This window comes from Rhinoderma darwinii, chromosome 10 (genome assembly GCF_050947455.1).
Source record: "Rhinoderma darwinii isolate aRhiDar2 chromosome 10, aRhiDar2.hap1, whole genome shotgun sequence".
Taxonomy (NCBI): Eukaryota; Metazoa; Chordata; class Amphibia; order Anura; family Rhinodermatidae; genus Rhinoderma; species Rhinoderma darwinii.
The window spans coordinates 77,291,177-77,558,281 of NC_134696.1; the positions used below are offsets into that span (position 1 = coordinate 77,291,177).

The following is a 267,105-nucleotide window of genomic DNA, read 5'->3' on the forward strand; positions in this document are numbered from 1 at the left end:
CCGGGTCTGTTGCCAGATTTGCACGAAGTCCCCATATGCAGAGTCAGCAGCGGGTACCTGAGATGAAGTCGACACAGGAAGAGGGACTCTGGGATGTTGACTGTACACGATGTGAAACGGAGTGGATGTGGTGGACTCACTTGTGTGGTTGTTGTATGAAAACTCGGCCCATGGAAGAAGCTGTACCCAGTTATCGTGCTGTGAAGAGATGAAGTGGCAGAGATAATTCTCCATTATCTGGTTGATCCTTTCAACTTGCCCATTGGACTGGGGGTGATAGGCTGAGGAAAAGGGCTCTCCAGAACTTAGAGGTAAACTGAACACTCCGATCTGACACGATGTGTAGAGGCAAGCCATGCAAGCGAAAGATGTGTAGAATGAAGAGACTTGCCAGACGAGGAGCAGAAGGTAGGTCGGTCAGCGGGATAAAATGAGCCATCTTAGAGAACCGGTACACCACCACCCAGACAGTGTTGCATCTTGCTGAGGGGGGAAGGTCAGTGACAAAGTCCATCGCAATGTGCTGCCAAGGGGCACTGGGTACAGACAGAGGTTGAAGCAGGCCGGCAGTCTTGGAGTGAGTCACTTTGTTAGAGGCACACACCGTGCAAGAAGAGACAAAGTCCAGAACATCTTTAGGTAGCGTGGGCCACCAAAAGTGACGAGCAATCAGGTCTCGGGTTTTACGGACACCAGCGTGCCCAACCAGTTTAGAACTGTGTCCCCAGCGGAGAATTCTCCTCCTGTCTGCCAACCGAACAAAAGTCCTCCCAGGAGGGATGTCTCTAACCTGCAGCGGATTAGCAGTGACAATACAGGACGGGTCTATGATAGTCTGAAGGGACTCCACCGTGTCTTCCATCTCAAATGATCTGGACAGGGCATCAGCCCTCACATTCTTGTCTGTGGGACGGTAGTGGAGCACAAACTGGAAACGGGTGAAGAACAGCGACCACGTGGCTTGACGGGGATTCAGTCGTTGTGCAGACTGAAGGTAGGTAAGGTTCTTGTGGTCGGTGAAGATCAGGATGGGGTGAGCAGCACCCTCTAGAAGATGTCTCCAATCCTCCAGGGCCAATTTGATGGCCAGTAGCTCCCGATCTCCAATGGAGTAATTGCGCTCAGCAGAAGAAAACAATCTTGAGTAGTAGCCACATACTACTGCCTTTCCTTTGGGGGTCCTCTGGAACAGAAGTGCACCTGCACCAACAGAGGAAGCATCCACTTCTAGAGAGAACTGCCGAGATACGTCAGGATGATGGAGGATCGAGGCTGAAGTGAAGGCTTTCTTGAGGCTAATAAATGCGGACTCTGCCTCTGGAGTCCACACTTGGCGTTCACACCCTTCTTGGTAAGGGTTGAGATGGGAGCCGTCAGAAAAGAGAAGTTAGGAATAAACTGCAGGTAGAAATTGGTGAATCCCAGGAACCGCTGTATGGCCCTTAAGCCTTGAGGACGTGGCCACTCCAGGACAGCTTTCACATTCTCAGGATCCATCTTGAGGCCTTGATCCGAGATGATGTAGCCCAGGAAGGGCAGAGAATTCCTCTCAAAGACGCACTTCTCCAGCTTGGCGTATAAATGATTCTCCCTCAATCGTAGAAGAACCTGACGGACATGCCTCCGATGAGTCGTCGGATCTGGGGAGAAAATCAAAATATCATCGAGATAAACAACAACACAGACATAGAGAAGATCCCGGAAGATATCATTAACGAACTCCTGAAACACTGCGGGACCGTTACACAGTCCGAAGGGCATTACTAGGTATTCGTAGTGCCCGTCCCGGGTGTTAAATGCCGTCTTCCATTCATCACCCCGGCGAATCCGGACTAGATTGTAAGCCCCCCGCAGGTCTAGCTTAGAAATTTTTTGGGCTCCTCCTATGCAATCAAACAGCTCAAAAATGAGTGCCAACGGGTATTTGTTCTTGACTGTGATCAGGTTGAGGCCCCAGTAGTCAATGCAGGGACGAAGGGATCTGTCCTTCTTTTTAACGAAGAAGAATCCAGCCCCGGCCGGGGAGGAAGACTTTCGTATGAAACCCCTCTCCAGATTCTCCTTGATATAGGCCGATATGGATAGAGACTCGGGCAAGGAGAGAGGATATACCCGTCCACGGGGGAGAGAGGCATTAGGAACCAGTTCAATGGGGCAGTCATAGGTCCGATGTGGAGGCAGCGTCTCAGCCTCCCTTTTGCTTAAAACATCTGCATACTGAGCAGATTGGGGAGGCAGTCCCGCCAATGACTGAGGCAGAGGAGGCTTGATAGGATGGATCTGCAACAGACAACGACCATGGCACTTGGAGCCCCATTGGAGAACCTCTCCAGAATTCCAGTCCAGGACTGGGGCATGTAGTCGAAGCCAAGGCAGACCCAGCAGAACAGGATTGATGGCCTTGGGCAAAACAAGGAAAGAAATTAATTCAAAATGCAGGACTCCAACTTGGAGCTTCAATGGCTTGGTTTTAGAAACGATGGGATTAGGCAGAGGCAGTCCATTAACTGAGGCAAGAGCCAAAGACGTCTCTAGGGGAACTGTGGGCAACTGAAGATGATCCACTAGCTCTTTCTGGATGAAGTTAGCAGCAGAACCAGAGTCAAGATAGGCAGAAACTTGATGCGTCCTGTCGCCGGATACTAGGGTTACAGGAATAGTCAATTTGGAACAGAATGCTCTATTAGGTTTCGTTCCCCCTAGGGTTGTCTCTCCAACCAATCCTAGGCAATGGGGTCTCTCTGGCCTCTGGGGACACAGACGCACAATATGGCCTCTGAGGCCGCAATACAGACAAAGTCCAGAAGTTCGTCTGCGTTGTTTCTCCTGGGTAGAAAATTTGACATAATTACTCTGCATCGGATCCTCTGGTGGGATTACTGAGGAGGATTGCTGGAAAGTAGAATCCAGCCTAGGAAGTACTCTCTCCCGGAGAACCTCTTGGGAACGCTCCCGGATCCTCATGTCAACCCGGGAGGCGAGTAGGATAAGATCGTCCAGGGTAGATGGCAGATCGCGAGCAGCCAGCTCGTCCTTGATCCCTGAAGACAGTCCCTGCCAGAATGTAGCCACCAAAGTCTCACTGTTCCAGGTCAATTCAGCAGCCAGGATACGGAACTGGATGGCATACTCGCCCACGGAGAGGTCCCCCTGGTGTAGGGTTAGCAAGGATGCAGCAGCCAAAGAAACTCTCCCAGGTTCCTCAAAGATCGAGTGGAAGGTCCGTAAGAAGCACTGCAAGTCCCGAGTCTCTGGTCCCTGTCTCTGATGTTCCCACAGAGGATTAGCCCATGCCAGGGCTTTACCAGTAAGGAGAGAGAAGATGAAGGCGATTCTGACGTCATCCGAACAGAAGGACCCGGCATGTAGTCTGAAATGGATCAGGCACTGATTCAAAAATCCCCTGCAGGGCCTCGGATCTCCGTCATAGCGTGGAGGTAGCGGCAAGAAATACAGGGGGTTGGTACCGGTACAGACAGGAAGTGTAGCAGGAGGAACCGCAGGAACGGGTGTGGTGACGACCGTGGTTGGAGCAAGCATCCGATGGGCTATGGCGTTCACCGACAGGAGGAGCTAGTCTTGTCGTGACTGGAGATCCTCCATCTCGGCCAGCATGGCTTGTGTCGTCAAAGTTTCAGGTTGACCAGCGGGTTCCATGGCCTGAGCGTACTGTCACGAAGCAGGTAGTGGACCCACTAGGCCGTACCGCCGTTGCGGGGAGGCAGCTGGCCAAACAACAAGACACCCCAAAAATACAATGTCCCGCACAAGGGTACCTGGATAGTCCAGACGGTGGCCGCAGCTCTGGCACAGATGGAGATGGGTGCAGCAGATAGCGCCAAACGTGGCGGATGACACAGGGTTTACTCACCTCCCGACGACGCAGCCATGGATCCGTGAGCGCTGGTCCCCATCTCCTTCCTAGGAGACGCCAGCACTCACTTCCGCTCCGTTCTGCTGTGTCCTGTAGGGTGCGCGCGCACGCACGTGCACAACCTTAAAGGGCCAGTGCACAAAGGAAATCATCATCATTATCAACTGACATGATTTCCTGGTCTATAAGAAGGCCCCAGGCCTTCTGATCCTTGCCTGAGCGTTGTTAGTCTATCCCAGTCTGTCTTGCAAATGGTCCCTTAGTGTTTCCCCCGTTCCAGTTGTTACCCGTGCCCTGTTACCCGTTCCTATGTCCCGTATTATTCTTGTTCCTGTGCCTACCGGTGTTGGAGTCGTGCCTACTATACCTGCTGTCGTTTGTCACATCCAGTGTCGGTTGCCACGTCCAGTGTCTTCTGCCACGTCCAGTGTCTTCTGCCACGTCGTGTCTTCTGCCACGTCCCGTGCCTTCTGCCACGTCCAGTGTCTTCTGCCACATCGGATACTGCCCGCCACGTCTGGCGCTACCTGCCGCACCGGCCTCTATCCGTGCTGAAGCCACAGCCACCGTCTGGACTAGTTCAGGTACCCAAGCGTTGCTTTCTGCTATTGACTTTCATGTAGACTGTAACCTGATCAGCTGTCTCCCCGCTACGGCGGAGCGGCCTAGTGGGTCCACATACCTTGTGACCGTGACAATGTCCTGTTACTTTTAACTTGTTATTGGATGTATTATCGGTTCTACCACAGGTTTGTTATTCATTATTTGAGTCTAAATTATTTAGGTTAGCTTTTCTTTTAGCTTTCTTTTGTGCTTTGAGAATTGGCAGCTGATAATAAGAACGGTTTGTCACCTCTTTTGCTATCGGACGTGTTTGTTTGTAATGGTTATGTAAAGGATCTGCCAGGCACAGCTTCGGGGTTAACTCCCTTAATTAATCAGTCAACACCTGAATCTACATCCCTGAGACTGACTCCAGCTTCCACCACTCAGGCTGGCAGGCTTAGGAGTGGGAGAGCCTATCGCAGCCTGGCTAGACTCAGCTAGCTCCCGCCCTCTGTCTATTTATACCTGCATTTCCTGTTCCTCCTTGCTTGTTATTCTTTTGATGCTTGTCATCCCCACAGTAGAAGCAGAGACCATTCTTCCTGCGGAATTCTCTACGTTGTTGGGGGGACACGGAGGCCCCGAGTTGCATAGGTATCTCTGAGTCTTTCGGGGAGGAACGAAGCAACGGAACTTCGGGAGGCATCATGGGGGAGTCGGAGGAGAAAACACATAAACGTTCATGTTGTCGTTCCCTGAGACGTCGGTCAAGTCGTACCGCTAAAGCCATAGCCTGGTCTAGGGAGTCAGAAGAGGGATAGCTAACTAGCAGGTCTTTCAGGGCATTCGACAGACCCAACCTAAACTGGCACCTTAAGGCAGGGTCATTCCACCGAGAAGCTACGCACCACTTCCTAAAGTCAGAGCAATACTCCTCAACAGGTCTCTTACCCTGACGTAAGGTCACCAGCTGACTCTCGGCAAAGGCAGTTCTGTCAGTCTCGTCATAAATAAGTCCGAGAGCAGAAAAGAAACAATCAACGGAGGAAAGTTCAGGGGCGTCAGGAGCCAAGGAGAAGGCCCACTCTTGGGGCCCTTCCTGGAGCCGGGACATAATTATACCCACCCGCTGGCTCTCAGAACCTGAGGAATGAGGCTTTAAACGAAAGTAAAGCCTACAACTCTCCCGAAAGGAGAGAAAAGCCCTCCGGTCCCCTGAGAACCGGTCGGGCAACTTGAGGTGGGGTTCAAGAGGTGCGGTGAGGGGAACTACCAAGGTAGCATCAGGCTGGTTGACCCTCTGAGTCAGGGCCTGGACCTGTAGGGAGAGACCCTGCATTTGCTGAGCCAGGGTCTCACGGGGGTCCATAGTGGTGTCAGGGACCAGGGTAGACTAGGTATGGGCTTGTTATTATGTAATGACTGGGGGGTAGGGAAACGGACAAGTGAGCCCTAATCTACCCACCACTCTGTCCCTGCCTACTTGCAACGACCCGCCCTAGGCGACGGGGTACAACTCGGCGGCGGTCCCTGCACATACAAGGGAATACAAGCAAGGGAAAGGGGCAGTTGCCCACGGCAACACCGTGAGCAACCAGAGTGGTGAACGAGCCGAGTCAAGCCAGGAGTGTGCGAGGTACCAAACGAAGAGCAGAAGAGTAGTCAGTAAGCCAGGGTCTGTATGGAGCAGGAACAAAATAGAAGGAGCTGTAGCTGGGCCAGGAAACCACACGAAAAAGAATAACAAGCAAGGAGGAACAGGAAATGCAGGTATAAATAGACAGAGGGCGGGAGCTAGCTGAGTCTAGCCAGGCTGCGATAGGCTCTCTGTCTATTTATACCTGCATTTCCTGTTCCTCCTTGCTTGTTATTCTTTTTCGTGTGGTTTCCTGGCCCAGCTACAGCTCCTTCTATTTTGTTCCTGCTCCATACAGACCCTGGCTTACTGACTACTCTTCTGCTCTTCGTTTGGTACCTCGCACACTCCTGGCTTGACTCGGCTCGTTCACCACTCTGGTTGCTCACGGTGTTGCCGTGGGCAACTGCCCCTTTCCCTTGCTTGTATTCCCTTGTATGTTTGTCGTGTTTGTCGTGCACTTACTGAGTGCAGGGACCGCCGCCCAGTTGTACCCCGTCGCCTAGGGCGGGTCGTTGCAAGTAGGCAGGGACAGAGTGGCGGGTAGATTAGGGCTCACTTGTCCGTTTCCCTACCCCCCAGTCATTACAGGTTACTTTAAATTGCTAATTCGGCGTTCAAAAACTGATCAGACCAATAGAGGTTGTTTTATTAGGGTTAATGCTATGCCTGATTCGCAGTTTTGTCCAATGTTTAATTTGTTAGCTTTTCTTTCAATTAGGACTTATTATGATAGATCTCTCCTTATTCATGAGAATGGATTATCTTCGTCTAAATTTCAATTTAATAGTATTTTTAAGAAATGTTTGTGTCTTTTAGGTTTAGGTTCTTTTAAATTGTCATCGCATTAATTTTGGATCGGTACTGCCACTGAGGCAGCTAGCCGGGGCTTGGAAGCTTCTGTTAAACAAAAAATCGGCAGATGGTCTTCTGACAGGTTTAAACTTTATATCAGGCTGGATCTAACTTTAGTTTAATTCATTTCTAGGTTCGGCGAAGATTAATGTCTGGATTGTCGGACATTCCTTTGTTTTCTGGGCCCACAAGAGAGCGGCAGATCGAAATTACACAGTCAATTTATCTTTTGACAGCAATAAGGTCCAAATATTTTGGTTTGGAGTTAGAGGATTAAAACCGTCTAATTTAGTTTCTATGATTTTGAGTAAAATATCTCTTTGGCCATCACTTGATATTCTAATTTTACATGCAGGCGGTAACGATATTGGGAAAGTTGGCCCTTTAAATTTGATTTGGGAAATTAAGAGGGATTTGGTTATTCTTAGGGGACACTTTCCCAATACCGTTTTATGTTTTTAGAAATTATCCCTAGATTGCTTTGGTCCTCTACTCACATTTCCTGCTTAGAGAAGATTAGAAAGAGGGTCAATAGAATTATTATGACATTTTTACTTTCATTTTGGAGGGTTTTCTTTCAGGCATTGTAATCTGGAAGGGTTTTTGCCTGGATTTTTTTCAGATCAGATTAAGTGCATTTATCTTGTGTTACACTAGATATTTTTAATTTCGATCTTCAAACAATTGTTGACTAAGCTGTGGTTTCTTGGGGGCCACGGCAAGTTTAACTTGCTTGTGGGATTGTCGCCCAGTTAAACTTGGGTGAACTGTTTATTTATGGATATGTCTTTTATTGGACTATGTGGCTTGAGTTGTTAGGACTATGCCTTATGTTTAATGCTTATTTTTATTGTTGTCTATTTATTAATGTTAATTTTAGGTAACCCAGAATAAAATACCACGACCTTATTTTATCCAATCAAAATTGTGTTGTGTCTCTTATTTATTATGTATTATTTATGGTTAATTTGGGTAAATGGCGCCATGTACAGGCAAATGGGGCCATTAGCAACGAGGCCACATGGGAACGTGGCGGCTATTTTATTTGTTTATTTATCTATTATAAAATTTTGGTATGTTCTGGTTATTCTCCACCCACCTCCACTTTGTCGTATGGGTTCTGTTGGCTTGACCTGTTTTCTAATTTCAGCTCCTGCTTATGCTGTTACAGTGGAAAAACGCAGATTTTTCTAGAAGCAGTGTGAGGTTAGCTGTGACCTGTTTCTTCATTGCCCAGCAGCTTTTAGGCCGGAAACAACAGTACCTTTATAAATCCCTGCTTCAGCTGTTCGGTGTCTCTTCAGCCTGAGAGGATCAAGAGGAGCATCCAGCCCACCCTCAATTAAATTAATTTTATTCATAATTTGTCGCAGTATTTTAAAGTTGGTTGTCGCCAAGTTAAATTTGGATGGACTATATTTATTTATGGATATATATTTTATTGGACTATTTGGCTTGATTCGTTAGGATTAAGCCTTATGTTTATTGCTTATTTTTATTGTTGTTTATTTATTAATGTTAATTTTAGGTAACCCAGAATAAAATACCGCGGCCTTATTTTATCCAATTAAATTGTGTTGAGTCTCTTATTTATTATGTATTATTTATGGTCAATTTGGGTAAATGGCAACTACGTTCCCATGAATTCTGTCTCATAACGAGTCGAGATTCTGTATGATCATCACATGACCAGTACAGTCAGAGTTTAATCTGAAAGTAAACCATAAGGTCCCCATTAAGAAACAGCAAGCTGAGATCTTGAAAACCATTAAAACAATGATAAGAAAAGTACATTAGAAAAATACAAACGAAACTGTGGGAGGGATGCTCCAGCTCACCTTGAATGCAGGTTTTCTGCGCTCTGCGCCTGGATCTCCGTGACGGCTCACGGTATTGAAGACAGGAAAAACGAACAAAAGTAGAGGATCCAGCGCAATCAATTAAAATAGAACATGGTTCCAATTTTATTGGGGTGATTTAAAACAAGATCAATCCCGAGTGTAGTATTTAGAGATAGGTAGATAGGCACTTTCATGTTTAACGTTCATACTATTATGTGAGTGATGAGTAAAAGAAAACATTTTATTTCCTGAAACCAGTGGCAACGCTGTTTCCGAAAAGGTTTATATAGAAGTGAATCTGAGTTACGGAAACAGTGTAACAGCGAACTACACCGTTTCAAGAACTCAGGATCTACAGAAATAGCGTAGAGCGCCGTATCTTTGCGTAACGCCAGGAAAAATGCCACAAAATAGTGCCATTTTTTTCCTACAAGTGCTGTGTCGCTCTTTTACTGGCCGAATCATTACCTCAACATCGACTCAGTTAACCATTTCTTTGATTCCAATCTAATCTTTTATCTCTCCCTCCTATATACAAAGAGCAGGAACTAGAGTTAAATATTTAATGTGCTTTTATCTAAGTTTACGCAGTTGCAGCAGCTTGAGCAGAAGGAGAAGCCTGTATGTTACTGATATGTTATCAACTACAGTAAAAATATTGTTGTGTCACTGCTCGCTAAGAAACATCAAGTCTATGGTTATAACAGTCAAGAATATTGAAATGTTGTACAGATATTAGGTGTCAACCATCATTTCTGCTTAAATGTATGAATCTTGACACTCACACCAATGTGTAACAAAACAATGTCATCGTTGTGTGAAATCCTATGCTTTCATAGCTCAGTGATAAAAAGTACAGTTGTTTAACGCAAAAAGTTGCAATTAAATCTGCACGTAACACTCTATTTTTTAACGTGGTATGTGTGATGTAGTTTCCTAGAACTGCTTCTTTGACAGTTCTAGGAACTACATTGCATGGTTTATGATTCACCTAGACCAGGGCTGCGCAACCTGCGGCCTATGATACTGTGCCATGCAGCCACCAACCTTTAGGACACAGACATCTTGTCTGTGTCCTGATAAATCAGAAAAACATGGCTGTCAAAAGATCCTGGCAAAACTGCTACAGCATTATGCCCAGTGCAGGCCTGAGGGGATGAAGCATGACACAGGGTTTCTATGTTTAGTCTTTTTTGAATCCCTGTGTCATGCAGTGCCCCCTTAAGTCACTACGTATAACCTGGTGTATCAATTTTCCCAGAGTTCTGCCTTAAAGGGGTATTTTCATCTATGACATTTATGGCATACTGCGCCCTTGGGAGTGATGCAATCTGACAATGTGCCCTTCGGACTCTTACCTAGACCTTACTTGCCAATCCTTCCGTATTATCCTGGGATCTCACAAAAAAGCACCGCACAATATTGCTTTCTGTTAACAAAATTCTCATTGTTATCATCATTATTGCTATTGTCTGATTCATATCTGCTATACCACAAGGATGCCACCATATAATATGTATGCTGTAAGCTGATAGCTCCTGCTAACCTACTATTGATTTCGTGTTGGCTTCCCTTTATAAAATCCTTTTAGCTGTCCTTAACTCATCCAGTTTGAGAGGAACAGGTGAAAGATAATAACACATAATAGTAATAGCAGCATAAACAATGCAGAAAGGTGCATAAGAGGACTTAGGCCTCATTCGCACATTGCAGATTTGGTCAGTATTTTGCATCTGTATTTTGAAGCCCAATTGGAAAGTCTAAATCTTTCTGATATATTTTCGCTGTATTTTGGATCTACTGGTTTCGGCTGCAAAATATTGATGCAAAATACTGACCAAATCAGCAATGTGTGATATCGTGGGCCACCATCAGGGCAATACAGCTGGTACTTCTATATGGGGCACTAGGTGTTCTGATAAAATATTATCCCAGTCCTATGTTGCAGTTCACGGGCCCCAATAAGTTATCTATCTAGTTACCTGATGTTCAGGGAGGACAGAAGTAGAAAGAGCAATCTTAGGGATTGTCCACACGTAATGGAATTACTGCTACTGTATTCTGCTGTGTATTTTCCGTCCGTGTGGGAAAATACGCAGCAATTCCGCTACGTGTGGACAAGCCCACACACACAGTGCTCCTCCCCTCTTTCTTTGGCCTCATGCACACGACCGCAGTGGTGTGCACGGCCGTAATTTGCAGCTCGGACGGGCGTGGAGTGTCACCGGTGGGCCGCCCGCAAATTGCGGGCCATGCACATGGCCGTGTGCATTCATCTCTATGAGCCTGGACTGGAAAATACGGCCGTAATAAGACATGTCCTATCTTTTTGTGGTCCAGGCTCCTGGGCAATGAACTGACCGTGGAAACCACTGTCGTGTGCATGGGCCCATTGAAATGAATGGGGCCGCAATTCACCTGGGTGAATTGCGGCCGCAAAAATATGTTCGTGTGCATGGGGCCTTAGGGCTTGTCCACACTAATATTACAGCAGCATTTCTATTGAAACTAGCAGACATTCCGCTGGAGAAAAACTGCACCATTTCTTGAATTTTTTTACTTCAGAAAATGGTGCGTATTTTGCTGTGTTTTTCACAATGCTGGGAGATGGTGACACCTCCTCTGAAAAACGTAGCAATTCAGTCCACTTTCCACAGCAGGAATTGACAGGAATTGTTGCGGCACGAAAAATACACAGCACAGTTAAATTTCTGGTTGGAAATTTTAAGCAGCATGTGGATAAGATTTGTTAAATCACATGCACTTTGCTGCTACTGTATTCTGCTGCATATTTTCCATCCGCAATTACAAATTGCAGGCGGCTGACACGATGAACATTCCTCTATGGAGCTCAGGAGTCAGGACTGGTGAATGTTATGTGTGGGAGGATGTGGGATTCTTTATAGATCGTTTTGTGGGAGAAGATGGACTTGGCTGAAAGGCTGGATTCACACGAGCATGTTCGGCCCGTGATATACGGACCGCATGTTGGCAGTATTTCCCGGACCGAACGCACTTCAGGAAACCGGGGTCCTAGCATCATAGTTATGTATGATGCTAGGAGTCCCTGCCTCGCTTTGGGAAAACTGTCCCGTACTCTAATCATGTTTTCAGTATGGGACAGTTTTCCCGCAGCGATGCAGGGACTCCTAGCGGTCCTTATATCACGGATCGAACATGCTCGTGTGAATCCGGCCTAAATGTTTCTTGAAAGGAGGGGGATTCTTTATAGATCGCTTTTGTGGGAGGGAGAATTTTGCTGCAAATGACATGTGTGGGGGTGGATTTCTTTATAGCTCGTTTTTTTGTGGGGGAAGAGAACTTGGCTGTAAGTGCTAGCTGTGGGCAGATTTTTTTTAGAGTCTAATCACATCTTTCGGTCATCGCATTTTTTGCTTGCGATTTTTGCAAAATGACATGGTTATAACAAGATATTGCAAAAAAATTGTCAAAAACATGAGTTCCCTTATGTGGGGGAAGGGGGCTTAGTTATAGTTTTTGTGTCGAGGAGGGAGGCTTGATTTTAAGGCTAGAACCTCGGAATTACCATGAGTGAGGCCTCATGCACACTACCCCAAGGGTTTTTACTGTCCGCAAATACGGATGCACATCTGTAGCTATCGCAATTGTGGAAGCGCCCATAGACTTCTATGGGAGAGTCCATGATGCAATTACGGACAAGAATAGGACATGTTCTATATTTTGCGGATCGTTTCTACGGCCTGGACATACATCCATAAATATACGGAAAGGTGTCCGTGGCCTATAGAAATGAATGGGTCCGTAATTTCATCCGTAATTACCTGATCCTTACATGGGGCCTTACGCAACTTCAGTGTTTCCCTAACAGATTTTTTGCAATGCTCACAAGGCCCCTCACAACTTTTTTGTTTGTTTTAGGGAAATAATACCACAATTTTACTACATCTCATAGATGACCAAGCGTAGTTTTGGAGCCCTAGCCTAGATGCTCTGTGTCGGGGGAACATTTTATGTCAGGGATGGGGGGCTCTCTATCTACAAAGTGAAAGGAATGGGCGCAGGGGAGCCCTGACCAATGAACTGTATGGGGCACAACATTTTGTAATTGCAGCAATGAATGAGGCCTTGTAGGTTGAGCACAGTGCAAAGTTGAGTCACTGATAGGAATACAGCATTTCTTCAGCTTCCAGGGCGGATACAGTCCTGCTTGCATGTACATTACATACTCCATTGAATGTAAAAGCCTGTATTTACAAGATGCGAACATACCATGTTTTTTGTAAAAAAAAAACTTGATATTACCACAACGTGTGAATAATAAGTGTCTTAGGCCTGAATCACATTGAGTTATTTTTTTTTTGACGAGGGAATACGAAGGCAGCGATGTATTCAACTGTAAAGTCATACAGTGGGATACTACCTTGGCAGAGCGCTACTTGAAGCTTTGTGCCCACGGAAGCCCCTGACATCACTGTTTATGGACAGTGATGTCAGGGGCTTCAACTACGGAGTCCTGGCCAGAGCATCGCAAGTGCTCTGGCTAGTGACTCCTGTCTAGGGAAAGCCCTTGATGTCACTGTATATATGTGGACAGTGACATCATGGGCTCCTCCAGTCCGGAAGTCCCTGGCAAGAACACTTCCGATGCTCTGGCCGGGAACTCCGTAGTTAAAAACCCCTGACATCATTGTCCATACATAGACAGTGATGTAAGGGGATTCCCCAGGGCAGGAATCTCCGGGTTGAGTGCTACCTGCCCTGGGATACCTCTGACAAATGCCATGCAGTGGCATCCTATAAATAAAAACTAAAAAGAAAAAGCACAGTGCGCACACAGTGCATCATCCAAAAGTTTTAGAAAGAAGTTGTGGTTGTGATAAGGTTATGCTTGCCTGGACACGTTTTGCTAGGAGCATAACGCCCTTATGCGCGTATCTGTCTGGTTGAACTGCAGCCCGGAGTCTGTTCAGGGGCAACTAGGGCACCATCTGTGTAGAATGTAGTAAAATAAAAGAAGAAAAATACGGATCTTCTCCCATGATCTTCTTTGGTAGTTAGATAATTTATTAAAACTGTATACCATTGAACTGGAATCATTGACATTAAAAACCCATTGGTTTTTCTTGGTGTTTAAAACAGCAACGCGTTTCGAAGCTGGACCGCTTCCTTCATCAGGCTCTATTCATCAGTGCAATTGCAAAGAACCCGCAGTTGATTCCATCAGCTACCGGAGTGACACACTTTTGACCTCTGTCAGGCTAATGGAGCTCTATGGATATGTTTAGCGCTAAACGAAGGGCTAAATGCAAAGTGAATGAGGCCCAAGTCATAAAAAAGAACGAAAAAAAAAAACACTGCAGACAAACACTGAAGATTTCAGCTCTCAACGAGAATGACAGACAAAAGAGCAGATATCTGTAGAAAAGTCAGTCTGCCTTGTTGGATGTTTTCAGTCGTTGTCAGGTGCAGAGATTGGCAATACTTAAAAAGTCATATGTACCAAACTACTCATGTGCACCCTGTTAATAGAAACCCAGCCCAGGTAGAGCTAGATTACAGGAAGGGCAAAAGAGGCAATTGCCCGTTGAATTTCTTTTAGTCCTACCCAGACATTTTGTTATAAACTTACCCAGACTCGCTCCAACAACGCCACTCTGAACCTAGAAATTACTTCGGCTGGGAATCAGGGAGGCGCTTGCACTGAGCACTAGGCAGCCAATAGGAGGCTTGGATTCCCTGCCCATTCAGCTGGCAGGCAGTCCAGGAGGCATGGTCAGCAGAACAATCAGTGAGCTTGGGCTTTATTTGAAGTCTGGTTTCCCTCTATTCTCTTGCCAGTTATAATAAGAACCCTGGTTCATATGCTATCCTGCAATTATTAAATTGCCTGACCTGGCTATTTCTTGACTACCCTTCTGGTTTTCCCCTCTGGCTAATCCATTATTTGACCTTGGACTATCTGATCCTGCATTATCTATCTGTTTGTTTCTTCTAGTTCCTTTGGTTTTGACCCGACTGCGAATTTGGGATTTCGTTTTGGTTTTGACGCTCTCTGTGACTAGTCAGTATTGACCTTACCTTGTTTAGTTTTCCCTACCTGTTTACTCCACCTGTCAGCAGCTACTCTGCAGATGCAACCGGGGTGAAAACCTGCGGTCCCTTAGGGTATGTGCACACGGTAGCAGGCATTTACGTCTGAAAAGACAGACTGTTTTCAGGAGAAAACAGCTGCCTCGTTTCAGTCGTAAATGCTCCTCCTCGCATGTTGCGAGGCTTCTCTGACAGCCGTAAATTTTGAGCTGCTCTTCATTGAGTTCAATGAAGAACGGCTCAAATTACGTCTGAAAGAAGTGTCCTGCACTTCTTTTGACGAGGCTGTATTTTTACGAGTCGTTTGCCAGCTGTCAAACGACGATGCGTAAATGACAGGTCGTCTGCACAGTACGTCGGCAAACCCATTCAAATGAATGGTCAGATGTTTGCCGACGTATTGTAGCCCTATTTTCAGGCGTAAAACGAGGCATAATACGCCTCGTTTACGCCTGAAAATAGGTCGTGTGAACCCAGCCTTAGACTCCAGCCCAAAAGTAGTCAGTGCAAAAGACTGACTGTGTTAATGCTTTTGCAAGACAGGTCTAGCGTTACACGCTCCTAGAGGCAAGACATGGGAGTTTGAAAACATTTAATGTGCATATTGAAAACCAAAACATTTCAGGAGGACGATTCATTATCATTATACAATTTAGATTGTAGTTGGATTTGTCAATATCATCACAGGATCTGTTAACAATTATTTAATGTTTATGTTCAGCTAGACATGCATTATATAACACTGTTACTTTATGCAGTGGCCTCCACCCACCTTGATCCTGCCCTGAGCCCAGGTCACAGCTTGGAAAGTATTGTATTATCTTACGCCAGTTCTTGATTGAGAGCAACGTATCTGCAGACAGGCTGCCATGCTATAAATGTCCAATAGATGCAGGTCTCACCTTTGACCAGCACCTATCTCTATAAAGGAGCCCCTTGACACTCATTCTACCTTGTTCTACTGTCGCTGCCCTCCGGCCACTGAGTTACAAGGTGGCTTGGAGTTCGGAAACAGCTGGGCACGCTGAGCTACACTGTTTCCGTAACTCCCATAGAAGTAAATGGGAGTTCCGGAAACAATGTAGCACAGAAAGCTACCCTGTTTCGGTAGCTCCCGAGTTCCGGAAGCAGCGTAGCCCGCTGAGCTACGCTGTTTTTATAACTCCAATTCACTTCTATAGGAGTAATGGAAACAGCGTAGTACCAATTATGGCATACCCTGCCAAAAGCAGAGCAGATGAAAAAGGTCAATACTTACCTCAATGGCGTTGCCATAGTGATGCATACCTGCTCTCCACCTCTGGTCTTCGTGCAGCCGGGCCTCCTGTGATAACGCTGCAGCCCATATGACTGCTACAGCCTGTGATTGGCTGCAGCAGTCAAATGGGATGAAACGTCATCCCACGAGGCCAGCAGCACGGAGAACAGCTGGGAAAACAATGACCCGTCGCTACGGCAACGCCAGGGAAGTAAGTATAGATTTCTTTAAATAAAATTTAAATAAGAAAAAGGTGTTTTTCGCATTTGCAATGTTTTAAGGTGAATTCCGGCCGAAACACCTCACCAAATTGAGGTACAGCTGCAGAAATCAGCACGTCAAAAAAAAACCTCTATACTTACTCATAGCCATGGCGACATGTCCCTCTGACATCCTGCAGCGTCGCCTTCTGGGATGACATTTTATCCCATGTGAGTGCTGTAGCCTTTGATTGGCTGCAGCAGTCACATGGGATGAAACGTTATCCCTGGAGGTCAGGATGGACGCAGGAGCAGAGAGATCTGGGTAACTAGACTTTCTTTTTTCTAAGTTGCTATTTTTGCGGTGAAATTGCAGCTTTTCTGCCGCAAAAATTACAACATCTGCTATTTTTTGCAGCTTTTACCTTCCTATTAAACTTAATGTAGAAAAACCGCAACAAAACTAAATTGACATGCTGCATATTAAAAATCTGCACCGCAGTTACATTTATGCACGTTTTCTCAGCTAATTTTTCCGCAGCACATGGAAGAAATTTGTTCAAATCTCATTCATTTTGCTGCTACTGTAATACGCTGCAGATTTTCTGCAATGATAATCATTGCAAAAAATCTGCAGCTAATCCGCCCCGTGTGCACATACCCTTAAGCCTTGTTTACACAGTGCAGATTTGCTGAAGAGTTTGCATGTATTTTTTTAAGGCCAAAACCAGGAACAGAACCTAAAGAGAAGAAATATATAAAGGAAGGGCTGATCGGTGTGCTCTCCTGGATCCAATTCTGGTTTTGACTTAAAAAATGCATGTAAAATCTGCAGTAAATTTGCACTGTGTGATTAAGGTATTAGGGTGGAAACACACGCGACAGATTTTGTTGGAGAAATTTTCTGAGATTGAAAATTAATTGCATATATCTGAATGTGGTTGTTTCTGCTGCAAGTGCATGGATTTCTGCAAGTTATATTCCCGGACTGAACACACAGCAGGGAGCCGGGCTCCTAGTATCATAGTTATGTACGACGCTAGGAGTCCCTGCTGCCTCGCTGCCGGACAACTGTCCCGTACTGTAATCATGTTTTCAGTACGGGACAGTAGTTCCACGGAGAGGCAGGGACTCCTAGCGTCGGACATAACTATGATGCTAGGAGCCCGGCTCCCTGCAGTGTGTTCGGTCCGGGACTTGCGGCCGAAATACGTTCCATCCATTACGGACGTAATGTGCTTGTGTGAATCCAGCCTATCTGTTACTACATAATCGAGTATCAACATCAAATCCAGATCATCCTCTGTGTCCTCATGGTATAAGCATATTTTAGCACCATTCCATAGAGCTGAATCCATCCCAGAAGTCTTCCAAGAATATGATTGACGGTTCTCCACTCTTCAAATGTCTGCCAGGTCTCAATCTAATGGCACATTCATGGAATAATGTCAGGAGGAAAGTCTGATGTCTGGGTGCAGTGCCATCCACTCGAGACTCAAGTTCATAAGAAAATATTTGAATTTAAAAGTATTGGAACCTTGTTAAATTCATGCCAAGACCAACTGTTAAAAAACTGAGGATGCCCAAAGTGCTATTTATCAGCTGTTCCTAATAATATAAAAAGCCATGACACTAAAAAAAGGTGCTTACGAATATATTACATTGAATTATACCACAATGTTTCAACACGTTCCTTTACATCCTTCTTGTTCTCCCTTAGGGTATGTTCACACAACCTATTTTCGTCCGTTTTTCGGGCTGTAAACACCCGAAAAATGTTTGCAGCGTTTTTTTACAAGTTTTTGGAGCCGTTTTTCATAGATTCTTTTGAAAAAAGCTCCAAAAACGGCCGTAAAAAACACAGCGAAAATCGCGAGTGGCACAAAAAACTTCTGAAAATCAGGAGCTGTTTTCTCTTGAAAACAGGTCTGTATTTTGAGACATTTTTGACTCTGCGTGTGAACATACCCTTAGTATAAACATCTCCCATACCAAATTCATCTGTATCAACAATCATCATGCCAGCCTTATTCATTACCAGCCACACCACATACCAGTCACAGGCCCCCCTTCCACATTCCTCACTGTGACCTGCATGTTGCAGAAATAGTTCTGTGCTTCTAAATTTGGGCTGCTTCATCTTCTCGACAGACACTGTACCCAATCCCCACTGCCTTCTAACAACTGTTCATTTTTCAACACAGAAAATATTGCAAACTCACTGCTACATTTATCACTGGCACTTCACTTACTGGGGAGGAAAATAATGCAGTCATTATTTATTTGTGACCATAATGCTAAATGTATCATGACTATGTTCTGTGACCATACACACTGGTGACATTCGTGAATGCTATGATTGCATGGGCATCAAGTACATAGCATTGGATTAAGGGAAAGCTTGGAACGTAATTTCAGTAGCCGTTAAAGGCTAGGTACACTATTGAATGGATTGTTTTTCAAATTATGGTAAATCAATGTTTTTTATGTTTTTAAGCCGTTTTTAGTTGATCAACTTAGGCGTCGTTCACATCTGCACCAGGGTCCCTTTCTGACGTTCCGTCGGAGCTTCCCGTCAGAAAACCATAACCGTTGATTTCAATGGTGACGGATCCAGTGCAAATGGTTTTAGTTTGTCTCAGTTGTGCAAGGGTTCCGTCGTTTTGACGGAATGAATAGCACAGTCGACTACGGTATTGATATAATCAAAACGACTGGACCCTTGCAGAACTAAGACAAACGGAAACCATTGGCACCGAATCCGTCTCCATTGAAATCAATGGTCATGCAAACGGAAACCTATGGTTTCCGTTTGTTTCAATCAGGGTCCCGTTCTGACGGGAAGCTCCAACGGAACGTCAGAATGGGACCATGACACAGATGTGAACCAATCCTTTAGATGTGATCGATATTAGGTGTAAGTCGAGCTGTCATTTTAGCTGAACTGACTGAAATGGCTGAGAGAGAACGATATACAGTGGATATAAAAAGTCTACATACCCCTGTTAAAATGCCAGGTTTTTGTCATGTTACAAAATCAGTCCAAGATGAATAATTTCAGAACTTCTTCCACCTTTAACCCCTTCCCACAATCAGACGGGACTGTACGCCGTGATTGCAAGTGCTTTCCCGCAATATCAGGTACAGTCACATCCGAGGTTTAAACTGTCACCGTGTTAAATGACTACAACTGTCAGAGACAGTTGCCGAGCAGGACTCACGACACGGGACCAATCAGAATGGTCCCGTGCCGGCAAGCACTGTGATTGGCCAGTCAGTACTGACTGGCCAATCACAGCACAGGAGGCTTGTTTTGCCGGCATCCTCCGGCTCTGACAAGCTCATTTCTGTCAGAGAGCTTGTTTGAGATGGTTGCCTGTGTGAAGAAAGTGAAGACTCATAACAAAACAAAAAAAACTGCGATCTGCCCCTTTTGTGCCCACTGACCAGTTAACACCACCATTGGTGCCCACTGGTCATCAAGTATATAATTTCAGTCACCCAAAGTGCCCTTCTGCCGTGCTGTGATCTGTGCCCAGCGATCACCTGTCGCAGTACCCGGTCGTCATCACCCTGCTGTGGCCCTAGATTGCCCACTGCCCGAGTTCCCTGTTAGGTACCAATGCCACAGCTCATTTAGTTTTCCCCTGGTAGGTAGTGTATCCTCTTACTCATCGAATAACAGCAGGGACGCTGGTCGCCAGTCTGGTCTGAGCGCTCATTTAGGAGAAGCAGTGTTTATACAGTATTTTGTTTAAAAAAACGTTTTTTAAAAAAAACAAACATTCGTTTTTAGTTAGTAATTGCAATTTGGGTGCAGCATTTAGTATAGTATTCTAAAATCTCCCAATATGGCCAAAAGAGTCTTCACAGCCGAGGAAGCATATCAAATTATGTGCTCCGATACGTACAGCGCGAGTGAAGGTGAAGCGCAGATCATGCTTTCATCTTCGTCCGCATCAAGAGCTGAAGGGTCCTGCTCTGGCTGAGCTGACATGGGAAGCTGCGGACAATTATACCCCCCCAGTTGCCTGAATTTACAGCCCCCCTCAGGCATTCAATTTGATACTACGGGGTTTAGCCCCATAGATTATTTTAAACTTTTCTTTTCTGACACCCTTTTAAATTGAATGGTTCAGCAGACGAACATATATGCAGGTCAGTTCATATCCCAGAACCCTGACTCTGATTTTATGTGAGAGGCAAAAATTGGACCCCCACAAAAGCAGTGGAATTAGGGAGGTTTTGGGGCCTATTTTTAATTTTGGTCTCGTCAAAAAGCCCAGTATTAGAGACTATTGGTCCCCTGATATTTTATATAATACCCCCTGTACCGCAGAATTATGAGCAGGAGAAGTTCTTTGTTATTCATCTGAGTCCTAACGTCTTTTTAATCCATCATGGGACAGTTATTGATAGTGATGTGTCCCTTGTCATGTAAATCCATCGATACTTACAGTTAATTTTCTCTTTTCGTTTATTTTGGTGCTCCCATTATGGATATCTTTGTTACACTCCTAAGACGATCGTATTCTCGATTCAAGTTCACTGACATGCGCAGTCTATTGCTTTTCACACTTGTTCATTTGGTAGAGTCTCCTTCATGTGCGCATGCACAAGGTCTGTTTCTGATTGACGGGTGGATGACACTCTACGATTGGAGCATTTTGCTGTCCATCATCTCTATTACATGACTGATAGTGAGTCTCCTATTCGTTGAATGATGATGGTATGTGATTGGAGTATACCTTTCCGTTGGAGGATGTTTCTATAAGGATCATTACTATTGGCAGCATTAGTCCTGATGACGTCAAGAATGAGGTCATAAATAGGAGACACAGCCGCGTTCGCCCCAATTTTTTCCCCTGAGACGCCACTGCGGTGGTGAAACATGGGGGGGGGGGGCTTTTTCAATTTTAAATTCAATGTGTTCTGACAAATTTAAGTCCCTACTTCAGCGGACTGCAGCCGCAAATTTCAAGCGTCTCACATAGGCAGTGTGGCCATCTACTTAGGGAGGTTTCACTGCACTTAGACAGCATTGACTATTGAATATCAATAGTATCACCATATGGAGACTTTTCAGTTCACATTGCGGTTTTAACTTTCATTTGTATGCTTATAGTAACTCTAATAAAGCTGTATGCTGTTATACTAGTAAGCATTCATAGGTGTCTGGGAAACAAGGGCTAATCTTTTTGCCTTTGGCGATATTGATGTGTTTTTGTATGTACTTCAGCCCACCGGACACCTGGGTCCTCTTTTTGTTTTTTGTATATTCAAGTGAATAGGAGCGGACCTGCAGTTCTGCAGCACAGCCGCTATGCAATGGTCGGAGACAACTACTTCCGGGCTCCGTCCATAGCATTATGCACCACAACATCCGATGCCCGCCGGCCACCGGAGCGGCTTATCGGTGCAAGGTCCGGGTGTCAGACCCACACCGATGACATACTGATGACCTATCCGGTGGAGAGGTCATCAGATGTCAGAAGCTGGACAACCCCTTCAAGTGCTCCTATAATACATTAACATGAAAAACCTAATTACGGTATATGTCAAGAAAGTAGAGCATGTGTAAGTATATCATACAGTAGCACCAGGGCTATATGTCAATAGGTTTTGCAGATCATCAGTGAAAACTGTATTTAATGCTAATTTCCCTGGCTGTGATAGTACTCCCTTAAACCAGGAAGATTAGTAATGTATCATTGACATTATAAGTTTTATTGTATAGATTTCCAGTCTCCTGACAGGAGGGGAGGAGACACATGGAAAAATCCAGGACTGTCCCGTTTGACCCAGGACACTTGGAGGCATGTACGCTTTCTGCATACTTGCCAACAGTCCAAACTTTACCGGGACAATCTAGCGAACCAGATAGCAAAAGGGGTCAAATTTATGCAAATGTACATGAAAAGTAGGCATTTCCATTCATTTTGGGGGTGTCCCTGTGCAAAGTGGAGACGGGGCTTGCAATATCTCGATATTGAGGATTTAAATGTTGGTAAGTATGTTTCTGTGAAAGTAGCCAGACTAAAAGCTACATAGTAATTTTTGCTGGCAATGGCATTCGTGGCAGAGGCGGCCTGAAGTTTGTCGGAGACCCAAGTAGTAGGCCCCTTACCACCCATAAAGGGTTTTTATTTATACATTTATTTAAGAAAATATTTTTCCTTTACGGTTTTCATGTAATAGTTTTTTGGGGGATTTGCCTAGTTTTAGGAGAATCCCCCTAACCTGGGAATATACTTACCATCAAAATTCCTCACTGGCACCTGCTGCTGGCCCTTTACGCTCCTATGCAATTACTAGACTGCAGTGATAATGCTTTCATACCTGTTACCACGTTAATTTTTACCTATTTGACAGCAGCTGGTGGCAGCAGTTAGTAACAGGGCTGATGACCATAGGGAGATAGATGTTTTAACCAGCACTGTGTCTTTTTATATATTTTATGATTTAAACCAGGGGTCTCAAACACGCGGCCTCTTGACGCTGTCAAGTGCTGCCCCTCTGGGCACCGTAGCTCCCTCGGGAGAGGAGATAGCAGTCTGAAGGAGGAATGTGCCGGCGCTTCATCATGATGTCATGAAGGAGCGCAGTCCGTTGGTGGTAGGTGAGCAATGGCTACACAGCCCCCTGTAGATATCGCCCCACACTCCCCCTTCCTATAGATAGCACTAGATTCCCCCCTGGGCCACACCTACCAACCGTCCCAGATTCAGCGCAGATTCATGATGCAGATATAGTTGAACCCAATGCTGAAGCAAGGAACCGTAAGGTCCCTGCTTTAGCATTAGTTCAGAGCGGAGGAGCAAAGGGATCTCCTGCGCTTGCCGAGGACTCCCGGGCACAGCGCTACTTTAAGAGCTGTGCCCGGGGAAGCCCTTGACGTCACTGTCCATATAAGGACAGTGACGTCAGTGGCTACTCCTGGAGTGGAATCCCCGTTGCCGACGCTCTGGCAGGGGATAGAACCTGCCTATTGTAAGTAGATTTAGCAGTAATGCATATTTGTTTATATTTAGCGGCTTAGCTGGCATTAGTGTTCACAGTGTGCGGTCGCCATTTTTTTGTGTGCTGTATGAATTTGGAGTCACAGGGATTCTTGCACCTGTATAAACACGTTTTGTTTCATTTTGTTGGAATGTGCTATTCAAACTTTTGTGGTGTTTACGAGATTCATATAAGTGGGGTTAGTGACTGCCTCCATTTTTGATCTTGTACTCCTCCCTTTCTGCCCTGGGTGATTTTAATTAGTTTAATGCTGGTTCCTACCATCCCCAAGTATATGTAGGCTTAGTCCCAGTTCTTGGTATTTGTGCAGCATAGGTTCCCACCTCATAGTGGTCGCTTTGTAGTGGCAGGTGGGCTCGCACAACTTGATCAAAATGTGCGCTAAGAACCTCCCTATTATAAGGAGATTTAGCAGTAATGCATATTTATTTATATTTAGCGGCTTAGGTGTCATTAGTGTTCGCAGCGTGCTGTCGCCATTTTCTTGTGTGCTGCATATATGGACTGTGACATCAGGGGTTCCTTCTAGGAGTGGAATCCACAGCCTATGCTCTGACCTAGGCCCGGCCTATTCCCAATGGTGCTATCTACGGGGGAGGGTGTTAGCGCGATCTAAAGGAGGGTGGCACTAACTTCAAGGGGATGTGGCAGTATCTACAGAGGGCAGTATCTACAGAGGGCACTGTGGCAATATCTACAGAGGCCAGTGTGGCATTATCTACAGAGGGCAATATGGCAGTATCTACAGAGGACAATGTGGCAGTATCTACAGATGGCAGTGTGGCAGTATCTACAGAGGGCAGTATCTACAGAGACTGGTGTGGCATTATCTACAGAAGGCAGTGTGGCATTATCTACAGAGGGCAATGGCAGTATCTACAGAGGGCAGTGTGGCGTTATCTACAGAGGGCAGTGTGGCAATATCTAAAGAGGGCAGTGTGTCAGTATCTACAGAGAGCACTGGCATTATCTACAGAGGTATAGTGTGTCAGTAACTACAGAGGGCACTGGCATTATCTACAGAGGGCAGTGTGGCATTATCTACAGTTGGCAGTGTGGCATTACCTAGAGGGCACTCTGGCATTATCTACAGAGGGCACTGTGGCATTATCTACAGAGGGCACTGTGGCATTATCTACAGAGGGCATGGTGGCATTATCTACAGAGGGAACTGTGGCATTATCTACAGAGGGCACTGTGGCATTATCTAGGAGGGGTGTGGCATTATCTACAGAGGGCACTGTGGCAATTTCTACTTAAGGACACTGTGGCATTATCTACAGAGGGCACCATGGCACTATCTAAGGGGCTGCCCAATCTTGATATTCTTATGTCTGCCAAACGCTGCCAATTGAGCTGCCAGACTGCATTTAGCGACACTTAAACTGGAAACTGGATTGTTAAAATAAGCACGTGGAGTAAACTCGCAAATTTCCGGTAAATTTAAACCTAGCGCTATTATTATAGTAATGTATTATTATTATAGTACTTCAGTATTATTATAGTAATGTAGTATTGTTATAGTAATGTAGTATTATAGTAATGTAGTATTGTTATAGTAGTTTAAATAACTAATTGATTAACAATAATTTTGTATTGTCTTGGGAAAGGTGGTTGCAGTCTAAATATTTCAAGTGACGTAGAATGATAATTCTCTTTGGGTGTTCTCTTTATTCAGAGGCAATGTTTAATTCTCTGTTTGTATATACATGTAACTTTGTCAGATCTCGACATGTTTAGAGATCTTTACATTCGTGTTGTTCTTTTGGAAAACTCAAATAAAAACTATTGAAAATAACAATAATTTTGTATTGTATCAAATTTGGAAGTAATGCGACCAAACTCACCTTCCAATTTTTTCTATTTGTGGCCCATTTACCTGACTGAGTTTTAGATCCCTGATTTAAACCGTGGTGCACTCACAATGTTAGGCCTCATGCACACAACCGTAAAGGTTTTTACTGTCCACAAATACGGATCTGCAAATACGGATGCACATCCGTAATCGTCTGCAACGTGTTCTGTATTTTGCGGATCATTTCTACTGCCCGGAGACACATCCGTAGATACATGAAACAGTGTCTGTGGACTATAGAAATGATTGTCACTGCAATTTCATCCGTAATGACCTGAACAGTAATTACGGATTAAAACTTTGTGTGCATGAGCCGATAGTGTCCTTTAACAGGGCCCGACATGGGGCGTGTAAACGAGCGCTGATCAACGAGACAGCTTGTTGATCGACACTCGTTTGCTCATTTCACAAGGAGCTAGGTATGGGGACGAGCGCTCGAAACTACGATCGCTCGCCTTTATGCATTCCTATCATGTCGGCAGCACGTCTCCCTTTTTACACAGGGAGATGTACTGCCGACAATGATAATATTTTCTGGTGCATAAATTATACAATCAGCCGATAAACGGGCGTTTGCTTTTCATCGACTGATCGTTGTCCTATTTACATAGGGTAATGATCGGGAACGAATGCTCTGTGAATGCTCATTTGCCCGATAATTTGCCTGTGTTAAAGGGCTCTTAAACACTTGGAGATGTGTGCAATAAGTCGCTCCCCTCCACCTTCCCCCACCCTGCTCCCTGTGAAAGACAGATCTCTCCCCACACACGGATATGTGAGATGAAGCAGTGCTTAGTTAAAACACCTACCTTCCTAAAGCAGAGGTGTAGCTAGGTTCTCCAGCAACAAGGGCAAAGTTTCAGATTGGCGCCCCTCCCACAACTTCTTTCTCGACATCTCCTTCCCCCTCAACATGTTTGCTTTCTCTACCAATCAATGAGGTGTAATTTTTTCCCCACCATTTTTTTAATGTAACTCGAGCATGAAACCATTTGTTAATTTTACAAGCAATATAATTCTTTAAGGGAGTTACCATAACAATAAATTAAAAGAAAATAAATCAAAGAGGCCACACACAGCCCCCTTGTATATAGCGCCCCACACAGCCCCCTGTAGATAGCGCAACACACAGCCCCCCTTGTGGATAGTGCCACACACAGACCCCTTCTAGATAGTGCCACACACATGCCCCTTGTATATAGCGCGACGTACAGCACCCTTGTAGATAGCGTCACACACAGCCCCCTTGTGGATAGCGTCACGCACAGCCCCCTTGTACATAGCGCTACACCCCCCATTGCAGATAGCGCCATACACAACTCCCTTGTAGATAGCGCCACACACAGCCCCTCTATTGTATATAACGCCATACACAGCCCCCTCTTGTATATAACGCCACAGCCCCCTGTAGATAGCTCCACACACAGCCCCCTGTAGGTAGTGCCACACACAGCCCCCTCTTGTAGATAGTGCCACACACAGCCCCCTCTTGTAGATAGTGCCACAAACAGCCAGATAGCGCCACACACAGCTCCCTCCTGTAGATAGTGCCACACACAGCCCCTCTCTTGTATATAACGCCACAGTGCCCCCTGTAGATAGCTCCACACACAGCCCCCTTGCAGATAGTGCCAAAAACAGACCCCCTGTAGATAGTGCCACACACAGCCTCCTCTTGTAAATAGCGCCACACACAGCCTCTTGTACACTACCGTTCAAAAGTTTAGGGTCACTTAGAAATTTCCTTATTTTTGCAAGAAAAGCACAGTTTTTTTCAATGAAGATAACATTAAATTAATCAGAAATACACTCTATACATTGTTAATGTGCTGAATGACTATTCTAGCTGCAAACGTCTGGTTTTGAATGCAATATCTACATAGGTGTATAGAGGCCCATTTCCAGAAACCATCACTCCAGTGTTCTAATGGTACATTGTGTTTGCTAACTGTGTTGAAGGCTAATAGATGATTAGAAAACACTTGAAAACCCTTGTGCAATTATGTTAGCACCGCTGTAAACAGTTTTGCTGTATAGAGGAGCTATAAAACGGACCTTTCTTTGAGCTAGTTGAGAATCTGGAGCATTACATTTGTGGGTTCGATTAAACTCTCAAAATGGCTAGAAAACGAGAGCTTTCATGTGAAACTCGACAGTCTATTCTTGTTCTTAGAAATGAAGGCTATTCCATAAGAGAAATTGCCAAGAAACTGAAGATTTCCTACAACGGTGTGTACTACTCCCTTCAGAGGACAGCACAAACAGGCTCTAACCAGAGTAGAAAGAGAAGTGGGAGGCCCCGCTGCAAAACTGAGCAACAAGACAAGTACATTAGAATCTCTAGTTTGAGAAATAGACGCCTCACAGGTCCTCAACTGGCAGCTTCATTAAATAGTACCCGCAAAACGCCAGTGTCAATGTCTACAGTGAAGAGGCGACTCCGGGATGCTGGCCTTCAGGACAGAGTGGCAAAGAAAAAGCCATATCTGAGACTGGCTAATAAAAGGAAAAGATTAATATGGGCAAAAGCACACAGACATTGGACAGAGGAAGAATGGAAAAAAGTGTTATGGACAGACTAATCGAAGTTTGAGGTGTTTGGATCACACAGAAGAACATTTGTGAGACGCAGAACAACTGAAAAGATGCTGGAAGAGTGCCTGACGCCACCTGTCAAGCATGGTGGAGGTAATGTGATGGTCTGGGGTTGCTTTGGTGCTGGTAAAGTGGGAGATTTGTACAAGGTAAAAGAGATTTTGAATAAGGAAGGCTATCACTCCATTTTGCAACGCCATGCCATACCCCGTGGACAGCGCTTGATTGGAGCCAATTTCATCCTACAACAGGACAATGACCCAAAGCACACCTCCAAATTATGCAAGAACTATTTAGGGAAGAAGCAGGCAGCTGGTATTCTATCTGTAATGGAGTGGCCAGCGCAGTCACCAGATCTCAACCTCATAGAGCTGTTGTGGGAGCAGCTTGACCGTATGGTACGCAAGAAGTGCCCATCAAGCCAATCCAACTTGTGGGAGGGGCTTCTGGAAGCATGTGGTGAAATTTCTCCTGATTACCTCAGCAAATTAACAGCTAGAATGCCAAAGGTATGCAATGCTGTAATTGCTGCAAATGGAGCATTCTTTGACGAAAGCAAAGTTTGAAGGAGAAAATTATTATTTCAAATAAAAATAATTATTTCTAAACTTGTCAATGTCTTGACTATATTTTCTAGTCATTTTGCAACTCATTTGATAAATATAAGTGTGAGTTTTCATGGAAAACACAAAATTGTCTGGGTGACCCCAAACTTTTGAACGGTAGTGTATATAACGCCACACAGCCCCCTTTAGATAGCTCCATGCACAGCTCCCCTGTACATAGTGCCTCGCAATGCCCCCTGTAGATAGCGCCACACTCAGCCCCTTGTATATAACGCCACACAGCCCCCTTTAAATAGCTCCATGCACAGCTCCCCTGTAGATAGTGCCTTGCAATGCCCCCTGTAGATAGCGCCACACACAGCCCCCCTCGTAGATAGTGCCACACAAAGCCCCCCTCGTAGATAGCGCCACACACAGCCCCCTCTAGAAGACAGTGCCTCTGTAAAGGATCTGCCAGACACAGCTTCTGTGGCGACGCCCGTGGGTAATCAGTCTGCACCTGCTCCTAAGTCTGAGAGAGTGACACGATCTTCTACCAGTTAGGCTGGGAGGCTGAGGAGTGGGAGAGCCTATCACAGCCTGGCCAGACGGAGCTAGCTCCCACCCTCTGTCTATTTATACCTGCATTTCCTGCTCCTTTTTTGCCTGTGATTCTTTTCTGTTTCCTGGCTCTGCTGCTCCTGCTATGATTATTGACCTTGCTTCATTTTTGACCCTGGCTTTACTGACTACGCTCCTGCTCTGCGATTTGTACCTCGTGCACTCCTGGTTTGACTCGGCTCGTTCACTACTCTTGTTGCTCACTGTTTTGCCGTGGGCAACTGCCCCATTTCCCTTAGCTTCTGTGTACCCTTGTCTGGTTGTCTGTCGTGCACTTGATGAGCGTAGGGACCGTCGCCCAGTTGTACGCCGTCGCCTAGGACGGGCCGTTGCAAGTAGGCAGGGACTTAGTGGCGGGTAGATTAGGGCTCACCTGTCTGTCTCCATACCCCGTCATTACAGCCTCACACAGCCTGCATGTTGTAGATAGTGCCACACACAGCCCACCTTGTACATAGCGCCCCACAAAGCCCCCCTTGTAGATATTGCACACAGCCCTCCCTTGTACTTAGTGCCATACCTCACCTTGTACTTAGTGGCACACTGCCTCCCCTTGTGCTTAGTGCCGAACAACCCCCTTTTGTACTTCGTGCCACACAACCACCCTCCCCCTTTGTACTTAGTGCCACACAACCCCCCACCCCTTGTAATTAGTGCCACACAACCCCTTTTTATACCCGGAGCCACAAAATTCCCATCCCCTTGTACTTAGTGCCACACAAACCCCCTTCCCCCTTTGTACTTAGTGCCCCACAACCCCCCTCCCCCTTGTACTTAGTGCCACACAACCCCGCTCCCCCTTGTACTTAGTGCCACACAACCCCGCTCCCCCCTTGTACTTAGTGCCACGGAATCCCCCTCCACCCTTGTAATTCGTGCCACACAACCACCCTCCCCCCTTGTACTTAGTGCCAATGAACCACCCCTGCCCTGTGCCACACTGCCACCAGAGCGTAGAGCAGCAGCAGTAGCCCACTGCTACTGCTCTCCCTGACGTGACTCACCGTTAGGTCAGCTGACCTCATGTAATTGACGTGGTCAGGTGACAGGTCAGGTGACAGGACTGGTCCACTCTCGGGCCGGCACCGACCCCAGTCAGAATGCCGCTGCAAGACCACCTGCCTCCTCCTAAGGGAATGTTCACCCGCTTACTAAAAAAACGTCTGAAAATACAGAGCTGTTTTCAAGGGAAAACAGCTCCTGATTTTCAGACGTTTTTTTATTCAAAATCACGTTTTTCCTGTTCCTCCTTTGTCTGTGATTCTGCTGCTTGTTTCCTGGCTCTGCTGCTGCTGCTTGAACTACTGATCCTCTGCTTGTTTTTGACCTTGGCTTACTGACCACTCTCCTGCTCAGTGTTTTGTACCTCGTGCACTCCTGGTTTGACTCGGCTCGTTCACTACTCTCGTAGCTCACGGTGTCTCCGTGGGCAGCTGCCCCATTTCCCTAGCTTCTGTGTACCCTTGTCTGTTTGTCTGTCGTGCACTTACTGAGCGCAGGGACCGTCGCTCAGTTGTCGCTCGTCGGGTCGTTGCAAGTAGGCAGGGACTGAGTGGCGGGTAGATTAGGGCTCACCTGTCTGTCTCCCTACCCCGTCATTACATTTTGTAAGTGCAATCAGATTCTCTAGTTTATTAACAAACAATACATAGATTATATATTATTAAAAGGGGTGTTGGCCATGTCTCCCTCTCCAATCACATAAGAGGGGCCATGGCCTTCAGTCTATCCAATCAATTTTGACCATGTCTCCTCTTCTAAATAACGAGGGAATTTATCCTGTAGTCATCATAAAAGAACACGTATAAATTTTATCACATTATATCACATTATATAATTTGATATCACATGTTTTGTTATATTTGTAATCAGCATGTTTTAGCTACGTGCTCGGAGTCATTATATATTTTAGCTACGTGCTCGGAGTCATTATATATTTTAGCTATGCCAGCAGATTCATAGTCTGTCTAAGAAAGAGGAAGTATCATTTTAGCTTGCGGTGAGACATCTCAAAGGAAGAACAAAGGTTAAAGTATTATATAACTGAATCAGTAGTTTTAAAACTTGGGAATAATATATAAAATGGAGAATAAAAGGTCCAGGCTTCCATCTCAAAGCCAAAACCAGAATTGAATCACGAGAGCAGACCTATAAGGCCTTTTTTTATATATATTTATTATGTTAAGGGTCTGTTTCTTCTTTTGGCTTAAAAAATACGTGCAAAATCTGCACTGAGGGAACCCAACAACCCGTCAGCAACAAGAGTAGTAAACGAGCCGAGTCAAACCAGGAGAGTACGAGGTGCCAAACGCAGAGCAGGAGAGTAGTGAACAAGCCGAGTCAAACCAGGAGTGTACGAGGTACCAAACGCAGAGCAGAAGAGTAGTCAGTAAGCCAGGGTCAATACGAAGCAGGGACAAGTAGTTCAAGAAGCTGCAGCAGGGCCAGGAAACCAACAGAGAAGAATCACAAGCAAGGAGGAACAGGAAAGGCAGGTATAAATAGACAGAGGGCGGGAGCTAGCTCCGTCTAGCCAGGCTGTGATAGGCTCTCCCACTCCTAAGCCTGCCATCCTGAGTGGTGGAAGATGGAGTCAGTCTCACAGACATAGAAGCAGGTGCAGACTGATTACCTATGGGCGTGGATACAGAAGCTGTGCCAGGCAGATCAGGGAGGCAGGTTGGACCCATTCCGCCACAGCCTGGACCTTGGCGGGGACCATGCGGAATTCATGAGGAGTGAGGATTTGACCCAAAAATGGTATCTCCTGCACCCCAAACACACATTTTTCGGTCTTCGCAAACAGTTTGTTTTCCCGAAGGACCTGGAGCACCTTCCTGACATGCTCAATGTGGGAGGACCAGTCCTTGGAAAACATAAGTATGTCATCAAGGTACACTACAAGAAATACCCCCAGGTAATCTCTTAAAATCTCATTTATGAAATTCTGGAAGACCGCGGGAGCATTACACAACCCAAAGGGCATGACGAGGTATTCGAAATGACCTTCGGGCGTGTTAAACGCAGTCTTCCACTCATCCCCATCTTTGATGCGGATAAGGTTATACGCCCCCCGTAGATCAAACTTAGAGAACAATTGGGCCCCCTGAACCTGATTAAAGAGATCAGGAATCAAAGGAAGGGGATACTGGTTCCTTACAGTGACCTTATTCAAGTTACGGTAGTCAATGCATGGCCTAAGACCACCATCCTTCTTCCCTACGAAGAAGAAGCCAGCACCTACCGGAGAAGTAGAGGGGCGAATGTAACCCTTGGCCAGGCATTCCTGGATATACTCTCTCATGGCTTCACGTTCGGGACAATAGAGATTAAATATCCTACCCTTAGGGAGCTTAACTCTTGGTACTAAATCGATAGCGCAATCGTATTCTCTATGAGGAGGTAACACTTCGGAGGCCTCCTTAGAGAAAACATCAGCGAAGTCCTGAACAAACTCAGGTAGCGTGTTCACCTCCTCAGGGGGAGAAATAGAATTAACTGAAAAACATGACGTCAAGCATTCATTACCCCATTTGGTAAGATCCCCAGTATTCCAGTCAAACGTGGGATTATGCAACTGCAACCAGGGAACGCCTAAAACCAAATCGGACGATAATCCCTGCATCAACAGTACAGAGCACTGCTCCAAATGCATGGAGCCAACAAGGAGTTCAAAAACAGGGGTATGATGTGTAAAATAACCATTAGCAAGAGGAGTGGAGTCGATACCCACTACCGGGACAGGTTTAGGCAAATCAATCAAAGGCATAGCTAGAGACATAGCAAATTCCACAGACATGATATTAGCAGACGACCCTGAATCCACGAAGGCACTGCCGGTAGCAGACCTACCACCAAAAGAGACCTGAAAAGGCAGCAAGATTTTATTACGTTTCATATTTACGGGAAATACCTGTGCGCCCAAGTGACCTCCCCGATGATCACTTAGGCGCGGAAGTTTTCCGGCTGCTTATTCTTACGCCTAGGACAGGTGTTCACTTGATGCTTGTCATCCCCACAATAGAAGCAGAGACCATTCTTCCTGCGGAACTCTCTACGTTGTTGGGGAGACACGGAGGCCCCGAGTTGCATAGGTACCTCCGAGTCTTCCGTGGAAGAACGAAGCAACGGAACCTCGGGAGGCATCATGGGGGAGTCAGAGGAGAAAACACATAAACGTTCACGTTGTCGTTCCCTGAGACATCGGTCAAGTCGTACCGCTAAAGCCATAACCTGGTCTAGGGAGTCAGAAGAGGGATAGCTAACTAGCAGGTCTTTCAGGGCATTCGACAGACCCAACCTAATTTGGCACCTTAAGGCAGGGTCATTCCACCGAGAAGCTACGCACCTCTTCCTAAAGTCAGAGCAATACTCCTCAACAGGTCTCTTACCCTGACGTAAGGTCACCAGCTGACTCTCGGCAAAGGCAGTCCTGTCAGTCTCGTCATAAATGAGTCCGAGAGCAGAAAAGAAAAGATCAACGGAGGAAAGTTCAGGGGCGTCAGGAGCCAAGGAGAAGGCCCATTCTTGGGGCCCTTCCTGGAGCCTGGACATAATTATACCCACCCGCTGGCTCTCAGAACCTGAGGAGTGGGGCTTTAAACGAAAATAGAGCCTACAACTCTCCCGAAAAGAGAGAAAAGTCTTCCGGTCCCCTGAGAACCGGTCAGGCAACTTGAGGTGGGGTTCAAGAGGTGAGGTGAGGGACACTACCATGGTAGCATCAGGCTGGTTGACCCTCTGAGCCAGGGCCTGGACCTGTAGGGAGAGACCCTGCATTTGCTGAACGAGGGTCTCAAGGGGGTCCATAGTGGTGTGAGGGACCAGGGTAGAGTAGGTATATGGGCTTGTGATTATGTAATGACAGGGATAGGGAAACAGACAAGTGAGCCCTAATCTACCAACCACTCAGTCCCTGCCTACTTGCATAGACCCGCCCTAGGCGACGGGGTACAACTGGGCGACGGTCCCTACACTCAGTAAGTGCACGACAGACAACCAGACAAGGAAACACAGAACAAAGGGAAACGGGGCAGTTGCCCACGGCAACACCGTGAGCAACAAGAGTAGTAAACGAGCCGAGTCAAACCAGGAGAGTACGAGGTGCCAAACGCAGAGCAGGAGAGTAGTGAACAAGTCGAGTCAAAACAGGAGTGTACGAGGTATCAAACGCAGAGCAGAAGAGTAGTCAGTAAGCCAGGGTCAATACGAAGCAGGGACAAGTAGTTCAAGAAGCTGCAGCAGGGCTAGGAAACCAACAGAGAAGAATCACAAGCAAGGAGGAACAGGAAAGGCAGGTATAAATAGACAGAGGGCGGGAGCTAGCTCCGTCTGGCCAGGCTGTGATAGGCTCTCCCACTCCTAAGCCTGCCATCCTGAGTGGTGGAAGATGGAGTCAGTCTCACAGACATAAACAGGTGCAGACTGATTACCTACGGGCGTGGATACAGAAGCTGTGCCTGGCAGATCCTTAACATACACGTTGTGTCTGGTAACCAATTTTCTGTGTATGCCAACAGTGTATGCTACTGGGCATTAGGGAACAGCCACTATACCTATAGGGTGTATACTTTTTTTTAAATTTAGAAATGATGTTGTGGTATGAGACATGTACCTTGGGCTGATTTCTAATATTTTGTTTTCCCCAATGAATTTATATGTAAACTGTGTTCCCTTGATTTGAAAGCAATCTATAGCAGACACGTCATGCTCTCATGGTGCACATGCCAAGCTGTGGGTTTCGGTGGCAAAGCAGATGACCCAGCACACTGATCCTATAATAACCTAGAAATGTGCAGAAGATTACCTGAAGCCATAAATTACCATCAATAACCTTCAGCTGCATAGTGCGCTATTCCTAGAGTATGTTTACATGAGTCGGCAACACTGCGGAAAAGTCCACAGCGTATCCGGCATAGAACACACAGGTAAATCTGTCCGAATATTCACACCAAATGGTGCTTAAATTTGGAGTGTATGTTTTTCTAGATTGACCGCTGCAGAAAACGGCAACCAGAAAAAAAGTCCTTTACTCCCCTCTCCTAGCATGGCAACGCGTCCCTGCTATTCCGCTCTGTGACAGACTGCCCCCTGTGATAACGTTTCATCGCATGTGACCGCTACAGGACTTCTTTTTTTTTTTTTTTTTTTAAATCTGCAGAATTTGCTGTGAATACACAGGATAATTGCTGCAAATTTTGCAAACAATGGCATTCGTTGCAAAATTCGACTCTCACTGAACTCAATGGGGAAATTCTGCAACAAATGCACAGCAAATTTACAGCATAATTTTTTTTTGTATAGATTTGTTAAAATCTCATCCACTTGCTGCCATTTTAATATGCTGCAAATTTTACAGCCACAAATCCGGATGGAAAAATCTGCAGCGTATACACTACGTGTGAACATAACCATAGTAACTACTGAGGATTTTCTGCAATGAATTTCATTGCGGAAAATCCGCAGCGTAATACAGTAGCAGCAGAGTGGATGAGACTTGAACAAATCTCAACCATGTTACATAAAAAATCAGCCGAAAAAAACGTTCAGAAATTGACCTCCTTTGTTGCGGAATTTCTGGTTTTCTGCTGCAGGTTAAAATCTGGCATAAAACTAACAATGTTCAGGTAATTTTCACCTCCTTCCCATCTGTGTCTGTAAAGCCTCATCTGTGAGTGCCGTCACCTCGGCCTCCTGTGCAGATTTGCTGGAGGGGAGTGATCTGTTACACAATACCTCAAGTTGAGTGACTGCAGCACAGAATACCTGGTGCCATATCTGCCGATTTGGAAGGATCTGAAACCATCTATTCAAGAGTTTGTCAACACAGATGTTGCGATTTTTGCGGGGGAAAAAGCTGTGATTTTGCTGCAAAAATCCCAACTCAGAAAAAAGATTATACTTATCCAGATATCTATGCTTCCCTGTCCAGTCCGGCCTGCTGTTTTTTTGTTTACCTGCTGTTTTCCGCAGTGGACATTCCACCCGAAAAAACTACACCACAATTTGGTGCGTTTTTTTTTGGCCAGAATTCCCTGCAGGGACCAGGGCGGATGAGCTGTGTACTTTTACGCAGTGTGAACATAGACTAGCAGACTTTTACAGACACGGCAATACCAGTTATGTTCATTTTTATTTATTTTTTTACACTGCTTTTGAGTGAAAATGTTTTTTAAATAAAATTTTTAATATTAAAAAACATTAATTAACTGTATTTATCTTTTTTTTTAATTAGCCCCCCAGGGGACTTGAACCAGTGATCATTGTTGGATCACTTGCACAATATACTGCAATACTTGTATATGTATTGTAGCATATCGTGATTTTAACAAGCAACTATTAGATAGGTTGTCCAGCCCCTAAAAAGGGATAGGCCATCAGGATAGGCTATCAATATTTGATCGGTCGGGGTCGAACTGCCGGGAACCCCACCAATCTGTTTTGAAGGGGCCACGGCGCTCGTATGAGCTCTCCTTCCCCTTCATTTCCCTTAGGCCTCATGCACACTTCCATCGGACGTTATTGACGGTCCTGTCACACACTGGCTGCACATGGATGTGCAGCCCGTTGTTTCACGGACCAAACTCAATGCAAAGGCTGAGACTGCTCCGTCAAATAAGGGCAGGAGTAGGACCTGCATTACTTTTGATGGAACGGCCGCACGGTTCCATTAAAACAACGGAAGTGTGCATGGCCACATTGAAATGAATTGGTTCAGGGTGCTATCCGTGACAACGGATAGCACCCTGAAGGAAAAAACTGAAGTGGGCATGGGACCTTACTGCAAACACTGTGAATCGCAGACACACTTGTAGGGGCGGTTCACTGTATTACAGTCTTCTCCCATCCACTTCAATAGGAGAAGGTTGTAATACTGCGAATCGCCACTATCGCTGTGTCAGCGATCCAGTGTAAGCAGTGACCGTAATTAAGGCGGCGCAGACTCCGACTGATCAAATATTGTTGGTCTATCCTGAGGATAAGCCATCAATTTTTAGGAACTGGACATTCCTTTTAAAGGGTAACTCAAGTTTTAAAAAACGTTTGACGTCATCTTGACACGTGAGAAGTTTTGATCAGTCGGGTTATGAGCACCGATCGCTAAAACTGTGAGTGAGCGATGTCCTCCTTTATTCCTGATGGGCTTTCCTTGGAAAACTGAGCGTGCGGTGTACGGACTTAGAGACTTTCTTTTGAGCCCTAAGGGCTTGTCCACATGTAACAGATTTCCTGCAGAAAATTTCTGCAGCATTTACGCATCAACTAGCCCGCTGCGGAATATCCGCACCATTTCATGCGTTTTTTTTTACTGCGGAACATAGTGCAGACTTTTGCTGTGTTTTTTTTAAGGGCTGCGTTATGGCGATGCTTCTTCTTCCTGTGATGTAATTTCCACCCCTGTAAGAAATGTTGCAGTACCTCAGAAAATCAGTCCTCTTTCCGCAGCAATAATTGACATGCTGCGGAACTAAAATGACGCACCGCAGGTGAATTTCTGGACTGAATTTTTTCGCATGTGGATGACATTGGTTAAATCACACTGACTTTGCTGCTACTGTATCCCGCTGCGTATTTTCTGTCCACAATTCTGGATGGAAAATAAGCAGCAATTCCGTTGTGTGGACAAGTCCTTACACCGCACGCTCGGCTTTCCATATAGGCTGGGTTCACACTGTGCATTTTTTTTGCATGGATTTTATTTTTTGGGTAGATAAAATCCTATATCTCTCAATGGGAGTTCCTCAACCAAAGCAAAAAGGCATGCTAAAAACGCAACAATAGCGCAGTGTGAACTCAGTTTAAAATCAGTGACCCAAAGTCAATTAACCCTTGAAAACTCCTGTTGCTGTAACTAGTACACAGCAGTGTGATAGCATTTGATTCGGAACGTAGATAAGAACTCCAGCAATGTATACTCTGCACGGTAGGTTCAGGTGTCTATGTAATCTAGGGCCTTCTGACCTCTGCCCGCCGCTACCGTCACACACCCCGTCCCCGCCTCATGTACTTATCTCTACATTAGATGCGCAGCACAAACTTTGAATTGCTCAGTGGAACTTCATTGGATAGATTTCCACCAATCATCAACGACCTAGAATTAACTCTTACCATGACGGTTTTAGAGGCAGAAGACGCTTCAACTTTACTACATGAATCGATGCAATCTTCGTTCCATTGCTTCCGCCTGATCAGTGCTATCGTTACTTTCTCAAACAAGGTGCTGGAGGACCAACATGGCTGCGCCCTGAATGTTGATCGATGCAGAGCATTTCCGTTGCTGTCACTGTCACTGTGTACTGGGACCAGTGACCTGTTCGATCCATCGGGGAAGTGAAGTGCTGCAGATTGAACCAAGGTGCTCACTGTACAGTGCGGGGTCCGTAATCTAAGAGCTGGCCTCGTCCCCAGAGGCGGGAGAAAACGTGTTGTCGACCAGACCACACCAGCTATAAAGTGCATCAAGGACTGGTAACTGACTGCTCTGACCGGTCCTGAGTGACATGTAGCGTGCTGAGGCTGGGGGTCAGCCTGATCTCCAGTAGATGAAGGGTCCATCCGCTCCTTCCAGGGGCCCGGCGTTACTCCCCCTCCGCCATGCAGGGCATTCTGCTGGTCATCAGTGGACTGGGCTGGGTCCTGGATCTGCTGCTACTTGTCCTGGACTTGAATTATTGGCTCGTTTCTTGCGTTGTGTCCTTTCTATTTTGGACCATTCATTTCATCCTCCACCTGCCAGGAACCATAACCCTTGGCCTATTAAGCTGCTGGGAAAATACCCTCATTTCCATGGCCCTGCTGGGTGAAACGTGTGGTAACCTGGCACTGACCTCCATACACGCAGTGGGTGACGCCGTACGAGGAGTTTTGTCAGGATTGTACAGTTTGCAACTCGTATGGAACCTCATGTGTCACCTGTTGCTACGGAGCAAGGAGATGATGCAACGCGGCATTCTTAACATCGCGCTGTCTGGACAGAATTTTCACCGCCAAGTCTGGGAGGCCCTGGCTATAGCGAGCCGCTTGGTGGCCTACATCGTGAACAGTTTGGTGAATGTGTGTCTTATCGGCGTGCAGAATGTTTTCTCTGCAGCCCTGGGCCTGTGGCTCACTATAGTCAATGTGATCTTCATGGGAAAAGATTTGATTGCAGCATTGCTGTCCCAAATTTCCAGTAACGCAGTGGCTGTGGTCATTCTTTTCTGGACACCGTTCCAGTTAGCTGTGGACTTACTGGTGTCCTGCAGCACAGGGATCGGAGTAATCCTCTTTAGATACCTTTATGAAGTTCTCCTACTGCTGTCCTTAATTTGGGTCTCCCGCATGATTCTCAGGCCCTCACCTGCATTACGTTCATTCGAAGAAAGAATAAGCAGGATCGGCCACACTGTCCAAATACTAATACGTAATTTACTAAATACAGAGGTATGGAGGAGGGCCGCTGCATGGTGCCTCCAGCTTGTCAGATTGTACAGAGCCGCCTGGGACAGAGACAGGAACCTGGTGAGGACTAGAGCACAGGCTACACCGGTAAGGGTGGCAAGGGCACAAATTCCTGCAGGAACTGCTCGGGTGCGCAATCCACCACTTGCACGGGTTCCACACGCCCCAGCTCATAATACTGTGCCAGACCGGCAGCAGGTTCCGCAGAGACCACCACCTGTGCCACCATCCCATGCATCAACCTCTCAAGAAACTGCTGCAGAAGACCCGTGGAGGCTGTTAAAACAGCAGGAAGAGAGTAAGAAATGTGTCATCTGCCAGGATGAAAATAAATCTGTCCTCCTGCTGCCGTGCCGCCACCTTTGTCTGTGCTCACAATGCACCGAGATCCTCCTGCAGCAACCGATACTTCAGCGTAACTGTCCACTTTGCCGGAAAATGATACTGCAAACACTCACTGTGTACATGTAATAACAGGGCGGACTGGGCCCATGCAACTCAAGGACAAAGGGATCTATGGAGATTTCAAAGCCACCTAGTATTTTTCTTTTTTTTTTCTTTTTTAACACTTGTTTTAAAAGTTAGACACCGGATCGTCCTTTTTAAGAATAGGTAGAGCGGGAAAATATTTTTCTACTCATGATGAAGGTCCATGTGACTGTGAAGCTGTGAAAGGGATTCTAAATGTTCCTCTAACATCCCGTATCGTTTCCATGTTGTCAACGTTTGTCCGGGATGAATAGAAGTCACCTGAGCATTCCAGGCGGTTTTGGACAATGTGTTGACTGTGACCACGTTAATTTCAAGTTTAATTTTCTAGTTGAAACGTATTGTTCTGTCTTATCGCACAGCATAAGTCTCTGCTCTGTTGTTGTGCCTTTCCTTTTACTAGGATTAAACCTACTGCTTTAGAACCAAACTATTTATTACTCGCGACCGCTGCGTTTTATAGGTTAAAACAGGTGCACACCATACACTAAGTTCTGATTTGAAGAAATACGAAAACCAGTGAAGGTCCAAAACCAGTAGAAGGATAGACTTTGAAAGTACATTAAATGGAACACTGACTATTTAAAGAGGCTCTGTCACCAGATTATAAATTCCCTATCTCCTACATAATCTGATCGGCGCAGTAATGTAGAGAACAGTGTTTTTTATTTTGAAAAACGATCATTTTTGAGCAAGTTATGAGCAATTTTAGATTTATGCTAATTACTTTCTTAGAGGCTCTGTCACCAGATTTTCAAACCCCTATGTCCTATTGCAGCAGATCGGCGCTGCAATGTAGATAACAGTAATGTTTTTTTTTTTTTTAAAAAACAACAATTTTAAGCCAAGTTATGACCATTTTTATATTTATGCAAATGAGCCTTTCTTAAGTACAACTGGGCGTGTTTAAAGTTATGTCCAAGTGGGCGTGTATTGTGTGTGTACATCTGGGCGTTTTTACTTGTTTTACTAGCTGGGCGTTGTGAATGGAAGTGAATGATGCTGACAAATCGGCATCATCCACTTCTCTTCGTTACCACCCAGCTTCTGGCAGTTCACAGACACACAGCGTGTCCTCGCTCATCCGACGCGATGAAGTTCCTGTGGGAGGAAGTGAGTGACGTCACAGCGTGATCTCGCGAGAACACGCTGTGTGTCTGTGCACTGCCAGAAGCTGGGTGGTAACGAAGAGAAGTGGATGATGCCGATTTGTCAGCATCATTCACTTCCATTCACAACGCCCAGCTAGTAAAACAAGTAAAAACGCCCAGATGTACACACACAATACACGCCCACTTGGACATAACTTTAAACACGCCCAGTTGTACTTAAGAAAGGCTCATTTGCATAAATATAAAAATGGTCATAACTTGGCTTAAAATTGTTGTTTTTGAAAAAAACAAAACGTTACTGTTATCTACATTGCAGCGCCAATCACATGCAATAGGAGATAGGGGTTTGAAAATCTGGTGACAGAGCCTCTTTAAAGACCAACTGGGCGTGTTTTTACTTTTGATCAAGTGGGTGTTGGAAAGAAGTGTATGAGGCTGACCAATCGGTGACTAATCAGCGTCATACACTTCTCATTGTTCCAGCCCAGCTTCTTTCACTGCACAGTCACACTGTGCTGTGGATCATGCTGGGCTGGAACAATGAGAGGTGTATGACGCTGATTGGTCAGTCATACACTCCTCTGTACAACGTCCAGTTGGTCTTTAAGAAATTAATTAGCATAAATCTAAAATTGCTCATAACTTGCTCAAAAATGATGGTTTTTCAAAATAAAAACCACTGCTGTTATCTACATTACAGCGCCGATCAGATTATGTAGGAGATAGGGCACTTATAATCTGGTGATAGAGCCTCTTTAATTACTGATTTGAGCATTTAACTGGTTGACAATGCATTGAGTATGCTCCTCACGAGCCACAGGACGTTGCCGCATCAAGATGAGCATGCGAAGCAATCGGAAACACGCAACGTCTGTATTGCACAGCAGCCCCGATTTAACAGCTGGGATAAGAGAAACCTCTGATCTTTGCTGTTAACCACTTGAATGCCACAATCGGTGCTGATCGTGGCATTCAAAGGTTAAAGGGAATGTGTCGCTAGAAGTGATTACAATTGTTTTAATTTTTTCACAAGTCAGGCAATATTATAAATTAGATTCTAATTTATAACTTTTCCATGTGCTGGTCACTAGAGGGAGCAGTTCCCAAAATTGCAGCATTGGCATGTGGTAAAGCAACCTCATTGATTTATGCTGCAAATTTGGGGTAGACACACTCGCTCTAGTGTCCTCACACAATCCCCCCTCCCTTATCCTGGCTAGTGCCAGGAGAAGGAGGGGGTTAAATCTTCAAACCTCCTACACTGTGTGCTGCCATTTCTGAGCGACTGCACAGTGTAGGAGGATTGGATACAGTGGTAAACACACAGTATAACACGAACATAATACACACATCACATACACAAACATAAATTACCTGCCGCCTCCGCTCCTATTCCTTGTGCCTTCGCTTCCTTGAACATATGGCCGGAAGTCATTCTCTTACTGTCCGGCAGCGACTTCCCGTCCACATGAAAATGGCGCCGGATTTCGCTCTGCTAACAAGCTTCGTTTTGGTCTGTGTGGGAGCTGCGCATGCGCTGTTCCCACACAGACGTCGTACGCTGCAGTGAATGGAACGGCTCCCGTTCGCATTCTCTATGGGGTTGTATGTGCCGTATTCCATCTCTGTATGTGTCGTTAATCGACACATACAGAGATGAAAAAAAAAATGGCAGCCCCATAGAGAAGTAAAAGTAAGAGAAAAAATAAATAAGTAGAACACAAATAAAATTAATTTGAATATCATACTAAAAGCAATATTATAACGAAAAATAAAAAATTTTCATGACACCTTCCCTTTAACCCCTTCCCTCTTTAGCAACTTTTGACCTTCCTGACAGAGCCTCATTTTTCAAATCTGACGTGTCACTTTATGTGGTAATAACTCCGGAATGCTTTCACCTAACCAAGTGATTGTTTTCTCGTGACACATTGGACTTTAAGTTACTGGCAAAATTTGCTCGATATGTTCAGTATTTAATTGTGAAAAACACCAAAAATTAGCGAAAAATTGCAAAAATTAGCATTTTTCTCAATTTAAATGTATCTGCTTGTAAGACAGGCAGTTATACCACACAAAATTGTTGCTAATTAACATCACCCATATGTTTACTTTAGATTGGCATCGTTTTTTGAACATCCTTTTATTTTTCTATGACCTCACAAGGCTTAGAACTTTAGCAGCAATTTCTCACATTTTCAAGAAAATTTCAAAAGGCTATTTTTACAGGGGCCAGTTCAGTTGTGAAGTGGTTTTGAGGGCCTTATATATTAGAAACCCCCAAAAAGTCACCCCATTTTAAAAACTTCACCCCTCAAAGTATTCAAAACAGCATTTAAAAAATGTCTTAACCCTTTACACATTTCACAGGAATTAAAGCAAAGTAATTTTTAATACAATTTTTTTTATAACACAGAAGGTTTTACCAGAGAAATGCAACTCAATATTTGTTGCCCAGTTTCTGCAGTTTTAGGAAATATCCCACATGTGGCCGTAGCATGCTACTGGAATGAAGCACCGGCCTCAGAAGCAAAGGAGCACCTAGTGGATTTTGTGGCCTTATTTTTGTTAGAATATATTTTAGGCACCATGTCAGGTTTGAAGGGCTCTTGCAGTGACAAAACAGTAAAAATCCCCCAAAAGTGACCCCATCTGGGAAACTAGACACCTCAAGGAAATTATCTAGGGGTGTAGTGAGCATTTTGACCGCACAGGTTTTTTACAGAAATTATTGGAAGTAGGCCGTGAAAATTAAAATCAACATTTCTTCAAAGAAAATGTAGGTTTAGCGATTTTTTTTTCTAATTTCCACAAGGACTAAAGGAGAAAAAGCACCGCAAAATTTGTAAAGCAATTTCTCCCGAGTAAAACAATACCTCACATGTGGTAATAAACGGTTGTTTGGAGACACGGCGTGGCTGAGAAGGGAAAGAGCGCTATTTGGCTTTTGGAGTTCACATTTAGCAGGAATGGTTTGCGGAGGCCATGTCACATTTACAAAGCCCCTGAGGTGACAAAACAGTGGAAACCCCCAACAAGTGACCACATTTTGGAAACTATACCCCTTGAGGAATTTATCTAGGGGTATAGTGAGCGTTTTGACCCCACAGGTTTTTTGCAGAAATTTTTGCAAGTATGCTGTGAAAATGAAAACCTACATTTTTTTCAAATAAAATGTAGGTTTAGCTAATTTTTTTTCATTTCCGCAAGGACTAAAGGAGAAAAAGAACCATAAAATTTGTAAAGAAATTTCTCCCGAGTAAAACAATACCCCACATGTGGTAATAAACGGCAGTTTGGACACACGGCAGGGCTTAGAAGGGAAAGAACACTATTTGGCTTTTTGGAGATCACATTTAGCAGGAATGATTTGCGGAGGCCAGGTCACATTTGCAAAGCCCCTGAGGGGACAAAACAATGAAAACGTCCAAAAAGGGACTCCATTTAGGAAACTACACCTCTTGAGGTATTCATCTAGGGGTGTAGTGAGCATTTTGACCCCACAGATGTTTCATAGAATTTATTAGAATTAGGCAGTGAAAAAAAAAAACAGGCCTTTTTCTTCAATAAGACGTAGCTTTAGCGCAAATTTTTTCATTTTCTCAACAAATAAAGGAAAAAAAGAACCCAACATTTGTAAAGCAATTTCTCCCGAGTACGGCAATACCCCATATGTGGTCATAAACTGCTGTTTGGGCAAACGGCAGGGCTCAGAAGGGAAGGACCGCCATTTGGAGTGCAGATGTTGCTGGATTGGTTTCTGGGCCCAAAACAGTGGAAACCCCCCAGAAGTGACCCCATTTTGGAAACTACACCCCTCAATGCATTTACCAAGGGGTGTAGTAAGCATTTTAACCCTGCAGGTGTTTTGTAGAAATTAGTGTTCACTCGATGTTGCAGAGTGAAAATGGGATTTTTTTTCCATAGATATGCCAATATGTGGTGCCCAGCTTGTGCCACCATAACAAGACAGCTCTCTAATTATTATGCGGTGTTTCCCGGTTTTAGAAACACCCTACATGTGGCCCTAATCTTTTGTCTGGACATATGACAGGGCTCAGAAGTGAAGAATACCATGCGGAGTGGAGGCCTAATTTGGCGATTTACAAAGTATTGGTTCACAACTGCAGAGGCTCAGATGTGAAATAATAAAAAGAAACCCCTGATAAGTGACCCCCACTATGGAAACTGCACCCCTCAAGGCATTTATTAAGGGGTGTAGTGAGCATTTTCACCCCACAGGTCTTTTCCATAAATGAATGCGCTGAGGATGGTGCAAATTAAAAATTTATATTTTTCCCTAGATATGCCATTCAGTGGCAAATATGTCATGCCCAGCTTATGATGCTGGAGACACACACACCAAAAATTGTTAAAAGGGTTCTCCCGGGTATGACGATGCCATATATGTTGAAGGAAACTGCTGTTTGGGGACGCTGTAGGGTTCAGAGCCGAGGGAGCACCATTTGGCTTTTGGAGAGCGGATTTTGCTTGGTACTATATTTGTTTGAGTATTGCTGATGTTTTATAATGTGGGGGTACATGTAAGTGGGGCGGAGTATATAAGGGGCATAGTCAGGTGGTATAAAAAAAATAAAAATAATCCATAGATGTGTGTTACGCTGTGAAGCAATCCTTTCCGCACAGGCCAGTGTCGCACTGATAAATGGTGTCATTTCTTATCCCCCTTTTGGTCCACACTCCGCACCTTTTGTAGTTTGGGGAATTTTGCTGGGAAAGTGTTGTCCTGGTATAATACGGGCACCGTCGCTTCCAGCGGATATGTTTGGGCTCTCCCCTTCCTGGTTCCCTAATTTTAGGTCCTTGATAAATCGCCTCTTGAAACAGAAGAAATGTTCCCCTCGGGCACAACTGCATATTTTTTTATTTCCTGACTTATTGGAGCCATAACTAATTTTATTTTTCATAGACTTAGCGGTATGAGGGCTGGTTTGTTGCGGGACGAGCTGTAGTTATTATTGGTACCATTTTGGGGTACATGTGACTTTTTGATCACCTTTTTATCCTATTTTTTGGGATGCCAGGTAAACAAAAAAACGCAATTCTGGCACAGCTTTTTTTCGTTTTTTTTATACAGCGTTCACCTTGCGTTATAAATTACATGTTAACTTTATTCTGCGGGTAAGAACGATTCTGGCGATACCTAATTTATAGCACTTTTTTATGTTTTACAACTTTTTGCACAATAAAATTACTTTTGTAAAAAGAATGTATTTTTTCTGTCGCCAAGTTGTGAGAACCATAACTTTTAAATTTTTTTGTCGACGGAGGTGTATGAGGGCTTGTTTTTTGCGGGACGAGCTATAGTTTTTATAGGTACCATTTTTGGATACGTGCGACTTTTTGATCACTTTTTATTCTAATATTTGTAGGGCAAAGTGACCAAAAAACAGAAACTCTGGTAAAGTTTTTTACGTTTTTTTTTTTACGCTGTTCACCGCGTGCAATAAATAATAATATTTTGATACCTCAGGTCGTTACGGTCGCGGCGATACCAAATACTTATGGTTTATTATTATTTTTCAATAATAAAGGACTTGATAAGAGTAAAAGGGGGATTGTGTTTTATTTGATTACTTGAAACTTTTATTGTTTTCAAACTTTTATTTTTTTTTATACTTTTTTTTACACTTTTCTTCAAGTCCCACTAGGGGACTTGAAGGTCCAACGGTCAGATTTTTTTTTTTTCTAATACATTGCACTACCTATGTAGTGCAATGTATTAGATCTGTCAGTCATTCACTGACAGCAAGCCGGTTAGGCTTCGCCTCCCGGCCGGGCCTAAATCGGCTTCCGTAATGGCAGAGCAGGAGACTATTGTGTCTCCTGTTGCCATAACAGCAGTCGCCAGTCCCGATTGCCTCTCAGGGCTTGCGATCTGCTAGTAACCGCTACGATTCAGCAATCGCTTTCGATTGCTGCATCGAAGGGGTTAATGGCAGGGATCTGAGCTAGCTCCAGTTCGTTCCTGCCGTTACAGGTGGATGTCAGCTGTACAGTACAGCTGAGTTCCACCGCTGATGACGCCGGATCAGCTCCTGACCCGGCGCCATCTTGCCGGCAGCTACGGAAGCCGATCAGGCTCCGCCGCCGGGCGGATCTTGACCGGCTTCGGTGCTAGGCAGACCGGGAGGCCAGTATTAGGCCTCCGGTTGCCATTGCAGCCACCGGAACCCCGGCAATTTCATTGCTGGGGCTCCGATGAGCTGCAAACACCTTAAGTGCAGCGATCGCGTTTGAGCGCTGCACTTAAGGGGTTAATGGCGGGGATCTAAGCTAATTTCGGTCCCCGCCGTTACAGTCGGATGTCAGCTGTTAGATACAGCTGAGATCCGACGATGATGGCACCGACTCAGCTTCTGAGCTGGTGCCAAACATTTGACGTAAATGTACGGCATTTTGCGGGAAGTCTGCTTTCCATGACGTACATTTACGTCAAATGTCGGGAAGGGGTTAAGAGTTAGCAATTGAGGGATATACCATTTATGAGCAGACAGCCCAAGCACCCCAGGGCTGTCTGACCATTTTTCCTGTTGTTAAGTCATACTTAGGCCCCATGCACACGACCGTATACTTCATCTGTAATTACAGACCCATTAATTTCTATTGGCCACGGACACATTTCGGTATTTTTACTGATGGGTGTCTGTGCTGAAAAAAATTATAGAACCTGTCCTACTCGTCTGTCATTACGGCACGGACTCTCCCATTGAAGCCTATGGGCGCTCCTGTAAATACGGACGGCTACGGATCTGTAAACCGTCCGTATACACGGATGCGTTGCTAGGCAACACAATGACATCATTTGCCACTTTTTCAAATACGGATGCAATACAGACCATATTTACGGATGAATTATGTCTACTGATCCGTATTTATGGACAGTATTTACTGATAGATGAAAATATGGTCGTGTGCATGGAGCCTTAGGCCACATGCACACGGCCGCCCACATTTTTGGGCCATGCTCCTATACAAAGTATAGGAGCACGGGCAGTAAAATCCAAAAGAACGGACATGTTCCATAATTTGCTGAACCTTTCTACGGCCCGGATGCCTTCCCGTAAACCGACGGGAAGGGGTCCGTGCACCATAGAAGTGGATGGGTCTGTAATTGTGGCCTGCAATTACGGAGGTTTTAAGGTTGTGTGCATGCCCCAGGCATATACCAGTACATTAAAGTTTAAAAAATCTAAATTAAAAAATTCCCCCACGGGATTAAAAAAAAAGAAAGATTATTTAATTTAAAAAAAAAAAGTAATGTCATGTTAACGAAGAAAATCTGTAAAAAAATTACACACAAATGCAATTTTTTTTTACAATAAAAGAACTTATTATTAAAACATAAAGTAATATACACATATTTGGTATGGTCACCGCCATAACAATCTGCACAACAAATTAGTAGCATAATTTATGATAATCGGTGTATGCTGCAAAAAAAAAAATATTAATTGCAGCGGAACTGGTTTTCTTTTCCTGCTCTTTTTGGCAAAATAAAAATGACCTTACCGTTTAATTCATATTAAATGGCACCTACATAAAAGATAAGTTGTCACACTAAAAGAGACGGAAATGCTGCATGTTTTCAGCGCAGATTTGTGGACGGAAAATTTGCTGTGGATTTTCAATACCAATCTTATTCACAGGCTGTGGAACATGCATGAAAAGAGCATGCGGCAGATTTTGAAATCTGCCGCATGCTCATTTTATTACGGATGTTCACAGTGGATTTAGAGGGTTTGTCCAGGCAGGAGGTGTTTTTTCATACTGATGACCTATCACCGCCGCATAACTTCTGGCTGCCTCCGGGCACCAGAACAGCTGATTGGTGTGAGGTCCGGGTGTCGGACCCCCACCGATCATATACTGATGGCCTATTGTAATGGCAGGAAGGAGGTGAAGGGAAAGTGAGCCCTAATCTACCCACCGCCCTATCCCTGCCTACTTGCAACGACCCGCCCTAGGCGACGGGGTACAACTGGGCGGCGGTCCCTACGCTGTCTAAGTGCACGGGAGAACAAACAGGGAACACGCAAGGGAAGGGACAGTAGCCACGGAACGCCGCGAGGAAACGGAGTGGTGAATGAGTAGTCAGGACCAGGATAAAGTGGAGTATACCAAAGTGAGCACGGAGAAGGAAGCAAGCCAGGGGCAAAGAGAAGCAGGTTAAGCGGAACTGCAGCAAGGCAGAAGCACGGCAGAAGCAGGCTGGAGCAAGCAGCAGTGAGGCCAGGAATCCAGAAGAATTACAAGCACTGAGGAAGAGAACACGGCAGGTAATAAAGGACAGGGGGCGGAGCTAACTCCGACTGACCAGGCCGCGATAGGCTCTCCCACTCCTGAGCCTGCCACCCTGGTTGGTGGGAGATGGTGTCAGTCGAACGGGTCTGGCCTCAGGTGTGGATTGATTAATCCCAGGAGTATACCTAGACGTAGTACCTGGCAGATCCCTAACAGTACTCCCCCTTTTATGAGGGGCCACCGGACCCTTACTAAGAGGACCCGGTTTAGTAGGGAAGAGAAGGTGGAACCTCCTGATCAATACCCCAGCGTGAACATCACGGGCAGGTACCCAAGTCCTCTCCTCCGGCCCGTATCCTCTCCAATGGACCAGGTACTGGAGGGAGCCCTGGACCATCCTACTGTCCATAATCTTGGCCACCTCGAATTCCACCCGCTCAGGGGTGAGAACGGGAACAGGAGGTTTCCTCGAGGGGGACCAGGACAGGGTGCAGCGTTTAAGGAGGGAGGCATGGAAGACGTCATGTATGCGAAAGGATGGGGGCAGCTCCAGACGGAAGGATACAGGGTTGAGGACTTCAATGATCTTATAAGGTCCAATAAATCGGGGAGCAAACTTCCTGGACGGGACCTTAAGGCGCAAGTTCCTGGACGACAACCAGACTAAATCCCCGACGACAAACCGGGGGTTAGCAGAACGTCTACTATCCGCCTGAATCTTTTGTGCGCTCTGGGACGCCTCTAGGTTCTTCTGAACCTGGGCCCAGACAGTGCACAGTTCCCGATGAACATCCTCTACCTCAGGATTATTGGAACAACCAGGGGAAACGGAGGAGAAACTTGGGTTAAACCCGAAATTACAGAAAAACGGGGAGACCCCTGACGAGTTACTGACCCGGTTATTCAGGGAAAATTCAGCAAGGGGAAGGAATGAGATCCAATCGAATTGACAGTCAGAGATGAAACACCTTAAATATTGTTCCAGGGATTGGTTAGTCCTTTCCGTTTGGCCATTAGTTTCAGGATGGAAGGCGGAGGAGAAGGACAGATCAATCTCCAACTTTTTACAAAAAGCTCTCCAAAATAAGGAAACAAATTGTACCCCTCTGTCAGAAACGATATTGACTGGGGCCCCATGGAGACGCAGGATGTGTTTCACAAACAAAGAAGCTAACGTCTTGGCGTTAGGTAGCTTCTTAAGGGGCACAAAGTGGCACATCTTGATGAAGCGGTCTACTACCACCCACACCACCAACTTGCCCTGAGATGGAGGCAAATCGGTGATAAAATCCATGGAGATATGGGTCCAAGGTCTCTGGGGAATGGGCAAGGAACGTAGTAGGCCCGCAGGTCGGGACCTAGGGGTTTTGGACCTAGCGCAAACCTCACAAGCGGCGACGTAAGCCCCAACGTCTTTAGGCAACCCAGGCCACCAATAGTTTCTGGTAATGAGGTGTTTGGTGCCCAAGATGCCAGGATGACCAGATAGAGCGGAGTCATGGTTTTCCCTGAGTACCTTCAGCCGGTATTGCAGGGGAACAAACAGTTTGTCCCCAGGGACGTTCCCGGGAGCTGCACCCTGATCAGCCGCGATATCAGAAGCTAAATAAGAATCCGTGGCAGAAACGATTATACCAGGGGGTAAAATACAAGCAGGATCCTTCTCGGAAGGAGTATTGGCCATGAAACTACGTGACAGAGCATCAGCCTTAATATTCTTGGACCCAGCCCTATAGGTAACCAAGAAATTAAATCTGGTAAAGAATAGTGCCCACCGAGCTTGTCTAGGATTAAGCCTCCGGGCCGATTCTAGGAAAACCAGATTCTTGTGATCCGTAAGGACTGTTACCTGGTGTCTGGCCCCCTCCAGGAAGTGCCGCCACTCTTTAAAAGCCCATTTAATGGCTAGAAGTTCGCGGTTGCCAATATCATAGTTACTCTCCGTGGGCGAAAACTTCCTAGAGAAGTAAGCACAGGGGCGGAGATGGGTGAGGGAGCTGGTACCCTGGGACAAGACGGCCCCCACTCCCACCTCGGATGCGTCAACCTCCACAATAAATGGCTCCTCTTGGTTGGGCTGAATCAGCACGGGGGCCGAGATAAAGCACTTTTTGAGGGTCTCAAAGGCCTGGACGGCCTCAGGGGGCCAATGGAGGACATCAGCACCCTTGCGAGTAAGGTCCGTAAGAGGCTTAGCGACGACCGAGAAGTTGGCAATAAATCTCCTGTAATAGTTGGCGAACCCTAAAAAACACTGTAACGCCTTAAGGGAGGCAGGTTGGACCCATTCCGCCACAGCCTGAACCTTGGCAGGGTCCATGCGGAATTCATGAGGAGTGAGGATTTGCCCTAAAAATGGTATCTCCTGTACCCCAAAGACACATTTTTCAGTCTTAGCAAACAGATTATTCTCCCGAAGGACCTGGAGCACCTTCCTGACATGCTCCACGTGGGAGGACCAGTCCTTGGAAAACACCAGTATGTCATCAAGGTACACAACAAGAAAATTACCCAGGTAATCTCTCAGGATTTCATTAATAAAATTCTGGAAGACAGCAGGGGCATTACACAACCCAAAGGGCATGACCAGGTATTCGAAATGACCCTCGGGTGTGTTGAACGCAGTTTTCCACTCATCCCCCTCTTTGATGCGGATAAGGTTATATGCCCCCCGTAGATCGAACTTAGAAAACCATTGGGCTCCCTGAACCTGATTAAAAAGATCCGGAATCAAAGGAAGTGGGTACTGGTTCCTTACGGTGACCTTATTCAGGTTACGATAATCAATGCACGGCCTAAGACCACCATCCTTCTTCCCCATGAAGAAGAAGCCAGCACCTACAGGAGAAGTCGAGGGGCGAATGAAACCCTTGGCCAGGCATTCTTGGATATACACCCTCATAGCTTCACGTTCAGGACATGAAAGATTAAATATCCTACCCTTAGGAAGCTTGGCACCAGGCACCAAATCGATGGCGCAATCGTAATCTCTATGGGGGGGCAACACCTCGGAGGCCTCCTTAGAAAACACATCGGCGAAGTCCTGAACAAACTCAGAAAGCGTGTTTACCTCCTCCCGGGGAGAAATAGAGTTAACAGAAAGACATGACATAAGACATTCATTACCCCATTTGGTAAGCTCCCCAGTATTCCAATCAAACGTGGGATTATGCAACTGCAACCAGGGAAGACCTAATACCAGATCAGACGATAGTCCCTGCATCACCAGTACAGAGCACTGCTCCAAATGCATGGAGCCAACCAGGAGTTCAAAAACAGGAGTATGCTGAGTAAAATAACCATTAGCAAGGGGAGTTGAGTCGATAACCTACTACAGGGATAGGATAAGGTAAATCAATAAAAGGCATCTTTAGAGACATAGCAAATTCCACAGACATGATATTAGCAGATGAGCCAGAATCCACGAAAGCACTGCCCGTGGCAGACCGGCCAGCAAACGAGACCTGAAAGGGAAGCAAAATTTTATTGCGTTTCACATTAACGGGAAATACCTGTGCGCCCAAGTGACCTCCCCGATGATCACTTAGGCGCGGAAGTTTTCCGGCTTCTTATTCTTGCGGCTGGGACAGGTGTTCAGTAGATGCTTGTCGTCCCCACAGTAGAAGCAGAGACCATTCATTCTGCGAAACTCCCTACGTTGTCGAGGGGACATGGAGGCCCCGAGTTGCATAGGTACCTCCGAGTCCTCCGTGGAGGGGCGAGGAGACGGGACCTCGGGGGGGGGGGATCGCAGAAAAGTCAGAGGGGAGCACATTGAAGCGTTCAAGCTGACGTTCCCTGAGACGTCGGTCAAGTCGTACTGCTAGGGCCATAACCTGGTCAAGGGAGTCAGAAGAGGGGTAGCTAACCAGCAGATCCTTCAGGGCGTCAGATAATCCTAACCTAAACTGGCACCTTAGGGCCGGATCGTTCCACCGAGAAGCTACGCACCACTTTCTAAAATCAGAACAGTATTCCTCAACCGGTCTCCTACCCTGACGTAAGGTCACCAGCTGACTCTCGGCTAAAGCAGTCCTGTCAGTCTCGTCGTAAATGAGTCCGAGGGCAGAGAAAAAACGATCAACAGAGGAAAGTTCAGGGGCGTCAGGAGCCAAGGAGAAGGCCCACTCTTGGGGCCCTTCCTGGAGTCGGGATATGATGATACCCACCCGCTGGTTCTCGGAACCTGAGGAGTGGGGTTTTAGGCGGAAGTACAGTCTGCAACTCTCCCGGAAGGAGAGAAACGTCTTACGGTCCCCTGAGAACCGGTCAGGTAACTTGAGGTCGGGTTCTAGAGGTGAGGTGAGGGGTACTACTAAGGCCGCGTCACCCTGGTTGACCCTCTGGGCCAGGGCCTGGACCTGTAGGGAGAGGCCCTGCATCTGCTGGGTCAGGGTCTCAAGGGGGTCCATGATAGCGTCAGCGTAGGAGAAATGGTAGACTAGGTAGGGGCTTGTAATTATGTAATGGCAGGAAGGAGGTGAAGGGAAAGTGAGCCCTAATCTACCCACCGCCCTGTCCCTGCCTACTTGCAACGACCCGCCCTAGGCGACGGGGTACAACTGGGCGGCGGCCCCTACGCTGTCTAAGTGCACGGGAGAACAAACAGGGAACACGCAAGGGAAGGGGCAGTAGCCACGGAACGCCGCGAGGAAACGGAGCGGTGAATGAGTAGTCAGGACCAGGATAAAGTGGAGTATACCAAAGTGAGCACGGAGAAGGAAGCAAGCCAGGGGCAAAGGGAAGCAGGTTAAGCGGAACTGCAGCAAGGCAGAAGCATGGCAGAAGCAGGCTGGAGCAAGCAGCAGTGAGGCCAGGAATCCAGAAGAATTACAAGCACTGAGGAAGAGAACACGGCAGGTAATAAAGGACAGGGGGCGGAGCTAACTCCGACTGACCAGGCCGCGATAGGCACTCCTGAGCCTGCCACCCTGGTTGGTGGGAGATGGTGTCAGTCGAACGGGTCTGGCCTCAGGTGTGGATTGATTAATCCCAGGAGTATACCTAGACGTAGTACCTGGCAGATCCCTAACACCTATCCTGTGGATAGGTCATCAGTATGAAAAACAGCCCCCATCCTGGACAACCCCTCATTTCCAATGTGGAAGAGGTGATGCCTGCGGTAAAAAAAAAATCTGTGTAATGCATGCAGATTTTGCTGCAGAAAATGTTGCCACGTGGGTGGATATACCTTTTTTGTTGCCTATGGGCTAATTGGTGTCCGGAAATCTTTTCTGCATCTATGCAAACAAGGCACACGTGGATCCCAGGCTTAGAGGAGTACAGGCTCTACTTGACCTGTGCAGGTTTGTAGCCAATGAAACCAGGCGAGCGACTCTATTTGTCATTTAATTGTTTTTTTTGTGCTTTGAGGTATTGGTGCAGCTTCCGAGTTGCTAACGTCATGTCGCAGAGTTCCTATTATGATGCATAGTAGTATCCTATTCACTATGAACCCTACAAAAGCATTACGTGAATACGGGGAATAATACACGACAATCTTTGAGATGTACTTGTCACCTGTACACAGCGAAGGCAGGAATTATTCATCAATGCATGTCTGTTCATATGCTGTAAACCAGCGCCTTCATTCTTGTAAATAATATCTCAGCCCGCAAAGTATTTTCTCTATTGTGTATAGATGACAAGTGCGCTTGTCAAACTGCTGTTTCATTTGTGGAAGGTGGTAATGGATTCCCCCTTTAAAAGGGTTAAACGCTATCGGCAGAAAAATTACTCCTTTAGATCCAGTTGTGTTAAAAAGAAAAAAATAATTATTTTAGTAGTGCTGTTTTTAATTTTCTATGTTATTATATTTATTTTTTTTAAATCCAGAAGTTTTACAGTTTTCACACTGGCAACTGAACCTTACAATAGGATTGTCACTTTGTTTTGTAGAGGTCCCTTTCCAGCAATCATCTCAATATCACCACAGGGCAGGTTTACGATGAAAGGTAACACTTCTATTTTAAAGATAGAGCCGGATGACACCAGTAAAATAGGTTATGGGCACAGCTCTGCTTCTCACAAAGAGCATGCCCACAACAGTCTCTAATAGGTCATTTTCTGAATTTGGTTTCTGTTTATTGGTGCCTGCTTTAAAAGCAAATCTCTAGAATTACTGTAAAGCGAATAGAATAATCCTAAAATAGAAAGAGAGTGCCTTCAATTCTCTATTGATGTTTAGAGCCTCATTGTCTGCTGCGGTAACGTTCCTCTTTTTCACTTTGCTCTTTTCATGTATGTTCTTTGTATCCTGCTCCATTTCAAAGACAGTGGTGAAGCTATAAAAACATTTTTTGAAACCTCACGGGGCAATTACAAATACACAGGAACAATGAGCCTAACACACATTGATCCATCTAGTCGCTAATTTTATTCATTCACATGAATGGGGATAAGCTGCAATACTAAATTCAACCCATGGCAAGAGTGGCGCTATTTCGGGGGGGAGGGGGGAATCAGCTCTTTTTACTAATCACAAAGAAATTTAACTTTGGCCAAATAAAAATGAAAATTCACCAGTTTTAGCACTCTACTCCGTGTCTTCCAGTTGAATGACAACCAATCTACATTGTCATGAGATGCCTGGGAATCTGCTCTGAAACACAATGCCTCCTTGGTAGCACTTTATAAAGTAGGAGTATTTCTTATTATACAAATAAGCTTACGGAGAACATGGTTCTCGGGAATTGTCCTCTGTCTATACGTAGATCTCAAAGGTAAGTAAAACTTCAGGTGCTAAAGAACTAAACTTTGGTAGAGACAAGACCCTATCTTTCCATGTATGCAACTTTGTGACTGGGTTTATTTTAACATAAAGAATATGTGGTGCTCTGCGTGTCAGACCATCGCCCTTGTAGCTGAGGCCTAAGTAGTGTAATGTGAAAGGCTAGGGTGGAATTGCCATGTATTGAGAAACAGAGATGTGTTGAGAGTTTTTGTAATTTAATCTTTATCCTATTCTAGATGTGGAACATAACAATTAACTAAACAGAGATAACATCTACAACAAAAAATCACCGCCATCTGGGAGACTTGCATTTTTACTGATAAAGTTCAATGCAAGGATTTACTTCTAGAATCTTTTTCAATTATGCAAAGGAAGCGTGTTGAAAAAGAGTATTGGTCCTTTTACATCGGGCAGTGCAGTAAGCGCCGATCGACGATACATTGTTGATGGGCGCTGGTTTGCTCCTGTCACAGCTATGGATAGGGACGGGCAGTCGTTACTCCGATCGCTCGTCCCCATACATTATTATCATGTCGGCAGCGCGTCTCCCGGTTTACACAGGGAGATGTGCTGCCGACAACAATAATCTTTTTTTAAAAACGATACGACCAGCAGATGATTGAGCGTTTGCTCGCTCATCTGCTGATCGCTTCCCTGTTTACACATGGCAAGTATCGGCAACGAGCATTCTATGAACGCTCGTCAGCCCGATAATCGCTCAGTGTAAAACCCTCTTTAGCTTGTATTCTGATTGATTCTTATGGCACGTAGCCACTAGCCATGTAAAAATCATGGTAACACAAACCCCAACATAGAAATAGCACAAAAGAAATAACGACAACTTTATTAAAATTGGAAAATATAGGCCGCAATGTTTATTAAGGATTACCAAAGAATAAATAATTCAATACAACATAACCATAAAATTATTGTACCAAGTTCCCCCAGCATTAGCTAGGAGACTAAACCCCACAAGCCATGAATCAGCGATACATGGCCCCCCAAAACACTGCAGCCATTTTTCAATGACATTTTGCAGCCCTAAATTAAAAATATCAATCCCAACTTCAGAAAGATAAATACCATCTGACCTATAAAGGCCCGAGTTAAAATCCTCCAGATCAATATGTCTATGAAAAACCCCCTAAAGAGGGTAAATACTTTTCCATTGCTCGATTGACTCTCTTCCTTATTTTTTCCAAAAATGGATATACATTACCTGTCCATAATAATCGTGGAACTATTTCAGAAAAAATTAAAACAGAACTGGGAAACATGCATTGTATTATAGCGAAATCCCTTCTCATTTCCCAAATTAGCTCTAATGTCCTAACTTTACCAATGACATTACCACCGATATAAATTATTAAAACGTCCGGACATGGCCAAGACAAATTCAGTTTCTTCAATACAGCCATAACTCTCTTCCACTGCATTCCTCTTACACCCCACCAAAAAATATTAAAAACATTCGGATCAAAAGATTAATTTTCTGAATAACTTCGTTGGCTTGCTCTCTTCTGAGCCCAAAAGATAAGAGTGGCCAACTATCTAGACCACTAACTTTTTACCTAAAGGAAATAATAATCCATAATCAACAATTCAGGTCTAACATATAGTCTAAATCTGTTTGATTCCCATCTACCTATACGTTTCATTATAGACTCATCTAAACCTAATCTAGCTGCTTCAGTAGCAGCACCTATTCTAAAAGAGTGGGATCAAAAATTTAAAATTACCTAAATCTAATAAAACAAAACATTTTTTTAAAATTGAAGTAAATTGGAACCTGGTTAATGGAGACATATTTTCGTGTAACAAAAAAGGACCTTTAACTGCAGGTCTAATTTTAAACCATTCCTGAATATTCAGAACAGGACAAATTACAGAACCTTCGAACTTATTTAATCGTATCCAGAAACCACGACCATGATACAAACGAACTTCTCAACTGAACATCTTTATAATCTAAACCAGAACTAACATTTTATTAATCGATACTAATTCACCTATTCTTAGTGCTGCAAAAAAGGCAACTACAAACACTGTGTGAAATAAACCTACTTCAAAACTATCAAAACAAATCTGCTCCAAAGCAGACCACAACTTACTTAAAAGATTAACAGAGATAGGTCTCCTACTATCTGTCACGAGGCAGGGTGTGGACCCACGGGGCCGTACCGAGTAGCAGGGTAGCAGCTAGCCAACAAGGTACAAAACAATGTCTATAGTTCTGAACGGGTACCTGAGGCAATGTAGACAGTGGCAGGAGCACGACTTGACTTTCACAGCAGGTGACGCCGTGGATGCAGCGGGAAGACACGACTTGGCTTTCACAGCAGGTGACGCCGCGGATGCAGCGGTAGACACGACTTGACTTTCACAACAGGTAACGATAGCACGGGATACAGGGTACAGGCAGCAGGAACTGGTAACACTGGGAGCTGGAAAACACTGGGAGACCTTTAGCGAGACAAACTAGGGTATACAACAACGCTCAGGCAAGGAACCAGTGGGCAGGGCCCCTTATTATAGTCCAGCAGCCATTTGGGCTGATAATTGATGTAAGGCAGCTGGACGCGTACTGGCCCTTGATGGTCGGGCACGCGCGCCCCACTGGACACAGTCTGAGGACCCGGAAGACAGTGCCGGCATCTCCCTGGAGGGAGCGAACGCCGAGAAGAGGAACGTCCATGGCCGGGATTGTCAAGGGGTAAGTCAGAACGACGACCCCCGGCCATAGACGTAACAGTATCCCCCCTCTTACGCCCCCTCTTCTTGGGACCAGAGCGGGAAAGAAACTTCTTCACAAGGACCAAATCCCCTCCAATCCACCAGGTAAAACGTCCTGCCTACTACTTTCTTGGTGGCCAGGATCTGCCTCACTTCGAAAGTTCCGGATGAACCGCCAGGAGCCACTGCGGAACTATGAGTCCTGGAGTAGCGGTTCAGAACCACGGGTTTTAGCAAGGAGACGTGGAGGGAGTTAGGGATCTTGAGGGTAGGAGGCAGTCGAAGCTTGTACGACACAGGATTGATCTGCAGCAGAATCTCGAAGGGTCCAAGGAACCTGGGAGGAAATTTGAAAGACGGCACCCTCAGCCGGATATTCCTGGAAGACAGCCAGACCTTTGTACCTGGAAGAAACTGGGGAGGTTCTCGTCTTCTAGTGTCTGCCTTTATCTTCATGTGGTCCACCGCCAGCAGAATAGAAGATCGTGTCTGCTGCCATATCTGCAGAAAGTTCCTGAATGTAGAGTCGGCTGCAGGCACCTGAGACATAGTAGAGCCGGGCAGGGGTATTCGAGGATGTTGACCGTATACTATGAAGAATGGACTGGAAGTGGTGGACTCACTGGTATGGTTATTATAAGAGAACTCCGCCCACGGGAGCAGCTGCACCCAGTCATCATGTCTTCTGGAGACAAAGTGCCGCAGGTAGTTCTCCATAATTTGGTTAATCCTCTCAACTTGTCCATTGGACTGAGGGTGGTAAACTGAGAAGTCCAACTTTACACCGAGTAGGCCGCAGAGTGCTCTCCAGAACATAGAGGTGAACTAGACCCCTCGATCCGAGACAATATGCAGAGGTAGTCCATGCAGGCGGAAGATGTGTTGCATGAAGAGATCAGCCAGTCGAGCGGCAGAAGGCAGACCAGTCAGGAGAACAAAATGAGCCATTTTAGAAAAACGATCCACCACCACCCAGATCATACTGCATCCCGCAGAGAGCGGCAGATCTGTAACAAAATCCATAGCAATATGCGGCCAGGGGGCATCGGGCACAGGCAGTGGTTGGAGCAGACCGGCTGGTCTGGAGTGGGTAACTTTGTTGGCTGCACACACCGTACAGGAGGAGACAAAGTCCATGACGTCTTTGGGCAGAGTGGGCCACCGGAACTGACGGACAATTAGGTCTCGGGTCTTACGGGCACCTGCATGTCCTGGAGGAATGTCTCTGACCTGCAGAGGGTTGACAGAGTAGATGCAGGAAGGATCGATAATATTCTGTGGGGACTCCACAGTGTCCTCTGTCTCAAATGACCTAGACAAGGCATCGGCCCTCACATTGTTGTCGGCAGGTCGGTAGTAGAGTTCGAACCGGAACCGTGCAAAAAACAATGACCATCTGGCTTGACGAGGGTTCAGCCGTTGAGCCGTCTGTAGGTAGGTCAAGTTCTTGTGGTCCGTGAAGATCAGGATAAGATGAGCTGCGCCCTCCAGTAGGTGTCTCCACTCCTGCAGAGCCAGCTTGATGGCCAGTAACTCCCGATCTCCAATCGAGTAGTTGCGCTCTGCAGAAGAAATCCGCTTAGAATAGTAGCCACATACCACAGTCTTGCCTTTCGAACCCCTCTGGAACAATAGTGCATCGGCACCAACAGAGGAGGCGTCCACCTCCAATGAAAACTGTAAGGATACATCAGGGTGGTGAAGTATAGAAGCCGACGTGAAGGCCTTTTTTAAGGTTTCAAATTCTATTTCCGCCTCTGGAGTCCATACCTTGGCATTCATACCCTTCTTAGTGAGGGTGGAGATGGGAGCTGTCAGAGAAGAGAAGTTGGGGATGAACAGTCTGTAGAGGTTGGCGAATTCCAGCAAGAATTGTATGGACCTTAAGCCTTGGGGACGTGGCCACTCCAAGACAGCCTTGACCTTTTTCAGGGTCCATCTTGAGACCTTGATCAGAGATAATGTAGCCCAGGAAGGGTAGAGACTTCTCTTGGAACACGCACTTCTCCATCTTGGCGTAAAGATGATTCTCTCTTAATCTAAGCAACACCTGGCGGACATGACCCTAATGAGTCACAAGATCTGGGGAAAAAATCAAGATATCATCGAGATACACCACAACACAGACATAGAGGAGGTCACGAAAAATGTCATTCACAAATTCTTGAAATACTGCGGGAGTGTTACACAGGCCGAAGGGCATGACCAAATATTCGTAGTGTCCATCGCGTGTGTTAAATGCAGTCTTCCACTCGTCTCCCTGACGGATCCGGATTAGATTGTAAGCCCCCCGCAGGTCAAGCTTGGAAAAAAATTTTCACCCCTGCCCCCGTATGCGATCAAAGAGCTCAGAAATCAACGGCAAGGGGTACCTGTTCTTCACCGTGATCTGATTGAGACCCCGGTAGTCAATGCAGGGTCGAAGGAATCCATCCTTCTTTTTGACAAAGAAAAACCCGGCTCCGGCCGGAGATTGAAGACTATCGTATGAAGCCCCTCTCCAGATTCTTCTTAATGTAGGCCGACATAGACTGGGTCTCTGGCAAGGAGAGAGGGTATACTCTACCGCGAGGAGGGGACGAATCAGGAACCAAGTCGATAGGACAGTCGTATTCTCAATGTGGTGGCAATATCTCGGCCTCCTTTTTTGTCGAAGACATCAGCAAACTGAGAGTAACAAGGAGGCAACCCTGTCAATGACTGAGGCGAAGAAGGCTGGGATGGATGAACATGACCCAGACAGCGGTCTAGAGACTTGGGGCCCCACTGAAGAACCTCTCCGGAGTTCCAATCCAGGACTGGGGCGTGAAGACAGAGCCAAGGCAAACCCAGCAGCACGGGGTTGACGGCCTTGGGCAGGACATACAGGGAGATAAGCTCAGAATGAAGAGCTCCCACTTGGAGTCTCAGTGGCTTGGTCACAGACAATACTGGGTCAGACAAAGGCAGTCCATCTACCGATGCCACGATTAACGGTCTCTCCAGCAAAACAGTAGGCAATTGAAGAAGATCCACGAGGTCTTGACAGATGAAATTGGCTGCGGAGCCAGAGTCCAGGTAGGCAGAGATTGGATGAGGTCTCTCGCCAACAACGTAGGTCACAGGAATAAATAGCTTGGACGAGAATTCTCTATCAAGTGCAGTAGCGCCCAGGGTTGTCTCTCCAACCAATCCCAGGCTTTGGGGTTTCTTAAGCCTCTGGGGACACAGACGCACGACATGGCCAGCAAGGTCGCAGTACAGACAGAGTCCAGAGGTGCGCCTGCGCTGTATTTCTTGATCGGACAGTTTAAGCCGATCCACCTGCGACGGAACCTCGGGCGCAGCAGAAGAACAAGGCAAGAGGGGTTGCTGGAAGTTGGACGCCAGTCTAGAAAGCCGTTTTTCCTGAAGAATCTCTCGGGATCTCTCTCTGAGCCTTATTTCCACACGGGTAGCCAGTAGAATCAGATCATCCAGGGCAGCTAGGAGATCTCGAGCAGCCAGTTCGTCTTTGATCTCATGCGATAGGCCATGCTAGAAGGATGCTACCAAGGACTCATTGTTCCAGGACAATTCTCCTGCCAGAGTCCGGAAATGGATGGTGTATTTGCCCACGGAGACGCAGGTTAAGGATAGCAGTGGCTGCCGACAAGACTCGTCCAGGCTCCTCAAATACGGAACAACCGCACAAACCACTGGAAGTCTCTGGTCTCGGGACCCTGCCATTCCCAGATTGGATTCGCCCATGCCAGGGCCTTGCTGGCAAGTAGGGATATAACAAAGGCAATCCTGGCTCCGTCCGAAGGAAATGCTAGGGCGTGCAGAGTGAAGCGGATTTGGCATTGGTTCAGGATCCCTCTGCATGAACTTGTGTCTCCATGAAACCGAGGTGGCAATGGCAGCGAGAACAGGGTCCGAACTGGCACTGCCAGGAGGTGTAGCAGGAGGGTCGAGTTGAGGAGCTTGACTTGGAGTGGTGACGACGACCCCTGGCCATAGACGTAACACTATCTGAGCAAGAAAAGTTCCTCCGATATCCCTTTAGTAACTGCTTAACTGGAAAATAATTGATTGGTTGTAATCCCATTAATTTTCTAAAAAATGAGATTCCTGCTAGAATTTTCGAAATGTAGGACGCAGAAAGTTTTTTCTGAATTAAATCGCAGATAAATAATAAAAATAAACTAACATCATTATGCAAATAATCAACTTCTAAATTTGAGCAAAAAGAAAACCAATCACTCCATGCAGCTGAATAGTTAGCCCATGTTCTTGGCGCTAAGGAATTTTTAATAAAAAGGGGGATTTTTACTTTTAATACTTTTAAAACTTTTATTTTCTTATTTTTACACATCTTTTTTTAACTTTTTTTTTACTGTATTACTTTGTCCCACTAGGGGACTTGAGGGCAGGAGGCCCTGATCGCAATTCTAATACACTGCACTACATGCGTAGTGCAGTGTATTAGAACTGTCAGGACCCACTAGGCTTCCGTCTATGGCATAGCCGGACGCCATTGTTTGGTGTCCGGTTGCCATAGTCACCATCGCCGGCCGCTATCGCGTAGCAGGCCGGCGATGGCAGCTTAACCCCTAAAAAGCCGCGATCTCTATAGAACTTTTAAGGGGTTAATCAGCGGGGACACAGCGATCGGTCCCCGCTGTAGGAGCTGTGACAGCTGCTGAACAAGACAGCAGCTGTCACAGCTCCTGTATGTGTCGGGAGGATGGCCAAAACGGCCGTTACTCCCGAGACGTACTATTCAGTCATGGAGCGCGAACGCTATAGTTACCACGACCTAATAGTACATCCAGGAGCGGGAAGGGGTTAAAAGATAAACAACACAATACCAAATGTCTTAACAACTTAGTGGTAAGATCACATTTTGATGATAACGTATTTATAGCAAATACAACTCCTTTGTTGTCTGTGAACAAACATTCTTCTATTCTTAAATTCAATACCCCAAATTACAATAGCAACCAGCACAGGAAAAAGTTCAAGTAACACTATATTCTTGTTAACTTTATTCAATATCCAAGAATCCGGCCAAGTCTATGCCAACCATTTACCACACCAATATGATCCATAGCCACTACTACCTGCTGCATCCGTGAATAAACAAAGTGAATCTGAATCTTCGAATTCTTGTTGCCAGCAACTATGCCAATTGAATTTGCTCTGAAATTCAAGCCAAATTCCCAGATCATCTTTCAAGTATCTAGTTAATCTGATATGATCCCTAGGCGACTTCAAACCCCACGTAGCAAAATAAAGTCTTTTAGAAAAAACGCGTCCCATTGGAATAACTCCGGTAGAAAAATTTAATAAACCAAGTAAAGGTTGTAGTTCTTGTAGCGTCGTTTTCATTTTTGCCAGCAGCTCAATTAACAAAACTCTAATTTTTTAACAACTTATCAACTGGTAATCTAAATTCCATATTAACCGAGTCTATAACAATACCTTAAAAACTCTAAACAATAACAGGGCAAAACCGTTTTTTCATAAGCAAGTGGAACTCCAAAATAACTAGAAACTTTTACCAGAGCTCTGTGGCCGAACTGTCTTAATAAAGCCACTGCCTGATCAAAGGAAGCGATTGCAACTGACGCTCTTTCTTTATCTATTTCGTCATTTAAAGACGTCGTTTCCGGGTAAGAAAGGTGATGAATTAGTCTAAAAGACCCAGCCTCTTTTTTAGGAACTACACCTCAAGGCGATAACCTGAAATTAATAAATGGAGGAGTACTAAATGGGCCAGCGATCCTACCTGACTCCAATTCTTTACACAACTTTTCCCTAACAATAGACTTATGCATAGCTACTGATTTTAAATTTTCAACCCAGCAGCAGCCATGACCAATAAACATCGGAATTTCAAAGCCTTCATTGAAACCCTTAAAAATTAGCTCAGCTTTCTCCCTGTCTGGGAAACGCTCGAGCCATGGGAGCATTCTTATTAGAATCACTGGCGTCCACGCTTTTTGATAACAATTCCTTGGTACTTGGCTGTTGCTGACTTGATTGACCTGCTTTCTTAAAACATCTACACATGGGGTGAGCGCCCCCACAAAAGGAACACTCGTGTTTATACCTACAATTATTAAACTATTTGCAAGTTGTTTCATTAAAAGCGAGACATACACCTTTCCTAAGGTTACCTTGAGCAGCATTTTGCTGTTTAACCGGAGCAGCTCTTTGCGGTAACATTAGATTGAGCCAAAAACCCACATCCTTAACCCCCCATTTAATGGACGGGTAAACTGCCAGTTTCTGTCTAAACATTTAGTCATAGTTATACCATGCCATACCGCCGAAATTGCGATATGCCTCAAGTATAATATCAACATGTTGAAATAAACCACAATACTTATCCGGGTATTTCTCACCTAAAACAGCAGAATATGTACAAAACGCCTGCAACCAATTGTTAAAAGATCTTGGCATACTACCCTTCCTATCATCCTCATTCTTTTCATATTTTTTATCACTACGAACAATATGTTCCTCAGCTGAGGGCAATAGTGATAAGACTTCAATAAATTAATTACGCCAAATTTGCTCCTTAACCCCTTAGTGTCTAAGCCTGTTTTGGCCTTGTGGACACAGCCGATTTTTGCAAATCTGACGTGTTACTTTATGTGGTAATAACTCCAGAATGCTTTTACCTATCCAAGCGATTCTGAGCTTGTTTTCTCGTGACATGTCGTACTTTATGATACTGAAAAAATGTGGTAGTTAAATTCAATATTTATTTGTAAAAAGCACCAAAATGTAGAGAAAATGTGCAAAAATCTTCATTTTTCTAAATTGTAATGTATCTGCTTGTAAAACAGATAGTAATACCACACAAAATATTTACTAGTTAACATTTCCTATATGTCTACTTTATGTTTGCATAATTTTTTGAATTTTTCTAGGACGCTACAAGGCTTAGAACTTTAGCTGCAATTTCTCGCATTTTCAAGAAAATTTCAAAAGGCTATTTTTTCAGGGACCAGTTCAGTTCTGAAGTGGCTTTGAGGGCCTTATATATTAGAAAGTCCCCATAAATCACCCCATTTTAAAAACTGCACACCTCAAAGTATTCAAAACAGCATTCAGAAATTATTGGAACCCTTTAGGCATTTCACAGGAAATAAAGCAAAGTAGAGGTGAAATGTACAAATGTAATTTTTTTTTTTTACAAAATTCATTTGTAATACAGTTTTTTCTGTAACACAGAAGGTTTTACGAGAGAAACGCAACTCAATATTATTGCCCAGATTCTGCAGTTTTTATAAATATCCCACATGTGGCCCTAGTGTGGTAATAGACTGAAACACCGGCCTCAGAAACAAAGGAGCACCTGGTGGATTTTGGGACCTCTATTTTATTAGAATATATTTTAGGCACCATGTCAGGTTTGAAGAGGTCTTGTGGTGCCAAAACAGTGGAAACCCCACAAAAGTGACCCCATTTTGGAAACTACACACCTCAAGGAATTTTTCAAGAGGTATAGTTAGCATTTTTAGCCCACAGGTTTTTTGCTAAATTTATTGGAACTGGTCTGTGAAAATGAAAATCTACTTTTTTTCTGAAAAAACATACGATGTTTTAGTTTTTACAAGGAATAAAGGAGAAAAAGCACCCCAACATTTGTAAAGTAATGTCTCCCGAATACGGCAATACCCCATATGTGGTAATAAACTGCTGTTTGGACCCACGGCAGGGCTCAGAAGGGAGGGAGAGCCATTTGGATTTTGGAGCGCAAATTTTGCTGGAATGGTTTTCGGTGCCATGTCGTGTTTGCAAAGCCCTGGAGGGACCATAGCAGCGGAACCTCCCCAAAAGTGACCCCCTCAAGGAAGTTTTGTAGGGGTATAGTTAGCATTTTGACCCTACAAGGTTTTTGCTGAATTTATGGGAATTATGCAGTGAAATTGAAAATCTAAATTTTTTTCTAATAAATTGTAGTTTTAGCTCAGATTTTTTCATATTTCCAATAGATAAAGGAGAAAAAACACCCCAATATTTGTAAAGCAAACTCTTGAGCACAACAATACCGCATATGTGGTAATAAACTGCTGTTTGGACACATGGCGGAAGTTAGAAAGGACGGAGCGCCATTTGACTTTTGGAGCTCAAGTTTTGCTGGAATGGTTTGCGGCCCCATGTCACATTTGCAAAGCCACTAAGGGGCCAAAATAGTGCAAACCCGGCAAAAGTGACCCCATTTGGGAAACTATACCCCTTGTGGAATTTATCTAGTGGTATAGTGAGCATTTTGACCCCACTGTTTTTTTGCTGAATTATGCAGTGAAAATGAAAATCTACATTCTTTCCACTAAAATGTTTAATTTTTTTTCATTTTCACAAGGAATAAAGGAGAAAAAGCACCCCAACAATTGTAAAGCAATTTCTCCCGAATACGACAATACCCCATATGTGGTCATAAACTGCTGCTTGGATACACCACAGGGCTCAGAATGGCAGGAGTGCTACTTGGCATGTAGATTTTGGTTGATTGTTTTTTGGGCGCCATGTCGCATTTGTAGAACCCCTGAGGTACCCGTACAGTAGAAACCCCTGAGAAGTGACTCCAGTTTGGAAACTATACCCCTCAGATTAATCCTCTAGGGGTGTAATGAGCATTTTTATCCCACAGGTGTTTCATAGATTGTATTAGAATGAGGCAGTGAAAATGAAAAATTATTTTTTTCCCAAAAAATATGTAGTTTTGCACCCAATTTTTTTTCCCACAAGGGGTAATAGGAGAAAAAACAACACATAATTTGTTACCCAATTTCTCCCGAGTACGGCAATACCCCATGTATGGCCCTAAACTGCTGTTTAGGCACATGGCGGAGCTCAAAATGGAAGGAGTGCCATGTGGCTTTTAGAGCACAGATTTTGCTGGACTGGTGCATGGGCGCCATGTCGCATTTGCAGAGCGCTCTTAGGTACCAGAGTAGAGTGTAAAACCATGAGAAGTAACCCTATTTTATAAACTACACCGTTCAAGGCATTTATCATTTTCCTGGACATATGAAAGACGCATGTGAGACCTATTTTGGTGATTTTCGCAGCATTAGCCCACAATGGCAGGGCTCTGGGGTCAAATAGTAAAACAAACCCCCAAGTAGTTACCCCCATTTTGGAAACTGCACCCCTGAAGGCATTTTATTAAGGGGAGTAGTGAGCATTTTGACCACACAGGTTTTTATTTTTCCTATTAGAAATGAATGCTCAGTGGATGGTGCAAAGTGAAAATTGCACATTTCCACATGTATGTGCCATTTTAGTGCACAATATTTTGTGCCCAGTTCGTGCCACTGAAGACAAATACCTCAAACTGTTAGGCCTCATGCACACGACCGTAGTGTTTTTCTGGTCCGCAAATTCCAGGACCGTGTTCCGTGAAATGTCCTCCGCAGTTCATCCGTATGTAATCCGCAGTTCATCCGTATGTAATCCGCAAAATGCGGATGAAAAAAAAAAGCCTAGGTAAAACAGGATTCCCGCTCGTCGCCTAGCAACACTTCAGCAAATCCGCAAACTGCGGATGACACACGGAGGTGTATCCGCAATTTCCACGGGCCCATTGACTTCTATTGCCATGTCCGCATCGAATTTGCGGCCCGTAATAAGACATGTCCTGAGTTTCTGTGGCATGGATGTGCGGACATGCGGAGACCCGTGAAAACACGGATAGTGTGTATGGGCCCATAGAAATGAATGGGCCGGCAATTCTCCCGTGGTTTTGCGGGGGAATTGCGGACGCAAAAACACGGTCGTGTGCATGAGGCCTTAAGTGTGTTCTCCCATATATATATATGGCGATGCCATATATGTGGATGTAAACTGCTGCTTGGGCACGCTGCAGGGCTCAGAAGGGAGGGAGTGCCATTTGGCTTTTGGAGCGCAGGTTTTGCTTAGTGGTAGTTTTGTTTGGGGTTTTGCTGGTATTTCAGTTTATAATGTGGGGTCATATGTAATCTGTGCGGAGTACATCAGGGTATAATAAGAGGGTATAAGAAATGGGTAAATAAATAATATTTCATAGATATGTGGCCAGTGTCGCACTGATAAATGGTGCCAGAACTTATCCGCTTTTGGACACTCTGCACATTTTGTATCGCCATATTCTGAGAGCCAGAACTTCTTTATTTTTTCTCCACCGGAACTGGGTGAGGGCTTATTTGTTGCGGGACAATCTGTAGATTTCATTGGTACCACTTTAGGGTACATGCGATTTTTTTTTTTTGATCATTTGTATTTCATTTTTTTTGGCAAGCAAGGTGACCAAAAACCTGCAATTCTGATGTTTTAAATTATTTCTTTTTTTACGGCGTTCACCATGCGCTATGAATGACAATTTTACTTTATTCTGTGAGTCGGCACGATTACAGTGATACCATATGTATATAGTTTATCTTATGCTTTGCAGCGTCTGCACGATAAAATCACTTTTGTTTCAAATTTATTTTTTGTGTCACCATATTCTGAGAGCCATAACTTTTTTATTTTTCAGTCAAAAGAGCTGTGGGAGGGCTATTTTTTTGCGGGACGGGCTGCAGTTTTTAGTGGTATAATTTTGGGGTACATCCAACTTTTAGATCCCTTTTTTTTATTCTGTTTTGCGAGGGGTAGTGACTAACAAACAGCGATTCTGGAATGGTTTTTTATTTAAGTTTTTACGGTGTTCACCGTACAGGTCAAGTAGCATGATATTTTTATAGTTTGGGTCAATACGGACGCAGGGGATACCACATATGTGTACTTTTTTTTAATGTTTTTTGTTTTTTCCTATAATAAAATACTTATTATACTAAAAAAGGCTGTTACATGTTTTTTTAACATGAAACGTATTTTTTTTATACTTTTTACAACATTTTTATTAACTTGTTTTAACTTTTTTTGTATCCCACTAGGGAACTTGAAGGCATGAAGCCCTGATTGCTATTCTAATACACTGCACTACCTACATAGTGCAGTGTATTAGAGCTGTCAGCTATTCACTGACAGCAAGCCTATTAGTCTTCGCCTCCTGGCGGGGCCTAATAGGCTTCCGTACTTGGAAGCGATTGTTAGGCTACGGTTGCCATAGGAACCATCGGAACACTCGCGGGTGCCGATGGTTGTCATTAGCAACCATAGGGTGCGATCTAATCACTTAGGTGCAGCGATAGCTGCATCTAAGTCGTTAATCGTCTGGATCAGAGCCTAGCTCCGGTCCTGGCCGTTAGAGCACGATGTTAGCTGTGACAAACAGCTGACACCCGCGCCCGTGGCAACCATCGTGGTTGCCGACAGGCTACAAGACACTTCGATGCATCGATCGCGTTGATCGATGCATCTAAGGAGTTAATCGGCCTGATCGGAGCCTAGCTCCAGTCCTGGCCGTTGCAGAGGGGTGTTGGACAGCTGATAACCGGCGGTGATAGCGCTGGCTCCGCTTCTGAGCCAGCGCCATCACATACACCACGTCATGGAGCTGTGATTGGTCAGTCTGCTTTGACTGACCAATCACAGCGATTGCCGGCAGGAGACTGATGTGATTGGTCCCCTGCCGTCTTACTGTGCCGATTAACTGTCATAAACAGTTGATGGCACAGTTCTGTCACCTTGTAGTTTGACAGGGTGACAGTTTTTAGCCAGGACGCACCGGTACGTCCCGGTGCCTTAAAGCACTGCAATACAGGACATCCTGGTGCGGTAAGGGGTTAATATTTTTTAACAAATGAAATCCTAACAGTGACACTTCACATGAAATCGCTTCCTTAAAGGGAAGGTGTCACGAACAATGTTTTTTATATATATAATATTGCTTTTAGTATGTTATTAAAATACATTTTATTTATTTGTGTTGTTGTGTTGTACTTTTTTACTTTTTTCTTACTTTTACTTCTCTATGGGGGCTGCCATTTTTTTATTCATCTCTGTATCTGTCCATTAACGACACATACAGAGATGGAATACGGCACATACATCCCCATAGAGAATGTGAACGGGAGCTGTTCCATTCACTATAGCGTACGCCGTCTGTGTGGGAACGGCGCATGCGCCGCTCCCACACAGACCCAAAGAAAGGTCTTTGGCAGAGCGAAGTCCGGCGCCATTTCCGGCCATATGCGAAGGCGCAAGGAATAGGAGCGGAGGTGGCAGCGGCGGCAGGAGCAGGTAAGTTATGTTTGTGTATGTTCGTTTTATACTGTCTGATTACGACTGTATCTAATCCTCCAACACTGTGCATTCGCTCAGAAAATGGCGGCACACAGTGTAGGAGGTTTGAAGATTCAACCCCTCCTTCTCCTGGCACTAGCCAGGATAAGGGAGGGGGGATTGTGTGAGGACACTAGAGCGAGTGTGTCTACCCCAAATTAGCAGCATAAAGCAATGAGGTTGCTTTACCACATTGCCAATGCTGCAATTTTGGGAATTGCTCCCTCTAGTGACTAGCACATGGAAATGTTATAAATTAGAATCTAATTTATAATATTTCCTGACTTGTAAAAAATTAAAACAATGTGTAATCACTTATATACTAACTGTTTAACTGAAAAAAATAACAAAAATTCTAGCGACACATTCCATGTCTCTACAACTGCTGCACCCTTGTCTAATAAAGGAACAGAAACCTGTGGTAAAATGACAGAAGTATTCGAGTTACTCTCTGTCACATTACCATTTAACTGTTTTGTTCACTCCATACCCCAGCTGCTGAACTAGGAGCTGAAGCTTTAACAATAAACACTTTCATAAAATTAACTAAATAGACATTTTGGTTAGAATTTATCTCACCACTCGCTGGTTCTGTTGCAGGCTGATCTTCTCCCGTCCTTAAACCAGCAGGCGTAGCTAAGCCCTGCTGGTCCTGATGTAACCCCCTCTCTGTGCAGCTCGTCCTGAAGAAGCTGTATGACGCTGCTGCTGTGAGGCGCTTCCCATCGCTTCCGACTCCGTAAGACCATGGGAACTCTGCCTTGTAAGTGTCCCACGGCGCTCTGTTGACACTGACCGCAGATGCTGTCTCCCCTCCGCTGACAGGCAAAACTCTGCCATTTGGCCGACTGAACGACCACTGCTTCTGCTCCGGCTGCCATGAGGAGGCGGTGAATAAATAACCCGGCTCCTCCTTGTTCTTTTGGACGGCCTCCTGTCAGTCTCTGGAAGACCCGGCTCTTCCTCTGTAAGTACCGCCTCACTCCGCTCCGTCACATCCTGTAGCAGTCTTCCTTCATGTTCTGGCAGCAGCTCTGTTACGTTAAGGCATCTTCTTAGCCATTCTTCGCCGCCCGCTGACTCCGCTCTCCGTAACAGCTGTTGCAGAAAGTCCTCCAGAGCTTGTCTTGAATCCTCTTCAAACGGCCCAGAACACTGCCGAACACCAGAATTTAAAGAAGAAATCTTCCCGCCATTGCTGCTCATTGTCCAATCAGTAAAAAGCGCGGGCTTCACGAGCACAAGGTGGAAAGTTCCAGAAACTGCTCGTACATTCTGTACAGCTGACCTCAAATTGACCTAGCAGGTAAGTACCAACTGTAATAATAAAATAGGGGTGGTGAGGAAGAAACCAAACCAGTAAAACAAAAACCTTTGAATACAAAATTATGTGGGGCTGTGTTACCATGTGTCCCTCAAGAAATTGCTATGGGGGGCCCTGACATTCCTTACGAAAACACAAGTCCACCCAATTCACTTTGTCAGTTTCCTGTTATTGTCTACAGTAACATCTTGACCATAGTTTATAGTAAAACTAACCTACAACGGATTACAACAGGAATTACCGTCACAAAGACCTGGAAATTGCTAATGAAACTTGTATACACACAACTCCCGAGAGCTTATTGTCATCTTCATTTCCTGTGCTTTAGATTATTTTGTCATATCCTGTGGTGATCTTTTTGTAGTTGAGTTCCATTGCTAATAACACGCATACTAACCATCCCAGGCCGTGAAGCTAATAGTTAACACCATATGGATTGGCTAGCTATAAAATTGGGAAATGATATGCGTTGAAGATCATGTCAAAACACCCTGCAACCATGTAGGATTTTCTGCACAGGACAGCTTCTGTTTCTCACCATTTGTAGCCATTTAGTAGCCTTTATTTTCTATGGCTATTTCACATAGTTGAAAAAAGGCATATGTCCATCAAGGCAGAGGAAGTGGAATTGGAGGGGGTCTTAAATCTTAGTTTCTCCATATTAATAGAGGGGAAGGCAAAATAAAATTGAGTTCTCTTATAAGGCTCTTTTACACGGGTTCATGATCAAGCAAATGAGCGTTCGTATGAGCACTTGTTCCCGATCAATGCCCTGTGTAAGCAGGGCAACGATTAGCCGGTGAACAAGCAAACGATGATCGGCTAGTCTATGCGGCCAATAAATTGGTCGCTAGTCAGCAGCACATCTCCCTGTATAAACTATATATAACCTATAACTATATATAACTATATATAACCTAGAGATGCTGAGAAACAGAAAATTTATGAAAAATAGAAAAATTCTTTATTAACATACATAATACAGGACAATAGACAATGCAATAAAATGAAAAATCCTTAGACCAACAGTTAAAAAGGGACATTTAGCTGTGTATCTACCAAATAATTATAAATTGCAGATTTGTATCCATGATTAGCCTTCAGAGAAAATATGAAAAATGACCATGTGTGGATGTATCGATATGTTACATAAACACATTAGATGTGTATAAAAGATGCTGATACTGTCATATATAGGTCATATAATATATAGGTCATATATTAATGAATTTGCAAATGCAAATATAACCCATAACGTGGTGAAAAATTGGTCTAATAACCACATACAAATGTAGCACTAAGCTACATGAACACAATCAGTGTGTTCATAATACTAGTAAACCATATGTACACATCAGACATTGTTAATGAACTATATATATGGTCAATGCCTTATAGATTCACAAGTGTAATAGTATGCATCATAAGCACAATAAACATATAGGTGGTCAAATATACACTGAAGGAAAAAACGATCATATGAAAAGTAGATGTAGCATATTAAAAGGGATATAACATACCCATGGTCAAATGCAGGAGGAGACACAGCCAGAGTCCACCCCAACGCGCATTCGGCGCAAATGCCTTCGTCTGGGGGTGGCGTTAGACCACAGTCTAATTCAATTTAAGTGGATCTGAGCCAATTGTAAGAGCCTGCGTCACCTGAAAAGTGCTCCGTTTAATGACTAGTTCCCTCACTGCATACTTACTGGTCGCTGTGTCCTGGATAGTGAAGTGGCCGCGCCTCCGAGAGCGTCACTCGCTAGGGATCGGAACCGGAAACACGTCACCGCGTCGAGGGACCCGGTCACGTGAATCTAGTATTCGACACGTCACGAGTGACGGAGACAGAGGCCGGTCACCACGCTCCAATGACAGAGCGGCACCGTGAGGCAGAGTACACCGAGACGCAATTTGACTTGAAAACCATAGGTACAAATTGGATGTGCAAAAATACAAATGCATCATTATTAATGCATCCCATGGAGTGGCAGCGTGGTGCATCCACCCATGTAGAAAAAATAAATGCATCACGGAGCAAACTGGCAAGTAGAATTTGAGTGTATGTCAATATATGAATAAAGATGAACAAATATAAAGCAAAAAATCAATAATAAATCGACACCAGGATCCATATGTGAATACATTTTTCCAAAATATCAAAAAAAGGACATATATAATAATAAACATATGAATAGTGAAAAAATATAATATGAAAAGTGAAAATGAGTGAAAATAAAAAATAAAAGTGTGGTGAAAAATGAAAAAACGTGATAGGTAAATATATATGATGTTCTACGTATAGCACGGTAATAGTGTTAAATATGAAATTGTGTGAAAAAAATGTGAAAATGAATAATAAAGGTGATAAACCCATATATGTGATTGTGTATATACTGTGGCTCATACATAGTGCTATTTATAAATATATACCTCAAGGTACATAAAGACCCATATATTTGTTCAATCGAGCATGTGGCAACATATATACTGTATATATATGAGCATATATCCGGATGTAATTCTTCAGACTCTCAAGTGAGTCCACAGCAGTTTGCATATATTCCGATGACACACAACGATATTGACCGACGACCATAGAAAGTCCCATTGACTCAAAATTATTTTAAAGACCCAAAAAATAGAAAGGATAAGACTCCAACAAATACAGTAGGGTTATCAATATACTTCTAATCTGTGTGAGAGAAGATATAGAATTAGTTAAAATCACAAAGAAATATTAAAAACTATAAAATATAACCCACACCACTAAAATGAACTGGCAATCAGAGAAATGCAGAGAACCCAGTGGTCTCATTAAGGCCCTTGGGAAATACAGTTTGGAGCCTCCAGATACACTTACATTCTCTCTGTAAGCGAAGTTTCTTTAGATCACCACCTCTCATGTTGATGTGATCAATACCTTTCACCTTTAACAATCTAGAATTACATCAATGGTGGAGTCGAAAATGTTTGGGGATTGTTTTTAATTGCACCACATCGACTGCCGTCTTTGCACTTTCTATGTCTCCGACATGTTCTCTTACACAAATTTGTAACTCACGAGTGGTCATGCCTATATAAATTTTGGGGCATGAGCATTTTGCATAATAAATAACACCCTTGGTGTTACAGGTGATCGGCCAACATATTTTTAATTTATTAATGCCACTGGAGTCAAAGAAGAACTCGGAGCGCTCAATATTAGGGCTGCTTAAACAGTCCCCACACGGCCTACACCCCCATTTAGGACCTTTTGTACCGAACATTTTGCCGGGTTTAATCGGTGTCAAATAACTGTGTACTATGGTGTCGCGCAAATTACATGCTCTACGGGGCGCCATAGCAGGATAATCAGATAACACTTTTTGTAACGTAGGGTCGGTCAGCAACACCGGCCAGAATTTACTCAAAGTATCTCGCATTTCTGCCCAGCGTGAATTAAATGTCGTCACAAATCTCACCTTGGATTTACTCTGATCTTTGGGGGTTATTTGAAGGAGTTCTTCTCGAGGAGTTTGTTGCGCTCGATGGCGCGGTTTACAAATATTGCGATGACTGTAGCCCCTCTGAATGAACCTATCCTTTAACTCATTGGATCGAAATATAAAATCCTCTGGGGATGAGCAGATCTTTTTGATCCGTAGAAATTGTACAATTGGGATCGCTTCGATGGTATGTCGGGGATATGAAGAAGTAGCATGCAGCAATGAATTAGTTGACGTTTCTTTACGATGGAGATCCCTTTTAATTAAAATGTCCAAAAAATCAATGCTCTGGTGACTCCATTTGCAAGTGAGATTAATATTAAGAGTGTTCTGATTTGGTGTATTAATGATAAACAGTAACTCATCTGGAGTCCCCTGCCAGATCAAAAAAATTTCATCAATGAACCGGGCCCAAAAGAGGACCCGGCTCATCGATGGCATCCGATCTGACAGAAAAAGATCTCTCTCCCACAGCCCCAGGAACAAGTTGGCATAGGAGGGAGCACATGCTGCCCCCATTGCCGTTCCCTGGAGCTGTAGGAAAAAGGAGTCATTGAAAGTAAAGAAGTTATGTTTAAGGACGAAGTCCAACAAGGACAGGATGAGTTGGGAGACATCTTTCTCAATGTTACTCATAAATAAGAAGTTTTCCACTGCATGCAAACCATCCTTATGTTGAATGCTGGTATATAAGGACTCAACATCACATGTTACCAAAATATGGTCAGGATCCAAATGGATCCCTTCAATTTTCAGCAATAAGTCAGCTGAATCCCGGAGGTACGATGGGAGACATTCCACCAATTTTTTCAGATGGAAGTCAATCCATCTGCAGATTCTCTCTGTCAAACCCCCAGTACCCGATATGATAGGCCTACCTGGCGGATTCTTTACATCTTTGTGTATTTTTGGTAATAGGTACATGGTTGGTATTGTGGGTTCCATTACATTTAGGGAATCCCTCAGAGATTTGGTCCCTGTGTAAACTGTCTCTGATCAATAAGTACACCTGGATATCTCTCTCCTAGTGACTAAACAGATGAAAACTCTTGTACTTTTTGCATGGTACGTAGTCTAACATCATACACAGTCGAGTCACATTATTAATACTACTTCCTACTTTTCTATGTCGGCAGCACATAGCCCATGAAGGAAATGATGTGTCGTGGGCAGGCTTGGTGGGTATATAAGGTTTGTTATAGACTGTCTGAACACATATCACTAGTTGTTGCCATGGGTAAAAGGGGCGATTTATCAGAGTTGCAAAAAGGGAGGATTTTTGGCTTTGGGGCCAAATGTGGCAGTATTTCTCAAACAGCGCAGTTTGTGAACTGTTCGCGTGCTGCTGTGGTGAAAGTGTGTCGGGAGTGATTGATATCAGAGGTGAATGTCAGCTATGAAGGTGCGTGAGGGCCGAACGACATGCTACAGTGGAGCAGCGCACCATGAAAATCAACCAAGGGGCTACTAGACGAGGGTCTAAAACAACAGTTCAGCAAACCCTACTGCGTATGGGGCTCCGAAGTGGATGGATTGTCACTTCTCCTATGCTAACAAGATGCATCAGAAAAAAGGCCTCAATTTGCACAGCGATGATTGGCAAAGGGTTGCTTTCTCCAATGCGTCACGTTTTCTGCTTCAGCGAGCGGATGGACGTTGGCGTGTCAGGCGAGAGCAAACACCCTGCAACCGTTGCTGGAAGAACACAAGCTGGTGGTAGCAGTGTTATGGTCTGGGGAATTTTTTCATGGCATTCTCTGGGCCCATTCATCCATGTGGAAGGCACTCTGAACCGATTTGGGTATGAATCCATCGTTGCAGATCACGTCCACCCAGCATGTATGTGTAGACGTGATCTCCAACGATGGATTCATACCCAAATCGGTTCAGAGTGCCTTCCACATGTATCAGTGCGTTCCCTGGGGCAGATGGAATCTTCCAGCAGGACAATTTCGACACATCACACGGCTAGAAATGTCCGACAGTGGTTGGAAGAGCACAACCAACCTAATTCACCAGACTTGAACCCAATTTAGCATCTGTGGGACAACCTTGATCGTCTTGTTCACTATATGGATCCTCCCCCACGTGCCCTCCAGCAAACGTGGGATGCACTGCAGTCAGCATGGCTCCAGATACCTGGGACAACCTACCAGCACCTTATTGAGTCGCTCCCAGCCTGTCTAGTTGCTGTCCGTGCTGCACACGGCGGTTACTGTGGATATTAGCTGTGGTCATAATAATGTGACTCGACTGTGTATATACCAATGAAATTTCTTCTAAAAAACATGTAAATTCTGGTTGATCCCACCAGTCAATTGATCATTAATTTGTACCTGAAAGCATCTGCCATCCTATGCCCAATCAGATTCCCTTCTAGCGCTTAATGCACAATAAAACTAAACATTCTTTAGTTATTAGGACACATTTAATCAATAATAACCGTAGCCAATATATTATATGCTTTTATGGAGGAACCTGTGAGTTTTTGCATGGAAGACACAGGAAAAGCTGGTGATATCATCATAATGTTATTATAAGTTACCTGGCTGAATTTGCAGATGACGTCAAGCTCTATAGTACAATAAATATTGTACAGGAGGGGCAAACTGATTGAATGGGCATCAAATTGACAGATGAAGTTTAATAACTAATATTATTCTTGCAATTGGTATGGGGCACTGAATGGATTACCATTATTTCAGCATACAATGGAGAAGGATTTAGGTGTAACTTTTATTAAACTAAATTATAGCATCTAATGTCAGTCTGCTGCATGTAAAGCTATCAAGATATTGTTTTATATTTGCATGGAGCATGGCTTCTAGAGGACAAGGTATTATTTTATCACTTTATTAGGCACTTGTGTGGTCACATAGGCAGTCATGTTTTGGGATCTATTTCTTAAAAAGGATATAAAGATTGCTGACTAATTTAAGAAGAGCTATGGAAAACGTCAGGAACAGATGTAGCCAAGTTTATCTTGACTCTGATAACTTGCTGCAGTGTGATACCACACAACAAAAGTCATTAAAAATGTCAAGTTAGTTTCTTGCCACTGTGTATTTAATGTGTTAAAAGTCAAGCCAAAGATGGCTACATCTGTATGAGGTAAGTTTGTCAAAACTAAATTTATTTGCACTAGAAAAGGATGAGGGTTAATATAATATCTTCCAACATATGTGCCAAATGTAAAGCCCCGAAATATACCACTGTAAGCCATACAGTGGCATATATTATGCATAATAAAAAAAAAATATGCTAAGGTTTTGTTTTATTTTGGTGGTGGCCACCTGTTAAGGCAAGCAAAGCAGACTCTGCTTTCCTATACAGGCAAAACTATTTTTTTTTAAAAGTCTACAAACTACCTACCTGCCAAGTAAAAAAAAGGACACACTTTTGGCATTCGTCGGGTCTATAGCATCCAATGAATACGTTCGACGTATCCGTTGGAAGCTTTCTTGGTGTGTATGATGAACGTACACTGCAAACCCAGTGTGAACATAATCAGTGATTCCTGATTTTATTTCCGGGACACCCCTGAATATATTTAATTTACAAGAAACCCCTATGCCCATTTCTACCTCAAAGAAACTTGGTTTAGGGGCGAGTAAAGTTTTCTACAATTCTTGCCTCGATTTAAATTCTGGTTTAGATGTGTTGACTGTTTTTGCTATCTCTGATGTAAATGTAACCGTTTTTGCTGCTGTGTTCTGGGGAACCCCTGGCCAGGTTGTAAGGAACCATATTTTGGGAAACACTGGTCTAACTGGTACTAACGTTAATGTTGATCCCGGGATCTGACCTATTGCCAATAGGAAGATAGTTTTCCACTCTATGGCAAGTTGGTAGGTAGGATGGTTTTACCTTCTTCAGGATAAACTTCTGTCTGTAAGTATGAAATGTTGAACTGCATGGTTGAGAAGAAATCAGGAGAATGATCTGTTCTATATGCACAAATTCCTCTAAGAACACTTGAAATATTTACAGTATCTAAGTGCAGTAATATCACTTTGTCGAAGTGAATCCTGAAATGTCTCAGAACCACTTAACATTGGTAAGTATATGAAATGTCTCCACCAATATGTATTTCCTATATAACTGATTATTTGTCACATTTGTGTAAGTGAAAAATGTGTGGGTATATATATATATATATATATATATATGACTCCTCGCTATCTCTTGAATGTGTGAAATGTATTTTTCATGACATTTTAAGTTATAGTCACACCATGTTTGTGCTTTATGACAGATGCAGAAATTATAATCTATTCCTCAAAAGAAACGGGAATAAGGCTTCGTTCACATCTGCGTCAGGGCTCCGTTTAGGATTTCCCTCGGGAATCCATGAACGGAACCCTGACTGAAACAAACGGAAACCATAGGTTTGCATCACCATTGATTTCAATGGTGATGGATCTGGTGCAAATGGTTTCCGTTTGTCTCCATTGTGCAAGGGTTCCACCATTTTGACAGAAGCAATACTGTAGTCGACTGTGACAGGACTGTTAGTTGCGGAGGACAAACTTAACGGGGCTGTCCGGTTCAAGTAAATTAATGTTGAGTTTTGTATAATTAAAAGTTTTATTATTTTCCAATATATTTTTTTTGTGTTAATTTCTCACAGTTTTTAAGATCTCTGCTGTTATTATTCAGTAGGAGCATTCATCGTTTACTTCCAGTAGATAAAATTCTGTCCATGGCCATGTGCTGGCCAGACAGGTGCTGGGATCGTTAGAGGACCTGTTTCTCCATAACTTGACCATGTAACGAGTCGTGCACCTGTGTGTACTTCACATGACCATGGACAGAATTGCATCCACTGGAAGCAAACAATGAATGTTTCTACTGAATAACAACAAGCAGAGATTTTGAAAATCGTGAGTCTGGAGACTTTAGGGGGTGTTATTAATTTGAGGCACAGAAGGGGCAGAATTACTTTGGGGGGCACTATTATTTTGTGGGGGCACAGAGGGGAGAATATTGCTTTGGGGGCATAAAGAGTTATTACTATGCACAAAAAAGGTATTATTATATTGTGGTGGGCACAATGGGATAATTATTACTGTGTGGGGGCACTATTACTTTGTGGGGCACAAAGGGGGCTGTAAAGGGGTCACTAAGGGGCGTTGGGGTAGAAGCAGTCTCCCATATATTATAGATATGCTGTGTCCGATATGTTATATGGGGGGCTATACATATGTCGGTGCTTGTTCCCCTCATATTTGAAGACCCTATTAGTGTGCCAGGCTGCTAGTGATGCATCAATGGGTAAACTGAAGAGAAAAGTGATGCAGCTGAAATTTACTGCTGGGCCTTGACCGTGAGGAGAAGATGCACGGGGGGCACAAGCTGAATTTTTGCACCAGGGTCCATGAGTCTTCATGTACGCCCCAGAGCAGATACCCTTTTGTTTGTTGAATTTGTAGAAATAAACTCTGTCAGTGTATTACCCTTTTGTATGTTAATATTCTTCAAAATGAAACCAGAGATTTGATAGAAAAAAGATGGAAGATCTAGAAAAGATTATCAAATGTGAAGATGTGCCTTTAACCAGGGGTGTGGCTAAGACAAAGCACCAGGGCCATGTGCCTTGGTGGTCCCGAGCAGCAATTGCTCATTTAAATTGTATCTGTGTCCTTAGGATGCGGATATAATTGAAAAGTAGCAGTGGAAGCGGCCATGTCCATTAGGTGCACCAGGTGCCTTATGAAGAAATCAATTAGGTTCAGAAATGTGTAGCTTTTGTCACGTTGTGTATGTGGACCCACTGGGCCGTACCGCCTTGACAGTATGGCAGCTGGCCAACAGGACACAGGTACCAGTCTATAGTTCGCATAGTGTACCTGCGGTAGCTCAGACAGTAGCAAGACAGGCTCAGCTGGGACTAGGCAGCAGGCAGGCTCCAGGCATGGTGTAGCAAAACAGGCGTGCTATACAGCACAGCACGACTTCAGCTCAACACGGTACTTGACCAGGATAGCATGGGATACAGGTTACAGGTAGCAGGAACGGGAAACACTGGGAAACACTAGGAGACCATTTGCATAGACATACTAAGATAACGACAACAATGCTCAGGCATTGCAGGGAGGGGCACAGCCCTTCTTATAGCCCAGGGTGCTCTGGGAGCAATTAGCTCAATCTCCCACCTGTGTGCGCTTTGGCTCCTTAAAGAGGCTCTGTCACCAGATTTTGCAACCCCTATCTGCTATTGCAGCAGATAGGCGCTGCAATGTAGATTACAGTAAAGTTTTTATTTTTAAAAAACGAGCATTTTTGGCCAAGTTATGACCATTTTTGTAGTTATGCAAATGAGGCTTGCAAAAGTCCAAGTGGGTGTGTTTAAAAGTAAAAGTCCAACTGGGCGTGTATTATGTGCGTACATCGGGCGTTTTTAATACTTTTACTAGCTGGGCGTTCTGATGAGAAGTATCATCCACTTCTCTTCAGAACGCCCAGCTTCTGGCATTGCAGACACAGCCGTGTTCTCGAAAGATCACGCTGTGTCGTCACTCACAGATCCTGCATCGTGTCAGACGAGCGAGGACACCGGCACCAGAGGCTACAGTTGATTCTGCAGCAGCATCGGCGTTTGCAGGTAAGTCGATGTAGCTACTTACCTGCAAACACTGATCTCTGGAGAACACGGCTGTGTCTGCACTGCCAGAAGCTGGGCGTTCTGAAGAGAAGTGGATGATACTTCTCATCAGAACGCCCAGCTAGTAAAAGTATTAAAAACTTGGACTTTTACTTTTAAACACACCCACTTGGACTTTTGCAAGCCTCATTTGCATAACTACAAAAATGGTCATAACTTGGCCAAAAATGCTCGTGTTTTTAAAAATAAAAACGTTACTGTAATCTACATTGCAGCGCCTATCTGCTGCAATAGCAGATAGGGGTTGCAAAATCTGGTGACAGAGCCTCTTTAAGTCTGGACTGAGCTCGCGAGCACACCCTGGTGGTCACTGTGGAATAGGACGGCCACATGTGCAGACATTTCTGGAGAGAAGGGCGTCGATGGAAGGAGTTTGTGGTCAGCGACCACGGACATTACAAGTAATTTTAACTAGTACAATATTGGGGTACATATAAATGATTGAATATGATTTGGGGGGGGGTTAGGATCAAAAATGCAAATCTACCTTAGTTTATATATGTGTATATATATATATATATATATATATATATATATATATATATATATATATATAAAACATATGAGCGTCGAGGCTTAAGCAGTAAAGAATCAGGAAACAGGATATAAAAATGAATATATATATATTTATTGATGCATATACATAATATACACACAACAAGGGCAGGCTGGATAAACCTGTATATTCCTTTCTGTGTGTCTTTTTAATTAATAAGGGTATTTGAGCATTCAAATTAATAAGGGTTTGGGGACAGTGCTAGTAAGATCTGTGGAACTTATGGGATTTCCCGTGTAGGTTCATGAAAAAATTATTTTCCCCTGGGAGGTTGAGTTGGCTGCAATTGCCTGTAGAGACTGCTGCCAACATTACATAACTTTCACTGCTACATAGTAATGTCACAAACGGAGTTTACAGACAATGTGACCACTGCCTGACATTAGCTGTGCAGAGGAACGGATAGCAATAGCCACACGTTTAGGCTCTGAGATGGCATCAGATCAGAGTAAAAGCTATTTGGCAGTAAAGAACTTTCCCTGCCGTGTCCAGCCTGTCATACACCACATACAAAGACAACTCATTCAGTAAGTCACAAAACATCCCACAATATCTAGCCTAATCCATTAATTTGGAGATGTTTGCACCATTTAATTTCCACAGAAGCTGGGGGCTCTGTAGTTTGGAATGAGGTGGATAATCTTATGGCTGAGATGTTGCTACCTTATGTTTAGCATTCCGCTTTATACAACATAATATTGGGGAGCTGTGGAGTGACCGACAGCAACATCGCAGGCATTAAATCAACTCCTTGTCACATCTTCCTTCTGGTGAGTACAGCTATGTCAAGGGGCAAAGGGAAATATGTTGAAAATGTAAATACAAAATACAGATATTGTAAGATGAGAAATATAAAAAGTTTAACCAAAGTGTCTGAATTATAGTGTTTCCAATGAAGAGTGAGCAGTCATTAGCAGTGTACTGTCCGCATCGGCACCACAGCCAACAGTGTACAGGAGATACACAGACTCTACAGCAGACTCTACAATCTGAGAATGTGGCCCTCAGACTAGAAAAGGTTGTGCACCCAAACTTTTCTAGTCCGAGGACCACATTGTCAGATTGTACCACTCCCAAGGGACGGAAGAAAACTTAAAGGAATATTTCCATCTGGAATATTTATAACATATTGCCACATTGTCTCCTTTCTGTAGTGGCGAACCTATCAGGCGTTTATAGTATATCCTGTGGACAATGCTGTTTTTTAACGAGCACAGATCGGGGCTGCAGTGTGACTGTAGAGAGAGCCCTTCTACAGATTCTAGCTCAGGTGGAGGTGGGAGCTGCTTTGCAACTCTCACTTCTGCCGGTGTGAAGAGCAGAGGGGGGCAGCGAGGGACGTGCTGACAGCAGTGCAGGGAATCGGTGATCTTTCTCGTGTCCCTATTTAGCTTCAGATGACCCCAAGGGAGGGGTAACATGAACTTGTCTCCGAGCATACTTGTCTCCGATTGTCACATGTTATATAGATCTTAAAATCACTCCTGTTTGTCTTATTAGGCTGTTAACTCCACAACTTGGACAAATAAGTAAAAAAAAAAAAAAAATACTGTTTTTTCTACATCCAATCTCACCAAAACAGGAATAAAAAGTGATTAAAAAATTGTATGTACCCTAAAACAGGATCGTTAAAATGGGATGGGTCTTGGTTTGTGGCGACACAAAAACAAATTATTCTTTAAAAAAAAAAGCATTGTATTTACCACATGATATAAGCCGTTAAAATAGATCCCAAAAAATAACGGTGAAATTGTGTTTTTTCCATAGCCCAAAAATATTAATAAAAGTTATTTAATACGTTATATGTACCTCAAAATGATCAATAGCGACTGCGGCATCTAAGACGTTTGACAGAGGGAGGGAGCTCCCTCTGTCACCCCATCAGCACACCCACGACGCGCCAATGGTTTCCCATGGCAGCTGGGGGCCTTATAAAGACCCCCATGTCTGCCTTCAGTATCTTCCTATTAGGCCATGCCAGAGTCATGGACTAATAGATTGCCTGTCCGTTTTACACTTACAGGCAATAATGCCTTGGTATACTAAGTATACCAAAGCATTATATCTGGGATCAGAAGATCGCATTGTGAAGTCCTCTAGTGGGACTGAAAAATGAAATTAAATAAAGTTTATTAAACAAAATTATACTTAAAATAAAACCATTTATTTAGTAAAGGTGTAAAAAATACACATATATGGTATCGCCACGAACATAATGACTCGAATAATGAAGTTAACACATTGATTAAACCGCAGGGTGAATGGCGTACAAACAAAATACAAAAAACTAAAAAATAACTCCCATTTACCAAAAAATAGTAGCGATGAAAACTACTTTGTCCTGCAAAAAACAAGCCCACATATGGCTACATCAACGGAAGAATAAAAAATGTACGGCTCTTGAAATGCAGCGGTGCAAAAACATATATTTTTTAAAAACAGGGGTTTTAGTGCGCCAAAGTAGTAAAACATAATAAACTATACATATTCAGTATCCCCACAATCGTAACGACCCTTAGAATAAAGGTAATGTTGTTTAAACCGCATAGTGAACAGCGTAAATATAAAACGTGAAAAACAATGCTGGAAAAGCAGGTTTTTTTTCAATTCTCTCTCAAAAATGTAAATAAAAGTTAATCAATACAGTATGTGCACCCAATAATGGTGCAATTGAAAAATACAAAATGCAAGAAACAAGTCCTTACACTCCGATGTCCAAGGAAAAATAAAAAAGTTATGACTCTTAGAGATGCAATGGTGAAAAAATACAAAAATAGGGCTCGGTCATTAACACCCAAAACGGCCTGGTCATTAAGGGGTTAAGGGACCTGTGTTATGCGCCAACTATATTTACTTGAGATATAAATTCAAAATCTACAATTAAAAAAGTGACAGGATGGTTTTTCCTATTTTAATTGGACTGTTAGGGGGCCAAAGGAAGGAACCTGGGTAAAGCTAATGTACTCTGTTATGAGTAGTACAGAGCCTGAGAGCGCATTGCATGCAACATGGGTTCAAAGACCACCAAAGAGAGATGCCATGAATAAGAACACAAGTGTTGTCCGAAACGCGTAAAGGCACCAGTTAATATTGCTAACCACCCTTGTATTTGATATACATTTTTAAAAAGTTTCGAAAGCTTATTTTCTGCTTCTCGTTGACCAAGCATGTCTGTGCCCCGCACAGAAGGGCTTAGCGGGCTGCAGATTGTGCACCTCTGCTCTACAGCAGCATAATAGTAGCCAATTTTTAATGAAGAATATTTAGAAAGCAAATGAACAAGAACAAAAATTCAGTGCAACTATGTCCGCAGCCTAAAAAGAAAGATCACAAACCAGTCAGCATAAAATAGTGTCAAGTAGGGGATATCTGAAAGGGATTGGATACTTTTAATTTTCTCATTATTCATACTCTCCTGGTGCACCTGCTATACCTGAATGGCAAATTAAAGAAAACTGTTGTTGCCTAGGGGGTTTCCTTCAGCAAGATGACATGTTGCTGCTAATGGTTCATCATCATTGCTATATGTTCGCAATGCTTAACCAGTGGTTTACATTAGTACTCACCACTTCTAATTGCAATGAAAAGTCTAGCTGCTATTTCTATGAACAAAAGATTTTGTTTCCTCAGTTCAGGTTTTCTTCTGCTCCAACATAGTACCCAATTAAACAAACTTTAGTTTGCTCCTTCACAAGGAGCTAGTATGGGGACGAATGATCATTACTCCGATCGCTCGTCCCCTATACATTTCTATTATGTCGGCAGCATGTCTCCCAGTTTACACAGGAGATGTGCTGCCGACAACGATAATAGTTTCGGCATTTAAAACAACACAATCAGCTTCTGAATGAGCCGTTGCTCGTTCATCAGCTGATCTTTGCCCTGTTTACAATTATGATAATTGGCCGGTGTAAAAGGGCCTTTAGGTAGGATACATTATACACACAGATATGGCTCTGTATGCAGCTCCCCTGGTCTCTGTGGGAGGAGGCTGTACTCCATCACCTCCTGGAAGACTGTAGTAATCTATTTTATTTTTTTGCCAGTTGCAATAAAGCACATGGCTATACAGACAATACAGGAAGGAAGTGTGTTCTGTATAATTCCATTGAAAAACAAACTGAAATCATTTAGAGGGGAAAAATAAAAATGACAAAACTACAATAATCTGGGTGCATAAGTAGTTATTCCCCTCTTATATTTGGGGAAGAGTTTGTGTTTTCAGAATTAGCCAATCACATAAAAACCATTGTTAAATAGTAGTCATTACACAGCTGCCATTATTTAAAGTGATTCTGAGTAACCCCTTAGTTCATCTGTTCTATTAGGATTTTCCTGACATTTACTTTGTTGCATGTGACAGCAAAAGCCATGGTCCGTAAAGAGCTTACAACATATCAAAAGGATCTGATTGTTGAAAGGCATCAGTCAGGAGAAGGGTATCAAAAAATTTCCATTGCATTAGATATACCATGGAACACGGTGAAGACGGTCATCAAGAAGTGGATTACATTTGGCACAACAGTGACATTACCAAGGACTGGACGTCCCTCAAAACTTGATGAAAAGGCAAGATGAAAATTGGTACGGGAGGCTACCAAGAGGCCTACAGCAACATTGAAGGAGCTTCAGAACTTTCTGGCAGGTACTGGTTGTGTAGTGCATGTGACAACTATCTCCCGTATTCTTCATGTGTCTGGGCTGTGGGGTAGGGTGGCAAGACACAAGCCTTTTCTAACAAAGAAAAACATCCAAGACCGGCTATGTTTTGCAAAGACCTACCTCAAGTCTGCCAAAAGCATGAGGGAAAACGTGTTATGATCTGATGAGATCAAGGTTGAACTTTTTGGCCATAATTCTAAAAGGTATGTTCAGCGCAAAGCCAACACTGCACTTCACCAAAAGGACACCATACCCCCAGTGAAGCATGGTGGAGGCAGCATTATGCTTTGGGGCTGTTTTTCTGCAGCTGGAACTGGGGCTTTAGTCAAGGTGGAGGGAATTATAAACAGTTCCAAATATCAGGCAATATTGGCACAAACCTGAAAAAGCTAACAAAAGCTGAAGATTAAGAGGAATTTCACCTTTCAGCACGAGAACGACCCAAAGCATACCTCCAAATCAAGAAAAGAATGGCTTCACCAGAAGAAGATCAACGTTTTGGAATGGCCCAGCCAGAGCCCAGACCTGAATCCCATTGGAAATCTGTGGGGTGACCTGAAGAAGGCTGCACACAGGAGATTCCCTCGCAATCTGACAGATTTGGAGTTCTTTTGCAAGGAAGAGTGGGCAAGAATTGTCAAGTCAAGATGTGCCATGCTGATAGACTTCTACCCAAAAAGACTAAATGCTGTCATAAAGTCAAAGGGTAATTCAACAAAGAATTAGGTTAAGGGTGTACATATTTATGCAACCACATTATGTTTATTCTTTCTTTTTATTTTTCCACCCTAAAATATTTCAGTTTGTTTTTCAATACAATTGTACAGATTATAGGTGACATTCAAGGTGGGAAAAGTTCGGAAATTATTCATATAATTATTCATATTCTGTGGCTTGAAACAACAAGGGGTTTGTATATCAAGTGGAGTTCCAAAAACCGGATTGATTTACTGTGTTGTGTGTGACAAAGTGGGGGGCCATTGTATGTGATATATGTATTGATTGCTTGCTTGCTACAAAGTTTGCAAAAGTGACATAATTTAAAACCATTTTTTCCCTTGCAGTTTCCTTCCTGAGTAGCTGAGTAAGGGGGAGGGGTTAGCTGCTACCAGGTGCTATAAATCAGGCCTCACTACTCTGTAGAGCCTGCTCTGTGGCTTGAAACAACAAGTGGTTTGTATATCAAGTGGAGTTCCAAAAACCGGATTGATTTACTGTGTTGTGTGTGACAAAGTGGGGGGCCATTGTATGTGATATATGTATTGATTGCTTGCTTGCTACAAAGTTTGCAAAAGTGACATTATTTAAAACCATTTTTTCCCTTGCAGTTTCCTTCCTGAGTAGCTGAGTAAGGGGGAGGGGTTAGCTGCTACCAGGTGCTATAAATCAGGCCTCACTACTCTGTAGAGCCTGCTCTGTGGCTTGAAACAACAAGTGGTTTGTATATCAAGTGGAGTTCCAAAAACCGGATTGATTTACTGTGTTGTGTGTGACAAAGTGGGGGGCCATTGTATGTGATATATGTATTGATTGCTTGCTTGCTACAAAGTTTGCAAAAGTGACATTATTTAAAACCATTTTTTCCCTTGCAGTTTCCTTCCTGAGTAGCTGAGTAAGGGGGAGGGGTTACTGCTACCAGGTGCTATAAATCAGGCCTCACTACTCTGAAGAGCCTGCTCTGTGGCTTGAAACAACAAGTGGTTTGTATATCAAGTGGAGTTCCAAAAACCGGATTGATTTACTGTGTTGTGTGTGACAAAGTGGGGGGCCATTGTATGTGATATATGTATTGATTGCTTGCTTGCTACAAAGTTTGCAAAAGTGACATTATTTAAAACCATTTTTTCCCTTGCAGTTTCCTTCCTGAGTAGCTGAGTAAGGGGGAGGGGTTAGCTGCTACCAGGTGCTATAAATCAGGCCTCACTACTCTGTAGAGCCTGCTCTGTGGCTTGAAACAACAAGTCGTTTGTATATCAAGTGGAGTTCCAAAAACCGGAGTTCAAAAGAGGAGTTAAAGTCCCAGTAAGTGCTCTTCTACTTCTTTTTCTTTTTGATTAACACCTGTTCGCTGTTTTTTTGTAACTTGGATAATGGATAGCAAGATTGGAGGTTTTCTTCGGTGCACAGTTTGCCATATGTATGCATGACTGGAGCCGGAGTTCCAGGGTGAATATCTCTGTGGCAGATGTGAGCATGTTGTTCACCTGGAAGCTCGTATTAGAGATCTGGAGGAGCAGAATGCAACACTGAGGAGGATAGACAATTTTGAGCGGAGCTTGCTGCTCACAGAGCATGCAGTTAGTGGGTTACAACTGGAGGGTGAAGACATGGGTGAGCAGGATCAGGTAAGTAGCTGGGTTAATGTAGTTAGGGGCAGTAGAAAGGGGTCAAAGACAAGGAAGGCCGATCCGGTTTCTGACATTCCAGGCAAAATTGCCAAGTTGGGTGATGATGCGAGGGTGTCAGTCTCAGAAATGGCAGCCCTAGTGGATACTGATCTCCCTAACAGCCGGGAGAACAGCCCAGCTAGTAGTCGGCGGGATGGTAATGCAGGTAAGCCAAGACAATTGATAGACGTAGGGGATTCTATAATCAGGAAGACGGATAGAATAATTTGTCGCCAAGACCACCTCAACCGAATGGTTTGCTGTCTCCCTGGTGCCAGGGTTCGGCATGTGGTGGAACGGGTGGACAAATTGCTGGGAGGGGCTGGTGATGATCCAGCTGTCGTGGTCCATGTCGGTACCAACGACAGAATAAATGGTAGGTGGAGGAGCCTTAAGAATAATTTTAAAGAACTAGGCTACAAACTGAAGGGAAGGACCTCCAAAGTAGTATTCTCAGGAATACTGCCTGTGCCATGCGCATCACAGGAAAGACAGCGGGAGCTCAGGGAGTTAAATGCATGGCTAAAGTCTTGGTGTAGAGGAGAAGGATTTGGGTTCCTAGAGCACTGGGCTGACTTTTCATTGGGGTAAAAACTGTATTCTGCAGATGATTTGCACCTAAATGGAAGGGGGTCCGCTGTGCTGGGGGAGAGAATTCTAGCTGGGGTGGCGGAGTATTTAAACTAGGGCTGAGGAGGGAGGTCAATGTAGGAAAAAAAGGGGTAGCCAGGTTAGAGAGGGGTCAGACTATATTGGTGGGGGGAGAAACAGACGGTGGGGAGAGGACTAGACAACAAGATAAGGAGATCCTTTCGTTACAAAACATCAGTGTAAATAAAAAGGCCCGATTAATGTCAAATCACATTTCTGATAATAAAAGTGAAAAACTGACAGGCAAGTTAAAGTGTGTGTTCACAAATGCCAGAAGTCTAGCAAGCAAAATGGGGGAGCTGGAGGCCTTGATACTGGAAGAAAATATAGATATAGTTGGTGTTGCTGAAACATGGCTGGACTCTTCACATGACTGGGCTGTAAATCTACAGGGTTTTACACTTTTTCGGAAAGACAGGACAAATAGGAAAGGTGGTGGTGTATGTCTGTATGTGAGAAATGATATGAAGGCGAGTGTGAAAGAGACAATAGTGGGTGAATACTGTGAGGAGGTTGAAACCTTGTGGGTGGAACTAGAAAGGGAGGTAAACACTGAAAAAATTACTTTTGGTGTAATCTATAGACCCCCCAATATAACTGAGGAGATGGAAGTTCAGCTATATAAACAGATGGAGCGGGCTGCACAGGCGGGTACTGTAGTGATAATGGGAGATTTTAATTTCCGGGATATTAATTGGTGTCATGGTTCGGCTTCAACTGCAAAGGGGAGACATTTCCTCAACCTGTTGCAGGAAAATTTTATGGGCCAGTTTGTGGAAGACCCGACTAGAGGTGAAGCTCTGTTGGATCTGGTCATTTCTAATAATGCAGATCTTGTTGGGAATGTCAATGTTCGTGAAAACCTCGGTAACAGTGATCATAATATAGTTACATTTTACCTATACTGTAAAAAACAAACGCAGGCTGGGAGGGCAAAAACATTTAATTTTAAGAAAGCCAATTTCCCCAGGATGAGGGCTGCAATTCAGGATATGGACTGGGAAGAACTAATGTCAAATAATGGAACAAATGATAAATGGGAGATTTTCAAATCTACTTTGAGTTATTATAGTGCAAAATTTATTCCTACAGGTAACAAGTATAAACGACTCAAATTAAACCCCACATGGCTTACACATTCTGTGAAAGGGGCAATACATGACAAAAAAAGGGCATTTAAAAAATACAAATCTGAGGGTACAGCTGTAGCCTTTGTAAAATATAAAGAGCTTAATAAAATCTGTAAAAATGTAATAAAATCAGCAAAAATACAAAATGAAAGGCAGGTGGCCAAGGATAGTAAAACAAATCCCCAAAAATTCTTCAAGCATATAAATGCAAAAAAGCCCAGGTCTGAACATGTAGGACCCCTAGATAATGGTAATGGGGAGTTGATCACAGGGGATCAAGAGAAGGCAGAGTTACTAAATGGGTTCTTTAGCTCTGTATATACAACTGAAGAAGGAGCAGCTGATGTAGCCGGTGCCAGTGCTGTTAATATATCAGTTGATATACTGAATTGGATGAATGTAGAGATGGTCCAAGCTAAATTAAATAAAATAAATGTGCACAAGGCCCCGGGACCAGATGGGTTACACCCTAGAGTTCTTAAAGAGCTTAGTTCAGTTATTTCTGTCCCCCTTTTCATAATATTCAGAGAATCTCTAGTGACTGGAATAGTGCCAAGGGACTGGCGCAGGGCAAATGTGGTGCCTATTTTCAAAAAGGGCTCTAGGTCTTCCCCGGGTAATTATAGACCAGTAAGCTTAACATCCATCGTGGGGAAAATGTTTGAGGGGCTATTGAGGGACTATATACAGGATTATGTGACAATAAATAGCATTATAAGTGACAGCCAGCACGGTTTTACTAAGGACAGAAGTTGTCAAACTAACCTAATCTGTTTTTATGAAGAGGTGAGCAGAAGTCTAGACAGAGGAGCCGCTGTGGATTTAGTGTTTTTGGACTTTGCAAAGGCATTTGACACTGTCCCCCATAGACGCCTAATGGGTAAATTAAGGACTATAGGTTTAGAAAATATAGTTTGTAATTGGATTGAGAATTGGCTCAAGGACCGTATCCAGAGAGTTGTGGTCAATGATTCCTACTCTGAATGGTCCCCAGTTATAAGTGGTGTACCCCAGGGTTCAGTGCTGGGACCACTATTATTCAACTTATTTATTAATGATATAGAGGATGGGATTAATAGCACTATTTCTATTTTTGCAGATGACACCAAGCTATGCAATATAGTTCAGACTATGGAAGATGTTCATGAATTACAGGCAGATTTAAACAAACTAAGTGTTTGGGCGTCCACTTGGCAGATGAAGTTTAATGTAGATAAATGTAAAGTTATGCATCTGGGTACCAACAACCTGCATGCATCATATGTCCTAGGGGGAGCTACACTGGCGGATTCACTTGTTGAGAAGGATCTGGGTGTACTTGTAAATCATAAACTCAATAACAGCATGCAGTGTCAATCAGCTGCTTCAAAGGCCAGCAGGATATTGTCGTGTATTAAAGGAGGCATGGACTCGCGGGACAGGGATGTAATATTACCACTTTACAAAGCATTAGTGAGGCCTCATCTAGAATATGCAGTCCAGTTCTGGGCTCCAGTTCATAGAAAGGATGCCCTGGAGTTGGAAAAAATACAAAGAAGAGCAACGAAGCTAATTAGGGGCATGGAGAATTTAAGTTATGAGGAAAGATTGAAAGAATTAAACCTATTTAGCCTTGAAAAAAGACGACTAAGGGGGGACATGATTAACTTATATAAATATATTAATGGCACATACAAAAAATATGGTGAAATCCTGTTCCTTGTAAAACCCCCTCAAAAAACAAGGGGGCACTCCCTCCGTCTGGAGAAAAAAAGGTTCAAGCTGCAGAGGCGACAAGGCTTCTTTACAGTGAGAACGGTGAATTTATGGAATAGCCTACCGCAGGAGCTGGTCACAGCAGGGACAGTAGATGGCTTTAAAAAAGGGTTAGATAATTTCCTAGAACAAAAAAATATTAGCTCCTATGTGTAGAAATTTTTCCTTCCCTTTTCCCTTCCCTTGGTTGAACTTGATGGACATGTGTCTTTTTTCAGCCGTACTAACTATGTAACTATGTAACTATGTATAATATTTGACTGATTTTGTAACAGTACAAAAACTTGGCATTTTAACAGGGGTGTGTAGACTTTTTATATCCACTGTACATCTAATTAGTATACATGAGACATTCCCTTTAACCCCTTCCCATTTTGTACTATAATGGTACGTTGTGGTGAGCGGGTCATTACTGCGAACTGCCATATTATTACGGTGCAGTGATGGTGCGGGCACAGGAGTTGTGCACAGGCTATCACTTGCAGATGCCTGCTGTATTACAGCCAACACCCCATTTTATTGGACGGGATAGGAGATAACGATCCCAGCCATTTAACCACTTAGATGCTGCTGTCAATAGCGACCGCGGCATCTAACTGGCTTTAGAGAGGTAGAGGGCTCCCTCTGTAAGCCCTTCGGCACCCCCGCAAAGTGATCACAGGGGTGTCGATGGATTGCTATGGCAGCTGGGGGCCTAAACAATTGTTCGGTCTGCCATGTACCATTAGGCCTTGTCAGTGTAAGGCTATGTTCACATCTACGTTGGAGGCTTCATCGTAGATTCTGTCATATTGCATGCATCGCTAATTTTCATGTCACAACAACACCTCGGCAGACCCCAACCGACCCCATTTTACATTATTGGGGTCTATCAGATCTGGCACTGCGTCGTGGCTTGCGTTATGAATAGAAGCTATGATGCAGATGTGAAAAAGCCTGACAGGCATAACACCTTGCAATACTAAGAAGTGACCAGAGGATTGCATGTTTAAATCCAATAAAGGGACTAAAAAGTTAGAGAAAAGTTTAATAAAGTTTATAGAAAAATGTAGAAAAAAAAAAGCACTTTTGTCTCCTTCTTCCCTTTTTTTATAGGAAAAAATAAACTACAATAATTGCATCCATAACAAACTGTACTATAACATTAAGATATTATTCTGAACTCTAAAAAAAAAACAATGACAGAATAGCTGGCTTTTGTTCAAGTCATGAGTACCCCACAATGGTGCCAAGGAAAACTAGAACAGATCCTGTTTTAAATAATAAAATGTAATTATGTACAGTGTCTTTGAATATCTATATACTATACTGCCCTATCTCATGTATATGTAATGTGATGTGATGCATTGTGATCCCACTACCACATTTTTATTGTATGTACTTTGTGTGATCGCCAATATATGTTTTTATAATATATTCTAATAAAGATATTTTTTGATATATTGGATAGTGCTATATTTGTACTATTGGTGATTTATAGTCTGGATCTATTGTGTCTATATATGTCCTTATAGGTATTCTACTCCGCAAAAAAAATAAGCCTTCGTACAGCTACGTTGACGATAAAAACAAAAAGTTATGGCTGTCCAAATATGGTGCATAAAAAAAAGCGTCTTTATCGTGCAATAGATGCAAAAAAATTAAAAGAACTCGGTAAATTTGATATTGATGCTATTGTAACAACTGGCAGAATAAAGATAACCTGTCAGATATACCATACGGTGAACGTGCTGTAAAAATAAATTGCGTTATTGCTGGGTTTTCTTTCCATCACGGCCCAAACAATATTAATAAAAATTGTTCAGCACATTATTTGTACCCTAAAATGGTGTCATTGAAAAATACAACTCATCCTGCAACAAACAATCCCACATACGGTTACATCAAAGAAAAACTGAAGAAAAAAATAACTGGGTACTCCTTTTCCTTTTGTACACCAGGGCTAAAATGATGGGTAGACAAAGAAGCCGGCTGCCTAGAGCGCAATGGGGGACACAATTTCTGGATTAAAAAGTAAATAAAGACACACTGGGGTCGATTTATTAATGCTAAGGTCCTGTTAACATTGAGTCTTTTTGCAGCTAGAAAAAATCTGCCTCAGAAGTCCTTCAAGAATTATGAGGCAGATTTTGAACTGCCTGCATGTATTTTTCCCCGTTTTTCCATTGAAGCTATTGTAAGGAACATGGGCAAAAATGCAGAGAAACGAGCACTGCGAGTTCTTTCTGCCTCCCATTGATTTTAATGGGAGGTCAGAGGCGGAAACCGCGGCAAGAAAGGACATGCTGCTTATTTTTTGCCGCAAGCGGCCAAAAGTCGCTCTCATGAAGAAACGCCTCCCCCTCCCATTGAAATCAACAGGGAGGGGGGCGATTTCCGCCATCTGATTCCAACGTGGTTCCCGCTTCAAAAGCCGCTCCAAAAAAACTCTGTGTGAACTGACCCTAAGATTTAGACAGCAAAAACTTAGACAAGGCAGTCAGAAGATGCGCCAATGCTCTGTATCAGGCAGAGGAAGTCTGTCTAAAAACATGAAAACTGCTTGTGAGAAATTGTTCTTTCCCAGGTAAGTAGGTACCATGGCGGGAACTCAGGTATGCTTCTCAAAGGATCATAGCATAATTTGAAACACAGTCGAGTGAAAAAAACTGATGAATATACTTAACCCCTTCCCGACATTTGCCGTATGGGTACGCCATGGAAAGCTATGACTTCCCGCAAATTGCCATATCCATACGCCAAATGTTTGGCACCGGCTCAGAAGCTGAGCCAGTGCCATCATCGCCGGATCTCAGCGGTATCTTACAGCTGACATCCGGCTGTAATGGCGAGGACCGAAATAAGCTTAGTTCCCCGACATTAACCCCTTAAGTGCAGTGCTCAAACGCGGGTGCTGCACTTAAGGTGTTTGCATCTCATCGGAACCCCAGCAATGAAATGAATACAGCTTCGTCAACAAAAAAATTAAAAAGTTATGGTTCGCACAACTTGGCGACAGAAAAAATACATTCTTTTTACAAAAGTAATTTTATTGTGCAAAAAGTTGTAAAACATAAAAAAGTTCTATAAATTAGGTATCGCCGGAATCGTACTGACCCGCAGAATAAAGTTAACATGTAATTTATAACGCATGGTGAACGCTGTATAAAAAAAAAAAAAAAAAAAGCTGTGCCAGAATTGCGGTTTTTTGTTTACTTGGCCTCCCAAAAAATAGGATAAAAGGTGATCAAAAAGTCGCATGTACCCCAAAATGGTACCAATAATAACTACAGTTCGTCCTGCAAAAAAACAGCCCTCATACCACTACGTCTATGAAAAAATAAAATTAGTTATGGCTCCAATAAGTCAGGAAATAAAAAATATGCAGTTGTGCCCGAGGGGAACATTTCTTCTGTTTCAAGAGGCGATTTATCAAGGACCTAAAATTAGGGAACCAGGAAGGGGAGGGCCCAAACATATCTGCTGGAAGCGACGGTGCCCGTGTTATACCAGGACAACACTTCCTAGCAAAATTCCCCAAACTGCAAAGGTGCGGAGTGTGGACCAAAAGGGGGATAAGAAAGGACATTTATCAGTGCGACACTGGCATTTGCAGAAAGGATTGCTTCACAGCGTAACACACGTCTATGGATTATTTTATTGTTTTTTTACCCCATTATTATACCACCTGACTATGCCCCTGATGTACTCTGCCCAGCTTACATGTACCCCCACATTATAAATGGAAACACCAGTAATACTCTTTTAACAAATCTACTACCAAGCAAAATCCACTCTCCAAAAGCAAAATGGCGCTCTCTCCCTTCTGAACCCTACAGCGTCCCCAAACAGCAGTTTCCTTCCACATATATGGCATCGTCATACCCGGGAGAACCCTTTTAACAATTTTTGGGGTATGTGTCTCCAGTGGCATAAGCTGGGCACGACATATTTGCCACTGAAATGGCATATCTAGGGAAAAATATAAATTTTTAATTTTCACCATCCGCAGCGCATTCATTTATGGAAAAGACCTGTGGGGTGAAAATGCTCATTACACCCCTTAATAAATGCCTTGAGGGGTGCAGTTTCCAAATGGGGTCACTTCTCAGGGGTTTATTTTTATTATTTCACATCTGAGCCACCACATATTGGCATATCTATGGAAAAAAATCCCATTTTCACTCTGCAACATCGAGTGCACACTAATTTCTACAAAACACCTGCAGGGTTAACATGCTCACTACACCACTAGGTAAATGCATTGAGGGTGTAAAGGATCTGCCAGGCACAACTTCTGTGTATACGCCCATAGGTAATCAGTCTGCACCACCTGAATCTATGTCTCTGAGACTGACTCCAGCTTCCAGCACTCAGGATGGCAGGCTTAGGAGCGGGAGAGCCTATCGCAGCCTGGCCAGACGGAGCTAGCTCCCGCCCTCTGTCTATTTATACCTGCCTTTCCTGTTCCTCCTTTGCTTGTGATTCTTCTCGTGTGGTTTCCTGGCCCAGCTACAGCTTCTGACTATTTGATCCTGCTCCATACTAACCCTGGCTTTCTGACTACTCTCCTGCTCTGCGTTTGGTACCTCGTGCACTCCTGGTTTGACTCGGCTCGTTCACCACTCTTGTTGCTCACGGTGTTGCCGTGGGCAACTGCCCCATTTCCCTTTGCTTTGTGTTCCCTTGTCTGTTTGTCTCTTGCACTTACTGAGCGTAGGGACCGCCGCCCAGTTGTACCCCGTCGCCTAGGACGGGTCGTTGCAAGTAGGCAGGGACAGAGTGGCGGGTAGATTAGGGCTCACTTGTCCGTTTCCCTACCCCCGTCATTACATAATCACAAGCCCATATACATAGTCTACCCTGGTCCCTGACACTACTATGGACCCCCTTGAGACCCTGGCCCAGCAAATGCAGGCTCTCTCCCTACAGGTCCAGGCCCTGGCTCAGAGGGTCAACCAGCCTGAAGCTACCATGGTAGTGCCCCTCACCTCACCTCTTGAACCCCACCTCAAGTTGCCTGACCGGTTCTCAGGGGACCGGAGGACTTTTCTCTCCTTTCGGGAGAGTTGTAGGCTCTACTTTCGCTTAAAGCCTCACTCCTCAGGTTCTGAGAGCCAGCGGGTGGGTATTATTATGTCCCGGCTCCAGGAAGGGCCCCAAGGGCTCCTTGGCTCCTGACGCCCCTGAACTTTCCTCCATTGATCGTTTCTTTTCTGCTCTCGGACTCATTTATGAGACTGACAGGACTGCCTTTGCTGAGAGTCAGCTGGTGACCTTACGTCAGGGTAAGAGACCTGTTGAGGAGTATTGTTCTGACTTTAGGAAGTGGTGCGTAGCTTCTCGGTGGAATGACCCTGCCTTAAGGTGCCAGTTTAGGTTGGGTCTGTCGAACGCCCTGAAAGACCTGCTAGTTAGCTATCCCTCTTCTGACTCCCTTGACCAGGTTATGGCTTTAGCGGTACGACTTGACCGACGTCTCAGGGAACGACAACTTGAACGTTTTTGTGTTTTCCCCTCTGACTCCCCCATTATGCCTCCCGAGGTCCCGTTGCTTCGCTCTTCCATGGAAGACTCGGAGGTACCTATGCAACACGGGGCCTCCGGGCCCCCCCTACAACGTAGAGAGTTCCGCAGGAAGAATGGTCTCTGCTTCTGCTGTGGGGATGACAAGCATCAAGTGAATAACTGTCCTAGGCGTAAGAATAAGCAGCCGGAAAACTTCCGCGCCTAAGTGATCATCGGGGAGGTCACTTGGGCGCACAGGTATTTCCCGTAAATATGAAACGTAATAAAATCTTGCTTCCCTTTCAGGTTTCTTTTGGGGGTAGGTCTGCTACCGGCAGTGCCTTCGTGGATTCAGGGTCTTCTACTAATATCATGTCTGTGGAATTTGCCATGTCTCTAGCTATGCCTTTAATTGATTTGCCTAAACCTGTCCCGGTAGTGGGTATCGACTCCACTCCTCTTGCTAATGGTTATTTTACACAGCATACCCCTGTTTTTGAACTCTTTGTTGGCTCCATGCATTTGGAGCAGTGCTCTGTACTGTTGATGCAGGGATTATCGTCCGATTTGGTTTTAGGCCTTCCCTGGTTGCAGTTGCATAACCCCACGTTTGACTGGAATACTGGGGAGCTTAACAAATGGGGGAATGAATGCTTGACGTCATGTTTTTCTGTTAATTCTATTTCTCCCCCTGAGGAGGTGAACACGCTACCTGAGTTTGTTCAGGACTTCACTGATGTTTTCTCTAAGGAGGCCTCCGAAGTGTTACCTCCTCATAGAGAATACGATTGCGCTATCGAATTGGTACCAGGAGCTAAGCTCCCTAAGGGTAGGATATTTAATCTTTCTTGTCCCGAACGTGAAGCCATGAGAGAGTATATCCAGGGATGCCTGGCCAAGGGTTACATTCGCCCCTCTACTTCTCCGGTAGGTGCTGGCTTCTTCTTCGTAGGGAAGAAGGATGGTGGTCTTAGGCCATGCATTGACTACCGTAACTTGAATAAGGTCACTGTAAGGAACCAGTATCCCCTTCCTTTGATTCCTGATCTCTTTAATCAGGTTCAGGGGGCCCAATTGTTCTCTAAGTTTGATCTACGGGGGGCGTATAACCTTATCCGCATCAAAGAGGGGGATGAGTGGAAGACTGCGTTTAACACGCCCGAAGGTCATTTCGAATACCTCGTCATGCCCTTTGGATTGTGTAATGCTCCTGCGGTCTTCCAGAATTTCATAAATGAGATTTTAAGAGATTACCTGGGGGTATTTCTTGTAGTGTACCTTGATGACATACTTATGTTTTCCAAGGACTGGTCCTCCCACATTGAGCATGTCAGGAAGGTGCTCCAGGTCCTTCGGGAAAACAAACTGTTTGCGAAAACCGAAAAATGTGTGTTTGGGGTACAGGAGATACCATTTTTGGGTCAAATCCTCACTCCTCATGAATTCCGCATGGACCCCGTCAAGGTCCAGGCTGTGGCGGAATGGGTCCAACCTGCCTCCCTGAAGGCGTTACAGTGTTTCTTGGGGTTCGCTAATTAATACATGAGATTTATTGCTAACTTCTCGATCATCGCTAAGCCTCTTACGGACCTCACTCGCAAAGGTGCTGATCTCCTCCACTGGCCCCCTGAGGCTGTCCAGGCTTTTGAGGTCCTTAAGAAGTGCTTTATCTCGGCCCCGGTGCTGGTTCAGCCCAACCAAATGGAGCCATTTATCGTGGAAGTTGGCGCATCCGAGGTGGGAGTGGGGGCTGTCTTGTCCCAGGGTACCAGATCCCTCACGCATCTCCGTCCCTGTGCCTACTTCTCCAGGAAGTTTTCGCCCACTGAGAGTAACTATGATATTGGCAACCGCGAACTCTTAGCCATTAAATGGGCATTTGAAGAGTGGCGCCACTTCCTGGAGGGGGCTAGGCACCAGGTAACGGTCCTTACCGACCACAAGAATCTGGTTTTCCTAGAATCTGCGCGGAGGCTAAACCCAAGACAAGCTCGATGGGCGCTATTTTTTACCAGATTCAACTTTTTTGTTACCTATAGGGCTGGGTCTAAAAATATTAAGGCCGATGCACTGTCGCGTAGCTTCATGGCCAGCCCTCCTTCGGAGGAAGATCCTGCTTGTATTTTGCCTCCTGGTATAATCATTTCTTCTATTGATTCTGATTTAGTCTCTGAAATTGCGGCTGATCAAGGTTCAGCTCCCGGGAACCTTCCTGAGGACAAGCTGTTTGTTCCCCTGCAATACCGGCTAAGGGTACTTAGGGAAAATCATGACTCCGCACTATCTGGTCATCCAGGTGTCCTGGGTACCAAACACCTTATTGCCAGAAACTATTGGTGGCCTGGGTTGCCTAAAGACGTTAAGGCCTATGTCGCCGCTTGTGAGGTTTGTGCTAGGTCCAAGACTCCCAGGTCCCGACCAGCGGGCTTACTACGTTATTTGCCCATTCCCCAGAGACCTTGGACCCATATCTCCATGGATTTTATCACCGATTTGCCTCCATCTCAAGGCAAGTCGGTGGTGTGGGTGGTAGTAGACCGCTTCAGTAAGATGTGCCACTTTGTGCCCCTCAAGAAACTACCTAATGCCAAGACGTTAGCTACCTTGTTTGTCAAACACATCCTGCGTCTCCATGGGGTCCCTGTCAATATTGTTTCGGACAGAGGGGTACAATTTGTTTCATTGTTTTGGAGAGCCTTCTGTAAAAAGTTGGAGATTGATCTGTCCTTCTCCTCCGCCTTCCATCCTGAAACTAATGGTCAAACAGAGGACTAATCAATCTCTAGAACAATATTTAAGGTGTTTTATCTCTGACTGTCAATATGATTGGGTCTCATTCATTCCCCTCGCCGAAATTTCCCTTAATAACCGGGTCAGTAACTCGTCAGGGGTCTCCCCCTTTTTCTGTAATTTTGGGTTTAATCCACGGTTCTCCTCCGTTTCACCTGGTAGTTCCAACAATCCTGAGGTAGAGGACGTTCATCGGGAACTGTGCACAGTCTGGGCCCAGGTTCAGAAGAACCTAGAGGCGTCCCAGAGCGTACAAAAAACTCAGGCTGATAGAAGACGTTCTGCTAACCCCTTGTTTATGGTCAGGCATCTGGTGTGGTTATCGTCTAGGAACTTGCGCCTTAAGGTCCCGTCCAAGAAGTTTGCTCCCCGGTTTATTGGGCCGTATAAGGTCATTGAAGTCCTCAATCCTATCTCCTTCCGACTGGAGTTGCCCCCATCTTTTTGAATACACAACGTGTTTCATGCCTCCCTCCTTAAACGCTGCTCCCCGTCCTTGGCTCCCTCGAGGAAACCTCCGGTTCCCGTTCTCACCCCTGAGCGGGTGGAATTCGAGGTGGCCAAGATTGTGGACAGCAAGATGGTCCAAGGCTCCCTCCAGTACCTAGTCCATTGGAGAGGATACGGGCCTGAGGAGAGGACTTGGGTACCCGCCCGGGATGTTCACTCTGGGGTATTGGTCAGGAGGTTCCACCTTCGTTTCCCCAATAAACCAGGTCCACTTAGAAAGGGTCCGGTGGCCCCTCATAAAAGGGGGGGTACTGTAAAGGATCTGCCAGGCACAACTTCTGTGTATACGCCCATAGGTAATCAGTCTGCACCTGAGTCTATGTCTCTGAGACTGACTCCAGCTTCCACCACTCAGGATGGCAGGCTTAGGAGCGGGAGAGCCTATCGCAGCCTGGCCAGACGGAGCTAGCTCCCGCCCTCTGTCTATTTATACCTGCCTTTCCTGTTCCTCCTTTGCTTGTGATTCTTCTCGTGTGGTTTCCTGGCCCAGCTACAGCTTCTGACTATTTGATCCTGCTCCATACTGACCCTGGCTTTCTGACTACTCTCCGTCTCTGCGTTTGGTACCTCGTGCACTCCTGGTTTGACTCGGCTCGTTCACCACTCTTGTTGCTCACGGTGTTGCCGTGGGCAACTTCCCCATTTCCCTTTGCTTTGTGTTCCCTTGTCTCTTTGTCTCTTGCACTTACTGAGTGTAGGGACCGCCGCCCAGTTGCAAGTAGGCAGGGAAGAGTGGCGGGTAGATTAGGGCTCACTTGTCCGTTTCCCTACCCCCGTCATTACAGAGGGGTGGAGTTTCCAAAATGGGGTCACTTCTAAGGGGTTTTGGTCCCACAGGCACCCAGAAACCAATCCAGCAAAATCTGCACTCCAAATGGCGCTCCTACCCTTCTGTGCCCTGCCGTGTGCCCAAACAGCAGTTTATGACTACATATGGGGTATTGCCGTACTCGGGAGAAATTGCTTTACAAATGTTGGGTTCTTTTTTTCCTTTATTTGTTGAGAAAACTAAAAATTTTGCGCTAAAGCTACGTCTTATTGAAGAAAAAGGATTGTTTTTATTTTCACTGCCCAATTCTAATAAATTCTATGAAACATCTATGGGGTCAAAATGCTTACTACACCCCTAGATGAATTCCTCAAGGGGTGTAGTTTCCTAAATGGAGTCACTTTTTGGGCGTTTTCATTGTTTTGTCCCCTCAGGGGCTTTGCAAATGCGACATTGCCTCCGCAAACCATTCCTGCTAAATGTGATCTCCAAAAGCCAAATGGTGCTCCATCCCTTCTAAGCCCTGCCGTATGTCCAAACAGCCGTTTATTACCACATGTGGGGTATTGTTTTACTCAGGAGAAATTTCTTTACAAATTTTGTGGTGCTTTTTCTCCTTTAGTCCTTGTGGAAATGAGAAAAAAATTAGCTTTAAATACATTTTCTTTGAAAAAATGTAGATTTTAATTTTCACAGCCTACTTCCAATAATTTCTGTAAAAAACCTGTGCGGTCAAAATGCTCACTATACCCCTAGATAATTTCCTTGATGTGTGTAGTTTCCCAAATGGGGTCACTTTTGGGGGATTTCCACTGTTTTGGCACCGCAAGAGCCCTTCAAACCTGACATGCTGCCTAAAATATATTCTAATAAAAATAAAGCCCCAAAATCCACTAGGTGCTCCTTTGCTTCTGAGGCCGGTGCTTCAATCCAGTAGCACGCTATGGCCACATGTGGGATATTTCCAAAAACTGCAGAACCTGGGCAATAAATATTGAGTTGCATTTATTTGGTAAAACTTTCTGCGTTATAAAGAAAATTGGATTAAAAATTAATTTCTGTAAAAAAATATGAAATTTGTAAATTTCACCCCTACTTGGCTTTAATTCCTGTGAAAAGTTGAAAGGGTTAAGAAATTTCTAAATGCTGTTTTGAATACCTTGAGGGGTGAAGTTTTTAAAATGGGATGACTTTTTTGTGGTTTCTAATATATAAGGCCCTCAAAGACACTTCACAACTGAACTGGCCCCTGTAAAAATCGCCTTTTGAAATTTTCTTAAAAATGTGAGAAATTGCTGCTAAAGTTCAAAGTTTTGTAACGTTCTAGAAAAATAAAAGTATGTTCAAAAAACGATGCCAATCTAAAGTAGACATATGGGGGATGTTAGTTAGCAACAATTTCGTGTCTTACAAGCAGATACATTTAAGTTGAGAAAAATTCAAATTTTTGCAACGTTTCGCGAAATTTTTGTGTTTTTCACAATTAAATACTGAACATATCGAGCAAATTTTGCCAGTAACATAAAGTCCAATGTGTCACGAGAAAACAATCTCAGAATCGCTTGGATGGGTAAAAGCATTCCGAAGTTATTACCACATAAAGTGAAACATGTCAGATTTGAAAAATGAGGCTCTGTCAGAAGTGGCCAAAGAGGGAAGGGCTTAATAGATGGAATAGTATAAGCACGGTATAAGAATCATAAAGATTTTATCGTACATCTTATAGAGATACATGCTGGATGCATTGTTGGGAGTTTTCATATTCACGCCTTAACAAGAGCTAATGAAATTTAGCAAACTTTCATTTTAGGACTTTTCCGCCACCTTGTGGTTGTAAGCATGTCATACACAACTCCAATTATCTGACATCTTACTATCAGCCTCTAACAGTTTTAAAGAGTTTACATTCTTTGGTGGGTGCTGGTGGCCATTCTTGATATGGAAGCCATGAAGATGAGCAGGATGCTCTGTCTCCTACGGCAAAGTTATGAGCCGCCGGCAGCACAGACTATAGACCGTATGTGCTGTAATCAAAAGCAAAATTGCTAATACAAGTTATTTAGAAAAACGATTATTGTGCACTCTCCTGCATTATGATCGTTTTTCTAAATAATGTCCATATAATTGAAGGTACTTTTTAAAAGGGACACTGATGGTTTTAACCCCTTCAGGACATAGCCTGTTTTGGCCTTGTGGACACTGACGATTTTTTGCAAATCTGAAATGTGTTACTTTGTGGTAATAACTTTGGAATGCTTTTTCCTATCGAAGCGATTCTGAGATTGTTTTCTCGTGACATATTGTGCTTTATAAATGGAGAAAAAAAGGTGGATAAAATTCTCCAGCGCTGTCCAAATGTTGTGGAATTGAAGGATTCAATCCAAGGCAAGAAGTTTAAATAAGATATATGTTTAATGGATAATAATGCTACGCGTTACGAGATCGGACCGATCTCTTCATCAGGCAAAGAAACATACATGTTGCTGGAGGACCCTGATGAAGAGATAGGTCCGATCTCGTAACGCGTAGCATTCTTATACATTAAACATATATCATTATCTTATTGAATCCTTCAATTCCACAACATTTGGACAACGCTGGAGAATTTTATCCTCCTTTTTTTCTCCATTTATCTCGATGTACTGAGGGAGCCCTGACAGCCCCTGCACAGATTTGCCAGCTGCAGTCCATTGAGACCATACAGGCACTTCTGGGTGTTGTGCACAAGGTAAGCACATCCGCTTACCCCCTTCCCTTTGTCACTTTAAACAAGAGATGATGCACGATGTGCGCCGGGTGTTTTTTGTTTTTCTCTCCTTGTCTATAGATATATTGTGCTTTATGCTAGGGTAAAAATTTGGTCGATTTAAATTCAGTATTTATTCATGGAAAAACACCAAAATGTATCTTCTTGTAAGACAGATAGTTATACCACACAAAATAGTTACTAGTTAACATCCCCCACATGTGTACTTTATGTTGAAATTGTTTTTTTAACATCCTTGTATTTTTCTAGGATGTTACAAGGCTGAGAACTTTAGCAGCAATTTCTCACATTTTCAAGAAAAATTTTAACGGACCAGTTCAGTTCTGAAGTGGCTTTAAGGGCCTTATATATTAGAAAGTCCCCATAAATCATCCCATTTTAAAAACTGCACACCTCAAAGTAGTCAAAACAGCATTCAGAATATTTCTTAACCCTTTTTTTTTTAATTTTTTTTGCTGAAATTAATTTGTAATGCATTTTTTTTGTAGCACAGACGGTTTTACCCAAGAAATGCAACTCAATATTTATTGCCCCGATTCTGCAGTTTTTAGAAATATCTCACCTGTGGCCCTAGAATCCTAATGTGGATTAAAAGAGAAAAAGATGGTGCTCCATAGCGTGGAACCTTAGTGGGTTTGGATGAACATAAAGTAAAGTTGCTTATTAGACCAAAAAAAGAATACCAAATATATATAAGGTCATACAATTAACCCATAATCATTGCACATGGGAACCCATATAAGATATATAAACCAACAAAAACTTCCCTTAATGCTATAATGAAGAATATCCATACAGTGGAAAAAAGTACAAAATTCTTTATTAGGAAACAAAACAGTTGTACATGCCATTTGAAAGCACCCATAAAAACATGTACATAAACGGTACAAAAAGTGGACAGTGTTTATCACAAGGCAGGACATATATGGTGGTAACATAGGTCAGCATCACTAAATATCATACCATACCTTGTATGTATATATCCACTATATGCACAAAAATTACACTACATAGAGTCAAAGTAGCACCTAATCAGTGTCTAAATAAATACTTGTCAAAAATTTAGATGATGTATCACAAGAGACCTCACCCACCATAAGCCATCGTAACTGCCCATACACTGTCCAACACCCCAACGCGCGTTTCGCACCTGGCTTCATCGGACTGACCCACAGAATAAAGTTAACATGTAATTTATGATGCGTGGTGAACACTGTATAAAAAAAATTTAATAATCTATGCCAGAATTGCTGTTTTTTGGTCACCTTGCCTCCCAAAATATAGGATAAAAAGTGATCAAAAAGTCGCATGTACCCCAAAATGGTACCAATAATAACTACAGCTAATCCCACAAAAAAACAGCCCTGTGTCTATGAAAAAATAAAATTTGTTAAGGCTCCAATATGTCAGGAAAGAAAAATATGCAGTTTTGCCGGCCAGAGGGGAACATTTCTTCTGTTTCAAAAGGTGATTTATCAAGACCCTAAAATTAGGGAACCAGGAAGGGTGGGGCCCAAACATATCTGCTGGAAGTGAGGGCACCCGTATTGTACCAGGCCAACACTTTCCCAGCAAAATTCTCCAAACTGCAAATGTACCAAAAGAGAATAAGAAAGGACACCATTTATCAGTGCGACACTGGCCTGTGCAGAAAGGATTGCTTCACAGCGTAACAAATATTTATGGAGCACAAGCTGGGCATGGCATATTTGCCACTGAAATGGCATATCTAGGGAAAAATGTTAATTTTTACTTTGCACCATCCACAGCGCAATCATTTATGGAAAAGACCTGTGGGGTGAAAATGCTCACTACACCCCTTAATAAATGCCTTGAGGGGTGTCGTTTCCAAAATGGGGTCACTTCACAAGGGTTTCTTTTATTATTTCACATCAGAATCCTGCAATTGTGAACCAATACTTTGTAGGTCGCCAAATTAGGCCTCAACTTCGCATGGTACTCTTGCACTCCTGAGCATGGTCGAATGTCCAGGCAAAAGATTAGGGCCACATGTAGGGTATTTCTAAAACCAGGAAAAACAGCATAATAATTAGAGAGCTGTCTTGTTATGGTGGCACAAGCTGGGGACCACATATTGGCATATCTATGCAAAAAAATCCCATTTTCACTCTGCAACATTGAGTGCACACTAATTTCTGCAAAACACCTGCGTTCTTAAACATGCTCACTATACACCTGGGTGAATACCTTGAGGAGTGTAGCTTCCAAAATGAGGTCACTTCTGGGGGGTTTTCACTGTTTTGGTCCCACAGGGGATTTGCAAATGCGACATAGTGCCCATAAACCAGTCCAGCAAAATCTGCACACCTTCTCTGGGCTTCTGAGCGCCTTCAATTTGCGCTCCTTCCCTTCTGAGCCCTGCCGTGTGTCCAAACAGCAGTATATGACCACAAATGGGATATTGCCGTACTCTATAGAAGTTGCTTTACAAAGTTAGGGTTCTTTTTTTCCTTAATTTTTTGAGAAAATTTTAATTTTTTAGCTAAAGCTACGTCTTATTGGAGAAAAATAATGTTTTTTATTTCACTGCCCAATTCTAATAAATTCTATGTAACACCTGTGGGATCAAAATGCTCCCCACACCCCTAGATTAATTACTCCAGGGGTATAGTTTCCTAAATGGAGTAATTTTCATGGTTTTGGTCCATCAGGAGCTTTGCAAATGTGACATGGCCTCCGCAAACCATTCCTGCTAAATTTGAGCTCCAAAAGCCAAATGGTGCTGCTTCCATTCTAAGGCTTGCCGTGTGTCCAAAGAGCCGTTTATGACCAGGTGTGGGGTATTGTTTTACTCGGGAGAAATTGCTTTACAAACGTTGTAGTTATTTTTCTCCTTTAGTCCTTTTGGAAATTGTAAAAAATTAGCTAAACCTACATTTTCTCTGAATAAATTTAGATTTTCATTTTCACGGGCTACTTCCAATATTTTCTGCAAAAAACCTGTGGGGTCAAAATGCTCATTATACAACTAGATAATTTCCTCAAGGGGTGTAGTTTCCAAAATGGGGTAACTTTTGGGGGATTTCCTCTGTTTTGGCACCGTAAGATCTCTTCAAACCAGACATGGTGCCCAAAATATATTCTAATAAAAAAAAGGCCCCAAAATCCACTAGGTGCTTCTTTGCTTTTGAGGCCTATGTTTCAGTCCGTAAGCACACTAGGGCCACATGTGGGATATTTCTAAAAACGGCAGAATCTGGGCAATAAATATTGAGTTGTGTTTCTCTAGTAAAACCTTCTGTGTTACAAAAAAAAAATGGATTAAAAATGTCCCCTCTACTTTGCTTTAATTCTTGTGAAACATCTAAGGGGTTAAGAAACTTTCTAAATGCTGTTTAGAATACTTTGAGGGGTGACGTTTTTAAAATGGGGTGACTTATTGGGTGTTTCTATATTTATAAGGCCCTCAAAGCCACTTCACAACTGAACTGGCCCCTGTAAAAATAGGCTTTTGAAATTTTCTTGAAAATGTGAGAAATTGCTGCTAAAGTTCAAAGCCTTGTAACGTCCTAGAAAAATAAAAGAATGTTCAAAAAATGATGCCATAGACATACGGGGGATGTTAATTAGCAACAATTTTGTGTGGTATAACCATCTGTCTTACAAGTAGATACATTAAAATTTAGAAAAATGCTAATTTTTGCAATTTTCCCTAAATTTTGGTGTTTTTCAACATATATATAATGCAATGTGTCGAGCAAATTTTTTCATTAACATAAAGTCCAATGTGTCACGAGAAAACAATCTCAGAATCGCTTGGATAGGTAAAAGCATTCCGAAGTTATTACCACATAAATTGAAACATGTCAGATTTTAAAAATGAGGCTCTGTCAGGAAGGTCAAAAGTGGCCAAAGAGGGAAGGGGTTAACACTACGTAATTTTTTTAAAACCATTGTCAACTCGCTAAAGTGTTTATCTCCCAAAAAAACGTTGTGTTCGTATACCTCCGCAGAGGGATCAAATCGGTGAATGCTATTAATAATTTTTTCCTAAAGGTAAATTTAATTGAAGAAGTTCCTAATAGACGCAATAACCTTCGGATTAGGGGGATGCCGGAAAACTTCCCCCCACATGAGACCATGTCTATAACCAAGAAAATTCTGGAATTTGTACTCAGCCCAGATTCCCCTCCTGACATACAAATTGAGAGAGCTCACAGGGCTCTACGCCCGAAACCCAAGGAAGGGGAACCACCGAGGGATATTGTGTGCAAGCTATTGTCCTTTCCTATTAAAGAAGCGGTGCTACGCAAGACACGCGACATGCCTGACCTTCGGTTTGAGGGACATAAATTGTCTTTCTATCAAGATATTTCCCCGACTACCCTATCCAAACGTAGGTCTCTGGGGGTGGTCACGGACCGACTTCGATCCCTAAAAATACCATATAAGTGGCTTTTCCCGTTTGGACTCTCCTATCACTACCAAGGACGATTGTTTATTGTCCGTTCTGTGGAAGATCTAGAAAATGCTTGCTCTCCATTGGACCTGGACCATGCCACCATCCCCTTCTGGCAGCCTTATACAGATGTTGCTTCTCTCCCATCTTTGCCTAGGCCGGAGGTCTGGCAGAATCCCAGACCTCGTCCGTCTAAGAAGAGACCAGCAAATAACCCTCCGTAATAACATGGCGGGCCTGCTTAGGAATATGTCCTTTTTTTTTTTTTCTCTCATGTGCATATTTTTTACATCTGTCTAATGCTATGCTCGAGTACGGGTTAGTTGTCTTAACTTTATCTCCTTAGGTGGATTAATAGCCGTGCTTTAAATTTGCCTAGTTTATACTTGCCTAAACGTTAATTATTTGGGGCCGGGGTGACAGGGGTTCACGGGTGCACTCTTTCACTCACTCGTTCGCTCCTCTCGTCGCCGCCACGCCTCTCTACTAGTCAGTGTTTGGCTGACTACTACCGCACTGTGGATCAGTGCACACATCTTAACTGCAAAAGTTGATAACAGTTCATTTCTTTGTGTTCTCTTTTCTGTATTTTTTTTATTTATTTTTCCCCTAACATCTCTTTCTCTCTCTCCGTACTGGTACCTCCATGTCGCGTATACAGATTACGACATGGAACGTCAAGGGATTCAACTCCCCCTCTAAGCGCTCTCAGGTCCTACACTCCCTTAAGAAAATGGACTCGTCTGTTCTGCTGCTCCAGGAAACCCACTTTTTGAAAGGTAAAGTCCCGAATCTCCCAAAATCACCCTACACTACTTGGTTTCATTCATGCAATGATAGTGGCAAACGTAATGGGGTTAGTATAGCAATGAGGTCTGACATCCCCTTTGAATTTGTCTCCCAGATTGCAGATGATACGGGTCGCTTTCTCTTTTTAAAAGGCAAAGTGGCGAACACTATGATGACTATTGGTAACATATACGCTCCGAACTTGGGCCAGATAGCGTGGCTGTCTGAGACCCTAGACAAGTTTTCTCAGTTCTCTGAGGGTCTGACGCTTCTGGGAGGGGATTTCAACATTGCACTTGAACCCTTGTTGGATTTTTCCACGGGAATCTCAGTCCATAGCTACCCAGCTTTGCGGAAAATCCGCAGACTCCTCACATCTTTAAGATTGCTGGATGTGTGGAGATCCTTTCACCCCACAGCTAGAGACTATACTTTCTACTCCCACCCTCACCACTCCTACCAAAGACTAGATTACCTGTTTATCTCGGACAGTCAGCTCCCGTTAGTGGATTCACCCTCTATAGGTAACATTCTCCTGTCAGATCATGCCCCTATGTCCATGTTCGTCAACATACACACTCTTAAACCTAGGCAATACAATTGGAGACTTAACGAAACTCTCCTCTATTCGCCACTCAATAAACAGAGGGTCGAGATGGCCCTGAAGTCTTACTTTGTGGAAAATGATACGCAAGATGTCTCTGCTAGCACTATCTGGGAAGCACATAAGCCAGTGATCAGGGGAATACTCATTAGCATGGGTTCCTTCGTGAAGAGAGAGAGAAACAAGGAGATTGACGACCTTCTCTCCCAAATATCTGATCTTGAAAGCCAGCATAAGCGGTCCGCGGCTCAGGGAGTTCTCCCCTCGCTTATTTTATCCAGAGAAAAACTCAAGCAATGTTTGAATCTGCGCACAGCAAAGGCATATACTTATGCTTTGCACAAACACTAAATGCATGGAGATAAGGGGAGCAAACTCATGGCCTTTTTAGCTAAAAAGAGAAGACAACAGAATTATATCCCCAAAATCAGGACCCCATCGGGAACTGTACTTGAGGACACCAATGACATTGCAGCTGAGTTTTGCTCCTTCTATCAAGCACTGTATGACCTACGCTCTGGGGAGACTCCCGGGGAACTTGCAGACAGAAGTAAGCTAATTGACTCTTTCCTGGATTCCCTCTCTCTTCGATCCTTAACTACGCCGCAAAAAAACCGACTAGAAGCTCCGTTTACACTTCAAGAACTCCAAGAGGCACTCTCCAGCATGCCATCTAGTAAGTCCCCTGGTCCTGATGGTTTCCCGGCCTCCTATTATAAACAATTTGGAGGGGTCTTGCTACCATTCTTTCTCAGGGTATGTAATTCACTCAACGCTTCTCAGCATCTCTCTCCCTCAGCACTTGAAGCGCATATTTCGGTGATACCAAAAGAGGGTAAAGACCCCTCAGTGTGTGGTAGTTATCGCCCTATATCACTCCTAAATGTGGACATTAAATTATATGCCAAACTCATAGCCAATAGGATGCAATCTTTACTCCCGTTCCTGATTGACCCAGAGCAGACAGGGTTTGTTAAGGGACGGGAGGGTAAACATAACACTACGCGAGTTCTCCATTTGATCCAGTACACCAGGGCAAGAAATATCCCTTTGGTCCTGCTATCAACGGATGCGGAGAAAGCCTTTGACCGGGTGGACTGGATCTTTATGGTAAAGGCGCTCTCCCATTTCGGATTCCCACAAACTTTTATCCACAAAATATTAGCTTTATATGCTTCCCCACAAGCTAAAGTTAGAATAAATGGTCATCTCTCCAACCCTATCCAGATCAAGAATGGTACGAGACAGGGGTGTCCTCTCTCCCCCCTCCTTTTCATCCTCACTATTGAGACTTTGATTCAGAGTCTGCGTCAGGAACCGCTCCTGTCGGGGGTCTCGATTGGAGACAGAGTGCACTGCACAGCCGCGTTCGCGGATGATTTGTTGGTTTTTATCACAAATCCCTCCACAGCCCTACCCAGACTTCAGGAGTTGTTTACCCGATTTGGGGACCTATCCAATTTTAAAATTAATGCTAGCAAATCAGAAGGATTATGTGTTTCCTGTACGCCGGCTCTATTAAAGTCTCTAAAGCTTAGCTCCCCCTTCACACTGCGAACGGATAGTATAAAATATCTGGGTATTAATCTAACTCCCTCACCGGACCACTGGTATCACTGCAATTACACACCACTGCTTTCTGAGATTAAGGCCACTATCCTGTCATGGCGTATCCCGTACATATCCTGGATAGGTAGAACCAATTTGCTAAAAATGATTATCCTCCCTAAACTCCTCTATCTTTTTCAGACTCTCCCGATCCCCCTCCCTAGAGCCTTTTTTGTTTCCATTAAGCAGGTGTTCTCTAAATACATTTGGAATAACACTAAACCCAGAATAGCTTTCCACACCCTTATTCGCCCCAAACGTTTGGGGGGGATAGGACTCCCAGATATTGAATCCTACTACCACGCCATACAATTAGCCAGGATAACTGAATGGTTTGACAGTACATCTATTAGGCTCGGGGTTCCCGTGGAGGAGGCCTCCATAGGTTTGTCCCTCACCTCCCTTGTGTGGTTGGATAAACGTAATGCAGCTTTGTATCTGTCCCGCAACTCCCTTACCACTGCAGCATATCAGACATGGATGAAAAGTGAGAAGATGAAATCTCTACACCAAATACCGTCGCCTTTGATGACGGTTCGTGACATTGTGCGATCGCAGACTGAGAGATTTTGGGACTGTTCTTCATTGCGTGGGAGAGCTTCCAGCAGTACATATGACTCCATATTGATTGATGGGGCGGTTCCTACTCTCAACGAATTGAGGTCTCAACCAGGTTTCTCGTCTGTTAATTTCCTCACGTTTATGCACCTCAAAAGGAGTTACCTGAGAGCGCTTAGACAGGGTCCGATTGAACGCCCTATATCCTGGCTGGAAACAACCCTCCTCCTCCGGCGAACTCCTAAAAAATTGATTACGCTATATTATAATAATCTCCTTAAGATGAACTCATCTGTACAACCTTCTTTCCTTAAAGCTTGGGAGTTGGAACTTAACACTACCTTGTCTGAGGAGGATACCAGAGCAGTTTTTCGGAACTCCCTTGGGACCTCGAGATGTATTAAACTGCAAGAGTCCTCAGCCAAACTGACCTCTAGGTGGTACAAGACCCCCGGGGCACTGCATAAAATGTGTAACGAGATTTCCCCGGATTGTTGGAGGTGTCATAAAGCCCCAGGTACATATTTACATTTGTGGTGGGAATGCGAGAAAATCTCTCCCTTCTGGTCAGAGATAGAGAATGTCCTCAACACCATAACTCAGTCCTCTATTGCCATTTCCCCTCGAGCAGTATTTCTTAATTTGTGGCCAACTTTCCCCAGGGGGCACATAGGGAACTATGGCTACATCTCTTCGCAGCGGCCAAAGCCATAATCCCGTTATACTGGAAGACTGAGACTATGCCACCTATAAATCATTGGCTTAGGAAAGGCGCCCAGTTGGCGAGAATGGAGGAGTTATCGCATCTTGAGCTCCACTCCCACGTCAAGTTCCAGAGGACATGGGCTCCCTGGTTTGAATTCTGTAGCAATAGCTCCTTTCAACACCTATGGGGTACAGACTAAGAAGATGGTTACTAGGACAGAGAACTAGTTCTTACCCTTTCAATTTGGAGCTGAAAGTTGCGGGGCCAGACAGCTGGGTCCTTTTCTCTCCTTCCTTTCTACCCCCTTTCTGTCCTTTCTACCCCCTCCTCCTTATTGTTAGTGCAAATAGCGTAAACATACGCTTGTATGCCCATTCCTATTTCTGGTACAGTACGACTGATATGTTGTGTTTCTTTTTGTTATATTGAAAAGTACATCTGAACCTCATTATAGTGTATTTTTACATTTACTCAAGTTACTTGATGTAATGTGGCGCCTATGCGCAATGTCTTCTGCATTTTTTCCTTTCTGTAAAAATTCAATAAAATGTTACTTTGCAAGAAGAAGTTCCTAATAGAGTCCGGTATTCACTTACTTTCAAAATGCTTCCAGTAATTATTTTGATTTGCCAACTATTGGATTATTTAGCAAAATAGAATAAAGTGGCATACATAAAATGGTCTAATCTGTTGAATAATCTTTGGAATTAAAACTGGCCCATGGAGTTTGGACCTAAATGTTGGTCTGGATAACTATTAATTCAAAAGGCGACAAAACTGAGTGGATATTGGACACAATGAGACTTATACACCGCATTCCAAATTATTATGCAAATGTTATTTTTCGCTGATTTTTCTAAATAGTCGATGCAAATGACAGTCAGTATAATCTTCAAGCCATCAACCGTTGGAGTATAATGCGAATTTTATTGAACAAATCTCCTAATGATAACAGATTTTTTTTTTAGAAGTAAAAAACTCAAAATGCACTGTTTCAAATTATTATGCACAACAGAGATCAAAACATTTTAAAGGTTGTAAAGAGAACTACAATGGTAATTTGTTGAATTTTCCGCATCAGGAGGTCATATTTACAGAAATCAAAATCTCTTTCAATCAAAAAAAACTTAACAGGCCAAGTTACATGTTAACATAGGAACCCTTCTTTGATATCACCTTCACAATTCTTGCATCCATTGAATTTGTTAGTATTTGTACAGTTTCTGCTTGAATATCTTTGCAGGATGTCAGAATAACCTCCCAGAGCTTCTGTTTTGATGTGAACTGCCTCCCACCCTCATAGATATTTTGCTTGAGGATGCTCCAAAGGTTCTCAATAGCGTTGAGGTCAGGGGAACATGGGGGCTACACCATGAGTTTCTCTCCTTTTATGCCCATAGCAGCCAATGACACAGAGGTATTCGTTGCAGCATGAGATGGTGCATTGTCATGCATGAAGATAATTTTGCTACAGAAGACACGGTTCTTCTTTTTGTACCACGGAAGAAAGTGGTCAGTCATAAACACTACGTACTTTGCAGAGGTCATTTTTACACCGTCAGGGACCCTAAAGGGGCCTACCAGCACTCTCCCCATGATTCCAGCCCAAAACATGACTCCGCCACCTCCTTGCTGACGTCACAGCCTTGTTGGGACATGGTGGCCATTCACCAACCATCCACTACTCCATCCATCTGGACCATCCAGGGTTGCACGGCACTCATCAGTAAACAACACGGTTTGAAAATTAGTCTTCATGTATTTCTGAGCCCACTGCAACCGTTTCTGCTTGTGAGCATTGTTTAGGGGTGGCAGAATAATAGCTTTATGCACACTTGCAAACCTCTGGAGAATCCTTCACCTTGAGGTTTGTGGTACTCCAGAGGCACCAGCGGCTTCAAATACCTGTTTGCTGCTTTGCAATGGCATTTTAGCAGCTGCTCTCCTAATCCTATTAATTTGTCTTGCAGAAACCTTCCTCATTATGCCTTTATCTGAACGAACCCGTCTGTGCTCTGATCACGCTTAAGTTTTTTTGAAATATCCAATGTTTTCATACCTTGTCCAAGGTATTGCACTATTTCATGCTTTTTGGCAGCAGAGAGATCCTTTTTCTTTCCCATATTGCTTGAAACCTGTGACCTGCTTAATAATGTGGAACGTCCTTCTTAAGTAGTTTTCCTTTGATTGGGCACACCTGACAAACTAATTATCACAGGTGTCTGAGATTGATTACAATGACCCAAAGAGCCCTAAGACACAATACCATCCATGAGTTTAATTGAAAAACTAATAATTAAATGTTTATGACACTTAAATCCAATGTGCATAATAATTTGGAACACGGTGTAGTATTGCTGTGCTTGAAACTCATCTTCTTTCCTTTTTAGGGTATATTCACACGTGTGGAACGGTATCGGTAGTGTGCTGTACGTTTTATCATGAATTACCACGGTATATATCATTGGATTTTATTGCCATTATTGTTTCTGGACTTGTGTACATGGTTTATGGTTCTCTCTAGTCATAATTTTCCTTTTCGTTGATTATATTTAAATTAAGATTTACACATTAGAAAACATTAGAAATGTCATATCACATTATGTTTACAATGCATTTAAACATATAGTCTATTTCTGGAGTATTAATAAAGGTATATGTATGAAGGTCAGCTGGATTATTTGTCTGACAATCATGCCTAATGCACGCGACCGTATGAAAAGTTGACATTGTACAGACCCACAAACTGCACTTTCCCCTTCCCTACACTGCCATTTTTCAGATTTTCATTTTCGCTTCCTCCCCACCTTATAAAAGCCATGACTTTATTTGTCCGTCGATTTAGCCCTATGAGAGCACCATATTGTATCACATAATGTAGTGGGAATCTGGAAAAACTTTCTTTGTGGGGTGGAATGGGAAAAAAAACCATGATTCCTCCATTGTTTTTTGTGTTTTGTTTTTACTGGTTCACCTCCAGTAAAAACATGTTAAATTTACTCTGTGGGTCAATACGATTAAGGCGATACCAAATTTATATAGTTTCTTTATGTTTTACTACTTTTACAAGGAAAAAACGAATCGTTAAAAGTAAATTTGCCGCCGTATTCTGAGAGCCAAAACTTTTTTTTTATCTGTGAAAAAACAGGAATTCTGACAGTTAAAAAAAATGTATTACGGCGTTTACCGAGCAGCTTAAATAATGATACAATGTAATAGCTCAGACTTTTAAGGACGTGGCGATACCAGTTATTATATAGATCTAAAAAAATTATATTGCTTCTGGGGGAAAATTTGAAAAAGTTGTTTTGTTTTTACTTCTAATATTTTTTTTTTTACATATAAAAAAACCTTTATTTAATTCTCTTTAACTTTTTTTCCTAGTCCCCTCTATTGAACTTGAACCAGCGATCGTTTGATCACTTGCATGATATACTGCAATTCTAATGTATTACAGTATATCGTGATTCTAACATACTTCAATTAAGCCATGCCTCCAACAGGGCTTATTAGGTGAACAAAGATGGCTGCAGGACAACTGTCCCGTACTGTAATCATGTTTTCAGTACGGGACAGTAGTTCCACGGAGAGGCAGGGACTCCTAGCATCGTACATAACTATGATGCTAGGAGCCCGGCTCCCTGCACTGTGTTCGGTCCGGGACTTGCGGCCGAAATACGTTCCGTTCATTACGGATGTAACATGGTCGTGTGAACCCAGCCTGAGTGTGCACAGAAAAATCTCCATTAGGTTATGACTCCATAGGGCTGTGTGCATGAGACCTAATGTATTAAATACAACATATGTGTGGTTTTATACCCCATTTACAAGGCCCACCAGTATTTCATGTGCTTATCTTACATTACACTGTTTTATGATCGAATGAAGTCAGAGGGCGGAACACAGGATTTGGTTCCCAGTCAGAATATATGAGAAATCCAGTGAAAACGCTGTCTGTTCCACTACTGGAATAAAGACCTGGATAGTCTCCCAGCTGTACCCATACCTCATCACCAGGTTGTAAGTGAAATGCTGCTCCCCCACACAACCCTCCTGGCTTTGCTGCATCCCCTGGCTGGAAAAAAGAGGCCTGGGAGTGTCCATTCTTCATCAGCTGCACATGAAGATTTCCACGGTATACTGTGCCATGGAGAGAAAAATAGTAGAGTCCTGGGACGGCACATTTAAAGCGACCAGTTTCTGGGTTGTAATGCCCTTGTTCATTGGTAAGAACTATTCCAAATGGAACTGGTTGTCCAGGGATAGGAGGGCTGCGTGATTGAGAAAGCTTGGCACTGAAAGCAGAACGAGGAGAAACTGCACATTCTCCTTGTTCCCCCCGCTCTCCTTGTGCACCAGTGGGCCCAGTTTCACCTGGCTGGCCCCTTGCTCCGGATATTCCTGTGAGGACAACAATTTACACATATTAGTACTCATCTCTTTTTGATTAACTAGAACATTGATAAAATTATTAGCAGTGATATGTATATACAGTTAGGTCCAGAGTTATTTGGACAGTGACAAGTTTTGGCGTTTTAGCTGTTTACCAAAACATATTGAATATACAGTTATGTAATAAATATGGGCGTAAAGTGCAGACTCTCAGCTTTAATTTGAGGGTATTCACATCCTAATTTGAGGAGGGGTTTAGGAATTACAGCTCTTTAATATGATAACTGCCTCTTTTTCAAGGGACCAAAGGTAATTGGACAATTATCTCCAAAGCTTTTTAATGGGCTACATGGGCTATTCCCTTGTTAATCCATCATCAATTAAGCAGGTAAAAGGTCTGGAGTTGATTCCAGGGGTGGCATTTGCATTTGGAAGCTGTTGCTGTGAACCCACAACTTGAGGTCAAAGGAGCTCTCAATGTAAGTGAAACAGACCTTCGTTAGGCTGAAAAAAAAAAGTAGAAATCCATCAGAGAGAGAGCACAAATTTTAGAAGTGGCCAAATCAACAGTTTGGTACACTCTTGAAAATAAAAAGAGCGCACTGGTGATCTCGTGAACTCCAAAAGGCCTGGACGTCCACAGAAGACAACAGTGGTGGATGATCACAGAATCCTTTCCATGGTGAACAAAAATCCTTTCACAACATCTACCCAAGTGAAGAACACTCTCCTGGATGTAGGTTTATCAGTATCTAAGTTTACCATAAAGAGAAGACTTCATGAGAGCAAATACAGAGGGTTCACCACAAGGTGCAAACCATTAATCAGCCTCAAAATAGAAAGGCCAGATTAGACTTTGCCAAACAACATCTAAAGAAGCCGCCCAGTTCTGGAACAGCATTCTTTAGACAGATGAAACTAAGATCAACCTGTACCAGAATGATGGGAGGAAGAACGTACGGAGAAGGCTTGGAACGGCTCGTAATCCAAAGCACACCACATCCTCTGTAAAACATGGTGGGGGCAGTGTGATGGCATGGGCATGCATGGCTGCCAAAGGCACTGGGTCACTAGTGTTTATTGATGATGTGACTGAAGACAGAAGCAGCCGGATGAATTCTGAAGTGTTCAGGGATATACTTTCTGCTCAAATTCAACTAAATGCAGCAAGGTTGATTGGACATCGCTTCACAGTACAGATGGGCAATGACCCAAAACATACTGCGAAAGCAAGCCAGGAGTTTATAAGGCAAAGAAGTGGAATATTCTGCAATGGCCAAGTCAATCACCAGATCTCAACCCGATTGAGCTGCATTTCACTTGTTTAAGGCCTTATTCACACGAGCGCTGCGCATCTCAGATGTGAAAAACTGCAGATTTTCACGTCCGAGGTGCATCCGTGCTCAGCGCTGCGGGACGCAATGTCACGCATCCACCATAGTTGAGAGTCTATGGAGGGATGCGTGAAAAGATAGGACATGTCCTATTTTCGCACGGACCCTTCACACGGTCCGTTGAAACAAAGGCTATGTGAACGGCTAAATTGAATTACATAGGTCTGTGGGACGGTCGCTGTTTCAACGGCCGTCCCATGGACGTTTAACACGTTTGTGTGAATCAGGCCTAAGACAAAACTCAAGGCAGAAAGCCCCACAAACAAGCAACAACTGAAGACCGCTGCAGTAGAGGCCGGGCAAAGCATCACAAAGGAGGAAACCCAGCGTTTGGTGATGTCCATGGGTTCCAGACTTCAGGCAGTCAATTCGTGCAAATGATTCTCTACAAATTATTTACAATTTTTATTTATGGTAATGTTAATTTGTCCAATTACTTTTGAGCCCCTGAAATGAGGAGGCTGTGTAGAAAAATGGTTGCAATTCCTAAACGTTTCACAGAATATTTTTGTTCAACCCCTTGAATTAAACCTGAAAGTCTACACTTCAATGGCATCAATGTGCTGGCAGCAGAGCCCAAATCATGAAGATTGTGTCACAGTCCAAATAATTCTGGACCTAACTGTATATACTGTAAATCAGTCAGCTGAGGAGTTTAGAAACATGATTACATATCCCTTTTATGGGGGGGAATTCTGAGCAGCTTCAAAATAAGCTATTCTGGTAGAAGGTCCTAGGCCATGAGGTTATTTACTGTTTGTTGGTGCTGGGTCTCACTTCCATGCAAAGTGGTGTCTTAACTTCTTTGACCCAGAAATCGTTTTTTTCTTATTAGAAATTGAAATAGTTTTTTTCTTATTTTATATATATATATATATATATATATATATATATATATATATATATATATATATATATATATATATATATATATATATATACAGTCCAATTGTAGATGAACACAGCACTCCAACAAACCTATAAATTAGGCCATGTGCACGTATACCAGAGGATGAATCAATTCCCCAACTTGAATACACAAAAACCATAGAGCAAAGTAACGGCACCAGGACTTCAGTGTACATGAAACAGGGTGGATTTATTCACCTCAATTGAGCGATGTTTTGGTTCGTCACAGAACCTTTCTCAAGCTATCCGAAGCGTCGGTGAGGTGAATAAATCCACCCTGTTTCTTCTAGTCCTGGTGCCGTTACTTTGCTCTATGTTTTTTGTATATATATATATATATATATATATATATATATATATATATATATATATATATATATATATGCCATATTTTTTGGACTATACGGACTCACCCAGGTTTTAGACAACAGAAAATAGGAAAAAAATTATTTGTTAAAAAATTATTTATTCTGTTTCACCACATTCTGAGAGCCATAACTTTTTTATATTTTTTTCCATCGATTGAGCTTATTTTTTGCGGGACGAGCTATCGTTTTATTGGCATCATTTTTTGGTACATACTTAATTTTTTAAGCGCTAAGGTGACCAAAAAACTATTTTGATGTTTTCAATATTTAAACTCACCGTGCGAGTTAAATAATGGTATATTGTAATAGATCAGACTTTTACGGACGCAGTGATACCAAATTATTAAATTTTTTACATTGTGCTTGGGGAAAAATGGGAAAAAGGTTTTTTTTTTTTTTTTTTAACTTTTAATATTTTTTTTCTTACATTCCTGAAAATGTATCTAACATTTTTATTTTTTTACACATTTTATTAGTTCCCCTAGGGGACTTGAACCAGCGGCCACTTGGTTGCATGTGGAGTTACTAAAACAGCGTAACTCACTGAGCGACGGTGTTTCCCTAACTCCCATAGTAGTGAATGGCAGTTACGAAAGCAGTGCAGCATGTGAGCTACGCGGTTTCCATAACTACTATTCAGTTCTATGGTAGTTACGGAACTGAGTTCTATGGTAGCTCTGTGAGTTACGTTGTTTCAGTAACTCCACATGTAATCAAGTGGCCGGGAGAGCACAGAAAGCTAGAACGGGGTTTAGTGGGCCCCGTTCTAGAAATAAGTGCGGGTCCCAGAGGTGGGACCCACATCTATCTAACATTTATGACATATCCTGTGGATTACCATATCCTGTGGTGATCCACTTTCTGCATGGAATTCAGTGGCATGTAACTACCCTACACCTGTTCTTCCTCAAGCTACATCTAAATTTTCAGAGAAATTACACATAAGGCCACAATTGTATGGACTATGGAGCACTGTTTGTTCACAATAAATTTTGTACCTCTAAATGCCTTTAGAAAATACAAAACGTGTAAATAACATCGTGACAATGTTACAAAATTATATTTTGTAACAACCAATTATTTCCCGTTTACAGAATCATATGTTAAAATTGTTTATTCTGTATCACAAAATGGTATTTTGTGCTACGAAATAGTATTTTGTGCCACAGAATTACACCTTGGTTACAAAATAGTTTTTTTCACATCTTATAAGTACAACAACGTATTCTGTGTCACAAAATAATACTTTCTGCTATGTCTGTTGTACTGAAATTTCACTCTTTCCCTGCTAAGGACGTAGCCAATAAGTCTCTCATACATCCTTGCTTCAAATGGACCTATCTCAGGCTAATTCGCAGCTAGAGCCACAGTATTTTGTCTTATTTTAAAGCCTAAGAATCTAGCCCAAGGTAGAGCAGACTAAAGTGGGACCTGCATATACTTGCAACTCACACTTCAACCTGTGTGAAGGGGCAGAGGGGGCAAGTCGGGGACATGCTGAGAGTGTGCGGGGAGAGGAGGAGGATCTGTGATCCTCCTCCTGTCTCTTTTAACTATAGATTAAACCAAGGGGAGGTGTAAGATGAACTTTTTGAGAGTACAAGCTCTTGTTGATCCAGAAGATTGTGGTGTATATGAACTTTGCACACCTTGATCTATTATTTTTAAATTGTTTATGTGTTTAAGTTTTTGCTTGGATGTGAGTTTTTGTTAAAAATGTAAGATATGCTTTTTTTACATTTCTATTTGTCACAAAGTTAAAGGGCTTTTCCCACATGGGACATTTATGACATATCCACAGGATATGTCATAAATGTCAGATAGATGCGGGTCCCACCTCTGGGACCCATACCTATATCTAGAACGAGGCCCCCGGTGTGACGGCTGATTTCCGACCATGAAGGTGAAAACAGCGTAGCTCGCTGAGCTACGCTGTTTTCGTAAGCCCCATAGAACTGAATGGTAGTAACGGAAACAGCGTAGCTCGCATGCTACGCTGCTTCCGTAACTGCTATTCACTACTTTGGGAGTTACGGAAAAAGTGTAGCTCAGTGAGCTACGCTGTTTTCGTAACTCCCGACCATAAAGTCAGGAAGTGGCCGGGAGTCAGTGATAGCAGACAAAGCTAGAACGGGGATTAGGGGGCCCTGTTCTAGAGATAGGTGCGGGTCCCAGAGGTGGGATCCGCATCTATCTGACATTTATGACATAACATGTGGATATCCAAAGAAGTAGTAGGACAACAGCACACGTCTTCAAATCATCAAAGTGGTTTTATTGTCAAGACATCCACAAACGACAAGCAACGTTTCGACCCATAGTGAGTGAAGGGTCTTTGTCAAGTGGCTTGACCCTTCACTCACTATGGGTCGAAACGTTGCTTGTCGTTTGTGGATGTCTTGACAATAAAACCACTTTGATGATTTGAAGACGTGTGCTGTTGTCCTACTACTTCTTTGGATATACATCGTGCTGGAGTGGGTTTGCCTGGCTTGACAGCGTGCACCGCATCATACTCGGGACTAGTGCTGCTTCAAAAATCTCCTTTTTTTATAACATGTGGATATGTCATAAATGTCTCTCGTGGGAAAACCCCTTTAAATAAAGATGGACATTGCTGTAAACAGAATGTTAAGACAACTGCAATTTTCAGGTTGCCTTCTTTCAGGAACCATGTAGTGTGTGTGTGGGTAAACTCACTTTTCAATGTGTGTTATCCCTGTATTTTATGGGTTATTACTTTTTTTTTTAAATAGCAAGGCTATGGACATCTTTGTAGGATTCTTTTTAACTAAAAATAAGATGTGATCGTTCTTATGGTGGCTCACTCAGCCTGACTTTTGTCTTGGAAAGTGATTCAAGTGGCAAAAACTAGCAGGACTTAAATGGGGAAAGAATCAGACTGCCCTGCCTACATCATAAGACCATGTTCACATGCCACATTTTCAAGCGTATTTCGGAGTGTAAATTGCTTATATTACGCTCCTAAATACACTTAATAGGCCTGCTAAAAGCGTCCCATTGATTTCAATGGGAAATACGTTGTAGTTAATAAAGGCATATTTTTACGCTGATGAATTAAACGCCTTTTAAAAATACGCTTCCTAATAAAAAAGAAGTAACTTTTTGAAGCCTCATGTTTTTCAGCCTGAACATATCCCGTGTAAATTTAACCTAACATTGATGCTAAATTGCTGTGTAGTCCAGGCCTTAAAACTTCAAGCTGAGGGTGTATTCTTTAGGCTCTGTTCAGAAGCTCCCGGTGCATACGCTTAATGTATCTATAGGATCCCATGCACCAGTGTATGCTAAAAGGGTGTTCTTTTTGCCATAAGCTGGGCCGGTATGCATCGGCATACCTTTTTATTATCATAACTTACTGTAGCCAAGACTAGGCTTGTTCACACAGGCACAGGAGCATAGCAGTGGTTAACATTAAAAAACCAATGAGCGTGCATCCTGTCTGTGAACTATTAGTGCAAACATTGTATTAGCAATCTTCTTGGCTCTTATTAATGACACCCAGTCGCTTTTGTAAGGGTAAGAACAAATAGGCATGGATTGGCATTTAAAGGGTTATACCCAACTCACACATTTATGACATATCCTCACCTAATCCCTGTCCTGCCTGGTGAGGGTTTTGCTGGCCCCACCCAGACGGGGAATGAATGGAGAGGTGGGATTGTATGTGCATTTATGTCTATGGCCGTTACAGAGAGAGCAGAGCCCTCTTGCTCAGCTGTTTTGATAACTCCTATAGAAGGCACATATACAACCACCTCGTGATCGGGGCCCTGCATCTATCAGACATTTTTGGCAGATCCTGTTGAATTGGGAAGAACCCTTTATTGTATTAGCCAACCTAATCTTTGCATAATTGACACACATTATGAACATTTATGTTTACTACAGTTGCTGTCATGGTTGCTGCTGTAAAATCAATTCATTACATGGAAGGATTATTTATTAAGTTATTAACTCCTTCATGCTCACAATATAGCATCATACCCTAGTGCAGAGTTTTTACCCTATTTTGAATTTTTTATTAGCTCATAAATAAAAGTTATATTTAAGAGGTAGTTGCGTCCCTTTCTCATTACCTCTTACTCCATCATATCCCAAATTGCGTCCGCGGAACCTCAGAGTTCCATGGTGAGTTCTCTTGAGTTCTACGGTCTAATTTCTGATAATGGCGGCTCGTTTACACACTGCATGCGCAAGCGCCATTCAGCGATTTGCACAGTGCTTTAGAAAGGGTTGGGGAGCAGGAAAGAGTAGTCTTCAAGTCTTCATTGCCGCTGGCTGGCTGGGTTATCCACGTCATACAACAGCAGCCTGTGTCTTCTTCTCCTCCTAGTCGTGCAGGTTAGTGCAGCCATATGTTGGGGCCTGAAGTGAGGGATCTGAATTCATTTTGGGGGTCTGAGGTATGATAGAAGTTTTTGTAGTCTGTAACCTGGGGTTTAAATTAATTTTGAGGGTCTGAAGTTTTAGGGTCTTAAGTCTGGGATCATGTGAACTAGTCAAGTTTTAGGTGTGAGGAAATTTGGGGTATATGGCCTTAATAAAGAAGCCATCCATTATTTTTGGCTTTGAGTTGATGTGTTGTACATACTGATGACATATTATTTGACTACGGTGGCCCGCCGACTTGATGTCACTATGGACAATACAATCACCGAATTGGAGTACTGTGGAGATAAAATTACTCATTGTGCTTTAAAGAGAGTTGACAAACACCCCCCCCCCCCCCCCCCCCATTGACAGCGAATAGCAGTGTTGGAAAGCTTTCCTTACCTGGGTCTCCAGGGTCTCCTTTGGATCCACTTATCCCTGACACTCCATCCCTACCATCTCGACCATCCCTTCCTGATGTTCCTGCATTGCCATGTGTCCCAGGAACCCCAGGAATTCCAGGGGCTCCACAGCAAGAAGATGGTATCTCATTATCTTCTACTTGTAAAGAGTTTGATATGTAGAAAAACATAACTACAACAGAAATGATCATTGTTCTGTCAAAAAAAAATATTAGAAGTTAATTAGAAAAGCAAGTTATTTATTTTATCAAATTAAAAGATAGATACTAAATAAATATATATAATAGATAAAGATAAGCTAGATGGCTATTTATCCTATTTGGTCACATACTTTTTTTTCTGGTATGGATAAAGTCTTGTTCTCACTAGTGATTCTCTACACTTTCATTGCTTTTACAGAATAATGCCATCAATCAGCTTCTGTTTCATCAGGTTTTGGTGGACAGAATAGTTCTCTACCTATAGATCTGACATCCTGATTTTTATACCATTAGAGGAGTTGTCTTATCACAGACAGACCCTTTAATATGGGACCCACTGCGGTGATCATATTGGGTATGGTGTGTTGGTCCTGATGGAAAAGCCGCTTTAATGTTAGGAGGGTCTAGAACTAACCCTGCTTATGTAAACTGTTCTGTTCTGATGCCAGATTTCTCCCTCCAGTGGGTGCCCACCTGCAAAGGCTTTCTCTCAATTGGCATGCAGTTACATCAGACACATGGGTCCTATCTACAATGAGAAGAGGGCACTCACTGGAGTTAGAATAATTTCCCCCCCCCAAAAAAATGTCACAATTTTCCAGACAATCCAGTCATGCTGCAGCTGCTATCGACAGGAGTTTATCAACAAAGGTGCGCTTGAGGAGTTCCTTATTATCAGAGACGTTGTGATGTCTATTCCAGGATCTTTGATGTCTCCAAACAAGTTCAAGGATGGAGATTGGTGATAGACCTTACTTTCCTGAACAGGTTCATGAAAAAGACCAAATTCAAAATGGAGTCAGTAAGGTCAATGATTTCCCTGTTGCAGGCTCAAGATTGGATGGCGACCATCGACCTGAAAGATGCTTACCTACATGTTCCTGTCATCCGTTGCCACTGCAAATTTCTAGGGTTGCAGTCCACCTAGGGTCTTCAGTCAATCATCTGCAGTTCACTTGCCTTCCATTTTGTCCATCATCTTCACTGAAAATGTTCGCAAAAATTGTAGTGGTAATTGTGGCCTTCCTTAAATTGAAGGTGTGTATCTGGTTCCATATCTGGACGACTAGTTCTGAATTTCCTCGAGGGAATTGCAACTAGATCATCTGGATTTTACCCTCAAAACCCTGACTAATCTTGGGTTTCTAGTGAACCACAAAAAAAAATCACATTTTACCTCCACTCAGTGCTGCTCTTTCCTGGGGTTTGTGATAGACGCTGCCTATATGCATTTTGCTATCTCTCCTTAGAGAATCCACAACACAATAAGCAGATTATACTGGTTGAATACAGCTGGCAAGATTCAGATCAGAGCAGCAATGAGTGTGTTAGGCCTTCTCACCTCCACTTTGAATGTGGTACCGTGGGCCAGATCCCACTTCAGGAGCCTACACATGGAAATCTTGTCCCACTGGAACAAGTCATGAGGAAGCCTAGACAGTTGGATTCACTTGTCTGAAGTAACCAAGAGAGATCTCCAGTGGTGGTTGACTCAAGATGGCCCGAGTAGAGAGAGATTGCTCAATCCTCTACCTCACCTAGTCCAGACTACGGATGTCTTAAAGTGGGGGTGGGGTGCTTAATCTGGGCCATATGTAGGTTTAAAGTGTATGGCTTCTGGAAGGATTACAGATGTCCTCCAACATCAAGGAGCTTCATGCCATCTTCTTAGCCGTGCGCCATTTCTCTGCCATTCTTTATCACCACAGAGTAGTTGTTCAGTCAGACAACCTAGCTTCTGTATTTGATCTGAACAAGCAGGGAGGGACAAAGGGGTTTGGCCTTGATCTAGGAGTGCAAAAAGGTTATGAACTGGGCAAAGTTAAATGTGGCCAAATTATCAGATGTACACACTGAATCTTCAAGCGGACTTGATCAGCCAGAACTTCTTCAAACCAGGGAAATGGAGTCTCTGCGATCATGTGTTCCATCAGATTACCTCCAGATTTTGTCTCCCGGAGATAGATTTGATGACGTCAGCCCAGAATTCCAAGGCTCAGAGATTCTGCTCTCTCTCCAGGAAGGGTGACCAGGAGGCTCTGGGTGACCTCTTCATCTTGTGGAAACCGGTGTACTGTATGTGTTTCCCACTGTCCCCTTGATTCTGAGAGTCCTGAAGAAAATATTAAAGGATTGTGCTACAGAAATCATGATTATTCCATTCTGGCTCGAAGAGGTTGGTTTCCTCTCATCTTAGATCTCTCCAATGGTTGATTTTGGAAGCTCCCAGTGTCCGAAAATCTTTTGCATCAGAGGAGTCTGTATCACCCAGAACCGGAGAAGTTACATTTGATGTCATGGAACTTGACAGAAGTAACCTAGCAGGTAAAGGGCTTCCAGGTAAGATGGTAGATATCTTAGTATGTGCCAGAAGACCTTCCACTTCCAAAAAATATTCTAGGGTCTAGAAGACATTTGCTAGTTGGCACTTTTCAAATAATAAGTTTCCATCAGCCTTACCCTCTGTGCTTCAGTTCCTCCAAGACGGCTATGACAAGGGCTTAAAGCTAAATACATTGAAAGTCCATCTTTCTGCAATTAATTATTTTACGGAGGGTTTGTTTTCTAATGAACAGTTAGTTCACAGATTTTTCAGAGCAATCAAACTCCTCAGGCCTCCTGTCGAGTCTTCAGTTTCCTGGTGGAATCTGAACACTATCCTCTGCTGCCTATCTGCAGATTTTGAACCTATCCAGGAAATAAGCCTCAGATACCTTACCTGGAAAACGTTGTTCCTGGAGGCCATTTCCTCAGCTAAGAGAGTTGATGAACTTCAACCCCTCTCTTCCAGGGATCCTGCTTAATCTTGAGAACTGTGCCGGGGTTCTTACTTTAAATTTCCTTCATCCAATAATATTAACCAAGAAATATATCTTCCTACCATGCCTCCAGATCCTTTTGTTCATCATGCCCATCCTCTGGCTATAAGAAGGTCTGTTCTATCTTATCTTCACAGGTGCCGTTCTTTCAGAAAGTTAGAGGTGCTCGTCCTACAATTTCTAGACCCTCGCAAAGGGGAGAAAGCTTCTAAGTAATTTCTTAGTCACTGGATCAGGGAGGTAATTTATCTTTCTTTTAGTTGAGCTAACCTACCGGTTCCTACGGACTTGAGAGCACATTCCCCCAGGGCCTTATCAATCTCTTGGGCTAAAAGATTCTACGTAGGTTTAGACCAGATATGCCAGGCTGATAGTTTGTTGTCGTCGGATACATTCGTGAAAAACTACAGGCTGGATACTTTGGCTGATTCGGAGGTGTGCTTTGGCAGAAGGTACTCATGGTTGCTCATATGTAAACCCACCCATATATTTTTGTATTGCTTTATTTTCCCATTGTCTGCTGCATGAAGGACGATAGGGAAAGCTTAAATTTACTCACTGAAGTTTTCTCTTTCCATGAGTCCAAAAGCAGCACAGCTTCTCGCCCTTATATTTGTTTGTTGCTGAATTATTAAACATCTTATTTCTGTGTCAAGGTGTGCTTTATAACATTGGCCTAGGAGTTAATGAGGTTTAATTAAGACTAATTGTGTCTTCTTTTCTTCTGTCCTAGCTGGGAAGAAGCAGGTCAGTAACCCATTGTGTGCTGCGTTTGGAATCAGGGAAAGAAAACATTTTGGTGAGTAAATTTAAGCTATATGGAGAATAATATGTGAGAAATACAATCTTCCAGATTCCTTCAGCTAGGATAGCTCTGTTTGAATGAGTTCTGAAGGTTCCTCGCAGCACTGGAGCCGCAGCTTCAAATCCACCTGGGCAGCATCTGCATCATGGAATATGTATGTTATACCCCAGTGCACTGGTTTCCGACTACACACTAATAACATGCATATGTGAATTGGCTTTCTATGAAATTTGGTATAGAGTGTGCACTTGATATAAGGAAATTAGAATATGAGAATTAAGGCCCTTTAACTTTGGCCGATTATCGGGCAAACGAGCGTTCACAGAACTCTCGTTCCCGATAATTGCCCTGTGTAAATAGGGCAACAATCAGCCTATGAACGAGCAAACTTACTGAGAATATTATCGTTGTCGGTAGTACATCTTCCTGTTGTTAACCGAGGAGATGTGCTACCAACATGATAATAATGTATGGGTACGAGCGATCAGAGTAATGGTCGCTCGTCCCCATACTAACTCCTTGTGAAAGGAGCAAACGAGCACCGATCGTGAGCTGTCTCGTTGATCGGCGCTCATTTACACGGCCCAAGTTCTATAACTGACTCCGTGAATAGGAGTACCAAGCACAGCCACACACATCGAAATGCTGCAATGTCTAGAAAAACATTGAAAGAAAGCACCACTGCCTCTTCTTTCTGATGACTGATGCCAGTTTTTGTGTGATGAGTTGTAGTTTTTATTGCCACCACTTTGTGTTTCTTTTACATGTTCTATTGGTCTATAAATACAGCGATAGCAAATTTATATAGGGTTGTTTTGCAGAATAAAAGCAAGTTTAATGGAAAACACCTTAATTTTGTGTCGCTGCAAAATTATAATTTATTTTACCTTCGAGCTTCAGTCTTTATAGGTACAATTTTGGGGATCATATAATTTATTGATTCACTTTTATAAATTTTTTTGGGGGAGGGATGAGAAAAAAACAGAAAATCAGGCTTTGGTTTTTTTTCTATGCCATGTGCCGTGTGGTATAAATAATGTTAACTTTATTCTGTGGGTCGTTACAATTGTGACATTACCACATACATACATACATACATACATACATACATATATATATATATATATATATATATATATATATATATATATATATCGATTTTGTTATAGTTTATTATTTTAGAAAATACATTTTTTTATGAAAAGAGGGGTTAATTTTTGAGGGTGGAATTTTTTATTATTAGACTTTATTGAATTTTATCCTAATTTTTGTTTTTTGTTCAAGTAAGGGACCTTTCATAATACTTTGGAATACTTCCATTGACAGACAATAATGCTTTGCAAAACTAACACTAACAGGCAATCCATTAGGCTTTGCCTCTGGCATGTGCCCTACAGGCAGTTGCCATTAGCACCCTTCATTGCGTTGCATCGCGCCGATGGGCTGATAGCGAGAGTCTCCCTCCCTCTGTCAAGCTCTTTAGATGCCATTACAGTGGGAGTCAGGCTTTCAATTGCCGCTGGCCTTTAGCTTTTGATCGCACATACACAGAATTTGTCTGTAGGTGTACTAAGGGATTGTCTCTTTATGTAGCATTAAAGGGAGCATTACATGGCGGTCATTCTAATAAATGCAATTCATTTATAGGCTGGTTGCACCTCTCTCTACTCTCTATGATGTCCTTATGCCCTAATAGGAAACATGTTGCATGCATTTTATTTGACCAATTCCCCTGGCTCATAAAATGTGATTAACACTACTTTTGCAAACATAATTACACATAGTAGTTTATCCTTTCTTTCCTTTTTTACTATAAAATGGGTTCAAATTATTTTAATCATATCCCTTACGTCTATATATTCCCTCTAATAGTGGAGTGTGCTGGTACCTGCGGCAGCGGAAAAGTTGGGGAGGCTCTATTTTGTATGATTGTGGGATCTGTGTATATATACAGTGCATTCGGAAAGTCTTCAGACCCTTTCACTTTTTTCATATTTTGTTATGTTGAGGCCTTGTGCTAAAATAAAAAAAATAAAAAACGTTTTTACCCATGATTCTGCACTCAATACCCCATAATGACAAAGTGAAAACAGATTTTTTTTTTGCAAATTTATTACAAATGAAAATCTCAAATTTTACATGGACATAAGTATTTAGACCCTTTGCTATGACACTTGAAATTTAGCTATGAGACCCTCCCATTTCTCTAGATCATCTTTGAAATGTTTCTACAATTTGATTGGAGTCCACATGTGGTAAATTCCTTTGATTGGACATGATTTGTAAAGACACACCCCTGTCTATGCATATCAGAGCAGAAACCAAGCCATGAGGTGGAAAGAACTACCTGTAGAGCTTAGAGACAGGATAGTGTGGAGGCACAGATCTGGAGAAGAATACAAAAACATTTCTGCTGCACTGAAAGTCCCTGAGAGCACAGTGTCCTCCATAATTCTTAAAAGGAATAAGTTTGGAACAACCAGGATTCTTCCAAGAGCTGGCTGCCCCACCAAACTAAGTAATCGGGGAAGAAGGGCCATGGTAAGAGAGGTGTCCAAGACCCCAATGGTCACTCTGGCTGAGCTCCAAAGATCCTGTGTCCATATGGGAGAGACTTCCAGAATGTCACCTATCACTGCAGCACTCCACCAATCTGGGCTTTATGTCAGAGTGTCCAGAAAGAAGCCTCTCCTCCATAAAAGACACATAAAAGCCCACCTGGGTTTGCCAAAAAGCACCTAAAGGACTCTCAGACTATGAGAAACAAGATTCTGTGGTCTGATGAAATCAAGATTCAACTTTTTGGCCTCAACTCTAAGGCTGGATTCACACGACCATGTTACGTCCGTAATGGACGGAACGTATTTCGGCCGGAAGTACGGGACAGTTGTCCTGCAGCGAGGCAGGGACTCCTAGCGTCATACATAACTATGATGCTAGGAGCCCGGCTCCCTGCAGTGTGTTCGGTCCAGGACTTCCGGCCGAAATACGTTCCATCCATTATGGACGTAACATGGTCGTGTGAATCCAGCCTTAGCGTCATGTCTCGAGGAAACCAGGCACTGCTCATCACCTGCCCAATATCATCCCTACAGTGAAGCATGGTGGTGGCAGCATCATGCTGTGGGGGTGTTTTTCCGTGGATGGGACAGGGAGACTGGTCAGGGTTAAGGGAAAGATGAAGCCAGAGCCCCGACTTGAACCCACTCGAACATCTCTGGAGAGATCTGAAAATGTCTGTCCACCGACAGTCCCCATTCAACCTGACAGAGATTGGGAAGATCTGTAGAAAAGAATGGCAGAAAGTCCCCAAATCCAGGTTTTCAAAGTTCGTGACATCCTACCCAAAAAGACTGGAGGCTGTTATCGCTGCCAAAGGTGATTCAACAAAGTACTGAGTAAAGGGTCTGAATACTTATGTCATTGCAATATTTTAGTTTTTCCTATTTAACCCCATCAGGACAGAGCCTGTATTGGCTTTCAGGACGAAGCCGATTTTTTTCAAATCTGACGTGTTAGTTTATGTGGTACTAACTTTTGAATGCTTTTACCTATCCAAGTGATTGTGAGACTGTTTTCTCGTGACATATTGTACTTTATGGTAGTGAAAAAATTTGGTTGATAAATTCAATATTTATTTGTAAAAAAACACCAAGATTTAGAGAAAATTTGCAAAAATTAGCATTTTTCTAAATTTAAATGTATCTGCTTGTAAAACATAGTAATACCACACCAAATAGTTGCTAGTTTACATTTCCCATATGTCTACTTTATGTTTGCATTGTTTTTTTGAACATTCTTTTATGTTTCTAGGACGTTACAAGGCTGAGAACTTTAGCAGCAATTTCTCATATTTTCAAGAAAATGTCAAAAGGCTAATTTTTTAGGGACCAGTTCAGTTCTGAAGTGGCTTTGAGGGCCTTATATATTAGAAAGTCCCCATAATCACCCCATTTTAAAAACTGCACCAATCAAAGTATTCAAAACAGCATTCAGAAAGTGTTTTAACCCTTTAGGCGTTTCACAGGAATTACAGCAAAGTAGAGGTGAAATTTACAAATGTAATTTTTTTCTGCCAAAATTAATTTGTTATAAAAAAAAGAAGGTTTTACCAGAGAAACATAACTCAATATTTATTGCCCATATTCTGCAGTTTTCAGAAATATCCCACATGTGGCCCTAGTGCGGTAATGGACTGAAACACAGGCCTCAGAATCAAAGGAGCACCTAGTGGATTTTGGGGTCTCCTTTTTTTTAATATATAATTTAGGCACAATGTCAGGATTGAAGAGGTCTTGTGGTGCCATAACAGTAAAGACCCCCCAAAAGTGACCCCATTTTGGAAACTACACCCCTCAAGGAATTTATCTAGGGGTATAGTTAGCATTTTGAACTCACAGTTTTTTTGCTAAATTTATTTGAATTAGTATGTGAAGATGAAAATCTACAGGTTTTTTTTTCTAGGGGTAAAGTTAGCATTTTGACCCCACAGTTGTTTTGCTGAATTCATTGGAATTAGTCTGTAAAGGTGAAAATCTACTTTTTTTCTGAAAAAACGTAGACATTTTAAATTTTTACAAGGAATAAAGGAGAAAAAGCACCCCAACATTTGTAAAACAATTTCTCCCAATTACGGAAATATGCCATATGTGGTCATAAACTGCTGTTTGGACCCACAGCAGGGCTTAGAAGGGAAGGAGCGCTATTTGGCTTTTGGAGTTAAAATTTAGATGAAATGATTTTCCGGTGTCATGTCGCATTTGCAAAGTCCCTGAGAGGTCAAAACAGTGGAAACCCCCCAAAAGTGACCCCATTTGGGAAACTACACCACTTAAAGAATCTATCTATAGGGAGGATTTAGACCCAACAGGTCTTTGGCAGAATAATTCCACTAAAATGTTGCATTTTTTCAATTTCACAAAGGATAAAGGAGGAAAAAGCACCCCAACATTTGTAAAGCAATTTCTCCCGAGTACGGCTATACCCCACATGTGATCATAAATGTTTTTTTCATTAGAAATTAATTCACCCTTTCCGGACTGATCAATTTTTTGCTTTTTCTTTTTCGTCGCTTTCCAAGAGCCATAGCTTTTTGATTTTTACGTCAATAGAGTGGTATGAGGGCTTATTTTTTGCGGAACGAGCTGTCGTTTTTATTGGTACCATTTTTTCGTACATACAACTTTTTGAGCACTTTTTTTACATTTTGTGGTAGAGCCAAGATGACCAAAAAACCGCGATTTTGCAGTTTTAAATTCTTTATTTTTCACGCAGTTCACCGTGCGAGTTAAATAATGGTATATTGTAATAGTTTGGACTTTTATAGACACAGTGATACCAATTTTGTGTATTTTTAGAGGAAAAAATGGGAAAAGGTATTTTTTTGGGACTTTAAATATTTATTTAATTATTTTCCCTAATAATAACTATTTACTTTTGTTTTTACACATTTTATTAGTCCCCCTAGGGGACTTGAACCAGTAATCAGTAGATAGCTGGTACAATACACTGCAATACTTATGTATTGCAGTATATTGTCATTTATACAGGCTTCTGTAACAGCGCGATCGCTGTTCCTGTCCGTTAGTCCCGGTTGTCAACTGTAATACACAGCTGACACCCGCAGCGTATGGCGCGGGCTCAGCACGTGAGCCCGCTCCATACATCACACCCCACACCACGACATGCTATTAAGTTGTGGTGCGCGAAGGAGTTAGGGCAAAGCCACACGTGGCGGAATTGCTCTTGAATTCCGCTGCGGGCTCTCCGCAGCGTTAATCCGCAGCGGACCCGTTTGCCCATTGCCTTTCACTTCTTTTTAGAAGGCTTCGTTTAGACGAGGCTGAAAATTCCGCTGCGGAGCATAGGCTGCGGTGCGGAATTTGGTGTCCGCAGCATACAATGGATGTTGCGGACTCATTGCGGAAGTTCTCCATTGACTTCAATGGAGATTCTAAATTCCGCAATGAAGTCCGCAGATGTCATGCACATGTTATGTGTGCTGCGGATGCGCCTTGCTTTTTGGACATGACATTTCTTCATTCTGGCTGGACCTATGTATTTCTAGGTCTACAGCCAGACTGAGGAAGTCAGTGGGGCTCCCGTAATTACGGGAGCGTTGCTAGGAGACGTCAGTAAATAGTCACTGTCCAGGGGGCTGAAAGAGTTAAGCGATCGGCAGTAACTGTTTCTGCACCCTGGACAGTGACAACCGATCCCAATATACAGCAACCTGTAAAAAAAATAGAAGTACATACTTACCGAGAACTCCCTGCTTCTGTCTCCAGTCCGGCTTCCCAGGATGATGTTTCAGTCTAAGTGACGGCTGCAGCCAATCACAGGCTGCAACGGTCACATGGACTGCCGCGTCATCCAGGGAGGTCGGGCTGGATGCCGAAAGAGGGACGCGTCAACAAGACAACGGCCGGTAAGTATGAAATTCGTTTACTTTCACTAGGGAAAGTGCTGTCCCTTCTCTCTATCCTGCACTGATAGAGAGAAGGGAAGCACTTTTACCGCAGTCCGCAGCAGCTAGTCCGCATCAATTTACTGCACATTTTGGGCAGATCCGCCGCAGAATCTGCAACGCAGATTCTGTGCGGCATTGATGCGGACAGTTGCGGAGGAAAACCGCCACGTTTGGGCATGCCTTTAATGTGCAGCGGATGGTGCAGAGTGAAAATTCAAATTTTTCCACTAATATGCCATTTTAGTGCACTATATGTTATGCCCAGTTTGTGCCACTGAAGACAAATACCTGAAAAAATATTAACCGGGTTCTCCCGTGTATGGCGATGCCATGTCTGTGGACGTAAACTGCTGTTTGGGGACGCTGTAGAGCTCAGAAGGGAGGGAGCGCCATTTGGAGCGCAGATTTAGCTTGGTAGTTGTTCTGTTTGGCGTTTTGCTGGTATTTCAGTTTATAATGTGGAGGCATATGTAATCTGTGCGGAGAACATCAGAATATATGTAATCTGTGCGGAGAACATTAATATAATAAGAGGGTATAATAATGGGGTAAATAAATAATAATCTGCAGATATGTGGCCGGTGTCACACTGATAAATGGTGCCGAATGTTAACCGTTTATTCTTTTTTTTTTTACGGCGTTCATCCTGGGCTACAAATGACAATTTTACTTTATTCTGCGGGTCGATAGGATTACGGGAAAACCATATGTTTATCATTTTTTTTATGTTTTGCAGCGTTTGCGCAATAAAATCACTTATTTATAGAAAAATATATTTTTGTGTCACCATATACTGAGAGCCATAACTTTTTTATCTTTCAGTCAAAAAAGCTGTGTAAGGGCTTGCTTTTTTGCGGGACGGATTGTAGTTTTTATTGGCACTATTTTGGCGTACATGTGACTTTTTGATCACTTTTATTGTATATTTTGGGAGGGGTGATGACCAAAAAATAGTGATTCTAGCATTGTTTTTTTACTTATTCTTTTTGTAGCGCCGCACGGCGGTTAACTGTTAAAGCGCAGACGTAACTGCACGCCCAGGTGCGCAAAGTTAATGCTCACCTGGACGTGCATTTATGCCAAGGTGTGGGAAGGAGTTAATAAATTAGAATGTTAGTAAGCTTTGCTGTCTCCACTTTGTCATTATGGGGTATTGAGGGCAGAATGATGGGGAAAAACTTTAAATTTTTTTTACTTCAGCACAAGGCCTTAACATAACAAAATGTGAAAAAGTAAAGGGCCTGAAGACTTTCCGAATGCATTGTATATGTGATTAAGCGTTCATGTTGTGGGTTATTAGAAGAGCATCTGTCACGAGATGGTGACAGATGTTGCTTAGTAAACTATATGGACACACAGAGGGAATCCTTACTAATATATGAAAACATACTGCATATTCATATGGCTGATAATGATATTATTCAAGTTAAATTGATCATATTATTAACCCCTTAAGGACATAGCCATTTTTTGCCTTGAGGACGCAGGGAATTTTTTTGTTTTAAGTCAATGTGTTTCGACAGCCATAACTTTTTTTAAAATGTACATACAAATATGAGGGCTTGTTTTTTTGCTGCACAAGTTGTTATATTGAATTTTTTTGTGGGGTAATGAGCAATTCCGTTAATGTCCTTTGCAGTGGGTTTTTTTTCACGCCGTTTACCAAGCGTTATAAATAATCTGTTTATTCTGCTGGTCATTAGGGGGAATACTAAATACGTAGTTTTTTTTGTTTGATCACTTTTATTCAATAAATGCTATTTTTATTGAAAAATTTGTTTATTCTTTATTTTATTTGTCTTTTTTTTAACAACTTTATTAAGTTTTTTTTGTCCCACTAAGGGAATTTTACTTATGATTTTTATCTTTAACAAATAACGCATTGGAATACATCTGTATTCCAATGTATTATTGACTTCAATGAAAAACTGACAGGCACCTGGCTTAATAGCCTTTTTTGGGCCCCAGGCTGCCATTTTTAACCTCTTTTTTTATTGCTTAGATGTCACAGTCAGTATTGACCAGGTATATAAAAAGATTAAAAAAACTTGTGAAATCAATGTAATATTCCTACTCTATAAATCCCTTGTTGAACCACATCTTGAAATGGGAATCAGTTTTGGGCCACACATTTTAAAAAGGTTATAATAGAGCTGGAGAGGATTGAAAAACGGGCGACTAGATTATAATCTTAAAATGACGGCTAGAAAAATGGGGCTAGTTCAAGCTTGGAAAGCTTGGAAAAAAACCGCCTTACATGTGTGGTCAATAGAAAGAACTACCACATGATTTATTCTTTCCAAGAACTGCACGAAGGACCAGGGACCTTTATTATGTGTGGAAGAAAGATGTTTCAGACATAAATATTGGAAAGGGTTCTTTACAGTTAGAGTAGTTAAACTATGGAATGCCCTACCCCAAGAGATAGTAATGGCAAATACACTGACAGCATTAAAAGAAAGGGCTAGATCCTTATCTAATGACGAATGGCATAGAGGGTTATAATTAATTTAGCATTGAATTCTGTATGATTGATCTGAGAGTAACTATGACATCAGACTGTTCGCTATTGGTCTTTACTTAATTGTGGTCATTTGTATACCAAACACACGTTTGGTATCTTCCTTCTGTAGCCACCTTTTTTGCATGTCCGTATCCACATCACATGGGCTCGTGTTATTTTGATGCCAACTGTTTTGATACTTACTGTACTAATATTATTATTGTGAAGAGTATTAGTATTAAGTGTTGTGGGTAACCAGGTAGATCCTACATATATGAAGTCATTACCATTCTACAATTACTAGAGGATTATGCTCTGTAAATGTTTATTGGATTTTCATCAGACAATACTAAATAAATAATGAAAACACAATTGACTAACAATGAGCAGAACTTACATATGCCATATTTCTGATTAATGTATATTATAATAACATATAATAAGGAAAGGAAACAAAGCAGAAAATTGATCAGTCACAGTGAGCAAATCAGTCAATTAGTGAAGGAAAGATAAGAAATCTCACGCCTTGGCAACATATCAAACCTAACTCTGCATTAAACAGTGCCCGTTTTCTGCCCATAGCTGTATATATGTCTATGTTGTATTTTTTAGTTGCCCTCTAGAAATTGCTAGTTGTCATCAGAATCTGTCTGCTGCCCTGTAACACTAATACATATATTTATATAGAATTACCTGTTATTCAGTGCATGAGCCTTAACACAATTGTTTTGGAAAACTCAATTGACTGTACACTTTTATCTTCTCACATAACGTCTTTCACACTCTATACTCACTCGGCTCTTTGTCTTGATCCTTTGGTGTCTGATCCAGTCCTAAGCTAGTTCTTTCTCTCTCCCAGCAGTGACGCTTTCACCCCTTCCCCCCTTCCTTTAGTGAGTCAAACTATTCTATCAGGGAGCCAAAAACCACAAGGGAAAAATATCCAGTACAGTGGGAAGAAAGGGAATGAGAGAAAGGAAACGAGGTTGAGTTCACGACGGGGTTAATGGTAGGTGAAAATTAGGAAAGACAAAAATTACAAATGCACAAAAACACTTTGTAAAAATACCTCACAAGTGAATAAAAGAACAGCAAGTGAGTATATAACAATAGTAGCATGTTACAGATAAAACGGTATATAACTTGGCTTAAGAGGGGCAGTGAGTAATAGTAAAAGAATTACTGGGTAAAATCAAACATGTCCTTACACTTACTGCAAAAACCGGCTACGGATCAGTAAGTGAATCAGTAGCTAAAGAATTTGCTTTAAAAAAAACTTCAGCTTAATAACATATCCCACGGAAAACAATAAAAAGTTGTGTCAATTCTGAATAGAGGCATATGAATAGAGGAATCTACATGTAATGATCGTGAATCAGTACAAGATAAGTAATGTAAATTATTTGCAAAATGACTTAAAGAGGCTCTGTCACCAGATTATAAGTGCCCTATCTCCTACATAATCTGATGGGTGCTGTAATGTAGATAACAATAGTGTTTTTTATTTTTAAAAACGATAATTTTTGAGCAAGTTATGAGCAATTTTAGATTTATGCGAATTAGTTTCTTAATGCCCAACTGGGCATTTTTAACTTTTGACCAAGTGGGCGTTGTGAAGAGAAGTGTATGACACTGACCAATCAGCGTCATGCACTTCTCTCCATTCATGTCCATTTGTACTCAGCACAGCGTGATCTCGCGAGATCACGCTGTGCTGTCACATACACCCACATTGACTTTGTCTTGAGAGTGAATAGACATTGCCTCCAGCAAGGACACGATGTCTATTCACACTCCCGACACTTCGGTAAAGATTCTGTGGAACTTATTCACGCAGCACAGCATGATCTCACGAGATCACGCTGTGCTGAGTACAAATGGACATGAATGGAGTGAAGTGTATGATACTGATTGGTCAGCGTCATACACTTCTCTTTACAATGCCCACTTGGTCAAAAGTTAAAAAACTCCCAGTTGGGCATTAAGAAACTTATTATCATAAATCTAAAATAGTTCATAACTTGCTCAAAAATGATCGTTTTTCAAAATAAAAAACACTGTTGTTATCTACATTACAGCGCAGATCAGATTATGTATTAGATAGGGCACTTATAATGTGGTGACAGAGCCTCTTTAATTTTTAAGTAGATACAAATTGTAACATTTTGATAAACACAGAATTACACTTTACATTATCAATGAAAACAGGTTCACATAAATTTAATGCTTCAAACATTGACCATGATGCATAATACTGAACATCTCATAAACAGCTTTCCAGATTAGCTAAACCGTAGATCTGATGCAGATTTATTGTAATTAATATATATTTGTGAAGACACATTTTACGGAGATTTCAATGAACTACATTAGAGGATTTTAAGGAATCACACAATCTGGCTGCTGACTCTGCGATGGTAAATGGTCACAGTTAAATGGCCATGATAGACCAAGTTGCTCTAGCTGTGTCAGGCATAGATTCATTGCATTCAGACAGACTGAGCGACATGGCTGCAATGCTCCTCCATCAGGTGAACAGCTGGGAAGCAGCACGGCACAAAATAATGGACGCAAGGCGGGGAAACACGGCAATTCTTGAAGTATCTGTTAGGGAAAAACAGCAGTGTGTGAAAAAAACATATAGAGAATATCAAAATAATATATATTATATATATATATATATATATATATATATATATACATATATATATATATATATATAAATAAATAAATAAAATAAAAATAATAATAAAAAAAATTATTGAGGCCCTCTCTCTATCAGTTGGGAGTTTTCTATCCCTGGGTTCTGCATATTTACGGTATGTACACATGTTTTTCCCCTTTACCTTAATAGCACTAACATATTCCGCAGAGCAGTACAGTGAATATATCCACTCACAATAATTTAGTGTCTCTCTGCATTGGAGGGTAAGTTCCCTACGCCAGACATACACACCATACAGCCAACTTCATCGGAATAAAATTGACCTCCTTTTATGATTTTGATATGTGAAAGGAAACCCAAAGAAAGCCCATATAAGCATTAAATATCATGCAGATGTTGTCCTGGTGGGATTGAAACTAAACTAATCCATGATAATTAGTGATTATACTTTAACTTAAAAGGGAAGGGTGTCATTGATGTGCTGATCAGAACGGGAGAGGAGGGATGTCTGACGTGTGGGAACCTTGCAAAGAGCATAACTTGATGTGCCTGGGTTCCCACAAAAGCTGTAATAGGGCCCCCAACTATCATACATCATAAATAGTACTAGTCTCCTCATATGGGACAGAATGCCCTTTTGGGTCACTTCAGGCTTCAGGGCCCGGGTGCGACCGCATCCTCTGCACCCCCATAGTTATTCCCCTGCTAATAGCACATATGTGAGGGTATTGTATAAATCACACAACCCCATTAACAACTTTTTAGTGGCAAACACAATTTTTCATCAGTTTGTGATGTAATGTAGAATAATGCTGGTGTGTTGCACCAAATTTCTTACTTCCCATAGCGCCCTCATAACAGTGTCAACCACCATGCTTTCTATAAAGCCCTTTTTTACTGAATCTAGGGCATTTAGGAGGCATCCCGCGCCTCATCAAAATTTGTGAGGGAGCCTCATAATATGAGAGTCATTGGTGTACAGCAATCTAAAAATCCAGAGAGATGGATTGCCTGGTCAACACTGCAGTAGATGTTTCCTCACTTATGGCCGTCTGAAACCTAAGGTTATAAAGCAAACATACAGTAAACTCCAACTACTATGTTTCTTACATATGTAAACGTTTATTTACAGTGGATTTCAGGATTATTTATCAAAATGAACACTCGACTTTGTATGAAAGGACGTGAATTATGATCCTAGAAAATTGACCCTCACTTTAACCTAATCAAAGAGGATGTGTCACCCCTCCTGACATATCTGGTTCAGTAAATACTTATATTCCTCATGAAATAGCAATTCTGCAGCATCTTTTCTTAGAACACTACATTGTGCTGTCCCTCTTTTAGTCCTCTTGAAAATAAATTGCCAATAGGGTGTGTCCCTAGACAGTCTGAGACTGTCAGCACTGATTGGACACTGCCAATGTGTAGGGATAAGCCCCCATTGACAAGGGGAATGGTAACCTTAATTTTTTTTAAAAAGATGCTCCACAATTTTTATTTCATGAGGAACGCAAGTATTTACTAAAACAGAAATTTCAAGAGAGCTGAGTTGTACTCTTTAAGGTTTAGACTGGTCAGATATTTCAATAAGGTGGGAAGTCTAAAGGCCCTTTTACACTGGGCGATTATCAGGCAGACGAGTGTCCGTATAACGCTCTTTGCTGATAATTGCCCTGTGTAAACAGGACAGCGATCAGCAGATGAAAGAGCAAACGCTCGATCATCTGCTGAATCTATTGTTTTAAAAAAGTGAAATATTATCGTTGTCTGCAGCACATCTCCCTGTGTGAAAAACCGGGAGACACGCTGCCAACATGATAATAATGTATGGGGACGAGCGATCGGATTAACGACCGCTCGTCCCCGTCCATAGCTCCGTGTGACAGGAGCAAACGAGCACCGATCATCGATGTCTCGTTGATCGGCGTTCGCTGCTCTGGCTGATTGTCGGCCAGTGTAAAAGGGCCTTAACTCTGAGGATTTTTGGATTTAAAAAGAGTGCAGAGATCTACAGAACACTAGATCTCATTTCAAGCCTTCTTTCCTTTCATATGGAGGCCCACTTCCGGTCAATGGCCAAGTGCCAGTAAACAAGCGTTACGGGTACTGAAAAAAACTTTACATTTGGGCTGATACACATACAATACAATGACATCCCAGATTATACACTACGCATTATTTACTGCACTGAGATCTATTTTCTGCCATATCGTGAAACTTTCAAGTATGCTCCATGCACTTCAAGATCATAGTTCAGATCATATTCTAGGAGCCTTATCATGGTGCATAATGAATAAGCAATATGACATATTTTAAAAGCATCACATTTCCAAATATACATTAACACTAGCAGTTTCATAAATGTATACATTTTACGACACACTGAGTATGAAACGCTGACAGAATGACATCAATAGTATAGTCAACTAACACGGTCTTGCCTGAACACTAAACATTCATCTGCTCTCCACAGTCAATTTCATCCACTCTGTGCCACTAGAAAGAAGGCATTCTGTATTGTGCAGAAATAAATGAAGTGAAATGTTACATTTAGTGAGAAACTCGTAGCTGGTAGACAACGCTGAAGGTGTTCTCCTTTGTGTTCTGCTGCATTTAACTGACTTTTCCTAATTTTTTTTTTTTTTTACTGTAAAACTTAAAATCCTCAAATGTTAAAATCTCTACATATTTATTTAACGTTTACAAAATTATTTCTAGGATTAAAACGGAAAATGCTAACAAGTGTACCCAATATTTTGAGTTGACAATACATGATTCCTAGAAATTGCTTACGAGGCCATCAATATAATAACACTACCTCATATCCTTTCATTTGCTCACTGTCTGCCGGCTGCTCAAGAAGAGAAACCCAGAGATTGGGAAACACAGTGAGAGAGTAAGATAAGCCCTGGCACATAGGGACTTTCAGTGGCTGGCATGGGTTTTCTACAAAAAAATAAAGAGGAAACCAGTGGTTAGTTGAAAGTGGCCTATCACTACTGCATATGATATGTATGACAGTCAAATTACAGGATATGGTAACTTTGCAACCATTTTATTATTCTTAAATAAAAATGAAGCAACTTTGTAAATAGTCTTGATTAAACATTTCCTAAAATTTTGTGTACCCAGCTCCTATGCAGATGGGAACAAAGGCCTTGACCATGACAAGAGTGATCACCACTCGTCCAGAGGACTCCGAAGGACACTGCAGGGCCTAGAGAAGCTTCCCAATATTACCAATGGTTGACTTACTGGGTACAAATCCCTTCTGTATGAACTATTGCCTGCATCACTCCTGATAGCCCCCTTGCTAGCATCTTGGCCAAGATTTTATAATCTGTATTTAATAAGGAAATTGGCCTATAAGATGTGGAGTCAGTAGGATCTTTCTCCTACTTCAGTAATAAAGTAATCAAGACCTCACTCATAGAAGCTGGTAGGGAGCCCTCATCAAAAGCAGAGCTGAAGACCTGCAAAAGTTCAGGCATCAAAATCTATGCATATTTAATATAAAATGCAATTGCTAGGCCATCTCGGCCAGGTGTTTTAGTTTTGGGGCATCTCTTTTATGGTTTTATATACCACCTTAAGAGTGAATGGGGCCCCCAGATGCATCCTTTGCTCTTCCGGTAAATTAAGTTTACATAGTACTCTCTCCAAGTTGTGTTCTCTACACCTGAATTCTGACTTATAAAGGTTGGTATAAAACAAAATAAATTATTCATAATTTCATTGGTTTGATTAACCACATCCCCTTCATTCTTACTAATCACTGAAAGTCCAAGAATCAACATAGGGGCCTATAACGAGTTTAGACAGACATATATGAGGCGTCACCCCATCTTCATAAATCTGTATATAAAGCGCTTTGGCTTGTTTTTGGCCTTCTTCCAACATAGCTAATTTATATCTTTATTAAGCTCTAATCCAAATCTTGTTTATTTCGAATTTTCTCTGGCTATTTATCTAGCCTTTTATCCGATATATTATTAAAGGGGTAGCTCGGTCATGGGACGGTTTCTAATACTGATGACATATCCACAGAATCAAAGAAGCAATCAGAGAAGACAGAAGCAGTGAAAGCTGCTTCTATCTTCTCTTCAGGCACCCAACATTCAGCTTCCCGATCGCTCAGGCAGCCAGCTAGACTAGAGATTCCCAACCTTTACAGGCTCGAGGCACCCCAGGAAAAAAAAAAAATTCTCAGGGCACCCCTACCAAAAATTGTTTACAAAACAACAAAAAATGGCTTAGGGTATGTTCACACAACGTTTTTTTGTAAGGCAGAAACTAAAAATCTGCTTCCAAATTCATTTAGGAATTTTGAGGCAGATTTTTAATTGACAGCGTTGTTTGACTTTTTTTTTCGCTGTATTTTTTGCCCACATTTTTTTTAATCTGTTGAAGCGAATGCAAAAACCGCAGACAAGAAACCACCAAACGAGCGCCGCAGGTTTTTTCTGCCTCCTATTAAGTTCAATTGGAGGTTAGAGGCGGGAACCACTCGAAGACCATTAGCCCCCCACTCACAGTAATGACCATGAGCTCCCCAATCACAGTAAAATGACCATCAGCCGCCCACTCACAGTAATGACCATCAGCCCCCGACTCAAATTAATGATCATCAGCCCCCAACTCACAGTAAAATTACCATCAGCCCCCCACTCACAGTATAATGACCCCTCAGTAAAGAGACCATAAGCCCCCTCCAGTAAAGTGACCATGAGCCTCAGCCCCCCCAGTAAAGTCACCATCAGCCTCCGCCCCCCCCCAGTTAAATGACCAACATCCCCCTCCAGTAAAGCCACCATCAGCCTCAGTCCCCCCCCCCTGATAAAATGACCATCTGCCCCTCTAGTAAAGTGACCATCGCAGAGAGAAAGTGTGCTTACTCCTGGGGAAGGAATAAATAAGGAGGTATAAGAACAACAACTCCGAGCATGTCCAGGCTATTATTATGTGATATCAATGGACATTACAGGGAGAAGATATAAGAGGAGAGGACTACAAACTCCCAGCATGTCCAGGATGTTATGTGATATCAGAGAAAGTTTACAGGAGGAGGAGGTGGAGGAGGAGAGAACTACAACTTCCAGCATGTCCAGGCTGTTATGAGATATCAGAGGACATTACAGGGAGGAGGTATAAGAGGAGAGAACTACAACTCCCAGCATGCCCAGACTGTTATTATGTGATATCAGAGGACATTACAGGGAGGAGGTATAAGAGGAGAGGACTACAACTACCAGCATGTCCAGACTGTTGTTATGGGATATCAGAGGACATTACAGAGAGGAGGTATAAGAGGAGAGGACTACAACTACCAGCATGTCCAGGCTGTTATTATGGGATATCAGAGGACATTACAGGAAGGAGGTATGAGGAGAGAACTACAACTACCAGCATGTCCAGACTGTTATTATGGGATATCAGAGGACATTACAAGGAGGAGGTATAAGAGGAGAGGACTACGACTCCTAGCATGTCCAGATTGTTATTATGGGATATCAGAGGAGATTACAGGAGGAGGTATAAGAGGAGAGAACTACAACTACCAGCATGTCCAGACTGTTATTATGGGATATCAGAGGACATTACAGGGAGGAGGTATAAGAGGAGAGAACTACAACTACCAGCATGTCCAGGACGTTATTATGGGATATCAGAGAACATTACAGGAGGAGGTATGAGGAGAGAACTACAACTACCAGCATGTCCAGACTGTTATTATGGGATAGCAGAGGACATTACAGAGAGGAGGTATAAGAGGAAAGAACTACAACTACCAGCATGTCCAGACTGTTATTATGGGATAGCAGAGGACATTACAGGGAGGAGGTATAAGAGGAGAGAACTACAACTACCAGCATGTCCAGGACGTTATTATGGGATATCAGAGGACATTACAGGAGGAGGTATAAGAGGAGAGAACTACAACTACCAGCATGTCCAGACTGTTATTATGGGATAGCAGAGGACATTACAGGGAGGAGGTATAAGAGGAGAGGACTACAACTACCAGCATGTCCAGACGGTTATTATGGGATAGCAGAGGACATTACAGAGAGGAGGTATAAGAGGAGAGAACTACAACTACCAGCATGTCCAGACTGTTATTATGGGATATAAGAGGACATTACAGGGAGGAGGTATAAGAGGAGAGAACTACAACTACCAGCATGTCCAGGACGTTATTATGGGATATCAGAGGACATTACAGGAGGAGGTATAAGAGGAGAGAACTACAATTACCAGCATGTCCAGACTGTTATTATGGGATAGCAGAGGACATTACAGAGAGGAGATATAAGAGGAGAGAACTACAACTACCAGCATGTCCAGACTGTTATTATGGGATATCAGAGGACAATACAGGGAGGAGGTATAAGAGGAGAGAACTACAACTACCAGCATGTCCAGGACGTTATTATGGGATATCAGAGGACATTACAGGAGGAGGTATAAGAGGAGAGGACTACAACTACCAGCATGTCCAGGACGTTATTATGGGATATCAGAGGACATTACAGGATGAGGTATTAGAGGAGAGGACTACAACTACCAGCATGTCCAGACTGTTATTATGGGATAGCAGAGGACATTACAGAGAGGAGGTATAAGAGGAAAGAACTACAACTACCAGCATGTCCAGACTGTTATTATGGGATATCAGAGGACATTACAGGGAAGAGGTATAAGAGGAGAGAACTACAATTACCAGCATGTCCAGACTGTTATTATGGGATAGCAGAGGACATTACAGAGAGGAGGTATAAGAGGAGAGAACTACAACTACCAGCATGTCCAGACTGTTATTATGGGATATCAGAGGACATTACAGGGAGGAGGTATAAGAGGAGAGAACTACAACTACCAGCATGTCCAGGACGTTATTATGGGATATCAGAGGACATTACAGGAGGATGTATAAGAGGAGAGGACTACAACTACCAGCATGTCCAGGACGTTATTATGGGATATCAGAGGACATTACAGAGAGGAGGTATAAGAGGAGAGAACTACAACTACCAGCATGTCCAGGACGTTATTATGGGATTTCAGAGGACATTACAGGAGGAGGTATTAGAGGAGAGGACTACAACTACCAGCATGTCCAGACGGTTATTATGGGATAGCAGAGGACATTACAGGAGGAGGTATAAGAGGAGAGAACTACAATTACCAGCATGTCCAGACTATTATTATGGGATATCAGAGGACATTACAGGGAGGAGGTATAAGAGGAGAGAACTACAACTTCTGGCATTCCCCTGGCTCCATTTCTCACACAACTGCTAACAGAGAGGTTAAGGCCTCATGCACACTTCCATCACCGTTTTCTCTGCCGTTTTTAATGGATCCGTGTGTCCGTTTTGGTATCCGTGTGGTTTCCTTGTGTCCATTCCGTGTTTCCGTTTTAAACGGACGTTGTGCTTCTGTTTCGCTCGTGTTTCCGTTAAGAAAATGGAAGGTATTGAACTTTATTTGAACTTGTCACATATCCCAGTCTGTGAACTTTGGCACGCCCTGCCATTGCTAGGGCAACGGATCTGTCAAAAACGGATGGCACATGGATGCCTTCCGTGTGCTGTCCGTTTTTTTGACTGACCCATTGACTTCTATGGGCCCCACGTCCACGGAATCACTGACCTAAGTAGGACATGCTCTACTTTTGACGGAATCGAACAACGGATCCGTCAAAATAACGGAAGAGTGCATGGGCCCATTGAAATGAATGGGTTCAGGGTGCTATCAGTGACAAAAACGGATAGCACCCTGAAGGAAAAAACTGAAGTGGGCATGAGGCCTTAGTTAAAATTAAATTCTGGATTTTACTCAAAATACTTAATTAGCCTAAGGTGGAAGATAAATTGCACACAGTATGAAAAAGACTGCCTCCAATTTGCAAAAAATAAATCACATACAATCCATCCTCACCCACAATTAAAATCATAACTTCCAAATTACAGCTTTTATGTAGTCTTTGCATGTAGTCTAAGGCTGGGTTCACACGACCTATTTTCAGACGTAAACGAGGCGTATTACGCCTCGTTTTACGTCTGAAAATAGGGCTACAATACGTCGGCAAACATCTGCCCATTCATTTGAATGGGTTTGCCGACGTACTGTGCAGACAACCTGTCATTTACGCGTCGTCGTTTGACAGCTGTCAAACGACGACGCGTAAAAATACAGCCTCGTCAAAAGAAGTGCAGGACACTTATATACATTATATGCAGGGCACTTCTTTCAGACGTAATTTGAGCCGTTCTTCATTGAACTCAATGAAGCACAGCTCAAAATTTACGGCTGTCAGAGAAGCCTCGCAAAATGCGAGGAGGAGGAATTACGGCTGAAACGAGGCAGCTGTTTTCTCCTGAAAACAGTCTGTCTTTTCAGACGTAAATGCCTGCTACCGTGTGCACATACCCTAATCCTGCAGTCATGTGTTACTCGATTCATCTGCCCCCTCTTCTTGCCTATCTACAGGCACATAGGATTTGTTTGCAGTCTGTAACCATGGAGACACATAGATCTGAGTTGGAGATACATACACAAATGGTAGGGTCATTTTAATCAAGACTATTTGCAAAATTGCTTTATTTCTTATTTTAAATGCATATAAACAATAAAAATAAAATTGGTGCAAAAGTTCAGATATCGGGCAAATAAAAGGAAACATTTAATTTCCTATGTAATCCTTTCCCCTACAAACTCATCCATTCCATTGTATTTAACCTCTTCTCGACATTTGATGTACATGTTCATCATAGTGAGGAGGGTGTGTATGGAGTGGGCTCACAGGCTCAGCACTCTTCATACAGAGTGGGGTGTCAGCTGTATATTACATAATGGGAGACGGGAAAAAGCACAATACATTGCAATACATAAGATCAGCATTGTGAGAAACTAGACATGGACCGCACATCCACAATATATACGTTGATCTGCGCCGCTAGACATAATTTATAAACATGAACATGAGGTTCTTTCTTAACATTTTGATCGAACTGTATAAGCCCACGTGCCACTTCACGGCGACCTCTTTCAAAGTGGGTCCCTACTCGATCGGTTGCAGCCCCGCATGGCGGCCACTGTCACTACAGCACCGCCCCTGCAGAGGGAGCAACCCAGGGGCCCAAAAGCACCCATGCTATCAGGCTGTTCCAAACCTCCTTGGCTCTGGGCACGTCCCCCCACAAGTGCAGCACTACAGCAACAGCTGCCACCACATAAGTATTGCAGTGTATTGTGCAAACAGTCTAAGGGTATGTTCACACGGTTAGGCTGGGTTCACACGACCACATTAACGTCCGTAATGGACGGACGTATTTCGGCCGGAAGTCCCGGACCGAACTCAGTGCAGGGAGCCGGGCTCCTAGCATCATAGTTATGTACGATGCTAGGAGTCCCTGCCTCTCCGTGGAACTACTGTCCCGTACTGAAAACATGATTACAGTACGGGACAGTTGTCCTGCAGAGAGGCAGGGACTCCTAGCATCGTACATAACTATGATGCTAGGAGCCCGGCTCCCTGCACTGAGTTCGGTCCGGGACTTCCGGCCGAAATACGTCCGTCCATTACGGACGTTAATGTGGTCGTGTGAACCCAGCCTTACTAAAAAACGTCTGAAAATACGGAGCTGTTTTCAAGGGAAAACAGCTCTTGATTTTCAGCCGTTTTTTAAGCAACTCACGTTTTTCGCTGCGTTTTTTCCAGCTATTTTTGGAGCTGTTTTTCTATAGAGTCAATGAAAAACGGCTCAAAAAGTGACATGCACTTCTTTTTCGCAGGCGTTTTTTAACGTGGCCATTTTTCAAACCTGCCGCGTAAAAAAACGGACTGTCGGAACAGAACACCTTTTTTTCCCATTGTAATCAAGGGGCAAATGTGTGGAGGCATTCTGCTTCCAATTTTTCAGTCGTTTACGGCCCGAAAAACGGCCGTAAATAAGTTGTGTGAACGATCGCATGTTAAAGTCCACTAGTGAGATAAAAAAAAAAAGTTAGATAAAAGTTTTAGGAATATAGAAAAAAAATATTACAAGTAAAAAATGTTTACCTAAAGTAATGTAAACAATAAAAAAACAAAACATAGTTGTTATCATCGCATCCGTAATGATCCAAACTATTTCAATATAATAATATTTATCCCGCATGGTGAATGGCGTAAACAAATAAATAAATGTCAGACTTTTTTTTTGTCTCCTTGCCTCCAAAGAAAATTAAATAAAAAGTGAAAACAAAGTTGTATGTACCCCAAAATGGTAGCAATAAAAACTACAGCTCATCCCCCACAACAGACAAGCCCATAGACAGCTCCATAAATTGAAAAATATAACAGTTATGGGTCTCAGAATTTGGCGACACAATCCTTTTTTTTAACAGTTTTTATTTTGTAAAAGTAGTAAAACATTACAATAACTATATAAATTTGGTATTGCCGTAACGATAATCGCAGAATAAAGATTTTTATTTGTTTTGTTTTTATCCCTGTAATTGTATCGACCCTTAGAATAAAATTAACATGTCATTTATACTCTACGGTGAACAACATTTCTATTCTCCTTCCAAAAAAACGAAAGAAATTTCTTTCAATGCATTAAAGCTGACAGGCTTCATTTTAGGCTCTGCCTCAGGGTTTAATAGATGTACCAAAATGGTGCCATTAAAAAATACAACTTGTCCCACAAAAGACCTCCCACGGCTACATCCACAGAAAAATAAAAAGTCATGGCTCTTGAAATGCAGTGATGAAAAAACACAAAACAAAGCTTTTCCCTTGAATAGGCACTGCCGTTTCAACAAACTTTGCATAAATCAATAGAACGATGCCTCTTTTGGCACTTATCAAGCTCCCCTAACCGATTTACTAAGGCTACGTTCACACCAGCAAGACAGATTTGCAGGCATAAAAAACGTGCGTGAATCTATCCATGTGCGTTGCGTTATTGCATCTGTGCTTTGCAAGTGGCATGTGTTTTTCACGCACTCGCAAAGCACTTTTTATTCTTTCAATGGAATTGATGCACAAATCATGCACAGCACACAGATGTGCATCCGTGTGCGGTGCGTGGTTTTCACGCACAAATTTACTTCAATGGCCACATATGTGCGTGAAAACGCACCAATATAGGACATGCAGTGAGTTTCACGCAACGGACTCTCGCTGAAAACCCAAGCACGTGTGAACAGCCCCATTGAAAGTCTGTGTGCTGTGAGTGATTTCCACGCACAGCACACGGACGAGTTTTACGCTCATATGAATGAGCCCTTCCATTAACTGACATTGCTAATAATAATCATTACCTGGTTCAGGATCTGGTACCACCGGACAGCCCCACTCATCTCGCCCATCAGAACAGTCTAGCCATCCATCACAGGCCCACTGCAATGGCAGACACTTTCCATCACCACACCTCAACTCGGTGGGACCACATTTATCTGATAGAGGAATATTAAGAATCATTACAATCACATTAGGAAAAATGGTATTCTGCATGAGCACCATATGTATAGATGTCGCGACACTTTTACTGACACAAGTGACTTTTTCACACAAAGTGTCACTGATTTACTAAGCGTTATGTTTTTTTGGTATTATATTTTGTTCTATATTTCCTGTCAGGGTGTTGTGTCAGGGAAATCATCATACATTAGAATACTTTATTAGATTTGTACCCTAGTCTTGATATATATGCCCCTGTGACCTAAAACGGCTTCATTTCTGAGATAAATACTAGGAGAAAATCTTAACCCAAAGATGGAATCATACAGATACCAGGTCTGTTGTATATGTGATGACACTTACTTTCTGTGGCATTGAAAGTTTTATACGTAGCATAGAATCCTATGTCTGATATTTCTTCATCTGCCACGAACAAAATGGTCATTTGTGCTCCAGAGGAAGTAAGGGTAGGTGGGACCTCAGACCCACAGAACCTAAAAAAATAAATGTATAAGTAATTGTAAAAGTCAACTGTCCCTTTATTCTCATGTCCGGAGAAGAGCACAATGTGAATTGAAGCAGGACCAATGTTTTAGAAGCAGAATGTAAAGGCAAAACACTACTTTGCATAAAAGACAAGAATTTAGGGGGGTCCTACATTTTTTTTTTAATATAACTTTAATTAAGAATTAAAAAGATGCAACCATGGCTATGTCCAGAGTCATGTGTACATCCTTGTATTCATGTTTATATATAAGTACATTTTAGTCTCTGATATATATATATATATATATATATATATATATATATATACACTACCGTTCAAAAGTTTGGGGTCACCCAGACAATTTTGTATTTTCCATGAAAACTCACACTTATGTTTATCAAATGAGTTCAAAATGACTAGAAAATATAGTCAAGACATTGACAAGGTTAGAAATAATGATTTTTATTTGACATAATAATTTTCTCCTTCAAACTTTGCTTTCGTCAAAGAATGCTCCATTTGCAGCAATTACAGCATTGCAGACCTTTGGTATTCTAGCTGTTAATTTGCTGAGGTAATCAGGAGAAATTTCAGCCCATGCTTCCAGAAGGCCCTCCCCCAAGTTGGATTGGCTTGATGGGCACTTCTTGCGTACCATACGGTCAAGCTGCTCCCACAACAGCTCTATGGGGTTGAGATCTGGTGACTGCGCTGGCCACTCCATTACAGATAGGATACCAGCTGCCTGCTTCTTCCCTAAATAGTTCTTGCATAATTTGGAGGTGTTCTTTGGGTCATTGTCCTGTTGTAGGATGAAATTGGCTCCAATCAAGCGCTGTCTACAGAGTATGGCATGGCATTGCAAAATGGAGTGATAGCCCTCCTTATTCAAAATCCCTTTGACCTTGTACAAATCTCCCACTTTACCAGCACCAAAGCAACCCCAGACCATCACATTACCTTCACCATGCTTGACAGATGGCGTCAGGCACTCTTTCAGCATCTTTTCAGTTGTTCTGCGTCTCACAAATTTTCTTCTGTGTGATCCAAACACCTCAAACTTCGATTCGTCTGTCCATAACACTTCCAATCTTCCTCTGTCAAATGTCTGTGTGCTTTTGCCCATATTAATCTTTTCCTTTTATTAGCCTGTCTCAGATATGGCTTTTTCTTTGCCACCATCCCGGAGTCGCCTCTTCACTGTAGACGTTGACACTGGCGTTTTGCGGGTACTATTTAATGAAGCTGCCAGTTGAGGACCTGTGAGGCGTATATTTCTCAAACTAGAAACTCTAATGTACTTGTCTTGTTGCTCAGCTGTGCAGCGGGGCCTCCCACTTCTCTTTCTACTCTGGTTAGAGCCTGTGTGTGCGTCCTCTGAAGGGAGTAGTACACACCGTTGTAGGAAATCTTCCGTTTCTTGGCAATTTCTCACATGGAATAGCCTTCATTTCTAAGAACAAGAATAGACTGTCGAGTTTCACATGAAAGCTCTCTTTTTCTAGCCATTTTGTTAAGGATCTGCCAGGCACAGCTTCTGTATCCACGCCCATAGGTAATCAGTCTGCACCTGCTTCTATGTCTGTGAGACTGACTCCATCTTCCACCACTCAGGGTGGCAGGCTTAGGAGTGGGAGAGCCTATCACAGCCTGGCCAGACGGAGCTAGCTCCCGCCCTCTGTCTATTTATACCTGCCTTTCCTGTTCCTCCTTGCTTGTGATTCTTCTCTGTTGGTTTCCTGGCCCTGCTGCAGCTTCTTGAACTACTTGTCCCTGCTTCGTATTGACCCTGACTTACTGACTACTCTTCTGCTCTGCGTTTGGTACCTCGTACACTCCTGGTTTGACTTGGCTTGTTCACTACTCTCCTGCTCTACGTTTGGCACCTCGTACTCTCCTGTTTTGACTCGGCTCGTTTACTACTCTTGTTGCTCACGGTGTTGCCGTGGGCAACTGCCCCGCTTCCCTTTGTTCTGTGTTTCCTTGTCTGGTTGTCTGTCGTGCACTTATTGAGTGTAGGGACCGTCGCCCAGTTGTACCCCGTCGCCTAGGGCGGGTCATTGCAAGTAGGCAGGGACTGAGTGGCGGGTAGATTAGGGCTCACTTGTCTGTTTCGCTATCCCTGTCATTACATAATCACAAGCCCATATACCTACTCTACCCTGGTCCCTCACACCACTATGGACCCCCTTGAGACCCTGGTTCAGCAAATGCAGGGTCTCACCCTACAGGTCCAGGCCCTGGCTCAGAGGGTCAACCAGCCTGATGCTACCATGGTAGTCCCCCTCACCTCACCTCTTGAACCCCACCTCAAGTTGCCTGACCGATTCTCAGGGGACCGGAAGACTTTTCTCTCCTTTCGGGAGAGTTTTAGGCTCTATTTTCGTTTAAAGCCCCACTCCTCAGGTTCTGAGTGCCAGCGGGTGGTTATAATTATGTCCCGGTTCCAGGAAGGGCCCCAAGAATGGGCCTTCTCCTTGGCTCCTGACGCCCCTGAACTTTCCTCCGTTGATCTTTTCTTTTCTGCTCTCGGACTCATTTATGACGAGACTGACAGGACTGCCTTTGCCGAGAGTCAGCTGGTGACCTTACGTCAGGGTAAGAGACCTGTTGAGGAGTATTGCTCTGACTTTAGGAAGTGGTGCGTAGCTTCTCGGTGGAATGACCCTGCTTTAAGGTGCCAGTTTAGGTTGGGTCTGTCGAACGCCCTGAAAGACCTGCTAGTTAGCTATCCCTCTTCTGACTCCCTAGACCAGGTTATGGCTTTAGCGGTACGACTTGACCGACGTCTCAGGGAACGACAACGTGAACGTTTATGTGTTTTCTCCTCTGACTCCCCCATGATGCCTCCCGAGGTTCCGTTGCTTCGTTCTTCCACGGAAGACTTGGAGGTACCTATGCAACTCGGGGCCTCCGTGTCCCCCCAACAACGTAGAGAGTTCCGCAGGAAGAATGGTCTCTGCTTCTATTGTGGAGATGACAAGCATAAAGTGAACACCTGTCCTAGGTGTAAGAATAAGCAGCCGGAAAACTTCCGCGCCTAAGTGATCATCGGGGAGGTCACTTGGGCGCACAGGTATTTCCCGTAAATATGAAATGTAATAAAATCTTGCTTCCCTTTCAGGTCTCTTTTGGTGGTAGGTCTGCTACCGGCAGTGCCTTCGTGGACTCAGGGTCGTCTGCTAATATCATGTCTGTGGAATTTGCTATGTCTCTAGCTATGCCTTTGATTGATTTGCCTAAACCTGTCCCGGTAGTGGGTATCGACTCCACTCCTCTTGCTAATGGTTATTTTACACAGCATACCCCTGTTTTTGAACTCCTTGTTGGCTCCATGCATTTGGAGCAGTGCTCTGTACTATTGATGCAGGGATTATCGTCCGATTTGGTTTTAGGCCTTCCCTGGTTGCAGTTACATAATCCCACGTTTGACTGGAATACTGGGGATCTTACCAAATGGGGTAATGAATGCTTGACGTCATGTTTTTCTGTTAATTCTATTTCTCCCCCTGAGGAGGTGAACACGCTACCTGAGTTTGTTCAGGACTTCGCTGATGTTTTCTCTGTGGAGGCCTCCGAAGTGTTACCTCATAGAAAATACGATTGCGCTATCGATTTGGTTCCAGGAGCTAAGCTCCCTAAGGGTAGGATATTTAATCTCTCTTGTCCCGAACGTGAAGCCATGAGAGAGTATATCCAGGAATGCCTGGCCAAGGGTTACATTCGCCCCTCTACTTCTCCGGTAGGTGCTGGCTTCTTCTTCGTAGGGAAGAAGGATGGTGGTCTTAGGCCATGCATTGACTACCGTAACTTGAATAAGGTCACTGTAAGGAACCAGTATCCCCTTCCTTTGATTCCTGATCTCTTTAATCAGGTTCAGGGGGCCCAATAATTCTCTAAGTTTGATCTACGGGGGGCGTATAACCTTATTCGCATCAAAGAGGGGGATGAGTGGAAGACTGCGTTTAACACGCCCGAAGGTCATTTCGAATACCTCGTCATGCCCTTTGGGTTGTGTAATGCTCCCGCGTTCTTCCAGAATTTCATAAATGAGATTTTAAGAGATTACCTGGGGGTATTTCTTGTAGTGTACCTTGATGACATACTTGTGTTTTCCAAGGACTGGTCCTCCCACATTGAGCATGTCAGGAAGGTGCTCCAGGTCCTTCGGGAAAACAAACTGCATTGAAAAAAACTGTGCTTTTCTTTCAAAAATAAGGAAATTTGTAAGTGACCCTAAACTTTTGAACGGTAGTGTATATATATATATATATATATATATATATATATATCAGAAAAAAATGGTGACAGCACACTGCGACACTAATGCCACCTAAACCGCTAAATATAAATAAATATGCACTAAATATAAATAAATATGCAACCCCTTAAATTGTGTGCCCTCTGGAATGTCTTTTTTTTTTTACACAAATTACTGGGACTCCCAGCGATCAGCTGTAACCTGTGGTGGAAACTGGCAACAAGTGTTCAATTTCTCTGCAGCCCCACCACAGGGCAAATTAATCATTACACAGTGCCCATTGAAATCAATAAGCTGTCCCTGTGAGAGTCGCACAATAGGTTACATCAGAATTCTTTATAAGTATATTTGAATATTGTTTTTCTAAACTAGACCAGCCTTTTAACGAAGATCACATAGGGATGTTCCTACATTATGGTTGTGGTAGGACACAGGCTGACGGAAACCTGCAACCAACATTTCTTATTAGTCCAGTGTGATTGGGAAGTCATCTATCTTACCCCAGATTTTGCATTCACTTGAACTTAGTGTAAAATAGCTGGTTTTACAATGTACTGAAAGGCTCCATTGCTGTGTGTTATTTTACTCACCTTCCCATTAAACTGGCAATTCCCAATCCAGCACTGTCATGGACCTCCACATAATCAAACCTGCATCCCTTTTCTGATTCTAGGCTGAAATTGTTGAACTGAATTTGAATGATTAGACCATCAGCGACAGAGATAAGCCAGCGACAAACTGTTTTACCAGGATAAAGATCCGGATGATTGGGTGAGAAGAGGGATCCCTGCAGATTTTTTAGTGAGCCCCCACAATCTAAAACCAAAAACACAACATTCATTCATAATCATAGTGTGCCCCATAATATATTTACGTGCAGCGCCGGCCTTAGGGATGTGCGACCTGTGCGAGTGCACAGGGCGCCACAACCTCCCCACATGTAGAGGGCGCCACTGGGCAGGCCGTTTGAGCTCAGCTCCTCGTTACACACGGAGGAAGCAGCGACAGCAAGAGTAGAGGCGGAAGCTCTGCCCCCAGCCCGTCTTGCAAAAAACCTGTCAGCAAGGAGAGATGGTAAGTGCCAATTTGTGTCTATATGTCTCTGTGAGTATATGTTCCAGTATGTTTGTGTGTACAGTTATCAGAGTGTGGTATTACATAGGACTGCAGGTAACGTATACTACATTATCTCTACTCAGAGAGTTATCACTATGTGTTATCTGTGGTTTTACGTAGGACTGCAGATAACACTACTACATTATCTGTACTCAGAGCATTATCACTGTGTTATTTGTTGTGTTACATAGGACAGCAGATAACACTATTACATTATCTGTACTGTGTATGTGTGTGCCTGTGTGTGTGTGTGTGTGTGTGTGTGTGTGTGTGTGTATGTATGTGTGTGTATGTGTGTATATGTGTGTGTGTGTGTGTGTATGTATGTGTATATGTGTGTGTGTGTGTGTGTGTGTGTGTGTGACACAAGCCATGAATAAGGACAAGAGCGTTGTCCGCAACACATAGGCCAATTCATACTGTGCCCCTGTGCACATTTGGAACTTTTTAAAACCTGTTTGGTATAAACTTGAAACACTGTTTCCTTTTAAACTATCTTAGCGCTGGATCAAAGACCTCTTCTTTTCTTCTATAACTGTGTGTTACAATGTATGTTCTTCAAAATATGGGTCATGTTCCTATGGGAAATGGAGCCGACCATAAAAATGCTAAAGCTGAATTCACACGTTGCAGATTTGTTGTGGATTTTGTTGCAGATTTGACGGGAATCTCACCTTTTAAACCCGCATTGAGAATCTGCTACAAATCCGTGACATGTGAACTTAGCCTAAGGCCATCTTTACACATCACAATTTGTTGCAGATTTTGATGCAAAAAAATGGGAAATGAAGTAAGAACTTATTTTTCCTCCTGGATCTACTTCTGGCATTGTCTCAAAAATCTGCTTCAAAATCGTCAACAAATCCCAATGTGTGAATATGGCCTAAAGCTCTACAGTGACTTTTGATTGCCCACAAGTTGCAGTAAAAGTCAGCATTTCCCTATGAGTGAAAGAGTTGCGGGCAACTTCTGACAATCGCAATAATTCCTACCAAGGTTGAATTAAATCAACTGGCGTTTCTCCCCAGAGAGGAAATGTCTTATTGGTGTCTCAAGGGTGACTAAAAGTCGCCATAAAGCACTAGCCCTAAAATTACATGAATTTAAAGGGGAAATTGAGTCACAATTATCTTATGTCATAGATTTATGTAAGATGGTCACATTCAAATCATAATTCTAAAGCTTATGATGGCAAAAACGCTGTTAAAAATGTCAGCCCTTTTATAGAAGTATAATTTGCCTTGCCCTATTACTCTATTTTTGCATGTATCTTTCATTGATATGTAATGGGATTGTTTATGAGCTCTTTCCTGTACCGTTTTCAGCGTTCTCTCCTGTACTGTTTACCTATATTGGATCTGATGATCCATAGTTTGTCCGATCCTGACTATTGATATACTACTTTGTGGGCCTTTGTGCTTTGTTTTGCTCACTAGATTCCCTGTTTTGTACACATAGCGCTTATTCCAGCGTTGATATCGGCGCTGTATGTGCTGGCCACCTTTAGCTCCCCCTTGTTACCACTGATGCTTTATGCATCTCTTTCATAGGCTGCGTGGTTACTATGGAACCGCCCCCTGTAGGGGCGTGTGTTCTCACACGCCTTATTCCTTCACTGGACGGCCCGATACTACGCAACGCCCCTATGGGTGGGGCTTGGGTGAATAAAACTTCCGAGTTTCCACGGCGCGCGTCAGACCACTATCAGATGTCTCATATGCGCCGTTACACTAAAACGAACAGCTGAATATCAGCTGACAGGCAACTGTACGTTAATTAATTCAGGCAACTCGTACCCCTGAGGACGCTCCCCTACAAGGTGCAGAAACGCGTTGGGAGTGTGCCTGTTAACTAATCTGTGGCAATCAGATCTCATTAATATTTGCCAAGCACTCTGAGTCAGTTTTTATGTGATCATTTCACCTGTGATATAATCAGGCATCCATGAATGGGTGCTTGCTGATTATCTATCTTTTTGTCACATACATCTCAGTCTGCGCTCTTGATCTGGCTGCCAACGCCTGTACCTGGATCTTTTGGCACTCTGTGCCCTACCAATTTTAATAATTTTGTTAATAAACAATTATTTTAAACGTTTATACAGGCAGAATAATTACATCTTAGTAATTTAAACGTATACCTCTACACAGTAATCTCTTGTATTTTTTCCTTTTATAGAAGTAACTCACTTCTATTCACGTCAGCTGCGTTCCGGTTATGTGGACAAGCAGCAGCGCCACACCATGTGACCTGCCAGACGCTGCTTCCCTCAGGTATGCTCTGTGGTTATGCTCATTGTAACGCCACCTCCCAGAAGCCGAAACTTAGTTCGGCTGTCTTCCTCCACCTTGTTAGAACCACTGCTAACAGACACTGACAGCGCCGATTAAGTTCCTTTCCGGCTTGTCAGAGAAGAAGAATGCAACTGTGAATGCTCTGATTTTTCTCTATGGAGAAGAACCATAGGCAGAGTGAATGGGCCGTATCACTGATAGATCAATGCGTATTACAGAGACAATGCTGAGAGACATGTGTGCACACCACTGCCAGATGGAGCAGATGGACACACATTTCAAGCAAAGCAGAAAATCTAGGGGGCGCTACCACTGACACCATTGATATTTCAGCACAGAAAAATTATTTTTAATGGACATATAGTAGTGTTCAAAAAAATAGCTGTCCAACATCATTAAAGGGAACCTGTCACCAGCATTTCGCCTATTGAACGCTACTCATCCCTTGCTGGCCGCTGCTGTCAAGAGTTCATTGTCGTTATCCCCTCTCCTAAACTCCTCCTTCGACTGTAAATAACATTCTGCAAACATTTTGCAGCTTTTTTTGGTTATAATCCGTCAGTCTCGTTCGTTCCTTTTCGTTCCTTTTCTTATGCTCACCCACCGACAAAAACGGGCACGCCCTGAAGGCCAAAATATCATTTAAGATAGCGCACATTCGCCTTCATGTATGGAGGCGGGGTTAACTCAGAAAGACTTGAGGAATGAAGATATGACCCTTTTATGCACATTAGCATACAGTGCAGGAACACTAAAATAATGAATACTAAAAGTACAGAGCCGACTTAGAAGATAATTATAGGTTACATAAAAATTATTTTTACCCACTACCACCAGGTATTACTGGTTTAATAGGTGAAATGCTGGTGACAGGTTCCCTTTAACCTGATAAATCAATGTTTTTGGTACAAGTGATATTTCTCCATAGCAAATAATTTACTTGTAGGTGTAGTAAAAAAAGACCTAACAATTTGGACATGCATGCTGCTCATTCTGAGTAATTGACAAATTAATTGAAAGGGCTTGTTCAAAATAATAGCAGTGAGGAGTTAAATTGGTAAAGTCATTCATTCTGTGGAATAACAGGTGTCAATTTTGGCCCTTATTTAAAGTAGTAGGGCGGCAAATGTTGCACATGTTGGTTATAGTGCATTTCCTTCTTAAATACTGGGAAAGTGGGTCGTTCCAGACATTGTTTTGATAAATATAGTACTTTGATTAAAAAGTTGATTGTAGAGGGAAAAACAGAAGTGCAGCAAATTATAGGCTGCTCAGCTAAAATGATCTCAAATGCCTTGAAGTGGCAACCAAAACCTGAAAGACGTGGAAGGAAGCAGGAAACTACTGTCCGAATGAATCGAAGACTAGCTAAAATGGCAAAGGCTCAGCTAATGATCACCTCCAGAAAGATCAAATAAGATCTGAAGTTACCAGTGAGTACTGCTGTTAGGAAAACAACTGTTCCCTTAAGGTCGCTAGTACAACCTGTCTAACTTCTGGGTGGTTTTTCTTTTGCTTTGAGACTATCTCTCTTCTCTGCCTTTCTGCCAATCTGCTGTGTGTTTTTATTTATACATCTCTTTGCTTGTGAATCTTCCTATTTCCTGGTTCCTGATCAAGCTAGTGACTGCTCCGGCACTTCTGTTTTATGGACCTCGTGTATACTGACCTCGGCTTGTCTCTCGTTAACCGTCTGCCTACCGATTCTGATTATCCGCTCCCGACTGGTGTTGACCGTGGCTTGTCTGATTACCTCTACTCCGTTTCTGGACTTTCAGTTAACCTTCTGGCTGCCTGGTTTCCAGCTCAGGTTTGCCTGCACTGCACCTCTTTTCCAAAACTGCACTCTGCAAAGACAACCTGGGTTCTAAGCAGCAAAGTTCATTTCACCTTGCTGTCAGAATTAAGTGAAGCCAAGTTACCAGCAAGAACTCCCCGCAAAGTCCCGTTGTTGAAAAAAAGACATGTCCTGAATAGGTTAAAATTTGCCAAGGAACACATTGACTGGCCCAAAGAGAAGTGGTGCAACATTTTTGTGGGCTTATGAGAGCAAAATTGTTCTTTTTGGGTCTAGTGGCCGCAGACGGTATGTCAGATGACTCCCGAGCACGAAATTAAAGCCAGAGTGCACTGTGAAGATAGTAAAGCATGGTGTTGCAAAAATCATGATATGGCGATGTTTCTCATACAATGGTTTTGGGCCTATTTATCGCATACAAGGGATCATGGATCAGTTTGAATATATCAAAATACTTGGGATCATGTTGCCCTATGCCGAAGAAGAAATGCACTTGAAATGGGTGTTTTAACAGGACAATGACCCAAAACACACTAGTAAGCGAACAGCATCTTGGTTACAGACAAACAGGATTGAGGTAATGGAGTGGCCAGCCCAATCCACTGACCTCAATCCCATAGAGAACTTGTGGAATGACATAAAAAATGCGGTTTATGAGGCAAAACCCAAAAATGCAGAAGAACTGTGGAATGTCGTCCAATCTTCCTGGACTGGATGCCTGTTCAGAGGGGCCAGAAGTTGGTTGACTCCATGCAACACAGATGTCAAGTTAGTTATGCCACTAAATATTAGTTCAGTAAAGTGAAATCTGAAACTGTTTTTCAGTTTATACATAACATTTTTGAGTTGTTTTTTTTTTTAACAGCCTAATAGTCCCTTTTCTTTACTTTCTATAATGGTCACAAACGGGATACATTTTGTTATAGTTTTGATATGGAATTGAAAGTGTAGTATTTCCAGTGCATTTGGATTTAAGCAAATAAAAGTTATTATAATGATTTTGTGCTTTATTTGCTTTTTCAAACTCACTGTTATTTTTTTTAACACTACTGTATATTGCTAATCTAATTATTTTTAAACGTTCTATTTTTTCATATTGATATTCATTTATTAAAGCCTTCATATTATACTTTTGCACCTCGCAGACATACCCCAGTGCTTCTGGCTGCAGTTCTCTTCATCTTTTTGATCAGCACAATCTGAAACTCCATCACACAGAGATGGAAGCAACAGGCAGCGTCTTCTATCACACAAGAATTCATCCCAGGAACAGCTTCCTGCCGAAAGAGAAGATCAATAAAGATGAAGAACAAACAAATCTCTGCAAGCAGGGCCGCCATCAGGAATTTCAGGGCCCCCTACAGCGAAATTTTCTGGGCCCCCCTACCGTGGCACCGCCTGTTAACGGTATTCCGTCCAGCACTATATCATGGTACCCAGGGCCGCCATCAGGGGGGGTATTAGGGGTACTGATGTGAGAGGCCCAGCCAAACCTAATTGAAAGGGGGGCCCGGCAAACTGCCGCGACTTGCCTTTGGTAGAAAAAAAACAGGCCCCTGCAATGGGGCCCGTTTTTTTCACCAAAAGAATGTCATGAGCTGCGGGCCCCCCTTTCAATTAGGTTTGGCCGGGCCTCTCACATCAGTACCCCTAATACCCCCCCTGATATCGACCCTGGGTGGCATGGGGGCCGTCAAACACCGCCGCCCGTGCGACCGATCGCGCGCACCCGCAAACTCCCGCGCATGCGCACCGGCGACCGCCTGGAACCGCGCACCGAATTTTGAGGCAGATTTTGACCTGCCCACACTATCTTGCCGCGTTTGTTGCCCGTGGCGATTGAGGACAGCAGACAGAAAACGCAGCGAAAAATGCATTTTCTGCCTCCCATTGATTTCGATGGGAGGTCAGAGGCGGAACCGCGGCAAGAAAGGACGTGCTGCTTTTTATTTTTTCCGCGACTGGCTCCCATTGATTTCAGATTAAATCAATGGGAGGTGGTTTTGGAAGTTGTTTGGTGCTGATTCTGACGCAGCGTCCGAGTCAATATCAAGGCCCAAAAACTCTGTGAACTGGGCCTTATTGTTAGGGCTTATTCAGACGAACGTGTAATACGTCCGTGCAACGTGCGTGATTTTCACGCGCCTCGCACGGACCTGTGTTACTCTATGGGGTCGTGCAGACTGTCAGTGATTTTCACGCAGCGTGTGTCCGTGTGTCCGCTGCGTAAAACTGACGACATGTCCGATATTTGTGCATTGTTCGCGCATCACGCACCCATTGAAGTCAATGGGTGCGTGAAAATCACGGCCAGCACTTCCGCAGCCGTATGAACTATGAATGAAAACAGAAAAGCACCACGTGCTACAAGCATACAAACAGAGTGTCATAATGATGGCGGCTGCGCGGAAATCACGCAGCCGCGCATCATACGCTGCTGCCACACCGAGCTGTTATGGACCTTTTGCATGCGAAAATGCCACGTTTTTGCGCGCGCAAAAAGCACACGCTCGTGTAAATCCGGCCTTAGGGTAGGAACACACTAGGCATGAACACTGCGGATTTTATGCAACACATTTTATTGTAGAGAATCCGCAGCGTATTACAGTCGCAGCAGAGTGGATGAGATTTGAACAAATCTCATCCGCACGCTGTAAAAATAATGGACCTGCAGTGTGACTTTTGGCTTTTTAAGCCGCAGCGTGTCAATTTATTCTGTGAAATCGCTGCTCCTCTGTTGCGGAAATGCTGCGGTTCTGCGGCAAAAATCACAAATGAGAAAAAAAAAAAGGCACTTTTTTAAATTTATAAAAAAGTCTAGACTTGCCCCGGCCGTAGTTTAGGTGACGCGATCCTCTATTCTTAGCGCAGCCCGGCCTCCTGTCATGACGTTTCATCCCATGTGACTGCTGCAGCGGTCACATGGTCTACAGCGTCATCCCAGGAGGTGGGGCTACGTTCAGAAGAGAGAGATGCGTCACTTAAACTACGGCCGGGGCAAGTCTAAACTTTTTTTTCCCTGCAGGATTCCCGCAGCGGACAAGCCTCACGAAACCTGCGCCACTATTTGGTGCGGTTTTGCTGGCAGAATTCCCTGCGGCTACCGGGGCGGATAAGCTGTGTAGTTTTACTCAGCATATCCGCCTAGTGTGTCCCTTATGATGTCGCTCCTGGGTTGCGGGTGCGCGCGCGGGCTGTCGCGCGGGCGGTCGCGGGTACGAGCGCGGTCTCGAGTGCGGGCGTTCGTGGGTGCGCGCTCGCGAGTGCGCACGCGCGGGAGCTTCGTTGTGTGCGCGATCGGGTGCGCGGGCGGACTGTTTGACGGCCCCCCATGACGAGGGGAGGGGAGGGGGCCCGCAGCAGCAGCAGCTCATGACATTCTTTTGGTGAAAAAAACGGGCCCCATTGCAGGGGCCCGTTTTTTCCTACCAAAAGAATGTCGCGGCAGTTGCCGGGCCCCCCTTTCAATTAGGTTTGGCCGGGCCCCTCACACCAGTATCCCTAATACCCCCCTGATGGCGGCCCTGTCTGCAAGTATTACACAGACTTACCTACCCTGTGTAACGTCGAGCATTTGGTATGTAGCAAGGAAGCCTGTTCCACCAGTGTGATCATCAGATACAAACTGAACTTGTAACCTACTGGAGCTGGAAATAAAAGTGGTGGGAGCGACAGAACCGCAGAATCTGCAATAATAGCAGGAGTCATCACACATAGCATAATGAATTGATTATTATCACCCGATAACAAGTTTTCCATTGAGAATTTCTACCTGCTTGATGTATTTTCATCTCTAACCTCCAACCAATCAAAGAGGCAAAATCCATAATGTCCCACATCTAAGACCAGTACCTTCAGCTGGACAAGACGCCCCTCTCCTGCCTCCAGCATCCAAGAACAGCGACAGTTAGAGGGGTAGTGGAAGGGGTAATTTGGAGAACTCAGTGATCCTTCAGAGTCCCTCAAAAATCCACCACATCCTAAGTAGTGACATAAGAGAAAAATGTATTAATTGTATATATTTCAAATTAGAAACAAAACAGCTAAGATATTTATTTATGAAATCTGCAGTGCCGTGCCTAATTAACATTTGAATAAACATCACATTCTGATGTAAAGATCCTCTTACACGGCCTGATATGGGCCGTGTAAACGCGCGCGGATCAACGAAACAGCTCGTTGATCAGCACTCGTTTGCTCCTTTCTCAAGGAGCAATGCATGGGGACGAGCGATTGCTACTACGAGCGCTCATCCCCATGCATTTCTATCATGTCGGCAGCACATCTCCCTGTTTACACAGGGAGATGTGCTGCCCACAATGATATTTCATGCTGCATAAACGATACGATCAGCCGATCGTTTGCTCATTCATCGGCTGATCGTTGCTCTGTTTACACAGGGCAATAATCTGGAACGAGCGTTCATATGAACGCTCGTTTTCCCGATAATGTAAAAGGGCCTTAAGAATCTGACAATTATACAGGGATGAGAAGTGCTACAGTTATCACTTTTAACCCCTTCTCGACTGCCCACTGTCTTTTGATGGCAGGCAGTGCAGGTCCGGAGTCTACAGCGATGTGTTTTGACTTCGCTGTAAAAAAGGCTAATGGGTGCTCCACTGAGCAATAATGATCTAAGCAGCTATTACAAACAGCTCCTGTACTTAGAGAGGCCTGCTAAATACAGCTGGGATCGGAGAAAACTCTGATACCAGCTGGTTAAGCCTTTGATTGTCAAGGTTTATGACCACTGCATGATCAAAGGAGAGACTCCCCTCTTCGATCCGTGATGCAATCGAATACTGAAAGAACCCTCTGCAGACAGCCCTGGGGAGCTAGAAAGGACTGCGGAGTAGTCTGTCCTGTAAGCCTGCTGTTAGGGCACACTATGTGTTGTCCTAACAGCAGCCTGGTTTATTAGTGACACAGTGTAATGTATTATTAAAGTATACAGGAATATGCTTATACACTGAAAGTATAAAATAAAGTTTTAAAAAAATTATTCATGGGATTAAAAAATGTCCACAAAAAAAAACATTATTTAGCATAAAATATATTTTATTGCCCATGCATTACGTAAAAATGAAACATATAAGGAATCTAGACGACCGTAAAAAACTGAGTAATTAATTTAACAGGCTATGTAGTGTTGAACGTGAACGATGTTAAAAAAAATAAACACAAAAAACAATGTCGAAAATCGCTTTTTACTATATCTATGCAGCAAAAAATAAATTACCCAGTTTTATTTGTACCCCCAAACTGTGCAGGAAAAAACGAAATTTCTCCTGCATAAAACAAAGCCTCATATAGCCACAGCAATGAAAAAAACAAGAAGTTATAGCTGCTGAAAGGCAGATAGGTAAAAATGAAAAAATGCAGCTTGTCATCAAGGCCTTATAAGGCTTGGTCATTAAGAGGTTAAAGGAAGTTCCTTAAAATGTTGTGCTCCCTTTTTTATTAAAAAAATAGGTTTTTCAATAGCTATACAATTGTGTCCCAGTTGCTGCAAAACAACATAAGTTTATATATTACATTCTAGGTTTTCAGTTACAGCTCTGACAAAATTTGAGTGCCGGGCCTGCAATAAATAATTAAAGTGATAAGTGCTCCAAGCAAGCAAATTGTTAACACAGCCCACGTTTATCTAATGACTCTTGTGGTTGGTAAGGTGCCTATGACGTTTAAGAGCCAAAGGCCCTGACCACTCTCTGCAGCACACTAAAGAGAAACAGTTCAATGACAATTTTTGTAGATCTCTATATATACAGTCATGTGAAAAGTAAGGACACCCCATGTAAAGCATTATTTTTTAACATGTGTGGACATATTAATATTTGATCGTAACAGTAAAAAAGAAAAGTGATTGAAGTGATATGTCTGTAACTTATTTAACCGGTTAAGGACTAGACTGGTTTACAGCTAAATGACCTGAGAAAATTTCTCAATTTTGCTATGCGCTTCTTTAGATGACTATAACTCTGCAGGTGAATAATGTTCATCTTTGAATTTTAAACTCTTTTTTTAAAGAATAGATAGGGCTTTGTTTTAGTGGCATTTGTCAGTATACATCATTTTAATTTTTTTCTGTAAAGTGGGCAAAATTGGCAAAAAATTCAAGAATTTAGCAAATGCGTACGTTTATGCTAGCATGTTTTACACACAGTGCGGACCACGGACAAAATTCCTTTCTTCTCTTTTCACATTCTGCCACTTCTCCCATGCATGGGGATACCAAATATGTGTGCTTTATTCACTGTGCGGGCATGTGCCAGGGCTTGGCATAAAAGGAGGCTTTTTGGGCTTTTCGGTCCAGGAATTCTGCATTTGATTTTATAGCAGCTTACGGTTTTCTGGGGGGCCTAATGCTGCTGAAACATTAGAATCACCCCATAAATGACTTCATTCACACAAGTAGACCCCACAAGGTTTTCTTCAAGGAGTTTATCATATTTTTTTAGCAAATGCGTCAGTTTATGCCAGCATTTTTCACACACAGTATGGACCACAGACAAAATTAATTACCTTTCACATTCTGCAACTTCTCCTGTGCATGGGGATACCATTTATGTGTGCCTTATTATCACATAGAGATGTAGGAGGGCTTACGATAGAAGAAGCTTATTTCACAAATCACCTTTTTTCAAAGCTGATTTTACAAAACTCAGCAGAGTTTCTATAACACTTCCAAAATATCTGCTCTTGAAGCAGGGATCTCAAAATATTCATCTAGGGGTATAATGGGATTTTTTTGGGGGGGGTTTCCTAAAATAAGAAATTGTGGTTTTATGCAAATGGAGCTCTCCAGGAGATTAGAAAATATGCAAACATGGCATCCACCCCCCCCCCCCACCCATTCCCTCCCTCACCCTTGGAGTAAAATCATTGAAAAAATTAAAATATCATGTATGGCAAATATATTTTCAACTAATTAACTAAAATCTAATAATTCAGAACAGTGTGGTATTTTTTAAAACATGGATGAATGCACAGGCCTGGTTGCGAGGGACATGAGGTAATAAATATCGGGAATATTTGCGGTGCCTGTCTTTTCTGCAGATGCGGCACTTTTTCTGGGGGTTGCTTCTAGTTGGTGTTGGTGGAATGCGAGTGATAAAATGTCTTTCAGTCAGTCGTTTGACATCCTCAGACTGGGGGCATTCTCGGGTGTCCTGAACATCAAATATTAGGCCTTCGATAATTTTCTCCTGGAAATCCTGATATGTGTCCCTGCCTCTGTTTTTTTTTGTAGAGCACAAATGAATTGTGGATTTCGACCTGTAGACTATAAATGGACACTTTTTTGTACCTGGTTTTTGTTTTGCGTTTCACTAAATAGGGCTGTAAAATCTGGTCGCTTAAATCCCCCCCCCCATGTACTTGTTATATTCGGACACGCTCACTGGTTTGTGCTTGTCCGATGTTGCCCCCCTTTCCCTCACTGCCACTGTTCCTGCAGTATGAATCGTGCTTAGCACATACACATCTTTGCGGTCCCTGTACTTGATCGGCAGCAATTCCTCAGATGCATAATCACAGGAGTCCCCCTTTACCACGCGCTTCCCCACTAATTGCTGCGGAAAACCAATTCGGTTTTTGTGCATTGTGCCACATGCTCCGGTCCTTGCAGCATGCAAATGCCTAAACAGGGGCACACTAGAATAAAAATGTTCACAGTACAGGTGGTACCCCTTGTGAAGCAAAGGCTGCATTATCTCCCACACAATTTTGCTGCTGGTAGAAAGATCAGGGGGGCATCCAGGAACATTTATTGAGCGGTCCCGCCCTTCATAAATTCTGAAGGCGGTAATATACCCTGACCCGCTTTCACACAATATAGAAAGCTTAACGCCATATCTTGCCCTTTTGGAAGGTAGATATTGGAGAAAGCTAAGCCTTCCATGGAAATTGAGGAGGGATTCGTCCACGGTTACATTCTGCTCAGGGGTGTAGAGTTGCAGGAATAAATTATTGAGGGGATTCATTAGCGGTCTTATTTTGAACAACCGATCATGGTTTGCATCGGTACTTGGGGGGCCTGTGCGTTGTCATTGAAGTGGAGGAACCTCATTATTGTTTCATAACGAGACCTGGGCATTACTGCAGAATACACTGGGGTGGCTTGGGTGGGTCTTGTTGACCAGTAAGACCTAATGGAGGGCTTTTTGACAATACCCATATTTAGGGAGAGACCCAAAAAAAATGTAATTCCTGCAAATTGGTGGGTGTCCAATCCCTGGCATGGGTGGATGAAGGTTTCTGCCTTATATACTAAGCAGCATATAAATTTGTTTCGTGGACAATGATATTTAGGAGGTCGTCTGTAATAAATAAATTGAAGTAATACATTTGGACAAAATTTGCATTGTCCACAGTTATGCCAGGAGTGGCAGTAAATCTGTGGATTCTAGGCCCAAAAGATGGAGCATGTGCCCATACAAGAGCCTGAACTGGAGGAACCAGGCTGTCCTGTACTAAAGCGCCATTAGGCCCTGCACTTTCATGTTCCGCTGTTTCTACTGCGTCAGGTATAACGTCCCCTGAAGATGAACCTGAAGTGACGCTATCATCGTCACTGCCTAAAACAGGTTCCATCACTGACGCCATCTCTGATGCGGTCTCAGACTCTGACCACAGCATGGCGAATGCCTCCTAAGCGCTAAATAACTTGCTCGCCATAATGTCACTAATACTAACTAAACAAACAATTTAATTTTTTTTATATATATATTTTTTTTTATAACAGATTATATATATAGATGTATGGTCACACTTAGGCTAGATTCACATGGGCGTTGCGCATCTCGGATGTGAAAACCGGCGTTTTTCACGTCCGAGGTGCATCCGTGCTCTGCGCTGTGTGACGCGATATCACGCATCCCCCATAGACTAGAGTCTATGGAGGGATGCGTGAAGCGTGAAAAAATAGGACGTGTCCTATTTTCTCACGGACCCTTCACAGGGTCCGTTGAAACAACGGCCGTGTGGACGGCCACATTGAATTATATAGGTCCGTGTGACAGCCGTTGTTTCATCGGCCATCACACGTATTTCAATTTCATTTTTATTCATTAGATAGTAGCCTGTAGAAAAAATAATAATAAAAAAATATTTATATATTATAGTTTGCCTTTAAGATGGTAAAGCTAATAGAACATTTTTGGGATATGGGAAGGTACTTCCCCCCGCCCTGTAGTACAGTCTTTCAGGGCGAGCTGTACGGCTGTATATCTGAAGGCCACGCCATCTTTCTTTGGGCATTGCTCGTTGGATAAGAGAGGTATCTCTGTGCATGCACTGCTTTTCCCCTCATGCAGTCAGCTGCAGACCATCTATTACAGCCATCTTTGTTAAGGCAATTTCCAATTTATTAATTTTTTCTAATCTTACCATTATTATTTGTTTCTAGCTTCAGGGTCCAAGCTTCATACCTTTAGGGACAATCTCTTAACAGCCTGATACCCAGAAATAAGTGTGTTTTCTGGGCCAATATTCTGCCAGTACTTGAGTCCCTCCCCTTGTCCCTCCATACCTTGATTAAGAGGGATATTTAAACCCCTTGTCCCTATGCAGGTTGCTTCTGTAGTCTTTTGGAGCTGGTAAGTGTATGTGTCCTGTGATCGGTACTGTGATTTTTTTTGGTCATTCTGCTTATGCTAGCTTTTCCTTAGATAGGAGTTATGAACTGCCTGCATATTCGGTAGACATGTCAGGACTACATCCAAGGCAAGAGATCTTCAAAGTGATTCCATTTATCGTGCAGAAATTATGACGCTGCTCTTGCCGATGGATGTGAAGACCAACTTTGTAGTCAGTCTCTGCCATTACCCCCACCACGATGTTGTTGGTTACAGTACTAATTATCTTTATATTGTATTTTAGGAAATCGCCTTAGGCGGGAATCATGTTTGTCTATCTCAGCAGCTTCTCAAGAGATGATGTCTTTGGCTAAGGACTTTGTCCATTCCTTCATGGCAGAAGTAAGGGAAGACCTTCAGGACCAGTGTTCTTCTCGGTGTCATAGATGAGTGGGGGGGGGGAGCGCATCCTCTCGCCCATTGGATGCAACCCATACAGAGGATCGAGGGAAAAAGAAAGATCCTCCCCAGAACCAGGTGGCAAACGTCTTAACTTCTGATGCCACAGTCATAGCCATAAGGGTCAGGCTAGTATGTTTTGTTTCTGAATGGCGAGACTTAGTTCAGGACCCATGGGCTACAAAGATAGTAGAACATGGCTACAACATACATTTTCTTTTCCACTTAGGAGACAGTTTTTTCTCTACCAGCCTGCCATCCTTACACACAAGAAGACTTGCCATGATACAAGGCTTGAGAGAATTCACTCTGTCACGATCACAGGGTATGTGGACCCACTAGGCCACTCCTCTGTAGCAGAGAGGCAGCTGGCCTAGTCACAGTCTATACAAAAGTCTATAGCAGTTTGTAACACACGGGTACCTGAACTAGTCCAGACAGTGGCTTTGGCTTCAGCACGGATGGAGGTAGGTGCAGCAGGTTGCGGCAGACGTGGCGGACAGTACAAGACATGGCAGAAGACACTGGATGTGGCAGAAGACACTGGATGTGGCAAACGACAGCAGGTGCAGTAGGACACCACTCCAACACTAAGGTTCAGAAACGAGAACACAGCACGGGATACAGGATACGGGTAACAGGGCTAGGGTAACAACTGGAAAGGGAAAACACTGAGGGACCATTTGCAAGACAGACTTGGGATACACTAACAATGTTCAGGCAAGGATCAGAAGGGCAGGGCCCTTCTTATAGTCCAGGAATCATGTGTCGTTGATGATGATGATTGTTTCACATGTGCGCGCACTGGCCCTTTAAGACCGGGCGTGTGCGTGCACGCGCACCCTACGGGACACTGGAGCGGAGCTGATCTCACTGATCCATGGCCACGGGCGTCGGGAGGTGAGTAAACCCGACGGCCCGCGGCCATGGACGCTACAGTATCCCCCCCTCTTACTCCCCTCCTCTTCGGACCAGAGTGAGAGAGAAACTTCTTAATGAGAGCAGGGACACTGAGGTTCTCTTCCGACTCCCAGGACCTCTCCTCAGGACCAAACCCTCTCCAGTCCACCAAATAGATGCAGGAAAAAACTGGAGTCTTCAAGAGGCGCTGCTACACTTGGGATAGACCTGCAGACCCGTGAATAGTAGTAAGGCACGTATGCAGTTGAAGTGAGTACCAAAGGTTTATTGTAAATGATAAAAGGCAACGCGTTTCAATGCTGAAATAGCATCTTCATCAGGCCATAAGACCTTCGTTATGTAAGGTCTTAAATACTAATCTTACACAAAGAGAAAAACCGCCAAAGTAACGGGGTTCAAAGGGCAATAAGGACGTCATTAACTGGATCAAACGGTCACGGGGCGTATCAATTACATCAAGTATACATAATGAGAAAAAAGAAAGCAACAAATACTGAAGTAAATACACAGTGAACATTATTAAAATTGAAACAATGCCAATATATGAAAAAAAAAATAATATATATATATATGACTATTACTATTTTTTGGTTGATAATTCGATAGGATTGTGATAAAAGTGTATAATAATTATTATAAAAGCATATAATAATTAAAAATATATGACAATATATATAAAAATAGTGCAGTGATTGATTTATATTAATGTAATAAAAAGCCGGACTAAAACCGGTAAAATTGAATTATGCAGAAAACAAAAAAAAGACTCAGCAGAGTGTCAAGGGTTAACAGATGATTATTATAAAATTTACCTATAAATAATTATTATAATAATCATCTGTGTACTCCTTTTCAGACATGTCCACTGATTTGATTGGTGGTGCTCATTAACCCTTGACACTCTGCTGAGTCTTTTTTTAGTTTTCTGCATAATTCAATTTTACCAGTTTTAGGCTATGTTCACACGGAGTATTTTGGGGGAGGAATATCTGCCTCAAAGTTCCAAACGGAATTTTGAGGCAGATATTCCTCCCCCAAAATACTCCGTGTGAACAGCAATTATCGCGCCGTTTTTCGCCCGCGGCCATTGAGCGCCGCGGGCATAAAACAGCGAGATATACGCTTTCTCCTGCCTCCCATTGAAGTCAATGGGAGGTCGGAGGCGGAAGCGCCCGAAGATAGGGCATGTCGCTTCTTTTTCCCGCGAGGCAGTTTTACTGCTCGCGGGAAAAAGACGCCGACGCCTCCCATTGAAATCAATGGGAGGCGTTCTCGGGCCGTTTCTGCCGAGTTTTGCGACGCGGTTTCCGCGTCCAAAAACTCGGCAAAAGACCCCGTGTGAACATAGCCTTAGTCCGGCTTTTTATTACATTAATATAAATCAATCACTGCACTATTTTTATATACGGTATATTGTCATATATTTTTAATTATTATATGCTTTTATAATAATTATTGTACACTTTTCTCGCAATCCTATTGAATTATCAACCAAAAAATAGTAATAGTCATACATATATATATATATATATATATATATATATATATAGACAAATCAAGGGTAGGAGCAGCACTGTGATTCCTTGCCTGTTAAGGCTGGTGCTCAGCTTTCAAACAGGGAGTGACCTCTCCCTGCACAAACGTGTATCCAAAAAAGAGAGATAGAAGCAGCACTCAAAAAAACTCTGGTTTATTCATCCAGCATGCTGGATGAATAAACCAAAGGGTTTTTTTGAGTGCTGCCTCTATCTCTCTTTTTTGGATATATATATATATTCATATATTGGCATTGTTTCAATTTTAATAATGTTCACGGTGTATTTACTTCAGTATTTGTTGCTTTCTTTTTTCTCATTATGTATACTTGATTTAATTGATACGCCCCGTGACCGTTTGATGACGTCCTCATTGCCCTTTGAACCCCGTTACTTTGGCGGTTTTTCTTTTTGTGTAAGATTAGTATTTAAGACCTTACATAACGAAGGTCTTATGGCCTGATGAAGATGCTGTTTCAGCATTGAAACGCCTTGCCTTTTATAATTTACAATAAACCTTTGGTACTCACTTCAACTGCATACGTGCCTTACTACTATTCACGGGTCTGCATGTCTATCCCGAGTGTAGCAGCGCCTCTTGAAGACTCCAGTTTTTTCCTGCATCTATAGCATTATTACCTGCGGTCTCACGAAGGATCACCGGTATCGAGTCTTGGCAGCAGCACACATATGATTAAGGGCTTACTTTCACTTTCTACCAGGTTAGTAGTAATTGGTCAATCTTCACTACAATTTACCGTGGTAACCTGCATTATGTGGCGCCGTGGTTTTTGTTCTTTTTCCCCAGTCCACCAAATAGAAAGTCCTTCCTCCTACCCTTTTGCAGTCCAGGATCTCCCTCACCGCAAACACATCAGAAGAACCGCTGGGAGCAACTGTGGAACTGGAAGTCTTACTGTAGCGGTCCAGGACCACTGGTTTCAGGAGGGACACATGAAAGCAGTTGGGGATTCTGAGGGTAGGAGGCAGCCGCAGCTTATAGGAGACAGGGTTTATCTGTTGCAGAATCTCAAAAGGATCGAGGAACCTGGGAGCAAACTTGTATGAAGGCACCTTCAAACTAATTTTCCATGAGGACAGCCAGACTTTGGTACCTGGAAGATACTGAGGCGGCTCTCTTCTCTTTGTATGCGCTTTTCGCTTCATGTGATCGACTGCCAGCAGAGTCAGCAGCGGGTACCTGAGATGTAATCGACACAGGAAGAGGGATTCTAGGATGTTGACTGTACACAATGTAAAACGGAGTGGAAGTGGTGGACTCGCTTGTGTGGTTGTTATACGAGAACTCGGCCCATGGAACTGTACCTCGGGCCTTGAGGACGTGGCCATTCCAGGACATTCTGTCGAGACATGTCAGGATGATGGAGGATCGAGGCTGAAGTGAAGGCTTTCTTGAGGCTAATAAACGCGGACTCTGCCTCTGGAGTCCACACCTTGGCGTTCACACCCTTCTTGGTAAGGGTAGAGATGGGAGCCGTCAGATATGAGAAGTTTGGAATAAACTGCCGGTAGAAATTGGCGAATCCCAGGAACCGCTGTATGGACCTCAGGCCTTGAGGACGTGGCCATTCCAGGACAGACTTTAGTTTCTCATGATCCATCTTAAGACCTTGATCCGAGATGATGTAGCCCAGAAAGGGCAAAGACTTCTTTTCAAAGACGCACTTCTCCAACTTGGCATATAAACAATTCTCCCTTAGTCGCAGTAGAACCTGACGGACATGCCTCCAATGGGTCATCAGATCTGGGGAGAAAATCAAAATATCATTGAGATAAACTACAACACAGATATAGAGGAGATCTCGGAAGATATCATTGATGAATTCTTGAAAGACTGCGGGGGCGTTACGCGGTCCGAAGGGCATCACCAGGTATTCGTAGTGTCCATCTCGGGTATTGAACGCCGTCTTCCACTCGTCCCCTTGACATATTCTAATCAAATTATAAGCCCCACGCAAGTCTAATTTTGCAAACCGAGCAATGCCCCAAATTGTGCCAATGGTCACAGTGACTGATATAATAAACCAGAAAGAGAAGAAAAGTCACGACCAAGTATTTGCAAAATTACAAACAATCTTTTTTTCAGTCAAAAATACACAGAAAAAAACACATTACAACTATACACAGTAAAAAGAATGAACCCTCATAAAGAGATGGAATCCGAACATGAAAGCAGCCTGGTCCCCCAGATGTTAAAATGGTCACAAGATCCCACAAAGAGCATAAATCAATATTATTAGGCAGGTGCTAAGCATAGTACATTTGCACAGATAGATACCTAAAAAAATATACATGCAAAGTGCAGTCATAGGCAAGCTAATGAGCAGTATACCTACACCTACGTAGTGGAAAATGAGCAGGAGAACAGGACCGGGAGGGGAGACCGCTGCCAGACCCGACGCGCGTTTCGCTGGTGCTTCGTCAGGGGTGAAGGTCTAATTTTGAAAAAAATTCTGGCTCCTCGTATACGGTCAAACAGCTTGGATATAAGTGGCAACGGGTATTTGTTCTTGACCGTGATCTGGTTGAGACCACGGTAGTCAATGCAGGGTCAAAGAGATCCGGCTCTCTTCTTAACGCAGAAGAACCCGGCCCAGGTGGAAGATTTTCGTATAAAACCCCTCTCCAAATTCTCCTTGATATAGGCTGACATGGATAAAGTCTCTGGCAAGGAGAGAGGATATAACCGTCCACGGGGAAGAGAAGCATTTGGAACCAGTTCAATGGGACAGTCATAATTTCCGATGTGGAGGCAACGTCTCAGCCTCTCGCTTGCTGAGATGGTAGATCGGAGAGTGACAGGAGGAGGCAGAGGGGGCATAACAGAATGAACTTGTGACAGGCAATGTCTATGGCATCTGGGACCCCATTGAAGAATTTCTCCGGAACTCCAGCCAAGAACCGGGGCATGTAGGCGAAGCCTTGGCAGACCTGGCCCAGCAGGATAGGATTGATAGCCTTAGGAAGTACAAGGAAGGCGATCTGCTCCGAGTGAAGAGCTCCGACCCATAGTGTCATTGGCTCCGTGATGAACACAATCGGATCGGGCAATGGTAGACCATTCACAGAGGCAACAGCCAGGGGTCTCTCCAGAAGAACTGTAGGTAGATGTACACGATCCACTAGATCCTGCTGGATGAAATTAGCAGCTGCACCTGAGTCAAGATAGGCAGAGGAGGGATGTGACGTCTCTCCGGAGACGATGGCCACAGGAATCATTTGGAAGAGGTTTTAACATTTGGAGACGTCCCACCTAGAGTTGCCTCTTCAACCAACCCTAGGTACTGGAGTTTCCCGGTTTCTGTGGGCATTGGTGCACAAAATGACCCTTAAGGCCACAATACATACATAGTCCAGAGGAGCGTCTGCGATGCTTCTCTTCTTCAGACAACCGGACTTGGTCTACCTGCATGGGTTCTTAAGGTAGCGCACTAGGGGAAGGCAATAGTGGTCTCTGGACCGAGGGTGCTAGTCTGTGGCCCTGGCTCTCATGTCAAACTTATTGAGTACGCTCCCAGATTCTCATGTTATCCAAGTTAGCCGAGTGGCTAACAGGCTGAGGGCATCCAAGGTAGAATGAAGGTCGCGGGCCAACAGTTCGTCCTTGATGTGAGAGGACAGTCCCTGCCAGAAGGTCGCCACCAGTGCCTCATTGTTCCATGCCAGCTCTGCTTCCAGGGTACGGAAGGAGATAGCATACTCCCCTATGGCACGAAAGGACTGCGGGAACAAGGCTAGGTCCGAGGATACAGGTCCTTGTTGCTCCAAGATTGGGTTTGCCCATGCGAGGGCCTTGCCAGCGTTGAGGGAGATGATAAACGCTACATTGGCCTCCTCGGAGGAGAAGAGATGAGCCCGTAGCCTAAAATGAACCGTGCATTGGTTAATAAATCCCCTACAGGCATCATAGCGAGGAGGAAGAGGCAGAGGAACTGTGGAGGAGCAACGGGCAGTGGCACAGCAATAGCCTCTGGAGGAGGATATGGAGGAGGAACAATGAGTTGATCCAGACGAACCATGATAGTATTTACCACCTCCAGGAGTTGATCCTGACGAGTGCGTAGGTCATCTCCGAGTGTATCTTCTGGACTGCGGTCTTGGGCTGACCAGCGGGTTCCATGGCCTGAGTGTACTGTCACGATCACAGGGTATGTGGACCCACTAGGCTGCTCCGCCATAGCGGAGAGGCAGCTGGCCTAGTCACAGTCTATACAAAAGTCTACAGCAGTTCGTAACACACAGGGACCTGAACTAGTCCAGACAGTGGCTGTGGCTTCAGCATGGATGGAGGTAGGTGCAGCAGGTTGCACCAGACGTGGCGGACAGTACAAGACGTAGCAGAAGACACTTGACATGGCAGAAGACACTGGACGTGGGAGAAGACACTGGACGTGGCAAACGACAGCAGGTGCAGTAGGACACGACTCCAACACTAAGAGGCTCAGAAACTAGAACACAGCACGGGATACAGGATACGGGTAACAGGGCACGGGTAACAACTGGAACGGGAAAACACTAAGGGACCATTTGCAAGACAGACTTGAGATACACTAACAACGCTCAGGCAAGGATCAGAAGGGCAGGGCCCTTCTTATAGTCCAGGAATCATGTGTAGTTGATGCTGATGATTGTTTCACATGTGTGCGCGCTGGGCCTTTAAGACCGGACACAGCGGACCGGAGCGGAAGTAAGCACTGGCGTCTCCTAGGAAAGAGATGCGAGCCAGCGCTCACTGATCCATGGCCGTGGGCGTCGGGAGGTGAGTAAACCCGACGGCCCGTGGCCATGGACGCTACAAGTACCAATGTGGGTTAGGCGTCTACTCTCGAATCATCCTAAATCTTAATAGAGACAGGAGGTTAGAGATGATTAATCGATTTCAGGAACCTCAATACCTATCGAGAGGAAAAATTCAGAATGGAGATTGTCCAATAGGTGACGTCCTTTATAGATGCGGGCAATTATATGGTGATCATGGACCACAAAGACACCTATTTGCTTATTTTGGAACCTAAGATTCACAGGAGCTTCCTAAGACTAGGCATCAGGCAAGTTCCAAGTACTACCCTTTGGTATTTTGACAGCTCCCAGGATTTTTTCCAAAGTGATTATGACTATAGTGGCCTTTCTATAGTGCATTCGGAAAGTCTTCAGATCCTTTAACTTTTTGTTATGTTGAGGCCTTGTGCTAAAGTTAAAAAAAAAAAAGTATGTTTTTCCCCATCATTCTGCATTCAATACCCCATAAAGCTCGTATTAGAGATCTGGAGGAGCAGAATGCAACACTGAGGAGGATAGACAATCTTGAGCTGAGCTTGCTGCTCACGGAGCATGCAGTTAGTGGGTTACAACTGGAGGGTGAAGACATGGGTGAGCAGGATCAGGTAAGTAGCTGGGTTAATGTAGTTAGAGGCAGTAGAAAGGGGTCAAAGAAAAGGAAGGCCGATCCGGTTTCTGACATTCCAGGCAATATTGTCAAGTTGGGTGATGATGCGAGGGTGTCAGTCTCAGAAATGGCAGCCCTAGTGGATACTGATCTCCCTAACAGCCGGGAGAACAGACCAGCTAGTAGTCGGCGGGATGGTAATGCAGGTAAGCCAAGACAATTGATAGTCGTAGGGGATTCTATAATCAGGAAGACGGATAGAATAATTTGTCGCCAAGACCACCTCAACCGAATGGTTTGCTGTCTCCCTGGTGCCAGGGTTCGGCATGTGGTGAAACGGGTGGACAAATTGCTGGGAGGGGCTGGTGATGATCCAGCTGTCGTGGTCCATGTCGGTACCAACGACAGAATAAATGGTAGGTGGAGGAGCCTTAAGAATAATTTTAAAGAACTAGGCTACAAGCTGAAGGGAAGGACCTCCAAAGTAGTATTCTCAGGAATACTGCCTGTGCCATGCGCATCACAGGAAAGATAGCGGGAGCTCAGGGAGATAAATGCATGGCTGAAGTCTTGGTGTAGAGGAGAAGGATTTGGGTTCCTAGAGCACTGGGCTGACTTTTCATTGGGGTACAAACTATATTCTGCAGATGATTTGCACCTAAATGGAAGGGGGTCCGCTGTGCTGGGGGAGAGAATTCTAGCTGGGGTGGCAGAGTATTTAAACTAGGGAGGTCAATGTAGAAAAAAAAGGGGTAGCCAGGTTAGAGAGGGGTCAGACTATATTGGTGGGGGGAGAAACAGAATGTGGGGAGAAGACTAGACAACAAGATAAGGAGATCCTTTCGTTACAAAACATCAGTGTAAATAAAAAGGCCCGATTAATGTCAAATCACATTTCTGATAATAAAAGTGAAAAACTGACAGGCAAGTTAAAGTGTATGTTCACAAATGCCAGAAGTCTAGCAAGCAAAATGTGGGAGCTGGAGGCCTTGATACTGGAAGAAAATATAGATATAGTTGGTGTTGCTGAAACATGGCTGGACTCTTCACATGACTGGGCTGTAAATCTACAGGGTTTTACACTTTTTCGGAAAGACAGGACAAATAGGAAAGGTGGTGGTGTATGTCTGTATGTGAGAAATGATATGAAGGCGAGTGTGAAAGAGACAATAGTGGGTGAATACTGTGAGGAGGTTGAAACCTTGTGGGTGGAACTAGAAAGGGAGGTAAACACTGAAAAAATTACTTTTGGTGTAATCTATAGACCCCCCAATATAACTGAGGAGATGGATGTTCAGCTATATAAACAGATGGAGTGGGCTGCACAGGCGGGTACTGTAGTGATAATGGGAGATTTTAATTTCCGGGATATTAATTGGTGTCATGGTTCAGCTTCAACTGCAAAGGGGAGACATTTCCTCAACCTGTTGCAGGAAAATTTTATGGGCCAGTTTGTGGAAGACCCGACTAGAGGTGAAGCTCTGTTGGATCTGGTCATTTCTAATAATGCAGATCTTGTTGGGAATGTCAATGTTCGTGAAAACCTCGGTAACAGTGATCATAATATAGTTACATTTTACCTGTACTGTAAAAAACAAACGCAGGCTGGGAGGGCAAAAACATTTAATTTTAAGAAAGCCAATTTCCCCAGGATGAGGGCTGCAATTCAGGATATGGACTGGGAAGAACTAATGTCAAATAATGGGACAAATGATAAATAGGAGATTTTCAAATCTACTTTAAGTTATTATAGTGCAAAATTTATTCCTATAGGTAACAAGTATAAACGACTCAAATTAAACCCCACATGGCTTACACCTTCTGTGAAAGGGGCAATACATGACAAAAAAAGGGCATTTAAAAAATACAAATCTGAGGGTACAGCTGTAGCCTTTGTAAAATATAAAGAGCTTAATAAAATCTGTAAAAATGTAATAAAATTAGCAAAAATACAAAATGAAAGGCAGGTGGCCAAGGATAGTAAAACAAATCCCCAAAAATTCTTCAAGTATATAAATGCTAAAAAGCCAAGGTCTGAACATGTAGGACCCCTAGATAATGGTAATGGGGAGTTGATCACAGGGGATCAAGAGAAGGCAGAGTTACTAAATGGGTTCTTTAGCTCTTTATATACAACAGAAGAAAGAGCAGCTGATGTAGCCGCTGCCAGTGCTGTTAATATATCAGTTGATATACTGAATTGGATGAATGTAGAGATGGTCCAAGCTAAATTAAATAAAATAAATGTGCACAAGGCCCCGGGACCAGATGGGTTACACCCTAGAATTCTTAAAGAGCTTAGTTCAGTTATTTCTGTCCCCCTTTTCATAATATTCAGAGAATCTCTAGTGACTGGTATAGTGCCAAGGGACTGGCGCAGCGCAAATGTGGTGCCTATTTTCAAAAAGGGCTCTATGTCTTCCCCAGGTAATTATAGACCAGTAAGCTTAACATCCATCGTGGGGAAAATGTTTGAGGGGCTATTGAGGGACTATATACAGGATTATGTGACAATAAATAGCATTATAAGTGAAAGCCAGCACGGTTTTACTAAGGACAGAAGTTGTCAAACTAACCTAATCTGTTTTTATGAAGAGGTGAGCAGAAGTCTAGACAGAGGGGCCGCTGTGGATTTAGTGTTTTTGGACTTTGCAAAGGCATTTGACACTGTCCCCCATAGACGCCTAATGGGTAAATTAAGGACTATAGGTTTAGAAAATATAGTTTGTAATTGGATTGAGAATTGGCTCAAGGACCTTATCCAGAGAGTTGTGGTCAATGATTCCTTCTCTGAATGGTCACCGGTTATAAGTGGTGTACCCCAGGGTTCAGTGCTGGGACCACTATTATTCAACTTATTTATTAATGATATAGAGGATGGGATTAATAGCACTATTTCTATTTTTGCAGATGACACCAAGCTATGTAATATAGTTCAGTCTAATGTGTAGAAATGTTTCCTTCCCTATTCCCGTCCCTTGGTTGAACTTGATGGACATGTGTCTTTTTTCAGCCGTACTAACTATGTAACTATGTAACTATGTAAGATGACGTCTTGATCTTGTGGACAGGGACCAGGGGGGATTTCCAGGAGTTTGTGGAGATCTTGAATGCCAACGAATTAGGTCTCTTTTTTACATCTGAAATTCAAGACACTAAAATTACATTCTTGGACATTATGATCTCCAAGACAGACACAGGGATGTTACAAACGAATATGTACCGCAAGGAGACTGCAACTAATAGTCTACTGCGTTGGGAAAGCTGGCACCCAATGAACCTGAAGAGAGGAATACCGAAGGGCCAATATCTTAGGGCACGTAGAAACTGCTCAACCATCTCGGATTTTAGGGTATCTGCACGTGATCTTGAGAACAGATTTAAACACAGGGGATACCCCAGGGATGTGTTGAGAGGGGCATATCAAAATGCCCTGTGTTGTAACAGAAACGATCTCCTGAACCCCAAACCGAAGAAAACGGAGGAAGAACCTATCAGGGTTATAGGCACCTTTGACTCTGCCAGTAGAGAGGTAAGGGAAGTCCTCAAACGTTTTTGGGGCATCCTCAAGGCAGACCCCGATGTGGGGGACTTGGTGGGGGACTCCCCGCTGATTACATACAGGAGGGGACGTAATCTAAGGGATCGATTGGTTCATAGCCACCTACAACCGCAGGCACAGTGTAGTACCTGGCTGGACAATAGTTTAAAAGGGACGTACAGATGCGGAACATGTAAAGCATGTGTTTCCATTCTATGTAGTAGGAACTTTACGAGCACTAAAACCAGAAAAACGTTCGACAACAGGTCATACATTAACTGCAAAACAAAGGGTATTGTCTATATGATTACCTGTAGATGTGGCCTACAATACGTGGGTAAAACTAGAAGGGAGTTCAGGAGAAGGATCCGTGACCACATTGGGGATGTCAGAAGGAAAGTGGACACCCCGGTATCGAGACATGTGTGGTCTTGCCATGATGGGGATGTGACTGCTCTTGGTTTTCAGGGAATCGAACATGTTAGACCCCTCCTGAGAGGTGGGGACCTGGACAAGAAAATATTACAAAAAGAGGCAGAATGGATATTTAGAATGCAGACCATAAACTCCCATGGCCTCAATGAACAAATCTCCTACTCCTGTTTTCTCTAGTTACACAGTGCGATTTCAATTGCGATTCCTTATCACAATTTTTATTGCTGGCTATAAGTCCTTTTGCTGACCCTACATTTTCCCTGGGAAAACTGAAAAACTGTATTTTGCATCCCATTGGAGATGTGTACTGGACGAGTCTTCATTGGGGACCGCCTCCGGATAGATGTATCGCTCCGCTGGGTGCCCTGTCTGTCCTGTCCTATTTGTCAAGGGACCGGGACGGGACCCCTTTAGTGTTGGATTCCGGTCCCTGCTCGTTATTTGGCCTCACGTCTAGTTCGTCTTGGCCTTGTGTCTAGTGAACTTCATTTGCGATATTAAGGGCAATGCCCCTACTCATCTGAGATGAGACCCCTGGCTAGTAAGGTGACGGTACGTTGCTAGGCAACGTGTGTAATCACTGGGAGTTAGTCTCTGATCGAGACTGCTCCCGTGATATAATACATCTCCCTCTACTCCACACTGCCCCGCTTGTTAGGGACAGTGTGGTGTGTGATAGTAGGGACATTCGATCACTATCCATTTTGTGGGTTGATGTTAATGGGCAATGCAGGAGCCGCGTCTAGCGTCCTCTAGTTACTGTGGACGCGTTGGTCGTCCAGGAACCCTCATTGGTTGTTAGGACCGTGGGGCGCCGCCTCCGGCACGTCACAGCGTGTCGTGTTCAATGCGGATTGGCGGTCTGCCCCGGTGACGACTTTAGGAGGGCGGCTCTCAACCGTATAAGCCTGCAGCTCTCCCGGCGCGTGTGCGGCAAGTGTATCAGAGCCGTACACGCGTCTGGAGGCTAAAATCAGCACATGAACAGTGCTATCCAGTGTTCGAATTTTAACAATACAATATAAGAATCAATATCTAGGAATCCCTGATGAGGCATCACTTTGACTGTGGTGCTGAAACGCGTAGGATCTGGATAGATTGTAATTAATGGCAAGGGTGTAGCGAATCATTATACAATACGCAGGGAAAGTTGGTCCCTGAGTGCTAGAGAGACATCATTCACTCTGGACACTTTCCTTGTCGCCAATCACTTGCTTATGCCTGGTTATGGAATTAGTGGCTGGTTGAGCCATACTTTTTAATCAGTACAATTAATAAACACTTTCTTAATCGTTCTTTCATGCGGTGAATATAATTTTAATTTTTGAACGACATTCTTTATCAAGTCTACAGTGAATCAGCCACCAATAGTTTCTAGCAATGAGGTGCTTGGTACCCAGGATGCCTGGATGGCCAAATAGTGCAGAGTCATGATTTTCCCGGAGTACCCTTAGCCGGAATTGCAGGGGAACAAACAGCTTGTTCTCAGGAAGGTTCCCGGGAGCTGAACCTTACTCAGCCGCAATTTCGGAGACTAAGTCAGAATCAACAGAGGATATGATTATACCTGGGGGCAAAACACAAGCAGGATCTTCCTCCGAAGGAGGGCTGGCCATGAAGCTATGCGACAGTGCATCAGCTTTAATATTTTTAGACCAAGTCTTATAGGTGACCAAAAAGTTGAATCTAGTAAAAAACAATGCCCATCAAGCTTTTCTCGGGTTTAGCCTCCGGGCAGATTGTAGGAAAACCAGATTCTTGTGGTCGGTAAGGACCGTTACCTGGTGCCTAGCCCCCTCCAAGAAGTGGCGCCACTCTTCAAATGCCCATTTAATGGTTAAGAGTTCGCGGTTGCCCACGTCATAGTTACTCTAAGTGGGCGAGAACTTCCAGGAGAATTAGGCACAGGGACGGAGATGGGTGAGGGACCTGGTACCCTGGGACAAGACAGCACCCACTCCCACCTCGGAGGCGTCAACCTCCACGATGAATGGCTCCATTTGGTTAGGCTGAATCAGCACTGGGGCAGAGATAAAGCACTTCTTAAGGATCTCAAAAGCCTGGACCGCCTCCGGAGGCCAGTGGAGGAGATCAGCACCTTTGTGAGTAAGATCCGTAAGAGGCTTAGCGATGACCGAGAAGTTAGCAATAAATCTCCTGTAATAATTAGCAAACCCCAGGAAGCACTGTAACGCCTTCAGGGAGGCAGGTTGGACCCATTCAGCCACAGCCTGAACCTTGGCAGGGTCCATGCGGAATTCATTAGGAGTGAGGATTTGACCCAAAAATGTTATCTCCTGCACCTCAAACACACATTTTTCGGATTTAGCAAAGAGTTTGTTTTCCTGAAGGGCCTGGAGCACCTTCCTGACATGTTCAATGTGGGAGGACCAGTCCTTGGAAAACAAAAGGTTGTCATCAAGGTACACTACAAGAAATACCCCCAGGTAGTCTCTTAAAATCTAATTTATGAAATTCTGGAAGACCGCAGGAGCATTACACAACCCAAAGGGCATGACGAGTTATTCGAAATGACCTTCGGGCGTGTTAAACGCAGTCTTCCACTAATCCCCCTCTCTGATGCAGATAAGGTTATAAGCCCCCCGAAGATCAAACTTAGAGAACCATTGGGCCCCCTGAACCTGATTGAAGAGATCAGGAATCAAAGGAAGGGGATACTGGTTCCTTACAGTGACCTTATTCAAGTTTCGGTAATCGATGCAAGGCCTAAGACCACCATCCTTCTTCCCTACGAAGAAGAAGCCAGCACCTACCGGAGAAGTAGAGGGGTGAATGTAACCCTTGGCCAGGCTTTCCTGGATATATTCTCTCATGGCCTCACGTTCGGGACAAGAGAGATTAAAAATCCTACCCTTAGGGAGCTTAGCTCCTGGTACCAAATCGATTGCGCAATCGTATTCTCTATGAGGAGGTAACACTTCGGAGGCCTTTTTAGAAAAAACATCAGCAAAGTCCTGAATAAACTCAGGTAGAGTATTCACCTCCTCAGGGAGAGAAATAAAATTAACAGAAAAACAGGACGTCATGCATTCATTACCCCATTTGGTAAGATCCCCAGTATTCCAGTTAAACGTGGGACTATGCATCTGCAACCAGGGTAGGCCTAAAACCAAATCTGACGATAATCCCTGCATCACCAGTACAGAGCACTGCTCCAATTGAATGGAGCCAACAAGGAGTTCAAAAACAGGGGTATGCTGCGTAAAATAACCATTAGCAAGTGGAGTGGAGTCGATACCCACTACCATGAAAGGGTTAAGGCAAATCAATCAATGGCATAGCTAGAGACATAGCAAATTCCACAGACATAATATTAGCAGAAGACCCTGAATCCACGAAGGCACTGCCGGTGGCAGACCTACCCTCAAAAGAGACCTGAAAGGGAAGCAAGATCTTATTAGGTTTCATGTTTACGGGAAATACCTGTGCGCCCAAGCGACCTCCCCGATGGTCACTTAAGCGTGGAAGTTTTCCGCCTGCTTATTCTTATGCCTAGGACAGTTGTTCACTTGATGCTTGTCATCCCCACAGTAGAAGCAGAGACCATTCTTCCTGCGGAGCTCTCTACGTTGTTGGGGAGACACAGAGTCCCCGAGTTGCATTGGTTCATCCGAGATTCCCGTGGAAGAACGAAGCCACGGAACCTCGGGAGCCATCATGGGGGAGCCAGAGGAGAAGGCACAAAAACTTTCAAGTCGTCGTTCCCTGAGACGTCGGTCAAGACGTACCGCTAAAGCCATAACCTAATCTAGAGAGTTAGAAGAGGGATAACTAATAGGTCTTTCAGTGCGTTCGACAGACCCAATCTAAACTGGCACCTCAAGGCAGGGTCATTCCACTGAGAAGCTACGCACCACTTCCTAAAGTCAGAACAGTACTCCTCAACGGGTCTCTTACGCTGACGTAAGGTCACCAGCTGACTCTCGGCAAAGGCAGTCTTGTCAGTCTCATCATAGATGAGCCCGAGAGCAGAAAAAAAAAGGTCAACAGAGGAAAGTTCAGGGGCGTCAGGAGCCAAGGAGAAGGCCCATTCTTGGGGGCCGTCCTGGAGCCGGGACATAATTATACCCACTCGCTGGCTCTCAGAACCTGAGGAGTGGGGTCTTAATCGGAAATAGAGCCTACAACTCTCCCGAAAGGAGAAAAAAGTCTTCCGGTACCCTAAGAACCGGTCAGGCAACTTGAGGTGGGGTTCAAGAGGTGAGGTGGAGGGCACTAACTGGTTAGCATCACGCTGGTTGCACCTCTGAGCCAGGGCTTGGACCTGTAGGGAGAGAGCCTGCATTTGCTGAGCCAGGGTCTCAAGGGGGTCCATAGTCGCAGTAGTCACAATTGTGACCTGGCCCCGAAGGCAGTGGGCCCGTTGCCCAAAGCGCCATGACTATTATAAATTATTATAGTAACCGGGGCCCTATGTAATAAACTACAAGGACCCCTGTTAGTATAGTAACAATATACTTACCCTCCTCGTTCCCGAGCGCAGCTTTGGTCCTGACGTCTTTTTCACATCTTGACGTTGCAGCGCTGGATGGCGTCAGGACCTTTGGTGCGCCCAGAGCCGAAGAGAAGAGTAAGTGAAACATTACTGTCTGCTGGGGCCCTGTATCTAAGCCTACCACATGTGTTACCAATGGGGTTTTTTTTGTGTTTGTGATTTTTTTACAGATTCGGTTGTTTGACTACGTCGGATTCCAGGACTACTTCGATAGCGACTTTTTATTCTAAATAAAATGGTTAACGAGGGTCGTGTGTTTTTGCTTTATTTCAATAAAATATTTTTTCTATGTCTTTTTATTTTTTAAACATTTTATTTCTACCTCTTTAGTAATGGCCACTGGCTGAATGACTGTTCATTACTAAGGAGGGACTTAGTGTTAGCCAATGCAGAGGCTAACACTAACCCCCATTATTACCCCGCTACCCACTGCCACCAGGGGTGCTGGGAAGAGCCAGGTATGATCCAGTACCTGACCATCTGTAGCGATGGTCGGGCACTGGGGCGGCCGCAGGCTGGCATTATTAGGCTGGGAAAGGCCAAATACAGTGGCCCTTCACACCCTGGTAATGCCAGGCTGCTGCTGCTATGTTGTATCTGGCTGGTTATGAAAATGGGGGGGGACGTCATATTTTTTTTTTAAATGGTAAAAAAATCCCCCGCACCCCCCCACCCCCCATTTTTCATAACCAGCCAGATAGAACACAGCAGCAGTAGCCTGGCATTACCAGGGTGGGAAGTGCCAATATGGTTGGCCTTTCCCAGCCTAATAATATCAGCCTGCTGCCGGCCCAGTGCCCGACCGCCGCTACAGATGGTCGGGTACTGGATCGTACCCGGCTCTTCCCGGCACACCTGGTGGCAGACGGTACCTGAGTAATAATGGGGGTTAGTGTTCGCCTTTGCATGGCTAACATTAAGCCCCGCCCTTAGTAATGGATTCTGTCAATCAGCCGGCGGGCATCAGTAAGATGGTAGTAATAAAGTTTAAAAAAAATGCAAGGACATAGAAAAAATATTTTATTGAAATAAAAAAAAAACACTACACAACCCTTGTTAACCATTTTATTGAGAATAAAAAGAACTCTGTCATTGACGTAGTCCCCAAATTGAACCTGTAAAAAAAAAAATAATAATTTGTAACACATAAAAAATCAAAGCAATTATTATCTTAAATTTCCTGGTCCAGCACTGGAGCCGCAATGTCAGTGAGCTGAGTCCTATACTGACTGCTGAGCTGTGTATCTAATCCCATCATGTGTGATACTGACTGCTGAGCTGTGTATCTAATCCCATCATGTGTGATACTGACTGCTGAGCTGTGTATCTAATCCCATCATGTGTGATACTGTCTGTTGAGTCTTATATCTAATCCTATCATGTGTGATACCCTCTGCCGAGCCATTGTATCTAATCCTATCCATAGCTATGTGGTTGTAGTGCTATAGATATGCTGTCCCATATATATATATATATATATATATATATATATATATATATATATATATATATACACACACACACACACATTTTTTGGTGGATATGAATTGTGGCTATTGCCCCTGATGTTTTAAGACCTTTGTGACGCCCCTGGCTGCTAGTGCTGCATTGTTGGGTCACTTAGGAGACTTAGCGATGCAGCTGCAAGCTGTGGCCCGTCGGTCATAAGAAGTTGGGGGGGCCCAAGAAGGACTTTTGTATCAGGGCCTATGAGCCTTTACCTACGCCCTTGATATAGCAGACGCCTCGCTGCAACGGGTAGAATCCAAGATCACTCTGATTCCGCGCGTTTAACCTCTTAGATGCTGCGGTCAATAGCAACCACGGCATGTAAGCCCTAAGAAAGAGAGGCCCCTCAGACCGCCCATCCGATGGTTATCATGGCAGCCGGGGGGCCTAATGAAGTCCCCCGGCCTGTCCTATTTGTGCTCCTATTAAGCCCTTCCAGAGGCATGGCTTTATAAATAAATAGATATGTGTATCAGTTTTTTTGGTGCAACTTTGCAATTTCTTTTATGAAAAACGATTTTTACTTTTTGCAATACAGCTGCTTTGTATCCCGTATACAGAGCGGCAGTATCTTGCGCTGAAGCCTGTATCCGTCAGGTCCGCGGCACTAACGCGTGCAGTGTCAGCGAGCCCTGTGTGCCTCTGATACACAGGATCCACCTGTTATAGATCGTATCTAAGTTATGAACTTAGATGTGATCGATAACAGGTGGATCCTGCTTGACCCGCTAACACTGAACTCGTCAGTACCGCGGACATGACAGATAAAGGCTTCAATGCAACATACAGCTGCTCTGTATACAGGATACAAAGCAGCTGTATCTCAAAATTTAAAAATCGTTTTTAATTAAAAAAAATGCAAAGTTGCACCAAACACACTGCTAAATATTTTTATTTAAAAAAAAAACGCTTTCGAAGCTTTAGGGTATGCTCAAACGACAGCGTCCGTAACGGCCGAAATTACGGGGCTGTTTTCAGGAGAAAACAGCCCCGTCATTTCAGCCGTAACGGCATGTGCAGGCGCTTGAACGCCGCGTCCATTACGGACGTAATTGGCGCTGCTTTTCATTGGAGTCCAATTACGTCTGAAGAAGTGACAGGACACTTCTTTGGCGCGGGCGTCTATTTATGCGCCGTCTTTTGTCAGCGACGCGTAAATATACGCCTCGTGTGAACAGACAAACGTCAGCCCATTGCTTTCAATGGGCAGATGTTTGTCAACGCATTCAAGCCGTAATTTCGGACGTAATTCCAGGCGTAAAACACCCGAATTACGTCCGTAATTTGGCTGTGTGAACATACCCTAAATAGCCTTTAAGAAATGTATGCCATTTAGGTAGAGTCACATCCAAATGTGTATAATGGTCCAACCTATGTGATCAATAGCTTATTGGCTGGGGTCACAACACTCAGACCTCTACTAAAACCCTGGCAAATTGACATCAGTGTCGAATGTGAGACAAGTTATTTTATTCTTTAAATGTATTGTACATGTAGGAATGTATTGGTAGATATCTTATACGTGGGGAGTACAAATGAAAGACTTGTGTTGGTTGCATTGTGTAGGCATATATCACTTTGAATTGGTTAAAGGGGTTATCTAGCCTCTTAACCCCTTAAAGACCCAGCCTAGTTTTGGCCTTAAGGCTCAGAGCCCATTTTTCAAATCTGACATATTTCACTTTATGTGGTAATAACGTCGGAATGCTTAAACCTACCCAAGCGATTCTGAGATTGTTTTCTCGTGACACATTGGGCTTCATGTTCGTGGTAAAATTTGGTCGATATATTCAGTGTTTATTGGTGAAAAATTGCAGAGAAAATGTAGAGAAAATTTTGAAAAAATAGCATTTTTCAGAATTTAAATGCATCTGCTTGTAAAACAGACGGTTATACCACCCAAAATAGTTATTAGTTCACATTTCCCATATGTCTACTTTAGATTGGCATCGTTTTTTGAACATTCTTTTATTTTTCTTGGACGTTACAAGGCTTAGAACATAAACAGCAATTTCTCATATTTTTAAGAAAATGTCAAAAGCCTTTTTTTTAAGGTACCTCTTGAGTTCTGAAGTGGCTTTGAGGGGCCTATGTATTAGAAACCCTGATAAAACACCCCATTTTAAAAACTAGACCCATCAAAGTATTCAAAACAGCATTTAGAAAGTTTTTAACCCTTCAGGCATTTCACAGGAATTAAAGCAAAGTGGAGGTGAAATTTGCAAATTTCATTTTTCATGCTGAATTTCAATTTTATTCATTTTTTTTTCTGTAACAAAGAAGGTTTTACCAGAGAAACACTACTAAATATGTATTGTCCGGATTCTGCAGTTTTTATAAATGTCCCACATTTGGCTCTACTGCGCTCGTGGAATAAAACACAAGCCCTAGAAGCAAAGAAGCACCTAGTGCATTTTGAGTCCTCTTTTTTATTAGAATATATTTTAGGCAGCATGCCAGGTTTGAAGAGGTGTTGAGGTGCCAAAACAGTAGGAATCCCCCAATAGTGACCCCATTTTGGAAACTACACCCCTCAAGGAATTCATTTATGGTTGTTGTTACCATTTTGACCACACAGTTTTTTCACAGCACGTATTTGAATTGGGCTGTGAAATTAAAAAAATTTCATTTTTTCCAATAAAATGTCATTTGTGATCAAAATTTCTTATTTTCACAGGGAACAAAATACCCCATTTTGTTGCCCAATTTTTCCTTAGTGTGGCAATACCCCATTTGTGGTGATAAACTGCCGTTTGGGCTCATGGAAGGGCTCAGAAGGAAAGGAGCGCTATGTGTTTGTTGGAGTCCAGATTTTGCTGGATTGGTTTTCGGGTGCCATGTCGCATTTGCAGAGCCTCAGAGGTATCAAAGCAATGGAAACCCACCAGAAGTGACCCCATTTTGGAAACTACACCCCTCAAGGAATTCATTTATGGTTGTTGTTAGCATTTTGACAGTACAGTTTTTTCACAACACCTATTTCAATTGGGCTGTGACATTAAAAAAAATGTCATTTTTTACAATAAGATGTCATTTTTTATGAAAAATTCTTATTTTCACAGGGAACAAGATACTCCATTTTGTTGCTCAATTTGTCCTTAGTGTGGCAATACCCCATTTGTGGTGATAAACTGCCGTTTGGGCTCATGGGAGGCCTCAGAAGGAAAGAAGCGCTGTGTGTTCTTTGGAGTGCAGATTTTGCTGGTTTGGTTTTCGGTTGCCATGTCACATTTGCAGAGCCCCAGAGGTATCAAAGCAATGGAAACCCACCAGAAGTGACCCTATTTTAGAAACTACACCCCTCAAGGAATTCATTTATGGGTAATGTGACCATTTAGACCCAATAGTTTCTTCACAGAACTTATTTGAATTGGGCTGGGAATGAAAAAAAAATATATTTTTTCCAATATTATGTCATTTTAGCTCAAAAATTCTTATTTTCACAAGAAATAAAATACTCCATTTTGTTGCCCAATTTGTCCTGAGTGCGGCAATACCCCATTTGTTTTGATAAACTGCTGTTTGGGCCCATGGGAGGGCTCAAAAGCAAAGGAGCGCTATTTGTTCTTTGGAGTCTAGATTTTGCTGAATTGGTTTTCGGGTGCCATGTCACATTTGCAGAGCCCCAGAGGTATTAAAGCAATAGATACTGTCAAAGATTTTTTAATTATATTTATATGTGTGAACCTAAAAGTGCTATAGACAGTTGTCACTGGAGCTCACAGATCTGCTGAAACAAGAGCCTACATGGGGGGATGGCTATTCTATTTCAAGTCGTTTAGTTTATGGCTTTGCATTTCAGCTGTTACAAAGGCAACGTGAAAAAACGTGCTGACATTGTATTTCTTATGGCTAAAGATACATGTGGAGTTTTGGGATATTACCATATTTAGAATGCTCATGCTTTGCAAGTATGAAGTTACCACCTACTCTCATTTTCTTATAAATAAAGATGCATCTGCCCCCTGTGGGCAGAGACTGTTTGAACACTGAAGCTGCGTGTCATGGTCTCTCTCCGGCCGGCCTCTCTCAGATCCACCATTGAGAGAGCATTCATTAATTTGGAACTCATAGACAAATGCAGATAATGTCCAACGTTAATGGACAATGTAAATTCTGCAGCGACATTACCCACCAGAAGTGACCCCATTTTGGAAACTACACCCCTCAAGGAATTCATTTATGGGTGTTGTGACCATTTTGACCCCATCGTTTTTTCACAGAACTTATTTGAATTGGGCTGGGAATGAAAACAAAATTATTTTTGAAAATAATATGTCGTTTTGGCTGAAAATTTCTTATTTTCACAAGAAACAAAATACCCCATTCTGTTGCGCAATTTGTTCTGAGTGCAGCAATACCCCATTTGTGGTGATAAACTGCTGTTTGGGCCCATGGGAGGGCTCAGAAGGAAAGGACCACCATTTGGCCTACTGGGGATTTTCTAGTGCGAAGTCATGTATGCAGAAGCCCCTGAGGTACCAGTACAGTTGAAACCCGCAAGAAAAGACCCCGTTTTAAAAACGACACCCTTAAGGCATTCATCTGGAGGTGTAGTGAGCATTTTGACCGGAGACCTACACCCCATAAACTGTAATGTGGGTTCTCCTGGGTACGGCAATACCCTACATGTGGCTGTTATCAGCTGCCTGGGCACACAGCAGGGCTCAGAGGGGAAAGACGAGGGGGGATAAGCTGTGCGGGGGGCATCAGGGTAAGTAAAATTGGGGTAAATTATAAACCAAGGGATGTATGATAAATTTTAAAACACTCTTTCATACAGAGCTCTGGTTATTCGGGACACGTGTCACATTGATATATTGTGTCATCCCTTATAGCAGACTTTGCACCTCTTTTGACTTTTTCCCTTCTTGCCAGTTTGGGGAACTTCTCCTGGAAAGTGTTGCCGCCCTGGTACGATGCGTGTGGCCCCGCTTCCAGAAGTACTGGGTGCCCCCCCTTCTTGGTCCCTAAAGATTAGGTTCTTGATAATCACCTCTTGAAATTCCTGGAAAGTTCCCGTCTGGCCTGCACATCGACGTAGCACGTACGCATTGTACAAAGCCATCTGTATGATGTGCCCGGCCAGCTTCTTATACCACACCGCATGGCGCTGTAGGGCTTCAGGATTTGATCTGACAAGTCCACCTCTCCCATGTACCTATTGTAGTCCAGGAAGCAGTCTGGTTTGGGGGTGGCCTTTCCTTCATATATCCTAAATTTGTAGGTATACCCTGCTGCACTCTCACAGCTTATACATCTTCACGCCATACCTTGCCCTCTTACCCGGCAGGTACTCGCGGAATTGAACCCTCCCTTTAAAATGTACCAGGGACTCATCAATAGAAATACACGTCTCGGGGGTGAATGCTTGGGAAAACCGGGCACTGAAACGGTCTAATAGGGGTCTCCGTTTATACAAACGGTCAAAACTGGGGTCACCTCGGGGTGGGCATGGCTCATTATCAGTATAATGTAAGAAGCTAAGTATTGCCTCATTTATTTATTTTTTTAGGTTCCAGTTCAGTTCTGAAGTTGCTTTGAGGGGCCTATATATTAGAAACCCCTATCAAACACCCCATTTTAGAAACTAGACCCCTCAAAGTATTCACAACAGCATTTAGAAAGTTTATGAACCCTTTAGGTGTTTCACAGAAATTTAGAGCAAAGTAGGTGTGAAATTTACATTTTTTATTTGTCAGAAAATCCTCTTTATACCATTTTTTTTACAACACAAAAGGATTTATCAGATAAACGCAACTTAATACTTATTGCCCAGATTCTGCAGTTTTGAGAAATATTCCACATGTGGCCCTAGTGCAATAATGGACTGAAGCACCGGCCTCCGAAGCAAAGGAGCACCTAGTGGATTATGAGACCTCTTTTTTATTAGGCACCATGTCCGGTTTGAAGAGGTCTTGTGGTGCCAAAACATTGGAAACCCCCCAAAAGTGACCCCATTTTGGACACTAAACCCCTTGAGGAATTCATTGTAGTTTTCATGGGCTGCATGCGGCTTTTTGATCAGTTTTTATTTTATTTTTAGGTGGCGTGGTGACTAAAAAACAGCAATCCTACTATTGTTTTTTTATTCTATTTTTTTTACAGCGTTCACCGTGCGCTATAAATGACATATTCACTTTATTGTGCGGGGCAATACGATTACGGCGATACCAGATGTTTATAGTTTTTTTTTTGTCTTATGGCGTTTGCACAATAAAATACGTTTTGTAATAAATCACTCACTTTTGGTGTTACCTTATTCTAAGTGCCATAATGTTTTTATTTTTCCATCAATAAAGCCGTGCGAGGACTTATTTTTTGCGTAACGAACTGTAGTTTCCATCAATACCATTTTTAGGTACATGCGAATTTTTGATCTCTTTTTATTCCATTTTTTGGGAGGTGAAGTGACCAAACAATTGTGATTGTGGTACGGTTTATTATTATTTTATTTTACGGCGTTCACCGCGCGGGATAAATAACGAAATAATTTTGTAGTTCAGGCCGTTACGGACGCGGCGATACCAATTATGTATAGTTTATTTGTTTGTTTATATATTTTTATTAATAATAAATGACTGATAAGGGAAAAAGGGGGATTTTTACTTTTAATACTTTTAAATCTTTTATTTTCTTATTTTTACACATCTTTTTTTAACTTTTTTTTTACTTTATTACTTTGTCCCACTAGGGGACTTGAGGGCTGGAGGCCCTGATCGCTATTCTAATACACTGCACTACATGCGTAGTGCAGTGTATTAGAACTGTCAGCTACTCACTGACTGCAAGCATAGTGGGTCCTGACGTTGTCAGGACCCACTAGGCTTCCGTCTATGGCATAGCCGGATGCCATTGTTTGGTGTCTGGTTGTCATAGTCACCATCGCCGGCCGCTATCGTGTAGCAGGCCGGCGATGGCAGTTTAACCCCTAAAAAGCCGCGATCTCTATAGAACGCGGCTTTTAAGGGGTTAATCAGCGGGGACACAGCGATCGGTCCCCGCTGTAGGAGCTGTGACAGCTGCTGAACAAGACAGCAGCTGTCACAGCTCCTGTATGTGTCGGGAGGACGGCCGAAACGGCCGTTACTCTCGAGACGTACTATTAGGTCATGGAGCGCGAACGCTATAGTTACCATGACCTAATAGTACGTCCAGGAGCGGGAAGGGGTTAAAGCCATCTACTGTCCCTGCTGTGACCAGCTCCTGCTGTAGACTATTCCATAGATTCACAGTTCTCACAGTAAAGAAGGCTTGTCGCCTCTACAGGTTGAACCTTTTTTTCTCCAGATGGAGGGAGTGCCCCCTTGTTTTTTGAGGGGGTTTTACATGGAACAAGATTTCACCATATTTTTTGTATGTGCCATTAATATATTTATATAAGGTAATCATGTCCTCCCTTAGTCGTCTTTTTTCAAGGCTAAAAAGCTTTAATTCTTTTCATCTTTCCTCATAACTTAGATTCTTCATGCCCCTTATTAGCTTCGTTGCTCTTCTTTGTATTTTTTCCAACTCCAGGGCATCCTTTCTATGAACTGGAGCCCAGAACTGAATTGCATATTCTAGATGAGGCCTCACTAATGCTTTGTAAAGTGGTAATATTACATCCCTGTCCCGCGAGTCCATGCCTCTTTTAACACAAAATTTTTAAACAGATTTGCTGTTGAAGCAAACAAAAAGCCCTATTTTACGGCTAGCTACATAAGTATAAGCTAAAATATAACTTTTATTAATTATTCCTAAAAGGACAATACAGAGAAGGAACAAACACTTTAAAATGTTGCCAATGTTAACTGACAATGAAAGAGCTGATTGACACGTTGCTAGAAAGCACTCGTTTCATGCGAACTAAGTGTCAGAGTGAAAACAGCGCCTGCAGATACGCTGTATTGATATAGTTAGACAGTAAATATAGCTAACTGCCAGTTAAACATTGAATTCAAAGTTAGAGAGAAGCCCCCCCCCCCCGACATGTTTCGCTATGAGCGTAGCGTCCTCAGGGGTTCAAATGTGGCAACTGACAGCGTGCTGACGGTCAGCCCCTCTTATAACCTCGGGATGCCATGACAGTGGGCATGGAAGTACGGTGAGCCAATAGAAAGAGAGGTAATTTGACGAGCCTCCATAGTCTCTGACGGAAAAGACGAACAGCCAATCAACAAAACGAGAGGTATCAAGGGTAATGATGCAGCACGTGCGCACTGACTACATCAATATCGCCGGAGAAAAGAAGAAAGGAGAAGAAGTGTCAAAAGTTAACTGCTGCGCATGTCGTGATACTTAGAAAAAAAATAAAAAACAACACAAAACAGAATGCGGGCGTATGAAAGTGTTAGAATGTTGTCACAGTGCATGACAGGACACTTAGGAGAATCGAGGTGGAATTTTGTCACATAGAAGATAGGTCTTGATAATGTTAAATAACGCTGTTGTAGTTATATGGATTGCTGAAAAGAAATATAATAATGTCAATACAAAAAGAACGTGAGGCTGTTTTATTATATTAATGAAGTGAATCTAAATATTTATCTTTAATTAATAGAGGACCAGATGTTGACAGTCCTTGTTAACGTATTTAGGACTACATCATATTAGAAGAATTATTTAAGTAAAAAATAAAATTTAACAGAAACCAGGTCACAATATGATAATAATAATAACATCATCATACATTTGAGATCATAGAAGAAGTTGTATAAGAAGGGATGAGCAGAAAAACACATAAAAAGCCTAAGAGTACTAAGGCTATAATAGAAATCACTTATATATGTGTGATAATTTATATAGGAATATTGAAAATATTTATATCGTTCATTTGATCATAAAGTGAATGATGATAATGGACAAGTAGCTCAAGGAAAGGCAAAACCGCTATTTTGGGAAAAATAAGTATATATCAAATTCATATAGGTGACGCCTCAATTAAAGGAAGGCTACAAAAGTGAAGCCCTCATTGAGGCCATTAGGGCTCAAGGAACTTAGCTGGTAGATCCACCGGGCTTTCTCGTTTAAAAGTTTATTGTCAAGGTTGCTAGCTCTGGGCCCCAATTTAATTTGGGTAATACCCCAGTATTGAAAAATTTTAGTATTCCCACCATGTATGGATCTAATGTGCTTGGATAGTGGGGTGTCTTCTTTATTGTTGATATTGCTGATGTGTTTGGAGATCCTTCTCCTCAGTTGCTGTATGGTTTTACCTATATACAGCTTCGGACAGGTACATCTAGCCGCATACACAACTCCACTACTCTGACAGTTAATGAAGTGTCTAATACTATAAGATTTTCCATCAGTAGGGTTCTCAAATATCTTGGTAGTTTGCATAAGTGGACAAAAGGAACAAGTATTTCTCGGAATAGAAGATTTAGAATAGTAACTATGAACAAGATTTTTTCCCCTCCGGTAGGTGACACTAGGGGTAAAGGATATAGCATCTTTTAAATCAGGATCTGCTTGAAGAATGAGCCAGTGTTTACGCAGGATGTTAGAAATTTGATGGGAACAAACATCAAAATTGCCAATACATCTAATCTGAGTCGAGGAGTGAGTATTTTTTCTCTTTTGACCAAAGAGTAATTCTCTTCTAGTTACGGCTTTAGCTCTGGCATATGCTCTGTGCAGTGTCTTTTTGGGGTATCCTCGTGCCAGAAATTTGCTATATAGATTATTGCACTCGGATTGAAAAGACTGCTCATCAGAGCAATTTCCTTTAGCGCTGAGATACTGCCCAACCGGGATGCCTTTCTTAAGAGGTAATGGGTGGAAGCTCTCCCAGTGCAGAAAGCTGTTCGTGGCTGTAATCTTGCGGTGAATGTCAGTGTGAACATTACCACCAGAATCCAGGGAGATTTTTAAATCAAGAAAATTAATTTTTTTCTCGTGAATTTCATGAGTGAACTTCATCCCTATAGCATTGGTGTTGAGAATTTCCATGAAATCTAAAAAAAGTGTCTTGTCCCCATCCCAAAAAATCAAAATATCATCAATGTACCTTCCCCAAAACAAAATGTGACAAGTAAAGCAAAGTAAATCTTCTGTGAAAACAAAAGTGTCTTCCCACCACCCTAAAAAAAAGGTTAGCATAGGTAGGTGCACAGACTGTACCCATGGCAGTACCCTTCAATTGATGGTAAAATTTACCGTCAAAAATGAAGTAATTGTGAGTCAACAAAAATTGTAATAGTGATAAAATGAATTTGTTATGTGTTTGGAATTGAGTCCCTTTGGATTATATAATACTCATCGGCTAGCAGGGTCTCCCTTTGCTTTAGTCATGCCTCTTTTAATACACGACAATATCTTGCTGGCCTTTGATGCAGCTGATTGACATTGCATGCTGTTATTTAGTTTATGATCTACAAGTACACCCAGATCCTTCTCAACAAGTGACTCCCCCAGTATAACTCCCACTATGACATATGATGCATGCAGATTGTTGGTACCCAGATGCATAACGTTACATTTATCTACATTAAACTACATTTGCCAAGTGGATGCCCAAACACTTAGTGTGTTCAAATCAGTTTGAAATTTATGAACATCTTCCATAGACTGAACATTACTACATAGCTTGGTGTCATCTGCAAAAATAGAAATAGTGCTATTAATCCCATCCTCTATATCATTAATAAATAAGTTGAATAATAGTGGTCCCAGCACGGAGCCCTGGGGTACACCACTTATAACCGGGGATCATTCAGAGTAGTAATCATTGACCATAACTCTCTGGATACGGTCCTTGAGCCAATTCTCAATCCAATTACAAACTATACTTTCTAAACCTATAGTCCTTAATTTACGCATTAGACGTCTATGCGGGACAGTGTCAAATGCCTTTGCAAAGTCCAAAAACACTATATTTACAGCGGCCCCTCTGTCTAGGCTTCTGCTTACCTCGTCATAAAAACAAATCAGGTTGGTTTGACAACTTCTGTTCTTAGTAAAACCGTGCTGGCAGTAGGCAATGTGTTTTCATTCTCCCGACACTCTGGTAAAGTTAATGTGGAAGTAAGTGACAGCACCGCTCGCGAATACAAATGAACATGAATGAAGAGAAGTATATGACGCTGATTGGTCAGTGTCATACACTTCGCTTTACAACACTCACTTGGTGAAAAGAAAAAAAACGCCTCTATGTGGGAACTAGCACAATCTACAGTCGGCACTGTGGTACTATGTGGGCACTGGCCCTATATGGGCATTATCTACAGTTGGCACTGTGGCACTATCTACAGGGACATTGCGACACTATCTACATGGGCACTGTGGTGTTTTCAGGGAGTTGGGACAAAAAATCCCTGACAAATTAAATCCATACTTTTTTTTTTTTAATAGCCATGAAAAACGGACAGACGGACTGGAGATGGATGAAAATTTGGAGACACACTGATGCAAAACGGCCATGAAAAATTGACAGTTGATCAGTTTTTAATGGCCATATTTTTTTCACTCTCCTGTGAATTGTGCCTAACTGCGGAGGGAAGAGAAACCCGTTCTCTACGCTGTTAACCCCTTGAATGCCGCGATCAAAGCTGATCATAGCATTCAAAGTGAATAGGAGAAGAGGGGACCTTGTATGGCCAGATAGCCCAGGGTCCATTGAAGGACCTCTGGGTTGTATGACCATATTCCCTCTTGTTACGCCATACTGAGGTATTCCCTAACAACTGCCAGTACATTAAAGTTAAAAAATAAAAATTAAAAATCCCTCCTAATTTGTATGGCCTTTTCTGTGTATTAATTATATTCTATGTCCCAATTTTTTTGCATATCTTAGATTTTGGAACGAAAAGTTCCAGGTAGGGACTCGCAAGTGTGGGGATCCGTGACGAGGATTGCAAGCTTGCATTCTTTTGGCCAAAATGACAACCAATACCCCATGGTTTTTCATGGTTCCTTACACTGTACATACTTTTTTCAGGACGCGGCCAGGTCTTTTGGTTCTGGGAGAGCATGGTGTGCAGGTGTTTGGCATTGCATTCATGGCAGCCCGCTCTATCCTACAGTATGGGCGTTCTAAAAAGGCTGCTATCCGACGATATATGCTGTGCCTCACTATCCAAACACTATACCTCCATGTTTTACACACTGCACTCACATCTTTGTATCACTCACAGCCCTGACCCCTACACACTACACTTAGTATTGTCCCCTATATTTCACATGTATACTATACATAGTATTGTTTTCCATTACACATTTACTTCCATACCCCACACACCACTCCCCTCAAGCTTAGTGGGAGTGGCTATCATTATTTAACACACCTGGGCACTTACGTTCAGTAGCATTCTCTGACCTGGTCGTGTCCTGTTTGGAACAGGTTTTTACCCTCCTAATTTGTGAGTATGCCCTTTTCTGTGTTTTTAATTATATTCTATGTTCCAATTTTTTTGCATTCCCTAACAACTGCCAGTACATTAAAGTAAAAAAAAATCAAAATGAAAAATCCCTCTGTTAAATAAAAAGAATAAAAAGATACATAGAAATACAATTTTTTTACAATTAATAATCGTTTCAAAATATAAGTCCCAAAACATTAAATAATATAGACATATTTGGTATCGCCACGAATGTAACAACCTGTACAACAAATGTATAAGATTACTTATGCTGATCGGTGCATTGTGTAAAAAAAAACAAAAAAAACTTGAGGCGGAACTTCAATTTTTCGGCATTTTTGAAAAAATAAAAATTAATATAAATTAAACTATACTGTATTTGTACCAAAAAATGGTACCTACATACACCGCGTTCCAAATTATTATGCAAATGTTATTTTTTGCTGATTTTCCTAAATAGTCTATGCAAATGACAGTCAGTATAATCTTCAAGCCATCAACCGTTGGAGTATAATGCGAATTTTATTCAACAAATCTCCAAATGATAACAGATTTTTTTTTAGAAGTAAAAAACTCAAAATGCACTGTTTCAAATTATTATGCACAACAGAGATCAAAACATTTTAAAGGTTGTAAAGAGAACTAAAATGGTAATTTGTTGAATTTGCAGCATCAGGAGATCATATTTACAATATTTTTTAAATCAAAAGCTCTTCCAATCAAAAAAAACTTAGCAGGCCAAGTTACATGTTAACATAGGACCCCTTCTTTAATATCACCTTCACAATTCTTGCATCCATTGAATTTGTGAGTATTTGGACAGTTTCTGCTTGAATATCTTTGCAGGATGTCAGAATAGCCTCCCAGAACTTCTGTTTTGATGTGAACTGCCTCCCACCCTCATAGATATTTTGCTTGAGAATGCTCCAAAGGTTCTCAGTAGGGTTGAGGTCAGGGGAACATGGGGGCCACACCATGAGTTTCTCTCCTTTTATGCCCATAGCAGCCAATGACACAGAGGTATTCTTTGCAGCATGAGATGGTGCATTGTCATGCATGAAGATAATTTTGCTATGGAAGGCACGGTTCTTCTTTTTGTACCACGGAAGAAAATGGTCAGTCATAAACTCTATGTACTTTGCAGAAGTCATTTTCACACCGTCAGGGACCCTAAAGGGGCCTACCAGCTCTCTCCCCATTATTCCAGCCCAAAACATGACTCCATCCACTACTCCATCCATCCATATGGACCATCCATGGTTGCACGGCACTCATCAGTAAACAACACAGTCTAAAAATTAGTCTTCATGTATTTCTGAGCCCACTGCAACCGTTTCTGCTTGTGAGCATTGTTTAGGGGTGGCCGAATAATAGCTTTATGCACACTTGCAAACCTCTGGAGGATCCTACACCTTGAGGTTCGCGGGACTCCAGAGGCACCAGCGGCTTCAAATACCTGTTTGCTGCTTTGCAATGGCATTTTAGCAGCTGCTCTCCTAATCCTATTAATTTGTCTGGCAGAAACCTTCCTCATTATGCCTTTATCTGAATAAACCCGTCTGTGCTCTGAATCAGCCACAAATCTTTTCACAGTACGATGATCACGCTTAAGTTTTCTTGAAATATCCAATGTTTTCATACCTTGTCCATGGTATTGCACAGTTTCACGCATTTCGGCAGCAGAGAGATCCTTTTTCTTTCCCATATTGCAAACTAATTATCACAGGTGTCTAAGATTGATTACAATGATCCAAAGAGCCCTAAGACACAATACCATCCATGAGTTTAATTGAAAAACGAATAATTAAATGTTTATGACACTTAAATCCAATGTGCATAATAATTTGGAACATGGTGTAAAGTACACTCATCCCACAAAAAACAAAGTCTCATACAGCTACGTCGTACAAAAAATAAAAAAAGTTAAGAGCGCCAGGATGCAAAGAGGAAAATAAAAAAAAATTGTTCTGTCCTCAAGGCCAAAATTGGCCGTGTCCTTAAGGGCTTATTCAAATGAATGTATATTACGTCCGTGAGACAAGCGCGTGATTTTCACGCGCTTCGCACGGACCTATGTTAATGAATGGGGCCGTTCAGACTGTCAATGAATTTCACACAACGTATGTGAAACGCATGGCATGTCCTATATTTAGCCGTGTTTCGCGCTGCACGCACCCATTGAAGTCACAGGGCTCAGCAGACAGTATCACACGAACATAAATGAACATAATACACACATCACATACACGAACATAAATTACCTGCTCCTGCCGCCCCTGCCACCTCCGCTGGCCTATGCTCCTATTCCTTGCGCCTTCGCTTCGTTGAACATATGGCTGGAAGCCGTGGCCGGAAGTCGTCATCTTACTGTCCGGCAGTGGCTTCCAGTCCACATGAAAATGGCGCCGGATTTAGCTTTACGAAAGAGCTTGGTTTTCATCTGCGTGGGAGCGGCGCATGCGCCGTTCCCACACAGACGGTGTACGCTTCTGAGAATGGAACGGCTCCCGTTCACATTCTCTACGGGGTTGTATGTGCCGTATTCCATCTCTGTATGTGTCGTTAATCGACACATACAGAGATGGAAAAAAATGGCAGCCCCCATAGAGAAGTAAAAGTAAGAACAATGTAAATAGTAGAACATGAGAACGCAAATAAATAAAATTTATGTTAATATCATATTAAAAGCAATATGATAAAAAAAATAATTTCATGACACCTTCCCTTTAAAGAGGCTCTGTCACCACATTATAAGTGCCCTATCTCCTACAGAAGGAAATGGGCGCTGTAATGTAGGCGACAGCAGTGCTTTTTATTTAGAAAAACCATCAAATTTTACCACGTTAGAAGCGATTTTAGCTTTATGCGAATTAGTTTCTTAATGCCCAAGTGGGCGTGTTTTTACTTTAGACCAAGTGGGCGTTGTACAGAGGAGTGTATGACTCTGACCAATCAGCGTCAGGCACTTCTCTCCATTCATTTAGTCAGCGCATAGTGACACTGCGTTATTCACTATGTGCTGTCTTATACTGACATATTAACTTTACTGATGTGTTTAGACAGTGACTAGACATTCCTTCCAGCCAGGACGGCATGTCTATTCTCAATCACGGTACTTCGTTAATATTTCTGTGGTACTTACAGCAGAGCAAGCGTAATCTCGCGAGATCTCGCTGTAAATGACAGGTTACAGCGAGATTAAGCTTTGCTCTGCTGTAAGTAACAAACAAACGTTAACGAAGTGCAGGTATTGTGAATAGACATCCTGTCCTGGCTGGAATGAATGTCTATTCATTGTTTAAACACTTCAGTAACGTTAATGTGTCAGTATAAGACAGCACATAGTGAACAACGCAGTGTCCCTATGCACTGACTAAATGAATGGAGAGAAGTGTATGATGCTGACTGGTCACTGATTGCTCAGCGTCATACACTCCTCTGTACAACGCCCACTTGGTCTAAAGTAAAAACACGCCCACTTGGGCATTAAAAAACGAATTAGCATAAAGCTAAAATTGCTCCTAACGTGGTGAAAATAGATAGTTTTTCTAAATAAAAAGCACTGCTGTCACCTACATTAGAGCGCTGATCTCCTTATGTAGGAGATAGGCCACTTATAATGTGGTCACAGAGCTTCCTTAAGGCGTTAATTAGAAGCTGAAAATATTTTTATTGCTAGACTATGGTATTATTAATTTTGCAGTTATCCAATGAAGAACACTCTTTACAGTGTGAAATAAAGATATACCAATTGATATACCAATTGTAAAGGATCTGCCAGACACAGCTTCTGTGTCGACGCCCGTGGTTAATCAGTCTGCACCTGCTCCTAAGTCTGATAGAGTGACTCGATCTGCTACCACTCAGGCTGGGAGGCTGAGGAGTGGGAGAGCCTATCACAGCCTGGCCAGACGGAGCTAGCTCCCGCCCTCTGTCTATTTATACCTTCTTTTCCTGCTCCTCCATTGCCTGTGATTCTGTCTGGTTTCCTGGCTCTGCTGCTCCTGCTAGTATTATTTACCTCTGCTTCAAATTGACCCTGGCTTTACTGACTACTATCCTGCTCTGCGTTTGGTACCTCGTACACTCCTGGTTTGACTCGGCTCGTTCACTACTCTTGTTGCTCACGGTGTTGCCGTGGGCAACTGCCCCATTTCCCTTAGCTTCTGTGTACCCTTGTCTATTTGTCTGTCGTGCACATATTGAGCGTAGGAACCGTCGCACAGTTGTACGCCGTCGCCTAGGACGAGCCGTGCAAGTAGGCAGGGACTGAGTGGCGAGTAGATTAGGGCTCACCTGTCTGTCTCCCTACCCCGTCATTACATAATCACAGGCCCATATACCTTTTCTACCCTGGTCCCTGACACAACTATCGACCCCCTTGAGACCCTGGCTCAGTAAATGCAGGGTCTCTCCTTACAGGTCCAAGCCCTGGCTCAGAGGGACAACCAGCATGATGCTACCCTGGTAGTGCTTCTCACCTCTTGAACCCAACCTCAAGTTGCCTGACCGGTTCTCAGGGGACCGGAAGACTTTTTTCTCCTTTCTTGAGAGTTGTAGGCTCTATTTCCGTCTAAGGCCCCACTCCTCAGGTGCTGAGAGCCAGCAGGTGGGTATAATTATGTCCCAGCTCCAGGACGGGCCCCAAGAATGGGCCTTTTCCTTGGCTTCTGACGCCCATGAACTTTCCTCTGTTGATCTTTTTTTTCTGCTCTCGGGCTCATATATGACGAGACTGACAAGACTGCCTTTGCCGAGAGTCAGCTGGTGACCTTACGTCAGGGTAAGAGACCAGTTGAGTAGTACTGTTCTGACTTTAAGAAGTGGTGTGTAGCTTCTCGGTGGAATAACCCTGCCTTGAGGTGCCAGTTTAGATTGGGTCTGTCGAACGCCCTGAAAGACCTGTTAGTTAGCTATCCCTCTTCTGACTCTCTAGATCAGCTTATGGCTTTAGCTTTACGTCTTGACCGACGTCTCAGGGAACAACGACTTCAATGTTTTTGTGCTTTCTCCTCTGGCTCCCCCATGATGGCTCCCGAGGTTCCGTTGCTTCGTTCTTCCACGGAAAACTTGGATGAACCAATGCAAATCGGGCCTCCGTGTCTCCCCAACAACGTAGAGAGCTCCGCAGGAAGAATGGTCTCTGCTTCTACTGTGGGGATGACAAGCATAAAGTGAACAACTGTCCTAGGCATAAGAATAAGCAGCCGGAAGAACTTCCGCGCCTAAGTGACCATCGGGGAGGTCACTTGGGCGCACAGGTATTTCCCGTAAATATGAAACCTAATAAGATCTTGCTTCCCTTTCAGATCTCTTTTGAGGGTAGGTCTGCTACCGGCAGTGCCTTCGTGGATTCAGGGTCTTCTGCTAATATTATGTCTGTGGAATTTGCTATGTCTCTAGTTATGCCATTGATTGATTTGCCTAAACCTGTCCCGGTAGTGGTTATCGACTCCACTCCACTTGCTAATGGTTATTTTACGCAGCATACCCCTGTTTTTGAACTCCTTGTTGGCTCCATGCATTTGGAGCAGTGCTCTGTACTGGTGATGCAGGGATTATCGTCTGATTTGGTTTTAGGCCTTCCCTGGTTGCAGATGCATAATCCCACATTTAACTGGAATACTGGGGATCTTACCAAATGGGGTAATGAATGCATGACGTCATGTTTTTCTGTTAATTTTATTTCTCTCCCTGAGGAGGTGAACACTCTACCTGAATTTATTCAGGACTTCGCTGATGGTTTTTCTAAAAAGGCCTCCAATGTGTTACCTCCTCATAGATAATACGATTGCGCAATCGATTTGGTACCAGGAGCTAAGCTCCATAAGGGTAGGATATTTAATCTCTCTTGTCCCGAACGTGAAGCCAAGAGAGAGTATATCCAGGAATGCCTGGTCAAGGGTTACATTCTCCCCTCTTCTTCTCCGGTAGGTGCTGGCTTCTTCTTCGTAGGGAAGAAGGATGGTGGTCTTAGGCCGTGCATCGATTACCGAAACTTGAATAAGGTCACTGTAAGGAACCAGTATCCCCTTCCTTTGATTCCTGATCTCTTCAATCAGGTTCAAGGGGCCCAATGGTTCTCTAAGTTTGATCTACGGGGGGCTTATAACCTTATCCGCATCAGAGAGGGGGATGAGTGGAAGACTGCGTTTAACACGCCCGAACGTCATTTCGAATACCTCGTCATGCCCTTTGGGTTGTGTAATGCTCCCGCTGTCTTCCAGAATTTCATAAATGAGATTTTAAGAGACTACCTGGGGGTATTTTTTGTAGTGTACCTTGATGACATACTTGTGTTTTCCAAGGACTGGTCTTCCCACATTGAGCATGTCAGGAAGGTGCTCCAGGCCCTTCGGGGAAACAAACTCTTTGCTAAAATTGAAAAATGTGTGTTTGGGGTGCAGGAGATACAATTTTTGGGTCAAATCCTCACTCCGCGTGGACCCTGCCAAGGTTCAGGCTGTGGCTGAATGGGTCCAACCTGCCTGCCTGAAGGCGTTACAGTGCTTCCTGGGGTTTGCTAATCATTACAGGAGATTTATTGCTAATTTCTCGGTCATCGCTAAGCCTCTTACGGATCTTACTCACAAAGGTGCTGATCTCCTCCACTGGCATCCGGAGGCGGTCCAGGCTTTTGAGATCCTTAAGAAGTGCTTTATCTCTGCCCCAGTGCTGATTCAGCCTAACCAAATGCAGCCATTCATCGTGGAGGTTGACGCCTCCGAGGTGGGAGTGGGTGCTGTCTTGTCCCAGGGTACCAGGTCCCTCACCCATCTCTGTCCCTGTGCCTACTTCTCCAGGAAGTTCTCGCCTACTGAGAGTAACTATGACATTGGCAACCGCTAACTCTTAGCCATTAAATCGGCATTTGAAGAGTGGCGCCTCTTCCTGGAGGGGGCTAGGCACCAGGTAACGGTCCTTACCGACCACAAGAATCTGGTTTTCCTAGAATCTGCCCGGAGGCTAAACCCGAGACAAGCTCGATGGGCGTTGTTTTTTACTAGATTCAACTTTTCGGTCACCTATAGGGCTGGGTCTAAAAATATTAAAGCTGATGCACTGTCACGTAGCTTAATGGCCAGCCCTCCTTCGGAGGAAGATCCTGCTTGTGTTTTGCCCCCAGGTATAATCATTTCCTCTGTTGATGTTGACTTAGTCTCCGAAATTGAGGCTGATCAAGGTTCAGCTCCCGGGAACCTTCCTGAGAACAAGCTGTTTGTTCCCCTGCAATTCCGGCTAAGGGTACTCAGGGAAAATCATGACTCTGCACTATCTGGCCATCGAGGCATCCTGGGTACCAAGCACCTCATTGCCAGAAACTATTGGTGGCCTGGGTTGCCTAAAGACGTTAAGGCCTACGTCGCCGCTTGTGAAATTTGTGCTAGGTCCAAGACTCCCAGGTCCCGACCAGTGGGCTTACTATGTTCTTTGCCCATTCCCCAGAGACCTTGGACCCATATCTCCATGGATTTTATCACCGATCTGCCTCCATCTCAAGGCAAGTCGGTAGTGTGGGTTGCAGTAGACCGCTTCAGTAAGATGTGCCACTTTGTGCCCCTCAAGAAACTACCCAATGCTAAGACGTTAGCTAAATTGTTTGTCAAACACATCCTGCGTCTCCATGGGGTTCATGTCAATATTGTTTCTGACAAAGGGGTACAATTTGTTTCATTGTTTTGGAGAGCTTTCTGTAAAAAGTTGGAGATTGATCTGTCCTTCTCCTCGGCCTTCCATCCTGAAACTAATGGCTAAACCGAGAGGACTAATCAGTCTCTAGAACAATATTTAAGGTGTTTTATCTCTGACTGTCAATATGATTGGGTCTCTTTGATTTCTGTCGCCGAATTTTCCCTTAATAACCGGGTCAGTAACTCGTCAGGGGTCTCCCCCTTTTTCTGTAATTTTGGGTTTAATCCACGGTTCTTCTCCGTTTCACCTGGTGGTTCCAACAATCCCGAGGTAGATGTCGTTCATCGGGAACTGTGCACAGTCTGGGCCCAGGTTCAGAAGAACCTAGAGGCATCCCAGAGCATACAAAAGGCTCAGGCAGATAGAAGACGTTCTGCTAACCCCTTGTTTGTGGTCGGGGATCTGGTGTGGCTGTCTTCAAAAAATTTGCGCCTTAAAGTGCCGTCCAAAAAATTTACTCCTTGGTATATAGGGCCGTACAAGGTCATTGAAGTCCTTAACCCTGTCTCCTTCCGACTGGATTACCCCCGTCTTTTCAAATACACGACGTGTTTCATGCCTCCCTCCTGAAACGCTGCTTCCCGTCCTTGGCTACCTCGAGGAAACCTCCGGTCCCTGTTCGCACCCCTGAAGGGGTAGAATTCGAGGTGGCCAAGATTGTGGACAGCAGGATGGTCCAAGGCTCCCTCCAGTACCTGGTTCATTGGAGGGGATACGGGCCTGAGGAGATGACTTGGGTACCCGCCCGGCATGTTCACGCTGGGGTATTGCTCAGGAGGTTCCATCTTCGGTTCCCCAATAAGCCAGGTCCACCTAGAAAGGGTCCAGTGGCCCCTCATAAAAGGGGGGTACTGTAAAGGATCTGCCAGACACAGCTTCTGTGTCGACGCCCATGGTTAATTAGTCTGCACCTGCTCCTAAGTCTGATAGAGTGACTCGATCTGCTACCACTCAGGCTGGGAGGCTGAGGAGTGGGAGAGCCTATCACAGCCTGGCCAGACGGAGCTAGCTCCCGCCCTCTATTTATACCTTATTTTCCTGCTCCTGATTTGCCTGTGATTCTGTCTGGTTTCCTGGGTCTGCTGCTACTGCTAGTACTATTTACCTCTGCTTCATATTGACCCTGGCTTTACTGACTACTCTCCTGCTCTGCGTTTGGTACCTCGTACACTCCTGGTTTGACTCGGCTCGTTCACTACTCTTGTTGCTCACGGTGTTGCCATGGGCAACTGCCCCATTTCCCTTAGCTTCTGTGTACCCTTCTCTGTTTGTCTGTCGTGCACATATTGAGCGTAGGGACCGTCGCCCAGTTGTACGTCGTTGCCTAGGACGGGCCGTGCAAGTAGGCAGGGACTGAGTGGCGGGTAGATTAGGGCTCACGTGCCTGTCTCCCTACCCCGTCATTACACAAAATAACAAAGATGAATTAACCCCTTCTCGATGTATGACGTATACTTAAGTCATAGCAGAGTAGGGGGAAGTATGGAACGGGCTCACGGGGGGCCCTGTTCTAGAGATAGGTGTGGGTCCCAGAGGTCCTGTGGATATGTCATAAATGTCTCTGATGGGAAAACCCCTTTAATAGAAGCCTGTCAGAAAGACGATATGCTGCAATACATTAGTATTGCAGTATATACTACTACCGATCCAACTATCGCTGGTTCATGTTCCCTAGGGGTACTAATAAAAAAGGTAACAATCAGTTAAATAAAGGTTTTTTTATGTACACAAAAAATGTCTCCCTTTTCCGATTATCCCCCAAAAATCAACATAATTGATATTACCGCGTCCGTAAAAGTCTGAACTATTGCAATATAACAATGTAAAATGCCAGAATCGCTTTTTTTTGGTCACCTCATCTCCCACAAAAAATGGAATAAAAAGCGATCAAAAACTTGCATTTACCCCAAGATAGTACCATTAGAAACTACAGCTCGTTCTGCAAAATATATGCCCTCATACCTCTCAATCGACAGAAAAATAAAAACGTTATGGTGCTCAGAATTTGCAAATTTGGCATCGCCGTAATCGTATTGATCAGCAGAATAAAATTAACATGTCATTTTAATTGAACGGTAAATGACGTAAAAATGAAGCGCAAAAAAACAATGAAGGATTCGCTGTTTTGTTTTTTTTTCATTTTCCACCCCAGTAAGAATTTTTTTTGCCATTTCCTGGTACATTATATGGTACAATAAATGGTGCTATGAAAAACTACAACTCGTCCCGCAAAAAATCAAGCCCCCTTAGGCTTCTGAAGGGTAGTGAGGAAAAAATTTAAATGAAGCTGAAAAATTGCTGCAGCGGAAAGGGGTTAAAGGAAAGATTAAAAGACAAAGTCTGTGACTCACCTGGAGGTGTTGCTGTAAATTCATTGAACTCATTGGTTTCCGAAGCAGTAACTACACTTTGATTGGACAATAAAACTGCTGCTTTCAAATCATCAACTTTATATCCTATGTTCAAGATAAAAGTAATAGACATGTTACCTATAACACACAGTGGGGGAGATTTATCAAAACTAGTCCAAGTGAAAAGTGAAAATAAAACCGCTTTACCTTTCTCTTCCTCCATTTCTAATAATCTCACCCATTGCATTGACAGATGCACCAGACACAGAAAGGGCAATAATCCTCCTGCACACATTTTGTCCAGCGCAATGGATTTTTTCTCATGAACCCTAAAGTGTAGCTCTCTGACAGACAAAAACTGAATTTTCAGAGGTAGGCACCGTCTTTCTCCCCATAACATTTTATTTACCTGAGGTTCAACAATTCATAAATCTCAAGTCCTCTCTTGACCCGCTTCCTCCCGAGCCTTACAATTCATCAGCATGCTAATAATCTACTCAGTAATCTTAGAGGTTTTCCAGTGAATAAAAATCTCATTTAGCGGCGGTTCGCAGGTATTGCAGCCTTTTCTCCCATTCACTTCAATGGGCGAAAAGGCTGCAATACCTGTGAATCGCCGCTACATGCGTGTCGAACATTCACAGTGAGCAAGAATAAATGAAGGGGAAGCAGCACTCGTACGTGCTCAAAACAGCTGATCGGTGGTGGTCCTGGGAGTGGGACCCCAGCCCATCAGCTACTGATGGCCTATCCTGAGGGTATGCCATCACTTTTTACTGGCTGGAAAACCCCTTTAACAATGAAATATGCCCCCTGCTGGCAAATTTACTTGCTGAAATGTAATCATTACATAGTGGACAGATATTACACTGTATTGAATTGGATTTTATGACATCCCATATACACAGCTCCATTAAATATCGCAATTTTTTTAGGGCATGTTGCAGGTTTTTTTTTTACTTTTTTATTAACTGATTTCAAATGGGAAATTACAACTGCAATGGGAACCACAAGTAAAACTTTTTAATTGTATAAAAAGTTCTGGGATAATTTTTCTAGAATTGCTTCCTTTTAAAACTGTAAGTTTAGGTTCACACACAGCGTTTTTTGGAAAAACTCCACTGAAGTTTTTTATGCAGTTTTTAGAGCCAAAGCCAGAAGCGGATCAGTAGTAAGAAGAAGTATCATGTCTATCTTTATATTTTCCATTCTTTTTGAATACACTTCTGGCTTTGGCTAAAAAAAAACTGCATGAAAAACTTTCGTAAAACCTGCAGTGTTTTTCCAAAAAACCAAGTGTGTAAAACCATCCTTAAAAGCCCTTTCACACGGGTCAATGATCAGGTTCATCGTCTGATTGCTTCTTATATGCAGCCCAAAAAATGGTCACTAGTCGGCAGCACATCTCCCTGTGTAAACAGGAAATGTGCTGCCAACAAGATGTAAATGCATGGGGACGAGTTATTGTAGTAACGATGGTTTGTCCCCATACTAACCCATCATTGCTTCATTTGAAGGGAGCAAATAAATGCCAATCGATTTCGTTGCTCGTTTTAAGTGGTAAGCACGGGTGATATCTGCCTATGTAATACCACCTTTAGGCTATTTCTGGAAACTCATCAAAAAAACACATTTATTTACCGTATAGTAATGGCGCGTGCGAATGTGGCATTTTGTTTTAAATTTATGAGCCCAGAATTGGTCCAACAAGCTATGTTTAGCAGAATTTAAAATAAATTGCATTATGTACATGTACAGCCAATGGTATAACTTTAGAGAATAAGAACATTTATTACAGTAAGCAATTATAAAGAAAGATGTGCACATTCTAAAAAATAAAAGAGCTTATTTTCTGTTCCCAGACATGATTATTTAACCTGAGAAGATAATATTCCCATCAGCGATTTCCTAAGTCTTTACTAACAAAGTAATGATATTGATTTGGGTCCCAAAAGCTTAAAACAAGATTTCATGTTCTTTTCTGAGCAATTTTATTGACATTCAAGGATAAATGAGTTTGCAAACAAACTCAAAGCCCTCAAAATGCCTTTTCAAAGGTGGAGGTGGTAAAGCATTTTTCACAGACCTCGACACAATATAGTCTGTTTCTCCAATGTCCCCTATGAGGAGGTAAACAAGACATAATGTAGCTCTTGCATGCATCTCATAGCATATGTGTTTTTTATAGTGAGACCTCGTCTCCATTGGAAATAAAGAAACTGCTCTGAGATTGGCTTATATACCGTGGGAACGAAGCATCAGGCATGTTGAAATCCAACATGCCCGATTTCTCTTCCCCCAACATCAAACATTGGGGAAGAGTCTGGAGGCCTCCATACAAATAATATTGCCAATCCTGCCATAATAGGTAGGTTTGTATACTGTATGGTGCAGCTATGGGGGGCATTATACTGTATGGTGCAGCTATGGGGGGCATTACACGGTACGAGGCAGCTATGGGGGGCATTATACTGTGTGGTGTAGCTATGGGGGTCATTATACTGTATGGTACAGCTATGGGGGCATTATACTGTATGGGGCAGCTATGGGGGGCATTATACTGTATGGTTCAGCTATGGGGGTCATTATACTGTGGGGGCAGCTATGGGGCATTATACTGTGGGGGCATTCATGGGGTCTGTTGGGAAAGGCAGCTTGGCATAGGCGTGCGCAGGGGTCTGGTGGTGTTGGGGAGGGGTAGGGGGGCGTAAACTGAATTCTTGCACCAGGGCTCATGAGCCTTTAGCTACGCCACTCCCAGGCAGAATGCTAGTAGTGACAGTGACGTCAGGAGCTGTGTGGCACTACCTGGGAGGAGGGGACTGTGTGGCACTACCTGGGAGGGGTGCTGTGTGGCATGATCTGCAGAGGGCACTAAATTTATGGGGATACAAACTGGGCCTAACTTCTATATGGGGGCATAAACAGGGCCTAACATCTATATGGGGGCACAAAGTGACGATTTTTGGCATTTTACTGCCACCGTGAGTTCCCCCGCAAAGGAGCCCACTAAGTATGTGTCGCCCAAGGGCCCACATAAACCTGGAGCCGGCCCTGGCAGCACGTCTCCCTGTTTACACAGGGAGATGAGCTGCCAACAACGATAATATTTTACTTTTTTAAAACGATACGAGCAGCAGATGATAGAACGTTTGCTCGTTTATCTGCTGATCGCTGCCCTGTTTACACAGGGCAATTATCGGCAACGCGCGTTATACGAACGCTCGTCTGCCTAATAGTTGCCCACTGTAAAATCCTCTTTAGTCTCTGCATGCCTTGCGTGTTTTAGGTCCCTGAAGAGGGTATCATTGATGAGTAGGGAGGCCATAAAGGGTAAATTTGTTTTACGTGTGAAAGATGAAAATCAAAGAGCTGTTCATAACTCACTTGTCATCAGAATCCCCAATGTCATGGTAAAAATGAACACAAAAACCAGAATAATGGCGGTAATAATGAAAATGGGAAGGCGAGAAGTCTGAAGTCTTCTGCTCTGTAGAGAAACTAAACAGAGAAATACTTCTATTACCTATTTTATATTGAAATTCAATTATTGCTATTCCTACTTATGCTATTGTATTTTGCCTTTTGGGTTGAAAATATCACCGTATTTCTTTAATATTATTTATTAATATATCTGCACACGGAAAACGCAGCTGTAAACTCCCAAACCAGAGCAAGAATCCTAGGGTTAGCATCTGATTTCTGCCGAAGATTATCAGAAGAATACATGGCAGAATTTTCCACTGGAAAAATCCATCGTGTGTATAAAAGGGAAACTTTAAAGTTTCATTAAATAATTTTTTCCCCCCAAATATACATTTTTATTGGATATCAAAAATATACAGTGGAGGAAATAAGTATTTGATCCCTTGCTGATTTATTAAGTTTGCCCACTGTCAAAGACATGAACAGTCTAGAATTTTTAGGCTAGGTTAATTTTACCAGTGAGAGATAGATTATATTAAAAAAAAAAACAGAAAATCACATTGTCAAAATTATATATATTTATTTGCATTTTGCGCAGAGAAATAAATATTTGATCCCTTTGGCAAACAAGACTTAAAGGGAATGTGTTGCCAGCAAAAACATGTTTTTGTTTTTTTTGTTAAACAATTAGTGTGTAGGTGATTAAACATTGTTCTAATTTTTAATTTTTTTTCACGAGTCAGGAAATATTATAAATTGGATTCAATTGGATTCTAATTTATAATATTTCCCATTGCTGGTCACTAGATGGAGCCATTCCCAAAATTGCAGCATTGCATGTGGTAAAGCAACCACATTGCTTTATGCTGCAAAATTGGGTAAAAAGCCCTCGCTCTAGTGAGCTCTCAGCATCCCCCCTCCTTTATCCTGGCTAGTGCCGGGAGAAACGAGGGGTTTGAACGGTCTAACCTCCTACACTGTGTGTCGCCATTTTTTGAGCTAACACACAGTGTAGAAGGTTTACATACAGTAGTAAACACACACTGAAACACAAACATACATAGAAATCCCTTACCTGCTCCAGTCGCCGCCGCTCCCTCCGGTCCATCCGCTCCGTCTGCTGCCGCTGCTCCATGTGCACAAGTCCGGAAGCCGCGACCGGAAGTAGTAATCTTACTGTCCGGCCGCGACTTCCGGTCCACAGGAAAATGGCGCCGGACGGCGCGCATTTCAAATTGAACTGTGTGGGAGCGGCGCATGCGCCGTTCTCACACAGCGGCGTACATGTTAGCGGATGGAACGGGCCCCATTCGCAGTCCCTATGGGACTGGAGCTGCCGTATTCCATGTCTGTATGTGTCGTTAATCGACACATACAGAAATGGAAAAAAAATGGCAGCCCCCATAGGGAGGGAAAAGTGTAAAAATAAGAAAAAGTAACACACAAACACACAAATTAATCCAAACGTTTTTAATAAAGCACTAACATCTTTAACATATTAAAAAAAAAATTTGGGTAACACTGTTCCTTTAATACTTGGTGGCAAAACCCTTGTTGGCAAGCAGAGCAGTCAGACATTTTTTGTAGTTGATGATGAGGTTTGCACACATGTTAGATGGAATTTTGACCCACTCCTCTTTGCAGATCATCCGTAAATCATTAAGATTTCGAGGCTGTCGCTTGGCAACTCGGATTTTCAGCTCCCTCCATAAATTTTCGATGGGATTAAGGTCTGGAGACTGGCTAGGCCACTCCATGACCTTAATGTGCTTCTTTTTGAGCCACTCCTTTGTTGCCTTGGCTGTATGTTTTGGGTCATTGTCATGCTGGAAGACCCAGCCACGAGCCATTTTTAATGTCCTGGTGGAGGGAAGGAGGTTGTCACTCAGGATTTGATGGTACATGGCTCCATCCATTCCCCCATTGATGCGGTGAAGTAGTCCTGTGCCCTTAGCAGAGAAACACCCCCCAAAACATAATGTTTCCACCTCCATGCTTTACAGTGGGGACGGTGTTCTTTGGGTCATAGGCAGCATTTCTCTTCCTCCAAACACGGCGACTTGAGTTAATGCCAAAGAGCTCAATTTTAGTCTCATCTGACCACAGCACCTTCTCCCAATCACTCTCAGAATCATCCAGATGTTCATTTGCAAACTTCAGACAGGCCTGTACATGTGCCTTCTTGAGCAGGGGGACATTGCGGGCACTGCAGGATTTTAATCCATTACGGCGTAATGTGTTACCAATGGTTTTCTTGGTGACTGTGGTCCCAGCTGCCTTGAGATCATTAACAAGTTCCCCCCGTGTAGTTTTCGGCTGATCTCTCACCTTCCTCAGGATCAAGGATACCCCACGAGGTGAGATTTTTCATGGAGCCCCAGATCGATGTCGATTGACAGTCATTTTGTACGTCTTCCATTTTCTTACTATTGCACCAACAGTTGTCTCCTTCTCACCCAGCGTCTTACTTATGGTTTTGTAGCCCATTCCAGCCTTGTGCAGGTCTATGATCTTGTCCCTGACATCCTTAGAAAACTCTTTGGTCTCGCCCATGTTGTAGAGGTTAGAGTCAGACTGATTAATTGAGTCTGTGGACAGGAGTCTTTTATACAGGTGACCATTTAAGACAGTTGTCTTTAATGCAGGCACCAAGTTGATTAGGAGCGTGTAACTGGTCTGGAGGAGGCTGAACTCTTAATGGTTGGTAGGGGATCTAATACTTATTTCTCTGTGCACAATGCAAATAAATATATATAATTTTGACTATGTGATTTTCTTTTTTTTTTTTAAATATAATCTATCTCTCACTGGTAAAATTAACCTAGCCTAAAAATTCTAGACTGTTCATGACTTTGACAGTGGGCAAACTTACAAAATCAGCAAGGGATCAAATACTTATTTCCTTCACTGTATAAATAATAATACAAAAGAGAAGACATTGTCCCTCACAATCAAACTGAACACAGCAATACATCTTTTAAATCAACAAAAGAACAAAAAAAGAACAATATCACCTTTTTTACACCTTTTATCCCACCCCTCCCCCATACCCCCCAGAGAGGTAATAAGAAGAAGACAGAGAGAGGGAAAACAAAACAAAAAACAACGACCTAATTTCAGATTGATGAAAACCCATCAGAACATAAGAGATCGCTTTTAAATTGAATATTTAGAATGGAAATATAAAACCAGCTAATGTCTTATTTTAGCTAGGCTAAATAATGCATCATTTCCATTTGCCTTTTTGAAACTTTTTCCTACCCGGGGATTAGTTCACTTTGAGTTTAACGTGTCATGGAGATAACAGCCACTTGTTGTTTCTGTATAGAAACAATACTGAAACAATGAATACAGAGAGCACAAAGTCTATGAAAGGCGCACACAAGCGAGTTACCATTATTTACTGGACTTTTCTTTCATGCAGTTTGTAATATGTTGTGGTGCTGTAAGACGGCACACATTGAAGGTAAAGTATGATGGAAATATATTATTAGGTACCAATTATTTCTGGTTAAAGTTTTTGTTGTATAATTTGTAGGATTAATATTTTAACAAATAATTACAGTAAATCTTCCTTCCTTTAGTTCCAATAGAATGATATTTTGATAGTAGGAAATAATGTGATAAAATTTTACTTTTCAGGTTTTTTCTTACCAGTGCTGATCTGACAGGAATGTTGGCCGAAATCTCTTTCTGCAGATGATCCGGTTGTTAACATTTCTGACACAGGGTCAAAGACAGGGTTGCAGTATTTCACCTGCCACAGATTAATCATCATGACACAATTAGACTGTATACCATCATATAACATTCCCTTAATTAAAGAGGATCTGTCACTAGTTTAGTCATGCCCAATCTCCTAACGAATCTAATCGACGATGTCACGCTGATTATTCCAGTGAAAATTGTGTCCCAAACGATTATTTTAAAAGTTATGAGCGTTCTAAATATGCAAATGAGGCTATACTAGCCAAAGGGGCGGTAACGCTGCTCTCTCTGTGGGCGGTGTTTGTGTTGTCTGTATGACACTGTCCAATCAGTATAATACGGCTTCTCCCCTTCCCTGCACAGCGTGATCTTAGCTTCAATCAGTAGATCACGCTGTGTTTACACTTCCGGCCGCAGATCCTTCACCACATCAGCTCAGCGCTCATCCTGGAAAACGGTCCCTACATTGACCGTCTCATCCAGGGACCGTCTTCCTGGATGAGCGCTGAGACAATGTAGTGAAGGACTGTGGAGTAGCTATATGGGTTGCAGAGGTAGCAATCACAACTAGTCCTGATTCCTTCAGGAGCTTATAGTCCACACAGTCATGTAATAAAGCCAGATTTTAAGAAGATGAAGCAACGGTCCTATTATTAATTTCTAAGTATAAGAATTAATATATTTTATAATGTTGATACATTTGATTCCAGGCTTACTTATCCCTACTGGAAACAATTAAACTACCGCCTGATTACACACCAAGCCTACATACCTTCTCCACTTGTTACCAGGATAGGCCATCAATATCTGATCGGTCGGGTTCAACTCCCAACACCCCTGCCTATCAGCTGTTTTGAAGGGGCCTCCGCGCTTCTATGAGCGTTGCTTCCACTTCCTTTCCTGCTCACACTGTAAATCGCGAACACACTTGTAGCGGCAGCTCACATTATTACATCCTTCTCTCATTTAAGTGAATGGGAGCAGGCTTTAATACTGTGTACCGCCGCTACACTTGTGTTGGCGATTTAGTGTTAGCAGGAAAGGAGGGGGAAGTAGCGCTCGTACGAAGTAGGACCCCGACAGTTGAGATATTGATGGCGCATCCTGAGGATAGGCCATACATTTTTTGGGACTGGACAACCCCTCCAGTTATAGCAGTATGTTAGTCTAAAAAAAACTACATTAAAGGCAATGTAAATATTTGAAAGTGTTGTTTTTTTTAAAATAAAAATGTGTATTAGTGTATGTTAATAGACTTTGTAAACACATTTTATTAAAAATTATTTTTACTTTTTAAGATACAGCTGCTTTGTATTCTCTATACAGAGCAGATGTATCTAGCGCTATTCACTGAATCTGTCAATCCCGACCTGACGGGTTCAGTGACAGCGGGTCCTGTGTGTCTCTGACTTAGATGTGATAGTTTACATGTGGATCCTGCGTGCCAGACAGGGGCGTAGCTATGGGGGGCAGGCGGGGCATGGCCAGGCGGGGCCCCGGGCGCAACTAGGAGGCAAGGTAGGTCCATATATGGTCAGTGATGTGAGGGGTTCCTCCTCCAGGAAAGGATTCCGCTCCTGGAGAAGCTAGCAGATGGACAGGCATATATGGGGCATATATGGACAGTGACGTAAGGGGCTCCCCTAGGGAGCCCCAATGGCGCTATGTACAGGGAGGGGGGTGTGGCACTATCTACAGGGGGCGTGTGTGGCACTATCTACAGGGGGCGTGTGTGGCACTATCTACAAGGGCGGGTTGAGTGGCACTATCTACAAGGGGGCATGTGTGGCAGTATCTACAAAGGGGGTGTGTGGCAGTATATACAAGAGGACGCTGTTCATTAGGTCACCATATAGTCTCATAAGCCTCAGTTATACAATCTGTTTTAGTCAGGCACACTGACTTCTTTCATTTATTCTCTTTTAATTAATTGTTATGTTAACTAGCTTATATAACTATATTGCTTCTAAAATGTACAAATGGTTTTATGCTCAAGTTACATGAAAAAAAAAAAGTGAAAAAAAAAATTACATCTCATTGGTAGAGAAAGCAAACATGGTGACGGGGATGGAGATGTCGGGAAAGAAGTTAAGGGAGGGGGGGGCATCAAAATGAATATTTTCCCCAGGCACTGGAGAACCTAGCTACGCCTCTGGTGTCAGAGACACGCAGGTCCCACTGTCACTGAACCGTCAGGTCCACGGGACTGACTGACTCAGTGAATAACGCTAGATACAGCTTCTCTGTATAGAGAATACAGAGCAGCTGTATCTTAAAAAGTAAAAATAATTTTTAATAAAATGTATATACAAAGTTTATTAACACATACTAATACACATTTTTATTAAACAAAACAACACTTTTAAACATTTACATAGCCTTTAAGGTCTGCATAAGACCCTGTAGTTATACTCATAATAGATTTCATTGAAGCAGATTATTGCTGTCAAGGTTCCAGAAAATCTAATTTTCGTTATACTTCCTATTTTATAAGCTTTCATTAAACTCTCAGTGATTTATTGTTATTCTTTATCAGCTTTGGGTCATAAATGTTTTCATTACATTAGTGTCTTTGGTGAAAAAAAACAAGCAAATCCAGATGTTAAGTACAGTATAAGCACACAAATGTAAAGAGCCGCCCTGCCCAAATAATAAAACTTGCATTCATAAATGGTTCTGTTCTCGTAGCTATGAAGCACTTTAGCTCTGTCTCTTACAAGCAATCTAATAGATAGTAAAAAGCTGCTTTTAAGATGGCAGAGGGCACAAGTGGTATGTCCACCCCTGGTTAACGTGAGGTCAAAGGGTTTGTCCCATCAGACAACCCCTTTTCATATTTTGTATTATGGTTGCCATTTAGGACTAACCTCTTTGAGCCAGCACAGGGAACCTATTGGAATGAGCATCCCCCACCCGATGCAATTATGTATTACTTGCAGCTTTCCATTGATTGTTGATCACAAGGGAGAATAAGCAGCCGAACCATTGCTGGGTGGGTATGGACGTTAGCCAAAGTTATAATTTTGGACCACATCTGTTTACTTTTGACATTTAAAACCCCTACCCTCACCACGAAGTAATAGCACGTAGTGGTGCGGGGGGTGATGTTTGGAGCGGGCTCACCCGCAACGGGTGTCAGCTGTGTATTACTACTGACACCTGGGACTAATGGCCAGGAATATTTAGTCCCTTTTTCCCCGGTACATGGCCATCTCTCTTTATATTGTCCGTTTTATTCTACCTACACTATGCTGCCTCCTTTATTTAATATAAGTAGAGGTTTTTGCTCCTCCTATAGGCTTGCTATATAAAATAGTTTGTTCTTTATTAGAATAATTTTTTTTATCATGCTATACTGTTATATTGGGTCTTTATTTTTTACCTGGGCTTCTTATTGTTCCATCAAACTACTATTGTGCTTTTCGTATATTGTTACATGACCTTGTACTCTGTTTTTATTAGAGATTTTAATCAGAACAGAATGTATGCATATTTTTACGTTAAAAACAAGCAGATTAGGATGGAGAAATAATCCAAATAAAATGAGTCCATAAACAATGGGGCCTTTGTGTATGTGGTGACTTGATTTTACTATGTTTGTGGCTGTAAATTGTTCTGCAGTGCTTTAGAATAAAAGTTTGTATCTTACCTCATCCTCAGACATCCCGTAGATAGAGATGCAGCTGTTTTCACTCATTGCGTGCTCCTGATGTATAAGTTCTGCATCTCCAGACTCTACAGGTTCTGGGTTTGAAGGATGCAAATTTACCCATGTCTGGATATGTCTTGTTATGGTCATGAATGGAGTAAAATGATTCTGGTATGACAAGTGGATATTATTATGATGGATTCAAAGGAAAAAATAACATAGTTACTTTTCGGTCAATTCATAGTTCTAAGGTGGGTATGTTATCTTGTGGTGTTTGGCCTCTTTAAAGAGGCTCAGTCACAACATTATAAGTGCCCTATCTTCTACATAATGTGATTGGCGCTGTAATGTAGATTACAGCAGTGTTTTTATTTAGCAAAACGATCAATTTTGACCAAGTAATGACCTATTTTAGATTTATGCTAATACACTTCTCCCCACAATGCCCACTTGGTCAAAACGTAAAAACACGCCCAGTTGTCTATTAAGAAATTTATTAGCATAAATCTAAAATAGGTCATGACTTGGTAAAAATTTATCGTTTTTCTAAATAAAAGCACTACATTACAGCGCCAATCACATTATGTAGAAGATAGGGCACTTATAATGTGGTGACAGAGCCTCTTTAATATCTTACACTATATGCCTGGATTCTATATGGAAATTATTGTGGTTGGATTCTTGGAATGGGGCATTTTTACTCACACACGGATTTAGGGATATACAACAGTATTAGTTGTCATCATTGGTCTAAATGTTCTGGAAAAAAAAATGTGATTCTCTAACTATGGCTCTGTTCACACAGTTTTGTTTTGGTTTTTTTGCCAGTCCATCAGGACTTCCAGTATTTTTTAATGGTAAAAACGGTGCAGTCTGAAAAGCTATTTTTTCCTTAACCCCTTAAGGACGCAGCCTAGTTTTGGCCTTAAGGCTCAGAGCCCATTTTTCAAATCTGACATATTTCACTTTATGTGGTAATAACGTCGGAATGCTTAAACCTACCCAAGCGATTCTGAGATTGTTTTCTCGTGACACATTGGGCTTCATGTTCGTGGTAAAATTTGGTCGATATATTCAGTGTTTATTGGCGAAAAATTGCAAAATTTAGAGAAAATTTTGAAAAAATTGCATTTTTCAGAATTTAAATGCATCTGCTTGTAAAACAGACGGTTATACCACCCAAAATAGTTACTAGTTCACATTTCCCATATGTCTACTTTAGATTGGCATAGTTTTTTGAACATTCTTTTATTTTTCTTGGACGTTACAAGGCTTAGAACATAAACAGCAATTTCTCATATTTTTAAGAAAATTTCAAAAGCCTTTTTTTAAGGTACCTCTTGAGTTCTGAAGTGGCTTTGTGGGGCCTATGTATTAGAAACCCTGATAAAACACCCCATTTTAAAAACTAGACCCCTCAAAGTATTCAAAACAGCAGTTATAAAGTTTTTTAACCCTTCAGGCATTTCACAGGAATTAAAGCAAAGTGGAGGTGAAATTTGCAAATTTCATTTTTCTTGCTGAATTTCAATTTTATTCATTTTTTTTTCTGTAACACAGAAGGTTTTACCAGAGAAACACTACTAAATATGTATTTTCCAGATTCTGCAGTTTTTAGAAATGTCCCACATGTGGCCCTACTGCGCTCGTGGACTAAAAGACAAGCCCTAGAAGCAAAGAAGCACCTAGTGCATTTTGAGTCCTCTTTTTTTATTAGAATATATTTTAGGCAGCATGCCAGGTTTGAAGAGGTGTTGAGGTGTCAAAACAGTAGGAATCCCCCAATAGTGACCCCATTTTGTAAACTACACCCCTCAAGGAATTCATTTAGGGTTGTTGTTACCATTTTGACCGCACATTTTTTTCACAGCACGTATTTGAATTGGGCTCTGAAATGAAAAAAATGACATTTTTTCCAATAAAATGTCATTTGTGATCAAAATTTCTTATTTTCACAGGGAACAAAATACCCCATTTTGTTGCCCAATTTGTCCTTAGTGTGGCAGTACCCCATTTGTGGTGATAAACTGCCGTTTGGGCCCATGGGAGGGCTCAGAAGGAAAGGAGCGCTATATGTTTGTTGGAGTCCAGATTTTGTTGGATTGGTTTTCGGGTGCCATGTCGCATTTGCAGAGCCTCAGAGGTATCAAAGCAATGGAAACCCACCAAAAGTGACCCCATTTTGGAAACTACACCCCTCAAGGAATTCATTTATGGTTGTTGTTAGCATTTTGACCGCATAGTTTTTTTCACAGCACCTATTTCAATTGGGCTGTGACATTAAAAAAATGTAATTTTTTCCAATAAGATGTAATTTTTTACCAAAATTTCTTATTTTCACAGGGAACAAAATACTCAATTTTGTTGCCCAATTTCTCCTGAGTGCATCAATACCCCATTTGTGGCAATAAACTGCCGTTTGGGCCCATGGGAGGCCTCAGAAGGGAAGGAGCGCTGTGTGTTCTTTGGAGTACAGATTTTGCTGGTTTGGTTTTCGTGTGCCATGTCGCATTTGCAGAGCCCCAGAGGTATCAAAGCAATGGAAACCCACCAGAAGTGACCCCATTTTGGAAACTACACCCCTCAAGGAATTCATTTATGGGTAATGTGACCATTTAGACCCCATAGTTTCTTCACAGAACTTATTTGAATTGGGCTGGGAATTTAAAAAAAATATATTTTTTCCAATAATATGTCATTTTAGCTCAAAAATTCTTATTTTCACAAGAAATAAAATACTCAATTTTGTTGCCCAATTTGTCCTGAGTGCGGCAATACCCCATTTGTGGTGATAAACTGCCGTTTGGGCCCATGGGAGGCCTCAGAAGGGAAGGAGCGCTGTGTGTTCTTTGGAGTACAGATTTTGTTGGATTGGTTTTCGGGTGCCATGTCACATTTGCAGAGCCCCAGAGGTATCAAAGCAATGGAAACCCACCAGAAGTGACCCCATTTTGGAAACTACACCCCTCAAGGAATTCATTTATGGGTAATGTGACCATTTAGACCCCATAGTTTCTTCACAGAACTTATTTGAATTGGGCTGGGAATGAAAACAAAATTATTTTTGTCAAATAATATGTAGTTTTGGCTGAAAATTTCTTATTTTCACAAGAAACAAAATACCCCATTCTGTTGCGCAATTTGTTCTGAGTGCCGCAATACCCCATTTGTTGTGATAAACTGCCGTTTGGGCCCATGGGAGGGCTCAGAAGGAAAGGACCACCATTTGGCCTACTGGGGATTTTCTAGTGCGAAGTCATGTATGCAGAAGCCCCTGAGGTACCAGTACAGTTGAAACCCGCAAGAAGTGACCCCGTTTTAAAAACTACACCCTTAAGGCATTCATCTAGAGGTGTAGTGACCATTTTGACCGGAGACCTACACCCCATAAACTGTAATGTGGGTTCTCCCGGGTATGGCAATACCCTACATGTGGCTGTTATCAGCTGCCTGGACACACAGCAGGGCCCAGAGGGGAAAGACGAGGGGGGATAAGCTGTGCGGAGTGCATCAGGGTAAGTAAAATTGGGGTAAATTATAAACCAAGGGATGTATGATAAATTTTAAAACACTTTCATACAGAGCTCTGGTTATTCGGGACACGTGTCACATTGATATATTGTGTCCTCCCTTATCCCCCTCTTATAGCAGACTTTGCACCTCTTTTGACTTTTTCCCTTCTTGCCAGTTTGGGGAACTTCCCCTGGAAAGTGTTGCCGCCCTGGTACGATGCGTGTGGCCCCGCTTCCAGAAGTACTGGGTGCCCCCCCTTCTTGGTCCCTAAAGATTAGGTTCTTGATAATCACCTCTTGAAATTCCAGGAAAGTTCGCGTCTGGCCTGCACATCGACGTAGCACGTACGCATTGTACAAAGCCATCTATATGATGTTCCTGGCCAGCTTCTTATACCACACCGCATGGCGCTGTAGGGCTTCAGGGCTTGATCTTACAAGTCCATCACTCCCATGTACCTATTGTAGTCCAGGATGCAGTCTGGTTTGGGGGTGGCCTTTCCTTCATATATCCTAAACCTGTAGGTATACCCTGATGCACTCTCACAGCTTATACATCTTCACGCCATACCTTGCCCTCTTACCCGGCAGGTACTCGCGGAATTGAACCCTCCCTTTAAAATGTACCAGGGACTCATCAATAGAAATACACTTCTCGGGGGTGTATGCTTGGGAAAACCGGGCACTGGAACGGTCTAATAGGGGTCTCCGTTTAGACAAACGGTCAAAACTGGGGTAATCTCGGGGTGGGCACGGCTCATTATCAGTATAATGTAAGAAGCGAAGTGTTGCCTCATTTATTTATTGTTTTAGGTTCCAGTTCAGTTCTGAAGTTGCTTTGAGGGGCCCATATATTAGAAACCCCTATCAAATACCCCATTTTAGAAACTAGACCCCTCAAAGTATCCACAACAGCATGTAGAAAGTTTATGAACCCTTTAGGTGTTTCACAAAAATTTAGAGCAAAGTAGAGGTGAAATTTACATTTTTTTTTTGTCAGAAAATCCTCTTTATACCATTTTTTTTATAACACAAAAGGATTTATCACAGAAACGCAACTTAATACGTATTGCCCAGATTCTGCAGTTTAGAGAAATATCCCACATGTGGCCCTAGTGCGGTAATGGACTGAAGCGCCGGCCTCCGAAGCAAAGGAGCACCCAGTGGATTTTGAGGCCTCTTTTTTATTAGGCACCATGTCCGGTTTGAAGAGGTCTTGTGGTGCCAAAACATTGGGAACCCCCCAAAAGTGACCCCAATTTGGAAACTAGACCCCTTGAGGAATCCATTGTAGTTTTCTTGGGGTGCATGCGGCTTTTTGATCAGTTTTTATTCTATTTTTAGGTGGCGTGGTGACTAAAAAACAGCAATTCTACTATTGTTTTTTTTACGTTTTTTTTTACAGCGTTCACCGTGCGCTATAAATGACATATTCACTTTATTCTGTGGGGCGATACGAGTACGGCGATACCAGATGTTTATAGTTTTTTTTTATGTCTTATGGCGTTTGCACAATAAAATACGTTTTGTAAACAATCATTCACTTTTTGTGTTACCTTATTCTAAGAGCCATAACGTTTTTATTTTTCAATCAATAAAGCCGTGCGAGGACTTATTTTTTGCGTAACGAACTGTAGTTTCGATCAGTACCATTTTTAGGTACATGCGACTTTTTGATCTCTTTTTATTCCATTTTTTGGGAGGTGAAGTGACCAAAGAATTGTGATTGTGGTTCGGTTTATTATTATTTTATTTTACGGCGTTCACCGTGCGGGATAAATAATGAAATAATTTTGTAGTTCAGGCCGTTACGGACGCGGCGATACCAATTATGTATAGTTTATTTGTTTGTTTATATATTTTTATTAATAATAAAGGACTGATAAGGGAAAAGGGGGGATTTTTACTTTTAATACTTTTAAATCTTTTATTTTCTTATTTTTACACAACTTTTTTTAACTTTTTTTTTACTTTATTACTTTGTCCCACTAGGGGACATGAGGGCAGGAGGCTCTGATCGCTATTCTAATACACTGCACTAAATGCGTAGTGCAGTGTATTAGAACTGTCAGCTACTCACTGACAGCAAGCATAGTGGGTCCTGACGTTGTCAGGACCCACTAGGCTTCCGTCTATGGCATAGCCGGACGCCATTGTTTGGTGTCCGGTTGCCATAGTCACCATCGCCGGCCGCTATCGCGTAGCAGGCCGGCGATGGCAGCTTAACCCCTAAAAAGCCGCGATCTCTATAGAACGCGGCTTTTAAGGGGTTAATCAGCGGGGACACAGCGATCGGTCCCCGCTGTAGGAGCTGTGACAGCTGCTGAACAAGACAGCAGCGTCACAGCTCCTGTATGTGTCGGGAGGACGGCCGAAACGGCCGTTACTCCCGAGACGTACTATTACGGCATGGAGCGCGAACGATACAGCTGCCATGACGTAATAGTACGTCAAGGAGCGGGAAGGGGTTAATATCAAAAACCTGATGACTTTTTTGTATATAAGTCACTTGGATCTTCCAGGATTCGTTGAGATCTGTTTTTGAAAAGATCTGGCATAGCAGTCATGGCTCTATTATAAACCAAAGCCATGACTCTAATGTGAACAGCACCCAAGATGTAAAAGCAATGATGCAACCCATTAAAAAGAATGTATTTATATGCCTTATAAATGTTATGTTTTTTATTTATAAGGGTTTACACTGGGAAGTCCTACACTGTTCATAGCTAACAGCTTCCACTCTTTTGGAAAAAGGCTTTCTACAAGATTTTGGAGTGTCTGTGGGAAGGCCAGACACTGATGTTGGAGGAGACGGCCTGGTTCGCAATCTCCATTCTAGATCATCCTAAAGGTGTTTGATGGGCTTGAGGTCAGGGCTCTGTGTGGGCAAGTCAAGTTCTTCCACACCAAACTCCCCCAACTATGCCTTTATGGACCTTGCATTGAGCACTGGGGCACAGTCATGCTGGAACAGAAAAGGACCGAACTCCAAACTGTTCCCACAAAGTTGGAAGCTGGAATTTTCCAAAATGTCTTGTTATGCTGGAGCAATAAGATTTCTCTTCACTGGAACTAAGGGGCCTAGGCCTACCCCTAAAAAGCAAACCCATAGCATTCCCCTCCTCCACCAAACTTTTCGATTGGCACAATGCAGTCAGGCAGGCAACTTCATCAGGCTGCCAGATAAAAAAGCGTCATTCATCACTCCACAGAACACGTTTCCACTGCTCCAGAGTCTAGTGGCTGCGTTCTTTACATCACTCCATCCGACGCTTGGCATTGTGCTTGGTGATGTAAGGCTTGCATGCAGGTTCATAGCATGGAAACCCATGCTATGAAGCTCCCGGCGCACAGTCTTTACGCGGATGTTAATACCAGAGGAGGTTTGGAACTCTGCAGGTGTTGAGTCAGCAGAGCATTGGCCACTTTTATGCACTATGCGCCTCAGCACTCGGCGAACCTGCTTTGTAGCTTTACGTGGTCTCCACTTCAGGGCTGCGTTGCTGTGGTTACTAATCGCTTCCACTTTGCAATAATAACACACTTAATCGTGAAATATCTAGAAGGGAAGAAATTTCACAGACTGATTGTTGCAACGATGGTGTCCTATTACAGGACCACGCTCAAATTCAGTGACCTCTTTAGAACGTCTCATTCTTTCACAAATATTTGTAGAGGCAATGGGATTGAATGTAACACTTGAATCCAATGATTTTGTCCATATAGTGTATGTGGAAATGGTTTTCCCACAAGTTCAACAGATATTGTGTGCAGTATAAAACAAAAGACATGACCACTCTACATAACAATAACAGATTGTGAAATATCTATCATCTATTGCACTAATAAGAACAACAATAAGAACTGTAAGGTCTCCCTCACACACGGTTTTTGTCTAGAATTTTAAATGGCATGAAAAAAAAGATGTAAAAACGCCAGTAGTTTTTTTTTTTTAATGTGACGTGTTTTGTATAGGTGTTTTTCCTATCATTTTTGAGAAGCCCATGGATAAAAAACACCAGAAAAAAATCCATACCGTATGCATGCCGTGTTTTTATAAAAACGCCACTGACCCAAATAATGCAACTAAATTACCAAAACGCTATATATGCAGACTTTACAATGTTTAACTATTGAATTTAAAGTAACATCTGGCTTCAGTGCTCTACAAAAAAAAAGTGTAAACATGCCACCAAAAAAGCTGGTAGACGCGGTGTGTCTGTGTGTGTGCGTGTGCGTGTGCGTGTGCGTGTAAACATTTGACTGGGGAAAACGGCAAGTCTGTTAGTTATGGTAGAAGAAAACAAGATCTATGAGCACAATGTCTAAAATTTAGCAACAACAACTTGTCAGGAGGTCATCATATTCTGAGGTTTCACCCCTGTCTTCATGTATTAACCCTCTTATTTCCTATTACATCATCACACAAGTGGATAATCAACACAGTCATCTCCTGAAACTCTCTGTGCTGCGGATATGATGTGATAGAAAATTATTAGGAATAGATTTTACATTTTTAGCCTGCACTATAATATTATAGTATAATATTATCATAGCACGACATAAAGCATGACATGTGGCTGAACAAGACCACAAAACTATGTGGAGTTTGAGAAGATCAATAATGACATTTACGGTTATAAAACATTTCAGAAAGCATGTAAGGTACATAGTATAGTATAGCAGCAATATCTATATCCTGACCAAATAGCAAAGGTTATGTATAGACCAAACTAACATAACAGAATGACAATATTGATGTGCAAGTGGGCACAGGTGAACTATAAAAAATGTAAAAATACATTTGAAGTCGCACATCTATTGTATTACATCCGACTCTGTAAACACTAACGTACCACAGTAAACAATTCTTACCAGTTTTGGATTCCAGGCAAACTTTGCTCTAGTTGTGAAACTTCCTAAGCCTTATGCAGAGTGCCAAAGCAGAGCGGGGGTCTGTTAGAAAATGTGCCAGACAGTCTAATCCGAGTCAGGTGAGTAACCCTCCCTTTACTTGAAATTACCTCCAATGTTTCCAATCGCTGTGTTTTTGAGTGTTTACTATTGTGTTGATCCTTAAATTCCTCATACAGTACATCATTTTACTATTGTGTGGTTTAAGAGAAATATTTGCATTGTAGTTTGCTGTTCAAACATTCATTGCATCTGAATTTGAAATTGTTTTCATGCGTGTACTGAACATGTGTTACATGGTGGTTAATGTAATGCACACTTAACACTTTCAATGAAGATTAATACCCTTATCATATTAAAAAGGTTGGTTGTCTACATATATTCTTTTGTTGACATGGGAAATGTATACCAACCCCTTGAGACATCTCTCACTACGAGATCTCTGAGGGATGTAAACAAATACCTAAGCAGCCACTGACCGAGAAAATCGCCGCTCCTGAGGACTAAATGGACAAAGTATTGGGACACATCTCTGAACCCCTTAGTGACCACTAATATGCCTTTTTAATGGCAGTCACTAAGGGGCCCTATTCCGATGCATACTTACTTGCATGTGTTTTTTCAGCCAAAACCAGAATTGGATCCAGGAGAGGAGACATATGAGGCCTTTTTATATATATATATATATATATATATATATATATATATATATATATATATATATATATATATATATATATTTCTTCTGTTTAGGTTCTGTTCCTAGTTTTGGCTAAAAAAAAAACACATGCAAAATCTACGCTGTGGTAACCCAACCTTACATGTACCCTGAATGAGGGGAATTGCAATGGCCAATCACATATACTCAAGGTAAATCTGGAGAGGTCTAAGACTAAAGCGAAAGATCGTATAGCCGGAAACATTTCTTCTAATCTCTTCCCAATCGTGTGGGGTAAAATGATAAATGAGGACGTTGAAGAGGGAGCAGAAAACAGGGGCCAGTTTATGTAGAAAATAAATATATACAAAGGCAATACCGTTTGTGACAGCTCCACAGATAAAACATGTACCATTCATGTGCTAGCTTCCTTTAGGTTTAAAGAAAAATAGTGCCACGGTGTCTCCTGTAGATAGTGCCACTCACCTGTGCCCATTCCCGCGCAGTCTTCTCCAGCGTTGCAGGCCTGGTCTCCTCTGACCAGGCCCTGTCCAGCAGAACGACGCCTGCATCACAACAAAAGTGCCAAATGGCAGGGAAGGGAACTGATGGTTCCCTTGTCTCGCCAGTGCTATCAATTGTATCCGCGTCATAAGGATGCGGATATAATTGAAACCAAAAAGAGGGGACCTTAGATCAAGTTCTGTTGAGGCTTGTAACCATTTTATCTATACATCCAGTGCTGATACTTTGTGTTCTACGGATACAATTGAGTTTAATGGTCATGAGTGGGGTTTAGAGCACTGAATGATTAAAATGGGTAAATCCCTAGTGATCTAGGGCAGAAATAGGGGTAGGGTTAAAGCTCTGATGGTTTAGGGAAGTGATTCTCAAGTTGTGGCACTCATATTCTAAGGTTGGATCTGGGTTCTACACAGGTGATGTAAGTGCTGAATGTGAGCAGGAGACTTCATCCAGGCGTGCCACAGTGGTAGGAGGGCTTAGAGCCTCCAGGAGCCAAAAACAGCAGCCAGCACTGTTCTCTGTACAGACAGCAGCTTCAGTGCAACGATTGTTGGTTTGTTTGTTTTTTAAATCTGACCCAATGTCACGTGTTACTCCTAAATTTCCATTGTTTAAATGCATCCATAAATGTTTACAATGGATAGGGGTTAGTCTAACATTTGTAAAATTGCTCCACATTTAGGAAACCAATGAATTATTTTATTTTCACCCATTTAATGTCAGAGTAATGATGGTTTCTGGTAGGTATTTATAGTTGGAACACCCACCTCCTCATTTGTTATCGGAATATATAGTACAGATCTAGCAATCCTACATTGTTTGCCTAGATTTATTCCAACAATTGGATAATATTAATCTGTCGCTTTGAAAATGGTTTTGATATATAGTGAAACTTCTTTGAGCCGACCTCCCCTGATCCTCAGCATATCTTCCCTCTAAAATCTTGTACCCCAGCATAATTCCCCTCTTGGCCCCAGCATGGCTCCCCTCTCATTCCTCATCTCCCCTTAAATTCTTAGTCCCCTGGATGGCTCCCCCTCTCATTCTTACAGTACACCAGCATGACTCCCCTCATTTGTAGAGCCTAGTCAGTCTGCGCTCTTCTTATCCCCCCTCACTGCTAACCTTAAAGAGGCTCTGTCACCAGATTTTCAAACCCCTATCTCCTATTGCAGCAGATCGGCGCTGCAATGTAGATAACAGTAACGTGTTTTTTTTTTCAAAAACGAGCATTTTTGGCCAAGTTATGACCATGAAATCCGCCTGGATGAGAGGCGGATTTCTTCTCAAAGTGGTGGTCTTCTGGGGAGGTTTCACTGCACATTTCTTAATATTTTTATAGCGTTGATTCTTGCTACTCATGATAAATATCGCATCCCGTCATTAACATATTTAAAATTGCGTTGGATCTTTTACTTCAAAATTTAGTGGCTTTAACAGAGATTTACTTTAGTTTAATTTGTAGTATGAGACCCAAAAAAAAAAGTCTTGAGTAATCTAATGTGTTATAAGGAGGAAAGTGATAAGGTAATGTCACCAGTATATTGTGTAATCGTGGATTTCCTGACCAAGTTCTAATCCTTTTATAGTTTTATCTGATCTAGTATTTTGAGCTCAATAATTAAAAATCAAGAGCAATAACGGCATCCTTGATGTATACCATGAGTTATGTCAAAGGTTTGAGACTTTAAACCATCATTCTATACCTTGCGTAGAATGCCATAATGGCGTCATAACTTAAAGGAGTTTTCCCACGAGAGACATTTATGACATATCCACAGAATATGTCATAAATGTCAGATAGATGCGTGTCCCTCTGGGACCTACACCGATCTGCAGAACGGGGCCCCTAAAACCCCGTTCAGCCGCTGTATGTTGCGGCTGAATGAGGTGAATTCCAACCATAAAAAACGTTATATGGTCGTGAGTTACGTAAACAGCGTAACTCGCTGAGCTACGCTGTTTTCGTAAGTCTCATAGAACTTAATGGTAGTTACGGAAACAGAGTAGCTCGCATGCTACGCTGCTTCTGTAAATGCCATTCCCTACTATTGGAGTTACGGAAACAGCATAGCTCAGCGAGTTACGATGTTTACGTTACTCACGACCATACAACATTTTTCATGGTCGGAATTCGCCTCATTCAGCCGCAAAACATAGCGGCTGAATGGGGTTTTGGGGGCCCCGTTCTGGAGATAGGTGCAGGTCCCAGAGGTGGGACCCGCATCTATCTGACATTTATGACATATCCTGTGGATATGTCATAAATGTCTCTTGTGGGAAAACCCCTTTAAGCTTTCAATACCCCATCTTTAAACTACTGTGTAGGATGAACTACCGCTGTCCATGACACAAAGGATGAGACACAACTTCTTGGTTCTACTTTTTACTTTAATGAACACGTAACAGGATATTCTCTTCTGCGTATCAGACAGGAATTCTGAGGTTGGGGACTTCGAACCTGCTGGAAATCCCCCAAAGGTCGTGCCTGAACCCCACGTTGGCAAGCTTGGCAGCGAACACGCCGCTGTTATTCACAGTGGGAGCTAACCACTACTGTCAGCATACCCTCAGGCAAGAGTCACACTCTCGGCTCGGGGGTCGCGTTGTGGGAATCAGTGGACTACCCGTACCTACTGGCACTGCCACGGGTCCTTGTGGAGCTATCCGCTACCTTTCATGACAAGCCCTCTCTCGCCTCAGTCGGTGGCCCACTTGTCGGACACACCTAGGACGCAACTGAACAGGTGAGGTTGACAACTAACGTTTGTACAAAGTCCGGTTAATAGTCCAATAAGGTTTTGTCAACCCGACCTTTCCTTCTGTCTTCTCCTAGATCCAACAAGTTCAAAGCATTTCTTACAGGGCTGTGATTACAGAAGGTATACACTCTTGGTTAAACGCAGGGACACCGGCACTAGTGATGAGGTAGCGAAACTGTTCTTGGGCCTATATCTAGGCTATGCCATCTATTTCTGGAGCGAGGGACGTCACTTTAATCAGAGGGTCACTGGCTACAGTACTGGTACTGACTGGGGACCTAGGATTCTCTGTCAGAGTGTTTACTGGCAATGTCCGGTACCTGTAGCTGCTGCAGGTGACACTTTCCGCTCCTGTCCGGTCCTCCAGTACTGCACCTTGTCTCCTTGCTGTCCCCAGATAGCCCCGAGCTCTGGACCCTTTCTCTCTTGGTCACTGGCCTCTGTTCTCTCTTCCTTCCACTCCACTCCGCACTTCCGCCACGCTGCTCCTTCTTCCTGTCACTCTCACTCTTCCGACTTTTCTCCTCTCTCGCGCTCTCTCTCTCCCCCTCTGCGTCACTTACGGTCCTCCTCCTCCGGCCACGTGTCGGTATCTCCGAACTTCATTTGTCTACTGGCACAGGTAGCCGTTGCCATGGCAACAGCGACGCACCTCCGCTCGGGAGCTGACCTCTCGAGCTAAGTACCGGCCAGTGTCCCTGCTTTGTTCCCTGGCAGGAACAGTAATTTAGGGGTTAATCACCCTTACACTGCCCCCCTTTTTAAGTGCAGTCCTCGGCACTAAACTTCGTAGTCTTGCAAGTTGGCCGGTTGTCGATTACGATTACACCTCTGAGGGTAACTCAATCCACGACTCACTTCTGTTGCAGGTGCCTCTATACACTCCATTGGACTCGCCACCTCTGTCGTTAGTGGTTCCCAAGCTGCATTAGGGTCGTTTGATGGAGCCATCTGTCACCAGTCTCTGTCAGTATTTGTCGGTGGGGTATCCCACAGATCTTCTTGTCTTGGTGGCGTAACTTTGTGACTCTGGTGTCAGAAAGGTACAGGGCCGCAACAGGTTTCAATGTATTCTTCTGCTCGGTCCCTGGTCACCCTCTGGTCGCACTTCATACACAGGAAGTCTGGGGTCGACGCTTTTAATTACCACATATGGTTTCCTCTCCCATCGGGGCTCTAGCTTACCCCCACGTGCTGCCCGGCGATTCCGCACCAGTACTCGATCCCCAGTATGAATAGCTCGATGTCGTTCTCTCATAGGGGTAGGCTCTCTGTGGGTCGAGCTTTCTCCAATTCGTCTTTCGCCGCACTCAACCGCCATTGGTGTCCCTGTACCCAATACGACGGGGATCGGGTGACTTCCATCTCTGGCGTTTCTAACAGAAGATCCAATGGAACCCGGCTTGGTCGACCGAACATCAATTGATATGGGGTATAGAAAACCTATCAAGATATATATAGACAATAAATCTAGAATATAAATCACCAGTAGTACAAATATAGCACTAGCCAATATATCAAAAAATATCTTTATTTAGAATATATTTATAAAAACATACATAAACCATCACACAAAATATAAGACAACACATAATAAAAATGTGGTAGTGGTATGAGGAGTCATAATGCATCACATTACATATACATGTGATAGGGCGGTATAGGATATAGGTATTCACAACGCTGTACAAAAACACCTCATAAATTGTTAATACATAAATATGTAGTCATTGGATAGGAAGTACAGGTGAAGAGATGAAGAAAATTATCAGAGATCCAAGTTCATATCGAATACCAACTCATATTTTGCATGTCTGCCCCTCAATAAGACAAACCATAACCAGAAACCCTGACGTACGTTTTGCCGTCAGCTTTTCAAGGGGTAATGGTCAGTGAGGAGTCATGAGCTTAAATATTAAGGAACCAGATCATATATTCCAATCAGAAAGCATCCTACATGTTATAAACAGGTGTAATATAAATCACATTAGTTTAGAGTACCTTGTGAGCAGCTGTCGAGTACACGTGTGGCGCCGCCATGATCCCATCACCCCGGAACACATTCATGTGCACCCGCGTCATCACACGGCGCCGGTGGGAGGGGACCCAGGGCGGCGCACACGCACCACACGAACACGTGCAACCACATTGGAAAAGGGCAAAGTTGCCAGATTTATCCTATTCTCAGCCTGATCGTATTAGCACAGCGCCGCCACGATCTCGTCATCCCGAAAAATAACAGGGAGGCAGACACCACATACACGTGAGTGCCCGCATCACCACGTTACATTGGAAGGAGGACAGCAGGACGGCGCATATAAATCACAAAAATACATACATCCATATTGCATTAGGGGAAGATTTGCCCATAGTATATATTTAACTCACCATGTGAGCGTAAATACCAACCACTATAAATCAAGAAGGAACCGATGTTCAATATATCATAAACAAAAATAAATAGAGGCTTTATAAGATTATTTTTTTTATAAAAGACACACAAAGCATCACTCAAATATGAAAAAGCTGACGATTAAAAAAAATATATATAAATATACTTCCGATACATCACATGTTGCAATATCTCAGGCCAAAAAATAGAAAAACAATAGACCACATGAACTAATCAACACACATCTGCTGGTCTCATAGAATATAAAGAAATCCATTTCAAGTTCTAAATTGCATCCAATGAAATCCATCAGAGGTAACGGAATCAACAGCGCCAATAACAAGCCAACCTATAGTCAAAGATGAAAAACAACCTCCTTTAGATGGATTACTGACACACGATTCACCCACAAGGATACTACAAAATTGATAATATTCCTCACTGACATTAAAAATAATTGTATAACAGGACATATATAGATAGATACTGCAGGACCCCATCAATAAAGAAATGATGCAAAGGACATTTTTTCATTTAAACCAAACGGAGAACTAGTCTTTAATTTGGTAATCCACTTACATTCAATACGTTCCAATTTTCGAAAAGTGTCGCCACCACGAGATCTAATGATGATTTTATCTATACCACAAACTCTTAGGTCTTGCCATCTATTGTTGTGTTGTTCCTGAAAGTGCCTAGGGATAGGTTTTAATTTGTCAATCTTCTCCCAATCATTACATTCAATTCTCCCTGCTTTCTTAATGTCCCTCACGTGCTCTTGAATACGTGTTTCATCTGCCTTGTGGTCATCCCTACATATGAGAGACCACAAGGGCAAGTCTCCATATACACCACACTCGTGGTACTACAATTGATAAAATTTACAATGTCAGTTGTGGTTTCAGAGGTAGACATTTTTTTAGATCAGGATCTGATAACAAAATTGGCCAAAACCGAGCCACAATCTCCCTCATTTCTGTCCACTGCGTGTTGTATGTGGAACTTCATTTGTCTCCCGGCACAGGTACGTGTCATTCATGGCACCCGGCATAGTAGCCGTTGCCATGGCGACAGTGACGCTCCTCAGCTCGGGAGCCAACCTCCCAAGCTAAGAACCAACCAGTGTCCCTGCATTGTTCCCTGGCAGGAACAGTAACATTTAGGGGTTTATCACCCTTACACTCCCCCCCTTGTTAATAAGTGCAGTCCTTGGCACTAAACATCGTAGTCTTGCAAGTAGGCCGGTTGTCGATCACGCTTACACCTCTGAGGGCAACACAAACCACCACTCACTTCTGTTGCAGGTGCCTCTACATGCTGTGGTTCCCAAGCTGCATTAGGGCCGTTTGATGGAACCATCAACCACCAGTCTCCGTCAGTATTTGTCGGTGGGGTATCCCGCGGATCTTCTTGTCCTGGTGACGTGATCGACTCTGGTGTCAGAAATGTACAGAGCCGCAACAGGTTTCGATGTAGCCTTCTGCTCGATCCATGGTCACCCTGTGGTCGCACTTCATACACAGGAAGTCCGGGGTCGATGCGTTTATTCACCACATACGGTTTCCTCTCCCATCGGGGCTCTAGCTTACCCCAACGTTCTTCCCGGCTCAATCCCCAATATGAAAAGTTCGATGTCGTTCTCTCATAGGGGGTAGGCTCTCTGTGGGCCGAGCTTTCTCCAATTCGTCTTTCGCCGCACTCAACCGCCGTTGGTGTTCCTGTACCCATTGTGACGGGGATCGGGTGACTTCCATCTCTGGCGTTTCTAACAGAAGATCCAATTGAACCCGGCTTGGTCGACCGAACATTATTTGATATGGGGTATAACCGTTAGCCCAATGCACAGTGTTGTTATAGGCCCATACCAGGTCGTCCACATATTCAGGCCATCGTTCTTGACGTTCGTCTCCTAGGGTTTTTAACAGACCAAGTAAGGTGCGATTGAACCTTTCGCAAGCCCCATTACCATGTGGGTGATATGGGGTGGTTCTGGATTTTCGGATTCCGTGTAGTACACATAGCCCTCGAAGGAGATTTGACTCGAAATTCAGCACTTGATCCGATAAGAGGCATCTTGGGCAACCATAAGGACGGATAACATGTTTTCACAACGCAACGTTGTTCCATCGCCCCCAGTTTACTGGTTCCAAGATATGCCAGGGGGTTGTTATCCGTGTAAATCTCTACTTGGTTCCCAACCAGGTATTCGGCAAACAATTTGGTAACGGCCCACACTATGGCCAGCAGTTCTAGCCTGAACGAGCTGTAATTTGTCAGATTGCGTTCTGATGGCCGCAAGCTACGGCTACCATAGGCGATAACGCGCTCCACGTCCCCTTGCTGCTGGGCCAGTACAGCTCCCAGTCCCCTCAGACTGGCGTCAGTGTACAGTCGGAATAGCTGGGTGAAGTCTGCAAAAGCGAGGATGGGTGCCGTCACCATTCGGGTCTTCAGTGCTTCGAATGCCGCTTGTTGTGGTTCATGCCATTGTTCCACTATACTGGGACTGCAACTTCCCTTCTTTTACGTGGGTTGTCCACAAAGGAGTTGATTCAAAGGACTTGCAATTTTTGCGAAGTCTCGGATATATCTACGATAGTAACCAACCAATCTGAGATAGGCTCGTATTTCTGTGGTGTTCTGCGGGATGGCCCACTCTTGTATGGCTTTGATCTTGTCTGGGTCAGGTGCAATCCCCGCTGCATTTACGATATGGCCTAGGTACTTGATCTGATGATGACCCAGTCGGCACTTACTTTGTTTCAGCTTGAGTTCATATTTTCTCAACCGTTCTAGCACGACCTGTAGATACCCTAAGTGCTCCGGAAAGGTCTTCGAGAAAATAATGATGTCATCTAAATAGATCAAGACTGACTCATAGTTTAGATCTCCCAGACAATGATCCATTAGTCGTTGGAAAGTACTGAACGGCATCCGATTAAACTAAAAAAATCCTAACCGGGTGATGAACGTCGTCTTCTCCTTATCCTCTTCTTTCATGGGTACCTGCCAATATCCGCTGGCCAAATCGAGCATCGTATAGTATCGGGCCTCCTGCATGGCTGTTCATGAGTCTTCCACTTGGGGATGTGGATAGGTGTCCCAATAGGTACAGGCGTTCAGTTTGTGGTAAGTGTTCCATCCTTCTTTCTTACTAGGACAATCGGAGCTGCCCACGGGCTCTGACTCTCTTGGATCACTTGTCCGTCTAACATCTTTTGTAGAAGATTGTCACGGTCACAGGGTATGTGGACCCACTTGGCCGCTCCACCGTAGTGGAGAGGCAGCTGACCAGGTCTCAGTCTATACAAAAGACATGGCGGGCAGTACAAGATGTGGCAGAAGATACTGGATGTGGCAGAAGACACTGGACATGGCAGAAGACACTGGACGTGGCAAAAGACAGCAGGTGCAATAGGACATGACTCCAACACTAGTAGGCACAGGAACAAGAACACAGCATGGGATACAGGAACGGGTAACAGGGCACGGGTAACAACTGGAACGGGAAACACTAAGGGACCATTTGCAAGACAGACTTGGGATAAACGAACAATGCTCAGGCAAGGATCAGAAGGGCTGGGGCCATCTTATAGACCAGGAAATCATGTGGTTGATGATGAGGATTATTTTCATGTGCGAGCGCTGGCCCTTTAAGAGCGGGCACGAGAGAGTGCGCGCACACCGTACGGGACACATCAGACCGGAGCGGAAGTGAGTGCAGGCATCTCCTAGAAAGATGGGGACCAGCACTCACAGATCCATGGCTGCGGGCGTCGGGAGGTGAGTGAACCCGACGGCCTGTGGCCATGGACGCTACAGTATTCCCCCTCTTACGCCCCCTCCTCTTGGGGCCAGAGCGAGAGAGGAATTTCTTAATGAGAGCGGGAGAACTGAGGTTCTCTTCCGGCTCCCAGGACCTCTCCTCAGGACCAAACCCTCTCCAGTCCACCAAATAGAAAGTCCTTCCTCCTACCCTTTTGTAGTCCAGAACCTCCCTCACCTCGAACACATCAGAAGAACCGCTGGGAGCAACTGTGGAACTAGAAGTCTTGCTGTAGTGGTTTAGGACCACTGGTTTCAGGAGGGACACATGAAAAGAGTTGAGGGTAGCAGGCAGCCACAGCTTATAGGAGACAGTGTTAATCTGTTGCAGAATTTCAAAAGGACCAAGGAACCTGGGAGCAAACTTGTATGAAGGCACCTTCAAACAAATGTTCCGAGAGGACAGCCAGACTTTGGTACCCGGAAGATACTGAGGCGGCTCTCTTCTCTTTGTATCCGCTTTTCGCTTCATGCGCGATCGACTGCCAGCAAAATAGAGGACCGGCTCTGTTGCCAGATTTGCAGAAAGCCCCCAAATGCAGAGTCAGCAGCGGGTACCTGAGATGTAGTCGACACAGGAATAGAGAACTTGGCCCATGGAAGAAGCAGTAACCAGTTATCGTGCTATAAAGAGATGAAGTGGCGGAGATAAATCTCCATGATCTCGTTGATCTTCTCGACTTGCCCATTAGACTGGGGGTGATAAGCTAAGGAAAAGTTCAATCTCACATCCAGGAGTGCAAAAGTACCAAAGTGGATGGATGAGTGAACGCCTCGACGCGCGTTTCGCCACTTTGGTACTTTTGCACCGCTTTCCATCATGTCCCAGGGTATGTGCTGGCCTCTAGTTCTTATTTCTATGTATTATTATTAGCTAGGGTTAGGTTGAGTCTCTTGGCCATTAGTGCCTTTATGTTTTGTTAGGGCTCTTCCAGTCCCGCTATTTATCACTGTTTACTAGTTAAGCAGCATTCTGATTATATGTGGGTTCTTGGCTATTCTGTGCCCACGTTTATCTTCTTTCCTGTGGGTTATTCTAGCGTGTGCTTTAGTCATCTTTGGATGGTTGACTCTGTGTGTTCATGGTCTGTTCCATCTGACCCTGCTGTATAATTTCTTCCGTGTATGGTTCCTCTTTTATCCTGTATTATGTGATTGTGTACTATATTTAATAAAGATTTTTGTAATCTTGTACATCATTAGTATATTATTTCTTTGAGGGTCATGTCCCTTTTCTTTGGTTCGCTTTTAGGTTGTCTGACATGGATAAAGTCTCTGGCAAGGAGAGAGGATATACCCGTCCACGGGGAAAAGAAGCATTTGGAACCAGTTCAATGGGACAGTCATAATTCCGATGTGGAGGGAACGTCTCAGCCTCCCGCTTGCAGAAGACATCCGCAAAACTGGCATACTGAGATGGTAGATCAGAAAGTGACTGAGGCAGCGGGGGCATAACAGGATGAACTCTTGACAGGCAATGTCTATGGCATCTGAAACCCCATTGAAGAATCTCCCCGGAACTCCAGTCAAGCATCGGGGCGTGTAGGCGAAGCCATGGCAGACCCAGCAGGATAGGATTGATGGCCTTAGGTAGTACAAGGAAGGCGATCTGCTCCGAGTGAAAAGCTCCGACCCGTAGTGTCATTGGCTCCGTGATGAACACAATCGGATCGGACAATGGTAGACCATTCACAGAGGCAACAGCCAGGGGTCTCTCCAGAAGAACTGTGGGTAGATGTAAACGATCCACTAGATCCTGCTGGATGAAATTAGCAGCTGCTCCAGAGTCAAGATAGGTGGAGGAGGGATGTGATGTCTCTCCGGAGACTATGGCCACAGGAATCGATAATTTGGAAGAGGTTTTAACGTATGGAGACATCCCACCTAGGGTTGCCTCTCCAACCAACCCTAGGTACTGGAGTTTCCCGGTTTCTGTGGGTATTGGCGCACAAAATGACCCTTAAAGGAACAGTGTCACCCAAAAAAATTTTTTTATATCAGTTTGATGTTAGTGTTTTATTAAAAACGTTTGTATTTATTTGTGTGTTTGTGTTACTTTTTTTTATTTTTACACTTTTTCTTCCCTATAGGGGCTGCCATTTTTTTTTTTCATTTCTGTATGTGTCGATTAACGACACATACAGACATGGAATACGGCAGCTCCAGTCTCATAGGGACTGCGAACGGGGCCCGTTCCATCCACTATGGTGTACGCCGTCTGTGTGGGAACGGCGCATGCGCCGCTCCCACACAGTCCAATTTGAAATGCGCGCCGTCCGGCGCCATTTTCCTGTGGACCGGCAGTCGCGGCCGGACAGTAAGATTACTACTTCCGGTCGCGGCTTCCGGACTTGTGCACATGGAGCAGCGGCAGCAGACGGAGCGGACGGTCCGGAGGGAGCGGCGGCGACTGGAGCAGGTAAGTGATTTCTATGTATGTTCGTGTTTTACTGTGTGTTTACTAGTGTATGTAAACCTACTACACTGTGTGTTAGCTCAAAAAATGGCGACACACAGTGTAGGAGGTTAGACCGTTCAATCCCCTCGTTTCTCCCGGCACTAGCCAGGATAAAGGAGGGGGGGATTCTGAGAGCTCACTAGAGCGAGGGATTTTTTCCCAATTTTGCAGCATAAAGCAATGTGGTTGCTTTACCACATGCAATGCTGCAATTTTGGGAATTGCTCCATCTAGTGACCAGCAATGGGAAATATTATAAATTAGAATCCAATTGAATCCAATTTATAATATTTCCTGACTCGTGAAAAAAATAAAAAAAATTAGAATAATGTTTAATCACCCACACACTAATTGTTTAACTAAAAAAAAAAATACATTTTTTGCTAACAACACATTCCCTTTAAGGCCACAATACATATATAGTCTAGAGGAGCGTCTGCGCTGCTTCTCTTGTTCAGACAACCGCACTCTGTCTACCTGCATGGGTTCTTCAGGTAGCGTACTAGGGGAAGGCAATAGTGGTCTCTGGACCGAAGGTGCTGGTCTGTGGACCCGGCTCTCCTGTAGAACCTTTTGAGTGCGCTCCCGGATTCTCATGTCAACCCGAGTGGCTAACAGGATGAGGGCATCCAAGGTAGAAGGAAGGTCGTGGGCCGCCAGTTCGTCCTTGATGTGAGAAGACAGTCCCTGTCAGAAGGTCGCCACCAGTGCCTCATTGTTCCATGCCAGCTCGGCTACTAGGGTACGGAAGGAGATAGCATACTCCTCTACTGTGGAACTCTCTTGCTTGAGGGTCAACAGAGTGGCTGCGGCAGAGGATGTTCGACCCGGCTCCTCGAACGCGGCACAAAAGCACTGCAGGAACAAGGCTAGGTCCGAGGATACAGGTCCTTGTTGCTCCAAGATTGGGTTCGCCCATTCGAGGGTCTTGCCAGCAAGAAGGGAGATGATAAATGCTACTTTGGCATCCTCGGAGGGGAAGAGATGAGCTCGTAGCCTAAAATTAACCGTGCATTGGTTAATAAATTCTCTACATGCTCTGGGATCACCGTCATAGCGAGGAGGAAGAGGAACTGTGGATGCGGAACAGGAGGAGCAACGGGCAGTGGTACAGCAACATCCTCTGGAGGAAGAACCGGTGGTTGAACAGTGAGAAGATCCAGACGAACCAAGATAGAATTTACAGCCTCAAGGAGTTGATCCTGACGTGTGCGAAGGTCATGCATCTCCAACTGTATCTTCTGGACTGTGGTCTTGGGCTGGCCAGCGGGTTCCATGGCCTGAGTGTACTGTCACGGTCACAGGGTATGTGGACCCACTAGGCCGCTCCGCTGTAGCGGAGAGGCAGCTGACCAGATCTCAGTCTATACAAAAGTCTACAGCAGTTCATAACACTCGGGTACCTGAACTAGTCCAGACAATGGCTGTGGCTTCAGCACGGATGGAGGTTGGAGCAGCAGGTTGCACCAGACATGGCGGGCAGTACTAGATGTGGCAGAAGACACTGAACGTGGCAGAAGACACTGGACATGGCAGAAGACACGGGACGTGGCAGAAGACACTGGACGTGGTAAACGACAGCAGGTTCAGTAGGACACGACTCCAACCCTAGTAGGCACAGGAACAAGAACACAGCACGGGATACAGGAACGGGTAACAGGGCACGGGTAACAACTGGAACGGGAAACACTAAGGGACCATTTGCAAGACAGACTTGTGATAAACTAACAATGCTCAGGCAAGGATCAGAAGGGCTGAAGCCTTCTTATAGACCAGGAAATCATGTGGTTGATGATGATGATTATTTTCATGTGCGCGCTGGCCCTTTAAGAGCGGGCACGAGTATGCACGTGCACCCTACGGGACACAGTGGACCGGAGCGGAAGTGAGCTTTGGCGTCTTCTAGAAAGATGGGGACCAGCACTCACAGATCCATGGCTGCGGGCGTCGGAAGGTGAGTGAACCCGACGGCCCACGGCCATGGACGCTACAAAGATCCTTTACCTCACGTTACAGAGCAGGTGGTATTTTGCGATAACACTCCCTAATGAAAGGCGCCATCCCCGTGTGAATTCCATGTTCAATAGTGGTGGTGTATCCATAGTCCTCTTCATGCTGAGCGAAAACCCAGCCGAATCATCGCATGAGCGACCTCAGTTGTTCCTCTGAACCTGTATATGGTGCTACTCCGTCCAATTTGAGTTGACGCCACAGTCGGTTGGTCTGTTCGTTCACTTCAGCCTTACTCATTTCATCTTCTGGCGACGTATCTCCAAGGGGTTCGGCCATGGTCGGGTCCGTCACGTCCTCTGCCGTAACCATTTTGACATTAGCCAGCACCGTGCCGGCCGTTATTTCGACCACCCCTAGGGTAGGATTCAACACTCTGACAGTCGCCATTCCTTTTGTTACACGACACACCGTCCTTCCCACCACCCAGGGCTGCGTGTTCTGAGGACTTCCATTGGTTCTACCATGACCATGGCACCCTTCAAGCTATGATGAGTCCCTACGGAAAAGGGAGTGACGACTTCCTGTAACTGTGGTACTTGCAATACTGCCTTATCTGGGGCCCTTACCATCCCCACTCGCCCCTGCAGTGTTTTCAATTTAGCCTGTCGTTGACAGACTTGATGCACATGGAATAAAACTTGCCGCGCGGTCTGATCGGATGCTGGCTCCTCCCACCGAGCACCGCTCATCTCGTTGAACACCATCCCATGTATTTCCCATGCCAATTCTAACCTGGCCTTGCACAATTATGTACAACCACAATACCAGCCCGGGGGGAAATTACGGTTAAACACTTCTACCACCAGTTCTAACCACGTAACCCCGGCAATGGGAATTGGCAGACTATTAGCTGCCGTAAGTTTTATCCAGGGTGCTTCTAGAGTCTGTTGACCTTGAATCTGTTCATGGAACAACTGATATGTCATGGTGGTTACCTCTGACCCAGTGTCAATAAGCCAAGGGATTTGTACCCCCCCCCCCGATCATGGCTGAAACTATCGGGCATTTTCCGGTTAAAAGTTCTACCCTTCCTTTTGGGTCTGTCGATGGAATGCCCGCAGCTTGACCCTCAGCGGCGGGGTACCTTAGTTTAAAGGTGGCTATCCACGTCTTGGGTAGCGTCTCATCCTGCAGTCTCTGTCAAAATGACCCGGCTGATCACACAGCCAACAGCATCGAGGCCCCCCTTGTGTCGATCTGGATGGACGAGAAAGTTGTTCCGGTCGGTCGACCAATACTCTCAATTGAGCAACGACTGTCTTTAATTCCTGAATAGCTTCCTTGACATCCCGGGCGAACTCTTTGAACACTGCTTCTGGTCGTTCGCTACTACTCGTAGTCGTCTCAGAGGGACCCACGCTTTGGAGGGCCATGCTAGCCTCCCCCAAGTCCTCTCGATGTACCTCAAGTGCTTCTCGTAATGCCTCGCTCATCGTGGCGTTAGGTGTCAGTCGGACGAAGTCTCTCGCTGCTCGCCTCAGGGTTCGCCTCAGTGTCCAGACCTGACACAAACTGGTCTCTCACTATTCGGTCCGGCTCAGGTAGGGCTGCTGGATCTTTCTTTACTAGTCGACTCCACATTCCTCATAGTCCTACTGCGAATTGCTGTAGCGATTCACCATTCCTCTCTACTCTTGTCCAATCGGCTGATGATTGCTTCTAGCATATTGCTGTGCTCTGGCGGTAAGACCAAGGCAGCTTGTCTGGCATCCCCTTCAAGTGAGTTGAACACCAGATCGACCTGGTGGGTCGCAAGTACCTGGAATAACCGGGCCGCGGTACAAACTCGTTCTGTCTAATCTGCAATCGATACGCTCTTCCCATCGAACTTAGGAATGTTCATTAGAGAGGCCCCCATGGGTATCAATACGGTCGGGGTTGTTGGTGGCGCACCGCTGCTCGACTGTTCCATCATGGTGAGGCTTCGGATCCTGCCTGCTACGCCAATTTATGTAGGAAGAACTACCGCTGTCTGTGACACAAAGGATGAGACACAACTTCTTGTTTCAACTTTTTACTGTAATGAACACGTAACAGGATATTCTCTTCTGCGGAGCAGACAGGAATTTTGAGGTTGGGGACTTTGAACCCGCTGGAAATTTCCCAGAGAGAGGTCGTGCCTGAACCCCACGATGCCAAGCTTGGCAGCGAACACGCCACTGTCAGTCACGGTGGGGGCTACCCACTACTGTCAACATACCCTCAGGTAAGAGTCACACTCTTGGCCCGGGGGTCGCGTCGTGGGAATCAGTGGACTACCCGTACCTACTGGCACCGCCACGGGTCCTTGCGGAGCTATCCGCTACCTTTCGTAACAAGCCCTCTCTCGCCTCAGTCAGCGGCCCTCTTGTCGGACACACTTAGGACGCAACTGAACAGGTGAGGTTGACAACAAATGTTTGTACAAAGTCCGGTTAATAGTCCAATAAGGTTCCGTCAACTCGACGGTTCCTTCTGTCTGCTCCTAGATCCAACACTATTCGCAAATAACAGTTCAAAGCATTTCTTACAGGGCTATGATTACAGAAGGTATACACTCTTGGGTAAACGCAGGGACACCGGAACTAGTGATGAGGTAGCGAGACTGTTCTTGGGCCTATATCTAGGCTATGCCATCTATTTCTTCCAGGACTGGTATCCTATGTGTGCTGTGAACAGGTTGAGCGAGGGACGTCACTTTAATCAGAGGGTCACTGGCTACAGTACTGGTACTGACTCTGGGGACCTAGGATTCTCTGTCAGGGTGTTTACTGGCAATGTCCTTTACCTGTAGCTGCTGCAGGTGACACTTTCCGCTCCTGTCCGGTCCTCCAGTACTGCACCTTGTCTCTTTGCTGTCCTCAGATAGCCCTGAGCTGTGGTCGCTTTCTCTCTCGGTCCTGGGACACCGGACTCTGTTCTCTCTTCCTTCCGCTCACTCCGCACTTCCGCCACGCTGCTCCTTCTTCCTGTCACTGTCACTCTCCCAGCTTTTCTCCTCCCTCGCACTCGCTCTCTCCCCCCTCTGCGTCACTTCCTGTCCTTCTTTTCCGGCCATGTGTTGGCATCTCCGAATTTCATTTGTCTCCCGGTGCAGGTACGTGTCATTCATGGCACCCGGCGTAGTAGCCGCTGCCATGGCGACAGCAACGCTCTTCCGCTCGGGAGCCGACCTCCCGAGCTAAGTACTGCCCAGTGTCCCTGCCTTGTTTCCTGGCAGGAACAGTAATATTTAGGGATTAATCACCCTTACAACTGCCTTTAGTAAACCACAGTGCACCTTGTTAAAGGCCTTTTCAGCATAGATTCATACAGCTCACATAGAAGTCAACTTAAAGGGAATGTGTTGCGAATGAAAAATTTTTTTTTTAGTAAGTTACTTATTTTTATTATATTATTTGCAGTTTTTTTTCTTTCACATGGTGGTAAGTATTAAAAATTAAATAATAATTTGACATGGTTTCCTATGTTGGCCATCAGAGGGAGAACTTCCCAGAATTACAGCAAGGTGAATAAGGGAGAGCAACCTGACTCACAGCTGCCGTATATGTGGGAGGGAATCTCCCCCCCCCTCCTCCTTATTTTTGGCTACAAGCCAGGAAAAGGTGTCTTCAAATTTCTAAGCATTGTACGGTTCCCAGTTTGGGAGAGCTTTTAACAATGCAGCTGGTATAAGCTATAGGAAACACCAAAAGGCTAAGAATGATGAAAGTCAAGAGGGAAGCCCCTGTGGTGAATGACTTTTCAGTTGACAGGTTCACAAGGCGTGTATTTGACGTTTTTTTTTGGTTAATTTAATGTGCCAAAAACTGCTTAAAAAACGCTTGATTACGCTTTTCATTTACATAATTGGTAAAGCGCGCTGTTAGTACATACAACACGCTCTTTTACACACGTGTTTTTAAAAAACGCGTTGTGTAAATAAAGAAGAGTCAATTCCTTTGCATGTAAAACGTGCAAAAGCTCCCATAGTCAATGGGAGTCCTAATTATTTGCCAAAAAGCGCACACAAAATGCGTGAAAAAAAGGTCAAATGCTTGATTAAGCTTCCCATTTACATCAATGGGAAAGCAAGCATTTTTAAAAAAATGTGTTGCGGAAAAAAGAAGCGTGGATCAATTTTTTGGTGCATAAAATGCGCCAAATGTTCCCAGAGTCAGTGGGAGTCCTAACTACGCGCCCAAAAACTTGCAAAAAGCGCACACAAAAACTGCAAAAAGCACCCCACAAATAAAAAGGAAGTGTGCATGGCACCATAGAAATGAATGGGTCAGTGTGCCATCCGTTAAAAAAACGGAGAGAACACTGAAGCATTTCACTGAAGCGTGCTTGAAGCCTAACTTTATTTTTTTTGTAGGTTCCGCTGGACCTATTGGACTACGTTGTAGATTAGGTGGACTACTGCGATGATCTACGTTTTTTGTTTAAATAAAATGGTTAGCGGGGCTTGTGTGTGGGAGTTTTTATTTCAATAAAAATATTTTCTTATGTCTCTGTGTTTTTAATACTTTATTACCACCTTAGTAATGCCAGTTGTCTGTTTGATGACATCCATTACTAAGGTGGGGCTTAATGTTAGCCTGTACAAAGGCTGCAACTAACCCCCATTATTACCCCGGTACCCACCGCCACCAGGGGTATCGGGAGGATCCGGGTACAATCCAGTACATGACCATGTGTAGTGATGGTCGGGCACTGGGGCGGCCGCAGGCTGGTATTATGATGCCGAAAGAGTTTTTTTTTTTAAAACGATGCAGGGTCCGTCCCCCCCCCATTTTCATAACCAGACAGATACAACATAGCAGTAGCAGCCTAGCATTACAAGGGTGGGTAGGCCAACGGTTTATGGCCCTTTCTCAGCCTAATAATATGTGAGAGATACGGACACACACGCACCTTCCTTGCAGTGCGGGTGGTCTTCAAAATGGCGCCGGCTTTCCGCCTACAAACCAGCTTCTATGCTGGCGCAGTACAGAGTGAGATAGCAGAAGCAGAGGATGCAATGAACGGGAGACGTTCATTATGTCCTATGCACTGTAGCTGATGTATTCCATCTGTGTATGTGTCGTTAAGAGACACATACACAGATGAAATAAAACATGGTAGCACCCAGTAAAGTAAGAAAGTTTTAATTAAAAAAACATTGTATGTGGAAAAAATAAAGTCAATATAATATTTTATTAAATAAAAACACATAAATAAAAAATAAAAAATTCAGGACATTTCCTTTAAAGAGGCTCTGTCACTAGTTTAGTAATACCCTATATCCTAGCTTGTGAGCCGAGCAGAGACTTTTTTTTAAATATAATAAGACAGTCTCAGAATAACAAGTTAGTATTTATTTCTTCAGTAATAATACAATTTCCAATATCCAACTTATCGTATAACTATTTTTTTTACAGTTGATGTACTTCAGAGATATATATTATATTTTCTACTTCTCACAATCCTTACATATCCTTGATATGATTTTTCTAAGAGGTGTTTCACTGTTTACCCTCACCAGAGATCAGGGCCTCACACCTGTAAACTTTCAGTCCTCTTTTTGTGAATTATTCAGGGCTTTTTCTGTCTTACATGAGAGAAAAATGGCTTCTCCCTCTCTCCTCAGACCAAATGACACAAACTGCCCATTCAAAATCCCTTCACACTTCCTGCTCTGTCTCCCTAGCAACCAGATGTGAAGTCAAGTATAGATCAGCAGCACCGGACAGAACTAGATTGGGTGCAGCCTCCTAGGTCATAGTCTGAATGACCCTTCAGTATAGACAAAGGAGTGTGAGGCAGCACTACCAAATGAGTGAAAAAAATGATCCTTTAATTCCACGTGCGACATTTCAGCTCAGTTTGAGCCTTTCTCAAGCATAACAGTGTAGCACAAAAAGCACACACACATATATATATATATATATATATATATATATATATATATATATATATATATATATATATACAATTATGAATCCAAGAACAAAACATTTCATAAAAATAGTGCTGAAATTGTAAAACTACTCTTCACACACTGATAGCAACACCGCAGGAGAAATGCTAGCACAGGCTTGCAGTATCCGTAGTTTCAGTTGCTGCACATCTCGTATTTTCACAGCATAGACAATTGCCTTCAGATGACCCCAAAGATAGAAGACTAAGGGGGTCAGATCGGGAGGCATTTCTTCTGCGGTGTTGCTATCAGTGTGTGAAGAGTGGGAGAAGAGGGTTGCATTGACAATCCAACACAATGGGCAGCACTTTGAACACATTTTATGAGTGGTCAGAAACTTGTAAATAACTCATGAAAGAATAAAGTAACGTTAAAACCAAGCACACTATTGTTTTTCTTGTGAAATTCTCGATAAGATTGATGTGTCACATGATCCTCTTCCCATTGAAAAAACTAAAGTTGGATACAAAATGGCCGACTTCAAAATGGCCACCATGGTTAACACCCAGCTTGAAAAGTTTCCCCCCTCCCATATACTAATGTGCCACAAACAGGAAGTTAATATCACCAATCATTCCCATTTTATTTAGGTGTATCCATATAAATGGCCCACCCTGTACATTACTATAATAATACCGCTAGGTTTAAAATTTGAGATATTTCTCCACGTGCTTATTTTAACAATCCAGTTTTACAGTTTAAGTGTCACTAAATGCAGTCCGGCGCCTCAGTTGGCAGACACACATGTCAAGATTGACACACGTCTCTGTGGATGCTGCCGCAGTGCCCTCTGTGGGTGCTGCCGCAGAGCCCTCTGTGGATGCTGCCGCAGTGCCCTCTGTGGATGCTGCCGCAGTGCCCTCTGTGGATGCTGCCGCAGTGCCCTCTGTGGATGCTGCCGCAGTGCCCTCTGTGGATGCTGCCGCAGTATCCTCTGTAGATGCTGCCACAGAGTCCTCTGTAGATGCTGCCACAGAGTCCTCTGTAGATAATGCAACACACCCCTAGATAATGCCACAGTGCCTCTGTAGATAATGCCACAGTGCCCTCTGTAGAAAATGCAACACACCCCTAGATAATGCCACAGTGCCCTCTGTAGATGCTGCCACAGTGCCCTATGTAGATGATGCCACAGTGTCCTCTGTAGATGCTGCCACAGTGCCCCCTGTAGATACTGCCACAGAGTCCTCTGTAGATGCTGCCACAGTGCCCTCTGTAGATAATGCCACAGTGCCCTCTGTAGATAATGCAACACACCCCTAGATAATGCCACAGTGCCCTCTGTAGATGCTGCCACAGTGCCCTCTGTAGAGGCTGCCACAGTGCCCTCTGTAGATGCTGCCACAGTGCCCTCTGTAGATGCTGCCACAGTGCCCTCTGTAGATTCTGCCACAGTGCCCTCTGTAGATTCTGCCACAGTGCCCTCTGTAGATGCTGCCACAGTGCCCTCCGTAGATGCGGTCACAGTGCCCTCCCTAGATGCTGCCACAGTGCCCTCCGCAGATGCTGCCACAGTGCTCTCTGCAGATAATGCCACACACACCCCAAGTAGATAGCTCCATTGGGGCTCCCTCTAGGAGTGGAATCCCCAGCCAGAGCGTTGCCGACACTTTGGCTGTGGATTCCTCTACTGTTGGAGCCCCTGACGTCACTGTCCATACACAGTGACGTCAGGGGATCCTCCTGGACCGGAATCTGATGTCAGGGGCAACCCCGGAACCGGAGTCCCAGAGCAGAGCACTAGTATAGGCTCTGCGCCGAAACTCTGGGGAAGCCATTAACATCAGTGTCCATATATGGACAGTGATGTCAGGGGCTTGCCCAGAGCTGGAGTCCCGGAGCAGAGCTGCTTCTAGCACTCTGCCTGGGATTCCAGCTCTGCTCCTGACATCACTGTCCATATATGGACAGAGATGTGAGGGGTAACCCCAGAGCTGGAGTCCCGGGCAGAGCGATAGTAGGCTCTTCCTGGGTCTCCAGCTGTGCTCCTGACATCACTGGGACTCCTGCTCTGGGGAAACCATTGACATCATTGTCGATGTATGGACAGCGATGTCAGAGGTTTCCCCAGAGTCCCAGAGCAGAGCCTATATTAGCGCTCTGCCCGGGACTCCGGCTCTGGGAAAGCACCAGACATCGCATGTCCAAACATGGACACCGATGTCAGGGAATTCCACAGAGTCCCGGAGCAGAGCCGATACTAGTGCTCTGCCCGGGACTCCACTCTGGGAAGACCCTGACACACTGTCCATATATGGACAGTGAGGTCAGGGAATTCCACAGAGCCCCGGAGAAGAGCCTATATTAGCGCTCTGCACGGGACTACGGCTCTGGGGAAGCTCCAGCCATCGTGTGTCCAAACATGGTCACCGATGTCAGGGAATGCCACAGAGTCCTGGAGCAGAGCCGATATTAGCGCTCTGCCCGGGACTCCGCTCTGGGGAATACCCTGATACACTGTCCATATATGGACAGCGATGTCAGGGAATTCCACAGAGTCCCAGAGCAGAGCCTATACTAGCGCTCTGCACGGGACTGCAGCTCTGGGGAAGCCCCAGACATCGTGTGTCCAAACATGGACACCTATGTCAGGGAATGCCACAGAGTCCCGGAGCAGAGCCTATACTAGCGCTCTGCATGGGACTCTGACGAATCCCCAGACATCGCTATTCATATTTGGACAACGATGTCAGGGAATTCCAGAGTCTCGGAGCAGAGTCTGTACTAGCGGCTCTGTGTCCCGCAGGCTGCGTGCTTGAGACCCCTGGTGTAAATAGTGTAATCGTCATGTTATATTAATAGGGCCAATCAATAGGATTGGCAACATATCTGTGACAACATGTGAATATTATCTCAACAGGTGTACATAACATACCAAACATTAAAAACAATTGATCCTAACCTCGCTGGGTCCGCTGTCAAAGTTCCACACTGTCCACTGCACATGTCCATAGATTACATCATATCCATTTTCACGTCAATGTGCGTTACGACGTACAACGTCCATTCGCGCATGCGTGATTCTCACTCATGATATAAGTTGCCATCTTGAAAGAGGGCACCTCTGTTGTCATATGCCATATCTTTCTCGAACTACCAATACTCTACTCATGAATATATCTACATAGCATCATATAATTATTACTGACCTTATAAGTGTAAACCTCTGATAAAGCGCTAACAATATCTAATATATAGACCATGAATAATCTTTCCATGCGGCCATAGATACAATCAATCATATATCAATATAACTCATCCCCATATCAATCAGTGTTAGGTCCCATTATCAACCCCTATATAGGGAATATAATACAGAAGTAAAGTTTTTTTAACATTGTATCAAATCAATTAAATGCTTGAGAACATTATTCTCTAAAAAGAAGAAATAGAACAAATTTTTTAGAATAATATATCAAATATAATTATATTGTCAAATATTTTTATCTTTACCAAGGAAACTTATAATTATTCAATAGTCAGACTGTTATTGTTTTCCGACATAAAGAAGGAAGGGACATAGGAACCATTAAGAAGTTCCGAGCAAATTTTCATATCAGAGCACAGCTGTGGTTTATCTGGAGAAACTGGGAAAAATTTTAAAATCCACATTGAGGCCTCTAGGGGATAGGGTATCTAATTTGAAGACCCATTCCAGCTCCATGCGTTTTAATTTCGAGACCCTATCACCGCCACGTCTATGGCGGGGTACAAGGTCCACGATGAATAATTTAAAATAATTTTCACCGTGGCCCTTTTCAGAAAAATGCTTGGGCAGAGGTAAATCAATCTTTTTAGTATGAATTGTTGATTTGAGATTATTGATGCGTATTCTGTACTCCAGGGTGGTTTCACCTACATACAATAACTTGCAGGGACATTGTATAACATAGACCACGTGGTTTGATTTACATGTTAAATGGTGTTACATTTTATATATAGTACTTTTCATCAGGTGGGTAAAAACTTCACCCGTAACTATATTTTTACAATTGTTACATCCCAAACATGGGAAACAACCTAATTTTCTGGGAGCTAAAAAAGATTGATAACTTTTAATCGATGACCCCACACCTGCATGGACCAGATGGTCTCTATGATTTTTTGTTCTACGATAGGCCATACGTTGTGCTGAAAATTCTGGAATCTTACCATAGGTACTCCTCAATATCCCCCATTCCTTTTTGTTAATTTTTGCAATTTCATTACTCTTGTGAGAATATGTTGATACCAATGCTAACCTGTGTGATGTAGTCTGTGTTTTCTTCCTCAAAAGATCTTGTCTTATAGATCTTTTATAGGGGAGGTCCTCGCTAGGATGACGTCACCCCCAGACCAAGGCATCTGCCGAAATGCCGAGTGTCGGGTGTTGGCGTCCTCCCTGAGCGGGACCATGATTTGGGTATGTACGCTACCTTGTATAGGTGTCTGTGTTATATGCTCTAGGTTTGTTATTACTCTGGCCCTCCAGTTTGCTGTCTGGGCCTTCTATGCCCTTATTTACGTGTATTACAGTGGTTCATAGTTACATGTTTTTGCTATCTGCATTCAAGCACTTTAGATTGCCACTGATACATATATTGACTATTCGGGTATATAGCCGATGTAGCCAGTGTGTATCTTTTTGGACTTCTGTTTCACACATACGCCTGTATTCCTACATGTATGTATGTTCATACCCTTATTATATGTCATCTGGTCTTGCACAGGTGGACGCCTTCTCATTGTGTGACTCATCTTTTTTTAATTGTTTGTATCGGTCTCTAATAAAATTTGTAATTTAGCGCTCATTATGTCTGTGCTAGAGTTGATAGTTTTTCCGTCTGTAGGTTCTTCCATATGCCTTTGATCAATGCACCAATTTATGCTTGGTTTTCTTATAGGGGATTTCTCTAAGTGATATAGATGACTTGTAGGTTTGTCTCATTATTATGATGTAATACACTATATCACCACATTTAGTGTTTTTCTCTTTCAGCCCTCTTAGGGTACAATTGGTTATACATGCTAATGGACTGAAACACAGGCCTCCGAATCAAAGGAGAACCTAGTGAAGTTTCAGGATTCCTTTCTATTAGAAAATATTTTAGGCACCATGTCAGGTTTGAAAAGGTTTTGTGGTGCCAAAACATAGGGAAAACCCTCAGAAAGGCACCATTTTGGAAACTACACTCCCCAAGGAATTAATTTAGGGGTATAGTGAGCATTTTTATCCCACTGTTTTTTTTTTTTGCTAAATTTCTTTGAATTAAGCCATAAAAAAAAATCACATTTTTTTAAAATAAAACATACAATGTTTTTATTTTTACAAGTAATAAAGGAGAAAAAGCACCCCAACATTTGTAAAGCAACGATTACGGAAATACCCCATATGTGGTCATAAATTTATGTTTGAACACACGGCAGTCCTCAGAAGGGAAGGAGCGCCATTTGGAGCTCAAATTTTGCTATAATGGTTTTCGGTGACATGTCACATTTGCAAAGCCCCTGAGGGTCAAAAACAGCGGAAACCCCACAAAAGTGACCCCATTTTGGAAACTACACTCCTTATGGAATTTATCTAGGTGTATAGTGAGCATTTTGACCCAACGGATTTTTTTGCAGAATTAATTGGAAATAGGCTGTAAAAATGAAAATCTAAATCATAAAATGTAGTTTTAGTTCTTTGTTTTAGCTCTTTGTAGTTTTAGCTTTTTCATTTTCACAAGGGCTAAAGGAGAAAAGGCACCCCCAATGTTTGTCAATCAATTTGTCAAGCAATTTCTCCTGAGCACAGCAATGCCCCATATGTGGACATAAATTGCTGTTCGTACCTACGGCATGGCTCAGAAGGGAAGGAACATTATTTGGCTTTTGGAGTTCAAGCTTTGCTAGAATGGTTTTCGGGTGCCATGTCACGTTTGCAAAGCCCCTGCGGGACCAAATCAGTGGAAACTCCCCAAAAGTGACCCCATTTGGAAACTACACCCCTGAAGCAATTTATTGAGGGGCATAGTGAGCATTTAAACCCCACAAGTTTTTTTTTTTAATGAATTTAGTAAAATTAGGCTGTGAAAATGAATATCAACATTTTTTACATTAAAATGTTGCATTTTTTCATTTCCGCAAGGGATAAAGAAGAAAAAGCACCCCAACATTTGTAAAGAAATTTCTCCCGAGTACGGCAATTCCCCACATGTGGTCATAAACTGCTGTTTGGACACACGGCAGGGCTCAGAATGGCAGGAGCGCTATTTGGCATGCAGATTTTGCCAATTAGATTTTTGGGCGCCATGTCGCATTTTCAAAACCCTGAGGAACCAGAGTACAATGGAAGCCACCAAGAATTGACCCTATTTTTGAAACGACACCCCTCAAAGCATTAATCATTTGCCTGGACAAATGACAGGGCTCAGAATTGAAGAGCAGCATGCGCATTTGAGGCCTATTTTGGTGAAACTCACAGCATTAGTCCAGGGCTCCGAGGTCTAATAGTAAAACAAACCCCCAAGTAGTGAACCCTATCTTGTAAACTATACCCCGTAGGGCATATTAAGAGGTGTAGTGAGCATTTTGACCCAACGTGTTTTTCCATTAGAAATTAATGCGCAGCGGATGGTGCAAAGTAAAAGTTTAAATTTAACGCTATACCATGCCATTTTAGTGCACAATATGTTGTGCCACTAAAGACAAATAACTCATAAAATGTTAAATGGGTTCTCCCGGGTATGGCGATGCCATATATGTGGACGTAAACGGCGGTTTTCGCACACTGTAGGACTCAGAACGGAGGGAGCGCCATTTGGCTTTTAGAGCGCAGATTTTGCCTGGCAGTTGTTCTGTTTGGGGTTTTTCTGGTATTTCAGTTTATAATGTGGGGGCATATGTAATCTGTGCAGGATACATCAGGGCATAATAAGAGGGTATAATGATGCGGTAAATAAATAATATTTCATAGATATGTGGCCGGTGTCACACTGATAAATGGTGTCCAATCTTATCCGCTTTTGGAACACTCTACACATTTTGCATTGCCATATTCTGAGAGCCAGAACTTCTTTATTTTTTCTCCACTGGAGCTGTGTGAGGGCTCATTTGTTGCGGGACAATCTGTAGTTTTCATTGTTACCATTTTGGGGTACAAGCAATTTATTTGATCATCTTTTGCCAAGCAAAGTCACCAAAAACAAGCAATTCTGACAATGTTTTTTATTCTTTTTTTATATATATTTTTTTACAGTGTTCACCGTGGGCTATAAATTACATTTTACTTACTTTATTCTGTGGGTCGATACGATTATGGCGATACCATATGTATATCGTTATTTTTATGTTTTACAGCGTTTGCACAATAAAATCACTTTTTTAAAAAAAGAATTCATTTTTTGTGTCACCATATTCTGAGAGCCATAACTTTTTATTTTTTATCAAAAAAGCTGTGTAAGGGTATGTGCACACGTAGTGACCAAAAACGTCTGAAAATCCAGAGCTGTTTTCAAGGGAAAACAGACCCTGCTTTTCAGACGTTTTTTTGACCAACTCGCATTTTTCGCGGCATTTTTTACGTCCGTTTTTGGAGCTGTTTTCATTGGAGTCTATGAGAAAACAGCTCCAAAAACGTCCAAAGAAGTGTCCTGCACTTCTTTTGACGAGGCTGTATTTTTACGCGTCGTCGTTTGACAGCTGTCAAACGACGACGCGTAAATAACAGGTCGTCTGCACAGTACGTCGGCAAACCCATTCAAATGAATGGGCAGATGTTTGCCGACGTATTGTAGCCCTATTTTCAGACGTAAAACGAGGCATAATACGCCTCGTTTACGTCTGAAAATAGGTCGTGTGAACCCAGCCTAAGGGTATGTTCACACGGCGGGGGTCCGTAACGGCTGAAATTACGGGGATGTTTCAGCCTGAAAACATCCCCGTAATTTCAGCCGTACCGGCATGTGCAGGCGCTTGAACGCCGCGTCAATTACGGCCGTAATTAGCGCTGCTATTCATTGGAGTCAATGAATAGCGGCTCCAATTACGGCCAAAGAAGTGACAGGTCACTTCTTCTACGCGGGCGTCTATTTACGCGCCGTCATTTGACAGCGGCGCGTAAATATACGCCTCGTGTGAACAGACAAACGTCTGCCCATTGCTTTCAATGGGCAGATGTTTGTCAGCGCTATTGAGGCGCTATTTTCAGACGTAATTCGGGGCAAAAACGCCCGAATTACGTCCGTAAATAGGCCGTGTGAACATACCCTGAGGGTTTGTTTTTTGCGGGACAGGTTGTAGTTTTTATTGGTACTGTTTTGGGGTAAATGCAACGTTTTGATCACTTTTTATTCCATGTTTTGGGAGGGGTGGTGACCAAAAATAGCGACTCTGGCATTGTTTTAAATTATTTTTTTTGTGGTGTTTACCGTGCGGGAAAAATAACAATATAGTTTTAGAGTTCGGGTCGTTACGGACGCGGTGATACGAAATATGTGTACTTTTTTTTTTAACATTTTCATTTTTTTCCTATAATAATATACTTATTATAGGAAAAAAGGCAGTTTTGTTTTTTTAAACTTGAAACTTTTATACAACATTTTTATTAACGTTTTGTTTTGTCCCACTAGGGGACTTGAAGAAGGTCTGCACTTCTGATCTTTACTCTAAGGGTATGTGGACACGATAACGTCAATTCCGGCTGAAATTGCGGAGCTGTTTTCAGGAGAAAACAGTAATTGCTCGTACGGACGTAATTTGGAGCTGTTCTTCATTGGATTCAATGACAAAAGGCTCCAATTACGTCCCAAGAAGTGTCCTTCACTTCTTTGACGAGGCTATTATTTTACGCGCCGTCTTTTGACAGCGACGCGTAAAATTACAGGTCGTCGGCACAGTACATCGGCAAACCCATTGAAATGAATGGGCAGATGTTTGCCGACGTATTCAAGGCTTTTTTTCAGACGTATTTCGAGGCATAAAACGCCTCCAATACGTCTGAAAATAGGTCGTGTGAACCCAGCCTAATACATTGCACTACCCACGTAGTGCAATGCATTAGAGCTGTCAGTTATACACTGACAGCAAGCCTATAAGGACCCGCGTCTGGCCTAATTGGCTCCCTACGTGGCAGACCAGGTGGCCATTGTTAGGCCCACGGGTGCCATAGCAACAATTGCCAACGCTGCGCATTACAGCGATGCAGATCGGCTAAAAACCACTAAGATGCCGCGATTGCTTTTGATCGCGGCATCGAAGGGGTTAATGGCAGGGATCGGAGCTAGCTCCGTTCCCTGCCATTGCAGCAGGGTGTCAGCTGTCACATACAGCGGACACCGGCGGCTGATGTCGCAGGCTCAGCTTCTGAGCCTGCTCCATCTTGTTTCTGGGGACGGAAGCCTTTTAGGCCCCGTCTCCGAGGGGGACCTAACAGGCTTCCGTACTTGGCAGACAGGAGTCCATTGTTAGGCCTACGGTTTGCCGGAGCAGTCATCGGAACATCGGGTTCCGATCTGCTGGTAAAGCCCCAAAGATGCAACGCTCGCTTTTGAGCACTGCATTTTAGGGGTTAATCGACCGGATCGGAGACTAGCTCTGGTCCTGGCCATGCAGCAGGGTGTAAGCTACAATATACATCCAACACCCGTTAGGCCCGCACCATCATTATAGCGTACTATTACGTTGCTTTCCTTAAGACCTTGGCAACGTAATAGTACGTGACATGTCGCCAATGGGTTAAGGGAGCGGCTCCATAGTCCAGAGATAAATTGGTCTCTTAGCATTTTATCAGCCTCAGGCGTCATGACGCGACTATCTGGATCTTTTTGACATAATCTCTTCCACAATTCTTGTAGATTTACTGAAAACTGTTGTACTGTTTATCCCTCATGTTGACAACGTGCATAGAAATTATTTTTAAGGTCGGCTACGAGTGTGGAGTCCCCATGTATGGTCTCTAATCTAATATTTCTTTTAGTGAGGATTTCTGTTCTGTGGGCAATACTAATAGATTCTCGTGCATCACCCTCCAACAAATTTAATGTTAAATCTGCCATATGAACCTCAGGCACTTGATAAAGTCTGGCAGCAGTCTTTAATCTCTCTGTTCAGCCTGTTAGAGGGATATTTTTACCGTCGTACTATGGTACACTCATAATAGCGACCCCCCATTGGCATTAGTATAGGGGGGAGTGTTGTAGAAGTAGCTGGAAGCTAATATAATAGGACAGGCTCAGAATAACAATAGTTAGTATTAACTATTGTTATTCTGTTATAACTATTGTTATTTTATATATTATATTTTCTTCTCACAATCCTTACATTCACTCGATATGATTTTTCTAAGGGTCAGTTCTCACAAAGTTTTTTTGACACGTTTTTTGGCGCGTAAATCCACCCTAAGGCTGTCCGGCTCTAACTATGTGTAATACACAAACATCAAATAACCCCTAAATATTATTTCTTCTATACTGTCCATCTTGTCTACTTACACCATACACTGATATATACATATTATTATTACCAATTATGTTTTCTCTTTACAAGCTAATCTAATAGGTGCTGTCACACTGATAATGCAAGTGTCCCAAAACGTTTATTATTTTAAAAGTCCTAAGCTTTTTTTCTACATATGTAAATGAGCCTTTATTAGACAAGTGGATATCAACACCAGCGATTCTCCTGAGGTGGCGCTACCTCACAGCCTCTGACGCTGTCCTATCAGCATGTAGCAGCTTCACACTGTGTGAGTCTCTTACCAAGGCACCTTCTCCCCGATTACTTAGTTTGGTGGGGCGGCCAACTCTGGGAAGAGTCCTGGTTGTTCCAAGCTTCTTGCATTTAAGATTTATTTTTCTCAACTCTTCTCCAGATCTGTACCTCCACAAAATCCTGTGTCTGAGCTCTACAGGCAGTTCTTTCCTCCTTATGGCTTGGTTTTTGCTCTGATATGCATGGTCAGCTGTGAGACCTTATATAGACAGGGGTGTGTCTTTCCAAATCATGTCCAATCAAAGGAATTTACCACAGGTGGACTCCAACCAAGGTGTAGAAACATTTCAAGGATGATCTAGAGAAATTGGAGCTAAATTTCAAGTGTCATAGCCAGGGGCGGATTATAATGAGGGCAATCTGGGCAAGTGCCCGGGACCCGAGGCTGGAAGGCCCTGTTCGCCCCGGTTCTCCCTTACCGGCTGTTAAAAGAGAACCGGAGTGAAGCGGGACCTCTCACCCAACCAGTGGCGTAGCTATAGGGGCCGCACTACATCAATAAAAAGTTTCTATAGTAACTGGAGCCGCGGGCCCGTTACTATAGTAACTACAGTACTTACCTTCCAGTTTCCGGTGCGCAGCGCATGACGTCACAACACTATGCGCCGCGCACAGCATCCTGATCCTGGATAGAGTCATGACATCCGCTTCGGCTAAAGAGGGTAAGTTTAATATCCCTGTCTGCTTGAAGCGGATTGGCGGGGTCCAACTCCCAGGACCCCCGCCAATCACCTGTTTTGAAGGGGCCACAGCGCTCGTACGAGAGCTGGTGCTTTCCCTTCATTCCGGTCACTTGTTCACATTGTGAATCTGTGTCGGCGATTCACAGTGTGAGCCAGTAAGGGAAATGAAGGGGAAGCAGCTGTCATACCAGCGCTGCAGCCCCTTCAAAACAGGTGATTGGTGAGTCCCGGGAGACGGGCCCCGACCCATCAGCTATTGATGGCCTAACCTGAGGATAGGCCATCAATGTTTAGGGACTGGAGAATCCATTTAAGCCTACGATGTTGCAGGCTTAGAGTACCCATGAGACAGGTTCAGATTGTGTAATGCGGTCTGCTGGGCCCTGTATCTAAGCATCTTACATAAGCACATGGTAGGCTTAGATACATGGCCCATGTGTGATCCTGTCTGATGGGCCCTGTATATAAGCCTACCACATGTACTGTATGAGATTACTGTCTGCTGGACCCTGTATCTTGACAGATAGTATCACACATGGGCCCTGTATCTAAGCCTACCATATGTGTTACTAATCGTTTTTGTTGTGTTTTTTTTACAGGTTCGGTCGTTGGACTACGTCATATTCGAGGACTACTTCGATGACGGCGTTTTTATGATCAATAAAATGGTTAATGAGGGTTGTCTGGGTGGTTTTTATTTTAATAAAATATTTTTTCTATGTCTTTGTTTGTTTTTTTTCAACTTTTTTTCCGCCTTAGTAATGGCCACCGGCTGATTGACAGCGTCCATTACTAAGGCGAAGCTTAGTATTAGCCGGTGCAGAGGCTAACACTAAACCCCACTATTACCCCGGTACCCACCGCCACCATTACGATCCAGTACCTGACCCTCTGTAGTGATGGTCGGGTAATGGAAAGGCCGCAGGCTGGTATTATTAGGCTGGGAAAGGCCAAAAACTGTGGCCCTTCCCCCCTGGTAATGCTAACCTGCTGCTGCTTTCTTGTATCTGGCTGGTCCGGTTATGAAAAATGGGGGGGGGACGGACGAACAACCTCGCCAGACACAACAACAGCAGCAGCAGCAGCAGCAGCAGCAGCAGCCTAGCATTTCCAGGGGGGGGGGGGGGGGGGTGGTCACGGTTTTTGGCTTTTCCCAGGCCGATATTACCAGCCTGTGGCTGACCCATCACTACAGATGGACGGGTACCGGTTCGTACCCGGCTCTTCCCAGTACTACTGGTGGTGGTGGGTAGTGGGGTAAGTGTTAGCCTCTGCACCTGCTAACATTAAGCCTCGCCTTAGAAATGGATGTTGTCAATCAGCCAGCAGCTATTAATAAGGCGGTAATAATAAAGTTTAAAAAAAATAAAAGGACATAGAAAAAATATTTTATTGAAATAAAAAAAACAAAAAAACACAACCCTCATTAACCATTTTATTGAGAATAAAAAACCGCTGTCAATAAAGTAGTCCTCGAATCAGACGTAGTCCAACAACTGAACCTGCAATATAACACAAACACACAAAAATAATTAGTAACACATAAAAAAGCAAAACAATTCTTATACTTACCTTTTCTGGGTCCAGCGCTGGAACCGCAATGTCAGCGAGCTGGTCCCTATATCTAATCCTATCATGTGTGATACTGTCTGTTGAGCTACTGTATCTAGTCCTATCATGTGTGATACTGTGCTGAGCCACTGCATCTAATCCTATCCAGTTTATAGGGTCGCAGTGCTATAGATATGCTCTCTCTCTCTCTCTCTCACACACACACACACACACACATTCAGGGGCGCAGTGTATAGTACTATTATATTCAGGCGTACAGTGTATAGTACGATTATATTCAGGGGCGCAGTGTATAATAATAATATATTCAGGAGTAAAGTGTATAGTACTATTATATTCAGGATTACAGTGTATAGTACTATTATATTCAGGATTACAGTGTATAGTACTATTATATTCAGGATTACAGTGTATAGTACTATTATATTCAGGAGTACAGTGTATAGTACTATTATATTCAGGAGTATAGTGTATAGTACTATTATATTCAGGATTACAGTGTATAGTACTATTATATTCAGGATTACAGTGTATAGTACTATTATATTCAGGAGCGCAGTGTATAGTACTATTATATTCAGGAGCGCAGTGTATAGTACTATTATATTCAGGAGCACAGTGTATAGTACGATTATATTCAGGGACGCAGTGTATAATACTATTATATTCAGGAGTATAGTGTATAGTACGATTATATTCAGGGGCGCAGTGTATAGTACTATTATATTCAGGATTACAGTGTATAGTACTATTATATTCAGGAGCGCAGTGTATAATACTATTATATTCAGGAGTACAGTGTATAGTACTATTATATTC

General features: G+C 43.3%; 3 protein-coding genes across 3 annotated transcripts; 1 reads left to right on the forward strand and 2 right to left on the reverse strand.

The window, feature by feature from the left end:
* The first annotated feature begins 38,076 nt into the window (after positions 1-38,076).
* On the forward strand, positions 38,077-40,277 carry RNF26 (ring finger protein 26). The gene has a single exon (XM_075838908.1). The coding sequence runs from the start codon at positions 38,513-38,515 to the stop codon at positions 39,827-39,829; it is 1,317 nt and encodes a 438-aa protein (XP_075695023.1). The 5' UTR covers positions 38,077-38,512; the 3' UTR covers positions 39,830-40,277.
* A 76,381-nt stretch (positions 40,278-116,658) lies between these two features.
* On the reverse strand, positions 116,659-140,569 carry C1QTNF5 (C1q and TNF related 5). The gene is made up of 3 exons (XM_075838909.1): positions 139,972-140,569; positions 126,362-126,576; positions 116,659-118,902 (listed from the first exon to the last, which is right to left on the reverse strand). Exons 2-3 carry the CDS (start codon positions 126,570-126,572, stop codon positions 118,364-118,366), a joined length of 750 nt encoding a protein of 249 aa, XP_075695024.1. The 5' UTR covers positions 126,573-126,576; positions 139,972-140,569; the 3' UTR covers positions 116,659-118,363.
* Positions 140,570-141,513: 944 nt separating this feature from the next.
* On the reverse strand, positions 141,514-224,471 carry MFRP (membrane frizzled-related protein). The gene is made up of 13 exons (XM_075838911.1): positions 224,322-224,471; positions 220,600-220,721; positions 220,002-220,003; positions 216,926-217,039; positions 213,539-213,643; positions 167,026-167,233; positions 166,809-166,939; positions 164,405-164,530; positions 158,636-158,861; positions 153,661-153,791; positions 153,159-153,293; positions 144,664-144,791; positions 141,514-141,781 (listed from the first exon to the last, which is right to left on the reverse strand). Exons 1-13 carry the CDS (start codon positions 224,469-224,471, stop codon positions 141,557-141,559), a joined length of 1,803 nt encoding a protein of 600 aa, XP_075695026.1. The 3' UTR covers positions 141,514-141,556.
* Between the last annotated feature and the right edge of the window lie 42,634 nt (positions 224,472-267,105).

What these genes read in the sequence shown, in the direction of transcription:
- RNF26 (XM_075838908.1), top strand. Translation starts at nt 38,513, where the DNA reads ATGCAGGGCATTCTGCTGGTCATCAGTGGACTGGGCTGGGTCCTGGAT.
- C1QTNF5 (XM_075838909.1), bottom strand. Translation starts at nt 126,572, where the DNA reads ATGATCATTTCTGTTGTAGTTATGTTTTTCTACATATCAAACTCTTTA. An exon ending in AGGAGACCCTGGAGACCCAG is followed by an intron (nt 118,903 to 126,361) that starts GTAAGGAAAGCT and finishes TTGTCCTCACAG; the next exon opens with GAATATCCGGAGCAAGGGGC.
- MFRP (XM_075838911.1), bottom strand. Translation starts at nt 224,471, where the DNA reads ATGACCATAACAAGACATATCCAGACATGGGTAAATTTGCATCCTTCA. An exon ending in ACGGGATGTCTGAGGATGAG is followed by an intron (nt 220,722 to 224,321) that starts GTAAGATACAAA and finishes AATCTGTGGCAG; the next exon opens with GTGAAATACTGCAACCCTGT. An exon ending in ATTGCCAGTTTAATGGGAAG is followed by an intron (nt 153,792 to 158,635) that starts GTGAGTAAAATA and finishes TTATTTTTTTAG; the next exon opens with GTTCTGTGGGTCTGAGGTCC.